General features: G+C 40.1%; 2 protein-coding genes and 1 non-coding gene across 3 annotated transcripts in view; 1 reads left to right on the top strand and 2 right to left on the bottom strand.

Moving 5' to 3' along the window:
* LOC126469931 (AFG3-like protein 2) overlaps positions 1-81,045 on the top strand; it is a 128,082-nt gene extending 47,037 nt beyond the window's left edge. The window contains exons 4-15 of the mRNA XM_050097332.1: positions 2,823-2,916; positions 3,574-3,739; positions 5,365-5,503; positions 10,295-10,413; positions 18,350-18,471; positions 18,549-18,702; positions 43,154-43,381; positions 44,342-44,568; positions 57,690-57,890; positions 78,014-78,208; positions 78,299-78,579; positions 80,668-81,045. Coding sequence (XP_049953289.1) covers positions 2,823-2,916; positions 3,574-3,739; positions 5,365-5,503; positions 10,295-10,413; positions 18,350-18,471; positions 18,549-18,702; positions 43,154-43,381; positions 44,342-44,568; positions 57,690-57,890; positions 78,014-78,208; positions 78,299-78,556 — 1,903 coding nt within the window. The 3' untranslated portion in view covers positions 78,557-78,579; positions 80,668-81,045. The remainder of the gene's footprint in view (positions 1-2,822; positions 2,917-3,573; positions 3,740-5,364; positions 5,504-10,294; positions 10,414-18,349; positions 18,472-18,548; positions 18,703-43,153; positions 43,382-44,341; positions 44,569-57,689; positions 57,891-78,013; positions 78,209-78,298; positions 78,580-80,667) is intronic.
* A 25,537-nt stretch (positions 81,046-106,582) lies between these two features.
* On the bottom strand, positions 106,583-258,604 carry LOC126469939 (negative elongation factor B). The gene is made up of 12 exons (XM_050097345.1): positions 258,323-258,604; positions 257,488-257,586; positions 223,187-223,375; positions 210,154-210,336; positions 209,898-210,071; positions 203,038-203,136; positions 202,806-202,952; positions 171,691-171,765; positions 142,016-142,166; positions 128,307-128,488; positions 112,085-112,282; positions 106,583-106,809 (listed from the first exon to the last, which is right to left on the bottom strand). The coding sequence occupies exons 1-12, from the start codon at positions 258,440-258,442 to the stop codon at positions 106,672-106,674; spliced, it is 1,755 nt and encodes a 584-aa protein (XP_049953302.1). The 5' UTR covers positions 258,443-258,604; the 3' UTR covers positions 106,583-106,671.
* On the bottom strand, positions 150,103-150,177 carry Trnat-ugu (transfer RNA threonine (anticodon UGU)). The gene has a single exon. It is a non-coding gene; the product is annotated as a tRNA-Thr (tRNA).
* Positions 258,605-288,358: the final 29,754 nt, after the last annotated feature.

The following is a 288,358-nucleotide window of genomic DNA, read 5'->3' as shown; positions in this document are numbered from 1 at the left end:
CTTTACAAAAGAGGAGGTCCATTGTCAACCAGAGATGTACTAATGAGAATACATGTGCAACATTGTGGTCAATAAAATTTACTGACTTTACTGTTGGTGCTTGGCAGAACATGATGATAATATTAAAAAGGAAAACCTTCATAATGTTCTGCAAATGTATATTTATTTTGTCACATACCATTTTTTTTTTGGCTTCTCAGGCGTTCTTTGGGATGAAAAAATAAATAGAATTCTGCACAACAGTAGGAAGTGTTTTTCTTTTAAATATTACTGTGGTTTCTAACTGTTTAAGAGTGTTCTTAAAACATAAGTAATTTAAATTAAGTATTAATTTACAAATTGTTTCTCGTACCTTATTCAGTCACTGATGACTGCGTCATATTTACTTTCCAGACGTCTTAAAATTATCGGTTGTGCCCATACATAGTTTATTACTGCACAATTCCTTACATTGCACCGAAATATGCGTGTCATACAACATCTACATTTGTGTGGATCAAACCACATGGCTAAGCAGCTCAGTGGCTTGATGCACAACCAATCTTCTTGTTTACTATGACCTGAGCAATCGTGAGATCACGGGTAGGCCAAAGGGTTAATTCTTTTTGGAAAATATACCTTTTTTTCCCTTCTGATACACATATGGCATTATTTATTTCTAAAACCTTAGTCATCAATTGCCCAAGACTATATCTTGCACATTCTTGATGTGATGACTTTTGGGAGACTCACCATATGAATTATCATCAAAGGACATACAAGCTCATGTGTATCAGTTAGCCTTTTTCTTAACTGTAAATTAATGTGCATACTCCTTTTAAACCTTCAGCTACTTCAAATGTATTTTTGTTGACGATAAACTGTCCCAAAGTAATGATTTTAAGTTTGCAATGTTTTCAGTGATTCCTACTCCTACAAAAAATCTAAAATCAGCAAAAGCGTTTCACAGTTCAAGTAGATACTTAACACTGGGTAATAACATACACAGAAATGTAATAGATAATGGCAGAATCCCTGTAACAGAGAATTTCCCACCTTGCCTTCAGATATGTAAACTGATCACTGATAAATTATTCGAGCTCAGAGAATATGAAGCAAGATTAGGCTGCTTTTAATCAGTGTTGTTATAATAAAACCATAGATAGAATATATACAATTTTGAGAGACATTATTTTCCGTGTGATTGTGATAAAATGTCTTCGTATGGGCGAGAGAGTCATAAGAAAAGCAGAAATTTGTTGATTAGCAGCCAGCAAACAGGATCATCTAAAGCAAAGGTGACACAACCGAAGTTGCAGTTTAACTTTTATCTTACATAAGTATAAATTGTTTGTTACTTTGAAACATTTTCCTGCATGTTTTCTCTTGTGGTCCATAGTTTGGAGTAACTTTTCTCCTATTCAATAATTGTACTTCTTACCCTTCACTCCAGTGTCGTCTCTTTCTCCTATCAAAAGGATTTTTCAATTTGAAGGATAAAGATTATCTTATTTTATAATGCATGTGTGTTTCTAAATCACTTGCCATGAAGACCTATAACGTCAATATAAAGTATGATTATTAGGTGGTTGAATGACTGACTGAACTATCAGACCCACTGGTGTCCATAAGTTTGATCCCATAAGATACTACCACAAATTTCCAATTACTGCTGTCCATAACCAGTCTTTGATTAAGTCACTGGTTGTCTGGGTGAGGTCACACAAACTGAGTAGATTTCCTGAGAAATTATATTATTTAAATTTTCAGTTGGTGACAAGTCTTTACAGTGGACATTGAGACACTTAACTATATTTACATTGTACTACATATATCATTCATTAATAACATTTTATCTCATTATTAACAATAGATTTATTGCAGCCAAACTGGCCATTTAGTGCGTGAAGTACAGGAATTATTCTCTATTTACCGTTATTCTTAGTCACTGCAGAATTTTGCCAGCGATTTTGTTCTCATCCTACAGATTATTTCATTATTAAGCTAATGATGATTGTAAGAGAATACTCTATACAAGCTTTGACCTATGCACAGTGCTGAGGCAAACATTGAAAATCAAAAGAAAACCTAACAGTAACAAAATCTCACTAGCTCTTGGCTCTAAGGCATAGCCCAAAGAGCTCTATTCCTGGTGCAAATGTACTTTTCCATGGTCACCTGTGTCAGATGGAGACACGTTTGAACAAATATACACACAAAAAAGTCATGATGAATGTTTCACACATAAGTTATGTTTACTGAAGTTACATGCAGGCTCCAAAATTTTTTTTATTTTTTTAATTTTTTTTTTTTCTTCATGACTCATAATTTTGTAACTTCAAACTTCATCATGGGGGAGGGGGGAGGAGAGAGGTAGAGAGAGAGAGAGAGAGAGAGAGAGAGAGAGAGAGAGAGAGAGAGAGAGAGAGAGAAGTTCTACATATGGGTACAATCAGTGTCCTGACCCTGGAAACTATCTGTGCAAATAGATATTCTCTGTACCTCCTAGTTTCCCCTAGTTGTTTTTTTTTTTTTTTTTAAGCAGTATGAGTATACTAAAAAATAAATGAGTAATAACAATATTTGTGACAGAAGATGATTGTCCACTTAGCACATTGTCTGTCATTAGAAGAATGGAAAAGCTGGAAAACAGTTAATAAGAAGGGCCAAAGAGTAAGAAATGTCTAACCAAGGTGTTGCCTCAGAGAAAGTGGTCCAGATAATAATTTGGAAGTAGTAATGGATTTGCAGCTATATGTTTTACAAATTTATAGTCTCTTTATTCTTTGTAATTGTGTAAGTTTGGCAATACTAGTCTGTTTTACTTTTTCTTTCATTTCCAGTTACCTTGCAAAGGGAATTGTGGAAAAACTTGAAGTTGTCAATAAGAAGTGGGTCCGTGTACGTTTAATGCCAGGAAACACAGTGGATGGCTCAGTAAGTGTTCTCATCCTATTTTAGGCATGATGTAGTTGCTTGGGTGCCCCTGAGGATAAATTTCATATTTATAGTGATAGTTTATTTTTTAAGTTGTTACAAATACTGAAGATAGAATAGAACAACTTTTGAGGAGACACATCTTCGTGCCACCTTAAATTGGTTTGAGTCGGGAGAACACAAAAAGTGTGTAACTGAACTTCTTTTTTACTTAGGAGTGAAACAGAACTTCATAGGTACTCATTCAAAAATATATTTCTAATGTTGACTTGGAGAACCAGGGAAGTTTGTGTGTTCTGAGTGATCCCTAATTTTTTGTGTGCTTCTCATCATTTCTGTGTTTAAGGTGTCTTGTGAGCTGCCCTCCATATTATTGTAACGTTGAGTTTGAGAACTGTTCAACATTAAGATAAAATTATCACCTCTTTTGCCTCCAATTTTTGTTCATTCTGCAAAAATAAATGAAAATTATTCTGAACCTAACTGTTGTTTGCAGTGTGACTCTATAGAAAATGCTAGCTGCTGATTGTCAATGCTTTATTTTAGCTAAATGATTACCTTGTGGTGCTTCCCAATGAAACCTGAGCTTAATTTATGAATTACCTCCCTAAATTCTGTACACACCCACAATTTTACTTTCACCTGTTTATTTTGCAGAGTGTGCTCTGGTTCAACATTGGCAGTGTTGATTCATTTGAAAGAAACCTTGAAAATGCACAAATTGAAATGAATATTGAACCACCAAACTTTGTTCCAGTAATATATAAGACTGAACTGGAAGCTGCAAGCCTTACAGGCATTCTTCCCACTTTAATGATAATAGGTAAATAAAAAAGTTATCCTTAGTGTGCATGCTTGTGTGCATGTGCACGTTCTCTCACACACACACACACACACACACACACACACACACACACAGAGAGAGAGAGAGAGAGAGAGAGAGAGAGAGAGAGAGAGAGAGAGAGAGGGGGGGGGGGGATAGAGTTGCTAGCCTCAATTAAGTTCTCATTTATTAACATATTATTATCTGTTTATCATAATACATTGCACATGGAATGACTAAATATATGAGAGAAGTATCTTAAAATTTAAATTGTGAGGTAAAATGACGTTTGTATGGCACTACTTCTTATCAGATGTAAGAGAAACATTAAGTTACAGTAAAAATTTCAGTATCAGCTAAACATTTTATTTGAAACTTACTGAGGCAAGGAGCAGTATGAATCGAACAAAAATACTTGCAGCATTGTACCGATAAAGAGCTCCAATTGCCAGTTGCAGCAGGACACGCACATACAAAATTTTAAAAGTTTAAGCTCTTCTTAAGAAATGACAAATAGAAATAGCAAAATGAAAGGATAAGTAGTACGCTTGCTGAAGGATAGGTCTGGATCCAGAACTAATACTGCGGGTACTGCCAAACTCTGTCTCTAAAGAAAATAAAGAAGTATATGAAGATGGAAGAATGTTATGTATGTTGAGAGGAGGGGGCATGGGGTAAAAACTAGTAGAAAACTAGTGAAAATTAATTAGTAGATTCTTAGAGAGTTTTAAGGCATCATGTAAATGGAGAAGAGAGGAAGGGGGGAGGTTAAAGGAAGTGGAGAAACAAGTGGGCAGAGTTCATAGAGTTAAACCAACTTCCTGACAAGAACAAAGTAAGTGTTGGAGAATCTGTTGCCACTGCTGAAGTTGAAAAGTATTCACAGGGAGACTCTGTGTTGAAACTTCCAGGGAGATTAAAAGTCTGTGTTTGACTAGACTCAAATTTGGAGTCTTTGCCTTTTGTAGGCAAGTTCTCTACTGAAAAAATGTAACCTATAACCCACACTCACATTCGAGGCAATTTGCTGCTACTTTCTGTGCGGGTTCAAGAGTAAAATTTTGAGCATTTCTCTGCATCTTCCATTAAATCATTGACAAGGAACTGCAAGTAGTGTAATGGAGTGGGTCGGGGTGAGAAGATTCTGGCTTCAGGTTTTTTACAGTGGGAGATCAATTATATTTCTCCAGAGAGGGAAAAGCGAGAAAAAAGATCTAAATGAACACCAATAACTGAATAGTACCTATTATGATCTGTGACTGCTTTGCAAGTTGTGACGAGATTTGCAGCAAACCATCAACTGGACACCATATTAAGTTATCTCGGAATGTTTCCTACAAATGGAACAAATTGATATTAATATCTGGAATAGGTTGCAACAGAGGATGAGATTATCATTTACTCCTTTGCATCAGTGTATGTAGTTAAACAAAGAACAAAACACAGACAGACACAGAGAGAGAGAGAGAGAGAGAGAGAGAGAGAGAGAGAGAGAGAGAGAGAGAGAGAGAGTGTACGCTTGCTTTAATCTACATAAGAAAGTTTCATTAATAATTTTGTCAGTAAAAGTTTAATTTAATGCTAGTATTAATTTATCATGGAAAATTGACCTCGTATTTCTACAGGATTCTTGATTTATATGATGCGAAGATCAGCTGAAGTGATGGGAGGACGTAGCGGCCGGAAAGGTGGTGGCTTGTTTGGTGGTGTTATGGAATCAACTGCCAAATTAATAAACTCGAGTGACATTGGAGTGAGATTTAAGTATGCACATCTTATAAATAATTTAAGTAACTAAAATTGGAGTGTTTTACGTTTTAAGAATTTGTTTTATGAAATCTGTAATTTGATTGTATAAATTTCTGTGAGTATTGGGGAGGGGGGTGACCCTGCTGTTTGCTGTTTAGAGGCTGAGAGACAAAACATACCAATAAATTTTCAGAGCCATATCCGTATCATACATGCAACAGGGACTACATAGCGACATCGTCTTTATCGTATCACACATGCTGACCATGACCAGTCACTTAATGAAGATATGACAAGTGACATTATACTTACTGTAAGTGGTCAGCTATGACTTTCTATTGACCAGACTGCCATAGCACTAACACATTTTCATTTAGTTATTTATCATTATCATAAAAATTAAAGCCAAATCAAATTACAATAATCTTGTACATTATCATTTAATGTCAGATGTGTATCTATCAGTATTCTCTCTTCAGTATGAACAATCAGTTGTAATGCCATGAGATACTAATTCAGCTGCCTTGTTAGTGTTCAGTTTACACATAACATTAGAACCTCAATCAATGGAAAAATAATTGGCCCCCTTCCTTCCTGCAAGAGTCAACTGCCATGAAGAGCCACACTCGGATGAGGGTAGTTGTTGAGTATTCCTGAGGTAACAGTGAATATACTGGCTAAGTGCAGCACATAGTTATCAATTAAGTGTAGAACAACTGGTGAATGTCTGTTGCTTAGAACTAACCCCTTGCTGTGGGCTGTAGAAACCGTTGCCCCATATGTCACAGGACCCCCAAGGCACAGAAACACTCATAGCATTACGGTACTGATGTGTTGTGGTACACTTTGATAAGCATCAGTTTCAAGGTACAGGTAAGTTAAAAACTGCATGTAGCAACAGGAAATTATTCTTGCAGGTGGTGTAGGTATTCTATGTGAGACATGTTTCCATGGCATAGAATATAGGTCCTGATACATTTCCCATTGTCTCTCACTAGTGAACAATACTAGCTTCTGTCGTCTAGGTAATTGTACCTCCAGGAAGGCAGTTAACTGCCACACCTCTCTTGAATTACCACAATGAAATGAACACCACTTCCATAGTTGTGAGGGTGCTTTTGTGTACACCCACATCAGCTTATTGAGCATTTGCGAGACAGCATCAAGTGAGATGTATGCACTGTGGACTCAGCTCTAACCACTCTCTAAAAGCAAAAGAAGAAAATATCAGTTGCCTCTTAGATGCCACATCCTCGTGTTGTACTTTGTTTCTTCTGATAAATATTTTATGAAATAATTTGTTAGTATTCCAGCTTTTTCTTATCTGTTTGGAAATGGAGTTTTCTGGGTTTATTGTTAGTAATGTTTTTAAATTATGTACATCATTTTATTATAGGTTTTATTCTCTGTTGTCTGGATTCATGAAACTGAACATTATAAACTATGAAAATTTGGAAGGAAAAAATTAATGTTTAATTATATAATATAATCAGTAGATAAAAAAATGCACTCACCAAGCAGTGGCAGGAGGAAACACACAAAAATAATGTGAAAATAGAAAAGTTTTTAGATTGACTGATCACTGCCCCTAACCAATTCCTTGATTATTACTGTGGGGCTGAATATGGTCATACTTAGTTTTCCTGGGTAGTTGTGGACAGAGAATTTACATGATATGTCACACCTCTGTCTGAAATCAGACTAAGCCAGTTTTGTGTAATTAGATTACCCTGTTGTGGTTGTTGCCACTGAGTATGACTATTGTTTGCATATCCAGGATGGTACCTATTATCATGACACTGTTGCTTTTATCTGTTTAAGGGGTTGTTATGATTCGGTAGGTTATTGTTCTCATTCCACTCCTCTCCCAGCACATTATATGATCTGCTGTGATTAGCATGATTATTCTGTTCAGAATTGTGATTATTATGGTTGTTGTTAAATTTTCCATTACTTCACATAGATTACATGTCTACATGGATTAGATTTATGAAATCCAACAGAGATAGTAATTCCTCCAAATATGATTCTGATAACATGAATAGTTTCTCCCATATTTGTGTGTATAACATTGCCTTTAATATTCCCAACACATGACAATAAGACATGGTGTTACCCGAGTATCTGGTCTTAATGGTGTATTTCTCAAAATATTTCCCTAAAGTACTCTGATATGCCCGGAACAACCCCAGATTGAAGACATCTTTAGCGTTGCTACTGAACCCTGGCAAGCGGGTGCTTAGCTAGGAAGATTTTTCAAACATGTCATGGGTGTGGCAGTATTCAGCTGCTGCTGCTTTGTCCTCAGTGGAGCATCTGCCTGGACATAGCCAGTGATGGAGCCTATCTTTTCAGCATCCAACAATGATCACAGCACGGTTTCATGAAATACGCAAATAAATGCAACACGGTGAATAGTCCTTTTGTCTGGCGGAAACACTTGGAATTGCCAGTGTTTCAGAGAATGTGGAAAGCGCTCATTTTATTTCAGTAACTTTATTTATTAACTTCTGCATGGCCTCAGGTAAACTGGCCTATTCAGTTTTGAAAGCTAACATTTCAGCAGATATTTCATTCACCTGTGTCTTCTGTTTTTCTGAAAGTTGAACAGTTTCTAATATGACAGCATCTTGTTTCTTCAAAATCTGTCAGCACTGTTGACAGTTTCTTGTTTTTCAAGGTTTCTGTCATTTCTGCCAAAATGGATACTTGCACATTCAGAATTCAGATTTCGTTTTTTAGCACCACATGCATTATTGAAGACATAATTTTTTTTTTCTTTCTTTCTTTCTTTCTTTCTTTTTTTTAAATCCACCGATTGGCTTTCCTGAGTGGTAGGCTTCCACTGCAAGGCTCAATTCGACTTTGTTAGTTGGATCAGTGTCTCTTGCTATCCATTTCCATTCTAACTTGAATGTAATCAACATTTCAAAAACGGAACTTGCTTCTCTGTTAAAAATTACTAATAACATTACTTATTACGCGATTCATTGCCTTACAACAGTAATGGTAGCGTCGTAATAGGCTTGGAAAGAAATTCAATCTAACAGCAACAAACTCGATTCTTGTCCCAGTGCGCAGATTTCACTATCAGAGTATGTAAAACACACTGCACACAACTGGAATAATAACAACTACATAAAAGTAACAAGCTGAACATTGAGCTGTTATAAGCAACTACTTAGTAGCAAGCAAGCCAGTATAATATGAAAATTTCAAATTGTGTTTGTGCTTCACCTACAAAATTTCTTCTCCTCTGAGTTTGCCCCTCTTTTTACTCTTTTTTCGATGTTCTCCACTCCAGATTGGGATTATCATGAAATTTAGGAAACAAAGAAGTACATAAATTTTAGTTGCAAAATGAAATAATCATTTCAGTGGGTGACATTTTGTGTGTCCTGTCACGACTTGATGTTTTATAATGTGTTCTGTATTTGCAGGCAAAAATAAATGGTGTCATATCTGCTTGTTCTATCTCACGGCTAAAGTAAAAAAAGAAAAAGAAAAAAAAAAATGTGAAAATACATGTTCAAATTATCACCGTAATAAGGGTGTTTCAATTATTGGACCTTCCAGATCGAAACTTAAATATGTCACACACTGTAATCTCTTTTACAATTTTTTTTTTTCCTCAAGTGCAAAATTACTCTGCATAATAAATATTAACTTAATTGATTGAGAACTGTGGTAACAAACACGGATTTATGAATCTCAGTTAATAATACCATTTATTCAATGGAATATGATACAAGTACCTCTAAGTTGATCAGCAAGTAGAACCGAAAGAGAATAAAAAGTTTAAATTTCGTGCCCAAAGTGCCTCTGGAAATCCACATGATAGCTAACAGAGATTAAAAAAAAAAGGTCATAGAAAATGCTTGTGTGACCATCAGCTGCTGTTATTTTAAACCCAAAAATCGACCGTCAGTCATGCATTTTATACATTATTTGGTGGCACCTTCCGAAAATGTTTATAAAAAACATCACCTATAATGGAACTAAGATACGATGTATTATAATAGACTGACACAACATGACATGGAACAGTGCTGACAATGCTAACAAAGTGTATCCGTTCAGCTTCACAGCCTTTGACATGAAGTTCTGATAAGTATATGTTATCTGTCGACATTACACTTGCTCATTCAATTCCCCTTGTTGATACTTCAAGTTCTTACTTCTTGTTCATGAAACTTCATATATTTTGTTGAAAAATATTAAATGAGTGTTCTTTTGTATTATAAACCACATAGAGAAAACATAAAACATCACAAAAGTTAGCTGAAAGAACACTGTTTTTATTAGACTGGTTGACGCTAAAAATTATGCCTGCAAGAAAGCTCTTAGCTGATATATACTAATGTGGACAGTGGCACATATTATGCAGTTGGTAAGGGATAATGACTCAGTTGCACTTGTGTGGAACTCCACCCCCAAGCAGAATCAAAGCTCAGCCACAACAGACATAGTCTCCACACTACAGAATTCTTAGGCTGTATACAGTCAGTAATACAAGCTACATCATGTTCCCTATATGTAGTTGCACTTGGGGTCAGCTGTGTTGACTGCACCCCCAAACTCATGAATTTCAACAACAGATGTTATTTTAAATGGATTAAATATTACATAATTCCGTGACTGATCTGTTCACTTGACTTTAGAAGCTACCTTCTCATGCCATTGAGTGGGTGAGGATACTATCAACATTTCACTGTTTCAGGTGATTATTGACTGTAAATTATGTGCAACTTAGTTTGTTTTATTATAAAGCTATACAGTTTAGTAGAAGTTCTTATCTATTTGTAGGGATGTTGCCGGGTGTGAAGAAGCTAAACTGGAGATAATGGAGTTCGTTAATTTTCTCAAGAATCCTCAGCAGTACATTGATTTAGGAGCTAAAATCCCCAAAGGTGCAATATTAACAGGTAAATAACTTTTGTATCCTTACATATTTCAGTAGAAATAAGAGGTATATACTGTAACAGAATGACTGGGCATCCCATTTCAATATCTTCCTTTATTAATGAAATTGTACATCATAAATTTTTGTTTTATTCCCTCTAATCACATTATTATGAGTACACATACTGATAACAGGCTGCACTCGGATAACTTTTCCACTGAAATGTTCTGTAACAATGGTTCTACTGTTTCTTTATTTTCTTTAGAACGTGCTAGCATTATGGTTATTATTATAACCTGATTATTTGCTGTTTATCATTGTATCATCTTAGTCTGCCTCCGTAGCTTAGCAGAAATAATGGCTGTCTGAAATTTGGAGGATCTGGGATCAATTTCAGCTACTGCCAGAGAATTTTTGTTAACGGGAGGGGTGCAACAGGATGCACTCGGCCAATTGAGGAGCTAGTTGAATGATAAGTAGTAGTTAAAGCATGTAGAAAACAAACACTGCTCAGGAAATGTTATGTACTGACCCTGTACCTCTTTGTAGGCACAATAAAAGAACCCGTATGGGGTAGGATAACACATTATCTGGTCAGTGTTGCTTGTTTGTATGGTCCTGCTTGCAGAGTTACTTTCTATTATAATTATGTCAAATAGGGGAAAAGTATATGTTAACACAGCTGCGTAATATTCTCAAGTGTTCAGATGATATTTAAGTGTTAGCCAGTACATGGTGATAGGCTTATCACGTGAAACTGCTCTCATTGCTTTGCTATAGGCACATCATAAACATATCACATCTCACTGGAATTAGAGGGTGTGTGTGTGTGTGTGTGTGTGTGTGTGTGTGTGTGTGTGTGTGTTTTCAATGGGGAGCTAAATACAAGGTTTTTTAGCTTCTGGTGCAGCTAGAAATTGAAAAGAGTGTTACCATCAGAAAAGGTGTGTCTACAGGTACTACATATATGTGTTGACAATTTTCAATATAATCACAGTGGACAGTGGTGAGCGAGACATTCTTTGTACAAACCACCCTATTCTTTCTTGGAAGGGAAAGAAAAAGAAGAATGGAAGTCACTTGGTGACACACAGATTGTAAGGAAGTGGTAATCTCCATAAATCAGCACAGTTTTAGAAAGCATTGCTCATGCAAAACTCTCTTGCCAGTTTCTAACATGACATCCTGCGAACTGTGGGTGAAGGACAAGTCAGATTCCATATTCCTAGATTTCCAGATTTGTTTGACACTGGGGCACCACTGCAGACTGTTACCGAAGATATTGGCATACAGAATAGGTTCCCAGATATCTGAGTGGCTCGAAGACTTTTTAAGTAGTAGAACCCAGTACATTGTCGGTGAGTGTTCATCAGAGATCAGGGTATCGTCAGGACTGCCCCAGAGAAGTGCGATAGGACCACTCTTATTCTCGGTGTGCATAAATGATGTAACGGGCAGGGTGAGTAACAATTTTTCTGAAATTGCTATGGTGTGTGGGAAGATATCATTGTTGCACGACTGCAGGATGGTACAAGATGACTTTGACAAACTTCCAGTTAGTGTGATGACTGGCATCTTGCTCTAAACACAGAAAAAATGTAAGTTAATGCAGATGAGTAGGAAAAACAATCCATTAATGTTCATATACAGCATTAGTAATTCTGCTACCAACATATATTTCATGTAAGAGCCATGGAGACTAGAGAAATTGGGCATGTAAACAGTAGTTTTTCCCCTTGCTCCATTTGCGAGTGGAACAGGAAAGGAAATGGTTAGTTGTGGTACAAAGTACCCCCTGCTTGTGCCTTATGACAACTTCTGGAGTATGGATGTAAAAGTAGATTAAAATTATGTCAACATCTTCTTTACTTGTTTCTTAATATGTGTATCCATTAATTGTTCTCCCAGTGGCATAAACTCATCTGCCTTCTCGACATTAGGAACTGTTAAGACAGTGACATTTGGCAGCTGACATTCCTTCATAGTGGATAGGAAAACTGGTATGTGGTATCTATACATTAAACCTTTCTTATAAACATAGTAGGTAAAATTATGGTATAATGTAAGTAATTTAAGAGTAAAGTAGACCATTCAGTGAATAGCAGAAACTTCACACACCTGTCCCTTTACCATGTGCTGGTTGGACACACAATGTTGGGATTGTATTTTGGCAGGTGGACTAGGGTGGGGAGGATGCTGTGTTGGATGTGGTGGATAGAGGGAAAGAGATTGGTGAGACAGGAACAGGGCTAGCTAGCAGCTTACAGGGCGGCAGCAGGTTTTCTGGGTAGGAATGTGGGAGGGAGGAATGGCAGGACTACAAGCTAGGCATGTGATAAAACAGGTACTGGAGCAAATGGGGCGAGGCGCATGGTGGTGGTGGTGGTGGTGGTGGTGGTGGTGGTGGTGGTGGTGGAGGGAAGAATCCAGATGGCACAGGTAGTGAAGCAACCGTTGACTTGAATATGTTGTGCTCTGCTGTACTGGATAGTCAGCTTTGTTCTTAGACACAATTAAAAGTGGTTGTCACTCGCCTCCCTATATGCCAACATCCCTCATGCCCATGGCCTTGCCATTCTCGAACACTACCTCTCCCATTGTCCTTCAGACTGCAAACCCACTATCTCATTCCTCGTACATCTTACCAACTATATCCTCACACACAACTACTTCTCCTTTGATGGGAAGGTATATAAATAAACTTATAGCATGGTCATGGACACCCACATGGCGCTCTCCTATGCGTCTTTTTATGGGCCATCTAGAGGAAACCTCCCTAGTCTCCCCAGACTGTTGGTCTGGTCTGGTTCAGGTTCATTTGTGTTAAGTTCGTGATCTGGACTCAGGGCTAAGACACACTATCCTCATTCCTCCACAACCGCAACACCTTCTCTCCCATCCACTTCGCCTAATCCTCGGCCTAACATGCCACCTTCTTGGATGATGACTTACGCCCCTCTGATGGCTCCATCCACACCACTGTCCATATTGAATCCAATAATCACCAATATTGCCCACATTTTGACAGCTGTCACCCCTTCCACAACAAAAAATCTCTCCCTAACAGCCTGGCCAGCTGTAGGCACTTTACTTGCAATGACAAAATTTCCTTCCCCAATGTGCTGAAGATCTCACAAACAGACCTTCACAGACAGGTGAGGTCCCCGCTCTCCCCCGCAGAAATGCAGTCCCAACGCGTGTGTGTGTGTGTGTGTGTGTGTGTGTGTGTGTGTGTGTGTGTGTGTGTGTGTGTCCTCTAGCTTGTCAAATGATTTGTTCTGAAAACGAGCATGTGTTCTTTCTCATTTGTGTGTGCCTGTCTGTGTCTCAAAGCTTTCTTACATTCACACTTGTTTTAATTTCTTGTTCATATTGTGCCAAATGCTTAGATTTGAAATGACATATATTATACATTGATTTCCAGGTCTATTGTGAGTATAGGGAACAAATCTGAGGATAGCCTTGTTATAGGTGGTAGTAGGCAGTTGTCAGTTTCATATTCAGCAATGTTGCTAGTACTTCAATGGGGACTACAGTTGACTACCCACATCAGTTGAAATATGAATAAGTATGCCTAGAAGTGCAATCTCTCCAGATAAGGACAGTGTCTGCTGTCTACTAGAAACACTTACTTCTAAAGTGAAAAAATTACCATCGAGCAGTTCATGCATCCTTCTGATGGCAGTTAACAAAGAAACAAGGTGGAAGCCACTACTTAGTTGCCGCAACCCACCACCATTCATGAATTGTGATAATTCATATGCCTAATGAACTTCTATGGATGATTCATTCACACTCTTGCACTTTTGGCCATGCTACCCCATAAATTCCTCAGGGGTTTGCTGAAGCCATGATACACATCACAGCAGAGAAGTAAAAACAGCTTTCTGTTAAGTGAAATCCACTATAGGAAAGGCCACACTTCTGCACATCCTCTACCTCAAATATCTTATCACAGCAATGGTGGATGCATCCACAACTGCCAGCAGCTTCAGCAATGTGTTGATCAGCACTGGCAACCAAGGCCTTTGTAAAAAACACACACACACACACACACACACACACACACACACACACACACACACACAGGGTGAGACATGCATTTTCATGAGTGTATGTGCGTATCTGTTGTCTGCTTTTGACAACGGCCTTGTTAACTGAAAGCTTATTTTGTGGCAGTCTTTTTGTTGTGCCTATCTACAACTCAGGATCTCCACTATATGGTGAGTAGCAACTGTCCTAAGGTTGTTGAATCATTACATATATGCCACTGTTGTAGATCTGGTAGCAGATTATTGGATATGCTACACTGACAACAAATAAATAACACATGCAACTTAGTTGAAGTCAAAGATGGTTGATATACCAAAGTGGAAGTCTTAAGTGTACCTATTTGAGATATTTAGGTAGTTGTCATCTGTATGTATCACAATAGGTGGATTGATGGAGACTCGGACATGCCAGCTCCATTGTTGGACAGGAATTGCAGTTTCATCACCTATTTCATTATGAATAGCCGACAACTGTCCTGTCTGGAATCATTTGCCAACACTACAGATTACGGGCGATATTCTCCTTGGTAAGGTGGGCAGCATGGTAAAATTTCTGTACCAAACTTTTGTGATATAGCAGGTCTGTTTCTTGGTTGGTGAATTGTCACAAAATAACATTGAATAAAATTCTCTGACTTGCTCAACTCTTTGTTTACGGAGACACTTCCACAGTGTTGTCTCCGTTTTCTGCCAGTGCGTCATGGTCTCTGATAACACCATTAGAATTTTATGGCAATCTACTAGCAACTGTGAAAGCCTAATGTTTCATGGGCTGACTTTGTTCACTGCATTGCCCACAATAATTCAAAGACAAGAAGTTAGCTGAGATGGCATGCAATCGAAGTTCTTCCATTTGTAGGAGCTTTTAGAAGCTTTTTGCCTATGGCTATGACAAAAAACTAAACTTTGATTGTTTAATATTATCATATTTTTCTCCAGTGAGCAGTGGGTTTAAGACATCTTGTACATCTATTGGCATTAGCTTGTTGAAGACAGCAACTGTGTTGCTGGTTAGTTGTATTTTGTTCTCATCAGATGTCATTTGGGCCAGTAACAAAGTGGCATCCCATTTGTGTGCACCACAGTATTAGGTTGCCATGGCAATAGATTCGCAGCTGTTGGACATGTGTGATACGTGTGGTGAGGTGTCAGAATTCCCTAGAAGTATATCCATTGTAACAAATGGCGAGCATGGGTTTTACATGTCATGAATGTTATGGATGTGTGTTTGTGAGACATGTGTAGTGAAAAATTCCACAATTTTCTTCACTATGCTGATGCAAACTTCTGTTGTTCACCTTCAATGCATGGTTATTGAAAGTATCACTTCGTAAACAGTTTTTTGTTATAATTTGCAGTTACTAGCTTATAAAAATTCCCCCTAATGGTAGTATATAAAATTACTCTTACTTTACGAGGAAAGTATGCAAAATGGTGAAAATCCTGGGCCATTAATCTCTTTGCTTCCTGTTAAGTGTGTAACAGATTCAGGCTTTCAACTTTGAAATGTGGAAAGAATTATAAGGAACAAAATGGGTACCAGGCCAGTTAATCACAGTAATATAGAGCTGATCATGAATGAAAATAAACTAACTGACCCTCAACATGTTACTACTGCTTTCAACAATTATTTCTCAAATATAGCAAAGCAGTTAATAAACACACACCATGACAAACAGCCAACCAGTCACTCAATCAAAAAATTCATTCAAACACAGTATCCAGCAACAACTGAGAAACTGTCAAGAATCCTAAAAGAATTACCTAATAAATATTCAGCGGGTGTTGATGAGATACCAGATGCTGTTATCAAAGCTAGTGCAACATTTATTGTGGAACCACTAACAGGCATAGTAAATTCATCTTTTAAGAGTGGTGTATTTCCAAATAATCTAAAAACTGCAAAAGTAACACCTTTGAATAAGAAGGGTGCAAGAAGTGATATTGCTAATTATAGAACAGTTTCAGTTTTGTCGGGCTTCAGCAAAATTATGGAAAAAATGTTCCTTAGAAGATTAACAATTTTCTTAAATAGAGAGAGGCTGGTAAGTGACTCCCAACATGGGTTTAGAGGTGGAAAGTCAACTCAGTCAGCAATTTTTGCCTTCTTAAATGAAGTATTAAAAGCAGTGGATGATAAACAACATGTATCTGGGATATTTCTGGATCTAAATAAAGCCTTTCATGTAATTGATCATGGCATTCTCTTGTGTAAATTAAGTCATTATGGAATTAGAGGCCAGTCTGGAAAGTGGATCCAGTCGTACCTCAGTAATCGTCAGAAGCTGCTCACGCTGAATAATGCCTGTTTTCTGGCATTCTCTGGCAACTGCCATATCGAACCTGTTTCTAAAAGTCTCGGGATAGTATTGAGAACGGTGATTCAAAAAGTGTTTCTTTCAAAATAAATTTCTTTTTACGCAAGTTGAATTATGTTAAGTGTGAGAAAGTGGGATGAATTTCTTAAGTCACAGAGCTTTTAAAACTGAACACTTTGAGGACCAGCCACTTACAAGAATTTCGAGCCCAGAGGACCAAACATTTATGGCATTATTTTAAATTTACTGGGACATTTGTGTGATGTATCTTAAAGTATAACACATCCAAAAAAAGATTGTTACTACATGTGAATGGTTAGCTTCTCTTGTAGCTTATTAATCTTAGAGACAAATATTATCTGTAAAAGCTTAGCTTTTCTTGTAGGTATATTAATGTAAACTATGAACTTTTCCTCTCTGTGTGTTCGCGTTACGTAACAGTGATCTTGCTATTGGCTGACAACAGCACGTGTCCTATGCTCTGAATATCTGCTGTCATCGGCCAGTGAGATCACGCGGCACGAGATATGACTGGCTTACAAAAAGGAAATCACAGTCTCGATTTCAACGCTCCAGAAACTAACTTACTGTGTTTGGTGCAATTCGAATTTATACTTTCGCAATACGAAAATATGCACCCTATATGTTGCTGCACATCAAAGGTCTTTCCAAAACGCCTCTCCTTTTTTTTTTCATCAGTAGTCTTTTCAGAACTTCTCTTCCCCCCCAGGGAAGTTACTTGCCAATGTATAAAATGTTAACCATTCAAAGGATTGATAAGTTTTACAGTTCCAAAGGAAAAAATCTATGAAAAACCTACTGTCACTTAGCACCGTAAAAGTGTATTTTCCCCCGGGGAAAGGTATATTTTTTAAAGGGTATATCCGGGATTTTTTTTTCCTTGTCCACGATACACCCTGCTATAGTACGCATCCAGTTTAGATTTTACTTCTTCACCAGTACATCACCTGTCACATTGATCTCCTCCAATGTTTGAATTTGATGCTAAAGTCACCACAAGCTAATTCCTTAATATTACAATGGTAAAGGCATTATAAAGGCATCATAATATATTCCAAATTGTACATTTGCATGAAATACAAGTGTTAAGACATTGATCAGAAAAAGTGTATGTGTTGACGTTGTTCTAATCAGTAGAACAATTCATATACCTTTAAGGCACAAAGATTTGAGAGATCTAAAGCTGTCAACGTGTTACCTAATGACTTGCTATTGATGGATAAATATACTGTGCAGAAACTATCCTAGCTTTATTGTGTACATAACGGCATTTGAACTTTGAGACTATTATTTTTTTATTATGAATGAAAAACACAAAAACTGGTGTAATGTTCTACAGTATTTATTATTTTATAAATCGGTTTTTGCCTGTTATGCGATTTCAGTTATAAAGATTAATATTCATCCTTGTACCTGATTGCACGACAGTCAAAGAACTTACGTATAAAATAAAAAAAATATATAGTAGAGTATTACACCATTGTTGTGACTTTTTTCATTCGTAATGTATAAAATATTCTACCAAGAACCAACGGAACAGTCAATTAATGTTATGTTTATGTTTTAGGTCCTCCAGGAACTGGCAAAACGTTACTTGCAAAGGCAACTGCTGGTGAAGCAAATGTGCCTTTCATAACAGTTTCAGGTTCTGAATTCCTTGAAATGTTTGTGGGAGTTGGCCCGTCTCGGGTTGGTAACTATGTGTGTGTTCAGAAATTAAAATTCTTTTATTTTGACAGTATTTTGAAACTTTGACTTTTTGACAGGTCAGAGACATGTTTGCTATGGCACGAAAACATGCACCTTGCATTCTATTTATTGACGAAATTGATGCAGTTGGTAGAAAAAGAGGTGGTCGTGCCTTTGGTGGCCATTCAGAACAAGAAAATACTCTGAACCAGCTGCTGGTTGAAATGGACGGTGAGCACCTAGATGAAAATATATATTTTTATCTCCTTTATTGAGAGCCAAATTTGATTGTAAAATAAAATTTAAATGATAAAGAAAAACACATATTCCAGACATGGGAGGAGTGGCCGAACGGTTCTAGGCGCTATAGTCTGGAACCGCGCGACCGCTGCGGTCGCAGGTTCGAATCCTGCCTTGGGCATGAATGTGTGTGATGTCCCTAGGTTAGTTAGGTTTAAGTAGTTCTAAGTCCTAGGGGGACTGATGACCTCAGAAGTTAAGTCACATAGTGCTCAGAGCCATTTGAACCAGGCATGGGAGAAAACAAATTATGTTTAAATTGTAACAAGTAGAAAATGTAAACTGCACATTTATCTCTGTTATCACATAAAGTTAAATAAAAAGTAATGGTAATTACTCACCATATAGTTAGGTTTCCTGGAACTGTAGCCAGAGTTGATTTTTAGTATGCCTTTCAGTTTTCCCTGCCACAAATACTAGAATTATTTTTGTTTCGAAACTTGAAAAGATTTCTTATTTTTAGTAGTAGATTGCTGCTGCCATAAAAAATATCGAAATTATCACTTAGTATAAAATATCTTCATGCATGTCTTTTTAATTTTTCCTGTTTTTTACATTATCGGTGGAACCACTCATGGTGTGTTTGAAATTTCTTGTAAGAATCATTATCCTCATTTGCACAGGAAACAGTAAGAGTAATTAAATTGTCTACTATGGTTGGGGATCTGGTAGGTGCCCATTAGTTGCAGTTGTCATTTTCTCCATCAAACGCGGTCTAGATGTCCAGATTCTTAGCTCCGATGCAGCCTATATATGACACTGACGTTTCTCGTTTATTTCCAATGGTTGGAGATTGGCAAGCCATCTGATGAAAACTAAAATTCTGAGTCTAGACATGCACGTACTTGTGGAACAAAATACAGTTATGGCAGAGCAAACACTTACGATGTAGGGCCGAGCAGAAATTTATCTCCTTCCACTTAAAATTATTCTCGTGTTACAATTCTTGTTAACAGGAAAACTCTGCAGTTGATCATGTGTCTCTCTAACTTCTTTTGGTGACAAATTTTCTATCAAATAACAACCAACAAAGATTAAATCCGATCCTGAGACATCTGTCCATTGTGTTATAGCATTCAGAATGTAGGTCTGTTGGTCTGTCTCTTTTAATTACTGGAAATTGTGTAAGTTGTCATCCTGTATACTACTGGGGTAATGTGTGTGATCCATAAACTTAATAACAATGGTCTGCCACTGCTGTCATAGGGTCTAATCACACACACCAACATTCATCCCTCTTCTTTATCAACAGTTGCGGGTAGTCTGCAAATCAATGTGCATTGAATCTGCCCTACAGATAATAGCAGACAACTTATAAACACTACAAGAATAACTTCACTGACTAATTTAATGTAACGTATTCCTTAGTTTTACAGTTTTATCAGTTCTTTCCAAATAAATGCTGTTAATTGCAGCTTGTTCCAAGTCCTCAAGTAGTAGTTTGTGTGGATCAAATCAAGTTCAGATTACACATACTGTTATAAAGTACAAAAGGAGCATAGGTTTCATAACTCGGTACAAACTTTCTGATATAGACCACTCACCGTATTTTAATGTATAGTATTGTAGGCATAACCCATATCACTTCAGGCAGGAGGGTTACCTTCATAGTCTCAGATGCTATTGAATTTAGCATATGTTAAAATTCAGGAGTAAGTAAGAAACACACATTTTTTGGATTTTTTTCCAAAACAAAAATCCTGCCCCAAGATAGAGGCCTCCAAAGATGACATTGTGAACACAATTTTGAAGATGTGAATTTTGGAAATTTTTTAAAATGTTGTGTCTCTGTAACAGTTCTAGATATTTTGTTAGAGTTTCTTTATTTGGAAGAAAATTTCTTTATGATTACAATGGTATCCTCCGTTTGGATATATCTGTCTAAGTTCTTGTACTGTCGCCTTTTTGAAATTTTTGTATAATTTACAGAAAAAAATTTTTCCAAAAATTCCAGTCCAGAAAAGTTAGATGTTTTTTTTTTTTCCTTGTGATTAGTAAGTGCCCTGTAGTACTATATTCTCTGCAAGAGAGAGCTTTTTTTTAACTTTCAGGGGTAATGTATGTCTTCAGTGAAGTTGTTTCTTACTAATTTATTTGTTACAGTGTTTATTTCTATTGTCTTTGTTGCGGTTATTTCTTTTCACTTTCATTGTTACAGATATTTTGTACACTTTGTTGTAGTTTCTTGTCAGTTTCTTTGTCATGGTTGTTCATTGCAGGTTTCTGTATTGTAGTTGTTCAGTGTGAATTTGTTTACTGAAGAGGCTTCTAAGAAATCGGAGACCATCCACTGAGTTCAGTTTTTTTCATGAGGAATTTGCCAGTTGGCACAGTTGCAGTGTGTTTTGTGAAAATGACTGTTTGAAATGTCTTCTGACTGGGGACGCAGGAGAGTGAAGTATGCTGACTATTTGCATATCCATAAAAAAAGTGGATATGCAAATAGTCTGTATGGCTAAATGATGATGGCGTCCTCTTGGGTAAAATATTCCAGAGGTAAAATAGTCCCCCATTCAGATCTCCGGGTGGGGACTACTCAAGAGGAAGTTATCAGGAGAAAGAAAACTGCCGTTCTACGGATCGGAGCGTGGAATGTCAGATCCCTTAATCGAGCAGGTAGGTTAGAAAATATAAAAAGGGAAATGGATAGGTTAAAGTCAGATATAGTGGGAATTAGTGAAGTTCGGTGGCAGGAGGAACAAGACTTCTGGTCAGGTGACTACAGGGTTATAAACACAAAATCAAATGGGGGTAATGCAGGAGTAGGTTTAATAATGAATAGGAAAATAGGAATGCGGGTAAGCTACTACAAACAGCATAGTGAACACATTATTGTGGCCAAGATAGACACGAAGCCCACGCCAGCTACAGTAGTAAAAGTTTATATGCCAACTAGCTCTGCTGATGACGAAGAAATTGAAGAAATGTATGACGAAATAAAAGAAATTATTCAGATAGTGAAGGGAGACGAAAATTTAATAGTCATGGGTGACTGGAATTCGGTAGTAGGAAAGGGGAGAGAAGGAAACGTAGTAGGTGAATGTGGATTGGGGATAAGAAATGAAAGAGGAAGCCGCCTGGTAGAATTTTGCTCAGAACACAGCTTAATCGTAGCTAACACTTGGTTCAAGAATCATGAAAGAAGGCTGTATACATGGAAGAAGCCTGGAGATACTGACAGGTTTCAGATAGATTATATAATGGTAAGACAGAGATTTAGGAACCAGGTTCTAAATTGTACAACATTTCCAGGGGCAGATGTGGACTCTGACCACAATCTATTGGTTATGGACTGTCTATTAAAACTGAAGAAACTGCAAAAAGGTGGCAATTTAAGGAGATGGGACCTGGATAAACTGACTAAACCAGAGGCTGTACAGAGTTTCAGGGAGAGCATAAGGGAACAACTGACAGGAATGGGGGAAAGAAATACAGTAGAAGAAGAATGGGTAGCTTTGAGGGATGAAGTAGTGAAGGCAGCAGAGGATCAAATAGGTAAAAAGATGAGGGCTGGTAGAACTCCATGGGTAACAGAAGAAATATTGAATTTAATTGATCAAAGGAGAAAATATAAAAATGCAGTAAATGAAGCAGGCAAAAAGTAATACAAATGACTCAAAAATGAGATCGACAGGAAGTGCAAAATGGCTAAGCAGGGATGGCTAGAGGACAAATTTAAGGATGTAGAGGCTTATCTCACTAGGGTAAGATAGATACAGCCTGCAGGAAAATTAGAGAGACCTTTGGAGAAAAGAGAACCACTTGTACGAATATCAAGAGCTCAGATGGAAAACCAGTTCTAAGCAAAGAAGGGAAAGGAGAAAGGTGGAAGGAGTATATAGAGGGTCTATACAAGGGCCATGTACTTGAGGACAATATTATGAAAATGGAAGAGGATGAAGATGAAATGGGAGATATGATACTGCGTGAAGAGTTTGACAGAGCGCTGAAAGACCTAAGTCGAAAAAAGGCCCCGGGAGTAGACAACATTCCATTAGAACTACAGACACCCTTGGGAGAGCCAGTCCTGACAGAACTCTACCATCTGGTGAGCAAGATGTATTAGACAGGCGAAGTACCCTCAGACTTCAAGAAGAATATAATAATTCCAATTTCAAAGACAGCAGGTGTTGACAGATGTGAAAATTACCAAACTATCAGTTTAATAAGCCACAGCTGCAAAATACTAACGCGAATTCTTTACAGACGAATGGAAAAACTAGTAGAAGCCAACCTCGGGGAAGATCAGTTTGGATTCCGTAGAAATATTGGAACACGTGAGGCAATACTGACCTTACGACTTATCTTAGAAGAAAGATTAAGAAAAGGTAAACCTACATTTCTAGCATTTGTAGACTTAGAGAAAGCTTTTGAAAATGTTGACTGGAATACTCTTTCAAATTCTGAAGGTGGCAGGGGTAAAATACAGGGAGCGAAAGGCTCCCGGTGGCAGGGGTAAAATACAGGGAGCGAAAGGCTATTTACAATTTGGACAGAAACCACATGGCGGTTACAAGTGTCGAGGGGTATGAAAGGGAAGCAGTGGTTTGGAAGGGAGTGAGACAGGGTTGTAGCCTATCCCCGATGTTATTCAATCTGTATATTGAGCAAGCAGTGAAGGAAACAAAAGAAAAATTCGGAGTAGGTATTAAAATCCATGGAGAAGAAATTAAAACTTTAAGTTGGATAATGTCTTGAAAGGAGGATATAAGATGAACATCAACAAATGCAAAACGAGGATAATGGAATGTAGTCGAATTAAGTCGGGTGATGCTGAGGGAATTAGATTAGGAAATGAGACAATTAAAGTAGTAAAGGAGTTTTGCTATTTGGGGAACAAAATAACTGATGACGATTGAAGTAGGGAAGATATAAAATGTAGACTGGCAATGGCAAGGAAAGCGTTTCTGAAGAAGAGAAATTTGTTAACATCGAGTGTAGATTTAAGTGTCAGGAAGTCATTTCTGAAAGTATTTGTATGGAGTGTGTAGCCATGTATGGAAGTGAAACATGGACGATAAATAGTTTGGACAAGAAGAGAATAGAAGCTTTCGGAATGTGGTGCTACAGAAGAATGCTGAAGATTACATGGGTAGATCACATAACTAATGAGGAGGTATTGAATAGAATTGGGGAGAAGAGGAATTTGTGGCACAACTTGACGAGAAGAAGGGACCGGTTGGTAGGACATGTTCTGAGGCATCAAGGGATCACAAATTTAGCATTGGAGGGCAGCGTGGAGGGTAAAAATCGTAGAGGGAGACCAAGAGATGAATACACTAAGCAGATGCAGAAGGATGTGGGTTGCAGTAAGTACTGGGAGATGAAGAAACTTGCACAGGATAGGGTAGCATGGAGAGCTGCATCAAACCAGACTCAGGACTGAAGACAACAACAACAACAACAACAACAACAACATAAAAAATTGATATATAAGACAAACAAAAACAGACTTTGTTCAGGTTGGGAATAAGTGTTCTCATTCAAAGACTCTGTTTCAAAGTGAAGATGTTTCCAGTGACAACTTTTTGTGTTCTAAATATTTTAACAGAATAACAACAATGATAGTATCTTAACAAGGTGAAGCCTCCCACAGTGCAGATGATGCAGATTTTGCTTCAATAGAGGAAGAATTAAATACCCTGAATCAGTTAACTACAGAGGTAAGTGTTAGTCCTGTTAAGAAACCATGGTCAGTGAAGTCCAGTCATAAGCTCTATGCATCAAGAAAATGCAGAGAAATTGCTAAAGCTATGGATGAGTACCCTACAGCAAAGCTGATCACACTCTTCAAAGTAGAAATTCCATATTCAGAAGAAAATTAACCAAATCGCTCTTCCACCTCTTGTCAGGAATTTTTCACAAAAATCATTTCGGCTGTTAAATATTGTGCAACCTGCAGTGAAAATGTGCAAGTTTTAATTATTATTCCAGAGACATTTTCAAAGAAAATAATTTTGAACTACGTTCCGTCAGTATCACAGTACATGATAGACAAATCAAGAAAGTTTGTACAGTGTTATGAAACCTATGCTCCTTTTGTACTTCATAACAGTATGTTTAATCCGATAACGTTGAAGAACTTTCTGGAGCATGTGACATATGACACCTTGGTTGGCGTGTGAAGTCATTAGAGGTCTGTGATGTAAAGCGAGAGATTTATTTGTTTCAAGAATGTGGTGACTGCCCTGGAAAGGGAGGACTGTCTTTACAGAGACTTGGCCTGGAAGATGTAGCAGATAACTCTGCAGAAACTACATATATGACATGGTAAGAGAATAAATTAATTAAGAAAACTATTGCCTTTGACAATTTCATTGATGAACTTGATAAATGGTCAGTGAAAGCAGTAACACACCAGCACCTGAAGAAATTGCAACAACACATTGCAGAAGGGAAAGGGTGTGTACAGGCTGAAGAACTATATTTAGTGCTTCACTGTGATTTTGCTGAGAACTGGTCTGTAATTCTCCCACAAGTCGTACAGGTTTCAATTTTTACAGGTGTGACATATTTTCAAAACAAGACCACAAGTGCTGCAGTTGTAAGTAACGACACAGGACATGACTCAGCACATACTTTGCTAGCAATGCGCAAAATTCTTCAACTGCAAAAAGGGGCACAGATCATCATCATAATTTCTGATGGTGCTCCTAGTCATTTTAAAAATTGTTACCAGCTGTTTGAATTGAGTCAGTTACTTGTGCCACCAACTCACTGAGTATAGAGTGCTACTGGTCACGGGAAGGGGCCTTGTGATGGTGTAGGCGGCCTGCTGAAGGCTCCATGCTACAAAACATAATCTTTGCAGACCAAATACAGCTGCAATTCCGAATGCTGAGAATTTTATGAGAGTCGTGAAATCTTACCCATCCACAGCCCTTATTCTTGTGTCCAAAGAGTAAATTGAAGAATTCTGTGAGCAGAAAAAAGAAGACTGGTCCAAACAAACTACTCCCGTGAAAGGAATTCAGAAGACACATTTTTGGGCCTAAACTGATTGGCGAACTCATATTGCAACACTTTGAAGAGCAAGAAAGAAGAAATTTCGTTCATTCGGCCAAGACCTCGGAAGCAGCAGGATAATATACGGATTCACAACCTGAGAGGGGGATGTTTGTGGCACATGTGTATGACTGTGACTGGTGGATTGCAGAGATTATAGACACCAGATATTAGTTAAACGAAGTTGTAGTGAAATTTATGCTACCACTTGGACCAGCTGCTGGATATAGATTTCCAGCTGAAGAACAGCAACAATGCCATTGGTACTCACTTCCTGTTAACAACTTGTTGAAGGTTGTAAGTGATCCAGTTCCTGTTGGTGCAACAGGAAGGCTTCACTCTCTATCGAAGGAAGATGCTGAAGCAGGGGAACACATTTTTCATCCATTGACTGGCTAATTTCAGTAAAAAACAGAGTGCACAGAAGTTGTATAAATTGAAACCTTTGTCTTTGGACCTTTCACATACATTTTGGAACCATTTAAAATGCTTCAAAAATGAGTCGCTTACTCATCTTTCAAAACTAAAATTATGTTAAATAAAGCTAGGTTTTTATTTTTATGAGCCTGATATGTGATAATGTGGTAATAAAACAGGTTTTATGTATGGAAAAAATTTCTGTTGTTTATAAAACCTGTTCAACCTAAAAGTGGAAGCTCTCATTTTCAGGGAATGTGGAACTGTGTGGTACTATTCAACAGGAAAAACATCAAAATTTTATTGATTGGCATTTTATCATTATGCAATTAGCTTTCAAGTAAAGAAAACCAACAAAATATCTTGAACTGATCCAGAGATACAGCAGTCTAAATTTTTTTCCAAAATTTTCATCTTCAAAATGGTATGTGCTGTGTCATCTTTGGAGCCTGCATCTCGGAGCAGAAATTTGTTTGGAGAAAACAAAAAAATATATGTATTCCTTACTTAGCCCTTCATTTTAACATATGCTAAATTCAATAACATCTGAGACTATGAAGGTAAGATTTTTTACTAGCCTGTCTGAATTGGTATGGACTATGCCTGTAGAATTTTACCTGCACCGGTGTTCATATTATAGAGGACCAGGGTGTGTGTTGCCATTACAGTGGCAAGGTTGAGTTGAGGTCATGGATTGATGTCAGAATATTGTCCAGAGCTGGCTCAATGCCTATTGGCATGTGCTGACGAGAGAGAGGCTGGTTGTGTTGAGGCAACAGACAGCTGGAGCAGAATGCTGACATGGGACACCTGCAGAAGCACCTGTGCAGTCCTGTCCCTATTCCACAATTCAGAACAAGACACATCTGCAGATGTGGAAGCCCACCATGATTTCTTGCAGCAGAAGAAAAATCCCCCTCTCCCTCATGGTGATGTCCACACTCTGAGCAGAGGTGTACAGTGTCAGTTTGCCTGCACAAGTACAGGTGGATTGGCAGCTGCATCATCCCAGTCACAAACAGCTGCCCTCAAAGGCACAAGTCCAACTCCGTCTAAAGTGAACCAAAACATGGCCCATCATCTGGAAGATAACAAGTTCACATTAGGGGGAGAGAGCCACGGCAGCTCTACTATTTCGCTCCATGGTGTCAAAAAATAGCGATGGTGCTAGCTTACCTCTCCCCTCGGGGTAGATCCTGTCCCTGGATCTGAACTTGGGGTAATTCCGCTAAGATTCAGCATACATTTCCACACTAATAACGGTGTACAGTATATTCTCCCTAAGCACAGTCAGGACCACAAGGTTCACAGACTATGTAGTTGGCCTAAAACACTAGCCCACTGGCTTTAATTTACACTTAACCTGAAATTTCATATCAACTGATAAAGTAATGCTACCAAATTCTTCTCTCATATGGAATATCCATTAACAGCAAATTGTCTGAAAGACTCCCTGCAGTATTACAGAATAAAGTGTTACACGGTCTCCTCCTAATCCACAGACCTTTGGTAATTTGCTCCATGTGCTGTAAACTGTCTTTGTCCAATATTAATTACTACACAAAAAAATCATTGAGTTCTACATCATTAATCCCATCAGTGTACTTCAGTGCAACGAAAAAATCTGCATGTCATTGAGTGAATAATCTTGATCATGTATGCACACAGCTCTAGTTGCAATAACCATAGAAAAAACTAAAGTAACACTGGTAGACTCTTCCTCTCTTACAAATGCTTGTAACATATAGTTTCTCAATTAATCACATTCTGTGCTTGGCAGGTAGTCCAATCTCCTGGTGTCTGGTGTACCGGGGAGGTGGGGTCACATCGGTGCACAAAGAGGGTCACTTGGGTGGGCGGCTCCCCACCTAAGGTAGATAATGACTACACGGAATAAAGTTAGAGCTATTAAGGGCCTGGTATTTTGATGCTCATGCTCATGACCATAAATCGGTTACCCCACTATTACTGTACATGCTGCAGCATCCGATATGCAGAAAATTTGTCCGTCCTGGGTTGTTGTGAGTTGCTTCAGGGGAAGGATGAGGTCGAGTTGCAGAGTACTAGTGAGATAGGTCAGGTTCTATGCTGGGAGTACCTCTTAACGGTTTTCCAACCATTACAACTGACTGAGTTATGTTTATCCTGATGATTCCTGGAACAATGCCCGACAAGTGGAATGTCAGACACACTGTCACAATTTGTCCTGTAGTTCAGCAACCTGCTGGTGTGGAGCTCTAATCCCATCACCCTCTAAGTCTCCCTTGTGCTCATAGCAATTCTACTACTACTACTGCTGCTGCTGCTGCTGCTGCTGCTGCTGCTGCTACTTCTTCGTACACAGAATAGATGCAGTGTAGCCCGTCTTTTTGGAAATAGTGTTGTGGTTCCAGGATGCCCCGTGAGCACCATTGGCCATCTTTCTCACCTAAGAACAACAGAATCTTGCTTGTATCATTGCAATTCTTGATCACTCGGGTTGGGCATATTGCCACTCGTTCTCTGACAGTTATGGAATTCCTCCCCATAGTGCCATTCAGATCTTGGATATCATTGTCATCATCGGTCCCAAATACTGTTTTTAATATCTTCCTCCCAAGCATTCAACTGTCGCCTCTTGCGCCTTTGCAGGATATGATGTGCTACGTTAACTGATTTGGGCAGTTGTCCTCATCACTTGTAGGACATACGCAATCTGTGGTATTTCCCTATCTTTCTCCAGACATTCCTGCCTGTCCTCTTTGTGTCACAATTTTGAAAATGTTTTCTCCAACCTTTGCTCCGCATTCCCCATCTCCTATCTTTTATGCATCAGCCTCAAAGTCCATCAGTGACTAATTACAATTTCTTCTTGCCAGGTGAATAGCACTCCACTTTCCTATTGCTAGTCCCACAATGCTCCTACTCCACTCTCAGTGAAGAGATTTAGTACTGCCAGGATTAGGATGTTCTTGACCCCCTTTGTCTGAATTGCAGCAACCTGGGGAAAGCGAGCTGTAATTATTCCCCCCTCTCCCTCCCCCCTTTTGAAAGACCCAACGTTACCTCAAAAAATTTGCCGCGTGAACAGGTAATACAAAAATGCTGATGTAAAGCAACAATAATTACACCAACAAAAGGTATTGCTCCTTTTTCTACCACTGACATTACACCGTGTAACAGTTACAGGCTGTCCACCTTACTATTTCCATAAGAACACCTTAGGTAATGTTAAAATCCCACTAAATAATCTTACATAAAACTTCGGCTAAACAAACTTTCCACGGTACTCTACATCCTTCATTCTTACTTCTGGGATCTTGCATGTAGATGATGCAACATACTTTTTTGATTCTCATTCTATCGTTTCAAGAATTTTGCATAACGGTTGATGCTGATATTTGCAGCAATGAATCTGGAGCACGTTGAAACAGTCATGAGTGTCAGGCATGAACTATATTCATTAAAATTGGTGATTGTAGTTTTGATCAAAATCAAACCTTTGTGCTGTCTCCAGATCATCCAAGGAGGACAATACATACCCATTTGGGTTGTCGGTACAGGGAGTAATCAAACTAGCAGTGACTGAATCTGCTAATGGCAAAGGTGATAGCCCACCTTCTTTCATAACAACCACTTGCATACGCATCTCTGCCAGGATTTATTAATGACCAAATCACCTCCTTTCCATACACACCCCAGATAGCTGTGTAGCTTGCTGTCCAGGTTTTGAGAGGGTGCGTTTCTGGATGAGGTATCGAATATATTGCTTCCTCCTACTTATGCCTCCTGTGGAGATCAAGAATGTAAAATTAGAGAGATTCGAGCGCGCACGGAGGCTTTCCGGCAGTCGTTCTTCACGAACCATACGTGACTGGAACAGGAAAGGTAGGTAATGGCAGTGGCACGTAAAGTGCCCTCTGCCACACACCGTTGGGTGGTTTGCGGAGTGTAAATGTAGATTAATGTAGATGTAGATCCCAGACTCTGTTGTTACGGAACCTTTATCCCAAATGCACAACCAAGTGTAATAAAACACTAGAAAAATACCCACTCACATTCATAGAATAATACACAGTGTGTTTCCAAAAGGTTGGCCTGATTTTGGACAGTAATAATTATGAAACATGGGACATGTCAGCAAGGAAATGTGTGCTGTTTGAATAGGCATGGCCTAGAGTTTGTTGTTAGATGTCAGTCAATGTGTCTCCTCAGTTTGCAGTCAGTCAGAAGTAAGACGGCATCTGCTCAACAGAAGCCATTTTGTGTGCTGCAGTTTACAAAGAATGAGTCGGTGATTTAGGTCCAGTGTGCTTTTCGTCGCTATTTCGGCACTGATCTGCATGCACCCAAAAACATTCATTGTTAGTATCACCAATTTGAAGAGGCAGGATGCTTGTGCAAAGGTAAGAGTACAGATTGACCTCACACTTATAAAGACGTGGTAGAAAGAATTCAGCAGATGTTCAAGTAGAGTTCACGAAAGTCTACTCGTCCTGCAGGGAGAGAACTGGTAGTGCCTCATACGACTGCCTGGAGAGTGTTAAAGTATCATTTGGTCTTTGAACCATACAGACTACAAATAGTGCATGCTCTTTGGGTTGGTGATAAAAGGAAATGGTTTGGCTTCAGTAATCTCTGCTAGAGGTCCTGGAAGACAATACACTTTTATCACAGTTAATTTTCAGTGATGAAGTAACATTTTGTGTCAGTGGTAAAGTAAACCAATATAATGTGTGCGTAGGGGGACTCCAGAACCCTCATGACGTTTTCAAGTATAAAAAGAGACTTACCTAAGGTGAACATTCTTTGTCCCATTTCCGGTGAAAAAGTGTATGATTCTCTCTCTCTCTCTCTCTCTCTCTCTCTCTCTCTCTCTCTCTCTCTCACACACACACACACACACACACACACACACACACACACACACACACACACACACATAAAAAAATTAAGAACACCATAGTAGCCGCAATGAACTATCCAAAAATGCTGCAGAATTGGCATTTTCCACAACTTCAGGAGGACTATGACAACTTCATTTTGCAACCAGATGGAACTCCACAACACAGTCAAGACAATGTACATAAATTTCTCAATGACACCTTCCTCAGTACTGGATATGGTGCCAGAGACACTGCCCTGCATTCTTGCTCTCAGAGATCTCCAGGTAGTGACCCCATGCGATATTATTATTATTATTATTATTATTATTATTATTATTATTATTATCTTTCCTTTCTCAGACCTTAGGTCTGGTTCGGAATGAAAGTGACGCGGACCTTGATCAAGCGTCACTTCGTTTTAACTGTACGGTATATGCTACATTGCGTTTAGGAACTTTCGGGTAATTGAACATGTATCAATAATTACGGATTTCTGAAGTTGTATATATAAGTTTGGATGTAGCTGTATTGCATTGATGTACTGGTGGATATTGCGTGGTATGACTCCTGTAGTTGAAAGTATAATTGGTATAATGTCAACTTTATCCTGATGCCACATGTCCTTGACTTCCTCAGCCAGTTGGATGTATTTTTCAATTTTTTCTCCTGTTTTCTTCTGTATATTTGCTGTATTGGGTATGGATATTTCAATTAGTTGTGTTAATTTCTTCTTTTTATTGGTGAGTATGATGTCAGGTTTGTTATGTGGCGTTGTTTTATCTGTTATAATGGTTCTGTTCCAGTATAATTTGTATTCATCATTCTCCAGTACATTTTGTGGTGTATACTTGTATGTAGGAACGTGTTGTTTTAAAAGTTTATGTTGTAAGGCAAGCTGTTGATGTATTATTTTTGCGACGTTGTCATGTCTTCTGGGGTATTCTGTATTTGCTAGTATTGTACATCCGCTTGTGATGTGATCTACTGTTTCTATTTGTTGTTTGCAAAGTCTGCATTTATCTGTTGTGGTATTGGGATCTTTAATAATATGCTTGCTGTAATATCTGGTGTTTATTGTTTGATCCTGTATTGCAATCATGAATCCTTCTGTCTCACTGTATATATTGCCTCTTTTTAGCCATGTGTTGGATGCGTCTTGATCGATGTGTGGCTGTGTTAGATGATACGGGTGCTTGCCATGTAGTGTTTTCTTTTTCCAATTTACTTTCTTTGTATCTGTTGATGTTATGTGATCTAAAGGGTTGTAGAGGTGGTTATGAAATTGTAGTGGTGTAGCCGATGTATTTATGTGGGTGATTGCTTTGTGTATTTTGCTAGTTTCTGCTCGTTCTAGAAAGAATTTTCTTAAATTGTCTACCTGTCCATAATGTAGGTTTTTTATGTCGATAAATCCCCTTCCTCCTTCCTTTCTGCTTAATGTGAATCTTTCTGTTGCTGAATGTATGTGATGTATTCTATATTTGTGGCATTGTGATCGTGTAAGTGTATTGAGTGCTTCTTGGTCTGTGTTACTCCATTTCACTACTCCAAATGAGTAGGTCAATATTGGTATAGCATAGGTATTTATAGCTTTTGTCTTGTTTCTTGCTGTCAATTCTGTTTTCAGTATTTTTGTTAGTCTTTGTCTATATTTTTCTTTTAGCTCTTCCTTAATATTTCTATCATCTATTCCTATTTTTTGTCTGTATCCTAGATATTTATAGGCATCTGTTTTTTCCATCGCTTCTATGCAGTCGCTGTGGTTATCCAATATGTAATCTTCTTGTTTAGTGTGTTTTCCCTTGACTATGCTATTTTTCTTACATTTGTCTGTTCCAAAAGCCATATTTATATCATTGCTAAATACTTCTGTTATCTTTAGTAATTGGTTGAGTTGTTGATTTGTTGCTGCCAGTAGTTTTAGATCATCCATGTATAGCAAATGTGTGATTTTGTGTGGGTCTGTTCCAGTAATATTGTAACCATAATTTGTATTATTTAGCATGTTGGATAGTGGGTTCAGAGCAAGGCAGAACCAGAAAGGACTTAATGAATCTCCTTGGTATATTCCACGCTTAATCTGTATTGGCTGTGATGTGATATTATTTGAATTTGTTTGGATATTAAGTGTAGTTTTCCAGTTTTTCATTACTATGTTTAGGAACTGTATCAATTTAGGATCTACTTTATATATTTCCAATATTTGTAGTAACCATGAGTGGGGTACACTATCAAAAGCTTTTTGGTAATCAATGTATGCGTAGTGTAGCGACCTTTGTTTAGTTTTAGCTTGATATGTCACCTCTGCATCTATTATCAGTTGCTCTTTACATCCTCGTGCTCCTTTGCAACAGCCTTTTTGTTCTTCATTTATAATTTTGTTCTGTGTTGTATGTGTCACTAGTTTCTGTTTAATGACTGAAGTTAATATTTTGTATATTGTTGGTAGGCATGTTATGGGGCGATATTTAGCTGGGTTCGCTGTGTCTGCTTGATCTTTAGGTTTCAGATAAGTTATTCCACGTGTAAGTGTATCAGGGAATGTGTATGGGTCTGCAATGTAACTGTTAAATAATTTAGTTAGATGTGAATGTGTTGCGGTGAACTTCTTTAACCAGAAATTTGCTATTTTATCATTTCCAGGGGCTTTCCAATTGTGAGTAGAATTAATTGCTTGGGTGACTTCATGTTGCAAAATTGTCACTTCAGGCATTTGTGGTATCATCTTGTATGTGTCTGTTTCTGCTTGTATCCACCGTGCATGCCTGTTATGTTGTACCGGGTTTGACCATATGTTGCTCCAGAAGTGTTCCATGTCTGTTATGTTTGGTGGATTGTTTATTTCAATGTGTGTGTTATCTATTGTCTGGTAAAATTTCTTTTGGTTTGTGTTGAATGTTTGGTTTTGTTTCCTTCTATTTTCACTTTTTTTGTACCTTCTGAGTCGTTAGGCGAATGCTTGTAATTTCTGCTTCTTTTCGTCTAATTGCTCTGTCGCTTCTTGTTGTGAGATTTTACCTAACCTTTTTCGTTTTTTTTCCGAGATTTCATTTCTTATAAATTGTGTTAGCTGTCCGATGTCTTTTCTCAGTTTTTCTATTTTGATCTGTAGCCCGTGTTGCCATGCTGGTTTTGTGGGTTTCTTCTGTGTGTTGGTTGGTTCTGATCTCTGCCTAGTGTGTATATTTAGTGTAGTGAGTGCTCCTATATATACCAGTAGTTGTAACTCTTCCATAGTTGTGTTTTCATTTATTTTGTTGTGTATGATTGTGTTGATAGTTTTTATTGTTGTTTCGACTTGTGGGTTATTTGGTGGTCTATGTAAGAATGGTCTTATGTCTGTATTTGTGTCTTTGTATTCTATATATGTTAGCTGAAATTTTTCTTCTATATCTAATATCTGTGTCACTTTGTGTTCTATTTGTGCTTGTTCTGGTGGCTGCCTTAAGATTTCGTTTTCCTCTGATTGTTTAATTGGTGCGTGTTGTTCTTTGTTTGTTTGCTCTGGGATGTTTGAGTCCATTACTGTATTTTCTTCTTTTTCTGATTGCACATTATTTTGTTCCAGTATTTGTTGTACTTGTTGTTTGATGTTATCTAATTCTGACTGGGGTATCCTGTTATTTTTTATTATTACACGGATCTGATCAGCTAGACGTTGTTCTGTTAAAAATTTTAATTCTGGGTATCTGGTAATAAATGTTGTGTATACTTGTGATCTGTATCCAGTTGTGTTGGTTCCTAGGTTTGTTGCTTGGTAATAACAGAACATGAGGTGTCGATTAACTTCATCTGACCATCTCATCCTCTGTCTTTGTTTTCCTTCTAGGGTGGTTGCAGGAAGCATATCCTGCAAAACACCTCTATTTGGATTTAAATCATTTTCCAGTTGGCTAGCAGTGTCGTTACCATTGTGGGCGGGCATAGGGTTCAAGCGTCGTCCCCAACCATGACGGCGCTTGTCCGAGGCTTCATTAGTTCTGTCCTGAACCAACTAATCACACTAAAAGGGGGGTTAGCCCTATTAGTGGTTTGTTCTTTTCGTCGCCTTTTACGACTGGCAGAACATACCGGAGGCCTATTCTTTTCCCGGGCCTCCACGAGATTTATTATTATTATTATTATTATTATTACTATTATTATTATTATTATTATTATTATTATTTTCCATGGGTTGTTGTTGTTGTTGTTGTTGTGGTCTTCAGTCCTGAGACTGGTTTGATGCAGCTCTCCATGCTACTCTATGCTGAGCAAGCTTCTTCATCTCCCAGTACTTACTGTAAGCTACATCCTTCTGAATCTGCTTAGTGTATTCATCTCTTGGTCTCCCTCTATGATTTTTACCCTCCACGCTGCCCTCCAATACTAAATTGGTGGTCCCTTGATGCCTCAGAACATGTCCTACCAACCGGTCCCTTCTTCTTGTCAAGTTGTGCCACAAATTCCTCTTCTCCCCAATTCTATTCAATACCTCTCCATTAGTTACGTGATCTACCCATCTAATCTTCAGCATTCTTCTGTAGCACCACATTTCAAAATCTTCTATTCTCTTCTTGTCCAAACTATTTATCGTCCATGTTTCACTTCCATGCATGGCTACACTCCATACAAATACTTTCAGAATCGATTTCCTGACACTTAAATCTACACTCGATGTTAACAAATTTCTCTTCCTCAGAAACACTTTAATTGCCTTTGCCAATCTACATTTTATATCCTCTCTACTTCGTCCATCATCAGTTATTTTGTTCCCCAAATAACAAAACTCCTTTACTACTTTAATTGTCTCATTTCCTAATCTAATTCCCTCAGCATCACCCGACTTAATTCGACTACATTCCATTATCCTCGTTTTGCTTTTGTTGATGTTCATCTTATATCCTCCTTTCAAGACATTATCCATTCCCTTCAACTGCTCTTCCAAGTCCTTTGCTGCCTCTGACAGAATTACAATACAACAGAATACAACTCAAAGTTTTAATTTCTTCTCCATGGATTTTAATACCTACTCCGAATTTTTCTTTTGTTTCCTTCACTGCTTGCTCAATATACAGATTGAATAACATCGGGGATAGGCTACAACCCTGTCTCACTCCCTTCCCAACCACTGCTTCCCTTTCATGCCCCTCGACACTTATAACCACCATGTGGTTTCTTTCCAAATTGTAAATAGCCTTTCGCTCCCTGTATTTTACCCCTGCCACCTTCAGAATTTGAAAGAGTATTCCACTCAACATTGTCAAAAGCTTTGTCTAAGTCTACAAATACTAGAAACGTAGGTTTACCTTTTCTTAATCTTTCTTCTAAGATAAGTCGTACGGTCAGTATTGCCTCACGTGTTCCAATATTTCTACGGAATCCAAACTGATCTTCCCCGAGGTTGGCTTCTACTAGTTTTTCCATTCGTCTGTAAAGAACTCACGTTAGTATTTTGCAGCTGTGGCTTATTAAACTGATAGTTTGGTAATTTTCACATCTGTCAACACCTGCTTTCTTTGGAATTGGAATTATTATATTCTTCTTGAAGTCTGAGGGTACTTCGCCTGTCTAATACATCTTGCTCACCAGATGGTAGAGTGTCAGGGCTGGCTCTCCCAAGGGTGTCTGTAGTTCTAATGGAATGTTGTCTACTCCCGGGGCCTTTTTTCGACTTAGGTCTTTCAGCGCTCTGTCAAACTCTTCACGCAGTATCATATCTCCCATTTCATCTTCATCCTCTTCCATTTTCATAATATTGTCCTCAAGTACATGGCCCTTGTATAGACCCTCTATATACTCCTTCCACCTTTCTCCTTTCCCTTCTTTGCTTAGAACTGGTTTTCCATCTGAGCTCTTGATATTCGTACAAGTGGTTCTCTTTTCTCCAAAGGTCTCTCTAATTTTCCTGCAGGCTGTATCTATCTTACCCTAGTGAGATAAGCCTCTACATCCTTAAATTTGTCCTCTAGCCATCCCTGCTTAGCCATTTTGCACTTCCTGTCGATCTCATTTTTGAGTCATTTGTATTACTTTTTGCCTGCTTCATTTACTGCATTTTTATATTTTCTCCTTTGATCAATTAAATTCAATATTTCTTCTGTTACCCATGGAGTTCTACCAGCCCTCATCTTTTTACCTATTTGATCCTCTGCTGCCTTCACTACTTCATCCCTCAAAGCTACCCATTCTTCTTCTACTGTATTTCTTTCCCCCATTCCTGTCAATTGTTCCCTTATGCTCTCCCTGAAACTCTGTACAGCCTCTGGTTTAGTCAGTTTATCCAGGTCCCATCTCCTTAAATTGCCACCTTTTTGCAGTTTCTTCAGTTTTAATAGACAGTCCATAACCAATAGATTGTGGTCAGAGTCCACATCTGCCCCTGGAAATGTTGTACAATTTAGAACCTGGTTCCTAAATCTCTGTCTTACCATTATATAATCTATCTGAAACCTGTCAGTATCTCCAGGCTTCTTCCATGTATACAGCCTTCTTTCATGATTCTTGAACCAAGTGTTAGCTACGATTAAATCCATGCAATGTAAATTGTCTCTGGATGAATAAACTACTACTACTACTACTACTACTGCTACTACTATTAAGTTGTATTCTGAGCAAAATTCTACCAGGCGGCTTCCTCTTTCATTTCTTATCCCCAATCCACATTCACCTACTACTTTTCCTTCTCTCCCCTTTCCTACTACCAAATTCCAGTCACCCATGACTATTAAATTTTCGTCTCCCTTCACTATCTGAATAATTTCTTTTATTTCGTCATACATTTCTTCAATTTCTTCGTCATCTGCAGAGCTAGTTGGCATATAAACTTGTACTACTGTAGTAGGCATGGGCTTTGTGTCTATCTTGTCCACAATAATGTGTTCACTATGCTGTTTGTAGTTGCTTAGCCGCACTCCTATTGTTTTATTCGTTATTAAACCTACTCCTGCATTACCCCTATTTGATTTTGTATTTATAATCTTGTATTCACCTGACCAAAAGTCTTGTTCCTCTTGCGACCGAACTTCACTAATTCCCACTATATCTAACTTTAACCTATCACCTTGCTATCAGCCGTTCGTAGTACCAGCACAGCAAGGCCGTTTTGGTTAGTGTTACAAGCCCAGATCAGTCAATCATCCAGACTGTTGCCCCTGCAACTACTGTAAAGGCTGCTTCCCCTCTTCAGGAACCACACGTTTGTCTGGCCTCTCAACAGATACCCCTCCGTTGTGGTTGCACCTACGGTACGGCTAACTGTATCGCTGAGGCACACAAGCCTCTCCACCAACGGCAAGGTCCATGGTTCACGGGGGGAGGTATGTGAAGGAAAGTGTGTTCATCTCCCTTTTACCTCATGGCATAGAAGAAAGGAGTAACAGCCGCTATAAATTCTGTAAAAGCAGATACCTTGTGTGAAATTTTTACAAATTGAGCTGTCATCTAGAGGTTGTCATTCTGCTGCTGGTGGATACACAGAGCATTTGTAATCGCATAGTTAAGATTTTTTAGTATTTTGCAGTCTAACCTGTATTTGTAGTATGTTTCCATCAGTAAGTATGGAGTTTTGAATTCATGTCACTCTTTTTTAAATACCCTGGATTACATCTTATGTGTGACCACCTGCTGGGGTAGCCGAGAGCGTTAACGCGCTGCTTCCTGGACTTGGGTAGGCGTGCTGGCCCCGGATCGAATTCGCCCAGCGGATTAACGACGAGGATGTGCCGGCTAACCTGTATGTGGTTTTTAGGCGGTTTTCCACATCACGCTAGGTGAATACCGGGCTGCTCCCCATCTTCCGCCTCAGTTACACAGCTCGCATACATTCGAACACTTTCGCACTATTCCATGGATTACACTCAACGCAGACAGTGGGGGTACACTAATTCCATCCCCGGGGGGTACGGGGTGACGGCAGGAAGGGCATCTGGCCACCCCTTAAACATTAACATGCCAAATCCGATTAACTATGGCTGACCCTGCGTTAACTGCGGGAAAAGCCTCAAGCGATAGATAGACAGACATCTTATGTGTGACCATGAGCCACTTCAATTCTGGACACTGATTCCGCAGCTCAGGACAGAGCGCACATTTAGAAGCGGAAGCTGGGACACAGTCCTCGGTGATGGTGTCTGCCCCTGCGAGAGGTATACAGTGGCAGTTTGCATGCGCAGGTACAAGTGGATGGATGACTGCACTAGCCTGATCACAAATGCCTGCCCTTCCGGGCAGAAGTTCAGCTGTGGCTGAAGCCAGCCCGAATAGGAAAGCATTTAAAACCAGGAGTCAACTTGTCTGTGGTGGAGCCCAAATCTTGTGGTGGCAGAATGATGTTGCTTCATTGGCTGGTGTGGACCTTCCGATGTAGTAGGCGCTGCCAGACTGCTTTGCCTTTGGCTAAAAAATATGGGTATTTTCAGGTTTGGTGCCTACCTGTCTTGCCAAACCCTCACTTCAAATCATGCGCACAAAAAACAATATGGCAACCAAAAGCTCTGGCAACTGACATGTCATTTGTGGCCAGCTCCACCTTCTCTGCTGTGTCAGTGGTGCTGCAAGCACTGGCCCCTGGCCTGCAACGTGGAAACAGGCTGTGGTATTGCTCCACCTGACATAATGTTGCTTTGATCAGCTCTGCAGCTGCTGGAGTCCATGGCCTGCTAGTGCAGTATACTAGCACCATATGTGACTAAAGTCCAAATCGCCCATTAAGAATGCAATATCCCGTGCAACATTAGTCTGTTGCCTATATAAGGTCCATGTCTAGCGAAAATATGCATCCAGTATATACGTGTGATTCTCTGATTCAGTCCAAAACAGCACTATGATATGCTCGAAAAACTCTACTACATGTCTCATATTGCAGTTTTTTTTACATTTCAAGGCCGAACGTTTGCTGCCATTGGCGCAATGTTTCCTCCAAGAACAGACAACATCAGATCACGAAGCACATTTACATCTACTGGCCAGTGTAACATTTAAAAAAGATCCACTTATTTAAATGTAGATGATCATTATATTAAGGTTATTGGATTTTTCTTCTTTCCATGCTGGTTATTTTGCCTTCCTGTCAATTCTACATCTGCTAGTTCTCTTTTAATCACAAAATCACAGTAAATCTATCAAAAACACATCAAATGAAGAAAACACTTAGATATTATTCTGCTGTTTAATATGTCCAGTCATTTTGAAGTGACGTTTTGTGTGCTTTTCTGTAATCATTGTACATAGGAAGATAGATAACGTGTGTATTTACATTGTTCTGTTATTTTATTATATGTACATTTCTGAATTATGACGTTCTGGATGAATTTGAAAAGTAAACTGTATGTGTTTGAACCATTTAACAAACTGTCGAGCTATTTTGGTCAGATGTATGTGTTGGCAGTATCATTTGGCATATGGTAAATCTCCATAACTGTATGACTGTAACAATAACTAAAGTATAACAATATGGAAAGGATAGATTACGACTCACCATCTAAAAGATAAGTTGAGACACAGGCACAATGAAAAAGACTGCTAAAATATTAATCTTTTGGACAGAGTTCTTCCAAAAAAATAGCGCGCGCGCGCGCACACACTCACACACACTCACACACACTCACACACACTCACACACACTCACACACACTCACACACACACACACACACACACACACACACACACACACACACACACACACGTCCACTGTTTCCAAGCGCTGGGGACCAAATGAGGGCCTTTTTTTTCTGCACCTCAGTGCTTCTCATATCCAATGTATCCTTTCTATCCTGTTGTTATCCCATCCTCCATTCCCCTTTATTTGATTTTATTTTAGTAATTAAATTTTATTGATGTAATGGCATATTTAGTCTTAAACACCATATAACTCTGAGAGTTTCCGTCTTACATGTTGTTGTGGAGTATTGAGCTGGCCTTATCGTAATGAATAAAAGTGTGTTCAGATTTATTGTAACCTTAATTGATCACAAATAACTTGGCTCTTGCTGGATACAATGGCCGACAAGCTGCATCTGTGGCCACCAATAATTGAAATCACCTAAAAGTTTTTCCATAAATCTTGTGTACAGAACTCCACTGCCATCCAGTCGAAAGGTCTGACTTGGTAAGCAAATGGCAAAGCTCCAGTTCAGGTAACTACCCCCTACCTTTAGTGAGCTAATCCCCTTCTTCTGTTGACTTCTAATTGACTACGTCCTTCCTCCAGTATCGTGTGCCTCTGAGACTTGTGTTATGATAACCAACCTGCATGGTTTACCTTTTGCCTTTGGCTGTTGCATCAGAAAACTTGTTCATGTTATCTTAAAACTTGAGATTAATTAGGAGAAAATATTTAAATATTCTGTTAAGCATATACTCAGTGTCACTGCAACTTGTATGTTTGTAATAGAGGGAAACATTCCACGTGGGAAAAATATATCTAAAAACAAAGATGATGTGACTTACCAAACGAAAGTGCTGGCAGGTCGATAGACACACAAACAAACACAAACATACGCACAAAATTCAAGCTTTCGCAACCAACGGTTGCTTCGTCAGGAAAGAGGGAAGGAGAGGGAAAGACGAAAGGATGTGGGTTTTAAGGGAGAGGGTAAGGAGTAATTCCAATCCCGGGAGCGGAAAGACTTACCTTTGGGGGGAAAAAGGACAGGTATACACTCTCGCTCGCGAGCGCGCGCGCGCCCACACACACACACACACACACACACACACACACACACACACACACACACATCCGCACATGTACAGACACAAGCAGACATTTGTAAAGGCAAAGAGTTTGGGCAGAGATGTCAGTCGAGGCAGAAGTACAGAGGCAAAGATGTTGTTGAAAGACAGGTGAGATATGAGTGGCGGCAAATTGAAATTAGCAGAGATTGAGGCCCTGCGGATAACGAGAAGAGAGGATATACTGAAGGGCAAGTTCCCATCTCCGGAGTTCTGACAGGTTGGTGTTAGTGGGAAGTATCCAGATAACCCGGACGGTGTAACACTGTGCCAAGATGTGCTGGCCGTGCACCGAGGCATGTTTAGCCACAGGGTGATCCTCATTACCAACAAACACTGTCTGCCTGTGTCCATTCATGTGAATGGACAGTTTGTTGCTGGTCATTCCCACATAGAAAGCTTCACAGTGTAGGCAGGTCAGTTGATAAATCACGTGGGTGCTTTCAGACATGGCTCTGCCTTTGATCGTGTACACCTTCCTTTGATCGTGTACACCTTCCACCACTCCAGTCCTGTAACCCGGAAGGTGTACACGAACAAAGGCAGAGCCACGTGTGAAAGCACCCACGTGATTTACCAACTGACCTGCCTACACTGTGAAGCTTTTTATGTGGGAATGACCAGCAACAAACTGTCCATTCGCATGAGTGGACACAAGCAGACAGTGTTTGTTGGTAATGAGGATCACCCTGTGGCTAAACATGCCTTGGTGCACGGCCAGCACATCTTGGCACAGTGTAACACCGTCCAGGTTATCTGGATACTTCCCACTAACACCAACCTGTCAGAACTCCGGAGATGGGAACTTGCCCTTCAGTATATCATCTCTTCTCGTTATCCGCCAGGCCTCAATCTCCGCTAATTTCAATTTGCCGCCGCTCATACCTCACCTGTCTTTCAACAACGTCTTTGCCTCTGTACTTCCGCCTCGACTGACATCTCTGCCCAAACTCTTTGCCTTTACAAATGTCTGCTTGTGTCTGTACATGTGCGGATTTTGTGTGTGTGTGTGTGTGTGTGTGTGTGTGTGTGTGTGTGTGTGCGAGTGTATACCTTTCCTTTTTTCCCCCCTAAGGTAAGTCTTTCCGCTCCCGGGATTGGAATTACTCCTTACCCTCTCCCTTAAAACCCACATCCTTTCGTCTTTCCCTCTCCTTCCCTCTTTCCTGATGAAGCAACCGTTGGTTGCGAAAGCTTGAATTTTGTGCGTATGTTTGTGTTTGTTTATGTGTCTATCGACCTGCCAGCACTTTCGTTTGGTAAGTCACATCATCTTTGTTTTTAGATATAACTTGTATCTTTAATGGATTTACAACCTCAATCGACATCTAGTAGCAGATCGTCATTGTCATATCATTCATACTTTTTTTTCTCTAATTGTCTACAGGATTTAATACAACTACTAATGTGGTTGTGCTCGCTGCAACAAATCGTGTTGATATACTAGACAAAGCATTGTTGCGACCTGGTAGATTTGACAGACAGATATTTGTTCCTGCTCCAGACATTAAAGGAAGAGCATCAATATTTAAAGTACATTTACAGCCTTTAAAAACTAGTTTAGACAAGACTGATCTGGCAAGGAAAATGGCAGCCTTAACACCAGGTTTTACTGGTAAGTAGGTATTTTGTTGCAGTTTGACAGTTTCAGAAATGAATAACATAGTTACCTGTAATTCTTTTAACTGCCACAAAGGAGTGATTGAACAATAAGTTTTTAAAGTATGATCCCATTAAACATCATGACCTCAATGATATGTCTAGTGCGTCTCTTACATTAACCCTTTGACAGCTGTCGACAGGTTAACACATCGTGTTCTGCTGCTCTCCAGGTGCTGAGGATGTATTTAAATGCGGCCACTGGGTTTTTCTTAAAGCGCTTTTGACATGTACATGTGTCTCGTTGTGCCAACCTCTCACTCCTGTGGACGAATTACTTCCATATATCTATGAATAAAAGAGTTTAAAGTATTTTTGGTAAAACATATGTGCCTCTTTGCATGCTATCGTTTGTAAAAAGCCTTGTTTGGATTTCTTGAATTGTTTATAAATTATGACAATTGTTGAGAAGGCATAATTCCCGATGTGAAGGGATGAAATGGTATGTCCACTGGACATAAAAACGAATAACCTGAGAACGAAATGAGATTTTTCTGTACTCTGTTTTAAATAAAATTTCAATATCTTACCTTCAACCATACGCAAAGTTTACACACTACATTTTTACCTATGCAAAATTTTTATGATCTCGTGTAATGTTTTACTTAATTTGATGCAGCACAGTAATTATGACAAATGAGGAGAAGAAAGTGTCCTTTATCGAACAAAGATATCACACTGTAAAATGTGCTAAAGTCAATTTTTTTTTCACCAAATAGGTTTCTTAAAATTTGATAAGTATTTCATAGCAGCCAGAATACCATCTCTCAGTGAAGAATGCAGGCTGTGTGTGTGTATGTGTGTGTGTGTGTGTGTGTGTGTCAGTGAAAGGGTTAATTAAGCATATTCAACCACATTCTTCCTTACTGTGTACATTTTATTTTTAATTGACTAACAGTTTATTGTTCTAAAATAGGTGCCGACATTGCTAATGTTTGTAATGAGGCTGCGTTGATTGCTGCTCGTGATCTGAGTGAATCTATATCAATGAAAAACTTTGAACAAGCTATTGAGAGAGTTGTAGCGGGAATGGAGAAAAAAACTAATGTCCTTCAGCCTGAAGAGAAGAAGACCGTTGCATATCATGAAGCAGGGCATGCTGTAGCTGGATGGTTTCTTGAGAATGCTGATCCTTTATTGAAGGTCAGCACATTTCCTATTGCTTATTAAATTTTTCTTTTAAGTGGAAATTTTACAAGTATTTCATTACTCATTATAGATTGAAATTCTTACCTGCCTCCAACTAGGTATCATTACTTACCTTGCCAGCAGACAAAGAAATACCTGCCACTTCAAGATGACAAAAGCTTATTTAGAGTAAGGGCAATGCCAGCTTTGGAGAAGTGAATTGCAAATGACAAATAGGTAATGAAACGCTGTGCATTGTATGAAAGTATTTTGAAATCTTTGTGGTATTAAGCTCTTGGTGTCATGATTAATTCCATCCTGATGTAGCTAGTGTTGCTAATTGTTAGTCTAGCAGTGAACCACATAATTTTAACATATAAGAGTTTCCACTTATCATTAAAGCAACTAGGTAAACCCAGTAAGACGATGATATTTGATTGTACATTGCAAAACTTTCGCAAGCTAGTCATCTTTAATTAAGAATGTATTCTGAATATATGTTCCGTATTTTCCTTCGTCAGTAGTAATAACTCATACAATTAATTATATCCAAGTCTGCATTTTTCATAAATTTACATTTTAGTGGAGTATAGACCTGAGAGATTGCTCAGTGATATGTACTTGTTGTTCATCAGTTTTGTTCTTAGATTTTAATTTTGTGTAAATCATCTTTCAACTAAGCAAATTTGTAGCCTGTCTATGGTCACATGTTTGTGTGTGGGAAGGGGGGGGGGGGATGCTTCTGCATGCGCGATTTCTGCTTCTGAAGTACAAATCGCACATCCACGTCCATTTGTCTTTTGGCATTGGGGCCCAACTGAGTCGAGCTTTGTCTGAAAGCTTAATATTTTTTGCAGTCCTTTTCATTGTGTCTGCCTGCGACGCAGTGCCAGTTTGGTGAGTAACCGCCTATCATTTTCATATTGTGGTCATTCCATCCTTGAATTGTTTGTAATTTATAACCTTGTGATTACCTTACACCACTGATGTGTGTTAAAATTTCTCATATATTTTATACATAGTTTGCAGAAAATACTTCATAATTCATTAGAATTTTGTAAACTACTGCTGTTTATGCATTACAACTGATACGTTGCCAGAGTGCCTTTGTTGAACATGTTGTTGTTGTTGTTGTTATTGTGGTCTTCAGTCCAGAGACTGGTTTGATGCAGCTCTCCATGCTACTTTATCCTGTACAAGGTTCTTCATCTTCCAGTACCTACTGCTACATACATCCTTCTGAATCTGTTTAGTGTATTCATCTCTTGGTCTCCCTCTGATTTTTACCCTCCACGCTGCCCTCCAATAATAAATTGGTGATCCCTTGATGCGTCAGAATATGCCCTACCAACCCTTCTTCTAGCCAAGTTGTGCCACAAATTTCTCTTCTCTCCAATTCTATTCAGTACCTCCTCATTTGTTACGTGATCTACCCATCTGAATTTCAGCATTCTTTTGTAGCACCTCATTTCGAAAGATTCTATAAACTGTTTATTGTCCATTTTTCACTTCCATACATGGCTACGCTTTATACAAATACCTTCAGAAAAGACTTCCTGACACTTACATCTATACTCGATGTTAACAAATTTCTCTTCTTCAGAAACGCTTTCCTTGCCATTGTCACTCTACATTTTATATCCTCTCTACTTCGACCATCATCAGTTATTTTGCTGCCCAAATAGCAAAACTCACCTTTACTGTAAGCGTCTCATTTTCTAATCTAATTCCCGCAGCATCACCCGATTTAATTCGACAACATTCCATTATCCTCATTTTGTTTTTTATGTTCATCTTATATCCTCCTTTCAAAACACTGTGCATTCCGTTCAACTGCCCTTCCAGGGCCTTTGCTGTGTCTGACATAATTACAATATAATCGGCGAACCTCAAAGTTTTTATTTCTCCTCCATGGATTTGAATTCCTTCTCCAAATTTTTCTTCTGTTTTGTTTACTACTTGCTCAATATATAGATTGAATAACACTGGGGATAGACGACAATCCTGTCTCACTCCCTTCCCAACCATTGCTTCCCTTTTATGCCCCTCGACTCTCATAACTTTCACCTGGTTTCTGTACAAATTGTAACTATCCTTTTGCTCCCTGTATTTGACCCCTGCCACCTTCAGAATTTGAAAGAGTGTATTCCACTCAACATTGTCAAAAGCTTTCTCTAAGTCTACAAATGCTAGAGACGTAAGTTTGCCTTTCCTTAATCTATTTTCTAAGATAAGTAATAGGGTCGGTATTGCCCCACGTGTTCCAACATATCTACGGAATCCAAACTGATCTTCCCCGGGGTCGGCTTCTGTAAAGAATTCGTGTTAGTATTTTGCAGCCGTGGCTTATTAAACTGATAGTTTGGTAATTTTCGCATCTGTCAACACCTGCTTTCTTTGGGATTGGAATTACTATATTCTTCTTGAAGCCCTAAGCCATTTCGCCTGTCTCGTACATCTTTCTCACTAGATGATAAAGTTCTGTTAGACCTGACTCTCCCAAGTCTGTCAGTAGTTCTAATGGAATGTTGTCTACTCCCGGGGCCTTTTCCGACTTACTGTATTTACTCGAATCTAAGCCGCACCTGAAAAATGAGACTCGATATTCAAAGGGAGAGAAAAGTTTCAGGCCGCACCTCCAAATCGAAACAAAGTTGGTCCGTTGTAACACGAGACACAATTTAGGTCGAATGAATGACCATACAGCTGCAGTAGTTTGGTTCAAGTCATAAGCTTAGCAGTTAAGCTTTACCAGGTAGCCATTGCTATGCGTCAGTCACTCCGTCCGTATTTATATGGGTACCCTTCCTTTTTCACATGCTTCGTCTGGTTTGAATCGATTGCTTATTTTGCTTTGATCTGATAAGTGCCGTTCTCTTTGTTATAGGTGTTTACGTCAGTCGAAGCTGAAAATGCATTACTGTACTGTGTCATGCATTGTTTGTCGCATTCTGATAGTGCGTGTTTACGGCCTGTCACTGCTCGCGGCATGGCTTGCTTTTTGTGCTGACTACCACCGCTTACAATTAAAAAAAAGAGAGAGAGGAATCGTCTCATTAGTGAAACAATGGCAAGAGACTGCTATTTGTTGTTACTTACACTGCTGCTTTCGTTGATAATGATTAACAAGAACGAAATAAGACTGTGTATGATAGAACATGTTCTGAACGAGAGTTAGGCGAAAATTTCTCTCCGTTTGAAAATCTTGGTGGCCGCTTCTTTAGTACATCAAATTCTGCACAGAAATCAGAGTCATCTTAGATTTAAAAATCTAGTCAGTTGCCGTGCTTCATTTCTGACTAACGCTATTAGGCATAAGAATAATATGAATATAAGCATGACATGATATGTATATTCTTCCGCGTTTGCTGTTGTCTCACTCTAGTTTCGTAGTTTATTAGGCAGACAAGATTTAAATGAGATAGCAGCAAATGCAAAAGAATACATGGCAAAATGTTTATATTCGTATCCTTTCCTATGGTGAACAGAATACTGCATGTGATTCACATTTTGTCAGGTTCCTATTAGCAACTATCTCTTCTCACAGGTAGGAAAAAATTAAGAATGTAGAGTTAGCCATATTGACAAACATCCCAGTCTTGCCAGTCAGATTTTCGTAGTACATTGAAATTCTGCTACATTCGAAGATGAACAATATGGAATTTGTATTTACTTCGTTGGATAATGTATGAAAATGCAGTGGTCGAAACTCAGGGCGGAAAAAAAAAATCTCGTCTTCCAACTTTTTTTTATATATATATTTATTTACTGACGCAGAGGTTTTGGCACCAGTATTTATCTTTGTGCCTACAAAGCACGCCTGTGTAGCGCTACATATATTCGACGGCAGAAGTTAGTTGTGGCGGCACCTACCAACATTTACTTCCGCTTGCTTTGCACTTGATTCTAAGCAGCAGGCAGTTTTTTGGATTACAAAAACCGGAATAAAAGTGCGGCTTAGATTCGAGTAAATATGATAGGTCTTTCAGTGCTCTGTCAAACTCTGCACGCAGTATCATATCTCCTATTTCATCTTCTCTACATTCTCTTCCGTTTCTATAATATTGTCCCCCCCCCCCCCCCCCCCCACGTCGCCCTTGTGTAGACCCTCTATATACTCCTTCCACATTTCTGCTTTCCCTTCTTTGCTTAGAACTGGGTTTCCATCTGAGCCCCTGATATTCATGCAGGTGGTTCTGCCTGTAGGCAGTATCTATCTTACCCCTAATGATATGCACCTCTACATCCTTACATTTGTCATCTAGCCATCCCTGCTTAGCCATTTTGCACGTCCTGTCGATCTCATTTTTGAGATGTTTGTATTCCTTTTTGCCTGTTTCATTTACTGCATTTTTATATTTTCTCCTTTCATCAATTAAATTCAGTATCTCTTCTTTTACCCAAGTATTTCTATTAGCCTTCTTCTTTGTACCTACTTGATCCTCTGCTATCTTCACTATTTCGTCTCTCAAAGCTACTCATTCTTCTCCTACTGTATTTCTTTCCCCCATACTTGTCAAACATTCCCTAATGTTCTCCCTGAAGCTCTCTACAACCTCTGGTTCTTTCAGTTATCCAGGTCCCATCTCATTAAATTCCCACCTTTTTGCAGTTTCTTCAATTTTAATCTACAGTTCATAACCAATAGATTGTGGTTGCCCCTGGAAATGTCTTAAAATTTAATACCTGGTTCCTGAATCTCTGTCTCACCATTATATAATCTATCTGAGACCTTCCAGTATCTCCAGGCTTCTTCCATGTATACAATCTTCTTTATGATTCTTGTACCAAGTGTTAACTATGATTAAGTTATGCTCTGTATAAAATTCTACCAGTCGGCTTCCTCTTTCATTCCTTACTCCCATTCCATATTCACCTACTATGTTTCCTTCTCTTCCTTTTCCTACTATCTAGTTCCAGTCACCCATGACTATTAAATTTTCATCTCCCTTCACTATCTGAATAACATTTCATCAATCTCTTTGTCATCTGCGAGCTAGTTGGCATATGTAACTGTGGTAGATGTGGGCTTCATATCCATCTTGGCCACAATAATGCGTTCACTATGCTGTTTGTAGTAGCTTACCTGCATTCCTATTTTCCTATTCGTTATTAAACCTACTCCTGCATTACTCCTATTTGATTTTGTATTTATAACCATGTAGTCACCTGACCAGAAGTCTTGTTCCTCCTGCCACCGAACTTCACTAATTCCCACTATATCTAACTTTAACCTATCCATTTCTCTTTTTAAATTTTCTAACCTACCTGTCCGATTAAGGGATCTGACATTCCACGCTCCGATCCATAGAACGCCAGTTTTCTTTCTCCTGATACGACATCCTCATGAGTAGTCCCCGCCCAGAGATTCGAATGGGGGACTATTTTACCTCCGGGATATTTTAGCCAAGAGGATGCCATCATCATTTAACCATACAGTAAAGCTGCATGCCCTCAGGAAAAATTACGGCCGTAGTTTCCCCTAGCTTTCAGCCGTTCACAGTACCAGCACAGCAAGGCCGTTTTGGTTAGTGTTACAATCCCAGATCAGTCAATCATCCAGACTGTTGCCCCTGCAACTACTGAAAAGGCTGCTGACCCTCTTCAGGAATCACACATTTGTCTGACCTCTCAACAGACACCCCTCCGTTGTGGTTGCACCTACGGTACGCTATCTGTATGGCTGAGGTACGCATGCCTCCCCACCAACGTCAAGGTCCATGGTTCAGGGGGGGGTTGTTGACCATATGGAATGTAATTGGGAGAACACCTGTTTTAAACAGGCAAAATTCACTTCTCTTGGAAGTCATTTTGTGAAAGCAAAATACTATCAAGATTAAAAGGACAATTGTTAAATTTCTTACTGTTGGCATTGTCGTTCAATTGTTCTCTGACAGTAGATGTGTCAATGTGTAGTACAAAGACACAATATGGTTGTTCCATACACACCATCAATGCAGAACAACATTCTGGTATTTGAATGAATTGAGAATACCCTAGCAGCGAGAGACTGGCATTATCAACTATTTTTTGTTCTGAGCACTGCTGAAAATAACCCTAGCGAACAGCTTAATAAGAGGCATCAGTTGTGTTTGGGTGGGTGCGGGTGAGGGAGGCGTGGGTGGGGGAGTGAGAGGGGTGGGGGGGGGGGAGGGGGGGGGGGGAGAGAATGTGGAATAGTGAATAGTTGGGTATGCCTCAAGGCTGCCTTAGTGCTAAACCCTGCAGTGGCTGTAGGGGTGACAGCCAAGCACAGGAATAGCAAGATGTGAGGTATCACTGCATTTGATTACAGTCAGATTACAAACATTTGGACACCCTATTTTAACTTTTCAAACTAAGAATCCAAGTAAGCTCACACGACTGTGGACTTCCACAGTTCTGGTAACCCAACTGTGAACTCACTAGTTGTATCCAGGTAAGACTGTATTTCTTTGGCATTTGTTGACAGTGGGCAACAACACTTCATCATAGGGTTATTTATGCTGATGATAATTGGAGATATTTGCCAGGAAGTTGATAAGTATGAAGAAATCAGGAACCAAAATTTTCTTCTCTTGGACTGGAAAAAGTTACAAAACGGTCCATGGAAATGTTTTTAGTTAGTAAATAATTCAATTCACAATTCATTTATTATGCACTTAGCCAGTAAGAGGACTGAGGAAGAAGCACATATGAATTTCAGTCTGCTTCTTGTAGGACTTCGTGTCAAAGATTGTTTCAAAGTATACCACACTGAAACTTCATTTCACCTTGTCCATTCATTTCATGAAATACCTTTGATAACCAATAAATATGGAAGCTTAGCTTTTCTTGTAGCTATGATATATATGTCTGTGTGTGTGTGTGTGTGTGTGTGTGTGTGTGTGTGTGTGTGTGTGTGTGTGTACCTGTCCTTTTTTTCCCCCCCTAAGGTAAATCTTTCCGCTCCCGGGATTGGAATGACTCCTTACCCTCTCCCTTAAAACCCACATCCTTTCATCTTTCCCTCTCCTTCCCTCTTTGAAGTAACCTTGGGTTGCAAAAGCTTGAAATTTGTGTTTGTGTGTTTTTTATTATCTCCTATCAACATACCAACACTTTCTTGTTTGGTAAGTTACAGCATCTTTGTTTATATATTATTGAAGAAGAACTCCAGAATTTCCTCTCCAACCTCAACTCCTTTGGTTCCATCAGATTCATTGGTCCTACTCCAAACCCCATGCCACTTTCCTTGACGTTGACCTCCATCTGTCCAATGGCCAGCTTCACACATCCGTCCACATCAAACCCACCAACAAGCAACAGTACCTCCATTATGACAGCTGCCACCCGTTCCACATCAAACGGTCCCTTCCCTACAGCCTAGGTCTTCGTGGCAAACGAATCTGCTCCAGTCCGGAATCCCTGAACCATTACACCAACAACCTGAAAACAGCTTTCGCATTCCGCAACTACCCTCCCGACCTGGTACAGAAGCAAATTACCAGAGCCACTTCCTCATCTCCTCAAACCCAGAACCTCCCACAGAAGAACCCCAAAAGTGCCCCACTTGTGACAGGATACTTTCCGGGACTGGATCAGACTCTGAATGTATCTCTCCAGCAGGGATACAACTTCCTCAAATCCTGCCCTGAAATGAGATCCATCCTTCATGAAATCCTCCCCACTCCACCAAGAGTGTCTTTCCGCCGTCCACCTAACCTTCGTAACCTCTTAGTTCATCCCTATGAAATCCCCAAACCACCTTCCCTACCCTCTGGCTCCTATCCTTGTAACCGCCCCCAGTGCAAAACCTGTCCCATGCACCCTCCCACCACCACCTACTCCAGTCCTGTAACCTGGAAGGTGTACACGATCAAAGGCAGAGCCACGTGTGAAAGCACCCACGTGATTTACCAACTGACCTGCCTACACTGTGAAGCTTTCTATGTGGGAATGACCAGCAACAAACTGTCCGTTCACATGAATGGACACAGGCAGACAGTGTTTGTTGGTAATGAGGATCACCCTGTGGCTAAACATGCCTTGGTGCACGGCCAGCACATCTTGGCACAGTGTTACACCGTCCGGGTTATCTGGATTCTTCCCACTAACACCAACCTGTCAGAACTCCGGAGATGGGAACTTGCCCTTCAGTATATCCTCTCTTCTCGTTATCCGCCAGGCCTCAATCTCTGCTAATTTCAATTTGCCGCCACTCATACCTCACCTGTCTTTCAACAATATCTTTACCTCTGTACTTCCGCCTCGACTGACATCTCTGCCCAAACTCTTTGCCTTTACAAATGTCTGCTTGTGTCTGTACATGTGCGGATGGATATGTGTGTGTGTGTGTGTGTGTGTGTGTGTGTGTGTGTGTGTGTGTGTGTGTGTGTATCTATCGACCTGCCAGCACTTTCGTTCGGTAAGTCACATCGTCTTTGTTTCTAGAAGTTGCTTGTGGCTGATGACATCAAATGTCCACTGCTCTGAATATCTCGCGCGCGCGAGTGTGTATACCTGTCCTTTTTTCCCCCTAAGGTAAGTCTTTCCGCTCCCAGGATTGGAATGACTCCTTACCCTCTCCCTTAATACCCACATCCTTTCGTCTTTCCCTCTCCTTCCCTCTTTCCTGATGAAGCAACCGTTGGTTGCGAAAGCTAGAATTTTGTGTGTATGTTTGTGTTTGTTTGTGTATCTATCGGCCTGCCAGCACTTTCGTTCGGTAAGTCACATCGTCTTTGTTTCTAGAAGTTGCTTGTGGCTGATGACATCAAATGTCCACTGCTCTGAATATCTGCTGCCATTGGCTGGCAAGGTCATGTGACACGAACTATGATCGGCTGATAAAGATGCACCACTATCTTGATTTCAGTGCTTCAGAAGCTGCCACGTGGAATTCTTGTTGCTGTATTTGGTACATTAGAGATCTTTTCAAAATGCTTTGTTTTTTGCTGGGTTTCATTTTCTAAAGTGCTAGGAATTTCTATGCTGGTCCATAAAACTTTCACCATTCAAAGGACAGACAAGTTTTACAGCTCAAAGGAAAGGGTATTGTCACTTACCACAGAAAAAAAGCATTTTCACTCAGTAAAAGTTCATATTTAACTGAGAGGGCAGAAAACTGTTTTTTTTCTTATCCACATATACACCCTGCTGTGGTAGGAAGGTTCTGGTTGAAAGTGAATAATTTCGGAGTGAAGGAGACCACTCACTCACAAAAAGGGAAAGAGAACTTGCAAACTTTCAGAATAAATCCTTTGTCAAGTTAGAAACGCATGCACACCTGCGCCCCTACAGTATACTGACTGGACACATGATGCTGTGATTGCCTTTCTGTAGGTGAACTAGGGAGGGATGGAGGTGGTGTGTTTGCATCTCCATAGGTGAAGTAGGGTGGGGTTGAGGTTGTGTTGGGTGGGGTGGGGTGCTTATAGGGGAAGAGAGGTGGGATTCAGAAAGAAGGGTGGGGATGGGTAGTTAGCAGCTTGGAGGGAGGCAGTAGGTTTCCTAGCTAGGAATGTGGGAGAGGGAGGGGTGGTAGGTGCATGAGTTTCTCTAAACCACTCCCAAAGCCTTAGTCACAAGGGTCATATCCCTGTGGAAGACCAAGGTGCAAGACCTGCCCAATCCACCCACATTCAACTCCAGTCTTGTCATGGGCTTATCGTATCCCATCAGAGGCATAAGCCATCTGTGAAAGCATCCTTGTCAGATACCAGTTGTGCTGCAATTGCTACACAATTTTTTGTTTGTTTGTTTTTTTTTTTTTTTTGTGTGTGTGTGTGTGTGTGTGTGTGTGTGTGTGTGTGTGAGAGAGAGAGAGAGAGAGAGAGAGAGAGAGAGAGAGAGAGAGAGAGAGAGAGAGAGAGATAACCAACCAGCTGGTCACCAGAATGACTGTGGCCAAGAACATAGTTGACCACCCAGTGACACAACATGCATTTGAGCACAACATGCTAAGTCAATGGCTGTTTCATAACCTGAGCCACCTGAAGCCTTCCATCCACCACTAGCTTTTCTGAATTACACAGGTGGGAGTTACCATTGCAACACATCCTTCAGTTCCATAACCCTCGTGGCCTCAATCTCTGTTAACCCACACTTTCTTTTCCATTGCCAGGTTACATTTTATATCCTCTCTACTCCACCAATCAGCAGTTATTTTGCTCCCCAAATAGCAAAACTCATCCACTACTGTACTACTGTAAGCGTCTCATTTTTTAATCAAATCCCTCAGCATCACCCGATTTAATTTGACAACATTCCATTATTGGCGTTTTGCTTTTGATTTTCATCGTATATCCTCCTTTCAAGACACTGTCCATTCCGTTCAACTGCTCTTCCAGGTCCTTTGCTGTCTCTGACAGAATTACAATGTCGTCGGTGAACCTCAAAGTTTTTATTTCTTCTCCATGGATTTTAATTCCTACTCCAAATTTTTCTCTTGTTTCCTTTACTTGCTCAATATACAGATTGAATAACATTGGGGATAGGCTACTACACCCCCCCCCCCCCCCCCCTCTCTCTCTCTCTCTCTCTCTCTCTCTCTCTCTCTCTCTCCCTCTCCTCCCAACCACTGCTTCCCTTTCATGCCCCTAGACACTTATAACTGCCATCTGGTATCTGTACAAATTGTAAATAGCCTTTTGCTCCCTGTATTTTACCTCTGCCAGCTTCAGAATTTGAAAGAGAGTATTCCAGTCAACATTGTCAAAAGCTTTCTTTAAGTCTACAAATGCTAGAAACATAGGTTTACCTTTCCTTAATCTATCTTCCAAGATAAGTCGTATGGTCAGTATTGCCTCATGTGTTCCAACATTTCTACGGAATCCAAACTGATTCTCCCTAGGGTGGTTTCTACCAGTTTTTCCTTTAGTCTGTAAAGAATTTGTGTTAGTATTTTACAGCCTTCACTTATTATACTGATAGTTCAGTAATTTTCACTTCTGTCAACACCTGCTTTCTTTGGGATTGGAAATATTATATTCTTCTTGAAGTCTGAGGGTATTTCGCCTGTCTGACACATCTTGCTCACCAGATGGTAGAGTTTTGTCAGGGCTGGCTCTCCCAAGGCTATCAATAGTTCTAATGGAATGTTGTCTACTCCTAGGGCCTTGTTTCAACTGGTTCTTTCAGTGCTCATCAAACTCTCCACGCAGTATCATATCTCCCAATTCATCTTCATGTACATCCTCTTCCATCTCCACACTATTGCCTTCAAGTACATCGCCCTTGTACAGTCCCTCTATACACTCCTTCCACCTTTCTGCTTTCCCTTCTTTGCTTAGTACTGGGTTTCCATCTGAGCCCTTGATATTCATACAAGTGGTTCTCTTTTCTCCAAAGGTCTCTTTAATTTTCCTGCAGGCAGTATCTGTCTTACCCCTAGTGATATATGCCTCTAAATCCTTACATTTATCCTCTAGCCATCCCTGCCTAGCCATTGTGTACTTCCTGTCGAACTCGTTTTTGAGACGTTTGTATTCCTTTTTGCCTGTTTCATTTACTACATTTTTATATTTTCTCCTTTCCTCAATTAAATTCAATATATCTTATTTTACCCAAGGATTTCTTCTAGCCCTCATCTTTTCACCTACTTGATTCTCTGCTGCCTTCACTATTTCGTCTCTCAAAGCTACCCATTCTTCTTCTACTGTAATTCTTTCCCCGGTTCTTTTCAGTCATTCCCTAATGCTCTCTCTGAAACTCTGTACAACTTTTAGTTCTTTCAGTTTATCCAGGTCCCATCTTTTCAGATTCCCACCTTTTTGCAGTTGCTTCAGTTTTATCTATCTGAAACCTTCCAGTGTCTTCAGGCCTCTTCCATGTATACAAACTTCTTTTATGATTCTTGAACCAAGTGTTAGCTGTGATTAAGTTATGCTCTGTGTAAAATTCTGCTAGGCGGCTTCCTCTTTCATTCCTTACCCCATTCCGTATTCTCTTACTACTATTCCTTCTCTTCCTTTTCCTACTATTGAATTCCAGTCACCCAGGACTATTAAATTTTCGTTTTCCTTTACTATCTGAATAGTTTCTTTTGTCTCATCATACATTTCATCAATCTCTTTGTCGTCTGCTGAGCTGGTTGGCATATAAACTTGTACTACTGTGGTAGGCGTGGGCTTCGTGTCGATCTTGGCCACAATAATGCGTTCACTATGCTGTTTGTAGTAGCTTACCCGCGTTCCTATCTTTTTATTCATTATTAAACCTACTCCTGCAGTACCCCTATCTGATTTTGTATTTATAACCCTGTATTCACCTGACCAAAAGTCTTTTACCTCCTGCCACCGAACTTCACTAATTCCCACTATATATAACTTTAACCCATCTGTTTCCTTTTTAAATTTTCTAACTTACGTGGCCGATTAAGGGATCCGACATTCCATGCTCCTATACATAGAACGCCAGTTTTCTTTCTCCTGATAACAGCATGCCTACTACAAAGATTTCCACCAGAGTAAACGACTGTAGGCAGCAGTCTGTTTATAATGGGGTTTGCCTTAGAACTAAGATTATAGTCGTGAATAGATGGGTTGAATGTTGCAAGTCATTTTCCAATTATATACTGGAGAGCAGCAATTGGCTAGCTGCCATAGTATGCAGAAATCTCCCTTTAATATAGGATAAAGGAGCTACATGTGCCTCTGCTTACCACATATTGCAAATTATGTCTATCAGCAACTGAGGAACAATAACACCAGTGGCTGCTTTGAATCATAAACAGTTACTTAGTTTGATGAATCACATTTCATGATGTAACATACTCATGATATGATAAGAGTACATTGAAAACCATGCAAAATGAAGCATTGCACCTGGAAACAGGGCAGCATGTAGGCAGCCAGTGGAGGAACTTTGTGGAAGGATGTTTACACAGCATAAAACGAGGCCTCATGACATGCATTGTCTTAAGTCGGCAAACAATACAGAAACCTAATATCAGATCATGTGCATCTGCTTGTTAACTGTGTGCTGCAGTTCAGATCCCATTGCCTTCTCTTTCTCCAGATCACCCGTCCTGTGTGTGTGTGTGTGTGTGTGTGTGTGTGTGTGTGTGTGTGTGTGTCACACAAGCAATTCGCTTTCATAGTGGCAGTGATTTTTATTCGAGATTATTTTTGGTTTCCAGAGTTTTGCTAAATTGCTATCCTGTTCTTTCTTCACAGGTCTCCATCATTCCTCGAGGTAAAGGATTAGGATATGCCCAGTATCTCCCTAAGGAACAATATCTTTATAGCAAAGAACAGCTGTTTGATCGAATGTGTATGACTTTGGGAGGAAGAGTATCAGAAGAAATTTTCTTTGGCCGAATTACAACTGGTGCTCAGGATGATCTCAAGAAAGTAACACAGAGTGCATATGCCCAGGTGAGTGTTCACAAAACATTGTCAGTCCGCAGGTGATTACAATTTCATTTTTATGTATTAGTCGAACCGTGACATACAAAAATATTATCATAATTCACATAGGTGCCATTCCATGCCAAGTGGTATAATTTTGGGAAAAGTTTCCAAATGACCATGAAATTTTGTGTGAGCATTTGCACATGTTCCCAATGAACATTGGTAAAGTTATAGTTTCGCCAATTTAATTCTTGCAGAGATATAATCACTTGGTTGACTCCATAACGCAGCTATCAACAATGCACCCATGAGTTTTTGGCGACTTTAACACATAATTTCTCTGGTAATATTTTCTTGAAAGAATCAAAACTAGGTCACCTTGTACAACTTTTTCACTCTCTTCAGCAAAAAATTGAAAAAGAGATTCCTTGGGTGATTTCCACGTGAATAATTCGAAGCAAAGGAGACCAAAAAAAAACACACACACACCTGGGAAAAAAAAGTGAAGTTTATCTTTGTATATCTCAAGAAGTAATTGCAGGATACACTTGAAACCTTGCAACATAATAACTTACTAATACAAGGTCCTTGGATACAAACTTTTATTGTACTGCTACTTACCAGTAGTTGACAAATTGAGGGCAAAGTTGACGATTGTTCTAAAAACACCAAAAATGGCTATTTTTGGCCCACTATTACAAAAAAGTCTTATGCAAACTCTCTTAAACTGTTTTCATTAGGAAGGACACATTCTAAACCACTTAAAAAAACTTTATTTAGTTTTGCAGTGCGAGCATACAATGTCCTAAAAAAGAATGACAAGGTGGAGGTGCATTGAAAGTGGAGCTGTATTTCGCTGGTACTCAAATCTGACATATTTCATTATGTTCCCCCATAGGGCCCACCGTTCTTTCGTGAGTTTGTGCATGGCGCACATGGGAAGCTGAGCTGTTGCAGCCCATTCTTCCTTCCCTGTCTGCATTTCCTTCACCCTGCCCTCCTCCCTATCCTCACTCCTTTGCTGTTGCCCCCTCCAGCCCTTCTCTGTGTTGTGATTTCTATCGACCTAGCTATCCACTTGGTTCCCTGTATTTCTTGTAATGTTGTTCCTTCTGCCTGTTCTTCCATCCTTTTTTGGCATTTAGGTCCCAGCTTGAAGTTTAACCTCCACTTCTAAATTTTTTAGTGTGAGCCATTTGGGGAAGAACTCGCTCCCTAGCATCTACGATGTGGATTCTCCCCCCCCCCCCCCCCCTTCCATGCTGTTGCAACCCTCCACCCTGGTAGGTCACCAGCACCAGTGGCCAATACATGTTGTTGAGCTGTTATGTATCTATCTGGCTGAGCCCCCTGACAACACAGAGCTCACAATACTGATACCTGAGCTGTTCCCTACCCATGTATGCCAGGGAGTGGTTGCTCGTCTTCCTGGAGCATCGGAACTCCTCGTAATGGCAGCGGTGCTGCAGCTGGGTGGCACCCACGGGAAGAGCCCCTGGTCAGAGTGGGTGGTATCAGGGCAGATGCTTAGTGCATGAAGCATATCAAGCTGCAAAAATCTGGTTGTCATCTTAGAATGGTGAAGGATCATTGAATGCTGCTTCGTATGACCTGGCAGCCTTTCCTTCACTGGCTGCACCATGGCAGGAGGGCCAGGATCGCCGTCTTGGGATGAAACACTCTCCCTGCTACCTCGTCTGTACTAGAACGGATGGGGACACATTCACTGTGACAGTCATCCCTCAGTAAGATGCTTAGTTAGGACTCCCTATTGATCAAAGCTTCTTCTATCACCCTATCTGAAGCGCTTCGTGCTTGTGACCTCGTAAGATGTGGTCGGGCTCCCTGTTGATCAAAGCCTCTTCTGCCACCCAGTCCACAGCTCTTAGTGTGTGTGATCATCTCGGCAATGACCCAGTGTCTATTACTCCCTCACCAATCTCTGAATATGGTCCCGGGAGTGATTTTTCATAGGGACCTCATCCTGCAAACAGACGAGAAACTCGGGCTAATCCGGAGTGACACATCATTCATTTAGTCGATGTATGCTGAAGGGTTGCAAAGACAACCGCACGGATACTGGCGTCTTCATTCTGACTTTAGAGGGGGATACTCTCCCAGATGTGACGTGAAGCTGTACGTCCCTCCAACCATTAGATGTTTTCGGTGGTTGCATTTCAGGTACATGTCTTTCTGCCATACGGCAGACCCTGTGCCTGCTGACTGTGGACACCCCTCCATGAGGGAAGCCCCTGTGTTCCCACCACCTGTGTGTCTCAATTGTCATGACCACCACCACCACCACCCCTCGCTCGCCAGATTGCCCAGCTTACAAGAGAGAAAAGAAGATAAAAGAGTAAAAGTCCCTTCCAAAAATATGAGACACTCCATCCAGTGTCACTTTCTTCAACTTTTGCCTCTGTTGCATCCTTTTCCCCCCTCCTATCTCTTCCTTATCCCAGCCCTGCCCCCTCTCCCTTCCCCCTCCCCAGCAGTTCTCATGACCTCCCGTCCGGGAGCAGCTGCTCCTCCCGGCCGAGAAAGTGCCCCACTTCTTCGACACCTGCCAGTAATCCACCCCCTCCAGAGCCCTCTTTGAGGCATCTCTCATCCCGGTAGCCTTCTACCACAATTCAGCAATGATATGAACCATCTGTGCACCACTAGGTCGCCCACTCTCTTTCAGCTCTGGATGTTGTACGACTTGTCCTCCCTCTGTGCCCTCCTCCACTTCTAAAAGAGAAGAAGAAGAAACTTAAGTTCCAAGACAAGGCCCCCCCGGTGCCCCCAAAGGTGCCGTCTCCTCCCCTCACAACCTGAGTCTGTCATCTTATTTATGGATGTCAACCCATCCTCGTCGGTGATGACCACTGAGTGGCATGACCTCCTCTCGACTTCTTTATGTCTAACTTGGACTCTTGCCACACGATCATCCAGTGGAATTGCAACGGATACTACCGTCACCTACCGGAACTACAACGTCTTGTTTCGTCCTATTCTGTGTTTTGTCTTGCTCTTCAGGAAATGCACTTCCGTGATGACCACTCCCAACATTTCTTGGTTATCGGGCATTCTGTTGGAACCGTGCCAGCACCAGGGCAGCACCTGGCCGGATCTGCACTTAGGTTTGCTCTGATGTAATGAGTGAATGGATCCCTCTTCGTACCAACTGGGAAGCAGTAGTGGTTAGAGTGCAAATGACTCCGACAATCACCATTTCCAATGTCTACCTCCCTCCAGGTTGGCTGCTTCCTTATGTTGAACTCTCTACCGTAGTACAGTAACTCCCACTCCCGTTTCTCCTCCTTGCTGAGTTCAGCGCCCGCCACCCACTGTGGGGGAGTGCCACTTCAACTGGTAGGTGTCAACCCCATTGACCAACTTATTACAGGCTTTGATTTGTGTCTCCTCAATCATGGTTCCCCTGCCCACTTCAGTGTCACGTAAGGCGCCTTTATTGCTATTGCTCTGAAAATATCCTCCCCTGATCTTGTGGCTTCGTGACATTAGTCATCCCATGATGACATTTGTGAAGTGACCACTTTCCGGTGATTCTGTCATTCTCCTGCTACAGACAGGCCCCTATGTTGGGCATTCTGCAGGGCCAGTTGGCATATATAGTCTGCTGTGCACTTTGACTCTTCCCTCTTCGAATTTCATTGATGCAGCCGTGCGAGGTGTGTCTGCTACTATTCTTCATACTGCTGGCACTGCTGTCCACCTATCCACAAGTCCCCTCGTCATCGACCAGTACCGTGGTGGACCAAGGATGTAACAGCTGCTGTCCAGGACCACTGACAGTTGTGGCAGTGATTTAAATGACACCCTTCACAGACCAACTTCCTCGCTTTTAAATGTCTCCATGCTAAGGCAGCGTGAAAAGGAATGACGGGAGCGCTGTGTTTCCCCCCCGGTGGTGGTCCAAGCTCCATAGCCTTTTGGGCTGCCAGTGACTCAACTTAGTCTTATCTTCCAGGGCACTCTGTGCTCTGATCCATTGGTCCTTGCAGAACACCAACACCTCGTGACGTCATTGGCGTCCTTTGTCTATCCTGCAACCTTTCTCTGGCAGTAACACTGAGTCGAACAGACACCCCCCCCCCCCCCCCCCACCTCCTCCTCTTGTTTCAGCCCACATTGATTGGGAATTCTTGCAGGCTCTTACCTCTTTCCTCTTTCCATGACATGGCCCCAGACCCGAATTCATCCACAACCAGATGATCCAGCACTTGTTCATTCCCCAGAGGCAACATCTCCTCAGGGTCTTCAACTGCATTTGGCCCATGGGTGCTTTCCCGTCGCAATGGTGAGACAATATACTTTTCCCCGCCCTTAATCCTGAGAAGAATCCAATATCTCTAAACAGCTACCACCCAGTTAGCTTGACAAATGTACTTTGTAAAATGCTTGAGAGGATGGTTAGCTTCAGATTAAGTTGGGTACTCGAATCTCGGGGCCTTTGGTCCCAATATCAGTGTGGCCTCCAGGAAGGACAATCTCCAACTGACCATTTACTTGTATTGGGCGAAGCAATCCGACAGGTTTTTACTAATTGCTGGCACCTTCGCGCATTTTTCTTTGGCCTACATACGGCACACGGAGTGGTTTGGTGCCATCACATTTTTGTTACCCTCTATGACTGGAGCTTCTGTAGCTCCCTTCCAATTTTTATCCGTGAGTTTTTATCTCACCGTCTCTTCCGGTTTGAGTTGGTACCTCACTCAGCACCCCTCAGATTCAGGAGAATGGTATCCCAGAGGATTCTGTGTTAACTGTCGCACTCATCCTCATCACCATCAACGGGCTTGTAACCTCTCTTGAGCTTGTAGTTACCCAGGCATTGTACATCAACGATTTTTTCATTAGGCGCAGCTCCCACTCGGTAGCATCTGCTGAGTGGTGGCTCCAAGGTGCCATCCGACGGGCCGCTGCGTGAGCCATCTCCAATGGCTTCTAGTTTTCTCCCTCCAAAAGGTGGGTTATGCATTTTTACCGTCGACCCGCAGCACATCCCGATCCAGAACTAAACTTAGGCGGCCAGCTCCTCAATGTTGTAGCACAGTCCCATTTATTGTGCCTTATTTTGGATAAAAAGCTGACGTGGCTGTCCCATATTCGTCAACTGAAGACTATGCGCATGGGGAAGCTTAATGCTCTCCACCTTCTGGCCCACACATTGTGACGTGCAGACTATAGCACTCTTGTCCATCTTTACCGTGCTTTGGTCTTGTCCAAACTAGATTATGGTAGTCAGATTTACGGCTCAGCAGCTCCTTCCACTCTGCAGATACTTGACCCTGTTCACCATTGTGGGGGTGCGTCTGGCTATTGGTGCCAATCGCAGCAGTCCAGTTGACAGTGTCCTCACAGAAGCTGGGATTCCCCCTCCACACACACAGCGGAGCCAACTCCTGGTTTCTCGTGCAATCACCATTGACCAATTCCCTAACCATCCCGTGTACCCTGTCCTCTGTGTAAACAAAGAATGTCTCCCTCCTGACAACCACCCATGGGTGCAGTGTTTTAATTTATCCTGACTCAATGAGCAGCCTGCAGGTTATTGACTGATGCTACTCTCGTCACCCTATGGTCTCTGCTATCCATGACTTTCTCTCTGCCATTGGCCGTACCACCTTTTCAGTTGTGTTTCTCAGGGTCCCAAATCATGTGGGTATCACAGGGAATGAACTGGCTGGCTGTTTGGCTTGAAAAGCCGATACTTACCATCCATTCCGTTTCATGATTCCAGCTGTGGATATGTGGATTTATGTCAAATCTCTCTTTGCCCAGAAGTGGAATGACATCTGGTGCGCTACTGCTCACAGTAATGAATTCCGCACAGTCAAGGAGTCTACTAGAGTTTAGCACTCTTCCTTCCACTCCTCAGAAGGAGTCCATTGTTTTATGCCGTCTACGCATTGGTCATACCAGGCTCGCACATTCTTTCCTCCTGCATAACAAACTGCTCCCACAATGTGGTTGTTGAGCCAGACTGACAGTATCCCACATATTGGTGGAATGTCCCCTTCTTTTGGCCCTTCATACTAAGTATAGTCTTCCAGATTCCTTAATTTTAACATTAGCAGACAGTTCATGGATGGTTGAACTGGTCCTCAGTTTCCTGTGTGAAAGTGGTTTTTATTTCCAGATATAAGGTTTTTACTCCTGGAGCAGGGGCAGGGTGGTTGTGGTTGGGACCTCTCTCCATGTCTTCTCAGTCTGGGACCCCGTGACCACCCTCCCATGGAAAGACTGTTCTTTTTTGCCAGTTTTCAGATTTGGTCTCTCTTTTTCTGCCTTTTACTGTGTGTTTTACCTTCATTAGTTTATAATTTGACTCCCCTGACTAGATCCATCCAGTTTTAGCGGGCCCTCTTCCTTCTGTCAGTAACTTCAGAATCTCAGGACTGATGACCTCACTGTTTGGTCCCATAAACCCTCTCAATTAATCAATCAATCAGACTTTTGTTATGTTATCCAATTATTTATTATTCTCTGTGGAAGATAATATTGACAGTCCTGATGACTAAGAAATGAGCATGAGCCAGAAAAACTGGAAATAAATTCTCTTTCTCTCTCTCTCTCTCTCTCTCTCTCTCTCCCTCCCCTCCCCCCCCCCCCCCTCACTCCCCCCTCTCTCTCCCTTCTTCTTCTTCTTCTTCTTCTTCTTCTTCTGCTTTTCACATCACCACAGCATTCAGATCTACAAAATTCATTTTATAGACAATGAAATGGGATAACAAATCCAATAAAAAAAAGTAGTTTTCTCTTTTTGGGTTCTGTGTTACCAGTATTTCTTCCAAAACAGCCCCATCAGTGAGATCATCTAGCCAGCAGTATAGTTTCCCCTCATGGTATTCTACAAGAAGTTAATGAAACCTGTAAAAAAATTCAATTACCTTGAAGCAAATGTAAGCTTAGGATCTTAAGAGAGACCTCTTCTAGCTTTGGCTTCGGACACTTATGGAAATGTATAATCATCTTGGGATCCAGTGTAAAGAAATCCTTATCAGGTTTGGGAACATGTGGTAAAGAAACTCCTCCATGGCTACCATTGCGTAGCTATCGGGCATGGCCTCTGTAGTGATGGGATGCTGACTTTCTTACATTAAAAGGAACCAGCAGCGGTTAAGCCATCATGAAGCATACCAACATCTTTTACAACACTAACGTTCCACGTTATCCACAAACTATGCTAAGACAAAGTACACTGTATGTTAAACTAGAATTTAACTAGCACATCAGTAGCATTACATAATAACAAGACATTAATGTGAATCCATTCCAAGAAAAGTTAGGAAGACTGCTGTGAACTTCAAAATTTACTCAATGTGACAGTGATGTAAAACCTGCAGGCTATTTATACGATGTGTGCTGCAGCTGTTGTGCAACACTTTTACTACCATGATCTCCACTGCCTTGTTAATGCACAGGTAAATTGTGAATTTATAATCAGCTTATTCTGTAGGTATAGCAGAATAACAAACTGAAATATATTATGACAACTCATGGCAAAAGACACTTTTTGAAGTGTTTAGAGTTATTCGGACTTTATCTCACTACCTAGTCATAAAGACCTTTGATATTACCTTCCCCCGAGAGGACTAAACAATTTTAGAACATAATACAAGGCTCATTCTCCAAGTAATGGCTCCTATTTTTATTTGTCGAAACTACAGGAGATACATAAATCGCAACAGTACAGCTAAGTAGAGCAATATTTCAGCTACAAACTCATTTTTCCAGATAGTCACCACCATTTGTTATGCACATATGCCAATGAGGAACCAGAACCTGCATGCCGTGCTTGTAAAAATCAGAACCGGCTGAGGCTAACTACTTCCTTACTACTTTGACAACAGCATCCGAGTCGTCAAAATGTTCGCCATTTTGTCCATCTTTCAGAGGCCAAGAGGTGGAAGTCTGAAGGTGCTAAATTGGGACTGTATAGTGGATGTGGTAAGACAGTCCAGCCAAATTTTGCAGTGATTTGTAGGCTCGCAGAACTGGTATGGGGCCTGGCATTATCATGTTGCAGGTGGAAGTTGGTCTTCTGCTCTGCCCTTACCCTGGAAATTTGGGCTTTCAACTTAGTCAGTGTTGTCTTGTTGCGCACTGAATTGACAGTTTCTCCAGGCTCCAGGACATACAAAAGAACCACACCCTGGCTATCCGAGAAGACTGTGCACATCACTTTGCCTGCAGATGGCTGTGTACTGAATTTCTTCTTTGACAGAGAATTCACACGTCGCCATTCCATGGACTGTCTTTTGGTGTCCAGCTCGTAGTGGTGACATCGATTCTCATATCTGATGCTGATGCTATTCAGAAAATTGTCACCTTACGCTTCATATTAGGCCAGCAGGTCTCCACAAATTTCCCTTTGAAGAGTTTTTTGTTCTGTAAGGATCTATGGAACACTTCTCGCACAGACTTTCTGATAACCAAGATTTCCAACATTGCTTCCAAGGGCATTATAGCCAACATTCAGCTTTGGACACAATTCTCTGATCATTATCCGCCTATCAGCATGGATGAGCTGATCAGTGCGAGGGATGACAGCTGTGCAGGGTCGACCAGGCCGTGGCTTGCCATGCACACCCTTTTCACCACCTTGAAAATGCTGTACCCATTATTATATCGTCTTGCTTTAGCAAGCATTCATTAATTTCAATCAGCACAATTTCTTCAGCAGTGAGGAATTCAATCGCACATCGCTGTTTTATGTGAACATCTATATCACATTCCATTTGGAACACTCCTCTTCTGGTGCCAAGTACTGCAGAACAACGGAACCATCTGCAGATGAAAGAGGAAGATTAAAGTATTAGTGCTACACCAACGGCATGTGGCACAGACATCCAGAGTCGCCACAAAAAAATAGGAGGCATATATGGGCCCATTTTAAATGCACCTCCACCTTGTTTTTGTTTCTTAGGGCCTTATATGCTTGCATTGCAAACTCTGATATAGTTGTTTTGTTGTAGAACGTGATTTTTCTAATGACAACAGTTTTTAAAAGTTTGCAGAAGACTAAGAACTAGCTGCATTTGAAGCTTAATGCTCTCTGCTTCCTTACACACACCTTTCGGTTTGCGGATTGTGTTATTGTCCTCCATATTTACTAGGCTCTGGTCTCATCAGAGTTGGATCATAGTTTCCAGGTTTACAACTCAAAGGCATGTTAAGCTTCAAATTTGTTGGACCCAGTCAGTCATTGTGGAGCAAGTCCGGCCTCTAGCTTCTATCAGGTTAATCCTGTAACAGTCTCCTTGCCGAAGTAGGGATCCTCCATCAAATCTTACAGATGCAATCACCAGTTGACACTTTTCTAATCATTCAGTTTACCAAATTCTTTCTGCATACAAGATTCGTCTACCATCTGACATCCTTCTTCAGGTGAGATTACCAGTTAGAATGCAGCTGTAGGCTCTCTGCTAAAATACACTTGCCCCTCCATTGCTAGTTAGTACCTATGGTACAAATTGGGACCAAACTGCTGCGTGGCACTTCTCCTTCCATTCCTCGTGGAAGGCATCTACTGTCTTCTGTTTCTTCACAATGGTCATACAAGGGTAACCTGTAGTTTTATTTTATGTAACAATCTGCCTCCATGTTGTGATTCCAGAGCATTTAAGACAGTATTTCACTTTCTAGTGTAATGCCACCTCCTCCTGGTCTTCAGAATTCTTTGCCTCTAATATTGGCGGACAACTCACGGACTGTTGAGCTGGTCCTCCGGTGGCCTTTATTCTATTATTTATTTTCAGTTAATTTTGAGGCAAGGGAAGAGTACTGGGGATTGAGGCTTCTCCTGCCACATGCTGGGTTTGGGACCCTCGACTCTTCAGAGTTTGCCAGCTGGCTTGGTTGATATTCTTTTACCCTGTTTAATTGCATTTACATGCAGTTAACCTTTTGTCTACCATGTGCAGTTTTTCGTTTTAAGGGTAGCACTCCAATAAATCATGGCTGCTGCCCTCCGTATTAATACTTTGCCTTTAAAGGACTGGGAAGGGGATTGCTATAGGATCTAATGTTCTGACAACTTAAAAGTGTGAATGTGGATCTGGGTTATATTGGCTTATTCCTCCAAACCAGCTTCCACTTCTTTACGAGATGACTTACTTGGAATTTGCAGCCACTCTTCTTTACTGAATAGCCGGCTGCTGGAAACCCTCGACTTCTTCTCTGACGAATAACACTAGGTACAGGAATTTTTAGACTCTTTCTGCTTGTGAAATAAGTATACATACAAACTTTACTTTTCGTCAACAAACCATGTATTTGACGTCCATACACACTAAAAATTTCACTTTTCACATGAATATGTGACTTCCTGCAAGTATCTCGTACAGGCAGACGTTAGAAACAAATTGAGTTACAGTTAAAAGGAAGTTGGCTTGGATACCATGATCTTTCTTAACATTAATCATAAAATGAGTCTTGCCTCTAACAAGGTTGCGTCAAAGAGTCTACAAGAGTACTTTTTCAACTGTTCTTGTTTTAATAACAATAGTAAATGACACAATAAGCACAGAGCTGCATATAAACTCCGTGGTTCTTCCTGACACACTCACTAAAACATCTATGGAATGCCAAACAGGAACTTGTCGGTGCCATCCGACTGCCGCATCTACTCTCTTCCTGTGACTAATTTTCAACCTTCACACACAAACATGTGACATGCAGTAGGTAGGATTCTACCATCCCACACTCATATCCAGAATATCGTGTGTTCGAAATGGTACAAGGCTGAGTGGTTCTAGGATTTACACAGAAATTCTCGAATCACTGCATATCCCCCCTCCGCCCCCCCCCCCCCCCCCCCCAGATTGAACACATTTTATACATAATCACTATGCAAATAATATCACTGTTAATAACATTTCATATCTTAACAGTATACATTTCTTACATATGTTTATATACATATCTTTCATTTCCATAACAATTTTCTGTCCTACCTTGAACAATCTTTCACTTATTGTTTCTCTACTCTTTTCTTATCTTACTTTGTTATTAAGACATGAGCCTTTCCTTGTGGTTTTAGTCAGCTTTACTAATATGTAAAACTTGTGAGGACTTTTTCTTTATTTTCCCCTTTTTTTCCAATCTTAAACATCAGATCTTCATGACACATAAGTAAAGTATTTTCTGTTCTTATCTTTTGTACTACCTTTATCTTAGTATGTACTATTTTCATTATTTGTAGCTTGGAGGAACTCTGGACAAGATGAAAGTGTTCTTTTGACTCTCATTTAGTTCCACGAAACATAATAATGCTAGTCGTTCATAGAATTCACACTTCCCAGAATAATCTCTCTAAAATTTGTGACTTTTGTCACGATACTGTTCCCTTCTCCTTGGATCAGCACCTATTCCTTGTGCTTGTGGGTTGACCTTATAAGAGCACTTCCTCTTTCCATTCTAGTAGGTACGTCCATACAAAACAATTTATATACAATTCTAGGCATTTTAGTGTCGAAAAATGTATTTTAATTGTGCATATATAGTCATATTTCAACAAATTTTAGTAATAGGTCACATTTTGGCTAACTTTTTATATAATAGGTCATATTTATATCAACTTTTGCCAAAAACACGTATATTATTTTTCTCGTATCTTACGGGACACACGAATAAGAAAATGAATATGTTGCTCACGAGACAATGTTTAATGTGCTATTATGAAAGATAAACAGATAAATTAGTAGACAGCTTTATTTCTCAGGACTGTAGCAGAAAATCGGTGTACCACAACAGTCGTTTCATGAACATAAAACATTGTTGTGCAGAGTCGACAGTATGCTCTGAGCCAACAAAGGTGGCAGTCGCACAGGTGTTCCCAGTAACCAGTTTGAATACAACCTATGCCTAAAGCAAAGTGCTCTGACAGCATGAAGTTGCGAGGATATGTTCGAGAATTTGGAGAGAAGTTCTTTAGTACTGATGGGAAAATATTATTTTGTAAACTGTGTGAAGTTAAAGTTAGTGCAGAAAAGTGCTTTAATGTGTAACAACACTGTAATATCGCTAAACACAGCAGCTGTGTGAAACAAAGTGCTGAAAATAACAGCAGGCAAACACTGTTGTTTGAACAGACAGGTCAATTGTCAACCGTGCAATCATTCTGCAAGGATTTGTGTGAGCTGATGGTGTCCTGCAACATCCCATTGGAAAAGCTGAAGAATCCACACTTCAGATGGTTCTTGAAGAAGTACACAACACATTCAGTTCCAGATGAATCTACACTGAGAAAGAACTATTTATCCGTGTCCTACAATGATGTGCTCAACAAAATACGAATTACTGTTGCTGAGCAAAAGATCTGGCTGTCGATAGATGAAACTACTGACATTAGTGGGCGATGTATTGCCGATGTTGTTGTTGGTGTTCTAAAAGTTGATGGCCCTGGAGATATGTTCCTACTAATGTGTGAAGCTCTTGATAGAGTAAATAATTCGACGATTGCTGTTTTGTTTGACAACTCTCTGTAGCTACTGTGGCCGGACGGTGTGAAAAGAGACAATGTCTTGCTGCTTGTAACAGATGGTGCTTCATATATGGCTAAAGCAGCCAAAGGGCTTCAAACTCTCTACCCCAGTATGGTGTACGCCACTTGCCTTGCACATGCGTTGCACAGAGTTGCCGAAGAGGTGCAATCAAATTACCCTGATGTGGGCAAATTAATTTCCTGTGGCAAGAAAATCTATGTGAAGGCTCCGCTACGGGTGCAGAAATTCGAGGAACAAGCACCCACCTAAACCTGTTCCTACACGATGGGGTTCTTGGCTTAATGCTGCTGAGTATTACTGCACCAACTACACCCAAATAAAGACAATCTTCTGTGAGCTTGATAGCGATGAATCAAGTGCTATCAAAATTGTGAAAGAAGTTTTTACAGGTACGTTGTCACGAAACTTGGCATACATCAACACCAATTTTTCAGTGATATCAAAAGCCATCAAACAACTGGAAGCTGTTGGCACTCAGCTATGTGAGGCTCTGAGTGTTGTGCAACATATGCAGAGTGAGTTGGGTCGAGCTTGTGGTCATGCGGCTTACAAAGTGAAAACCAAATTGCAAAGTGTTCTCCAACGGAATCCTGGATATTCTACACTGTGCAAAATTAGTGACAGTCTTTCAGCGAATGCCCCAACATTTGAAGATACTGAAACAAAGCTGAACTCCAGTGACCTGGCTGCCTTCAAGTATGCTCCAGTGATGTCTTGTGAAGTGGAGAGGAGCTTTTCCAGGTACAAAACTATCCTTGGCGACAACCGTAGATCTTTGACTGACATACGGTATTAAATGTTGTGAAACGCTGTAAATACTATGTAGAAATAAAAATATTGTTTTACTATTTCGATAGATGATCTTTTCACTGTACTTTTTCAGAAAATAAAACATTCAGGCATTCAAAAAATAGGTGCAAATTAGCCACAAACCCTACAGAAAGAAAGAACTATACTTATAATATTTTGAGAAGTGAATTTTGTATTACTTTATGGTGAATAAAAATTTAATAAACAAACAATAATGCTTTAAATAAACTTCTATTAAGTCACATTTTATTTTTTTAAGGTCATATTTACGTAAGTTTTAGGTCATAAATGCTTACATATTTCACTGTTTTTTAGGTAATTAAAATCCGGGCCCTACTAATTACTACTTTATAGTTGATAGTTACGTAAGAGCACCTCTTACTTCTGTAGATTCGATGTAGAACCATCATAGCTTCCTATATATGTGTGCATATTTACATATGTACACACGTTTTCCCTAAAACACCTGGCGGTTCTCACATTGTGACTCTCCTGCTGGAGGTTTGAGTCCTCCCTCGGGCATGGGTGTGTGTGTTGTTCTCAGCATAAGTTAGTTTACAGTTTGGTCTCTTAGCAATCCACACATATTTGAACATTTCTCACATCATGACAGGCTTCCTCTTATGTGACTTAATGTTTGTGTAGAAGTGTCTATATGTGTATATGTGGATGTGTGTTCATGTAGTCTAATTCTTCGGCCTTCTTCTCTAAAGATAAGGTTTAGGTTTTTAGTAACGACGAAAATAAGGAAGGACTTCAGCGATAGAAGTTTGTGAATACGTAAAGAGGGGAAAAAATAGATAGGTCCTCAAATGAAGTAAGAAAGGAAAAAATAGATATGGATGCTAGGATCGAAGAAGAGAAAGAAGATAAACCCCGAAGACAGGAAACCCTTTCCACCCCCATTCCCTAGGATCCCTACCCCTCAGGTACTTGAGTGAGACACCAGAGGTGGTTTGGTGTTAAATTGTCTCCTATAGAACGTACTTGTCCCACTTTCACCCTTTGAGGTCCTTGAAGAAAATCCTTGCAACCCTATGGAAATGGCAAATGATGAAAAATCAGGCACACTTATTTGTGAGCGTTGTTTGAAAGGTGTGATGTATGTTTTGTGTTAATCATTATTTATCTGTTCTTGTAAATCATGCTTTTAACTTCAATACCCACCCCTTTCAAAATTTATTACAAACGATCCCACCTATATCACATCTCATAAAAGGTATAAAATACTATATACAAAATAGAAAATCTATACACTATGGTACAACAGTTGTTCAGCTAGTCACATACTATATTTTCCAAAAATATAATACTCTATTTAGTTTATTTTGTCTAGATATCACTTTATGTCTGTGATTTTCTTAAGTTGTTCTTTATTTCATAGTCATATCATGTTTTCTAATCAATAAGATTACAGAATAGTTCTAGATTTTAAAGGAATTCGGTGCAGGAAACTGTTTGGAAAAAACACCAAAAACAACTCTGATTCAGACGGTCGTTACTCCACTCGTTAACTCTGAATGTTAACGTCCCTGGGGGATATACAATTTTGCATCCTTCATATTGCGCCCCCTCCCCTTGTGTTAAATGTCAATCAAAATATTTCCTTATAGTACCCCAAGTATTATTATAATATTTTGGGCCCCACAGATCTGATATTAACTTTTCTTGAGCACTGGCAGACCAGTCCTTCTCCTAAAAATTTCTTTTGAAAGTCTTCCCAAGAGGAAAAATTCTGAATATTTACTGTTCCCCATTCTGAGGCTTCCCCTAGAAGTTACCCCACAGCAAATTCGATCTTCTTGGAATCTTCCCAGTTTTTTTGCAAAGCTTGATCAAATCTTTTTAAGAAATGTGTTGGATGTACATGTACATCTGGCTTAAATTTAGGGATTTGTCTAGATAATCCTGAATTAGCTCCCCATTGCAAATCGGTCACCGCTTCACTAGTTAACACGACCTTAGGTGAAGTTACCCTTTTTTCTACTTTGTCTTGGATAAGCTTAATTTCTCTCCACAGGTTGTCCATACCCTTCCTGGTATCATTAAGTTCGGAAGAAGGAATAGACGATATGTTCCCATATGTTACTCCCCCGGTAACCTTTCGATCTATAATTTCTCCAAATTGTACCTCCTAACTAATTATGTTTATAATATCGGAATTAGCAGTTTTCTCTTTGAAATTCCTTTCTACATTATCTACCTGTGTATTGACACCTTTAAGTTCTGATTCTACATTATTACATTTGTTCTCGGTGTCAAGTTCTAACATTTTCTATAAATCTTGAAAATTGTCATTCTGTTTCTGACTGAGGTTAGTATACATATAATTTATATGAGTGGTCAACTCGTTCTTTAAATCTACTTTTAAATTCTATGCTTTAGTACTTACGGTGTCAAATTCAGACTTCAAAGCATCCATGCCTTCGCATAGATTACTAAATTCGTTGCTTTGACAATCGACTTTGGCATTTAACAAACCTAAATTTGTTGTTTGAGTATTTAATTGAGAATTTAATGATTTTAATGTAAGACTTTGATCTTTGATTATATTTATCAACTCAGCCCAGTCAGGCACTTCTTTGCTAATGTTCATTGCTATAGCTGGGTCTTGAGTTTCCCCAACCTGTTGTATATCTTCCACACTTTTATATGCCTTAGCTCTTGTAAGCATTTAAAACTAACTTCAAATATAATAATTACACAATAACAATTCACTCAACGATATCTTATCTTGCACCACTTCATACTAAAGTAATCAAGTTTTGTTTCATGCCCACCAGAGTAGAATTCTCGATTCTTAGGTGAGCGAATGTGGAGGCAGGTCAGCACAGGTGAACAGCGACTGGTGCCAGCGGCGTCAGATGTATGTTGGTTTCTGTGTCTGTGTCCCCACAATGTGTGCGAGAGCTGTATACCCTCCGCACTTGATCTTCTTAGCTGAAGCATTCTGTGCCTACTTCTTAGACAAATACGTCAAAATCTTCTGTGTATTTTCATAATTTGATTGAATCTGTGGTGGATATCATTAACTCCATATGAACTCTCTCTCGATGGATGGACTGATGACTTCTGTTTGGTCCCTTGACCACCAGCCAACCATCCACCCAGTGATAAACCTCTCACAGTTGACTGTGTGAATAATGATAGTGCCTGTACTTCCTCTAGAGGAGGCAGGATCCATTCCCAGCACATTCATTCACAGCAGCTTCCACTCCCTTGATGGTAGTCAGAGCAATTTCCAGCTGCTTACAAATGTCATGTAGCTCATCCCATAAGTTTGTAGACTTCCATGGCCAGCGTCAATTTGAATAAAATCACTTTGGGTATTAAGCTGTGTCTTTATGAAACACAACTACTACTGAAATGCAGATATTTTGATCGAATTTGCAGTGGTCCTCTTCAGGTCCATTAATTTCCCTGAAGAGGACTGCTGCAGAGTTGGTCAAAACCTCAACATTTTAGTTGTTTTCATCTTTCAAAATGATGCAACCTAATGCCCTAAATTACATCTTTCTTTTTAAGTCTCTCATCCCACGTTTTAGAACAGCATTCACAGTGGGACTACACCGTGGCTGGTGCCAATGTTTTACAGAAAAGTAAAGAAACAACTTTAAAATAAGCTTGCTGATTCTTTATCCATTTATGTATCTATTAGGTTAATCCCCCAATTTACTATTGATTAATATATATTCCTGTTGACCAGAAAACTAAGTGTAACAACATATGTTAGTTACAGTATGTGCTACAGTAACTAAATCACAAATGCTGATTTACTACGAAATATGTTGTGCACAACACTCATAACTTCCAAAAGCTCTCAAAAACGAATAATTATTCTTTCGAATATATGCTTTGTACAGTGCTACTACTGCCAAAATTGTATAAAACACAAATGTTGATTACAGCTAGTGCCATAGCTTGAAATGCATTTTTGCTGGCACTCAATATATGAAAATACACAATACATCAAATTGCACAAGAGTTTTCATTCAGTTAACGTTTTTTGACCTATGTTTTCGAGGCAGATTTATTTGATACATGATTTTACTTGGACATAAAGGAAATAATGTAAGTCTGCTTATATCAGCTTACATACAAAAATAAAAGTAAATAAATGTGCTAATTGCATCAATTTTGCTCTTACGTGGTTTTGTGACATCTTTTACACTAGTGTGTCAAAGGTGAACAGTGTAATGTCAATATACATTGCAAAACCAACATAAAATGAGGGGCACAACAAAGCACATCTTCTGCTTGGGGTGCTAAGAATGCAATGTTTAGTATGTCATAGCACTTGGAATTGGGAGGAGCAGGATTCATATCCCCATTGAGCCGTCCAGACAGGTTTTCTATCATTTCCTACATCGGTTAAGGTGAATGCCAGAATGGGTCCGAGCTTGTGTTATGTCTCGAACAAAATTATCAGCAGGACACTAAATTCTAAGCTTCCTTCCCTTCATAGATCTTACCAGGCTTTTGTTGTTTTCTTTAGTTATAGTTCTGGGTTAACACAAACAACAGTTAATTAGATGCTATTGAATTATCTATATCTATAATCATACTCTGCAAACCACTGTGAAGTTCATGGCAGAGAGTACTTTGCATTGTATCATGTGTTGCGGTTTCTTCCCATTCTGTTCACATATGGAATGACTTGTTAAATGCCTTTTTTTTGCACTGTAGTTGGTCTTAATTTGCGATTCCTGTAAGAGCGATAAGTAGGGACTATTATCACATTGCTAGATTTCCACTTAATTCTGTTTCTTGACACTTTGCAAGTAGGTTTTTGTGGGTTAGTTGGCATCTATTTTCAAGCATCTGCCAGGTCTGTTTTTTCAGTATTCCTGTTGTGCTCTCACACAGGTCAAGCAAATCTGACACAATTTATGCTGCCTTCTTTGTGCGCATTCAAAACCACACCCCCCTCCCCCCCCCCCCCCACCCCCAATTGTATTATTTGGTATATGTTCCACACACTTGAGCAGCTTCTAGAATAGGTTGTGTGAGAGTTTTGTCAGCAATTTTCTTTGTAGAATATCCTACCAATTGGTGTTCTCTGAATATCATTAATTTTACCATTAGAGTAATGGCTGATATTGAGTTACCACTCGGCCGTGGCGTTCCTCCTGCCGGTTGCTCAGGCGGGAAGAGGTGGCCCTCACACGTCTTCGGATCGGGCACTGTCCTCTCACACATTGCTTTTTATTACGGCGGGAGGATCCTCCGTTTTGTGATGCTTGTGGTGGTGCCCATCTCTGTCTGGCACATTTTTACAGACTGCATTTTATACCGTGATGCACGGGCAGAAGCACAAGTTGATGGGGATCTACCTTGTGTTTTAGCTAACGATGAGGTGTGTGTGTCTAGGGTTTTTAAGTTTTGTGATGTGTCTGGACTCTGGCCTAAACTTTTAGGCTGGAGGTTTTAGTGTGTTGCAGAGTGGCTGACTCCTCCCTTTTTCCTTGTGGTCAGCCAGCCACTTCCATCTGCTACGTTGTTTTAGCTCCCTCTCCCTTTTTCTTCCTGTTTTGTCCATGTTTTACTGCTGACGCCCTGGTTCATCCCATGCTTCGGTGTGGGTGAGCACATTTTTGCAATGATTGTTCCCCGTGTTTTATGTTCCGTTTTATGTCAATGTTCTGAGGTTGGTTGTTTTTTTTTTTTTTTTTTAACCCGCCTCACTATGATACTGCACGGGCGCTGAAGACCTTGCTGTCGTGCGCCCACAAAACCCCTCTACTACTACTACTCTACTGATATTGAGTTGCATTGATGTAATAATATTTGACATAATTACATAGGGCTGACCACAGTTATTGCCTCATTACATTGTTAATACTCACTAGCCACTTACCTTTGATTAGTTTTATCAATAAGTGTGTAAAGTAACTTGCCTCAAAAGGCTTCCTTAAAATATCTGTCAAAATGTATTTTCATACAGTGTGGAGAAAAAGTCTTCATACTGTAATGAACATCTCTTCCATATTCTTGTGGGCAGTAACACGGGGTGTTTCCAAATAATTCATCAGGTTTCACAAGACTATATTATCTACATGAATGAAGACAGAAAAGTAGGGAAAATTTTTACTTCCACATCAATACTTGGAAGTTTACCTTGATGTCCTTTGTAAGTTTGCTGCTTCATGTGATTACCTATAAGCATCTCCCTGGTGCATGTAGCTCATCCATTAACAAAACGGTGATAAAACAACAAAAAATGTGTTTTTTTGTTCCTTTTAAACATATGCCATTCAGTTGCTACTGTGCAGCATGATTTTCATAAGAGTGAGGTACCTCAATGACGTGTTAGCGGTAAGGTGGCATACAGATCTCTCATAGCACCATTGGCCTTCAATGTCATGTCGTCTCTCAACAGAGATTTGTGAAGGACTTCACATATATGTCTCCCCTTCCAGAAACTTTGGCTGAAATATTACAGTACATACTATCAGCAGTGAATGCATGAACCGTAGACATGCACGCAAAAGTGTGAAAAGAGTTTGACTAGTGGCTGGATGTTCATGTACGCAGTAGTAGGCACACTGAACATTCATGAAAAGTAAATAAGACTTTTGATCTTGAGCATGAATGAAGAAAGTACCTCAAGATGTACCCTTGTAAATTTGGATAGTTGTGTTTTGAAAATAAAAACTTGGTAGTCCTATTGTGTAAGTTGAAATTCACCACAAATTTCTGTCTTCATTAATGTGAAATCAGGTGAAACTTTTTGAAACATCCTATGCATCTGATCAAAATGCTGGATCTAAAACGGAAACTGTTATTAAGAAATATTGATTGGAATTGTATTGTTCGCAGGTTGTGCATTTTGGAATGAATGAAAAGCTAGGAAATATAAGTTTTGACATGCCTCAACCTGGAGAGATGGTTTTGGAGAAGCCATATTCAGAGAAAACTGCTCAGCTGATTGATTCTGAGGTTCGTCAATTGATACAGAGCGCTTACGAACGTACAACTTCGTTACTTACTGATCATAAAGATGATGTCCGAAAGGTATGTTACTACCTGACAAACATTGGCACTAATAAATAATGATTTGCTCCAAAAACCTGTTAAAACTGATGAAATATATCTCTGCAACAGGTTGCAGAACGCCTGTTAAAAAAAGAAATTTTAAGTCGGGATGATATGATTGAATTGCTTGGGGCGCGACCGTTCCCTGAAAAGTCAACATATGAAGAATTTGTTGAAGGAACGGGGTCATTTGAAGAAGACACGACTTTACCAGAGGGTCTTCGTGAATGGAATAAAAGCAGAGAGCAAGATGGAAATACTGACAGTGGAAAAAGTGAAGAAGATCTTAAGGGCAAAAGTACGGCAATGAAAATCAGTTCAGCATAAGATACTATGTAGAACTCATCGAGGTAAGCTATTTTTTATATCATCATTTAACTTGGTTATGAATGATCTTTTAAAAGTAGTGTGACAGGATTACTGAAGTTAGCATGTATTTTGTAACAAACAGTTAATTTTTTTCACACTCAAGAATATTCTGTGCTTGCAGCTAGCACTTTTCTTCATTTCACTTTTCCTATAGGGAGCATGCCAACAGTTTTTGAAATGTTTTCTGTTTTGAGGTAAGCCTTGAAGCTAGTCATTGTGATACAGGCACTGATATATCTTAGAGGTGTTTTTTTCTCAGTTGGAACTAATGTCATACATGCAATAGAATTCAGTCTTTTATTTATAACATTAATTCTCTTAGAGTATCTGAGATTTATTTTTATATTTTGCATCATGTGGTGGAACTGTTTTTGCTGAGCAAAATTCATTCACTGATTGGATGAGGGATGCACAGTGCTCGGGAGGCAGTACACTTTGCCAGTCAATCTTTGAGTGTGATCCTTGCTTGCCAATTTACTTAGTACTATGGCATTGTTGTGAGCGAAATCAAAGCTTTCCTATTGCGGCATTCAGTTTTAAAATACTGAAAACCTTGCAATGAATTGTGGGTAGGCTGTTACATGAGACTGTAATTCACGATGAGGTAGGTTTATACTCTGGTCTGATGTTCACTTCTATTTTCTTTTTATGGGGTTACTTCTTTTACTAAGATTTATTCCGTATAGTGAATAGTCTCGGTTAGTTCTATCCCAGTCCATAACAAAAAAGAAGTTTTACTGTATTTGGTATTTGTAGCATTCCTTTAGTTTTGATCCCTATTAGATATCCTTGTGTGAGGAACACACACCCTAGATACACAGTTGAAAATAAAATTGCTTACCATAAAGTCCGCTACACTACAGTGAAAGGCATAATGCCAGTTTTATTCTTAAAAGTTTTTCTCTATTTCTTAATTCACAAACTTTTGTTCATGTTGATTTCTGTTTTTATAAAGCAGACATTTCTCATGTATTATTAAATCAGTTCATTAAGTCTGAAGTCAGTGTCCAACAGAATTTAAAATGATTTTCCATGCAACACACTTCCATTTCCCAAGGCAGTATGACACTACTTAGCCACAGCACAGTAAAATGTGGGTAAACCACCATTGATAGCATATGAGAGATTTTTTCCGATGCGATTTGATTATCTTTAGTAAGAAGGGGGGAGGGGGGAGAAAGTATTCAAAATTTTATGAATTGATGTAAGTTTCTATTTTGTTGGTTTTTTCCTCCCACTTAGCTGCGGCTCCCTTCTGCACCACGTGTTTCTCTTGTATATTTCCACATTCCCAAAATGAGGGGACCATCTGTGTTGTGGAACATGACAAAAAACATTAAATAACCAATACATTTAAAACTCTTGAGGGTAGTTGAATTTACTCCATAAATGAGTCATATCACATGTTTTCACACACTAAAAACTTTCTCTCGGTTTATCAGGTTACCTCAAAATATGATACCATATGACACAATACAGTAAGACTAAGCAAAGTAAACGAGGGTTTTTTTTTTTTTTTTTTTTTTTTTTTTTTTTTTTTTTTTTTTTTTTTTTTTTTTTCCATACTGATATCTCCGTTGTTACCTATTCAAGAAAACATTATGTAATTAAGCAGTTGAAATTTATTCTGACCAAATCTCCCTTAAACCTCCCTTGAAATCACTATCAAATGTTGGTCACCTTAATTGTACTATATGAACAGAATAAATTCCTGGGAATGGAGAAACAGATAGAAGTCTAATGATACGTGTTGTTTTCGCCCGTTGTAAATCATAGCTAGGAAACAGGACATCATGTTTTAGCAACATTGCTTTGTAGTAGGTATTGTGAATGTTGACTTCAGTGAGCTGAATGCTTTTACACATTCCCCCCACACTTGTTTGTGTGAAATCTGTTGATCTGGTTTAAATGAAAAGTATATGCTGCATCAAGATAGTTTTGCCATCAATATGAAATGCTGCTGTGTAAATAGTTATCCGAGACATTCGTAAAAATATGCTATCATTTCATATGTGAGACGAATGAGTACATTTCTACTAAAGCTTGTTGTTAAATATGGTTTGTTGCAGTACTAGTCGCTGGCACCCTCATAAGCGAGTGAACCTGACTCATAGGATGCCTCTGCGAGTTACAGTTAATCAACATACCAAATTGCATTGTCTTCAAAGAGTGCCAGTTGATGAGCCGGACATAAGTGGCATTTCATCATCAGTAAACTGGTCTGAGCATTTTAAAAATGCTCTTTTTCTATGCCATTTGCATCAGTCTGCACATTTTATATATGTGTTGTATCTGTTAAAACTTTTTTATTTTATTTTTAATTGCTGCCAGTTCAACTGAGGAATACTTTTGTAAAACATTGCTGAAGAACCTATGTATTCAAAATGTTTCTGAAATACAAATCAGTATTTATGATTCAGCAGAAATACAGAAGTATTTGTAAAGTTTGTGATCATTTTTGTATAAGTGTTTTCATTGTTTAATCATTTTGTACATAAATGATTTTCTAGGATATCTTTTTTTCACATTTCAGTCCATTTTTGTAGGGTTTGTTGTCTTGTGACATTTCTAATATGTTATAATAGGTCCCATCATTTCCATTACTCAGATTTCAGAATCATTTTAGAAACAGGTTGTGTAGTTTGTATGTGGAGATATTGAACGTCAGACTTGTGTATTTATTTTGGTAGATAGTGCGAGTTACATAGCATGTTGCGAAGGCTTCATTCATTTTGTGGACTTAAAATGATGAGGGTAAAACAGTGTGAAGGGTATAGAATGATTCATGTGAGACCTGAGGCCACCCATTTTACTGATCTTCATGTTACAGTTTCATTGTAATATGCAGAAAGATATAAATTAGAGAAAAAGTAAAAGCAAACTGCTCGCAGTTTTAATCACATGAAATTGTAAGATGCAGGTAGTGGGAAATGTAAGTATTACTGTACGAGAAAAACCTTACTAAATTGTAAACCACATAGCTACTAAATAGAAGCACAAAGATATTACTCTTGTTATTCAGTGCATTGAAATTCTAAAATATAACATGTTACTGTGACTGCCATATATACTTCGTATATCTGGTACGGTTGATTAACTGTCAACTAAAACTTGAGATGTGTGAAAACAGTGATGTGCCTGTACAGATTATGAAGGTTAGTATTTATTGTAGATGACATATAATTTTTTTAATTAAAAAAGAAAATGAAAAATGAGTGTTTAATTTTCCTTTAGAGAAAGAATAATTTGTATCCACTTTTCTTAGTGTCTCCGTACCTACCTCACTCCAAAACAAACAGTATTTGTCAGTGATAAAAAAGGATCCAAGTCTTTACCAGAGTTCAGAAGAAAGCATGTGTGTGGGAATATGTGATAAGTCACAAACACTGCAGAAAAGGGAAATAAAGTATTGCAAATAAAGAAAGCACTGTGCAATGTTTCTTCCTACAGGATTGGTTCAAGACAGTTATGTGAATTGTAAGATTCTTGCTCTGGTAGTATTCACAACCAGTGGGGCAGTAACGAGTAGTATAGGTTTTTGCCTTGCCAGAGAAGTCTATAAATTCAAAATGGTTAATGTTAGATCATCATTATTTTCATTATCTGCTAGACATATTCAGAAGCAGACTACACTTTTGTAACCTGGCTTAAAGCATGTTCTGTTGAGTAAAAATATTATATAAAGGATATATTACTACTCACCATATAGCAGAGATGTTGAGTCGGAGATAGGCACAACAAAAAGAATGTTAAACAAATAAGCTTTCGGCCAAAAAGGCCTTCATCGGAATTTCGGAATTAGACAACATACACAAGCACACAAATGCAACTCGCACAATCACGGCCACAGTATCTGACTGCCGAGGCAGCAGGGGGGCAGCCTTAGTCCCACAGATGTACTACACCTTTCCAAAGGTCTCACCTTTTGCCCCACTCCCAAATTCAATCATGCTGGTTTTGTTAAAGACGTTTTTTTCCTTCTACCGGTTCCTATAGTGGAAACACTTTTTTGCCACCACCCCTGCCAATCAGACTCGTCAAAAAATTAATGTTGAACCCTGCGCAACTCAGTTCACTCCTCCATCCAACCCTGATCGGTCCCCACTGCCCCCAAATCGCCTCCTGTTAACTTTCCAGAATTTCTTAACCTCAAACCTTGTCTCATTATTATTCACCGAATCCCTCATGCAAGCTAACATTAAATCCACATAAAGAACTGCACTCCACCATGTAAAAACTGATTCCGATCTTGTTATCCTAACAGCTGACAAAGGCTCCACAACTGTTTTGAACTGCAAGGATTACCTGGCAGATGGACTCTACCAGCTGTCAGATTCCACCACCTGCAAACCCTGCTACAGTGATCCCCTTTCAGAAACCCAGCAGTATCTTCCTGCAGTCCATCTCTCTCTGCTCACCCTTACCACTCCCCTGCAGTCCTACCTTCTGCATGCTACCCTATGTCCATAAACCCAATGACCCAGGACACCCCATTCTGGACTGTTACTGTCTCCCCTGTGAGAAAATCTCTGCTTTCGTAGACTAACACCTTCATCTTGTTACCCGCAACCTACCCGCCTATATAAAAGTACCAACTATTTCCTTCCCCTACTTTACACAGTTTTGTTCTTTTACCGCATGGTGCCTTGCTTCCCACTGTTGATGCAGCCTCCCTTTATACCAAAGTTTCTAATATCCATAGGCTTGCTGCTATTGGAACCTATAACATCCTACCTAATTACCGTGATCAACCATATCCTCACCCACAATTACTTCTCCTTTGAAGGTATCACCTGCAGACAAATCTGGGCAATGGACACCCATATGGCACCGTCCTGTGCTAACCTATATATGGGCCATCAAGAGAGATCCTTTTTAACCATCCAAATCCCAAACCCCTCTACTGCTTCTGATTCATTGATGAAATCTTCGTGATATGGATTTAGGGCAAGGACCTATCCATATTCCCCCAGAACCTCAACACCTTCTCCCCATTCACTTCACCTGGTCCTCCTCAACCCAAGAAGCCGTCTTCCTCGATGTTGACCTTCATCAGAACCTCTGCCCATATCAAACCCATCAACCACAAGCAATACCTCCATTACAATGGCTGCTATGCATTCCACACTAAGAAGTCCTGCTCATAAAGCCTAGGCATTTGTGGCCACCGCATCTGTAGTGATGAGTGGCCTCTCTTGAAATATAGCAAGGGTCTCATTGAGGCCTTCACAGACTGTAATTACCCTCCGACCCTTGTACGGATACGGATCTGCCATACCTTATCTCTCCAATCACCCTTCACATCCTTAAGTCCCACCGTCCAGCCACAGAGGAGCTTTCACCTTGTGACTCAGTACCACCCAGGACTGGAGCAACCAAGTCACATGCTCCACCAACGTTTTGACTGCCTCTCGTCATGCCCTGAAATGAGAAATGTCCTACCCCCCCCCCCCCCCATTCATTCCCATGACTCCCACAGTTGTATGCCGACATACACGAAACCTATGCAATATCCCTGCACAGCTCCTGCTCGCAACTCCTTGCCTCATGGTTCATAATCCTGTAATAGACGTAGATGCAAGAACTGTCCCATACATCCTCCTCCCACCACCACCACCACCACCACCACCACCACCACCACCACCTCCACCTTCTCCAGTGTGGTCACAAGCATCACCTATCCCATCATAGATAGGGCTACCAGTGAAACCAATCACATGAAATACAAACGTTGCTGCAACCACTATGCTGCATTCATGGGCACAACATCCAGCACGCTCTCTGTTAGTGTGAACAGCCAATCAAAAGCTGTGGTCAAGAAACAGCTGGACCACCCAGTTGCTTAACACACTGCCCAACACAACACTCTTCATTTTAATGACTGCTTCACACCCTTTGCCATCTGGAAGCTTCCTAACACCACCAGCTGTTTTGAATAACCTTGGCCTCATCCTTCATTAGTCATGGTCCTGCACCCACCTATCCCCTTCGCTGGTACCTCTCCAGCACTACATAATCTTTTATTCCACCAATGCACCCACATTCTCTTTATTTCTCTCCACTGCTTCTGCCTTCCATCTAACCTCCTGACTATGCTCACACAAATAGCACTTTTACATTCCCTTCCCCTAGCCTGCCATCCCTCCCTCTCCATGCCCCAGCCTTCTTATCCCTGCCACCTAGATTGCTTCTGCAACATGCATAACGGTAAACAAAAATGGTACACACACACACACACACACACACACACACACACACACTCACACTCACACTCACACTCACTCACTCTCGTATCCATCCGCACATATACAGACACAGGCAGACATATGGGTAACCCACCAGGCCTCAACTTCCGCTAATTTCAAGTTGCTGCCCCCTTGTACCTCACCTGTCATTCAACAACATCTTTGCCTCTGTACATCCGCCTCGACTGACATCTCCTTCCCTCTTTCCTGATGAAGCAACCTTGGGTTGCGAAGGCTTGAAATTTTTTTGTGTGTTTTTTATTGTCTCCTATCAACATACCAACACTTTCGTTTGGTAAGTTACAGCATCTTTGTTTTTAGATATATTTTTTCCTACGTGGAATGTTTCCCTCTATTACGTACTTGGTGTGGGGTGTGTCTACCTGTGGCAGCAATACAGGCCTTACAAGGACAGGGCATGCTGTGAATGATGTCATCAGTCTCATGTTGAGGTAATAACAACTGTTCTTCATGCAGAGCTTCTTGCAGTCTTGGAGAGGGGTTGGTGGATGCCGCGGTGGTGCAAGCTGTCTCCCTAGTGCATTCCAGATATGATGTATGGAATTCAAATCTGGAGACCGAGCAGGCCATGCATGCAATATCTTCAGTTTCTGAGAAAACATCAACCAACTCGTGCTCTATGAGGTCGAGGATTATAGTCCATCAATACAGAGTCTGGGCTAAGAGCACTCGTAACAACCACAAATGAGGTCCCAAGATCTCATCCCGATACCTGACAGCAGTTAAAACTTTCCAGCTCACCCATACAATTTCATGAAAAAGGGGTTTGTGTGGTAAACTTAATCCCTGCTCACACTATTAGGGATCCTCCTCAATATTGGTTTCTGTCCACAATGTTTGGGTCCCAAAACCATGTTTGCATGTTCCCTCCAGATGCGAATCTGTCAAGAATCGCTCTCCAGACTAAATTGGGACTCATCTTTGAAAAAAAACTTGGGTCCATTGTTCGACCGTCCAGGTGGCTTGTTGACTCCACTCCAGATGTTCCCTGCTGTGAATATGCATCAGTGGTAGACATACAGCAGGTCTCCTACAATAAGGACCACTTTCCCCAAATGCTTCAGCACAATATTTGCCTCGACACGCGATGTCCAGTGAATGCTGTGAGCTCACATGCCAGTTGCATTGCAGTAATAAGGCAGTATTATCGTCCATTTTCAGCCAAATACTGGTACTCTCTTCTGAAGTCACACATGGTCGGCCCTGTCTGTGTCTTCAGTTTACAGTTTTGGTCTCTCTAAATTGTTGCCACATCCGAGAAACAACAGAACGATTCACATTACGCCATCAGCCCAAATCAGTTTAGACTCTCCTGCTTCCTTTCTTTCTACTGCCCTCCACCACAATATGTCTGGTAGGTATCACCACCTGTGAATGTAGGGCTACCCGGCAAACACTGCTTCGTGTCACAGGTGCCCCAACATCGTTGTTGGCATGGCTGCCCTTTGAGTGGAATGCCATCTTCCATGCAGAATACGATCGTACAGGTATCTGGTTGACAGTTTGTATGATTATAACATGAATTAGATACAGAATGGGGAAACAGTGGTTTGTTGCTTTAATTTTGTACACCAGTTTAATAATGTCGTTTTTCCATCCAGGATTTTCCATGGTTTGATTCTCTCAAGTAAGATTAGTTAACAGTGATAGTATGGAACCAGTCTGGCATCATTTTACTACTGCTGCTATTGGAGGTGCAACAAGTAGTGATGGACTGAATAAAATTAATTAACTTTTTAATTGCATACGAAAAGCATGATTGTCTCAGAAGTTTCAACAAAAATTTGACAGATTGCTAGAGCAGAATAATTTCTTTCAAATCAGTAAGCTGTTTCAAAGAAGGCTCAAAAACACAGCTCTAAAAAATGAAGCTATTTGAGAATATTTTTACTAATTATTACTGAAATCGTCATAACTCCTTTTTTTCAGGATCGGGCTGTGACAAAACCATTTTTGTCTTATTTGTTCCTTGTTCCTTGGAGTTTTAGAGACATATCTCTTTGCTATGATCCATGTTGATCTATAGTCAAGCATATTCTGCAAACAGTAATCACGAATATCCCTTATGCCTCGTTAGGTCACCCTCTTTGAATGCCATTGAGTTTTCAGTGCCAGTAGTCTTTTGGTCTAATAAAAATAGAAAAGAACACGCTCAGTAAGTAACTATATCCCATGATTAATATGACAGCTTCATTTGCAGTTGGTTGAACTGCCGAAATGCCTAAGTTCCTCACAATCATTTCACATGTGATACACTTGGTCCTTTTTTGAATTCTCTGCAGCCTCTTCTTTCATTAGCCCTCCTGTTCTGTTTGGGACTTTGTGACCTGAAATGGTTGTAAATTTTATTTCTTATTATTTAAATATCACAATAACTTTATGAAATTTGGCAGACTTTGTCTGAAAATGCGAGGGCAGTATGTGGTTAAAAAAGTTTTAAAATATTTTAAGTCATTGGTCATAAACCTTAAGAGTTACATACGTAATGTTCGGGTCAATATGACCTGATGTTAATATGATTACTCTTAACACCAAATACTTTCTGGTTGTCTCATATTTTATAGTAATAATGACTTTCATTGTTAATACTTACTCTCAAAATTCAGCAAGTCAACAAAGGCGTTGCTTTTACAGCTATGGACTTGTTCCGACTTGTCAACTGTTCAAATTATCCATTGTTTCTGCTCAGTTTGTGTTCTGTATCATTTGTAATTAGTCTGAATTGTGACATCATGGTGATTACATCATTGACTGACACCAAGTTCGAAGAATTAGTAAGTACCTCAACAGATGAAGGATCGCTTTCTGAGTTCGAAGATCACGTCAGTAATGCATCTGAAAGTGAGTGTACTGATGTCACTGATAACAGTCCACAGCCTGTTCAAAGTAGTGTACAGACTTCTATTTCTAAAAATGGGAAAACAGAATGGTAGTTGCAACCACCAGCACAACACAGCTGCCTACCTGCTTCGAATGTCATCAGGAGTACCCTAGGAGTTACCAGGCATGCAAGCAGCAGAATAAGAGATGTAAAAAGTTCATTTGAAGTATTATTTTCTTCAGCAGTTCAGAATGAAATAATAGAGATGCCAATATTGAGGGGCAATGACTTTGGTAAACAATAGACAAACATTGATGATTCTCTTTTTCACGCATACTTAGGATTCCTACTCCTTGTTGGTGTATATCGCTCACATGGGGAATCTACAAAAAGTTAATGGGGTAAGGGTACTGGGGGGAACAGATTTTGAGCAACAGTGTTCCTAGAAACATTCTGTAAAATATCGCACATCTTGTGATTTGATAAGAAATCCAAACATTCTGTAAAATATCACACATCTTCCAATTTGATAAGAAATCTACAAGAGAGGAAAGATGACGTACTGATAAACTCGCCGCAATTTGTTAAGTGGTTAGAAGTCCATCCTAAAGTGTATAATCCAGGGGAAAATGTGACCATCGACGAGCAGCTAATAACATTCAGGCAGGAAACCCCAAGTAAACCAACAAAATTGGGATCAAGAGATGTACTCTGTGTGACAGCAAACTTCGTATGTGGAGGTGAGAGGCCAAGGGATACAAGTGACAAAAAATTAATTTTGAGATAATCAAGTTTAAAGTTAAAGTTGAATAGTTAATTCTAGGACATAAATATAGAAAACACTGTTGCATATCATTTGAAGATATAGTTTCATGTTTATCTCCCTCATATTTCTACAGCAAAAAAATTAGTCATTTAACAATTGTCATTGATAATTTGATGACACGTGTCACTTGTAGTCCTTGGCTTCCAAGTGAGGGTTAGAAAGATATGATCTCAAAGAAATATTAAAAGAATTTTCAAATTATTCAGTATATTATGAATCATAATACATCATGCACATTAAATACAGTAATAATTAATGTTAAAAAATCTAGAAAGTTTCTTTGCAAATTGTAGAAAAACTGAAAATTCCTAATCTTTCCTTTTGATTTAAAGAAAAAAATTAAGGAAAGTAATGGAAACAACTATAAAAATTTTCTTCTATTATTGCACCCTTAATCTGAATCACTGTAAAAAATATTGTCATTTTCACCTTCCGAGTTACCACACTCTGTTATCGACTGTTCTTGATGGTGTGCTGCACTTGCTGCTGACAAGGGCCAGTACTTATTAGTTTCTCTTGTGGTTTCCCTCTGTAGGATTAATCGATTTCTTTCCTCTTGTGGATGGACTGCAGAACTGAGTTCTGTGTAAAAACTGTGATGCACAGGAGGCACAAATGGTAGAAGGTGCAGTAAGTCTTTGTACTTTTTTCCCCTTAAATTTTGGCAGAGTTGTTCTGAGAGTTAGTCTTGGGAGTATCTGAACATGTCTTCCAATGCTTTTTGCTTTCATATTGTGGGTGTGGAATTCAAAATCTTCATTGAAGGTACATTTGTAAAACAATGTCCATGGTTCATCTTTTTTGAAGTGCATCCACTGCATTTTTTGAATTCCCTTTACAGATTTTAGAAAAAATGGTTCAATCATGTCTAGTGTGACAAAATCCTTGTCACCTATTTTCACTACCTCAAAACGTCTTGAAGTCTTGGTTATTACATCAATCCACTCTTGAGAAACGTAAATACCCCTTTGTGAAATTTTTCTACTGTGCTCAATAATTCCAAAGTTCCTGTCACAATCATTAAATGAATGGCCAGAAAGTAGAAACTTATGGTCAACAGTCTGAATGCATGTGTTGTTGACTATACAGAGCCAAAATTTCACTATGTGTTGACTTATGTTTTGTCCTCCTGCATTGTCACTAAATGCAGTGAGATGTGTGATGGTTGGTGGCAAACTGTTAATAAATTTCAGTAGGCAAGGCCTTATCTCTTGACATCCTCGTGGAGCGTGACCCTTGTGCCACATAAACATGAAGGCTTTTCCTGTACCCAAATCATGTACACACAAATTATAAGTCCACAGTTGTCGAGAGTAATAAGCCTGTGAACGTGTCAGAACGGGCGTTGGGAGCATTTTCTGTAAATCAAAACACAGCCACATGCCGAGCATCTTTAGCAACCAGATTTTTTGCATCCACCACTTGTTTCCGAGCACTTTCTACTTTCCGTAGATGGAGTTCCTTTTCAACAAGAGCACCATGTTTTTAGTCAAGCAATCCATGATCAATGGTATTTTGCAGCTTGTCACATGTAGCACGTCTGTATATGGCCTGTGGAAGCTAAGATTAAGCATGTGTTAAAAACATGGTGGTAAAAGCTTTTCCGTTCTGGCTCTGATTCCTTTTCTTCACAAAACTCTTTATAAAGCTGATACATTTTCTTGAGGTTGAGGTTTCCTGCCAGATACTTCTTATTAGGCGCTTTTTGGTGTGAATAGTGGCTACCGTACTTTGGAAAACTTTTGATGTGTTCCTTTATAAGACCTACTTTAGCTTCATCAATCTTATTTCCAGGGGTTTTATGGCCTCGCTTGTCCTTAGGTGAAATATTTGTGGTTGAAGTGGTTTTCTTTTGTACCAGGTTTGTTACACACATCTAGGGTCCTCAAAAAGAACTCTTTGCAAACTCTTTTGCCCTGGAGAGAATATTGGCAACTAATAGATTTTCTTTTTGTAGCAGTTCCTTTCCTTCTATTTGGCTCACTGACAGTAAAAGAAGAGTATAAGAAGGTGGTCTGCAAGTCCCAGTTACCAAGACTCCAATATTCATTAAATACTTCCTGTCTTGTTTGTTGACTGATGTTTTGATTGCATTTGAATCGACAGTTGTGATTGTACACTCTTACCTTTCTTTCTTTGTCCAACTTTCCTTCGCGGTCCACATATTCTTTGCCTTCATTACATTTTGTAGATGATTCTACTCTTTTCCATAAATGAGTCCTTTGTGGTTTTTTTTTTCCCACATGTTTTACTCTCTTAGAAGCTTTGTGCCCTCCACTGTTTACCTCACTTTCATCAGCCCCTCATTTTCGTCTGAAATGAAGAAGCATAGAGCAGTACGTTAACCTGGCTAGTTTTACTTTTTCAGGTAATGAAAGTTGTTTTGATTTCTCATTATTTGTTAATTAATGGTAAATACACAGCTTGTAAAACTTTTCTGGGCAGCAAGGTGAAAATGTGAACAAGAAAATGCACCAACATGGCTGTGGGGTGAGGAAAGATGAGGGGGGAGAATTCTGTGTAGTACTGTTAACTTCACATTAATAATTCACAATGGTAAAATTAATGATGCACGGCAGTAACAATGCTTCATGAAAGCATAATATTATACAGATATTCACTGTCAAAGTAATATAGTTCTGAGTAGCGTTAATGTATGTGAAATTAATGAATACATCTTTTGTAGCACTTATAATCAGTTGCTTACTACGTTTGGTAGGGTCTGCAAGCAGAAAAGAGCACAATGCACTCTGACTTCCACTGAGAAATATTGATAAGAAGAAAGGAGCTACTCTGCCATGAAAATTCTTACAAACTGTAACTTAGTTTACTGCTCATATTGCATCAATCATACAGGGTGGCACACAAAATGTGTTATCAATTGTTCCTTTCACAATTTACGATGCACATTAGATATCCTGCTGGGATCTCTACAGCAGTACCAGCAGAGCTTGGAAAAACAAATGAGTTACGAAATGACATGTAATTCATGATACTGCCAGTAGGAGATTAGTAAGCAGCAATGGCTGACAACGGAAGACTGATGACCCAGCAACGATCGGCAATTGTTTTACTTTTTCATGAAACGAAAAGCCTTGTTGTGACTCAGAGGCATTTTCGATAACAGTTTAGCACACAATGGGTCCCTTGCAAGAAGACCATCCACAGGTTGTACAATAAATTTTTACAGGAAGGAACAGTATTGGAAGCGAAGCATCCTCGGCCTAAGCCTGTTTGTTCACCGGAGAATAGTGAAGCGGTACCAGTTGCTGTACAGAGAAGTCCCGGGAAATCGTGTAGAAAGGCAGCACTGCAACTGGGAATATCCAGATGCTCCGTTCAACGCATTCTTTAAAGTGACCTCCATATGTCCCCTTACAAGATGATCTGTGCACAGAAGCTCACTGAAGAACACAAGCAGCAGAGACTACTGTTTGCTCAGTGGGCGGAGGACTGGGAAGAAACTCTCAACAACATTAGGTTTTCAAACGAGGCAAATTTTCATTTAGATGGTGTGGTTAACAAACAAAATGTACGCTTTTGGGCCACTGAAAACCCACAAATGCTTCATGAACGACAACATTATGCTCCGAGGATTACAGTGTGGGCAGCAATTTCCAGTCACGGACTTATTGAACCCTTTTTCTTTGAAGAAACTGTGAACAGCGAGCATTATTTGAGCATGCTTCGCAATAACTTCATTCCACAGCTTCTTGCTACTGCCTTGCCCTTCAACATGCAGTGGTTCATGCAAGATGGAGCAAGGCCACATACTGCAAACACTGTGTTGGAGTTTTTAGATGAGCATTTCGACATGCGGATCATTTCACTCAGGTTTCCAGGCCGCTTCAACGATGGACAAAATTGGCCCCCCAATAGTCCAGACCTCAATCCATGTAACTTTTTTCTTTGGGGGTACCTAAAGGAAAAAATTTTCCCGAAATGTCCATGTGATTTAATGGTGCTCAGAAGACTTATTCTTCAAGCTTACAGTGAAATTATGGAAGACGTGTGCCGTAGGGTAATCGCTAACTTCAGTGTTCGTTTGAAGAAGTTAGGAAACGAAATGGACATATTGAGCATGTGCTGAGTTAGAAAAAATCTCCATGAACGCCTCTTCATTGTAGTGTATGTTCCTTTCAGATTGTATTGACAATAAAGTTCATATTCAAAAACAAAATGGTAACACATTTCGTGCGCCACCCAGTAGAAAATTACCTTCATCACTAGAGTTCTCCCTGGAGTCAGTATCCACACTATCTACCTCTGGTTCATACGAAATATCATCATCTGTCTGGTCTGTAGAAAAAAAAGAGTCATTCTAGCGAATAATATCAACAGCTTTTCACTTTAAATATAAAATATATGTATTTTTGAAGTGTTTTATTTAAACATGAGACAATAATATTAATGGTGTACTTAACTACTCACCTTCGGAGCTGTCAATAAAGTCGCCTTCTGGAGATGTCAGTTACTGTTCTCTCTCGTATTTTATGTCCAATTTACAATAAAAATAATATTAATATTCATATTTATTGATGAAAGACAGTAAATGAAGTTTGTTTTTATCACTTATATGCAATGAAACAACAAACTTCACTTCGTAACAGGAACACTGCATTCACACACATGCACCACAATTATTGCTGCTTCACATATACCCCTTGGCCGCCAAACAATACACCCGTTTCTGCAAGTAGTTAAATTTTCTGCCGCCAGATTGCAGCACCAGACAGAGATACACTTGCACCTCTTGGCCACCATAATTTTACATATATTAGGAACCCATTTCTGCACTTAACTCATTTTTTCCGAAAATGTAACGTATACCCCTTGGCTTCTCACCTCCTCATATGTATTGAAAACACAAATATATACAGGAAAGAAGAGTGGAGCAGCACCAGAAAAAAATCAGGGAATGAGAGTAGTTGCTGATCTTACCTCTGATCTGCAAGGTCAGAACATAACATGTAACAGTTTTTTTTACATCATAGAATTTGGGACAGTTGCTCCTGAAAAGAAAACTGACACTGTTAGGAACCATACGTAAAAAATAAGCCAGAGCTTCCACAAAATATGAGCAACAAGATGATTCATAGTTAATTTTAGTTCACAAATCATACTACGGTCATCAATTGTATTCCTAAGAAAAGTAAGAATGTTTTACTAATGAGCACTTTCCACCATGGTAGGGAAATAAGTTACAGGGCTGATAAGATGATGAAAATGATTTTCGATTACAATTCAGACAAAGGCGCTGTAGACCCACTTGATCGTCTGACAGGTACACATACATGCAAATGAAAAACCAATAGATGGCCCAATATAGTTTTCTTCAGTATTCTTGATGTTGCTGCTTATAATGCACGTGTCTTGTGGACTTCGATTGACCTTAATGGAATGCAAGAAAATTGACTAGGAGAAAATTTCTGGAGGAACTTGGAAAGTTGCAGAGCATGTTGCATTCCAAGAACAGAAGATTCTTTGAGAATGAACAAGAGGATGTGGGTTCAGGACAACATAGGTCACCATCGCTGCAAGCTAGCCACTGGAGACGACGCTCCCAAATACGCCTCTCAAGGTCTCCATCGCCTTTTAAAAGCTCCAGCTGATAACCTAGCTGCCGCAATCTGGAAAACTAAAGCGTGCGATCTTCCTTGGAGGTGAGGCTGCCGAAGAGAAAAATCCTCTGCCGTCAATCACTACACAAATGGTAGGAAACTATGTCGATATTCTCATGGATGGTCGACCAGCCCAAGCTCTTGTGGACTCTGGAGCATCATATTCAGTCATTTTGGAGAAGTACCATTGCCTGTTGCAGAAAACCGTATTCATCGACAACAAAACATCTCTGCTGAAGGTGGCTAATGGGAAATATGTAAAACCTACAGGAAGATGTACCATTCGTGTGGGTATAAGTGGCTATACACAGCCCTTAGAATTCATCATCTTAAGAGAGTGTAGTCATGACGTCATTCTCAGATTGGACTTTTGGAAGCTTCTCAGGCAATTATAGATTGTGGTCGCTCTAAGATTATGCTAGACGAGATGAGATACTGTGGACAGGACAATGTGCGTCCGAGTGTGTTGAGACCGTGTGCTGGATGAAGTGGCCATTCCTGCAGTCAGCCCTAGAAAGGTAACTGTCACGTGTCATGCCATGCATCAACCCATGGATCTTATAGTGGAATGTAAGAGAAGCATACCACCGAAGAAAAACTTGGTCAGCCCAGCCTTGTCTCGTTTAAGAATGGATTCGGTGAATTGTGGACAGTTAACTGTCGCCAAGAACTGCAGATCCTTCCAAGATGCGTGCGTAGCAAACACTGAGCCGTAAATTGAAGAACAGCTGAGCATCATAGAAACCTCCCATGCCGATTTTGTGGGTGAAATTAGCACTACCACTATGAGACAAGATCCTCTAGCTCAACTATCACCAGATCTCACTAAGGAACAACAACAACAGCCCGCATCTCGTGGTCGTGCGGTAGCGTTCTCGCTTCCCACGCCCGGGTTCCCGGGTTCGATTCCCGGCGGGGTCAGGGATTTTCTCTGCCTCGTGATGGCTGGGTGTTGTGTGCTGTCCTTAGGTTAGTTAGGTTTAAGTAGTTCTAAGTTCTAGGGGACTGATGACCATAGATGTTAAGTCCCATAGTGCTCAGAGCCATTTGAACTAAGGAACAACAGAAGAAGCTACTTGCCATTCAAGAGTTCTCTGAATGCTTCAATCCACAGGTGAAGAGCAAATTAGACAAATCGACGGTGAAGCACCGGATAAGCACTGGAGACCATCAACCAATAAACCAGAGAGCATACCGCGTGTCAGCAACACAATGTTGAATAATTCGCAACAAGATAGGGAAAATGATGAAGAATGACATAATTCAGCCTTCGCAGAGCCCATGGTCATCACCAGTGGTCCTCTTCAGGAAGAAGGATGGTAGTTGGTGCTTTTGTGTTGATTACAGGAAGCTTAATAAGATAACTAAAAAGGACGTTTACCCTCTTCCACGAATTGACAATACACTAGATTTTCTGAAGGTGGCTAAGTTTTTCTCAGCCATGGACATGTACTCAGGATACTGGCAAATCGAAGTAGATGAGGCTGATTGTGAGAAAATTGCATTCATCGCCCCTGAGGGCCTGTATGCGTTTAAGATAATGCCGTTTGGTTTGTGTAATGCACCAGCAACTTTTGAACGGATGATGGATAATCTTCTAAGGCACCTGAAGTACACAATGTGTCTTTGTTATTTAGATGACATTATCGTGTTCTCGGAGACATTTGATGAACATATAAAAAGACAGGATCGTTCTTAAGTGTCTCCAACAAGGCGGACTGAAACTTAATCCAAGAAAGTGTCTCTTTGGAGTAAAAGAAATCAAAATACCTGGATACCTTGTGCCAAACGAAGGTGTGCAGCCAGACCCAGGAAAGGTGAGATCTATAACTGAATTTCCTGTTACTAAAAGTATTAGAGATGTGAGAAGCTTCATCGGATTATGTTCTTATTACCATCGTTTTATCAAAGACTTTTGTATCAAAGCCAGGCCACTCCAAGAGTTGTTAAAAGCTGATGCTAAATTTATCTGGGGTGGTGCTCAACAAGATTCTTTCAATGTGCTGTGAAAAGCTCTGATGGCTGACCCTGTACTTGGTCTGTATAATGAGAGAGCACCTACAGAACTACACACGGATGCCAGCGGGTATGGGATCGGTGCTGTTCTGGTGCAAATTTCGGATGGAAAAGAGAAGGTTATAGCCTATGCTTCTAGAACACTTACAAAAGCTGAGAGAAACTACTCAACTACAGAAAGAGAATGTCTTGCTGTGATCTGGGTCATGTGCATCTGTGGAAGGCCATTCACAGCTGTTACAGACCATCATTCACTTTGTTGGTTGACAAGTCTTAAGGATCCAACAGGACGACTCACCAGGTGGGCACTACATCTTCAAGAATGTGACATTAACATAGTGTACAAAAGTGGAAGAAAATTCCAAGATGCCGACTGTCTCTCAAGAAACCCTGTGCAAGACCATCAGGACTTTGGTGAAGATAGTGACTGTCTCACTGCACTCCAGGATCTCTCTGCTGAGCAGAAGAAGGATGCCAAGATATCTGAAATTATGCTTGCCTTAAATCGGTCAGAGGATGTGGGAGGACAATTAAAGGTAGTTAATGGATTACTTTGCAAGAAAAACTTTGATCTGTTTGGCTACCAGTGATTCCTAAACACATGCGCTTAGATGTTCTACAGAAATTCCATGACACACCTGAGGCTGGACATTTAGGATTCATTAAGACATACGGTAGAATCCGCAAGAGATTTTTTTGGCCAAGTTTATTTAGGAGTGTCCGTCACTACGTGTCGCACTGTCGAGAGTGCTAGAGGAGAAAGGCAGTTCCTCAGAAACCGCCTGGCCGACTCATACCAGTTCCACCAGCCGAAACGCCTTTCCGGCGTGTTGGGATTGACCTCCTCGGATGATTTCCAACATCTGCTAGTGGCAACAGATGGATTATTGTTGTACTGATTATCTGTCACGCTATGCCATTACAATATCCATGAAAACAGCCAAATTCATCGTGGAAGACATTGTATTAAGACACAGTTCCCCAAGGTCGTTAATTACGGATTGAGGAAAAGTTTTTCAATCGCATCTTGTGACAGACATAAACCGTCGGTGCAACATCACTCGTCACATGACAACTGCCTACCATCCACAAAATAACAGGCTTACTGAATGCCTTAATAAGACCTTGGCCGACATGCTATCAATGTTCATCAATGTTGAGCAAAGCAACTGGGATGAGGTGCTACCTTTCGTGACGTTTGCCTACAACACCGTCAAACAAGACACCATAGATTTGAACCCATTTTTCTTGGTGCAAGGGTGTGAGGTGACAACTAAGATGGACACTGTTTCCGTTACATCCTGGTGATGTGGATGACAACTACCATCAGCCAGGTATTAACCAGAGCTGAGGAAGCTCAGCAGTCAGCTAGACTCTGCACGCTGCAGGCTCAAGAAAATGATCACCACAAAGGTATGATGCGAGCCACCGCTGTGTTGTCTACCAGCCTGCTGACCTCTTCTGGATCTTCACTCCTGTTTGGAAGGTTAGTCTCTCTGAGAAGCTCCATAGGCGCTACTTTGGACCTTATAAGGTTGTAAGACAGTTGTCTGATGTTACTTACAAAGTTGAAGATTTCGACTCCGTCACAAGATTACAAAAGATCAGAGATACGGTCCACGTCCTTCGAATGAAGCCCTATAAGGATTCTGCAACCCAGGGTAAATTCAAAGTTCCAGCAACAGGCAACAAACGGAAAGGTGACAAAGAGCGTAGCGCAAAATAAGTTCTAAGACGATCACCACTAGGGTGAACATCACTCATCGGGAGGCGGAATATGCAGGACTGACATGTACCCGGACTAGGACGTAACACTGAAATGCCGTTCACTTAAGGAGGGAGCAATGTTGCAGAAGAAGCTGAGTAGCACCGTGGTGTATTGGTTATGATACTAAACTGCTGCATGTAGGGTCGCGAATTCAAAGCTCACCTGGACTGTACAATTTTAATTTCTATATTCGTTTAGAGTACATTCTAGAAGTATCCACAAATGCCAAGAATCATTCTACTGGAATGTTCTGTAGCTGTATATATACTGCATGTGTTCTGGCTGGAGGTAGTTCACTCCGCACTCTTGAATAAACCTTTGTTAAGTGAAGTTAGTGTTCGTCATTCATCTAATTACATCTTCTTCTGCACGACAATATAATAACAAAAGTCCAGTATTACCTTCATCAAAAATGTTCAGTTTCCTCAGTCTGCCATTTTAATGTTTCATTTTACCTTTCATGTATGGTGTGAGGTTCTCAATCTTTAATGAGCCATTGCAAGTATTTAATTTTCCTTTGTTTCTTAAGCAATTCTAATGCCCCGTTGGAAACACTGCCATATAGCTATTTGGTAATTGCAAATTATTCTTTAATGGTCATATTAGTTTCCTCATTTGCCAATTGTCTAATAGTTACTCATTTTCTGAAATATTTTATATGTATAGAGTGTTCCACAATTCCTGTAAAAGGCTGATGTAGGTTGTAGAGGGGACTTCGGTTACTTATTAAAATTTTAATCTACTATGTCCAGAAATGTACAATTTGGATCTCTCACTCTTAAGGTATACACACAAACTGAAGAGAGGGCATGGTCATCAGTACCCTGATGCAGTGTGCCCTCTGTTTACAATCACTACTTCAGTTTCTGATTGCATGTTAGTCGTCACTCAGTAGTAAGGATAACAGAAACAATGCGTGTATCGAGACCCTTTCCCACATTGCCTCAGTCCGCCACTTACTATTTTCATCCACATTCAAAAATCAGCAAGTGTGTCCCAATATAGTGGTGCATGCATTTTTGCACATGGTGTCCATGAAAGTATCAACCAAACATACAGTGAAAGGTGCATAGGTTGAGGTATAACAACTCCCTACCTCACCATGGTCACCAGATTTAACATCTCTCAACTTTTTCTTGTGAGGCCATATGAAGAGTCTTGTGTCTCAGAAGAAGATTGCCTTACATAAATTCTGCCGGCAGCATGAATTACCCAGCACCCATCAGAATTTGGGAACATGTGTATGCAATGTGAAAGCATTCACCATAAATACACCTTGTGCAATGAAGAACCTCTTGTAGAGCAACTAGGTCATAGTGCATTGTATCCTGTATCCACTGTGTGTGTGTGTGTGTGTGTGTGTGTGTGTGTGTGTGTGTGTGTGTGTTGATTCAGCCCTTGCATCTTTTTTCAGCACACACCTCCACACCTTTCAGCCATCTACCCCTTGGTCTTCCTCTTGGTTGTTTCCTTTGCATCTCCATTTCATGTATCTTCTTGAGAATTCTCTCGTTTTCCATTCTCTTGTAGCACTTCGCCTTGATGTTTATATACTGCTCCACAAGGGTTCCACTTTCATTGCTTCCTTTACCCTTTCATTCCTCATCCTACCTTCCCTTGCTACTCGTAGTCTACGGAGTAATCTGCTTACATCTCTCTTCTTCATTACCGGTGTTTCAGATGCATAGGACAGTAGTAGAGTGAAGTAGCCCATGTATATTACTGCAAAGCAGGCTCCTAACACTTCACAGCAATGTTTCTGCCTGCCTGCCATGTTCACTGATCGCTTTCTCATTTCTCCCTGCCTGCCATGTTCACTGATCACTTTCTCATTTCTTCCATTTACCTCTATCACATTTCTCGAATACTTGACACTTTCCACCTTTTTCAATTGTTTACCCCAAATCCTTATTCTTCTAACTAATCTTTCTTTCTAGTTGTAACCAAGATCTTACATGTGTTTACATTAAATTTAGTTTGTGAATACCACTGCTTTCATCTTGTCTTTTCCATTTTTTCTGCCATTGTAGTCATTATCTCATCCAAGACCACAACGAGGAGGATAGGCAACAATGTGCTGCCCTGTTTCACACCACTTTTTTCCTGGGACCAATCTGTTCTTTCATCTTCCACTTTCACCCAACTCAGAATTCCACAATACAGTTTTATATCCAAACAGTAAATTTCCGGATGTAGGTTTCTTATCGGAAATTTATCTAGTAAATCCCTTCTACAACCCTTAGAAGCCTGTAAGAGAAAATTATGAAACCCCTGCATATTTTCATTGCGCTTCTTAGTTTGTGTGTTGACTTTATTTTAACTTTTTCTTCAACTATATTCCAATGAATTTCACACATGATCTTTGTCCATTAATGTCTACTCGGGCAGTTCAAGAATATTTTTCCACACAGCAACATATAATTTGAGGCACCTCCCTTCAATTTTTTCCATGCAAGTGACATATCATTTGTCTGCCCCCTTTCCTCCCCCCCCCCCCCCCAACCCTTCAAACATTAGTTGCCATTTGTTGGCATTTAAAAATACGTCTAAATCTAGTGACTGCAGAAAATGTTTGTTTTCGCTATTACACCCCATGTACAAACTTTTGCACTAGGGGCACCTGTGATGGCCCTCTCGGTTTGGTGCCCCAAGTGACTGCTCTCCTAACTTTGTCCTTTAACTGGCCATGTCTCTCCTATCGGTGTCAGTAGGTCATTTGTGCTTGATTGAAATAACATAATATGGGTCTATTACGTTAATACTTAAACTGTTAGTTGTGAATCATGTGAATGCCTGTTCAGCTGCAACTGAAGCTGTGTCTGGTATCTGGTAAGGCTGAGTATGAACTTTTAATTAGTATGCCAGTATTTCCAGAAAACAGTTTCTGAATTGCCCTTTTAAAGTCATTGGAAGACCCACAAGAGTGGGTCCAGTACCAGTCCTCGTGGGACACTACATGTTATTATATTCCATAAATTGAGGTTGGTTTAGTGTTATGCATGTGTCAAAGTTTGGAATGACAATTTGTGTGCTTTCTGTTGTGAAGATGAGATTCCATCCATGCAAGAGGAGATGGCTTTAATGCCATAACACTGTAGTTTGGCAAGTAGATTTTTGGGATCTACATAATCAGAGGCTTCTGCGAGTCACATATACAATTTTCTTTTAGTGCTGCCAGCACTTGATTTGCCTGTTCCTGAACAGAAATCAAACTGAGAGACAGTTAACAAGTTCTGAATTAAATATGCCAGTATTTGATCTCCATTGTCTCAAACTCTTTTTGAATTGAAAGAGAGGAATGAAGTAGATCTGTAATTAGAGGTGGTTTGCTTGTCTACAGTTTTATAGATAGTTGTTACTATAGCATATCTAACTCTGTCAATAAATATACCCCGAGTAGTCTTATAGTCAGCACAAAATTTTAATATTCTGCTAGAAATACTGTTGTACCAAAAGGATTATTAATTTTTAATGATCTGATGAATTTTGTAATCTCCTTAAGGGTCATATTTTTGAAACTAATGTGCATGCCTGTATAAGTAAATCCAATACCTTTATGTTTAGTTATTAGTGGATGCAATGTCTGTTGCCACTGTGAGGAAGACGTCATTAAATTTGTTGGCCAGTGACATGAAAGTATACTTTTTATACCAGGGCTACTTTCTGAAAGCTCAGTTTCATTCATGTTACTGTTCTTGTTTAATAGTGTTCCAAATAATATTTAATATTTTTCAGAGTATTTTCAGCACACTGCATGTGTGTGGCTTTTTTTAACAACAGACTGGAGGATTTTACAATATGTGTACTGCTGCAGTTTCAACTCTTGGCCACAGTTTGTCTTCTGTATTCAGTAGAACACTCTTCTAAGAACAAGTCCCATAAGTTATCCATCCGTTATCCTTGTTTGTATGCTTTAATCTTTTAGAGGAAAAGAAGGCTTATTCTGTAGGAGTATGTTTGATGAGGAGTTAAATTTTCTGTGTACACTGTCTCATTTATAAATTTCTCCCCAGTGTTCTTCCTGTAATCTGCCCAAAACTGATGATCTACCCATTGTTTACAATTCTGTGTTACAGACTTTTTGTGATTTGTACCAAACAGTTTAATATGTTTTACTGCTAACACTTTACCTTCATAGGTCAATAAACGATTTACTATTGGTTTTACGTGTACATAACTGCACCTTCAGGTGGTGAAATAAGTACTATGCCTTTACACACACACAAAAATACATGACACTACCCTACTTTCTGAATTGTTAGTTTGGGCAAGATAAAAACAGAAAGGCAGACCTTGGGATGAGAGGGACTCAGAATAGAGTTGTATATTTTTCCATGTGAATCAGTAGTATTAAATATTTTGAGGATAAGTAATAGCCAAAAAATCTTTCTGGAAATTTGATAATTTCCTTGAGTGAATTTTCTTTTGGCACATTAGAATGGATTAGTGACTGGACATCTACAAAAGACTGAAAGTTTTAGCCACATTAGGAAAAAATGTATATTTTATATTAAAAAAACAGCTACAGGGTGTCCAGTGAAGGAGTCCGTGATTTCAAAATTAAACTCAAAATTAAGTATCTTGAAAATTAAGATTGATAGACAAGTACAACAAACAGTATGTTTATTGTGAAGACAGTAAGAATTTTATACAAAAGTTTCGAAATAATTTGAAAAATGGCTAGCAGATGGCACTGTAATTGCAGTTGTGTGCTGCACGTACGAACAATCATTTCCACTGTTGAAATGTGAGAGGATATTAGCATACCTGAGGAAGAAGTTAAAATCATGTATTCCATTGTACAATGCGTTTTTCTGGTATTGGAATCAAATAGGTTAGAACAAAATCCTTATAGCAATAAGGCCCAGTTTTCAAATACGATTTAATGTTCCAAAAGGACCCAATGTGAAAACAATTCACAAGCTCTTCATGAAGTATTGACAGAAAGTAAGTGTGGCTGATGATAAAGCAGGGAATACTGGCCCCCAGGCAAACTGTAGTTATTCGTGGAAATGTCACCAAGGTTTCTGGAATTATCTAGCAAAATCCAAGGAAATCTGTCTGAAGAATTGAACCAGAGATAGGTCTGAAGTGTTTCAGCATGCAGAAAATATTGTGACCATTCAAAATCCAAAGCTGCCAGACCATACCTGTACGAGCTGTGCGAACCAGACTCACACATTGACTGATAAGGAAGGATTTGATGTTGGCTGCATCTGGTTCACAGATGACACACATTTCCACCTGAAAGGAGTCATCAGTAAACAGAACTGGCAACTCTGGGGTTCCAAAAATACCTGTTGTACGAAGTAAAACCATTGTATTCTCCCAATGTTATTGTTTGGGTTGTGATACATAGCAGAGGCTTTATTTGCCCCGTTTTCATGTAAGAAAGATCACTAGTGAATGTTACATTGCAATTCTGGAACAATTTGTCACCACACAGCTAGCGTTGGTGAATCAACAAAGCACCAAGTGGTTCATGCAAGACGAAGCCAGACCACGTTGCACTGAACAGGTGTTTTCCTTTCTTGATGAATATTTCGGAGATAGAGACAATGCATTAGATTATTGCAAATTCATTGGCACAGGGATGGATTGGACTCCATACTCACCCTATCTGACTCATTGTGACTACTTTTTATTGGGAACATTGAAAGACACTGTCTACTGGAACCATCCCACCATGCTAGGTGAGCTTGAATTGGTGATCTGTGTGTTATCTGAATCCATTCCCATTGAGAAGCTTCAGGACCTGACGGCAGATTTCATTGTTGATTTGCACCACCTCCATACTGTGAGTGGTGGACGTTTCAAAAAGACTGCAAACACTGCTTGCAGAGATCAAGTTTAATCATGCAGTGACTGAACGAGCTGCACAGCAAGCAGTGCCAGCTATTAACAACGTTTCAAACTATTTCTTCTATTGTTGCACATGTCTATTGATCTTAATTTTGACATTGGGGACTGCTTTGCTGGACACCCTGTATAAGAAAGCTGTATGCATGATAAGTGATGGATTAGTTGGACATTGACCTATAAAGCTGCTGTCACTTTACACACAGAGTGTTGGAATATCCACTATTTTCACCAGACTTGGCAACTTTTGACTGCCACTTATTTTCGTAACTAAAGAAGTTTATGACAAAAATGTTTTTGAATCCTGTGCAGAGGTTATGCAGCTATGGAAACATATGAGACGACTGCAGCCAATAGTACGTAGATGAACTCTCTCTAGGACGACACCAAGACAGAAGCGGCCTCTACACCATTAGAATATAAGCATCACACCAACTAGCTGCAGCCGGAATGGAAGACGAGCTGTCATACAAATGCTACAGCACTGACTTATGAACTGTATTGTTTTGCTTGCAATGAAATTGTATATACCGAAGGACATCGATTCTTTGCATGTCGCCATTTGCTTGTGACACACGTTTGTGAATATGCTAAGTTAAGTATTGTCAATTTAACTTACTGTAATAAAGTCCATCAATACAATTTGCTTGAATTGTCCAGCAATCCGAGAAAACAGCTTCCTAGCCACCATATATTAGACAAGTGGGCAGAACACAATAGAGGTGACTGGGCCATTTTTGAGACTGGATCAGTAAAAAAAATAGTGGAAAGTTAATATGGTGGTCTTAATACCTCAAGTGTTCTACATATTTCTCCCTGTCATTTGAGTAAAAAACACAGAATGTCAGTATGCCCTTATAAAACTGTCAGAAAAGTCCTTCTTTAAGATTTTGTTCAACTTGGATGTCACATTGTCGCGAATGTCTGTTATGGCACCAAAATGTTGATCCTTAATGTGAATTTTTGCAGTAAGTTCATAGTCTTGTGACTTCTACTAATTTTTTCCCTGAAGAAAACTGTCTACATTTTGCATTTCAGTCAAGTCGTGGCAGGTGTGCAAGCACCTTAGTCTTTGTTCGGGAGTCAAGGTATATAGGGAAAACTGCACAGACTTTTCTCTTCTTCAAAACATTCTAGACAATGTACTGAACAGTTTATTTAGACATGTTACTCCATTGCAATTTGTGACATGAGACGCAATGCCCACACATCATACTCACAACTGAATAGCTGAATGTACATGTGTTCCTTACAGTTGATAATTCAAGCTGCCACAATAGTTACTGTACTGACTTCATTTCTACAAAAAGAATAAAATCAGTCTCGGATCTTTTTAGATGGATGGTGTATATTATTTTGTGCCTGACATGCAGAGCTATGACTGCTTAATTCATTTTATATGGTAGTGGAAATTATTGTGTTGGCCTCTGTGCAATACTTTAAAAGTTACAAGGTTCAACAAAGAAGTGATGACTGTGCTAAAGGAATTAAACTATTTGCATGTTGGCTTCCAATTTCTCCCGACGACGGACATGGGCGGGACTATGCAAGTGATGAAGCTTGAAGAAAAAGTTGTGATGAAGCAAGCTGGGATCTCTTTACTTCCTCTCTTGTTTTGCCATCTGCCTCCTTAAATTCATTTTATTTTCATTTTTGCCTAATAACCATTAACGTGCATGAGTATAATCTGCATTTCCATAAAAGAGGAAGGCTGGCCCTCAGTCTTAAGGAATATAGCACCAGCTCTAATTTTGTGTTTAGTTTTGTGTATCTAATTAATTTCCTAATTTTTTTTGACCATTACTAGTTAATATCTGTTACTACAGATCATTATAGGGTGAAATCAGTAATTGTTCTGTAACTTAGATTCTATTGTTGACTTATAAACAAATATAAATTCTGTACTAATTATAAACATTTGAAAGAAGAACAGCCAGGATTCTTAAAGTATTTATGTGGCTTTATTCGAAACCATATTAGCAAAGCCAGCCCTTAATTAATTCAAAAATAATTACCAGATGTGTCAGAAGTATTGTTTGTATAACTATATCTGTTAATTTCATTATTTAAACAAATGATGCGGCCTAATCTTTGTGGTAGATGGAACGCTTAAAAAGGAGGAACTTTTCGATGTATTCATTTAATTGCATGAGTTATGTTTTAACTGTAATTTCTGTAACTTAAACATCAAACAATGTATACTTTCAGTGCCTATCATTGTGAGGATATATAAAGGATCAATTTTCGGTCCCAAGATAGTCAGTCCACAGCCGATTTTCAGACAGTTAATATTTATTGGTTAGATTAATAACAATGCATTAACTTAACAGTGGAATAAGTATAACACAAATAGGCCGTGTATTAGAACAATCAATGACAATGTTTGTTTAATTTATTTGAAAAATAGTGTCACACATACCATATTATTCTGCAAGAACTTTAAACTGTGGGGTCAGGCTTTTACTGCTTACAGATATTCAACAGCAAACTATTGTAGCAGTATGCTGATGTTGCCTGCAACCTGTTAATGAGGCTTTCCAACATTTACCAACAGTGAACTGGCCATATAATTGTGTTATATTGGGGGTTATGAACAGTGAAAGTAAAGAACTGTGCAACTGTCAGCTACATCATTTCCAGTAGTCATTGTTGAACTTCCACCCCTATTTTTCAGCCAGTATAACAACGCAGTACATCAACACTGACGGCTATCAATGATGAAATAAAGGAGGCAAACGTCACAAAGTGAAGAGGACATCGTCTTTCTCTCTCCATCTCCACCCTACCAGAAAAAAATTCAGCACACATTAACTTATATGCTTTATTTGTATCACAAAAAATAACAAAAGACTGACAATAGCATGTATTTACATTAACTATTGGCAGGCTTAACATTCTATAATGGTGCTGGTGTAGGAACATTCATCAATGGTGAATCAAATGGGTCCATGTTCACAGGAAGTGGTGGTGGTTCCTGCTGGCTGCCAATTTTCTTTTGGAGAGATTCATACAGTTGATGCACTGTTTCATTGTGCTGTAAGAAAGGAAAAATATGATTTACATTAACACTACATCTGAATTTAGTATACATTTCTTCATTATTAAAATAATAATAATAATAATAATACAGAGAAGAGCAGAAGAAACCAAAATGACAAGGAAAGACAATGAAGAATGTTAATATTTTTGATTTTTCTGTGGACTGAGAGGATATTTACTGTGTTAAGCAGCTAAAATAAAGATGATTTTTTCCAAAAAAAAGCTGAGCATCAAACAATCACAAAATTCATAAAAGACACTTGTTTTGGTTTTTCATAAGTAATGAGGCCCATCTAGCCTCAATCACTGCTACCTATAAGAGAGCCCCATACTCTGCCCTTCACTTTCCTACTCTACACTACCTCACATATATACTACCTGATCAAAAGCATCCAGACACATATTAGTGGCCATTAATCGTGGGTGTGGCCACCCTTTGTGTCTGTAATTGCTTGAATGTCACTGATGACAGTTTGTCAGATGTCTGTTGAGGAATGGCAGCCCGTTCTTCCTCGAGAGCCAAAACCAGAGAAGGTAATGATGTTGGGATGCTGGGGTCTGAAGTGAAGCTGATGTTCTTATCCCAAAGTTGTTCCATTGGGGGACTCCGGCCAGGTCAGTCCATTTCCAGATTGTTATGACCCTCAGAGACTGCTTTATGACAGGGCGGATGTTTTGCTGATACAATCAATCATTATCTTCGAACTATTCCCCTACTCAATGCAGTACACAGTGCATTTAGCACTTTCTTAAGCAGTGTGAAGCTGCTATATAATTTATTTGTAACTGTACAACCAGTTTCAGTCAGAAATCATTTTCAAGTATAAATTTATGTTCCTAGCACGTGTTATATACATATATCACAAAACAAATGTCAAAATATAATATTTATAAATAATATTTTGTTATGCAGAGGTAGAAGGCATGGAGTTCCAATCACACAATTAGCCTTTAAATAACAAAATAATATTTCTAAATATTATATTCTGACATTTGTTTTATGGTATATGTAACACCCGCTACTAACATAAATTTGCAATGAAAAATGGTCTCTGATTAAAACCAGTCATACAATTATAAATAAATTATACAGTAGATTCGGGTGTTACACTGTGTCATTTTTATGATTTGTCAAAGCTGTGGAACACAGTCAACGAAAATTATTTTGAAATAATAAAACCAGTTGGCATGGATTCAAACAGTGTTTCAGCATCATCACCCACAACTGAAACAGCAGACAATGTATCAACAGATAGAGCCGGTGGAAAACAGAGACTTTACTGGGCAATCTATTTTAAAGGTACAGCCAGTGACGTGTCACGAGCAGCCAAGTGTCCTCTTTTTCCATTCTTGTCCCTTCATTCAAGGACATAGCCAAAGGTGGTGGTGGTGGTGGTGGTGGTGGTGGTGGTGGTGAGTCCATGGGTCTGGACCCTCTGTATCACCTAACTGAAATTATATGCCAGTTAGTTGCCACATAATGCAACTGAAAGAGACTTTTAGTTTCAGGCATACGTTGAAAAAGGGATACAAACTATCAATAGTCAACAAAGCTGTCGACAGATTTCAACTGTTGAAATATCAATAGCATTACTGGCTATTGCCCATCCAGACTTTATTCAAGATCAACTAATGTACATTGTTGGACTTATTTGAGCTCATTTGTTGTTTTGTTAATCAGTTCAGTTCTTACTTGCAGCTGAATCTAATGTAAGTGCTCCTGTTTTTTGTTATTGTGCAATGTGCAGAACCAATAGTTTCCAATTATAGATAAGGTTGTAACAAGAAAGGATAGGAAAACCAATTATGACTCTTCCATTACCAATATGATAGGTTCAAAATATGTACATACTGCTACAATACCCTAATTACCTATCTGTAGTTGTTTAATGTTAGCACTGGAGTCACTATTTACAGACTGATAGAACTATGGTGTTGGAAATTTCAGTATTTCACATGTCAGTGGGACGGCAAATATCATTACAAATAACATACAGTTAAAATCAGTGGTGGTGGTTGCATTTCTTTACAAAATTTGCTCAAAACTCTATCATTAGTAGCCCAAATGACAAAATATCACCTACTCTAGTCTCCCGGGCAATACTCAATTAAGAAACTAGTTCCGATACAAAATGTTGGTGAGGGGTATGTGATGACAGCACATTCTATAGTTTGTTTTTGAAAGATTTTTTTCGGGAGGTGCTTGAATTCGTCACAGCCATCTGTGACCTGCATCCCTCTCCTGTCCCCCCCCCCCCTTCCCCCTCCCTAATGTCCAAAATATATTTATGTTCTTGTAATAACATTATAATAAATGAAGTCAGGAATTCCATGCACAGTTTAATCTTAAAATATGCAAGCATTCATGCACTATCAGAAGTCTATCTTTTATTTTGATGTATTTTATTTTAAAACACTGCACAGCAACCAGTTTTTTCCAAATTCTTCACCAACTGGGGCAGCTCGGTGCTTTGAGGCATTTAGCTAGCAATTTCTGGATTCGGCAGGCAAAGTGTCTTGAATCCAGTCACCTTGGAAATTGTTTTCTCTGGTTTGTGACAATTTTTTTCGTTGTTTGTTTCCTGTGGTTTCCGTTTTTGATTTAGGCAAATGCTGAAGTGGTCCCTTACTAAAGGCCACATGCAGTTCCTTCTGGATACCTTTATTTCCAGAGATATTTCAGTTCCGTTGAAGATGAACTGAAGGGAAGCAAAACATGTCTTTGGAGACTCCCAGCACTAAAGTCATATTTATATTGGAAGGCAGTTAGCGAACAACATTTTGTACTATGTACTGTGCATAAAGATGGCTCAAGTTTTTTTACTACAAGAACGATGTTCTACTGTGAAATATCTTATTCGTAATGTCCTTGGGATAGTGGGTCCAACTGTCACATTTCTAATGTATTTGTAAGTAAACTTTAACATGTGATATATATTGCAGAGGAGTTTATTACCACCAAAGATGGTATAACCATATTATCATGAAGAAATACAAACCAGTTTATGAGGTTGCATAAGGAAAGTCAAGGTGGAATCAAAGCATGAATCAGTGTTAAGAGACCACAACTGACTGTTGAAATAATTTTAAAAAATTCTTGATCACTTAAAGAAGTTAATTAAACAAAAGATACTTCAATAAAATTTCAGACTGAATTGGGGAACTTGGGATGCTTAGAAGTTCTAAAGGAATTCTGACTTGTTTTCGGATCAGTTACGAATTTAAATAAAAAATTGTAATAGGAGAAAGATAGCCATTGCCAAAAGAGATTTGAACCCCTTTAACTTAATAAGTTATTCATACAAACATTAAGATTCTTCTGCTCTGTGACAGTGCACCTTATATTAGAAGACTAAGCTGTTTCATTAGCAAAGCGGCAATGCATTATATTCGAATTTTAATTCATCTGGCAATAGAGTGAAGGTATCATAATGCCAAATAAAGAACTATTTAATCGTGCATTTGGGTATTTTTTATATATATTCTTTTTTATATAATTGAGGAAATGTGTTATACTATCTTAAGTCACGCTGTTCTTGTGTAATTTTTTATAAACCAAAAGTATTTACATGAAGGCCTCGTGAAAGCAAATTATGCACATAAAATTAAAAAATAAACACATGTGTTTCATAATAAAATGAAAAAAACCTTTTTTAAGGTTCTCTTTAACAAAATGCTGGCCACATCCTCGCTTCAGACATGTAGCATGTGACAGTGCCCCACTTCCAAGAGTGCTTCAGTGTATGCTCTTACTACCTCTCTTCCCTGATTATCAGTAGCAAACAGAACAGTGCCACCATCCTAGTCAAGTAACCATTTCATTTCACCAGATAATATGTAATTAATTTTTTTTTTTGTTTTGAGGTATGTTGTTTTGAAGTCTTTGTACACACTGAAATCCTCATGCCACAGTACTGAAGCACACCACTAGAGAGCCAAACCAAAATGGCATAGCCCACTGATAAAACTGAGTATAATGCAGTAATTGGTTTTCAGCAGTACCAGCAGAAATGAATTACTGCACAGTACTCCACTTTACCAACTGCTTGTGCTGCAGTCCTTTGGCCCAGGTATTTCAGTGCGTTCCAAGACTGCACACACGTACTTGCAAACACACAAAAAATTAATTACATAACTTTATTTTTTTCTTTTACCAATCTGAAATGGTATCCATAGGTGTAAACAAAAATTACAAACTGAAGGTAGGAATGCTGTGATCAGTCCACTAAGTTTGAATAATGGACTGACTTTCAAACTTGATGATACTTGCTGTAGTGGCATGGAGCAACAGCAAGTGTTCAGAATGCAGTATACAGTCTCACTTCAATATTAAAATTTACTGACGACCAGTTTTGGGTGGCAAACACTCATTATCAAATGTCCAACAAACGGCCAAAACCCAAAGTTAATAAGAATGTTCAATTTCTGCAATAAAATTGCTTAATAATCAGTTTGGTAAAGTGCTTACAATTAGTGACTGTGTCACAGTGATTTTTGACATACTTCCCACAGATTTTCCAAGATTTCTATTTTAAACATAAATCTATCAGGGTAATTGTAAGATAAATTCCAGGTTCATATATGAAACAAAACTGTTCTCTGTCATTCTACAATACCACAATGAAAAAAGAAACATGAATACAAATATGGCATGTACACACAATTTTTTATTTGTTGCTTTCAAGGAAGGGGCCTGGATAAAATTTTACAGTTTGACTGTGTATTTTGGCTACAAGAGAAATGTAATCAAATATTTTGTGCAAAGCAGCTGCAAGGTTTACAAAATTGATGAATGTTAAAAGTGTCACATACACTTGTAATCACTTTATCTGACAAATGTACATAATGGAGTATATTACACAGTATAATTATCAGTTTGCACAAATATACAAAACTAAAAATAGAGAGGTCTAACAACAGCAATGTAACTGCCACTTCAATGAAGTACTGCTTGACTCTAAAGGTTGGGGGTAGTGGAACAGGTACAGTATTTGCACAGTATTCTAAATCCTGCCAAGGACACTGGAGTTTAGAGGCTATAAAAGTGTGTTCACAGTATTTTAAGAGGGGAGTCCAGTCATTTCGACAGAATTTAAGGTAAGAAAAAACATAAGAATAATTAAAATGTCACGTATAATCAATTCACTCACAATTAATCCTGAAACATTATTCATTTGCAAAAGTGGAGAACAGAGGATCAATGTGGTGTGTGTGTGTGTGTGTGTGTGTGTGTGTGTGTGTGTGTGTGTACTGCTATCTTTATTTCTTACCTGGCTTGTTGGCTGCAAAGCTTTGACAAGAGTCTGGAGCCGGTTTGCTGGGAGTTTTGGATAAATATACCATAACAATTTCAAAAGGTGTTTTGGCACATTATCTCGTGACAACCCCGCAAAGAAAAATTCATCAAAGATGACTGTGCAAAAGTCTTCTGCTGAAAATTCATCTCCCAGCTGAATAAGCAGAGATACCTAAAAGCATATATTGATAGTGCTAACAAGAAACACACAATTACACAATCAATATAATATTAATATATTAACATAGTGACTAATACTATGTATCAAAATCACATCTCTCAGCCTTCTCTAGTCATTATATTGTCCCTGAGTAAGAGGGGACACATGTGATCACTCCTGAATCATCAGTGACATCTTTCAATAAAACACCAAAACGGAAGTGCGTTAATCAAAAGTCTGTACCCTTCTCTCTACAGTTGTGGGATGAGTGTATTAATAACATGAGAATCTGTACAAGGGAAAAGAGAGGAAGGAATGTGAGGTATGTATGTTTAGTGATATGGGAAATACACCAATAAACTGAAATTCAAACAAGGCCCAGAGATTAGAATGTTCAAATGTCAACTTTCCCTTCAAAAATCAGAGGCCAGTTGCTCTAATAATCTGGGCTAGCACAATAAATGTTTGATGGATGCATGCTGAAGTGAAATAATAGGATGCAATAAGTATTTTAATCAGCATCTGTAAAATGACATTCACATCATAAGATACACTGCCTTGGTTTTGAGCAGTTTCTTACACCACTAAACACAGTGTCTAATCTGATCCTCTGCCAATAGGTATATCACACAGGCAAAGTTGGAAGGATTTTGTGGAATGGGATGCCTGCTGCATCTGGTGGTATTACGGTAAAGGAATAAAATGAAAGCAGAACTTGGAGCAGAAGACAGAGACCAGAACTGTACTTAGGCTACAGCCACAGCCAGTTGGCATTGGTCAGTGAACCGTGAGATCAGCAGAAGCAGATGCCTCCATGCCATCAGACTTCCACATTCCAATGTCCAGAGCAGCCTCCAAGAAGTTATTACAGTACAGTACAGTCTACTGCCAATTACAACAGCCACCCTGGGAGCGCAGCATTTAAACATTCCCAACCAGCTCATCATGGTTTGGCCAGCTGGGCAATGAAACTGCACCCAATCTGCATCAGCTGCAGTTTTGGAGCCTTCACTGTAAATATGCCCCCACCATCACTAAACTGCAAACAAGGCTCAATTGCATGCCCGCCCATGCCCTAGTTGCCATCTCACCGAGCAGCCCATCATTGCTCTCCTGCCATCAGTTAAGAATTAGACTCTGTGCAGTACAGCAATCTGTCGCAAAACCTGCCAATGCCCCCATTGCGCCACAGAGGTCAACGTGTGTTGCTTGGCCACCTCTGTCAACTCATTCCCAGCATACTGACTGCACAAAATTTGCAAGCCGCCTTCCCACCAGCATGTGTCAACCACACGCTGTGGTGCCTCACCCACTGATATTAGAGGAAATATCATGAGAGAACACTAAACTATAAACAAGAGGAGGGCTCTTTTGAATGACTGTCCAAGCTGAATAAATTAATAAACAACTGTTCCTGGTCACCACTTATTTGCCTACAAATTCCTCATGATGTCACACTTCTCCCCACAACATCCAAGGAAGACTCAAACACATTTTGAAAAGAAAGAACTGTTTATGTTTTTCTCCACAGCTACTTCTGTTCTGCTACATTTCCAATGGGAAACATCTTATTGCTGGCCCATTAAATTTTATACACCATTCTTCCTGCAACCAAACATTTTTTCAGCCAATGAAGGTAGGCTCGCACAGATGTCATCGAGGATGAAGTTACACTGCAAACACTTGATACACTACGGAAACCGAGCGAGGTGGCGCAGTGGTTAGACACTGGACTCGCATTCGGGAGGACGACGGTTCAATCCTGCGTCCGGCCATCCTGATTTGGGTTTTCCGTGATTTCCCTAAATCGCTCCAGGCAAATGCCGGGATGGTTCCTTTCAAAGGGCACGGCCGACTTGCTTCCCTGTCCTTCCCTAATCCGATGTGACCGATGACCTCGCTGTCTGGTCTCCTTCCCCAAAACAACCAACCAACCACTACGGGAAATAGTTTTCTATAAAAGGGGGGAAACATTTTATGCACTGATCCACCATGCTCTTATGAAAACTGCACTTCAAAACTGCTCACCAGTCTCTTTGTCTTCAGCTGTGACATACCAACTGGTCAACAACTATGGCAAAGTAGGAGAAAATCAAAATTTCCTTCCTCACATAGCGAAACTTTCCTAGTATGCTTTGCTGGTTTCTTAACTGACAGTTTGCTCCTTGACCTCCTTTCTTTGTTAACAGGGCAGTCATGAAAACCATTATATCCTCTAATTTTATTAAATGGATAAGATTATGTTGATGACATTGTCAGGAGTGTATCCATATTGCCACTGCACTCTACAGCAACTAAATGTTCACATACTTGCTATGATACGTAGAAAGCTCAGACACTCGTTTCTTATGTGGAAGAAACCACTTCCACATAGATGTCTGCAACAATGCAACAAAGCATTCCATAAAACAAGTTATCAATGGTACCACGAGAAAAATTCTACTATCTGCGGCTGACAGTGAACCAGGTATCATTCTAACCATCTTGCAGGCTTTATATTGATGGAAGGTGGAGGGGTATTTGCTTATACAGACTTCATGGAGGAAACCAAATATGTTTTATTCACCTCTTTTTTCTCTATTTGGCTATTTTTATTGTTTTCTAATTCATACACTAATCAATGGCTGAATGGCTGGTATGTATGCAGGAATCAATCTACATCCACAGTGTGGATGGTGTGCCAAAAAATAATGCCTCCAAGTTTTTCATGTGGAAACTCAGCGAGTTTTTCATGTGAAAACTCAAAGTTTTTTAAATCAAACAAATGTTATTAACATTCTACATCTTTATTCTTCATGTCTACATGTTTAGTTCTCAACGTAGTCACCCTGGCAGTGAACACACTTCTTCCAACAAGAGTCCAGTTCATTGTTACCATCACTGTAGAATGTTTAACTTATGCTGACAAAGCCACATCCTCACGTCTGCTTGCACCACTTCATCTCTGTGAAAGTGAAATCGTTGAAGGTGTTCTTTAACTTTTGGAAACAGATGAAAACTGGATGGGGCCAAGTTAGGACTGAATGGAGAATTTTGGTAAACATTTTTTTTTTTTTTTTTTTTTTTTTTTTTTTTTTTTTTTTTTTTTTTGGAATACAGTGATCAATTGTTATATTTAGATTAAAGTTCAGTCTTGATCACGTTATGTCTGTTTTAATGGGTAACCGGTTTCGGTTTTTTCTATAAAACCATCATCAGACCTGTGAATAAATTTAAGAAATACTAGATACCAATTTCTAAATCAATGAAAAATCTAATGCGGTCAAAATTTTTAACAAAATAAAATAAAATTAGTTATACCCATTGGCTCCCTTGGGTTGGTAGGTGGAGCTCTCCTTGCTGCTGTGCAGTCAACTGATGGTTATGAGTGCTGAGCACGAGCTTAAATATGCAGAGGCTCCGCCTACTTCCTGTCACACTACTTCATAACTGCCAATCAGCGTTCATAATATGACGCCATCGTCAAAGTATAAAAGTAGGAAATACACTAATAACATAAAATTGATTCATTTAAATATCTGATTAACAGATAATAATTGTGTCTACAACTTATTTATATTTTAGATAAAATCAGTGAATTATGATGTGTGATAGCTGTGCCCTCTATGGACAACCTTAATATTATTACACTGCCAGTTATATCAAAGATGTAAAATCCTTGGCGTTGTGGTATGTATCGATTATCACAATTGCATCTTTGTTGGATGCTGCAGAATCGTCTTGTTTAATTGTAGTTTTTATGGCAATGTTCTTTATAGCATTAAGTTAGCAGCCAATAGTACGTTCCACATTCTGAATAACTGATGAGACTGCTGATGCAGCATATTTTACATACATTGCTTTTGCCATGGGTATAACTAATCTTATATTTTTAAAAAACAAAAGAGTAGATGCTTTTATTATAAAATTTCGTCAAAAAGGTCGTAATAATATTTTTCGCGAAAATCTAATTGTTCATTGAGCAGCATTGATGATTTGGTTTTCAAATGAGCATATATCTCGATTTCTTCTAGGATATTCATAAGTAAGCCTTTATTTGCATAATGAAGAACTTGTAAATTCTGTTGTACTGTCCCCTCAGCATGATTATTGAATGTTATATGATGACCAAAAACAGACTTTGTTCGTGAGGTACCTGACGTATGTTCTTTGTACCTTACTGCAAAATTTCGACCTGTTTGGCCGATATATATTTTCTCACAGTCTCTACATTGGATCTTGTACACTCCTGATCTGGTAGATTTTCCATTATCTTTATTTACGGTATGTCTTAATTTTTGTTGTAAAGTATTGTCAGTTGTAAATGCTATTGTTATTCCAGAATTTTTGAATAAGTTAGTGATTCTATCGGATATGTTTCCCATATATGTCATCTTCGTATATTTTGGATTACTTATTAGTGGAGTACTTTGTGATTGTTGTACTTTATTAAAAATGATATCTACCTGTCGTGTGTCGAAAGAGTTGGTTTTTGCAATTTGTTTTAAGATGGTTATTTCCTTTTTGATCTCATTAGCTTCTAGCAGTAATTTTAGTATTCGGTGTATCATAGACTTAAAGAATGCCTTTTTATACTTGTCAGGATGATGAGAAAATAGACTTTTTACGGAAAGCGATTGCCCAAAGACATCAGAGAAAAATTGATTTACTCATAGCTAAACAACAAAATAAGCTTTCAGAAAAGGTCAACTATATACATCAATTTTATCCAAGGACAATGAATCTTACAGATATTCAGTTCACAAAGTCCGAAATGTCACTACTTGACAAAGGCTTAAAATATAACTTAACTCCCCCACTAAATAATACCAACGTTAAACACATAATTGCTGATGTTATAGCAACAAGCAAAATATCGAAAATAAATAAACCTGAAGCATGTAAGATAGCCCTAAAAACGAAGGACTTAATTTTAAAAGAGAAAAATAAACTACATAGAAAAACTGAAGATAAAACACTTAAAAATATCAATAATAAACTACTAGCAGAGAAAGCAATTGTGGTAAAGGCCGATAAAGGAAATACCCTTGTAATTATTAAAGAAGAAGATTATATATTTAAAACACTCTCATTTTTTAATGAAAATGGGATCGTTGAAGTAACTAAAGACCCCACTCCAAAGTTCCAATTAAAGATTAAGAAACTAGTCGATGAAAATAATCACCTCTTGACCCCTGAGGAAAAAAATATGATGAAAAATATGAATCCCCAAATACCTAAATTAAGATCACAAATTAAACTGCATAAAAAAGAGAAATCTATACGACCTATTGTCAACTACAGAAGTAGTCCTTCATATAAACTAAATATGAAACTTAATAAAATTTTGAAAGCATTCTATACATATGACAGCAACTTCAGTATCAAAAACAGTTATGAACTAACACAACAAATCCACAATATAGACATTCCAACAAGTGCAAATTTCGCCTCATTAGATATTAAAAATTTATATACAAATATACCAATTACTGAGACGATTAATATAATTAGGGATAACTTAATACAATACAAAAATATGACTAAAGACGAAATAATCGAACTTATAGAACTACTTGAATGCACTTTAGATTACAATTATTTCTCGTTTAATACTAAAATCTATTGTCAGAAAGATGGCTTAGCAATGGGAAATTCTTTAGCTGGGACAGTAGCAGACATTTTCGTAAACCACATTGAGACGCAATTCCTGAAAAATAACCCTGATATTCCCCTCCTCTACTGTTACATACATCCCAGTGGTGTTTCCACCTCATACAGTCCTGGATAGCTGATTTAAAATGAATCCCCTTGACAAATTTTTCATAGTACTATCAGTAGTATCAACTGGCACCACTTCAACAATGACTTTTAGTTTGGAAACAAAAAAGTCATATCGAATGAGGCATAATGGTGGGGGAGAACAGTCATTTCGCTTTTGTAAGCTGACAAAAAATGGACAAATGCATTATAACAGAGAAGTGAATACTCTTTCACAACCTTTTCAAAATGCTTACGTAGCACTTATGATTGCCTATTAGCCGTTTAGGTAAAAATTTTAAATGCACATTCCATTGACCATGTCACTTTAACATTAGGTCAAGACTGTCTTTTTTGTTGTACTGATCCTTTGTCAACCCACTGTGATATAGCCTAGTCAACTAAGGCCAAAAAAGGATGACTAGGGGACAAAATTTATGTAGCCACACATTTTTGTGCAGTCGTAGAGGGGGAGTGTCATGAGTGTTGGGGTTTGGGAGGTGTTTAAAGGTCACTTTTTACATTTTTCTTGATCAACTCTACTTCTTGAATAACTCGGCTTCTGCTGAAAATGTTTCCCAGTAAAAAATTAAACTATGTTAAATTTACTACAAAAAAAGGTCCTGTTCATTTTTTCTCTAGAACTAGTAGTTTCCAAGTTGCAGGGGGCAAAAAAAATCACAAATTATTAAAAATAGCGTTTTAATGGTAGAAAATTAGCTTTTATTGTTAAATGAAGCAGATTTAGACCAAATACTAAATGACTGTACCGTATCAAAGTACAGTAGAGCTTTATTGAGGAATAAATTGTGTTGTGGGATGTGATTGGTGACAATGGAAGGGAATGGGGATGGAAGGTAGAAGTGTGAGGGAAGTCAGTTGCCCAGAATGAGTCACTTACTTTCCTCATTTGCACATCTGCAAAATGAACGAGAGAGCAAGTAAGTTCCCACTCTCTCTACACCACATCGCAGGAAACAATTATAAGCTGTTTCACAATCATACTGACCATTCTGCAGCGTGCCTTGGAAATCACTGATAACACAGTGTACAGACATATCTGGAGAGTGTTCATTTTGTGCCAAATGCGCAGACCTGTCTGAGAAGTGTTTATTTTCCAAAAGATGCATTAAAGACTAAATGGACTACAGATATTAGTTATTTATAAAACTACGCATATGAAGAGAACCTATGTAAATCTCTGTATACTGTCTTGCACTGCTAGTAGGGAAATTGATTGTTAGTCATCCTATACTATTATTGTGGCTTCCTTCTGAGAAAATCAGTTCCCCAATCACCAGAGCTGTTCATCTTCAGTTTCCACACAGAATAATCGACTATACCCTCCCCAGCATTTCCAGTCAGTTTTCTTAAGTGAATAGACAAAGTAACTTCTCTGTGCTCATGTTTAAATATTGGAGTGACTGTCTGTTTTTTGTTTACTTATTTGCTGTAATTAAGTGAATCTGTATAAAATATGTTTCTATAAACAATAGCTGAGAAGTGTTTAAAGAAGAAGTTAATAGATTCTGAGCATCTTGGTGATTGGAATAGCCATTTGGCCTGTTTTCAGAAAATGATACAATTTTTCCATGCAAGTGGTCATTTTCAGTATGAAAAATGTGTCTTTACATGCAACACTTGATAGCATTAAAAACTAACCACCCACACATGTTCAAAAATTTTCCAGATAAGGCTTATTTCACCATAAATTGAACTGATTCCCTTGGGCAGGGATTCAGACTGATATGACCATGGAGCAGACTCTGATGTACTCCATTAAAAGCTCAGTTCGCTTGACACATAAGGAAGAGACATAACTGATTCTGTTCTAGTGATTGGAGGATAGCCTAGAGCAACTGTCGTCTGCTCATCATTAGAGGAATTCACTGTATTGACTTTACAAGTGGGGATTAGCATTTTTATCTATAGGTATCAGGGCAAAATAGTGATGGACAAGACTGGGCCAAAATTTAGGACTGGTTCAATGACCATTCTCCTTTTTGAGAATGAATTCATTTATGTCTCTGTCAACACAAATATTCTGAAACTCAAGAATAAATAGTCAACAAGCCCTATAAATTGGAACTAGAACCATCCAAAGTAATATTGGTTGTAATTTTGGTGACATAAAACAGTCTCAGAAGAATATGTGTTGTAAGAGTGCACAGTGAAACAGTAATGGTGCACCCTCCGACAATTTTCCAAAGAACTGCCATTAAAAAAAGAATGATGAAGATGTGAACAATATGGAATACAAATTATCTCCATTCCCGAAGGCTCTTCTTAATGAAGGGGGAATAAGAAAAGGAAATTTTCTCTTCACAATTCTTTTTCAAAAGACAGTTATGCAACTCTTGACCTAAGAATGCGCGCCAGTATAGTAGATCACCTTGTGAAATGGAATGTGGGTACCAAGTTTTCCCTACTTTGCAATCAATATACAAAACCTTCAGTTGATATCAATTTTAATGAGAGCAAGGTTGTCACTGCTCAACAGGGGCATTTTCTTCCAAATGAATAGAACAAAACAAGGCTTGTACAACTCCTCAGTTATAAAATGATAGCAAGGGGAATACAAATAGTAGTTACTACAAATTACACTGATGGTACTATGGTGAGGTATGTATAACAGAAAACTGCCCTATACAGAACTGTCATGATAAGGTGGAGGATGGCAAATTGATTGTTTTGCTCAGTGTTTTTTCACAACCAGGCACACTTCATCAAGCCTGATAGGGGCAAAGTTGAATCCAAATTATTTTCAACAAGCTAATAACTTTTTGCTGGATCCATCCTCCTCCTCTTCCATGCATTTAATGTGTGCGACACAACCTCAGCCATTTACAACAAAAACAGAGGAGAAATGGTTAACCTGTTCAGTAAATTTCCTAGAAATATGAAGACAAACATCTGACATCTTCACTAGCTCCTTGACATCAGTAGACAATGTTGCACAGGCTGGTGAGAAAATGTTCTTGGAAATTTACCAAACAGCTGAATATCAGCAAGATCTGAATAAACTCTGGTATGCTGCTTTCTTAAAAACCAAATCCAAACCTCACCTACTGCTGCCAAACACAGGAGCTGTACAGTAGCATTCTTTCAGAGTTTATTTACAGGCACATTAATTTTACTAATTTTCTTTTTTATGTATGAACCATGGACCTTGCCGTTGGTGGGGAGGCTTGCGTGCCTCAGCGATACAGATAGCCGTACCGTAGGTGCAACCACAACGGAGGGGTATCTGTTGAGAGGCCAGACAAACGTGTGGTTCCTGAAGAGGGGCAGCAGCCTTTTCAGTAGTTGCAAGGGCAACAGTCTGGATGATTGACTGATCTGGCCTTGTAACAATAACCAAAACGGCCTTGCTGTGCTGGTACTGCGAACGGCTGAAAGCAAGGGGAAACTACAGCCGTAATTTTTCCCGAGGGCATGCAGCTTTACTGTATGATTACATGATGATGGCGTCCTCTTGGGTAAAATATTCCGGAGGTAAAATAGTCCCCCATTCGGATCTCCGGGCGGGGACTACTCAAGAGGATGTCGTTATCAGGAGAAAGAAAACTGGCGTTCTACGGATCGGAGCGTGGAATGTCAGATCCCTTAATCGGGCAGGTAGGTTAGAAAATTTAAAAAGGGAAATGGATAGGTTGAAGTTAGATATAGTGGGAATTAGTGAAGTTCGGTGGCAGGAGGAACAAGACTTCTGGTCAGGTGACTACAGGGTTATAAACACAAAATCAAATAGGGGTAATGCAGGAGTAGGTTTAATAATGAATAGGAAAATAGGAATGCGGGTAAGCTACTACAAACAGCATAGTGAACGCATTATTGTGGCCAAGATAGATACGAAGCCCACGCCTACTACAGTAGTACAAGTTTATATGCCAACTAGCTCTGCAGATGACGAAGAAATTGAAGAAATGTATGATGAAATAAAAGAAATTATTCAGATTGTGAAGGGAGACGAAAATTTAATAGTCATGGGTGACTGGAATTCGAGTGTAGGAAAAGGGAGAGAAGGAAACATAGTAGGTGAATATGGATTGGGGGACAGAAATGAAAGAGGAAGCCGCCTGGTCGAATTTTGCACAGAGCACAACATAATCATAACTAACACTTGGTTTAAGAATCATGAAAGAAGGTTGTATACATGGAAGAACCCTGGAGATACTAAAAGGTATCAGATAGATTATATAATGGTAAGACAGAGATTTAGGAACCAGGTTTTAAATTGTAAGACATTTCCAGGGGCAGATGTGGACTCTGACCACAATCTATTGGTTATGACCTGTAGATTAAAACTGAAGAAACTGCAAAAAGGTGGGAATTTAAGGAGATGGGACCTGGATAAACTAAAAGAACCAGAGGTTGTACAGAGATTCAGGGAGAGCATAAGGGAGCAATTGACAGGAATGGGGGAAATAAATACAGTAGAAGAAGAATGGGTAGCTTTGAGGGATGAAGTAGTGAAGGCAGCAGAGGATCAAGTAGGTAAAAAGACAAGGGCTAGTAGAAATCCTTGGGTAACAGAAGAAATATTGAATTTAATTGATGAAAGGAGAAAATATAAAAATGCAGTAAGTGAAACAGGCAAAAAGGAATACAAACGTCTCAAAAATGAGATCGACAGGAAGTGCAAAATGGCTAAGCAGGGATGGCTAGAGGACAAATGTAAGGATGTAGAGGCCTATCTCACTAGGGGTAAGATAGATACCGCCTACAGGAAAATTAAAGAGACCTTTGGAGATAAGAGAACGGCTTGTATGAATATCAAGAGCTCAGATGGAAACCCAGTTCTAAGCAAAGAAGGGAAAGCAGAAAGGTGGAAGGAGTATATAGAGGGTCTATACAAGGGCGATGTACTTGAGGACAATATTATGGAAATGGAAGAGGATGTAGATGAAGATGAAATGGGAGATATGATACTGCGTGAAGAGTTTGACAGAGCACTGAAAGACCTGAGTCGAAACAAGGCCCCCGGAGTAGACAATATTCCATTGGAACTACTGACGGCTGTGGGAGAGCCAGTCCTGACAAAACTCTACCATCTGGTGAGCAAGATGTATGAAACAGGCGAAATACCCTCAGACTTCAAGAAGAATATAATAATTCCAATCCCAAAGAAAGCAGGTGTTGACAGATGTGAAAATTACCGAACTATCAGCTTAATAAGTCACAGCTGCAAAATACTAACACGAATTCTTTACAGACGAATGGAAAAACTAGTAGAAGCCAACCTCGGGGAAGATCAGTTTGGATTCCGTAGAAACACTGGAACACGTGAGGCAATACTGACCTTACGACTTATCTTAGAAGAGAGATTAAGGAAAGGCAAACCTACGTTTCTAGCATTTGTAGACTTAGAGAAAGCTTTTGACAATGTTGACTGGAATACTCTCTTTCAAATTCTAAAGGTGGCAGGGGTAAAATACAGGGAGCGAAAGGCTATTTACAATTTGTACAGAAACCAGATGGCAGTTATAAGAGTCGAGGAACATGAAAGGGAAGCAGTGGTTGGGAAGGGAGTAAGACAGGGTTGTAGCCTCTCCCCGATGTTGTTCAATCTGTATATTGAGCAAGCAGTAAAGGAAACAAAAGAAAAATTCGGAGTAGGTATTAAAATTCATGGAGAAGAAATAAAAACTTTGAGGTTCGCCGATGACATTGTAATTCTGTCAGAGACAGCAAAGGACTTGGAAGAGCAGTTGAATGGAATGGACAGGGTCTTGAAAGGAGGATATAAGATGAACATCAACAAAAGCAAAACAAGGATAATGGAATGTAGTCTAATTAAGTCAGGTGATGCTGAGGGAATTAGATTAGGAAATGAGACACTTAAAGTAGTAAAGGAGTTTTGCTATTTGGGGAGCAAAATAACTGATGATGGTCGAAGTAGAGAGGATATAAAATGTAGGCTGGCAATGGCAAGGAAAGCGTTTCTGAAGAAGAGAAATCTGTTAACATCGAGTATAGATTTAAGTGTCAGGATGTCATTTCTGAAAGTATTCGTATGGAGTGTAGCCATGTATGGAAGTGAAACATGGACGATAAATAGTTTGGACAAGAAGAGAATAGAAGCTTTCGAAATGTGGTGCTACAGAAGAATGCTGAAGATTAGATGGGTAGATCACATAACTAATGAGGAAGTATTGAATAGGATTGGGGAGAAGAGAAGTTTGTGGCACAACTTGACCAGAAGAAGGGATCGGTTGGTAGGACATGTTCTGAGGCATCAAGGGATCACCAATTTAGTATTGGAGGGCAGCGTGGAGGGTAAAAATCGTAGAGGGAGACCAAGAGATGAATACACTAAGCAGATTCAGAAGGATGTAGGTTGCAGTAGGTACTGGGAGATGAAAAAGCTTGCACAGGATAGAGTAGCATGGAGAGCTGCATCAAACCAGTCTCAGGACTGAAGACCACAACAACAACAACAACATCGCAAATAAAATCATATATTACAAGCGATATGTAGACGATACATTATTACTTTATAATGGTTCAAAAGACGAAATTGAGAAACTTGCTATAAAATTAAACTCTATGCATCCGAAGTTACAATTTACAGTTGAGCATGAAAATCGAAAATCTATTAACTACCTAGATCTCACTATAACTAATAACAACGGGAAACATTTATTCACCATATACAGGAAACCTACAACCACTGATGTTATTATTAATGCTACATCATGTCATCCTGACAAGTATAAAAAAGCATTCTTTAAGTCTATGATACACCGAATACTAAAATTACCGCTAGAAGCTAATGAGATCAAAAAGGAAATAACCATCTTAAAACAAATTGCAAAAACCAACTCTTTCGACACACGACAGGTAGATATCATTTTTAATAAAGTACAACAATCACAAAGTACTCCACTAATAAGTAATCCAAAATATACGAAGATGACATATATGGGAAACATATCCGATAGAATCACTAACTTATTCAAAAATTCTGGAATAACAATAGCATTTACAACTGACAATACTTTACAACAAAAATTAAGACATACCGTAAATAAAGATAATGGAAAATCTACCAGATCAGGAGTGTACAAGATCCAATGTAGAGACTGTGAGAAAATATATATCGGCCAAACAGGTCGAAATTTTGCAGTAAGGTACAAAGAACATACGTCAGGTACCTCACGAACAAAGTCTGTTTTTGGTCATCATATAACATTCAATAATCATGCTGAGGGGACAGTACAACAGAATTTACAAGTTCTTCATTATGCAAATAAAGGCTTACTTATGAATATCCTAGAAGAAATCGAGATATATGCTCATTTGAAAACCAAATCATCAATGCTGCTCAATGAACAATTAGATTTTCGCGAAAAATATTATTACGACCTTTTTGACGAAATTTTATAATAAAAGCATCTACTCTTTTGTTTTTTAAAAATATAAGATTAGTTATACCCATGGCAAAAGCAATATATGTAAAATATGCTGCATCAGCAGTCTCATCAGTTATTCAGAATGTGGAACGTACTATTGGCTGCTAACTTAATGCTATAAAGAACATTGCCATAAAAACTACAATTAAACAAGACGATTCTGCAGCATCCAACAAAGATGCAATTGTGATAATCGATACATACCACAACGCCAAGGATTTTACATCTTTGATATAACTGGCAGTGTAATAATATTAAGGTTGTCCATAGAGGGCACAGCTACCACACATCATAATTCACTGATTTTATCTAAAATATAAATAAGTTGTAGACACAATTATTATCTGTTAATCAGATATTTAAATGAATCAATTTTATGTTATTAGTGTATTTCCTACTTTTATACTTTGACGATGGCGTCATATTATGAACGCTGATTGGCAGTTATGAAGTAGTGTGACAGGAAGTAGGCGGAGCCTCTGCATATTTAAGCTCGTGCTCAGCACTCATAACCATCAGTTGACTGCACAGCAGCAAGGAGAGCTCCACCTACCAACCCAAGGGAGCCAATGGGTATAACTAATTTTATTTTATTTTGTTAAAAATTTTGACCGCATTAGATTTTTCATTCATTTAGAGATTGGTATCTAGTATTTCTTAAATTTATTCACAGGTCTGATGATGGTTTTATAGAAAAAACTGAAACCGGTTACCCATTAAAACAGACATAACGTGATCAAGACTGAACTTTAATCTAAAAATGAATGGAGAATGATCGATAACAGTGAAGCCAAGGCAATGGATTGTTACACATGTTGCAGCACTCATGTGTGCTTTGACACTGCCATACTGAAGAAGAGTCTGCTCCATGTTTGGATGAACTCTTCGAATTCGGAACTCAATTACAGCACATCATTCCTCACACGCCGGCATAGATACAGTTTACACAGTGTCATATTACACACTTCAATTTGGAGCCCTCTAGTGACAGAGGGCTGCAGATGTGTAGACTGTTAATATCATGTGTTTTATTTAAAAAGCTTAAAGAGTTTTCATATAAAAATTAGCAGGCATTATTTTTCAGCACTCCCCCGTATATCATCTCTGTTTTCCATCTACTAATAATCCTTAATATATTTCAACTGACAAGAGTTCATTAAAGATGGAGCATAATCTCAAAGAGGTAACAGATGTGAAAGTAATGTGGCTTTGTCTTTGTCAAATGAACCATCCCAGTTTTTACCTAAATCAGTTTGGGTAACACATTGAAAACTTAAAATTGAGATGACCAGATTGGCATTCAAACTTTGCTCCTCTCGAAATGTGACTCCAGAGTCTTAACCACTGTGCCACTGCACTCAGTTTCACTCACTGTTGTGGTAGCAACAGTGATAACTGAAGGAAGCAGATGTGATCAAAATACTATGAATGGGGAAGATGATGTGTAGCAAACATATAACCTATTATATCTTCTATCTTCTCATGGATGGTGAGTTAGAGTGGAATTAAGTTACAGCAAAATAATGTCACTTATTACATGATCAGTGGGGATTACAATTGTAAATTTATGTTACAATGTACTATGTGACTGCTGGCTCAAACAGGTATAAATACACATACAATAAACACTCATTTTGCCCAGCCATAGCTTTATCTGACGTCAGAAGCTTGTGTTTTTGTACTGTACATCACAAATATAAAGCAAATTTTGTCAGAATGTTCCACTCAACAGCTTTTGTGTTGAAACATGAACTACATATTTGGATCACCAGCAAGTATTTTATTAGCACATCACCAGATAAAATGAAGCAGTCTTCTTGTTGCGATGCATATTGCCTACCAGTCCCTTACAGATCAAGTAATGAAATAACAGAATAAATTGTATTTCATAAAAATTAGCACATATTTTCTTCAAATGAAACTATTTGGTTCCAGAGACATTTTCAAGTCTCAAACATCTATTATGTTTGCATACAGACTGGCCACTATGCATCCTGGTACAGTGGCATTGCGGAGTCTCTGCAATTGTGTTTGAGTTTAGGGGGGATGTATCAAAAGAGCTGAAGTGTGAACAGGAATTTAGATTGAGGAGGGAAGCGTGCTAGCGCAGTCAGTGCAGTTGTGCAAAGCCACTGAGCCACGATGGCTCTGTGGTCAGTACATCTGCCTAGCAAGCAGGAGCCCCTGTTTCAAATCTCAGCCTTGTTACAAATTCTCATTCATTGCATCAGTCTGCATATATACATCCCACATTTTCTTGTTTCCATGCTGCATGACAGTAGTAGCTCACACCTCTAATGAACAGTAAAGAAGAATACATTATATATAACAATATGAGAGAAGAGAAGGAAAGTTGCTACTCTCCATATAGCAGAAGTGCTGAGTCGCGATAGGCACAATAAAAAGATTCACTCAATCATAGCTTTCGGCCATTAAGGCCTTTGTCAGCAGTAGACACACATGCACACACACACTCACGCAAGCGCAACTTGCGCACACATCTGCAGTCCACTTCTCTGAGACTGTAGATGTGTGTGCAAGTTGCGCTTGTGTGTGTGTGTGTGTGTGTGTGTGTGTGTGTGTGTGTACTGCTGACAAAGGCCTCAATGGCCGAAAGCTATGATTGTGTCAATCTTTTTATTATGCCTATCGCGATTCAGCACCTCTGCTATATGGTGAGTAGCAACTTTCCTTCTCTCGTATTGTTACATTCCATCCTGGATTTTCCATTGTTTAATATATAATATATACTTTGACAAGTTTAAGTAAACAGTCTTCTCTTAGTATAAACAGCTTAAAACAACAGAAAGTCAAATGTAATGATTTTTCTTAATACTGCAGAAACAACTTGGATTTCTGATAACACTGTAAGCATTTAATACCAAAGAATGCAGGAATGGATCTTCAAATGCTCTGTCATTTTTGCAATTAGCAAGTGTTCCCAGCACTCTCATCAAGCCAACACGGTCCTTTTGTCGAGCTGTATGCAATGTGTAATACATTGCCAGGATACTGGCCACACTGCTCTCTTGGACATAAGCCTGACACGCATCTGGTGGAGGTCCTGGACAGAACAGATCAATACATTTCATTTACTAAAAATGTAGTCTTTGTATTTTGTAGCCTAATATGCTGTTAATATATGTGGTGCTTAAGCTATCCCATTGATCACCTCAGATTTTCAGAAGCAAGAATCGTATAATGATGTAAATCCTCTGGAGTTTACATGCAGTTTGTTAATTTGTATTTGTGAAGAAGTCACTAATTAATAACGTTTAAACACCTGCGCACACCACAAAAAAACCTGGAAGTAGTTATTACAAAACATCAGTTCAATTCAGTTATTTATTAACCATTAACCACTTACATCAGGACAAGTTTTAAATAGACAGTTAATAACAATTTTGTGTGTGTGTTTTCCCTATATCAGAGGAAGACCATTTGGCCAAAAATTAAAATATATCAGAGGAATTCAAAATTGCGAATAATGGCTACCATCAGCTGTAGAATGGAATGACGCCAATGAAAATTTGTGCCAGACCGGGACTCAAACCCGGATTTCCCACTTACTGTGAGCGGTTGCCTTACCATTTGGCTAGCCATGCACAACTCATGACCAGGCCTAAACTTCCATAGGTCATCAACCATGTGTCTATCATCTGTACTCGCACATCCATTACGTACATTCCTGTACAGATCAGATGATGTATTTGGAAGGTGTTTCATGCCCAGTATCGGCAGATAAATACAATTTGCAATGACTGTTTTATTCTGATGATGATGTGCTGCGGCGAAAACATATCTGATGAATTTGCAATTGCGGGGCTACCATCAGCTGTAGAATGGAATGACAACGATGAAGATTTCTGCCGGACCGGGACTCGAACGAAGATTTCCTGCTTGTCACAAGCAGTTCCCTTACCATTTAGCTATCCATGCATGACTCATGGCCAGACCCAAACTTCCATGTGTTGTCAACCATGCGTCTATGATCTGTACTTGTACATCAATTATGTGTACTTCCATACAGATCAGATGTAGTATTTCAAATGTATGGGAGTACAAATAATGGATGTGCGAGTACAGATTGTAGACGGATGGTTGACAACGTATGGAGGTTTGGGTCTGGCTGTGACTTGTGTACAGGAAGCCAAATGGTAAGGGGACCGCTCACGATAAGCGGGAAATCCTGGTTCAAGTCTGTCCAGCACAAATTTTCATTGTCATCATTCCATTCTACAGCAGATGGTAGCCATTATTCGCAATTGCGAATTCATCTGATAGGTTTCGTAACAGCTGTGATCACCGCAGTGCATCATCATCAGAATAACACAGGCACTGCAAATTGTATTTATCTGCCGATACCAGGCAGATCCTCCCCCCCCCCCCCCCCCCCCCCCCCCCCAATGAACCATGGACCTTGCCGTTGGTGGGGAGGCTTGCGTGCCTCAGCGATACAGATAGCCGTACAGTAGTTGCAACCACAACGGAGGGGTATCTGTTGAGAGGCCAGACAAACGTGTGGTTCCTGAAGAGGGGCAGCAGCCTTTTCAGTAGTTGCAGGGGCAACAGTCTGGATGATTGACTGATCTGGCCTTGTAACACTAACCAAAACGGCCTTGCTGTGCTGGTACTGGGAATGACTGAAAGCAAGGGGAAACTACAGGCATAATTTTTCCCGAGGGCATGCAGCTTTACTGTATGGTTAAATAAAGGTGGCATCCTCTTGGGTAAAATATTTCGGAGGTAAAATAGTCCCCCATTCGGATCTCCGGGCGGGGACTACCCAAGAGGAAGTCGTTATCAGAAGAAAGAAAACTGGCATTCTACGGATCAGACTGTGGAATGTCAGATCCCTTAATCGGACAGGTAGGTTAGAAAATTTAAAAAGAGAAATGGATAGGATAAAGTTAGATATAGTGGGAATTAGTGAAGTTCGGTGGCAAGAGGAACAAGACTTTTGGTCAGGTGAATACAGGGTTATAAATACAAAATCAAGTAGGGGTAATACAGGAGTAGGTTTAATAATGAATAAAAAAATAGGAGTGCGGGTAAGCTACTACAAACAGCATAGTGAATGCATTATTAAGGCCAAGATAGATACGAAGCCTACCCCTACCACAGTAGTACAAGTTTATATGCCAACTAGCTCTGCAGATGACAAAGAAATTGAAGAAATGTATGACGAAATAAAAGAAATTATTCAGATAGTGAAGGGAGACGAAAATTTAATAGTCATGGGTGACTGGAATTCGTCAGTAGGAAATGGGAGAGAAGGAAACGTAGTAGGTGAACATGGATTGGGGCTAAGAAATGAAAGAGGAAGCCGCCTGGTAGAATTTTGCACAGAGCGCAACTTAATCATAGCTAACACTTGGTTCAAGAATCATAAAAGAAGGTTGTATACATGGAAGAAGCCTGGAGATACTAAAAGGTATCAGATAGATTAAATAATGGTAAGACAGAGATTTAGGAACCAGGTTTTAAATTGTAAGACATTTCCAGGGGCGGATGTGGACTCTGACCACAATCTATTGGTTATGAACTGTAGATTAAAACTGAAGAAACTACAGAAAGGTGGTAGTTTAACGAGATGGGACCTTGATAAACTGACTAAACCAGAGGTCGTACAGAGTTTCAGGGAGAGCATAAGGGAACAATTGACAAGAATGGGGGAAAGAAATACAGTAGAAGAAGAATGGGTAGCTTTGAGGGACGAAGTAGTGAAGACAGCAGAGGATCAAGTAGGTAAAAAGACGAGGGCTAGTAGAACTCCATGGGTAACAGAAGAAATATTGAATTTAATTGATGAAAGGAGAAAATATAAAAATGCAGTAAATCAAGCAGGCAAAAAGGAATACAAACATCTCAAAAATGAGATCGACAGGAAGTGCAAAATGGCTAAGCAGGGATGGCTAGAGGACAAATTTAAGGATGTTGAGGCTTATCTCACTAGGGGTAAGATAGATACTGCCTACAGGAAAATTAAAGAAACCCTTGGAGAAAAGAGTGCCACTTGTATGAATATCAAGAGCTCAGATGGAAAACCAGTTCTAAGCAAAGAAAGGAAAGCAGAAAGGTGGAAGGAGTATATAGAGGGTCTATATAAGGGCGATGTACTTGAGGACAATATTATGGAAATGGAAGAGGATGTAGATGAAGATGAAATGGGAGATCCGATACTGCGTGAAGAGTTTTGACAGAGCACTGAAAGACCTGAGTCGCAACAAGGCCCCAGGAGTAGACAACATTCCATTAGAACTACTGACAGCCTTGGGAGAGCCAGTCCTGACAAAACTCTACCATCTGGTGAGCAAGATGTATGAGACAGGCGAAATACCCTCAGACTTCAAGAAGAATATAATAATTCCACTCCCAAAGAAAGCAGGTGTTGACAGGTGTGAAAATTACCGAACTATCAGTTTAATAAGTCAATGCTGCAAAATACTAACGCGAATTCTTTACAGATGAATGGAAAAACTAGTAGAAGCCAACCTCGGGGAAGATCAGTTTGGATTCCGTAGAAATATCGGAACACGTGAGGCAATACTGACCCTACGACTTATCTTAGAAGCTAGATTAAGAAAAGGCAAACCTACGTTTCTGGCATTTGTAGACTTAGAGAAAGCTTTTGACAATGTTGACTGGAATACTCTCTTTCAAATTCTGAAGGTGGCAGGGGTAAAATACAGGGAGCGAAAAGCTATTTACTATTTGTACAGAAACCAGATGGCAGTTATAAGAGTCGAGGGACATGAAAGGGAAGCAGTGGTTGGGAAGGGAGTGAGACAGGGTTGTAGCCTCTCCCCGATGTTATTCAATCTCTATATTGAGCAAGCAGTGGAGGAAACAATAGAAAAATTCGGAGTAGGTATTAAATTCCATGGAGAAGAAATAAAAACTTTGAGGTTCGCCGATGACATTGTAATTCTATCAGAGACAGCAAAGGACTTGGAAGAGCAGTTGAACGGAATGGACAGTGTCTTGAAAGGAGGATATAAGATGAACATCAACAAAAGCAAAACAAGGATAATGGAATGTAGTCCAATTAAGTCGGGTGATGCTGAGGGAATTAGATTAGGAAATGAGACACTTAAAGTAGTAAAGGAGTTTTGCTATTTGGGGAGCAAAATAACTGATGATGGTCAAAGTAGAGAGGATATAAAATGTAGACTGGCAAGGACAAGGAAATCATTTCTGAAGAAGAGAAATTTGTTAACATTGAGTATAGATTTAAGTGTCAGGAAGTCGTTTCTGAAAGTATTTGTATGGAGTGTAGCCATGTATGGAAGTGAAACATGGACGATAAATAGTTTGGACAAGAAGAGAATAGAAACTTTCAGAATGTGGTGCTACAGAAAAATGCTGAAGATTAGATGGGTGGAACACATAACTAATGAGGAAGTATTGAATAAGATTGGGGAGAAGAGAAGTTTGTGGCACAACTTGACTAGAAGAAGGGCTCGGTTGGAAGGACATGTTCTGAGGCATCAAGGGATCACCAATTTAGTATTGGAGGGCAGCGTGGAGGGTAAAACTCGTAGAGGGAGACCAAGAGATGAATACACCAAGCAGATTCAGAAGGATGTCGGTTGCAGTAGGTACTGGGAGATGAAGAAGCTTGCACAGGATGGCGTAGCATGGAGAGCTGCATCAAACCAGTCTCAGGACTGAAGACCACAACCACAACAACAACAACAACAACTAGGCATGCAACTTTCAAATACAACGTCTGATCTGTACAAGAATACACATAATGGATGTGTGAGTACGTATGGTAGATGCATAGTTCACAACATGCAGAAGTTTTGGCCTGGCCGTGAGTCGTGCACAGATAGCCAAAAGGAAAGGTGACAGCTCGCGATAAGCAGGAAATCTGGGTTTGAGTCGCGATCCGGCACAAATTTTCATTGGCGTCATTCCATTCTACAGCTGATGGTAGTCATTATCCGCAGTTGCAAATTCACCTAATATGTTCCGTAAGGCTGTGGTCGCCACAGTGCATCATCATCAGAATAACACAGGCACTGCAAATCATAAAAGTTTAAATGTATAGCAGTATTTTTGTTGTGCCTGCCTGCAACTCAGTATCTCATCTGTAAGATTAGTAGCAATCAATGCTTTTCACAATATTATTGTTATTCTATCCTAGATTTCCCATTATTGGAAGTTTATTAAAAAATTTTAAGCATTTTATTTTATGTTAGTCTATGTCTTGGCATACCTAAGTCCAATTTGCCTCTAATGTTGGGAAAGTGTGTGTTGTCCCTACTGTCAAATGCACTTAAGTTACTTTCGACATAAAGTGATGTTGCATAGATGTAAGTAGAGGTTTACAACAGTCAGTGTCTCAAACTCGATAAAGAGAGATCAGCAACATTTCTTAGCACTCACTTTACTCTTTATTCTCATTACTTTTTTTTGAATATTCAGAATTCCACAGATAAGACTGAAGTATGCCACCTTCAGATACTCATTTGTTACTGGATCTGTCAGTTTCCACATGAGGTAGCAGACTCGGGTTTTTCTCATGCTGATACAACTAATCTGTTTCTCCCAGTTTAATTTGGAATTAATTTGAAAGCCTAACAATTTTGCTCATTTACTTTCTACGGCTTTAGTTAACCCCAGAATTAGTTCTATGTTTTATCCAGATTTTTTTTTTAAAAAAAAACAAAAGAGAGAGAGAGAGCGAGAGAGAGTTCATTGTAAGAAAACCAGTTCACTGCTAGTTCTAAGGTTTCATAAGTAGCCTGATGCAATTCTGTGGCGGTGTGGTATGTATTGAGCAGTGCCATGTTGTCTGTGTAACACAACACTGAATTAGCTCTTACATGATAAGGTAAATCATTAACTGCAATGGTGAACAGAAATGGACAAGAATCAAGTCCTCCAGTTTGAAATTCTTTCAATGAAGAGTACCTATTTTTAGCTGAGACAAACTGTCTCCTGTTGAATAAATATGGCTTGATTACACCTAGAGATAAGTTGTGTATGCCATAAAATTCCATTTTTATGAATAGGGCGGTGAAGGGCATTCAGTAAAAGGCTGTACTGATATCACAAAGTACTTATTTTCAAATGTAGTTAACACCTAGTTTACAACTTTAGTGAGAGCAGTAGTAGTATTTTTATCATGTTGGAAACCAAACAGTCTGTTGGAAAGAAGATCATGCTTTTTGATATAGTTATTTAGCTGGTTATACATATGAGACTTGAACACTTTGGAGAAAACTGGAACAACAGAACTGTTCGGTAGTTTTGGGATAAATGCTTATTTCCCTTTTTGAAGAGTGATGTAATTTCAGAAGTTTTGAGTGTATCATGTAAAACTTTAGGGTCTTACATGTATTAGAAATGAAGGTAAGAGGCTGACAGATAAGACACATTGTTTTTAGTTAAATAATTAGAGAACAAATAACAGTCTACAATTTCAGAGTTAGAGAATCTTGATACAGTTATTGTAATAGCCTTCGGTGTGATAATATTCTGGCAGACAGTGTCCTCCTTATGTGGCTTAGCATCAAGCAGGTCCAATGCACATGTAGAATTTTGCTTGATTTCATTTTTCAGCTCACTCACTGAGGTTAGGAATTAATCACATACTTCTTCTGGGTCCAACACTGTGCCTTGTGTTTGGGAATTTTCTTGACTGATAATATCCCATGTTGCTTTGCACTGATGGGAGCTCCTGCCATGTAAGGTTCACATGCATGTTTTTTGGCCATTGTCAGTTTGTCTTTGAAGCTTTTTTTTACATTTTAAATAAGCTTTACAAGCAATGTCATCTACAAACCTCAGAACCTTGCTTACAATAATTTTTATGTATTCTGTGTAGTCTGATGATCTCCTTCCAATGAGAGCCAGATCATCTGTATACCATAACTCTGTGAGCTCTTTCAAAAGATTATCAAAAATTGTTTCAACAGCACACTTCTCAGATCAAAAAAGTAAACAATATCCGCTTAGCTGCCAGATGTCAAAATGTACTAAGATGCGGTTGTACATTTTCTAAATATCAATCTTTGCTAAATATTTTACATCATCTAAATTATGCTCAACAGCTAAACAAACCTAGCTGATTTCACAAACCCAAACATAAAATCTTAACACACACAGAGATTCACTAGTAAAATAAGAATAAAATAACAAAAGTTAAGGATTTTTTCAGGGTGAGCCAGTCTCTCTCTGTACCTCCCAGTTCCTGAAGATATTTTATCATCTCCATCAACCATAGCGACTTTGTCTTCTCATTTCCCCAGTATGTGAGAAGCTAACTAGTCAATCTTCTGGGATGCACCCTGCAGACATGCCCATACAAGGCAGGGCATCCATTCCATGACACAACAGTGATTTTTTCACGGTGCTAGTAGGTCTCCGGTTTTCATCATCTTTTTTATTCATAGACAGGTCCCTATGTCTTTCACATTATCTTTCTCTTTTGAATTTAAGTTTTGTCTGTGAGACCTTTCCTGTTGAGAACTAGACACAACAAAGCATATAGGGCTTCGGGGCAGATGACTCTCTGGTAGTACTTAATTTTTGTGTTACGAGAGAGAGATTCTTTGTTAGAGATGCTTTCCCTCAGTTAGTGTACCAGTTCCAGCTTGTTAGCTAGAGTTGATAATGCTATTCTTTTGAAAATACTGGTTTTCAGCCATTCTCCCAGATATTTAAACATGCTGGTTATCTTGATTTTTCCCTGTTCCATGTGCAATGTGCAAGGAGAACTACTGATGTTTGAGCAACATATTCAGCCCTACCTTTGCTGCATGTTGTCTGAGAAACATTGAGCTGATTTAATGAAGTTTCTATTCAATCACAAAGAAAAGTCAGATTTCAGCAAATGCCAGGCAATCAACATTGAGCCCGTTGGACTTGTGCATCAGAGAGATACCATTTGGAAGCCCTGTTTACCTAACTTCTTTTGCCACTCTCTCATTATTTTTTCCAGTGCACAGTAAAAGAGAAGAGGGGAGAAACCATCACCCTGTCTTACTCTTGTCTTGATTTCAAATCTTCTTACAAGTGTCTCAGTGAACTTTACTTGTGATCTGGTGTTGTTTAAAATCTGCTGTATAATATTAAGGGGCTTCTGCTCCAGTCGAAGTTCTCGGAGGAGCTTCGTGAGAGTAGGTCTGTCAATTGTGTCATATTCCTTCTTACAATCAACAAACAATTTAAGTGATAGATAGACTGCTACTTATCATAAAGATGACACATTAAGTTGCAGACAGGAACAACGAAAAGACACTTAACACATTCAGTGGTGGATTTACAGATTTGCCGCCAGTTGGCTATTCAAATTTTGCCACCCCTTCTGACATCTACAATTTGATACCCTACTTCACAATCACATAAATTACAATTTTTTGTCACTGAAATTATAACTTTATGATTTGTGCACTATAGTCCTATTTACACAATCTTTTTCCTGTAATTAGTATGATTGTGAACTAGGGGATTGATGTGTCAGTTCCTGGATTATTTTTACAAGAAAACTATTTAATTAAGATTGTACAAGAAATAGTCATGTAGGCTACTAAGATGGGTAAGGTATGCCTTTATCTGGTAACATACCAGCTGATGATGATGATGAAATTAAATTAATTAATTTATGAAAGCTTTAAAATATCTTTTTGTGCAATTTTCTATTTGCTTAATCATCAACTGTATCATCGTATGAAATTCTGTTCGTTAGTTCTGACTCTATGCACAAAAGAGCTAAGGTGTTTACCTTCTCTTGCCTTAAGATAGGTCTTACATAATTTTTCACCTGTTTTAAGCAAGAAAAGCTTCTCTCACCCAAACAATTTGTTGCTGGTGTACATAGGACCATGCAACTGCTACATATAAGTTTGGTTAAACATTTTGCAAATTCTGTTTTTGGAGGAACAAAGATGACATTTCAATGATCCAGAATCTGGTTTTGGAAAAATTCTTCCAGAAGAAAGGTGGCATTGAAAATACACGCTTTCTTAAACTAAGTCAGTCTCTAAATCATTACGATACATTTCTTCCAAGAAAAGGGCTTTTTCCGTAAGACCTGATGATGGCAATATGACAACTTTTTATTGAACCTGTTGTAGGCCTCCTGCCATTTTTTAAATTCAGATATGAGTCTATCAATGAGGATGAGAAATGTGTTAACCCTGAAAGTATCACTAGCAATCATTCTCATTTCTTCATTGTTTGGTTCATCATAAATTTCTTTTCTTTTTGGTTCTCTTTTTCCGATGTCTTCTGTATACTGCTTCAACTCGCTGAATTCCACTGCCTTTTCTTTGAAATACTTAACATTTTCCCATTCAGCTATGAAAAACTTGGAAAAAGATTCATAAAGATCAACAACAGTGATCAAATCTACATTAGAAATCTGAATTTTAATATTCACTTTGTTTATTCTTTCCAAAAAAACATTCCATTTTACCACTGTTTTCAGTTTTCCTAAATTCAAAAGTGTTTTCTTCATATTGAAACAAAACAGTAACACCTTCTGCACGTGATGAGAATTAGAGTCGTAAACTGACATTTTCAGTCAATAACAACTTTATTATGCAGACACAAATCGACTAATGTTTGAATGAGGCTATGTTGACCGAGGTCCAAGCTAACTTCCTGACATCTGCAATCTGTTTCTTTCGACTGCTACTTACCGTTGTCGCCACCTATCGGCAAATTGCGGAAGCAAAGTTGTACACCTTGTATATAAATATGAATCTTTTTAATTTCTTTAAGACATAAAAAAATTTGGTCCCAAATTTGCTGCCACCAGAATCTGCCACTCTAGGTGCCAGCCTACTCAGCCAGCTGGTAAATCCATCATCCATCACTGCACACACACACACACACACACACACACACACACACACACACACACAGACAGACAGTGAGAAAGAGAGAGAGAGAGAGAGAGAGAGAGAGAGAGAGAGAGAGGTTGCACAGCTGCTAAGTCATCTGTGGAAAGACCTGCCTCCCACTATCCCACTACCCCCACCTTGTATCCAACTACTCACAGCAGTTGCACCCACTGCTGCAGTGAAGTCAAGAATAAAATAAAACATGCACAAACACATGATAACTTCAATATAGTATCACTATAACACAATTCAACAGTATCAGTTTAATAGAAATAAGGCAAATTCCTTAAAAACTTACCCACAGTAACCTTTATTGTATGCCTGCTTGATCTTCAATAATTTTTTTCTTATTCAAGCAATTTATAGTCCTCTCTACAGTTTCTATCATACAATAATGCATAAAAGTAATTCCAAATCTGTGGATTTTAATGAAATTGAGAATGAACTGTCAATAAGAAAAACTTATAACACTAAAAAATTAATTTATTAATTAAAAAGACCACAGTATAGATAAAAATCAATAAATCATAACATGTTTTTCAATTCATCAGTTTTTTCCTTCATCTGGCTGCCTAATGCTTGAACCTCTTCTTTCTTTTCATGAGCCTTTTTCCTAAATGCATTAGATTGTAGCAGTAACACATGATCCTTGTCTTTTCTGCAACCTCTGAAAGTTAATCAGCTCATTTGTGCAATAAAGAAATGTCAAATCAAGGTGCATTCTTTTCTGCTTTAAATCTTCCAATTCCTATTGCAATTTGTGGTTCCTTTCTGATACTCTTTTGGTCTTCTTTTCTTGTTTTTGTTCCTCAAGATAAGCTATGTAATTTTTTTTCCTTGCATAAGATGCAAACGCCAACAAAAGCCTTAGTAATTTGTACATTTTGCACTCCCCCACAAAATTTAATGTGGCCTTTAACTTGCCCCATAGCAATATAGGATCTTTCTTTCAAATTCCCTACTTCTAGAGCCTTTTTGATTGAGAATCCACTCTCTACTGTTGACTGACCATGTGGACAGGTTAAAAGCTTCTTGCAAACCTTCCAAATTTCGAAACCTCTTGAATACATATTCTTGTACAGGAAATCATCTGATCTTGAAATTTTAACATCAAAATCTCTACATTCTTGTTACAGAATTTGCTACAAAATCTCCAAACTCCAATATGAGGGAGTCACAATTTTCCGCCAAAACATGGCCACTTTCAGACATACTATACAATACTAATTTCATCTTTTTCTAGCAACCGACTTATTTTCAAGAGTAATTTTTGGACCAAGACTGGCTGAATTACATACAAAGGAATATTGTAATGGAGGCTTCTCAAGAATACTTTTACTGATTCATACTACCCATTTCCAGTACCTAGATTATGCCTGAATTTTAAAGAAATTACATTTCAAAATTTATTATTTGGCTAAGCCTGTTGTTAATAGTGTGTTTGTTTCAGTACTTATACAAGCTGTTTCAGGAGGAATAGTAAATATTTTAGGAGGTGGTAGTATAGACTAATAAGAAGGTAATCCCAAAAGCAAAGTCTCTTATTTTTTTACAAGTACATAGACCTGTTTATTTCTACAATGGTATACATCAGTTTACAGCTTGAACATTTAGCTATTTTTCGATATAATCACCATTTCTGTCGATGCATTTTTGTAGACGCTGTGGCAGTTTTTGTATGCCCATGTCATACCAGTTCACTACCATGCTGTTCAGAAAGATACGAACCTCTTCTTTCACCTCGTCGTTGGAGCTGAATCGCTTTCCGGCCAAATGCTCTTTTAACCTAGGGAACAGGTGATAGTCACTGGGTGCCAAGTCAGGACTATAGGGTGGGTGGGTGATTATGTTCCACTGAAACTGTTGCAGGAGAGCAATGGTTTGCCAAGCAATGTGTGGGCGAGCGTTGTCATGGAGAATGTGTTGCCCTTGCTCAACATTCCTCTTCTCTCGATCTGAATTGCCCATTTGAGTTTTTTCAGTGTCTCACAGTACCTGTCAGCGTTAATTACGGTCCCAGTGATTCAGCTCCGACGACAAGATGAAAGAAGAGGTTCATAACTTTCTGAACAGCATGGCGGCAAGGTGGTATGACATGGGCATACAAAAACTGCCACAGCGTCTACAAAAATACGTCAACAGAAATGGTGATTATGTCGAAAAATAGCTAAATGTTCAAGCTGTAAACTGATGTAAACCATTGTAGAAATAAACAGGTCTATGTACTTGTAAACAATAGGAGACCTTACTTTTGGGATTACCCTCGTATGAATAAAATATTTGGTATAACAAGAGATAAGTTTTCATTTTGCATCCCGGTACTCCAGTCAATATCGAGTGTCACTTTCGCTTTGAAATTCAAGTTGTGAAGCTGTACTTGAGTTTACATAAATAAATTTTTCAACTGTGATTGCAATTTTTTTGGCCAATTTTACTGAATCGTTTCAGCATGTCACATGTATTTACGAATATTGAGTATGTCAATATGAGATTTGTGTACAGCTTTTGTAATGGAAACACACCTACTATTTTGAGAGAAAACTGTAGATGATTTCTTAATCACAGAGTACCAGATTCAAGAGCATTTAGTCTTGTTTTATCTAAACTATGTGATACTGGTGCATTGCCTGGCAGTCATATTTCATCTGAATGTCCATATTAACAGTGTGTGAATAAATTAGAAAACATTATTCAATTGTTAGAACGCAGTCTTCAACAAGCACATGCAGAACTTCTACATGTACTGGTGTTACACATACAGAAAATGGCAGACACTGTGTATGTATGCCCTTTTTTGTCACCATTTACAGCAGATTTATCAGTTTGGGGAAAAAAAGGAAGAGGAAGAAGAAGAAGAAGAAGAAGAAGAAGAAGAAGAAGAAGAAGAAGAAGAGAGAAAGAAAGAAAGAAAAAAGCCAATTAATCCAATTACTACTGTTTGCTGATGAAGCCATTTTAACTCATGATGGTCTTAACTCCCACTGCTGGTTCAACAGACACCCAGATGCCTTTCTGGAGAGACGTTTCCAACAACACTTCTCGGTAAATGTAAGGTGTAATATGATAGACAATCAGCTGATTGCATCTACTGTGTTACTGCAGCATTTTATAGGGCCCCATTATCTAGACATTCTTGAAAATGAGAGGTTTCTTTAGTTACAATGATGGTTATGTTCTTCTAGCATGATGGAGTTTCTATGCATTCTCACTGTCAAGAGTAACTTCATCTACACCTAGCATTCCCCAGTAGAGGGATCAGCAAAAACAGATCATTTTTTGACTGCCGAGGCAAAGTCTAAAAGAAACAGCATATCCAAGAGACAAATTGATCATTCAGATTATGTACAGTGCTGACCTCATTGAAGAATGCCACAATGAGCACAGAAGAGCTACATGTATGTTCTCAAGAGAATTCAAAAGTTTGTTGAAGTCAGACACGGGATTAATGAAAATCAACTTTGAATTTTATCGTTTGCCTTTGCTGACCACCTTCTGTGGGTATTTGTTCAGATTACATTCTAATGGTTGTATCTCAGTAACCAATGAAAACTGGACTCATGTTATATGGAATGTTTTACTCAAAATTGTCTATGCTACCATATCCTAAAATAATTCTTACTCCTCTGAAACCCCATATAAGTACAACAGCAACTTCCTACAGTGTTCCTAAAAAATTAATGTCAATATATAACAGTGATGAGATGATTCTCTCATCATAAACAATAATTTACCTGAATGTTCAATAATGGTAATAGCAGATTCACGTTCATCTGGTGGAAGTTTACTGTTAAGAGCACGTACTTGATCATCCACCATAAGAGACATAAGTGCTGGCAGAAATTTAGTAACAATCTGTGGATCCAGTTTTGGTTCTTTAAATTCCTGAAAAGTGAGAAACTCTACATTATGTTTTCTGTGTATGTGCTAGGTATAGACAATACCGGTATAAAAATACAGCATAATTTATTAAAAATAATAATATGGGAGACATAATATGTTTTCTGTCCATAATCACAATCTATTCTACACTGAAGAATATTACCTTTTTTACTTTTTTCTCTCTTTTTTCCTGCAAGGTCAGGTGGAAAGAAACACAAAATTAGGTTCAGAGCAAAACATGGTTTTCGATATCGGAAAAAGTTCAAGGAATCAGTGGCAGAATTTCTGTGTGGAGTGCATTCTGCACTGACCATGCAGATGGATGGAACAAGATACAGGATGGTTTCCATTTTATCTGATGTCACAGTAGGAACAAATTCGTACATACAGGGCTGTTGCACTGTGGTACCTGGTAATAATCAGATGATACAAACTGGTAGTTAGTAAAGACATATTTCATCAACATCTCTTGACAATTGTGAAATATGAGGTTTCTTTTTTTCCAAATATTTGCAAACTGTATGGGGCACTGCCTACACTAAATTTTGTGCAACAAAATTCCACTGATGGAAATCAAACATTATTAGCTACACACTAATCGGAACTTAAGTCTAATCACAAGGATCTTGTTCAAATGACTGAATGGTGGGACAAAGTTGAATACAATATTACTTTTGGGCACTATCATGGATAAATGCTGAACATGATACAAATAACAGAAGAGATGGTAGGAAGCAGGATGTGTTGTTTGCTATAACAACAACAAAAGGCCAAAGAAAGAATTGATAGGTCAGCTATGAATTTGTATTTTACAACACATAGTCCCAAGATGAAATATTTCTTCAATCAGCCCATTTATAACATGATGTTACCCACAAATTAAACATCACACAGAGACATCAAAACCCCTCACAGTGAAAACAGACTTGTGGTGAGGAAGAAAATTTCAGGTTGAGGGGATAATAGGGAAGTAAATGGGACAGGTCCTTTACAAAAGAAACCATACTGACATCTGCCTTCAGAAATTTAGGAAAACCACTGCAAATCAATAATTAGATGGCTGAATGAGGATTTGAACAGCCGTCCCGAAGTTGAGTCCAGTGTACTAACCACTGCACCATCACGTACTATCTTCCATTGAGGAAAATGTATTATTACTTACCTACATTACATATAAACTGAAATTGCTATTGAGATAGACAAAGCTATGGAAAAATATGACAGATTCAATAAAAATAACGTGAATATCCAAATGGGAATTCAGCAGAAATTATTATATCAGTAAATAAACACCACAGATTTGCACGCACAATGAGAATGAAGGTACATACATCTTACGGACAACAGTCACTGAAATGTTTGCATGCAAAAAAAAACCTTCTAGGGGTTGAAAAGTATTACCTTTGGTCTCTCACATGTCCTGAGAGAAAAGATTAATGGAGAGTTTCTTGACAAATTACATACCTACTTTATACATTTAAAAAAATGGTTCAAATGGCTCTGAGCACTATGGGACTTAACATCTATGGTCATCAGTCCCCTAGAACTTAGAACTACTTAAACCTAACTAACCTAAGGACATCACACAACACCCAGTCATCGTGAGGCAGAGAAAATCCCTGACCCCGCCGGGAATCGAACCCAGGCGTGGGAAGCAAGAACGCTACCGCACGATCACGAGCAGCGGACGAAAAATACATCAAATATCACTCCTAGTATCTCCCAGCAAGAGGAGGGAAGGTGGTGGAATCAGGTTCCTGATCACCAGACTGCAAGTCAAATTCCTGGGTTGTATTACAAACCTTTCCACAGTGTCTCATGGAGTAACGGCATGTGTTACACTTTAGGTGACCCATCTGTAAATAGTGATGCTATGCTACATGAGCAACTTGATACTTTTTGAGAATAGGCTATATGCCAGCATTGGGTTTCACTCTTCTTTTTCTCACCACCATTGCGACCATCATCACACCAACAACAATGAAATGAAATGTCATGTGGCTAGGGCCTCCTGTCGAGTAGACCTGTCTTCTGAGTTGATGCCACGATGGCAGCTTGTGTGTCGATGGGGATGATACAGTGATGATGACGGCAAGCACAACACCCAGTTCCAGAGTGGAGAAAATCTCCAACCCAGCCAGTAATCGAACCTGGGCCCCTTTGCATGGCATTCCGTCATGCTGACCACTCAGCTATCGAGGCGGACAGCAGCAACAATCATCACACTACATTATACATGGATTCAATACAGTTATCTATATGAAACAGTTACACTTAGACCACTCAGATTGGGTATATCAAGACATACTGCATGGCCAGTATAGTAGTGCAAATGTGAAGTTTCCGCGACAGCATAATTAAGGAGTCTACCAAAATACAGACGTTGAAAACATAACACACTGGGGCATAGATTTCAAATTAAGCAAGGCTTGGGATCCAGCACTCAATTTATTAAGATCTCACTGGCTGTCTCATCTACCAGAGCTGGAAAACACCGAGAGAATGCGCATTTCACAAAATAACAGTTCAGAATCCAGATAACAGATGAACATCGAAGGGAATAGGGGTGTCAGGAGTCAAACAAAGCTGTAAATAACAATACAACACCAAAAATACTTGACAGTCTAGTTGAAGTCCAGGCAAAAAGTTTACTTCATATCACAGCTTGCAGCACCTGAAGACAGTGTCTAGATCAGTTGTTGAAATAACATGTCTCACGGAATCGACATTTCGGCAGGACACCCAAAGGCATACCATTATCAATTGTCCCAAGAAAACTTGAGAGATAGCAATAATTCATATTGATTAGCTTGCAAATGAAAAACAGTAAGTAGCTAAGCACTAAGCAGACATTCCATGCCAGATGGGTGATAAATGAGAGAAGAGGTCTAGATTTAAAAATCACCATAGGAAAGTATACCCGACACAAAGGAATTTTTGTAATATAAAAGCTGAGGGACTGGAAGTGCTAATCGTTAGAAAATCCATCTATTCATCACACTTGACACTTTCACCTTTTCTCACATTCAGACATACTCGTGGTTGGAAAATGTTTTGAGTTCAATGAAGAGGATATAGCAGCTGTAGCTCAGTATTATAGATCTTGCAGAGTTGCAGTTCAGGAATTAAATAAATGCACTGGAGATAATATTTGGTAAAGCACAATGACCTAGAAAGAACATAAGCGCATTTTGACCTAGAAAACAAAGTCTTTAATTGTTATACAACAACTCAAGCAGGCAATGATCTTAACCACAAGCAATAAAAAACACGAGGGTAAGTCAATTATTACCCACAAAGTAGTTATAAAATTTTATTGTAATCAAATAGGAAACTTACAAGAACATCATTTTTCGACATAGTCTCCTTGCGTTTCAACGCACTTGGTCCATCATTGTACAAGTTTCCTGATGCCCTCATAAAAAAAGGTTCTCGGTTGAGCTGCGGGCCAGGAATGCACAGTTTTTTTCACTACTTCATCCGAGGCAAATCAACAACCCCTTAATGCCTGTTTGAGTGGACCAAACAAGTGATAGTCCGAAGGAGCAAGATCGAGACTATATGGGGGATGATCCAGTACTTCAACTTTGAGTTTCTGGAGCTTTCCAGCAGTGTGGGCAGCAGTATGCGGACGGGCATTGGCGTGCAACAACACAACACATTTTGACAGCAATCTTGGCGTTAGCTTCGAATTGCAGGCTTTAGCGTGGCAGTAAGCATCTTATTGTAACATACCGTATTTACTCGAATCTAAGCCGCACTTTTTTCCGGTTTTTGTAATCCAAAAAACCGCCTGCGGCTTAGAATCGAGCGCAAAGCAAGCGGAAGTTCTGAAAAATGTTGGTATGTCTTTCCACAACCAACTTCTGCCGTCGAATACATGTAGCGCTACACGGGCAAGCTTTGTAGGCACAAAGATAAATACTGGCGCCAAAACCTCTGCGTCAATAAATAAATTTAAAAAAAAAGGTGGAAGACGAGCTTTTTTCCTCCGCCCTGAGTTTCGACCACTGCATTTTCATACATTATCCAATGAAGTAAATACAAATTCCGTATTGTTTCAATGTACTACGAAAATCCGACTGGCAAGACTGTTTGGGGTGTTTTTCAATATGGCCAACCCTACGTTCTGAATTTTTTCCTACCTGTGAGAAGAGATGGTTGCTAATAGGAACTTTTGTGAATTGTGAATCATATGCAGTATTCTCTTCACCATAAGAATAATACGCATATAAACATTTTGCCATGTATTGTTTCGTGTTTGCTGCTATCTCATTTAATTCCTGTCTGCCTAATAAACTGCGAAACTAGAGTGAGACAACAGCAAACGCTGAAGAACATACATATCATGTCATGTTTATATTCGTATTATTCTTATGCCTAATAGTGATACAGACAGAAATGAAGCACGGCAGTTGACCAGATTTTTAAATCTAAGATGATTCTAATTTCTGTGCAGAATGTAATATACTAAAGAGGCGCCTGCAAAGATTTTCAAATGGAGAAAAACTTTCGCTAAACTCTCGTTCAGAACGTCTTCTATCATACGCTGTCTATTATTTGGTTCTTGTTGATCATTATCAAAGAAAGCAGCAGTGTAAGTAACAACAAATGGCAGTCTCTTGCCATCATTTCGCTAATGAGACGATTCCTCTCTCTTTTTTTTTTTTAATTGTAAGCAGCGGTAGCGCCTACAAAAGCAAGCCGTGCCGCGATCAGCGACAGGCCGTAAACACTCATTATCATCATGCGAGAAACAATGTACGACACAGTACAGTAATGCATTTTCAGCTTAGTGTGACGTAAACACCTATAACAAAGAGAACGACACTTATCAGATCAAAGGAAAATAAGCAAACAATTCAAACTACACGAAGCACGTGAAAAAGGAAGGGTACCCGTATAAATACGGACGGAGCGCCTGACGCATAGCAATGGCTACCTGGTAAAGCTTAACTGCTAAGCTTACAACTCGAACCAAACTACTGTAGCTGTATCGTCATTCATTCGACCAAAATTGTGTCTCATATTACAATGGACCAACTTTGTTTCGATTTGGAGGTGCGGCCTAAAACTTTACTCTCCCCTCGAATTTCGAGTCTCAAATTTCAGGTGCGGCTTAGATTCGGGAATTTTTTTTTTCCCCACGATTTCGAGTCTCATTTTTCAGGTGCAGCTTAGATTCGAGTGCGGCTTAGATTCGAGTAAATACGGTACACTGTTTACTGTTGTGCCCCTTTCCCCATAATGTTCTAGTACTGGACCTTGTGCGTCCCAAAAAACCATAAGCATCAGTTTTCCTGCAGACTGTTGGGTCTTGAACTTTTTCTTGCACGGCAAATTTGGATGTTTCCATTCCATACTCTGCCATTTACTCTCCGGCTCATAATGATGGATCCATGTTTCGTCACCAGTAATGATCCTGTCTAAGAAGTTGTCCCCTTCGTTACCATAGTGATTCAAATATGTTTTGCAGATGTCCAAGCGTGTTTGTTTATGCAACTGTGTGAGTTGTTTTGGGACCCATCTTGCACAAACTTTATGAAACCCAAGTCTGTTGTGGATGACTTTGTAGGCAATTGTAGGCAGATGATGTGCCACTTCATCAACAGTTAATCATCTGTCTAAGAGAATCATTTCACGTGAACGCTCAATGGTTTCTTAATTTGTGGCAGTAAACAGTCGTCCGGCTCCTTCATCGTGCATAACACTTGTGCGACCATTTCGGAATTTTTCAATCCATTCGTAGGCACTCTGTTGTGGCAAAACACTGCTCCTGTACTGTACCGAAAGTCTTCGATGAATTTCAGCCCCCGATACGCCTTCCAACCACAAAAAACAGACCACTGAACGTTGCTCTTCTTTGGTGAAAATAGACAACAGAGTGGCCATGATTAACAGCACAACAGCGATAACAAAACTAACCTAGCAGCTTGAAAATTGCAAAGGTATAACAACAAATAAACATAGCATGTAACATCAATGTAAAACGACAGTACTACCAAACAAACAAAAATATAACTAAATTGTGGATAATAATTGACATACCCTCATATATTACATCGCAGGCCTTCCTAATATTTTGTTTATAACACTGAACTGCCAATTAAATTTAAGAAGAACAGCAATTAAATTTAAGAAGATAATACGTGTACAGTTTTCACTGTTGAGATTTGGATGACTTGACACAGAAAGAGAAGGGATTAGAGAAGTTGTCAGAGGCTGGAGACTGAGCTATAGGCACACTCTGCATGCAAGGACTCTGTGCTTCCAAAGCCAGCACAGGAAAATTTCCAAGCGTAAAATGCTACCATTAATTCAGCCACGTGAAGGCAGCTTTCCTCAGCAACAACATCACCTGCGACATCAACAAATTTGGACACTTCATGAACCAAGTAGACCAAAACAACATGGCTGACATGTGGGCCATAATCACTGCACTGCTGATGCAGTCTTCATATAATTGACTAAAGGAGGAGTTGATCCGGCGAATTTCATCATCGTGGGAACTACAGGGACATCAGCTGTTGCACCAAAGAGGAATGCAATGACAGGAGGTCATCTCAGTTCCTGCACCATCTGTGGAGCCTCGTACAGTCCGATGTGGTTCCAGACTCGCTGTTTCATGCTGTCTGGGTGCACAGTACCCCAGGACAAAGGCAAGCAGTCATCACCACGCAGGCAGACATGCAATTCGGCACTGTCGCGGATTTCGCTGATCGGGTGCATGATGCAATGGCAAAGGCTGCAGCAGCCTACGATGCCGCAGCCCTGACAGCAATACCCACTCCGCAGCAATATACATCTCCTGCCAGATACTGCATTAGGCTCTGATTTGCACCACCCATTTCAGAACTTGACTGCACAGATGGTAGATTAACTAGCTGGTGCATTCACCAATAGAGGGCAGCAGACACTGTGCAGTGGCTGATCCAGTTACTGGCAATCCAGCTCACGCAACAGCCAATGCATCACCAGCCGTTCAAGCAGTACCCCACCAACGTCAGAGCAGCAGTCAAGTTGCTTTTGCTGGTATCACGAGTCTCTTCATAGCAGAACACGCCAGCAGTGTGAAGTATTTCAGTTATACAGGTTCCAATCTGGCTATTTTCTCACAATCTATGTTAAGAGACCACTGGACAATTGAGGTGCTGTCTCTTGTGGCGTCAAACAATTCAGCCAAATAAAACATAAGGCATACATCACTGAAATTCAGATCTCAGACTGCGCCACACATTAGAGTGGACATTCGCTGAGGCTGAAGTCAACAAGCCTATCTTGGGTGCGGATTCCCTCGGCCAGAACTTAATATCATGAATGCCCAGTTGAGCACTTTCTTCAGCATTAAACCAGTGAAGTCTGACAGACCGTATGCAGAAATACTGGATAAATTTTTGGAGCTCACTTGCCTGCCTCGTGCACTGAGAGATGTCAAACATTTGACAGACTGCAACACCCGGACCACCCATCTCTTGCCATGGTGAGTCACCATAGCAAAGGCTGAGTTCAAGGCCTTGCCGTGAAAGGGTGCTGTTTGAACATCAAGCAACTCATGATCATCTGCCTTGCACTTAGTCCCCAAGAAAGAAAACTTGTAACACTCATGTGGGGACTACCATGCCTTACGTGCATGAATGCTGCTGGACAAATATCCGGTACAGCATTGCAAGATTTTAACAAAATCTCCTTTCTTATCTTGGTTTGGTGAAAATTAATTATTATACCTCTTTTTATTCATGTCTCACATGTATGTCAACGCTACTCTGTTATGAACAAGCTTCTTATTTCACATAGTATTCATTTTATAGTGTACTTTGGGTCCATGTAAGTTAAAATGGACTGGCGCATATCTATCTTCTTACTAGATGATGTCTAACTGAAACCCTCAGCTGCCGACAGGTGTTGTTGATATACCTCGATGTGGACAGCTGAAAATGTGTGCCCTGACCGGGACTCGAACCCGGGATCTCCTGCTTACAAGGCAGACGCTCTATCCATCTGAGCCACCGAGGACACAGATGAATAGCGCAACTGCAGAGACTTATCCCTTGCACGCTTCCCGTGAGACTCACATTCCCAACTGTCCACAATTCTACATATGTAATGTACCTTATAGACATTTGCCCATTCACATTTGCCCCCCCCCCCCCCCCCCCCAAAGGGAAGGACTTCTGTTGGAGCCTTACAGAAGTGATGCTGCTCATTCATCCATGGCCTAATAAAATGGGAACTACACCATAACACAAGTGCATTTTAACATAGAAAAGAAAGCCTTTAATTATTATATGAGTTGTAACTTAAGCAGATGATGATCTTGACCATAAACAATAAAAAATATATTATGTCTGAGGTCTCCCTAATGTTTTATTTATAACATTGAACTGCCAATGATAGCACTAATTATACAGGGTGATTCAAAAAGAATACCACAACTTTAGGAATTTAAAACTCTGCAACGACAAAAGGCAGAGCTAAGCACTATCTGTCGGCGAATTAAGGGAGCTATAAAGTTTCATTTAGTTGTACATTTGTTCGCCATTTCAGCCAATAAAGTTTTTGGTCCCTTTTTCTTCGAAGGTGCTACTGTAACTGGACTACAGTATCTGGAGATGTTAGAGAATTGGCTGTTCCCTCAGCTCGAACAAGAAGCACAACAATTCATATTTCAGCAGGATGGAGCGCCACCACATTGGCACTTATCTGTCCGTAACTACCTGAACGTCAACTACCCGAGGCGATGGATCGGCCACCAGGCAGCCCGTGACAGAGCACGTCATCACTGGCCTCCAAGAAGCCCTGATCTTACCCCCTGTGATTTTTTCTTATGGGGGTATGTTAAGGATATGGTGTTTCGGCCACCTCTCCCAGCCACCATTGATGATTTGAAACGAGAAATAACAGCAGCTATCCAAACTGTTACGCCTGATGTGCTACAGAGAGTGTGGAACGAGTTGGAGTATCGGGTTGATATTGCTCGTGTGTCTGGAGGGGGCCATATTGAACATCTCTGAACTTGTTTTTGAGTGAAAAAAACATTTTTTAAATACTCTTTGTAATGATGTATAACAGAAGGTTATATTATGTTTCTTTCATTAAATACACATTTTTAAAGTTGTGGAATTCTTTTTGAATCACCCTGTATTTAAGAAGATAATATGTTTAAGTTTTCATTGTTGAGATACAAATGACATGATACAGAAAGCAGGAGGATTCTAGAAGTTGTCAGGTGGGAAACACAAAGTTACAGAACTGTATGGAATGAAAGTTCATTAAGTTCAACAAGGAAAACAGATTAGAGCTAAATATGCAAGGCATTCATTCACTGGTACTCAAGACCCACTGTAGTTACACGGTTCACAAATCTTTAGGGAAATTTGTGCACTTTCACATGAATAAGACTAACATGCAGGCAGTTGGGGTACACATATTTTATTCCTGTGAGACAGCATAGAGGGGTAGGGCAGGGTGGGGGTGGGAGGGGTGGAGGAGAGATGTGGTTATGTGGCAGTGATAGGAAAGACATCCACCCACCACTTAAATTAACCTTGCCAAATCCATTAATAACCAACATTGCACTGATTCGGGGTAAAGGCACAAGAAACAGAAGAAGATGATAAGCAAAGTGAGCAATATAGCAGAATAAGAAACAAAATTTGGTTGGTTGGTTTGTGGGATTAAAGGGACCAGACTGCAACGGTCATCGGTCCCTTGTTCCAAAACTTAAAAACTACTACACAGAGTAAAAAACGGATAACAGAGACAACAGACAACACAGGACAAGAAAAAATCAGACAAAGAACAGACATAACAAATTAAAATCACACGGAGTGTGGCAGTGGTGGCCGACCATAGAATAAAAAAAGGAAAAGCCAACCACTGAGAACACATTAAAAACTCACTTTAAAACCGTAGGCCAAAGGCCAGAATCAACACAAAACAATAAAATAAAACATAAACACTCATATTAAATGAAAAAAAAACCCCTGCCCGAATAAAACGTAAAACTAAGCCAGCCATAGCAGGGTCATCAGTTAAAAGGGCAGGGAGCATATCAGGCAGCGCAAATGTCCACCTGACCACAGCTAAAAGGGGGCAGGCCAACAATTTGTGGGCCACTGTCAAAGCCGCCCCACAGCGACACAGAGGAGGGTCCTCCCGGCGCAGTAAGTAACTGTGTGTCAGCCGGGAGTGGCCAATGCGGAGCCGACAAAGGACGACTGAGTCCCTGCGGTTGGCTCGCATTGATGACCGCCATACAGTTGTCGTCTCCTTAATGGCATGGAGTTTATTGGGCGTGATCCGATCGCGCCATTCAGCGTCCCAAAGTGCAAAAACTTTTCGGCGGAGGACCGCTCGCAAATCAGTCTCTGTGAGGCCAACATCCAGAGATGGTTGCCCAGTGGCCTCTTTCGCCAGTCGGTCAACATGTTCATTGCCCGGGATACCGACATGATCAGGAGTCCACACAAAGACCACAGAGCGGCCGCAACGGGCAAGAGTATGCAGGGACTCCTGGATAGCCATCACCAAACAAGAAAGAGGGAAATACTGGTCGAGAGCTCGTAAACTGCTCAGGGAATCGCTACAGATCACGAAGGACTCACCTGAGCAGGAGCGGATATACTCTAGGGCTCGAAAGATGGTGACCAGCTCAGCAGTGTGAACGCTGCAGCCAGCCGGCAAGGAACGTTGTTCGGAATGGTCCCCTAGAGTTAGCGCATAACCGACACGACCAGCAACCATCGAACCGTCAGTGTAAACAACGTCAGAGCCCTGATACGTGGCCAGGATGGAATAAAAGTGGCGGCGGAAGGCCTCTGGAGGGACTGAGTCCTTCGGGCCCTGTGCCAAGTCGAGCCGAAGGCAAGGGCGAGGAACACACCATGGAGGTGTATGCAAAGTGGCCCGGAAAGGAGGTGGAACAGTGAAAACCCTAAGCCCAGAGAGAAGCTCTTTGATGCGGACCGCGATCGTACAAGCTGACCGGGGCCGACATTCTGGCAGATGGACGACCGATCGCGGGAACAGGAGACGATAGTTTGGATGCCCGGGCAAGCTAAAAACATGGGCAGCATAAACGGCCAGTAAATTTTGGTGCCTGAACTGCAATGGAGGGACACCTGCCTCCGCAAGTATGCTGTCCACTGGGCTGGTCCGGAAAGCACTAGTGGCAAGGCGTATTCCGCTGTGTAGGATTGGGTCCAGCACCCGCAAAGCAGATGGGGATGCTGAGCCATAAGCCAGGCTCCCATAATCCAGACGAGACTGGATTAACGCCTGGTAGAGCCGTAACAGGGTAGATCAGTCAGCGCCCAAGTGGGTGTGGCTCAAGCATCTCAGAGCATTTAGATGCCGCCAACATGCCTGTTTAAGCTGCCGAATATGAGGCAGCCAAGTCAGCCGGGCATCAAAAACTACACCCAAAAACCTGTGGGTCTCCACCACAGCAAGGAGTTCGTCGGCAAGATAAAGCCGCGGCTCAGAATGGACTGTTCGGCACCGGCAGAAATGCATAACGCAGGTCTTGGCAGCTGAAAACTGAAAACCATGTGCTACAGCCCAAGACTGCGCCTTGCGTATATCGCCCTGTAGCTGACGTTCAAAAGCTGCAATGCCAGTAGAGCGGTAGTAAAGGCAGAAGTCGTCAGCATACAGGGAAACGGAGACAGAATTTCCCACCGCCGCAGCGAGCCCGTTTATTGCGATTAAAAACAGGCAGACACTGAGGACAGATCCCTGTGGTACCCCATTCTCCTGAACTCGGGAGGAACTATGGGAGGCCGCGACTTGCACGCGGAAGGTACGATATGACAGAAAATTTTGGATAAAGATAGGAAGAGGGCCCCGAAGACCCCATGCATGAAGCATAGAAAGTATGTGATGATGCCATGTCATATCGTACGCCTTCCGCATGTCGAAAAAGACAGCGACCAGGCGCTGACAGCGGGCAAAGGCAGTACGGATGGCCGACTCCAGACTCACCAGATTGTCGGTGGCGGAGCGGCCTTTATGGAACCCACCCTGAGACGGAGCCAGAAGGCCCCGAGACTCCAGTACCCAATGCATGCGCCGGCTCACCATCCGTTCGAGAAGCTTGCAAAGAACGTTGGTGAGGCTAATGGGGCGGTAGCTGTCCACCTCCAAAGGGCTCTTGCCCGGTTTCAAAACGGGGATGACAATGCTTTCCCGCCATTGCGACGGAAACTCACCCTCGACCCAGAGACGGTTGTACAGGTCGAGGAGGCATCGCTTGCAGTCCACTGAAAGGTGTTTCAGCATCTGACAGTGGATGCGATCTGGCCCAGGAGCGGTATCAGGGCAAGCGGCAAGGGAACTGTGAAATTCCCACTCACTGAATGGACCATTGTAGGATTCAGAATGGTGGGTGTGAAAAGAAAGGCTCCGACGTTCCATCCACTCTTTAATGGAGCGGAAGGCCAGGGGGTAATTGGAAGAAGCGGAACTCAGAGCAAAATGCTCTGCCAAGCAGTTGGCAATTTCGTCAGAGTCTGTACAAACTGCTCCATTCAGTGAGAGCACAGGGACGCTGACAGGGGTCCAATAGCCATAGAGGCGTCGGATCTTGGCCCAGACCTGCGATGGAGAGACATGGAGGCCAATGGTGGATACATACCGCTCCCAGCACTCCTGCTTGCTTTGGCGGATAAGGCGACGGGCCCGCGCACGCAGACATTTGAAGGTAATGAGGTGTTAAATGCAGGGATGTCGCGTGTGACGTTGGAGCGCCCGCCGGCAATCTTTAATCGCTTCAGCGATCTCAGGCGACCACCAAGGCACAGTCCGCCGCCGAGGGGACCCAGAAGAACTGGGAATGGAAGATTCAGCAGCAGTAACGATGCCCGTGGTGACCGAGTGAACCACCGCATCAATGCCATCATTAGAGGGAGGCTCAATAGCGGCAATGGAGGAAAACAAGTCCCAGTCAGCCTTATTCATTGCCCACCTGCAAGGGCGCCCAGAAGACTGACGCTGTGGCAGTGACAGAAAGATCGGAGAGTGGTCAACACCACACAGGTCGTCATGCACTCTCCACTGGACAGATGGTAAGAGGCTAGGGCTGCAGATCGAAAGGTCAATGGCGGAGTACGTGCCATGCGCCACACTGAAGTGTGTGAAGGAACCATCATTTAACAGCGAAAGATCGAGCTGTGCCAATAAATGCTCAATGGTGGTGCCTCGACCTGTCACCACTGACCCACCCCACAGAGGGTTACGGGCGTTGAAGTCGCCCAGTAAGAAGAAAGGTGGAGGCAATTGGGCTATCAGCGCAGCCAGGACATGCTGCGCGACATCACCATCCGGTGGAAGGTAAAGACTGCAGACGGTAATAGCCTGTGGCGTCCACACCCGAACAGCGACAGCCTGTAAAGCTGTTTGTAGAGGGTTAGACTCGCTGTGAAGAGAGTTAAGGACATATATGCAGATGCCACCAGACACCCTTTCATAAGCTGCCCGGTTCTTATAATAACCCCGATAGCCACGGAGGGCGGGGGTTCGCATTGCTGGAAACCAAGTTTCCTTAAGAGCAATGCAGAAGAAAGGGTGATGGCTGATAATTTGTCGGAGCTCAGCTAGATGGTGGAAGAAACTGCTGCAGTTCCGCTGGAGGATGGAATTGTCCATGGCTGAGAAAGGCGTGACGGGACTGGGAAGGCAGATTACGCCTCTGGGTCACCTGCTGCCTCTGATGGAGCACCCGTGCAAGTGCTATCCATTGCGTCTGAGGGACCGGTGAGATCGAGGTCCTCAGCGGACGCAAGAATCTCCACCGCATCCTCAGACGCAGAGCTTGTAGGTAGCGGTGGAGTAGGTGCCACCGCAGGTGCCTTGGTCTTACGGGTCTTCAATGTCGATTTCTCTCGCTGTTCCTTTGGTTGTCGTTGTTGAGAGGGCTTATTGGAGTCAGTCTCCGGGACCGAAGATGACCGCGAAGCTCGACGACCAGCGACCTGTGGCTTTTTCAACCACTGGTTGGTGCCTCTGTGCCGCTGGTAGGAACCTGGGAAGTGAGTGACCCAAGGGATCCCTTCCGAGCGAGAGAAGCCGAAGAAGACTTACGCTTCTCCGGCTTAGAAGTGGGGACTGGTGTCTCCAGTGGTTTAGTGGGTGCTGCTCCCGAGGTAGGTGGTGTGGGAGCAACAGCGAGAGAAGGGGCCCCCATCGTCAAGGGGGCAGGTGAGGTCCTCTGACTCTGAGAGCTGACTGTTTGTGGTGCATCTAAAGGAGCTGGAGCAGGAGTGACAGTTGAGGCATAAGATGCCATCATGCGCACGGGATGTAGCCATTCAAATTTCCACTTAGCCTCAGTGTAAGTCAGTCGGTCCAGGGTCTTATATTCCATGATTTTGCATTCTTTCTGTAAGATCCTGCAGTCTGGTGAGCAAGGTGAATGAGGCTCTCTACAGTTGACACAGATGGGAGGCGGAGCACATGGAGTATCGGGATGAGATGGGCGTCCGCAATCTCGACATGTGAGGCTGGAAGTGCAGCGGGAAGACTTACGGCCGAACTTCCAGCACTTAAAGCACCGCATCGGGGGAGGGATATAGGGCTCGACGTCACAACGGTAGACCATCACTTTGACCTTCTCCGGTAATGTATCACCCTCGAAGGCCAAGATGAAGGCACTGGTAGCAACCTGATTGTCCCTCGGACCCCGATGAACGCACCGGACAAAATGAACACCTCTACGCTCTAAGTTGGCGCGCAGCTCGTCATCAGACTGCAAAAGTAGGTCCCTGTGGAAAATAACACCCTGGACCATATTTAAACTCTTATGTGGTGTGATGGTAACGTTAACATCCCCCAACTTGTCACAAGCAAGTAACCTGCGTGACTGGGCGGAGGATGCCGTTTTTATCAAAACTGACCCAGAGCGCATTTTGGACAAGCCCTCCACCTCCCCAAACTTGTCCTCTAAATGCTCTACAAAGAACTGAGGCTTCATGGAGACAAAGGATTCCCCATCAGCTCTGGTACAGACGAGATACTGGGGCGAATACGTGTCGCTGTCATTCATTGCCTTTCGTTCCTCCCATGGTGTGGCCAGGGATGGGAACGATTTGGGGTCATAAACGTTACCTTTAAAATGAGCCCTCGAACGCTTAGAGACTGCTGGTTGCTGGCCACCAGCAAGAGATGATGTGCCACGCTTCATTATGTGTCATCCACCCTGATGCCACCTACTCCGACCAAGGGCCCTCCCCATGGGCGCCACCCAGCCACAGCAAGGGCCGCCTGGCAGGATGGCCATAGCCGGGAGTCCCGATGCCCCAGGAAGATGGGCATCTACTCCTTGGCATACATGGGGAGTAAACGGCGCAGGCATCAGTAGAGCAATCCCTGTGTTGTCAGGGGGCCACAGCCAACAGGGTACATGGCGGCCCCACCACAACGGATTGGCTACCGTGCTGGATCTTAGGTGCAAAAATGTATGAGTCGTCGCAGCGAAAAGCAACACTGCACAGTGCAGCGTGGAAATCGCACCCATGGACGTATCCTCGCCCAAGAGATAGAAAACGAGCTGGACACCATTGCAACGACGAGAAAGCCGGCTAAAGGTCTCAATGCATGACAGATACAGTGCACCATGTAAGGCGCCCTTCCCCAATTGGCTCGCTCTTCGGAACAATTTAGAAAGATGGAGGTCAAACCCGAGAGGGGACCATCACATAAGGCCGAAACATTTGAGACTCCTTTTAGTCGCCTCTTACGACAGGCAGGAATACCGCGGGCCTATTCTAATCCCCGAACCCGCAGGGGGGAAACAAAATTTCTCAAATAAAACAGAACTAGACAGGTTAAGAGTTGAAAACAGCTGGAAAATATCAAGATCTTTTCAGTATTAGGAAAGAATAAAGCAATGTCCAAATTCTTTAGAAATGTGACAGTAGTGGAAACAAAGCAAGAAAGATTTATTTTTAAACTGAAACTAATAACATCAAAGAAGAGAGTAAAATGTGGTTGAATTGAATGGAGCAATCAACTAAAGAATAGGAGAAAAGACAGCCAAACTGAAGACTGATAGATTGTAGGAAGACTGAAGGAAAAGGAGAACACATTCAAACCAATCAGCAATATGCAGAGAAAATGCATAATGACAATTATAGCAAATACAATGATAATGTTGACAGAATCTAAACATGCAAGTAACAAATAATAAATGAATGCAAAGAACCCAATTTACAAGGCAAAAACAGGAATCATATACATAAATAAAAGGAGAAAGATTAGAGCCTAACATACTGCCAATAATGTGGTACTGAGATACATCTGACTACAGTCAGGAAGGAAAATAGGAAGGTTCTTTTTCAACAGAACGGGGGCAGCTACGCTGCAGAAATGTGGGACCAGAATGGATCATGGCCGGCACAAGCTAGCTGTATCAGGTATCTGCCGGCGCACACATTTACTGATAGGCAAAATTTTGGCAATGTTTGTGGTGTGCACAGGTCCAGGTCAGTAAAAAGCAAGATCAGTGTAAGCTGAGCCACCATACAGTACAGAAGTGCTTTCAGGATTCCATTTCTGCAAGCCATAGCTCACATGGAATAAGTTTAACAACAGCCCACTGACACATACAGAAATTTGTTTCATACTCTGTGTTCATTTTCTCTTTTGTTTTGTCATGACTGCAAACTCACGTCAACCCACAATTGCTAGGAAAGTTTGCTTTGTTCTGAACATGCAGCCATTGTTCCCCTGCAGTCATACTATCGGTCAACATGCTCATCACTGGAGAGTGTATTTCCTCCAGGACAGTGTTCGACTGTAACTACTATACAAACACCATTACTGCGGTTGCCAGTTAATAGACATTGCAAACATTTAATTTGTCAATTGTTGATTTAGTCTTTTGTGTGAAATAACTATATTTATGGCAACTGTGTACTCTATGAATTCGCATCAAAACAACTACAATGATAGGTATAAAATTTTCGCACATTCATACATTTGAAGCGACCACACAGTCACTCTATCTCACATGCACTAAAACAAATTAGAAAGAGGCAAAGTAGCTATACATGAAATTAAAACCCCGAGAAAAGAAAATACAGAAGAGCTAAAAGAAAGGCACAGGGAAATGTGACTGGCTGACCACTTACAAAATACTTGGGCGAGACAGTCACCCTGTTAACAAATTAAAAATATCTCCCTAAAATCTTGTTAAAATGTAGGACAATTCACAGAATTTTAAAACTTGAACCATATTTGTTTGAATGTTACCCAAAATGGATTGCAGATCCATCGGCAAATGCACCACGGCCTGCTGGTAAGAAAATAAAACACAATCCAATAAAATGTGGTGCACCATGATCTGCACTCCACAGGCACCACACATGGGAAGGTCATCTCACTGGAATAAGAATCCACGCGTCATGGGGCTGTGGTCTATGCGAAAACGAGTAAGGAGGACCTCGTCCCATTGCCATAGCTGGAAGGAAGTACTATGCAGCTGAGTTGTGGTTTATACGATACGGAGCTTGTAATAAGTCACTTCCAGCCACTCATCTTCCCATCGACGCATTACTTTGTACCTCAACAGCAAGGTAATAGCATGCAGGGGGATGGCACAATGAAATACCTGAGGATCACAACACACCTCCTTGGCTGCTAGATCTGCCCTTTTGTTCCCAGCAATACTCATGTGCCCTGGTACCCAGCAGAAAGACATCTCCTTTCCCAGTTGTTGTAGTTGGAGGAGCACATCTTGGATATTCTGGGTTATTTTATCTGCTGGATATAAAAGTTGGAGAGAACGGAGGAGACTAAGGGAGTCAGAACAGACAAGATATTTAGCACTGGAAGAATGTCGCATCTGCTCCAGTGCCTGCAACATCACATACAATTCAGCATCGAGGACCTTAAATTCTGTAGGCATTCGCATGTTGAGGACATGATCGTGGAAAACAACAGAGCTACCAGAGGAGCCCCCCGCTTAGACCCATCCATAAAGACAGCTACATAGTCGTGGTGCTCACGTAAAATGACAGAAAACAGCAAGTTAAAGACAAAAGCAGGAGTGCACTCTCTCTTGTACTGCACTTAATCTAAAATGACACTGGGCCTCTGCAATAACCAGGACGGCACACAATTAAAACCCTGGATTTCAGATTGTACTTGTTCCACACCGAGTGACTCTACCACAGGCTGCACACAGATCCCAAATGGCATGGTGGCTCAAGGATGGTTGGAGAATAGACATTCCAGAGGCAGATGAGCAACAGTATGGTATGTGGGTTAAGTCGGAACTGCTAGCAACTCACATGCCTGTTGCACCATGAGGAGCGGCCACTGAGTGGTGAGTGGCGGTTCCCCTGCCTCAGCACAGAGACTGGATATGGGACTCATCCTACATGCACCTGTGGCTTGCCAAGCCCCTCATGGTGGGCAGCATCAATGATCTTCAAATAAGAACGCCTTGCTGATCCATATGCTGTGCACCCACAGTCTAGCTGTGAATGCAGGAAAGCCCTATAAAACAAGAGCAGACATGTCCTGTCCGCTTCCCAATACCTGTGGCTACAGCACTTTATGATGTTCAGTGCCTTGACAGTTCTGGCTTTCAGGTCTCTCAGATGTGGCAACGACAACAATTCTGAGTAAAAAAATGAGGCCCAGGAACCTCACGGAGTCTCTAAAATGTAGGATGGTGCCCCTCATATGCAAGTCCTCCACGTTAAAAAGATCACGAGAATGATTAAAATGAACACACACACACACACATACACACACACACACACACACACACACACACACACACACACACACACACACACACATACACAGACGTTTATTCTGCAGAAAACTGAAAACCCGTTTTATAGCCCACTCCTCTAACCTGGGCAATGTAAGCTGCAACTGACGGCTCGCTGTTGCAGTACTGGAGGAGGAACAGAAAACAGCAAAATCGTCCACAAATAATACAAACAGTATCATATGCCTAAGTTGTGAGAGAATAGTGCCTCCAAGCAGTATCATATGCCTAACCCATATTGAAATATGCAAATTCAATGGTGTTTAAATAGGAAAGCCTGCTGAATAGCTGCCACTAGCAGAGTCAGGTTGTCGACAGTGGACCCAAATCTCCAGAATCCCCACTAAGAGCAGCTAAGGTGTTACCTGGTCTCTAACAACCAGACCAGACAAAGGTTAACCATTGGCTCCAAGGTCTTTCGTACACAGCTCATTTGTGCAATACTCTGATAACTACTCAGACATGCTCAGTCCTTTCCTGGTTTGAGGCTCTCCTCAAAACTGCCTCTCTCTATAAGTTAGGGAAGTTACCCTTCTGCCACATGAAATTAAAGCATTCGAGGAGGGCTTCCTTTGACGCTATTGACAAATATTGGTGCAGTACTGGATTTGGTAGTGACCAGGTTCAGTATCACGAGTCTCAGACAGAGCCAACTCAGATCCCATGAGGGAAAAGAGTAGTTGTACATCTCAGAATTCGTGGATCTGAAGTCCAATTTTCCCCTCTATAGTCACACTGTTGCGACGAAATGCCAGATCCTGGGGGCACTCGCAGTAGTTTTAGCAAAGTGCTCAGCCAGCACCTGAGCGGTGTCTCCGGGTGTTGTTTGGCGACACCCGTTTCAGTACTGCTGCTATTGATAAATGGGTGTGTTTACCAGAAATCCTCTTGATGCCTTCTCATACTTTTGTAGAAGAAGTGGAATGGTTGATGGAGTCCAGGAGTGCCTGCCATGACCTTTTCTTACTCTCCCTAATGACACATCGAGGTTTGGCCCTTGCTACTCGAAAGACCCTGAGGTTGTCTGCCGTTGGTCGGCATTTAAAATGTCGAAGAGCCACATGCCTGTCCCAGAATGCTGAACAGCACTCATCCGTCCACCAAGGTACATGTCGACTCCTTAGATGACAGGAAGACTTGGAGATGGACAAGTCAGTGGCATGATTGATCACTGATGTGATGTGGTCTGCCCATCCTTGGACGCTGTTGCAGTGTTCGAAAACAGCCAGCTGGTGGAACAGTGTCCCGTTAGCTCTGCTAACCATCCAAGTTGGTGGCTTCTCTTCAGGTTGTGATCCATCTAGCAAGTGAATGCAGAGTGGGAAGTGGTCACTGGAATGAAGGTCATCCATGACTTCCCACTGAACAGAGTCTGCAAAGGCTAGAGAGGAGAGACAGAGGACAATGGCTGAGAAAGACCCAGATGCAACACAGAAATGAGTGGGAGTACCAGTGTTTAGGATGCACACAACTCTTGAGATGTCGTGAGACCCTCCAAGACCTGACCCCAAGGGCAAGTAGAGGTTCAGCCCCACAAGACATGGCAAGCATTGACGTCTTCCAAGAGGAGAAATGGGCGAGGTAGTTGTTTCAGGAGATCTGTGAGAGCCTCAGAATCTACTGCATCAGAAGAAGGCATATACAGTGAGAAAATTGTGATTCTCCGACACGTGTAAATTTCAGCTGCAATTGCTTGCAGGTCAGTAGCCAGGGAAAGAGCAGAGGAGTGGTGTGCACGATTTACAAACACAGCAACACCTCCATTGGCCCTTTCCCCAATCAGGTCATCCTTGCGATAGACTGTATATGGATGCCATCATGGACTTGGCTGATTGGGTGCATGACACACTGGCAAAGGTGTCCTATAAAGTTGCTGTGGCAGCCTATGATGCTGTAGTCCCGACAGTGGTGGCAACAGTAAACATGCAGACCGATAAGATGCACTCACAGACAGAGGGCAGCAAACACTGCAGTGGCAGCAAATACAGCTACCAGCCATCCGACTTGCATAACAGCCAACACAGCACCAGCACCACCCATTTGAATGCCACACGCCCGACATCACATTAGCAGCCAAGCAGCTGTTGCCGCTTTCATGTTCACTTTAGCAAAGAAGCAGCAAAGTATTGGGCTCCCTGCTCACACCCAAATGCTAGCTGCAACCGGGCCTAGGTGCAACTGACTGCAGTGCAATATCCAGACATCTCTTCATTACGGAACAGGCCAACAGTGCGAAGTAAGGTTACAATCTGTCTCTTTTCTCTGCTGTTTTCTATGCTAAGAGATCACCAGAAAGCTGAGGTGCTGTCTTTTACCATGGAAAAGTGCACACCCCCCCCCAAACACACACACACACACACACACACACACACACACACACACACAGACAGGGTGGCTACTCTAAAAAAAAAAAAAAAAAAAAAAAAAAAAAAAAAAAAAAAAAAAAAAAAAAAAAAAGAGTTCCAGGTAAGTATGTTGTGTATACCTATAGTTTAGGGAAAACAGTGCTTATTATAGGAAGTCCACAATGAAGCGGTTAAAAATTGCTGATAAAAGTTTACTCACAACAAAACCAAAAATATTAAATTGAGACAGAAATCTATTTAAAATTAAGTAGGCTAATACTACACAATAGAACTTTTTCGAGGGAAAAAAAAATAAATCTAACACTTCAAATAATATTTTCAATAACAAATAATGTGTACTTATACAGTACTTATAATTTAAATGTTTCATTTATACTGTACCCAAGGATTTCTTGAAACATTTAAGTCCCACCTTGAAACATATAAGATGTTTATTTAGAAATTTGGTAGAGGAGCAAAATTTTGAATTTTTCAGATAATTTCACTATTTGTGCAACAAATACATTGTAAAAATGCAGTTATCTAATTTTTAAAGTCTTTATTTGATCTTCAAGTGTAAACACTTCTTTTGTAGCACTTTGTAAAGTTTCCAAACACTTCGTTTCCAACCCTTTCACTTCCAAGTCTTTTTTCCTTCTTTTTCTAAAATGCTCTGTGCTTCTGTAAGGTGTCGTTCTTCAAGTTGATTATGATATTCCGCATAATGTGAGTGTGCATTCCTTGTGCTGTCAGTAAGGGATTTTGGACTATCCAAGTGGTCAACACCTCGTAGATTGGACACAGCATTGTATATTTGCCCATGTGAAACAACTGACTTCTTCCTCCCTCATGTTTTCAAAGAGGCATTCACCATTAACTGAAAAGACCATTTTAATGTTAGCATTTCTGTGGGAAAGGCTGCAAACTAATTTCATGGCAATGATGAAATTTTGTTATTTATCACAAGGATATCCCACCAGAAATGATCAACTCTTTTTTCAGTACGACTGTATTCTTTAAAATAATTGATAAAACATGGCAGAGAAGTCAGAGTCTCAAATTCACACATTACATTATCTGCTGCAGTTCCACTTAGGTGATTACTTTCTGTGAGAATACAAAGCAGCTTAGCAAGATGTGATTTTGCCAAACTGATGTTTGCCACAATTAAACTTGGGTCAAGAAACATAATGGCACATATCAGCAGGTAGTTTAAGGGTGACCAGTTTTGTGACAAATGATTGAAGACTTGTCTTACACTTAAGAATATTGACAGTTCACACATCTGAGCTGCTTTTCTTTAATTCTGTATGGGTATCAAAACCCAGAATTACATTTTTTCGATGTAACAGATTTTTTCCTTCCTTAGCAGCAGCTAACTTGATTGATCTGCTTCTTTCTAATACCTGTGGCTTCATAAAAAGCTCTAATGCTGTTTTTGCTGTAGATACCAAAGCTGTGTGGAGAAATTGAACTAACAGAGCATCTGTCTGTAACTGTGTTTGGAAAGGTTCAATATTGCAGGCTAAAAACTTGAAAAAAGCAACTTTGGCACACAGCAATGGATCATTAATAGACTTACTCACCAACATGAAAATTTCACTCTTTGGTTCATTCTTGCCCTTCTTCACATCCTCGAGAAATTTCTTCATGTGTGGTCTTATATTAATTGCTCTTTGAGCAATTGAGGAATTCTCCAGCCATCTAATAGTACAAAATTTTTTTGGAAAAACAGTGAAGCCCGAATACTGTGTACATAATGTTCTCCCGGCCGGGACATTCTTGAACAAATTATACAAGGCTTTCAAAAACAATGCAATGTCCCAATGTGTTGCCTTGATTTCATCTTTGAAAGCATTATGCATGCAATGAAGCTCACAGCTACCAATACCAAGCAGTTTCAACTCTGCTGAATGTTCTTTATGCTCTTTCAGAAGCAGCCAGTCCACAATTGGCCTGTCCATTGAAATCTGGAGAATCTTTCCTTTGTTATGTCTTTTGCCATATCAATGAAACGAGATAAAAGGTCAGTAGCTCTGAAATGGCCAAGAAAATAGGAAGTAAGGTATCTTGTTGTTATCTCTTTTTTATCTTCATCCCAAAATCTTGTATTTACATCCATCTGTGTGTGTAACACAATTTTAATCACTGATTCATCAAAACCAAGAACAATATAACTCACTTCCATCAGCAACCTAAGCAACTGTTGACTAAAATAAGACACAATTATGAACATAAGAACGTATCCTATTTTATCTCGCTTAATTTGTATCTTGTCAGCTACAGCACTATCTCCACGCATTCTGGAGATTACAACAACATCCTTTTCAGCTTCCCGAAGTTACTTGTGTGTCATTACTGTATCAACACACCAGTGAATTTCTGCTGTCGTTACATCCTTTTTTAATACAAATTCTACAAATCACATGAAAAATTTGCTCTTGAAAGTAACAGAGATGCTTTACATTCTGAAGACAATGATACTGAACTCTGTGGTTCAGAAGTACTAGGTGACAGAATAGCAGTTGACTTTTTAGCTGAAAAAACACTTCACATGTAGATGATGTTCTCTTACTTAAAGCATGTTGGGTATGCTTTCCGCTACATGTGGCTAAAAAGCACCTGATATTACTTAAAGATATTTGGCTACACATTCAAGCCAGTCCTTTAAATTTATGTGACTTTTCTAAATATCTTGATAAAATGTGTTGCAATTAGACACTGCATCACTATTTATCTGTAAAAGAGGAACAAACTATTTAAACCATTGTAAGACATACAAACGCACATACTATTCATTATTATGTTTAAGCTGTGTATGCACTGTCACAAGAAACATATTAGTGCTCGAAACATGTTTCCAAAACATGTTTCCTGTGGCTTTCCATTTCATGATATGTTTCCATCTTTGTTGGTTGGTTGTTTGCGGGATGAGACCAAACAGCGAGGTCATCGGATTAGGGAAGGATGGGGAAGGAAGTCAGCCATGCCCTTTCAGACGAACCATCCTGGCATTTGCCTGGAGCAATTTAAGGAAATCACGGAAAATCTAAATCAGGATGGCCGGACGCGGGATTGAACCATCGTCCTCCCAAATGCGAGTCCAGTTTTCCATCTTTGTTTCCGGTTTCTGTCCACACTGGTGGCTATGATTTCTTGCAGTATATTCCCATTGCCTGTAAGATGTTTGTAGTATAATTTTCACATTGTCTGCTATATATGTCTACTGATGAGGAAACTGTAATGATACTTGGCGCTGAATGATTAATACCCTAAAAAAGTTCACACAAACAAAGTAAAAAGTCTCGTCGTTGGTGGATGAAAACATACTAGAGAAGAACTAGCGGTAATAACTTGATAAAGGAGCTGACTATGGAAGACAGCTCTGGTTTTTGTAACTTCACTTAGATGTCATCCACTGATTTTGAATTAGGGGGCTCTGGTAGAAGTCCTGAAGGTTTGTGTTATGGTAACTAAATGAAAAACATTGTTAAATATGCATATTATCAAATTTTTATTCAGCTGGTATGATTCCACATAATTCACCAAAAATTACTTTCTTAAAAGTGTAGATACTTTTTGTGTTGCTTATAAATGTGATAGGAGAATGCACATAGCAGCAATTCTCTGCAGAGTGTCTTTTTCTGTGCTGTTTTTTTACTGTTTGCTTCACACATTCAACAAGCAGACCTCAGCCTGTATGTAATAATTTGACAGTCTTCTACACTGACCACTCTTTTTTTTTTCAGAAAACTCGCTACAACAACCAAAAAATAACATGGATCACCTCTGTACACCACACAATGCGACATATAAACATATGCTAGTGCTGTGCAGCGATGAGCCAGTGACATGTATTAACCGCCTGAAAAACTATTTCCTTCAATCTGTACTGACACTGCTAAGAATATATATTTCCATATTTCAAAACACATTTTGAAATGGTGTGTACAAGCAGCAACTAGAAATGTATTTTGAAAACATGTTCCAAGCTCAGTGTATATGCAGGTTCAGAACTCATAATTTATGACTTTGAACCCTATCTACCGACTCTTTCATTAATGCAGAACAATAACAATACTTTAATATCAACAGTTTAAACAAACTTTTTCAAAAAATAAACAATTAACCACATGTAGAGAACACACTTTGGGATAATGCACTAAACAAAGATAAAAAAGAAAATAAAAAATGTAAAATAAATTCAAATCAGCATGAATGAGATTTAAATACGTGTGTTGACATCATGAGAATGTGGATCTACCTAGTTTCATGTTTATATACACAAACCTGCTTCATAAATTTTAGTTTACATGAGATGCATAATGCATTTTCTGTTGACTTCAGATCATACGTTAAAAACACATATTTGTTTAAGTTGGCTGTGAAAACATCTTGTAAACACATAGTAAAAGTTATACTGAAAACAATATTTTTACCTCTCCTTTCTTGTAACAACTGAAACATGGCAATAAAATTTTACCACTGGACGATATTAACTTCAACAAAACCATTATTTAGCATTAGACCTGTTACACTTCAAACAATGTTGCAACGGGCGTCTGTTCCCTTCAACTGTTCATTGGTGCCAACATTGGTCAATACTTACGGTACGATGCCAACGCATTCGAGACAACTTTTGGTTTAACTTGTATACAGAACATAAACATATATGATGCTTGGATCGCCACCAGTGCATTTGTGGCTCTGAGCAAGAATAATTATATTTTGTCATTACAAAACAAAATGAAAAGAAACATGTAAAAGAATTTGGTGGGCTGTTAAGACTTCACATATTTTTAAATCAGCAAGTTTTAAATAAGATATAAAATTGTATGCAAATACATCCATAAACATTTTCTTGCTTGATAAAGTTGCATGAACAGCCAACCTCACGTTTTGAAACGAGAACCAAAACTACACTCGCAACAATGTGCGGTCACTTTATCGACACTGGCAAAAATGCCCTTTGATGTTTGGTTAAAATACTGACAAGAAAACGAGTCGTACCAAGATTAGGGCCAATATTTATATAAGTAGCACACTTCGAAATATTAGATATTTTAAAATTAGTGGTTTATAAAGCTCAATAAAATTAAATTACAATGCTAACTTAAAAACACAGAATTCCCTCAGATTTTAAGAAATTTCTGAAATTTTCCGAGAATCCAGGATTTACAGTAGAATTGCCACCCTAAAAAATGTACAGCACACATCAGTGAAATTTGGACCCCAGACTGCTCCACACATTAGCATGGATGTCCACTGTGATTGACATCAACAAGCCAAAACTGGGTGCGGATTTCCTGGCCACTACAACTTACTAGCCTATATTGTGAATGCCCAGCTGATCAATTCAACAAATAGTTTGAAGAAAGCAGGACAGTGATGTACAGATGCTTTCTTCAGTGTTAAACCAGTGAAGTCCAACAGACCATACGCAGACATACTGGACAAATTTCCAGAGCTCAATCGCCTGCCTAGTGCACCGAGGGTTGTCAATCATTCAACGATCCACCACATCGTGACTACATCTGGCCCACCCACCTTGTGCTGTCCATGTTGACTCGCACCTGGGTGACTCGCTGTAGCAAAGGCTGGGTTCAAGGCCATGCTGCAAAAGGGCATTATTCAACATCAAGTAGCTCATGGTCCTCTGCCTTGCACTACCCAAGAAAGACAATTCATGGTGATAATGTGGGGGCTAGTATGCTTTAAATGCATGAATGTTGCTGAACCGATATCTGGTACCATACTGCAGGATTTTAGCCACACCTTGGTGGGCTCAATTATATTTGGCAACCTGATGGGCTCAGTTATATATAGAAAAGCTGACTGCATGAAGGCATTCATGCAGAATCCTGTGGCACCTGAAGACATTCAAAAAATGGCAATCATTTAAGCTTTTTGAGAGCTTGTATATGACGTTCAGCCTCTGATATGCTACAATGATCTCATAGATATCCTGGATGGTATCTTGCCAGGCTTGCCGTAGTATTTTGCACATTTCAATGATGTCCTGTTCATTTAAAAAATGTCCAAACTCTACAGCCACCACCTAATGACTATCTTTTGGTGCCTGAGCAAGGCATTGTCGTTACCCCATCAAAGTGTACTTTGGGGTCACGGAAACTGAGTGTCTTGGGCATTTATTCACCCCTAGCTTCACACCACTGCAGGACAAGGTATGGGTGATCTTGAACATGCTACTACACCCACACACACAAAGACTTACGCCGTTACCTTGGCATGATAAATTTTTATCAGGGCCATCTACCCAATGCCACGAAAGTGCTGGAACCTCCGACTGCTGCTGTAAAAGGCCCCACATCAAAATGAAAGACCCCTCTTACCTGAATGGAAGCAGTGGAGAGAAGCTTTACTGTGTACAAACGGAGCCTTGCAGAAGCTTCCCTGCTCACTCGCCTGATGCTGAACTGGTCGCTGTTCTGGGTGCCAGTCTTGCCACTATAGGCACATTGCTTCAACAATGCATCGGCAGTAGCTGTCAGTTGTTTGGTTTCTTCTTCAGAAGCTATCGCAGTCGCAACCTACTTGGAGTCCTTATGTCTGTGAGTTTCTTGCAGTATAAAAGACAGTGAAATACTTCCGCCCACCAACAAAAGCCCATCCTTTTGTGATTTAACTGGCCAGAGGTTCCTAATCACCCTTTTCAGAACAACAATACCAAGTGTACACCACACCAATTCCAATAGTTGGTACTCATGTTGCAGTTCTCCAGACATCCATTATATTTCCAGAACTGACAATATAACTTGCTGACTGACTGCCCTGCACTTGTGCCATTCTCTCTCTCCTCATGTGAACATTGAGAATGACAACTGGACAGCCTCTGCGACAACACCTCCACTGGCCTACAACTCAAGCTAGTGCCCATTCCTAGCTCCGCCCACAAGATTTGCTGTGACGTTTCAACAGGCACAACCGCCCATTTCTCCCAGAGAACTTCCAGCACAATGCTTTTGACCACATGCTAGGACTGTCACACCCTGGGAGCAACACCACTGTGTCACTCGAGGCCATGCATTTCATCTGGTTAGCATTATAGAAAGACTACTATCAATGGATACGCTCCTGCACTGTATGCCAGCATGCCAAAGTTGGGTAGCACACCCATGCATCTGTTGGTGCCTTTCCCAACACGAAACACCACTTTGCACATGTCTGTTACTTGCTGACAATGATGGACCACTTCACATTCTGGCTGGAGACAACATCCATAGCATACACTACAACAGAGACCATCGTCAATGCCTTCATCGCCACCTGGGTGGCATGCTTTGCCTGCCCCAGTCATGCTACAATGGACCACAGCTGCCACTTTGACTGTGTGCATTTCACACCTAACCTGACTGTGTGAAGTGCAGTTACACAGAACTACCAGCTACCACCCAGCATCTAACAGTTTGGCCAAGCAGAGCCAGCAAACACTGGAAGCCTCCCTAACTCGTCACGACACCACCTGGATGGAAACACTCCCAGTGGTAATGCGGGGTCTGCGAGTAACACCAAAAGAAGAGATTGGCACTTCACCTGCTGAACTTGTTTATGGACAATCCCTTGGTATTCCTGGTGGTTTTATGGAGGAGGTACGGTACCACTACCCTGCAACGCCTCAGTCCCACCATTGGCAGAATGTCAGTCACCCATATGGCCCACCTCCGACCACATGCACTGTTGTGACATGGCACCAGCAATATATTCATACACCTTGATCTATACAGCACTGTACACACATCATGTTACACACTGGTGGGTACAGCCACCACTTCCGCTGACCTACGTGGGGCCACACCATGTCAAAAACAAGTGCAATGACAAGCCAGCTAAGACATCAATAGACTGAGTCAGGCCAGCTTACATCTTGACCAGTACTGCTCAACTCACGCAGAGCCCACGCCCATGGCCAATGATAAACATATGCAGCCAGCTGCCATCACACCATCATGTGGACCTCAGTCCTGCCCCGCCTTCCCCAGCCAGCCAGCACAGCCACCCTGGCTGTGCCCACCACAGCCATGTCCCACATTTTACCTTAATTAAATTAAAGAAACTACAAAAAAAACTAAATTTTGGTCTCCAGACAGTGATCTGAATGCTGCTCCCACCAACTGTATCACCTTGCTTGTTAACAAATGTGTTTTTAACTGATTACCCTAGGTAATTCACCACTCTGTGTAAGCTAATAATCCAAGAAAGGCACAATTGCAACAGCATCAAACGGTGGTGTCATTACATACTCTGGAATGTTGAGCAATGAAGTTTAATCAAATCTAAGGTCAAGAAATTACAGCATGGTAATATCTGCGTAAATGCAAATTTATAGGCAGGATGCCTATCAGAGTATGCTTAGAAAACTATCAATAATTTTTTTGTATCTTACCTGTGAATCTATCATCACCCAAGCACTGAGGCCCAGAGCCAGCATCCTCAGAAGCAGTATGAGAACTGTATTTTCCTGTAACAACTCAGTTTTATTATTTAGTTCTTTTCTGTAAAAAGACAGTGTGCTTATAATTTGTTTTTAAATTAATTTAATAATTTCATAAGCACTGTAAGAATAATTTTATACACACATGCTTTTTAAAAGACAACATAATTTGAGGCAACACAGTTTATTAAACTGTAGTTTAATACTCTTTGAAATTTATGCTGGAAAGAAAATGAAAACTGTAAATATTTTTAAATATTATTTACTGTGCACAGATGGTACAAAGTTTAACTACTATGTCAGAAATCTATCCTACATTTGTTGCAAGTCCAGAAGCATTCACAATGTGCCTAAATTACCACAGAAAATAGTTTGTTTGGGAGTCTGTACACTCACTCATGCATCACATAGCCTACCTCTTCATAAGAATAAAGTTTCTTGTTGCCCATTGATACTTATGAATGGCTAAGGCATATGAATAACATTTGATGCAGTGTCTCTGCAGTACAGCTGATGTAAAAGACACTCACACTTCTAATCTACGATTGTCACGAGTTTGAATGGGCTGTTATGAGTTATGCCTTGTTATGTTACAACCAAACATCTAAGGGCGGTAATGAACATCATTTTAATTTTGTTGCAGCCAAACGGGATTTCGACAAGGTCTGAGTAATATACACTGGTGCCAACAGTTACTCACAGCTTGTAGTAATTCAGGATAATACATTTTTGTACTAAAACATAATATTGACTGCTGGACTTTTCTTTCTTTCTTTTTCCTTTTTCGATGAAGAGCAATGAGTCACTCACTGCCTTCTCTCTATATTTCTCTTAGGTGGTGGTGGGTCTAGGTTTTATCCTCAAAGATAATTCTTGCAAGGAAGGCATCACAGTTACATTTAGTACGTTAAGGGCTTGCTGTCTGTTAGATGCATTACTGTGACCCCAGAGAACATAGTAGACACAGATACCATGATTTATTCTTCATGCATGCAAGACACTAAAGGGTCAGCCACTTGGCTGTTTCCCCACAGTTGTGAACAGTGTCCATCTTTTAGACACTTTGTAACAATGGAGCATATTAGATACAATGTGTTTTGCTGAGGCACAATTAGTGTTCATAGTTATTGAATGTTGTCAATATACATTCTGAGGCATCCTGTCATGGTGTCATCTGTGGCTGCTATAGTAGTCTCCGGAAAAAAATGAAATCATCATATGGCATTGTTGGGCAGGAGCACCCCCCCCCCCCCCCCTTCCCGGGGAAGTTCAGACGCCACATTGGGTGATTTGCACATCAATGATGATGATGATGATGATGATGACAAACACAATACTTAGTCCACATGCGGAGAAAATCTCCAACCCAGCTGGGAATCGAACCCAGGCCTGCTGCATGATAGGCAAGCACGTCACCACTCAGCTAAGCAGGTGGGCATATTCTCTGGAGTCTTAATGTGATGCATATAACTGAGCAAGGAGCAACAGTCAATGATGTCACACATTTGCAGACTTCTGAAGTCTGTTCATACACTTGCTGTTATAACCAATACACTTCTCTGCACTGAATTTAGCTATGAATTTCATCCAGTGAGTTTCACACCTCCATAAGACAAAAACTGAATATTAGAATGTTGAACAATGGAAACTCCAGTTAGGAATATCTACACTGTAGGAGAAGAAAGATTGTGACTTACAGTACAGAAGACACATTAAGTTGTAGATAGGCACAGTTAAAAGACACTTACATAAAGCTTTTGGGCTTGTCATTCATCAGTAACACAGAAACCCGCACCATTCATACACACAAGCAAGTACACCTTACCTCATGGACACATGACCACCAACTACAGCAACTTGGGCTGGATGCTGGAGTTAGTGGTCATGTGTGCATGAGGTGTGCTTGCTTGTGTGTATTTCTCTTTTGCTAATGAAGGCTGTGTCTGAAAGCTTTATGTAAGTGTCTTTTAATTGGGCCTGTCTGCAACTTAATGTGTCTTCTTTACAGCAAGTAGCAATCTGTCTTTCCCTACATTGCTAATATCAGGCTATTGTTTACACTCGGTTCACACAATATGTCAGAGGATTATCCATTGTTGCACTGGTGCGTTCATACAACAGCAAATTTGCCTGAAGCTTTCATTTACTCCATCTCTACTCTTAATGAGAAAAGTACACTCAGACTGAGTATTAATATACAAGTTCACATAAATTTTAGTCTTCCATATAGTCTGTTATAGTTTTTGTTCTCTTCACACATACTGTAATATGTGTCAACAAAAATAAACAGTGTCCAAAAATATAACATGGCTACATAAAAAAAAGTCTATTCGTCAAGCAGTGGCGAAAGAAAACACTTAAAAGATGTGGAAATGCATGAGCTTCAGAGCCAGTGGTGTCTCTTTCTAGGAAAAGGGCTGATGGGAAAGGAAGGACTGGTAAGGTTTAGGAAATCGGATGAGTTACAAAAGAGTCACCCAGAACCCCAGGTCATTGGAGATTTACTGGATGGGATGAGAAGCAAAGGCCATGCCACATTATAATGTGGTATTTCTTATGTCATTATCAGCATACCAGACATTTACATTCTTCATTTGATCCATGGACTTTGCCAAATGTACATATTTTACGATGTAACCCATTTACTGAGAGCCTTGTTGATACATGCCTCTAGTCCTTACATTCTCTGCTCCAGCTGACATCCAGCTTAGTTGGTATGTTGTAGAACTCTAGTTCTATCTCTTCCTCCTTCATGTGCATGACATTAATCAGCTCCTTACATGGTTCTGTGTAAGATAGACAGTATTGTCGTCTGATGTCCTCTATGAAATAAATCTCTTTCAGGAATTTGTAAGTAAGTTGGGATGGCACTATTTACACCATTCCTAGTATCCATTTCACAGAAATTGTCTTGGTTTGTTCTATTCTTTTCATATCGCCAATCTTAGTTTTTCTCATATGGTCTCTATACCATACTTTATGACTGGCTCCACTGTCACTTCGAATAGTACCATTGCTGTGCTTGTTGATACATTGATTAAGTTTGGGATACTGCATGAAGCTCTGATGGCTGTTGCTGCTCTTTCCTGAATATGCATATCAACGGATATTTCTGTTGTCTACAATGTACTATCTCTGGTGCACAGAGACTCACTGGCTATTGGCTCTCTATTTTGACTTTACTGGTTTTCTAATCAGGTATAAAACATCATGTCCATTGGATTCAATATTTTTGGAAGTCTCTATTAATTTATGTCAGAAGGGCATTTGACTGTCACCCTTGGTACTGGTATCTTCTCCCCTTGGCCTTTTATTCCTCTTGAGGACTTTGCTGTCACTGTCTCTGTGCCTTATGTTGTAACTGCAGGAACAAGCCAAGTCTAATTGCAGTACCTTGAGGATAGTACATAGGAAGAAGTTCAAGTTGTAGCGCTGGACGCTAGGCGTGGCCGAAGGGTCAGCCGAGGCGGCACTCAAACTGTTACGCAGCGGTGCTTGATAAGAAAGTAAACAGCCAGCAGATACAAACAAAGGTCTGTGTAAGGACTCATGATAAGCAATCAATTAAGGAATATAAACAGAAAACATTCCTGGCTAGAGAGAGAGGTCTGGAAGTGGAGAGAGAAAGAAAGAGGGCCCTTGGTGGGGACAGCGCTACGTCATAAGGAGCCAATGAAGGGCTCAGTACGCAGTGCGTGACCATATAGAGAGGTGCCTCTATCCCTCCACTCAGCCTCTGAAGAACAATAGCAACAACAATGTTTTAACCATACCAAATAAGGGCAAGTTGCCTTCGACGCTACGTCATGCCAAGCGCTGGCGGGGTCAAAGGGGAAACGCTAACAAAACCCGAGAGCACGCGGCTCTGGGGGCTGGTCGGGTCTTGTCTGGTCGGGTCGAGTAGTTAGAGAGTGATAGCAGCAGCCGACTTGGGCTGAGGAACGGGCTGTAGGCAGGCAGCCGGAGATGGTCGCTGGAGAGCATTAGGGCGTAGCCGTGGGACTCTAACATAGGGTGCTAGGAAATATTGCAGAGCTTCTAGTAAGCAGTCGGAACGGTGGAGTCAGTCACCGTCTCTGTGTTAGACTTGGCCTTCCTGTGAATGCAATCACCGTGCAGTTAGGGTGAGCTGTATTCATTCAGAATAAACTGCAATTTGTTAAAGTTATCAAGACTTTAATTCTACCCGCTTGCTAGCCTTGTACCTTCACACCAGGGATTTCTACATCTTAGCCAGATCAAAAAGTCTCCCTCTCACTAAGGTCAACCAGCTAAATCCCTTTTACGAACCGTGTCGCTCAATCCCTCGCAATACCCACGCTTGGGACGCGACATAAATAAAAAATTTTGGTGCCAGGTGTGGGGTTATCACAAAGGCGCATAGGCAAATAGGAGGTAGGAGCCATTAGGTTTTGCTACAGCGACTGTGGCAATTGGCAGGAAGTTGTGGCGACTCGCAACTTTCAGCATTAGTAGCACCAGTACGTCAGAGTCCAGAAAGGTAGTCCTCGCGGGTGCAGGGCAACGCAGGACAGCGGCAGCACGACGCGGAGCGACGAGGCACAGAGGTGCCTAAGCAGCCAGCGTTCGAGTCCAAACGTCCGGGCCGAGCAGCAGCAGTAGCGGCAGCAGCCGTAGCAGCGGCAGCCGAGGAGAGCGACAGGGTCAGCACAGCCCAGCAGAGCGGCGGCCGGCGCATCGCAGCAGCACGGGACAGCGCGGGCGCAGAGACAGCGCGGAGCAGTGCGGAACAGCGTGGGACGACGCGGATCAACAGAGCAGACGGCGCACCACAAGAGAAGCGGTACTTGTAAAATTGTCTTAAGAATATTGTATCTTTGTTGTGTAAAGTGTTAATGTAGTTAAGATGCCCCAAACTAATGAAGTTGCGTCATCCTCCACTAATGGTAAGATGTCAGTGAAGGAAGCCCTATGTATTGTTTCGAAAGTGTTCGAAGGAAATAAGAAGGATTTAAGGGAATTTAGCGAAAATGTAGATGCGGCATTTGAATTAGTAAAGCCAGAGGAACACGAAACGTTATTAAGTTCGTTAAAGCAAAGATAACTGGTGAGGCCAGGTCGAGATTGCAGGTGTGTGAACGCACAGGTATGTGGCAAGAGGTGAAACGCGTTTTAGAAGAAAACTATGCGAGTAAGCGTACCGTAGACTACTATGCATGTAAGATTTTCCAAGCAAGACAGGGACAAGGGGAACCAATAGCAATGTGGGCAAGCCGAATAGATGAAATGCAGAGAGATTTTCGAGAAGAAGTAAACAGAGTTATGGCCAGAGAAAACTTGAAGGGTGCGATAGAACTAGTTGATTCCTTAGGAAGAGCGTGCTTTATACAGGGTTTAAGTAATGATAGAATACAAACAATAGTGAGAAGCAGAGGCGATGAAATTACGTTGGCAGCAGCAGTGGAGTTGGCACTGCAGGAAGAGAGTGCGATATTGTCCATGAAAGAGCGGGGACTAGCCCTGAGGGTAACGTACACCTGAAATAAGGAAGCGGTGAAAAACGCGAGAGAAGTTAAAGAGTTGAGATGTTTCAATTGTGGGTTGAGAGGCCACATAGGAAGCAGGTGTAGAAAAAACAGGCCAGAGCATAGAGTACGGGCAATGATGGGCAGAGTTTACAAACTTTTGCTATGGGTGTGACAAGCCGGGACACACAGACATGGAATGCCGGGTGCGGTTAAGAAAAGTTCACCCGATAGATGTAAGGGAATTCAGAGGAAATCATAAAGAAACCGATGGAGGGTTACGAGAGTGGAGATGTCCACAGTGTAATTTACCAGGGAACTGCGGAGTTCCGTGCACGAGAGTAAAAGATGTTGCGTGTTTTAAGTGTAAGCGGCAGGGCCACTACGTGAAAGATTGCCACGAAGGGACCTGGCACGCCTGGAGAAAAGGCAGGGTGCCAGTATCGAGTAAAACAGGCAAGGCCGCACAGTCGGGCCTTGTTGCGATAGGTAGACCCACAGTGAGGGTAATCGACTGTGCAACAGAAAACGACGTGGTAATGTTGTACTGCGTAGAGTTAAAGAAGTATTTGAAGTGACTAATAGACACAGGAGCACAATTGTGTTTGCTAAAGAGGACGAGTATTCCAGTAAAGAGTATGCTTGGAATCAATGAAGCAGAAAGGCTTCGGTTAAAAGGTGTAACGAGTGAAGCCGTTAGCACAATAGGCACGGTACAAATAAACTTAAGTATAGACGGATCTGAAAATGTGAGACAGAAATTTCACGTGTACGGTAGAGGTGTAGACATTCCGTACGACAGACTGATAGGAAGAAATTTCTTAACAGAGCACAGAGTCAAGCTGGATTATGCAGGTAAAGTAATATGGCTAAAAGGGCGAGATATACCCTTAGTAGTAGAGGAAGAACCAAAGGGACAAGAGATAGAAGCAGATTCAGAAATAGGCAGGGAGATAGGGCCCCGGGAAGAAAGAATAATGTTGTTGAAAGTGGACAGAAAGGTATCACGGGGAATCGAAAGAGAAATGGTCATACCGAGGCAGGAGATTGCACAAGGGGTGCATGTACCTGAGTCTTTAGTAAAAGTGCGAAACGGGAAATGCATAGTAAGTGCATTGAACGTGTCAGAGGACAGAGTTCGACTAGGTAACGTCAGATTAATAACGGAAGAATTAGAAAGAATAGCGAAGGTACGCGAAGTAAAATGTAGCACTGATGCAGTAGGTAAGACGGAAAGTCGTGCTAGTGTGTTGCGAAGGCAACTCAGAACGGATCATTTGAAAGTCGAAGAAAAGAGCGCTCTAGCAGAGGTCTGCATGGAGTACGGAGATGTATTTCATCTACCAGGGGACAAACTGTCCTATACTTCTGCAGTGAAACATAGAATACCGATTGCACCGGAACACGCGGGGAAGGTAGTGAACGCTAGACCGTACAGGATCCCTGAAGCGCAAAAGGAAGTGCTAAAAGAGCAAATAGAGCAGATGCTGAAGGATGACATAATTGTCGAAAGCAAGAGCGCATGGAACGCACCGTTACTGCTAGTTCCAAAGAAGTTAGATGCCAGTGGCAAGCAGAAATGGAGAATCGTAGTGGACTACCGACAATTAAATGACATCACGGTAGGCGATGCATTTCCACTACCAAATATCTCCGATATCCTGGATCAATTAGGGCAAGCCAAGTACTTCTTGACACTTGACCTCGCAAGCGGGTACCATCAAATATTGACGGACGAGAAGGACAGAGAGAAAACGGCATTCAGCTCAAACTATCAACATTACGAATACAAAAGAATGCCGATGGGACTGAAGGGAGCCCCAGGATGTTTCCAGAGACTGATGAACACAGTATTGGCAGGTTTACAAGGTGTGAAATGTTTTGTCTACTTGGACGACATAGTATGTTATGGGAAAAACCTGCAGGAGCATAACGAGAAACTCCGGGAAATATTTGACAGGTTGCGAGGGCACAATTTGAAGTTGCAACCAGACAAGTGTGAATTTCTGAGGAAGGAGGTAATCTTCCTAGGTCATTGTATCACGGACAAGGGAATATCACCGGATATGGCAAAGGTGGAGAAGGTGAATTTCTTCCCACAACCGAGAACAACAAAAGAACTAAAAGGGTTTCTAGGATCGATAGGGTACTATCGACGTTTCATTGCAAATTTCAGCAAAATTGCGAAACCCCTCCATGAGCTCTTAAAGAAAGGAGTAGAGTACCAATGGGGAGAACGACAGAACAATGCGTTCAAGGGACTGAAAGAGAAATTAGTGAATCCTCCGTTACTTCAGTACCCTGACTTTACGAAACCGTTTATAATCACAACGGATGCGAGTAACGCAGCGTTGGGCGCAGTGTTATCACAAGGGAAAAAGATTGGCGAAGACTTGCCGATTGAATATGCATCCAGAGCACTGAACACAGCAGAACTGAACTATAGTACAACGGAAAAAGAGTTGTTGGCTATAGTGTACGCGGTAAAGCAGTTTAGATCATACGTGTATGGGCGAAAATTCACAGTGGTGACGGACCATAAGCCACTAACATGGACATTTAGTGTGAAGGATCCGAGTTCGAGGCTCCTGAAGTGGAGACTGAAGCTCGAAGAGTACGACTACGAGGTAGTATATAAGCCAGGAAGGCTAAACAGTAATGCGGACACGTTAAGCCGGATAAGGCATGAAGGAAAGGACGAGATAGGTTCAAAGCGAAATGTGGAGGCAGAAAGAACCTCCGTAGCACAGGCAAAGGCGGAACAGAGTTCCGTAAACGTGCGGCAAGCGCAAGTGTCAGGTGAGATAGACCAGGAAACAAATAGTAGTGAGGAAATTAGCCCCGAAGAAAAGGAGAGTATATTAAAAGAGATGCACGATAATTCCTTGGGAGGGCACCAAGGAATGCATAGGACATTCGAAAGGATAAAAGCGTACAAGCAGTGGCGCAGAATGAAGCAGGACATTGAAAATTATATTAGGAAGTGTCCATCATGTCAAAAGAACAAAAACACACAAATGAAAACAAGGATGCCCTTAGAAATTACAGACACAGCTGAAACAGTATTTGCAAAATGTGCAATGGATATAGTGGGTCCACTAGATGTATCTAGTACAGGGAAAAGGTACATGCTAACATTCCAAGACGATCTGAGTAAATTCACAGTAGCAGTCCCGATTGACAAGCAAGACGCTGAAACAGTAGTGGAAGAATTTGTAGAAAATATAGTACTAAGATATGGGATTCCATCAGTTTTGTTAACAGATCAAGGATTGAATTTTCTGAGTGATGTGTTTAAAAGTGTATGTAAATTGTTGAAGGTAAAACGTATAAATACCACAGCATACCACCCAGAGTCAAATGGTGCTCTAGAAAGGAGTCATAGAACAATTGTAGAATATCTCAGACACTTTGTAACAGGAGATCAAAGTTCATGGGACAAATGGGTGCCGTATGCAATTTTTGTGTTCAACACTACACCACACAGCAGCACAGGTTATACACCACTCGAGTTAATTTACGGAAGGAAGGTTAACATACCAGGAGTACTGCAGCAAGAAACACCGCAGGTAAGTTACGATTATGATTCGTATGTCAATAAGCTAAGAGCAAGAATGCAGGAAGCCCACAGAGTGGCTAGGGATTCTATTATAAGGAATAAGGTAATCAGTAAAGGACAGTATGATCTGAAACAGAACCCAAAAGAATTCAATGTAGGGGACAAGGTGTTATTACACGACGAATCAGTGAGACGTGGTAGATCTCGGAAACTAGATTCGCAATGGAGAGGTCCATTTGAAGTGTTAAAAGTGGAAGGTCCTAACGTAGTTATAAGAGTTAAGAGAAATAAGGAAACAAAAGTACATGCCAACAGGCTGAAACAGTTCTTTTAAATTTCAGGTATGGCACTCAAGTGGCAAGTTGTGCAACTCATCATAGTGATAACAACATACAGCTTCGTTGCATCAGGATACGAAACGAACGATTTCAAAGTGACCTCAATACCAAGTTCATCAGGACTATATTACGATAACGTAGGACAAATAGAAACATACAGTACCACATGGAGAATAGTCACATATGTTAACTTAGATGTAATAACAGAAAGATTTCAGAAAGCAGAGAGGTACGGTAGGGCAGCGGTACAGAGGTGCCGTGACACATTGAAACAATTAAATGTAGGATTAATAGAATGTAGAGTACTAGATCAGCAAGTTACACATCATGTGGAGAAGATTGCAGGTCTGCAGCAACTCGTACAGCAGCTCACAAAACACGAAAACAGAAGAAAGAGAGGAGTATTCAACTTCGTCGGACAGGTAAGTAAGATACTGTTCGGAACATTGGACGAAGCGGACGCAGCATACTATAAAGAAAGAATAGACGCTATGGAGAGGAACTCTGAAGGGTTGCTGAGGTTAACTAAGGAACAGGTGGCAGTGGTAAGGGCCACATTAGCAGGAGTAAACAGAACAGTATATACACTAGAATCAAATGAACACATTCTAAGGACAGGCATGCAGAGACTAGAAAGGTTCATGAAGGAATACGTGAAGGAAACAGATATGGGTTTCAAACGAGTAGCATCTTTTGCCACTGTAATGGGAACAAGTATTACAATTAGCGGCAGTGTTTGGCCAAATCGAAGAGGAATACGAGCAGACGATAAAGGCCATTGTAAATGCTCAAAAGGGAATACTGCAGCCTCACATCATAAATCCAGTGCAAATTGTGAAGTATCTAAGTTTAATACGAAACGAATTAAAGGACGTGAAGTTTCCTGTTCCTCTCGCGGAGTCGTCAGGCTACCTCTTGTTAAGAATAATTGATTTGGATGTTTTCATTTCCGGTAGCATACTAGGGTACGTAATTAATATTCCTTTAATAGATAATAATAATTATAATCTGTATAGAGTTCTCCCATTACCAAAGGAGATCCCAGATATGAAAGGAAAGTACGTATACATAAAGCCAGAGAAAGAATTTCTACTGATAGATGAATCCAAAAGGCAGTACGCGAAACTTTCTGCTGATGATCTAAAATGTAAAGAACTGAGTAAGAATAGAAGACTGTGCAGACAGTCATTCGCATTGCTATCGACAGTCGACCATGAGGAATGCGAAGCCAAATTGTTACAACCGGTAAGAGAAATTCCGGAAGATTGTGTGCGAAAAATAGTCGCACTGAATCAGAGCCTTTGGACCCATCCAAACAGTAACGAATGGCTATATGTAGCTCCTAAGGAAGAAGGACTGACAGTATTATGTGGAAAGGAACCCCCGAAGGACTTGTTAATGAAAGGAGTAGGAAAGATAAGTTTTTATAGTAAATGTAAAGGGTATGGAACGAGAGCGTTCATACAAACAGATAGAGGAATTCATAGTAACGTAACAAAGAAAGATATAATACCTCAAATTAATTTAGAATTTGACTGTTGTGTTGTAAACGAAGAAAAGAACAATGTCTCAATGCTAACGTTAGATTTACCACTGGAGCAGGTAGTAACACAATTAGACGATTTGAAAGTCGCTGGGAAAAGACTGGATGATGTCCAGCGAATGGCAGAAAGGCAGGAGGAAGAACTAAAATATTCCAGATATTTTACACATTACTCAATAACTACATACGTAGCTATAGCGATAGTCATCTTTATTGTAATAACATGTTGTTGTAAAAATTGTAGATGCTGTAAAGAATGCTTCAAAAGTTTATGGAAGTACTTTGACGATAATAACTGTTGTGGTAAAGTATGTATAAGAAACACCATAGTAAATCAATACCCAGAGACTAGCTTAAGTAGAAGAGAAGCTAATAAAGAAACTGAAGATGTAGTAATATATGAAAGAGGTGGGAGAAACCAAGAAGAGTCAGTTCTGTTCAGAAACAGGCGTTAAGTAAAATCAAAAGATAAAATATATTAGAAGTGTCTTATGAAAAGGTGTAATCAATTTTAGTGTTTTGTCCATGTTTTATGAAACTGTACGTACTTGTAATTACCAATGTTGAATGGAAATGGTATTTTGTATCAATGCTTTTAAAAATGTACCTTGATTGTAAAAGTATCAATGATTTGGAAAAAAAAAATGTATCTTGATAAATGTATGTATAAAATAATTGTGACTAACAAAGAACTTAATGGAATTACGTGTACCGAATGTATATGAAAGAAAAAGAAAACATATGAAGTGTTGATGTAACAAAAGAAAATGTAAGCAAATAAAATGAGACAATCACAATTGACGCTACTCTGAGGAGTAACGCCAATTTCCCTGGCGGGGGAGGTGTTGTAACCGCAGGAACAAGCCAAGTCTAATTGCAGTACCTTGAGGATAGTACATAGGAAGAAGTTCAAGTTGTAGCGCTGGACGCCAGGCATGGCCGAGGGGTCAGCCGAGGCGGCACTCAAACTGTTACGCAGCGGTGCTTGATAAGAAAGTAAACAGCCAGCAGATACAAACAAAGGTCTGTGTAGGGACTCATGATAAGCAATCAATTAAGGAGTATAAACAGAAAGCATTCCTGGCTAGAGAGAGAGGTCTGGGAGTGGAGAGAGAAAGAAAGAGGGTCCTTGGTGGGGACAGCGCTACGTCATAAGGAGCCAATGAAGGGCTCAGTACGCAGTGCGTGACCATATAGGGAGAGGCGCCTCTATCCATCCACTCAACCTCTGAAGAACAATAGCAACAACAATGTTTTAACGATACTAAATAAGGGCAAGTTGCCTTCGACGTTACGTCATGCCAAGCGCTGGCGGGGTCAAAGGGGAAACGCTAACAAAACCCGAGAGCACGCGGCTCTGGGGGCTGGTCGGGTCTTGTCTGGTCGGGTCGAGTAGTTAGAGAGTGATAGCAGCAGCCGACTTGGGCTGAGGAACGGGCTGTAGGCAGGCAGCCGGAGATGGTCGCTGGAGAGCGTTAGGGCGTAGCCGCGGGACTCTAACGTAGTGTGCTAGGAAATATTGCAGAGCTTCTAGTAGGCAGTCGGAACGGTGGAGTCAGTCACCGTCTCTGTGTTAGACTTGGCCTTCCTGTGAATGCAATCACCGCGCAGTTAGGGTGAGCTGTATTCAATCAGAATAAACTGCAATTTGTTAAAGTTATCAAGACTTCAATTCTACCCGCTTCCTAGCCTTGTACCTTCACACCAGGGATTTCTACATCTTAGCCAGATCAAAAAGTCTCCCTCTCACTAAGGTCAACCAGCTAAATCCCTTTTACAAACCGTGTCGCTCAATCCCTCGCAATACCCACGCTTGGGACGCGACACTTATTTAACATATCTAGGAAGGTTCAAAGATATGAGAAAGAGTGAAAAATCAATCATATGAAAAGTACAGCCAATAATGGAGTTTAGTTTCCATAAAATGTAAATAAATTGAAAAATATTTTTAAATGATTAATGAATTAATTTACTGCCAAAATGGCTATATTCTTTACCAATAAGTGGCAAATGCAGTTGAATCACTACACTGTATTGGGGCACAGTACAATTTACAATTGTGTGCATTTGCATCGAGCCTTGCCTGCCCAAAGGATATATAACTACCAGTTCATAATACTGGCACATGTTTGTTAATATAGTTAAATGAAAATGGAAACTATATTTTGGCAATCTCCCTCTCACTGTTAAAAACAAGAATCATCTTCTGTAAATTTAGGATCTGCCAGTAATTGATAATAAGCTTCTAGGCTACCTTATACACATAGATTTTTTTATTTGATCTTCCCCTTTTATTACTCCAATTTTGTCTTTGTAGATATAATATGTTACTTGTCTGCACTTCAGTCTCATACTTCTATTTGTTTAATTTTTCATTACATTGTTTAAGGTGATCTGTAACTCCACAAATGTAATAAAGATAACAAGGGTTCTTTTATTTTATTTTGGACTTCTGCATTCTTCCTTCCATTAACATAGGCAATTTTAGAACTTCTTCTCTGTTACCTTCACTTTTCTGAAGTCAAATTGAGTTCTGACAGGTTTTTTCCTTCTTACTGTGTATTACTTTAGTCAGCAGCTTACATGCTGCAAATATATGGCTGATCACCTGATAGTTCTCAACTTTATCTGTTCAAACCTTCTTTGACAGTGTGGTGGTTAACATTTTTTATGAAATGAATTCTTTATACATTTTGATTGACAAATAAAATAATATTAAAGTTCTTTTACATCTCATTAATATTAATAGTTTATGCTAGTTATCTTAAATGTTCTTGCAGGCAAGACTGAACCGAGATCATTCAGTGTTCTGTGATACTCGAGCAACAACATAACAACATTCTGGAAACAACACTAATATCCAATTTCTTCCACCTCAGTGCCACTGTAACATGTGTAGCAAACCTTCTTCATTGGATGTAAATGTGTGTTTTGTTTGCTCCTCACTTTGTTTTTAACAATGTTTCCATAAGCACTTGTTAACCTACACCTTCATTCCTATTCTGTCAAAGTTATATACAATCTGTCTGTACACAGTATTTTTTTTTCAAGTGCCACATATATTCCACTTTGTGATTATGTGTCTCTGATCTTGCATACTGGAAGTTGCTGACTGTTTTCAAATCCAACCTATAATGGTAACTTCATGTTCCATTCTTTGCATTCTTGTATTTATTTCTTTCATCTACAACCTACAGGCTTTCAAGAGTTATCCATGCCCTTTCTCTTCCTCCACCCAACCTCCATCCACCCTTCCTCTTTTTTCCCTTCTTCCTTCACTAACCTCTTCAGCCCTCATCATTTCATTCTTTATGAGATTTCACATGCTAATTCCTTAAATAATCAGTGCCTTTACTTAGCTTAGAAGCTACTGCCTCAATGAGTTACCACAATATTTCATCCAGTCTTAATTTGTCAGTTCCCCAACTACTCAGATGCTTCCTCTTTTGCTTTATTCAATTGCATTTTGGCCTGCTGTTCAGCAATACTACATTATGATCTCAATATACATAAAATTCTCAGTATATTTCACAGTCAAGTATTTGTTTTATAAACCTTCGTCTAGTTATGATGTTTTCCAGTGGAATCTTTATGTGTCTCCAAGTTGTTTTTTAGTGAAACCTTCCTTCCAGAAGAGGACTTTTGCTGCAACCTGTAGAAATCTTCGCAGACCTCCAGAAATATTTCTGCTGTTCTGTTTATTTCCCCTAGTACAGTTGCTTCTCTAACTCTACCTTCATTCTCTACTCTATTACAGAATTTTATAGTCTCTGAAGACTATCAACTTTTCAAAATTTTTGACACATTTTATTATTTCGCTGTATTGTATCTACATACATCAGTTTACAATGAGGCATGTTAACATATAACATCTTAGTTGATGTTAGTTTCATTTAAAATCTGGGAAGAAAAATAATAAGTCTCTGTACATTTCATGAACTCTCTCCTATCCATCTCCCGATTTCTAATGATTCCATAACCCATCATGTCATTACATCTATATCTACATACATACTCTGTCTGCCACTGTATGGTGCACAGAGGAAGATACCTTGTATCACTGCTAGTCATTTCCTTTCATATTTCAATAGCGAATGGAGAAATGGAAAACAACTGTCTACATAACTCTGCAAGAGCCCTAGTAATTTCTTTTATCTTCATGGCCCTTGTGTGAAATATATATTGATTGCAGTAGAATTGTTCAGCAGTCAGGTGCAAATGTCAGTTCTCTAAATTTTTATCAACAGTGCTTTGCAAAAACAATGCCATTCTCCCTCCAAAGATTCTCATTTGAGTTCACGAAGCAACTCCATAATATTCCCATGTTGATCAAGCCTACCAGTAACAAATTTAGTCGATCGTTCATCTCCCTACTATCATCCTAATGTGCTCATTCCATTTCTATACTACTAAAATATTACTACTAAAATACTAATGCTTTCAGACAAAGTCTTTCTTCTACAATAGAAAACACACTCACAATCACACAACCACAACTCACACACACATACATCTAGCCACTGTCTCAGGGCACTAGAGCTGACTGTGACTGCATCTGTCAGAGCAGCAATGAATGATGGGTTGCGGGAGCATGAGATGGGAAGGGGGACGGATAGCACGGTACAGGTGGGAAAATATACTAGTACTGCCTGGTGGAACGTGCAGTAACTTGGTGGGGACCTGCAAGAGTTCTCCCAGTCTTGCACAGGTAGAGGGACGTCACATGGCCTTGTTTGAGTTCAGTGTGACTACAGTGCCAAATGGGACTGGCCTGACAACATGGGTCAGTTGAAGGAATGGGAAAAAGACATGGTGTGTCAATTGGCAAACAGTTATGATGGACTGTGGTGATGTTCTTCATTATAACATGGCCCAGGGGCAACATCTGGATAGCTGAAACAAGATCTGGATGACTTCATATGGAGACGAATCACCAGGAAACTGAAAGCAGCCATCTTGAAATCTGCAATCTTGGATTTGAGTTGCGCGTTTCAAATGGGAAGGGTGTCAAGTGGCACATCGTTTTGATCTGCCTCTTTCTCAGTAATACACAATTGGAATCTGTTTTAAGATATTTGTGTATGACCTGTTAAAGTTTGAAATTGCAAGGAGATGATCAATTCTGTTTATTGTTGCAGGTGATCCACAATGGCACTTACACAGTAAGGACATATTGAAATTGTGTTAATGAGCAGTGGACAAAATACCAAAATGATTGCTGCTGACTTCAAAGCATGGCATCCCGAGAGAAATGATATTTCACATGACAGGTTAGTTTGGAGAGTAAAGGGACTAAACTACAGGGTCATTAGTTCCTACATATGACAGTATTCAAATTATTGGACAAATTTTGTGCAACAGGTTCTGTAGTGGACAATCCACACAACAGCAATCGTGGCTTCATTTGTGAAAAGTCCACATGTGTCAGTTATCAGCAATATTCACTGTCAGTCAGCATTTAATCATGCACGTGTTGCACACATGCCAATGGCACCCACACAAGTCACAGTTGCAACATCATCTTTCAGAGTATGACCCTGATCGGCGGGTGCATTTTGTAGAATGGGCTCTGAATCAGTGTAACTGGAATTCACACTTCATACAACAGGTGATGTTCAATGATGAAGCTAATTTTTATCTGCAAGAAGAAGTGAGCACATGGAATCATTGTTACTGGTTAGATGCAAACCCTCCCCCCGTGGGTGGATCCCTGTAAAGATTCTGGTAGTGAAAAATGATGCTTTGGGGTGGGATTTGGTACAAGAATTGTAGGTCCAGTGTCGATTAATGGAACCTTCAATGGGGAGCGGTATGACCCACGTATTCTGTGAAGTGTGCAGCAGGACTGGCAAAAAATACTCTGACGCGTGTCCAGAGCAATGAAGGTCATATTGAGCATATGCTGTAATGCTGACACTGACAACAATAAGTTTGTGGAATAACAACATGGAAATGCAAAGAAATCAGGTACGGAGACTGTTTAATATTGCAAGACGTAAAGGACAATGGGCTAAATATCATAAGGCCCTTGTCAACTACAATCTTGCAATAAGACAAGCAAAGAAGGCATCCTGGGAGGCATTCTGTGAGGAAGTGGAGAGCACAGTTGCACAAGCCAGACTTCACAAGATTCTCACTAGAGTACCAACCAATCCAGGAGGTATGTTGAGGAAGGAGGATGGGGAATATACAAAGAGAGCACATGAGACACTGGAACTGCTCTTCAACACTCACTTTCCTCAATATGCTCTGCCGGACAACACAGACCATAATGTGATCCCGGAGAGACAATGGTTCTCAGGCAATTGAAGAGAGGACTGGGAATCAGCCAAGGAGTGTGTAAACTTCAACAAAATCCAATGGGTGGTGGTAACATTCCAACCGTTCAAGCCACCTGGCCCAGATGGAATTTTTCCAGCTCTCCTGCAACAGGCAGGAGAGAAGCTCACAAGAGTCCTATGCAGGCTATTCAGGGTTGGCCTAGCAGTAGGAATCATTCTCAATGCTTGGAGGGCAGTGACGGTTGTCTTCATTCCAAAGCCAGGGAGAATTGATCATACAAAGGCTAAGGATATGAGACCAATCAGTCTGTCCTCTTTCATTGGAAAAACTGGTTAATGTATATGTTGGGGAGAGGAGACTAAGTAGGGCCCCTCTACATTCAAACCAACATGCATGTTGTTGTTGTTGTGGTCTTCAGTCCTGAGACTGGTTTGATGCAGCTCTCCATGCTACTCTATCCTGTGCAAGCTTTTTCATCTCCCAGTACCTTCTGAATCTGCTTAGTGTATTCATCTCTTGGTCTCCCTCTACGATTTTTACCCTCCACGCTGCCCTCCAATACTAAATTGGTGATCCCTTGATGCCTCAGAACATGTCCTACCAACCGATCCCTTCTTCTGGTCAAGTTGTGCCACAAACTTCTCTTCTCCCCAATCCTATTCAATACTTCCTCATTAGTTATGTGATCTACCCATCTAATCTTCAGCATTCTTCTGTAGCACCACATTTCGAAAGCTTCTATTCTCTTCTTGTCCAAACTATTTATCGTCCATGTTTCACTTCCATACAAATACTTTCAAAAATGACTTCCTGACACTTAAATCAATACTGGATGTTAACAAATTTCTCTTCTTCAGAAACGCTTTCCTTGCCATTGCCAGCCTACATTTTATATCCTCTCTACTTCGACCATCATCAGTTATTTTGCTCCCCAAACAGCAAAACTCCTTTACTACTTTAAGTGCCTCATTTCCTAATCTAATTCCCTCAGCATCAACCGACTTAATTAGACTACATTCCATTATCCTTGTTTTGCTTTTGTTGATGTTCATCTTATATCCTCCTTTCAAGACACTGTCCATTCCATTCAACTGCCCTTCCAAGTCCTTTGCTGTCTCTGACAGAATTACAATGTCATCGGCGAACCTCCAAGTTTTTATTTCTTCTCCATGAATTTTAATACCTACTCTGAATTTTTCTTTTGTTTCCTTTACTGCTTGCTCAATATACAGATTGAACAACATAGGGGAGAGGCTACAACCCTGTCTTACTCCCTTCCCAACCACTGCTTCCCTTTCATGTCCCTCGACTCTTATAACTGCCATCTGGTTTTTGTACAAATTGTAAATAGCCTCTCACTCCCTGTATTTTACCCCTGCCACCTTTATAATTTGAAAGAGAGTATTCCAGTCAACATTGTCAAAAGCTTTCTCTAAGTCTACAAATGCTAGAAACGTAGGTTTGCCTTTCCTTAATCTTTCTGCTAAGATAAGTCATAAGGTAAGTATTGCCTCGCGTGTTCCAGTGTTTCTACGGAATCCAAACTGATCTTCCCCGAGGTTGGCTTCTACTAGTTTTTCCATTCGTCTGTAAAGAATTCATGTTAGTATTTTGCAGCTGTGACTTATTAAACTGATAGTTCGGTAATTTTCACATCTGTCAACACCTGCTTTCTTTGGGATTGGAATTATTATATTCTTCTTGAAGTCTGAGGGTATTTCGCCTGTTTCATACATCTTGCTCACCAGATGGTAGAGTTTTGTCAGGACTGGCTCTCCCAAGGCCGTCAGTAGTTCCAATGGAATGCATATCAACCAGGTAAATCATGTGAGACAGTTCTCCACTAACTCATTGTGAATGTGGAGAAAGCACTTCACTTCCAAGAAATAGCCCTCTGCACTTTCCTGAATATCGAGGGGGCCTTCAGTAACACGACATTCGATTCCATGGTAAGGGCAGCACAGGTGGATGACCTGGGGACCACTATATGCAGGTGGACCAGAGCCATGCTTAGTGGAAGGAAGGTAGAGACTACCATGATGAATGAAAAGATGGCAATTAACACCACTAGAGGCTGCCCACAAGGAGGAGTTTTGTCCCCTCTATTGTGGAATCTAGTGGTGAACAAATTCACTGAGGAATTAAATTCCAGACAATGCTTCTGCCAAGGATATGCTGATGACCTTGTCATAGTAATACTTGGCAAATTTACTGGCACAAGGAGGTTTGGACATTGTGCAAAATTGGTGCATCAAACAGGATCTGAGGGTTAATCCTAAGAAGACTGTTGTGGTGCCATTTATGAAGAGACATATCCAACACTCAAGTTGGAATCTTAAGCTCTTTGATGAAACTCTACCTGTGAAGGGGATAGTGAATTATCCAGGGGTAACCTTAAATCAGAAGCTAACATGGACCCATCACATTAAGAGTATCTGCTCCAAGGCAAAAAGTACTTGTGGCAAAAACTGGGGCCTAAGCACCAAGGGTATGCACTGGATATACACCACAGTAGTCAGACCAAGGATTTCCTATGGGACAGTAGTGTGGTGGAAGAAGGTAGAACATCGGGTTGCAGCTAAGGAGCTTGCTAAGGCGCAGACATTGGCCTGCTTAGCCATAACAGGCAGAATTAGCAGCACACCAACTGCTGGAATGGAAGCCATGCTGGACATGCCTCCACTACATGTTTGGGTCAAGACGGAGGCAGCACCTGGGGCACACAGACTGGCAGAAACTGGGTCTCATTTGGATATCCAGAATCACACACTAACATAGTGAGTGAGGTAAATGTATGAACGGCTGGGGAAATGCCTGTTGGCTATATAGCAACTCCCAACTGATTCAACAAGCATTACAATATAATAATTGGAAGCAGGGAGCAGTGGGAAAAAACAGTTCAACACCGTAAAGGAGGACATCGTTTGGTTCACTGATGGTTCGAAAATAGACCAAGGTGTTGGGGCATGGGTTCAGCCAAGACTGGAGGGCATCATCTCTCTGGGAAAACCGGCCTCTGTATTCCAAGCTGAAATTACTGCAATTAGGGCATGTGTGGAGGAGAATATACATAGGTGCTACAAGGATCGTAGAATCTACATCTATTCAGACATCCAGGCATTCCTGAAATCATTGGCAGCTCCTGCAATGAGAGCTAAGATTGTTGTAGAATGCCACAGGGGTCTGGTGGAGGTAGGGGGAAGCAATAGGGTAAACGTAGTGTGGGTCCCTGGCCACTCGGGGATCTGTGGCAATGAACAAGCCAACAGACTGGCTAGGATGGGGGCAACTACTCCATTTATTGGACCGGAACATGTCCTGACAATCACCAAGGCTATGATCCAATTAGAACTATGGAACTGGCTTAGGAAACAGCATGTAGGATATTAAACCAAGGTCCATAAACAAAGACATAGTAAAGTAATGATGCCCAAGCCATGTTTTAAAAGAAGCTCTGTAATCCTGGGATTGAACAGGAAAGAGAGCAAACTCATGACTGGACTAATGACGAGCCATGGGAATTTCAAAAAACATGTACACAGAATGGGTATAACAGAAGAGGACCCTAAATGTAGGATCCGTGATGAGGGTCAAGAAACTGCATCGCACCTTATCTTCGAATGCATGGCATTGGAGAATAAAAGATACAGAATATTCGGGACAAATATACCTGAAGAAATTGTGTCTAGCAAAAAACTGGTAGAGGAACTCCTTGCGCTATTTAAGGGCATTGGTTGGCTTTACTAGATATACAGGGAGCGATACCACACAATAAACTTAGTTTCGGTACGGGCAGTGGCAGGTTAGACCCAAGTTGTTTTAGTTTCCTTGTTAAAATCAAATCAAATCAAATCAAACAAATGGAATCAATGTTACTGGTCAGATGCAAACCCTCCCCCCTTGGGTGGATACCTGTAAAGATGCTGGTAGTGAAAAGTGATGCTTTGGGGTGGGATTTGGGACAAGAATTGTAGGTCCAGTGTCAATTGATGGAACCTTCAATGGGGAGAGGTATGACCCACAGATTCTGTGAAGTGTGCAGCAGGACTGGCAAAAAAAGACTCTGACTGTGTGTCCAGTGCAATGGTGATCATATTCAGCGTATGCTGCAATTCTGACACTGACAAGTGTCCTAAACTTTAACAGGTCATAACACCTACACAAATAAAGATATCTTAAAACAGCCCTCACATGTGTATTCCTGAGAAAGAGGCAATTCAAAATGATGTGCCACATGACTCCCTTCCCATTTGAAACATGTAACCCAAACCCAAGGTGACGGATTTGAAGATGATTGCTGCCATCGCCATAGCTCCTACAAGTTGTGTGCCTGCATACAGACACCTCAAACACTGTTCGACTTTTATAGGGGTGTATTCAGACTTTTGCCTCATCCTGCACAATGTGCAACAGACAAGAAGGGAGTCACGTCAGACAGTGTGTGCAATTGCAGCCATATTTAACAAGACTGCAACATATGCAATCTCATGCCCCAAGTGGCATGGCAACTGCTGGACTGTGGTCTCTCTGGCCAACAACCATTACGTCATGATCCGTTGACAACCATGCATTGGCAGCACTATTTGAAATATGTACACGAGGATAAAACTGACTGAAATTATTAGATGGAAAGAGCAAGAAGCAAAGTACAGCCAATATACAGTTGCTGTTTCTACTGGTTGCTCAAGAAGCCACTTCATTTCACCTGCACAAAACACAGCCCACGTTATCTCTCATTTTCAATAAGAGTTATAAAACTTATCTATATAACATAAACCTAATCTGTTGATGACTTTTCCTGCAGAGTGCAAGAATACACTTCAAAATACAATATGACTTCTGCTTCTCTTTTCTCTGAGGAGGGGAAAGGAGGGTTGATTGCTACTATGAGTTTGAGTTTCCAGCTGAGTTATATTTTCTGAACAACATTTTGATGACAGATCTAGTTATTGTCTTTAGGTGCTACAAGTACTGGTGAGGTTGAAGTGCAGCCAAAGATCAGAAGTAAAACTGACTCAGAGCAGGTGTAGAAAATCAGTAACTAAGTCAGTCATAAAAATACTGTGCATAATACTGCAATTGTCAGCTCCACTGAAAATCCATTTATTTGTAAGATAACATTCAACGAATATCAGGTGTCTGCTAACTTTCAGGTAACTTTTAACACAGTTCCACATTACCTTTCAATAAATAATGCATTGTCTTCTCAATGTGATACATAACAGGATAACATATTTCTTGCCACAGTGTTCTGATGGGGTATTGTTATGAAAAATAAACATACATAAATAAATAAGATATGGGAGCACTGCCATTCAGATTATGTATAAATGACAGTGCACTGATGAGCCAAAACATTATGGCAACCTGCTTACTAGCTTTTTGTCCATCTGGAATGAAATAAATCACTGAGTCTGCTTATCAGGGATTGGGTTGGTAGGTTTGTGGAGGTGTGTGGCATTAGATGTCTATGCACAGGTCATGTAATTCACATAAATAATGGCCACTTATTTGTGTATATGGTGATGGTGGCAGATAGTGACCCAGATCAGTTCCACAGGATTTACATCAGGCAAATTTGCTCACCGAGACATCAATATGAGTTCACAGTGATACTCCTCAAACCACTGTAGCATGGTTCTGGCTCCGAGACATGGGCAGTTATACTGCTGAAAGATGACATCACCGTCCGAGAAGGCATCAAACATGAAGGAATGAAGGTGGTTCACAACTGTCAGCATGTCTTCATACACTACCACAGGTCCCATGCAAGTACAGAAGAATATCTCCCATAGCTAATACTGCTTTCACTAGCCTGTGTCCATGGTGCACTGCACAGTTTGAGCCACTGTTCACCTCAATGACGGTGTTTGTGGAGATGACCATTGATGTATTTTAGCAAAAATGCAATTAACCCGAAGAACCAATATGTTTACACTGATCACCGATTGAATCCCAATGGCCCCATGCCCACTGCAATTGTAACTGACAGTGTCATTGCATGCACCAGTATTGTGCTCTTACGGCAGAGAGGCCACAGATCATCTTCTATCCTATTTTACAGAGCAGGCAAGCCTTCAAACCCCACATTCCATGAAGAGTCATGGACATCCAACCATTTAGCGTCTGGAGATAGTTTCACCGTCCTCCTATCTCCACAGATCTTCACAACAGTGAACATTCAACCAGCATCGTCATTTTCAAGATACTCATTCACAGGCTCTTTGTAATAATAATCTGCCCTTTGTCAAACTCAGTTACCTCAGGGGATTTCCCCGTTTGCTGCCCACAACTTCGCTTGGGTGATACCCTGTCCATGGTCTAGAAACTCTTTAAGTAGACTTCCATGGGATAGTTTGCATTTACATCCAAGTGTCTTAGTTCAGTTCTTTCAGCATCATCATGACACTCTCCCATGGGTCAAATGATCCTATGATCGTTTGTGTTGCTTTTCTTTAATCAAACAATGGAAAGTCCAGGATGGAATAATGCAGCAATATGAAAAGGTTAGATTATTACTCACCATATACCAGAGATGCTAAGTCACAGATAGGCACAACAAAAGAACTGCCAAACAACTAAGCCTTTGTCGAAAAATGCCTTCATTGGATATAGACAACACACACACACACACACACACACACACACACACACATATAAATGCAACTCACATACACATCAGTTGCATTTGGGATATTTAGTGAGTATTACTAATCTGTCCTTTTCATAATATTGCTTTCTTTACATCAGTTTTATACCCCCTGTTAGTCCTATTTTGTATGGGTCTCACACTATTGAGCATTGTTATAGGCTGCGTTTCACGAGTGTTTTGTATGCAATCTCTTTTGTAGACTGATTGCATTTCCCTAGTATTCTACCAATGAACCACAGTCTGTCACCTGCTTTACCTACGACAAACTATGTGATCATTCTACTTCATAGCCCTACAAATCGTTTCGCCCAGCTATTTGCATGAGTTGACCTATTTCAGCTGTGACTCACTGATGCTATAATCACAGGACTAAATTTTTTGTAGTTGTGTGAAATGCACAATTTTACATTTGTGGACATTTAAAGTGAGTTGTGGACGTATAACCTCCACACCGCTCAAAGACTGATGATGAGGTCCCATACTCCGAGGAGCATAGGTGACGATGTGGGAGACCCGCACCGCAAAGATCTGCTATTGGTAACGCATCCATTTGTACTTCAGTGCTCTCTTGTCAGAATTGTTTATCATTCCAACTACCTGCTGACCATGAACACAACATAATGCACTGTATTGTACTTAGTAATCACATAACATTACTGATAATCTGTAGTCATTTATATCATTCAAGTACCCCTACAGTGATAGAATTCCATGGAGTTATAGCTCCTTGATAGAAAAGTGACTTACAAGACACTTGTGTGCCCTATCCCAAGGAATAATTCTTCTGTCTGTGATGATATAATATATGTGTATCCTCAGTCAGCAAGATTGATAGTCTGTATTGCACTAGCCACCAGAAACATCGCGGGAGGCGCACATCAGCACGGCGCATCACGGACGGTAGTTGCCGCAAGTAGAGTCCCGTCCACCAGAGGGCACACGAGAATTCGGATGCGACCTCTGCCGGCGTAACAACAACAACAACAACAACAACAACAACTCAGGCAGCACGGGCCGTGCCCAGTCAGTTAACATCGAGCATGCCTAGGGCACAGCCCCGGTCTACGCCAAGTGAAGTGCGACGTAAACGTGAACAGTGTTATTACACAATTGGCGACGAGTAGGGTCGTTCTTTCGTGTGTTGCATCGTTGTTCCAGTTTCGCAGCTTCTCCAGGGCATGGAGGATTTAGTGCGGGTTTTGGTTGAGCAGCAGACGGAGCTCATGGCCACCATGAAACAAGTGCTTCCGGCGTTGCTCTCCACACAGTCTGCTCCAGCGCCGTTCCCTCCTCCCTTCCCCCGTATGACGAGATGGCGGAGGATTGGGACGCATATGAACATCGCCTTCGGCAGCATTTCCAGGCGTTTCATGTTGCCGATGCGGAGGTATGTCGTGCTCTCTTCTTGTCTTGGATATCTCCCTCGCTGTATCAAGTTTTGCGGCAGCTAGCGCCGTTGCAGGAACCCTCGTCCTTGTCTTTTGATGCACTGTGTTCATTGCTGTCTTCATATTATCGCCGCCGCACGCATGTTGTGGCGGCTAGGGTCGAGTTCTATCAATGCAAGAAACAGCCCCATCAGTCTTACCGGGCGTGGGCTGCTACCCTGCACGGTCTTAGTCACAAGTGTCATTTTGTCACGGAGCAGTCGCGAGAGTCGTATGCCCATGTTATGGTACGCGACGTCATTGTTCGTTCGGCCCCTGATAGGGAGGTCTGGCAACAGGCCCTGCAGTTAGAAGACCCATCCCTCGAGGAAGTCCTGTCCATTGCTCAATCGTATGAAGTCTCTCACGCCGCAGGTCAACAGCTGGAAGCATGGTGCGACGTCGTGGCGGTTCAGGGCGGCGCAGCCGCGTCCACTGCGTCCGGGGTGGACGACGTGCGAGCGGTCCAATCTGGCCGTTACGGCCGCTCCCGCACGGCGCGTAAACAGAATTCCGGCCGCCGGCCCCTGTTGCCATCCTGTGCGTCGTGCTATATACATCATGATGGGTCGGAGTGCCCCCAGTGTTGGGCCGTTTGTCGCAAATGTAATAAAAAAGGTCACATTGCTAAAGTTTGCCGCTCAGCCTCAAAAGAATTGAAGGAAGCAGGTACAGAGGGACATGGACGTTGACATTCAGGAAGTTTCATTGGGCCAGGCTCCCGACGCATCGGCACGCAAACTCTTTATCGAGGTGTCGGTTCTGTCGCGCCGGTTACAACTGCAAGTAGATACGGGCGCGGCAGTTTCGTTGTTGAATGCACAAACGTGTTCCGACCTTGGATCGCCCCCGTTGGCGCCAGTTTACCGGCGTCTACGCGGTTATGGTAAACAGTTCATTCCCCTACTGGGTCAATTCACTACCGACGTGACTTACAAATCAGTCACTCGGCCTATTACTTTCATTGTTGTCAGTGACGCGAGCTCCGCTAACCTTTTTGGCCTGGATGCCTTTCAAGCTTTCGGTTTTTCTATCGCTGACACCATACAGTTGGTCTCCGAAGACGTTCTTTATCAATCATTGGAATCTTTGATCTCAGACTTTCCAGATATCTTTGAGGAGGGCCTGGGGCATGTTTCAATTTTGCAGCTCACTTAAAGTTGAAGGCGTCGGCTCGCCCGCATTTTCTATGTGCGAGGCAGATCCCCTTGGCTCTCCGCCCTCAGGTAAAGGAAGAGCTAGACCGGCTGACAGCCCTAGGGGTCGTTCTTCCCAGTTCTTCTAGTGAGTGGGCTTCGCCCCTCATTATTGTAAGGAAGCCCTCGGGAAAATTATGTCTTTGTGGCGATTTCAAGGCCACCATTAATTCCCAATTGGTGGTGGACACCTATCCTTTGCCTCGTGGTGATGAATTGTTCTCCGCCGTGGCGGGAGGCCAACATTTTTCGAAAATCGATCTTTCGGAGGCTTATCATCAGATACCAGTTGATGAGGACTCCAAACGGCTGGCGGTCGTCAACACCCTGCTTGGCCTTTACCAATATCAGCGGTTGGCCTTCGGATATCCAGTGCCCCGGCGATATTCCAGCGTTATCTTGAGCACGTCACGTCGACAATCCCTCATTGTATTAATTACGTGGATGACATAATTGTCACAGGCCGCAGCACGAAGGAACACTTGCACAACCTTCGCACCCTCTTTCTCAAATTCAGGTCTGTGGGCTTGCGTTGCAACCTGCATAAGTCAAACTTCTTCTAACCGTCCATTGAGTATGTGGGCTACACCATCTCTCAGCACGGCGTCCAGCCACCAGGAAGTTTGGTCCAAGGTATCGTCGACCTTCCACGGCCCACTTCGCTGAAAGAGTTACAAGCTTTTTTAGGCAGGATAGCCTATTACCACCGGTTCATTCCCAGGGCTTCCACCATAGCCCACCCCCTGTACTGCCTTCTGCGCAAGGGTGTTCCTTTTGATTGGTCGCCTGCATGTGAGTGAGCATTCAACTCGTTGAAGGGCCTCCTCACGTCAGCGCCTTGTTTGGCTACTTTTGACCTCCATAAGCCGTTGGTCCTGGCTATAGATGCTTCGCAGTATGGGGTGGGGGCGGTCCTGGCCCATCGCAATGCAGATGGTTCCGAGTAACCACTGGCGTTTGCATCTAAAACTCTTAGTCCCGCGCAGGCCCATTACTCCTAGGTGGAAAAAGAGGCTTTGGTCATTGTCTACGCTGTTACCAAGTTTCACCCTTTCTTGTATGGCACAAAGTTTCAGTTAATCACTGACCATCAGCCGTTAATATCATTATTTGGCCCCGCCTCTCAGATTCCGGATAGGGCGGCCCACAGACTACAGTGCTGGGCCTTGTTCCTCTCTAAGTACCATTATGACATTCATTTTCACTCTACCGGACAGCATGCCAATCCCGACGCTCTTTTCCGTCTTCCGGTGGGCCCGGATCCTAAGTTCGATCGAGAAGAGATTGTGTGTTTTCATTTGGATGTGGCGTCCCGCCAAGCGATTGATGGCTTCCCGATCACTAGTTCTAGAGTCGCTAGGGAAACAGCAGCTGACCCGGTTCTCCGGCAAGTAGTTCGCCTCATTCAGCAGGGGTGGTCATCCCGCCCTCCAGGCCGGGCCTTGGACCCTCTTCGTATTTATTTTATTCTAAGAGACCGCCTCTCAGTCTTGGAAGGAGTTCTCCTTCTGGCTACCCATGATACAGCTCCTCGCGCGGTTGTTCCTGCCAGTTTATGAAGGGAGGTCCTCACGTTATTACATGCGGGGCACTGGGGTGTTTCCCGTACTAAAACCTTGTCTCGCAGACATGTGTACTGGCCCGGTATTGACAGAGAAATTGAGCACTTGGTGGCCGCCTGTTCCCAGTGTGCGAGCCAACAGGCATCTCCCAGGGCAGCGTTCTCTTCCTGGTCGCTGGCAACCCATGCATGGGAACGTGTTCACATCGATTTTGCGGGCCCGTTTCTCAATGGCTTTTGGCTCATTGTCATTGATGCTTATTCCAGATTCCCATATGTGGTTCACTGCTCCTCAACCACTTCAGAAGTTGCAATCCAGGCACTAGCAAAAATCTTTTCTGTGGAAGGTCTGCCAATCACCCTGGTCTCGGACAATGGACCGCAGTTTATTTCGCAGACCTTCCAGGATTTTTGTAGGCGCTTCGGTATTCGGCACGTTTTCTCTCCCCCCTTCCATCCACAATCGAATGGGGAAGCCAAGCGCATGGTGCGCACATTTAAGATGCAGATGAAAAAGTATGTGCACGAATTTCCTGCGGAGGAGGCATTGACGTTTTTCCTGACGGCATACCAGACCACACCAATGGGCGAACGCAGCCCCGCAGAGCTCCTCCATGGGCGCCAACCTAGGACTCTGCTGCACATCCTCCGGCCTGGTCCTCGCCAGTCTTCGCAAAACGGAGTACCTGGCTTTCCCACTGGGTATGTCGGTCTGGGCACGTGGGTTTGGTCGCAATCCACGTTGGATACCGGCAGTGGTCCTGCGCCGAAATGGCCGCCGGCTCTATACCTTGCAGGCAGGGGACCAGGTGGTACGTCGTCACCAAAATCAGCTACGTCCACGTTTGGGCATCCACACTCCAACCTCTCGGACACCGGCTTCCCCATTGTCGGCACCCATGTTGGTTTCCCAGGGGACGTTACCGCCTCTCCCCACTGTGCCTCTGCTGCACTGCGATGGTTCTCAGCCTTGGCAGCCTCCAGTAGCTCCAGCACCGGCATCGCCATCGTTCGAGATGCCCCAGCGAGAGCCGGCCCTCCTCGCAGGCCCAGTTTCTGAGGAGGCTGGTTCACCTGTGGTTGTCCCTTCCCCATCGTCCCTGCCACTGGGTCTTGCCCCTCCCGAGGTGGCACAGGATCCGGAGTTTGACAGTGTGTCGCCCGTTCTGTCCCGGGCTGCGGTGGTGGGACGACGGGGGCCTCTTCGTGTGGGTCACTTCCAGCCGTATTCGAAGGTTCCGGCTCGAGGATTGGCAGATCCCCTCGACTTCGGCCTTCCAATGGATGTGGAGGTCATCGCTCCTGCCCGACGCTCCACCTTCCAACACAGTATCACAGTGGCTTCACCACCCGAAGGAGGAGGAGTGCAGTAGCCACCAGAAAGATCGCGGGAGGCGCACATCAGCACGGCGCGTTACGGACGGTAGTTGCCGCAAGTAGAGTCCCGTCCACCAGAGGGCACGCGAGAATTCGGACGCGACCTCTGCCAGCGTAACAACAACAACTCAGGCAGCACGGGCCGTGCCCAGTCAGTTAACATCGAGCATCCCTAGGCACAGCCCCGGTCTACGCCAAGTGAAGTGCGACGTAAACGTGAACAGTGTTATTACAGTATTGTACATTGCCAAACATTTCACCTGTGGCCAATAAGAGACACACATGAGCAATCACACTGGCATGATCTATGATATCAAGCAGGAAATAAAACTGGGGACAGTGCCAAATGCTCTCATACTGTATCATGCTGTGCTCTAGTGTCTACCTTGCTAATACTGTGCATATGTGACCGCACTAGTTATTGGATCTCATTTTGACAACTCTTTGGATTAAAAATACATGGATGCTGACAGACTTGTATGGCGCAAACTGTCTGTATTCTTCTTTTGGTGTGTCTGTGTGTGTCTACAACTTTATGATGATGCAATGTGGACTGGTTTTGTGAACTGTTAAGTGGCTGTTATGTTTCCATCCTTACAGAGTAATAAAGAGTGTATCTTGTATTTTATCAGGTGTAGTACAACATGGACTGGAATGACTGAAAAACTGGAGAAAGTTATAAAACTGCCTTTATAATTTAAAATAAACACTGTAATTCATGATAATTTATGCTCTCAAATCAACGGCATCACAAATATGCTCAACAGACTCTGATGGGAAGTTCTAAATCAAAATATGAATGGTTATTTTCAGATCTAAAGTTCATTATTTAAAAAGTATTCTTAGAATATAATCATTCATCCAATGTCTCACTAAAAAGTAAATGCCAAAGAAAGCTTTAACTCTTTGAGTACCAGTGAATTCTATCTGAAACCACCATTTTATTAATTTTGTTTTGAAGTACCCATACTTTTAACAAGAAACCACCAGAAATGCAGTTTTTTTTTAATTTTATTTTTTTGTGACCATATTCAGGAGATGACTGATAGTTACTGTAACATAAATTTGATTTTGTAACACTGTATTTATGTGTGGTTTCAAAATGATACCACTGGAGCAGTACACAGTTTTGATACAATATTTATTAAATTTTAAGCCCACTTTTGCTTGTTATTTATGCCTATAATTTATTTTAGGTGTTACAAGTTCATGGAAGTTTCGAGATGTGGGATTGAGTCTAGGAAAAATGCGAATTTGTTTTCAAACATACCACATGAGATGACAAAGGGCGATTGAAAACTGAATGTCCCAGTGGTCCCTCCATAAAAAAAGAAGATTGTTTACTTTTTACCAATTTCTTCTTGTACTTGTTACTTACTGGGTTAATAAAGATTATATTGTAAAAAAATTAAAATTATACTCCAACATGAAACCACCTGCTTCAAACAACTCTCTCTAATTTCTTCCTGTATTCATTGCTTACTATGATAAAGGGCCATTTTGTGAAAAACTTTAATTTTTTTTTCACTTTCTTGAGTCTCAAAGAATTAAAAGAAAGATGTTATTACACTTTTGTTTCATACACATCTTAACGACATACTACTTTATCATTAAGGAAGGCATGCTAACCAGCTGACTGAACATACCCTTGGCAAGCCCTCTATATTGATTAAGTGTTGTAGTATTTTTGTTGCTGAGGTTGCCAGAAAGTTAATAGCATAAGGATCACATAATGTCATTGAAAGGTCACCAAGTACCTGCTCCTGACCCCTCTTAATGCTGTCTAGAAATCCCTGAAAAAGAGAAGATCAATGCATTACGTAATTCAAAATAAGCACTACTAAGAAATAACAGTAACAAAAAGAAACTGAATCCTACCTGAAGCTCCCTTGAACGCTTTATATCAACATTTTTTTCTCGTATGCATGCATCAAGGCACCAAGTGAATTTATGGCAAGGATCAACTGATATTATATCCTGAAAAAAGGAAACAGAAAGATTACGGTACTTTTTCAGTATATAAGAAACAGCCCCACTCCCAACAAATACACAGATACTGGTCTTGAAAAATAGTACTATATGTAACTTCAAAAAAGAATCAAATTAACAGCACAGGACCTAAGTTTCTTAATGATCATGCAATTTCACTGTTTGTTGATATACATACACGAAGACTTCAGGTTGTAGCCTATGGTTTTCTGTGTGTGTGTGTGTGTGTGTGTGTGTGTGTGTGTGTGTACATGCACATGTCACACTCTCCAGAAGTGTTTTGCCCAAAAGCTCAGCAGTTTATAGTTTATCATCACTTCTACATGTATGTCCACTGCTCGATGTCTGTTAAATAGTGATCTATCCCCATAAACATATTACTGAAAACTGCTTTATAATGTTATACATAAAAAATGAGGATGAACAGTGGGGCAAAGCCCAGACGTATAATAAAATAGCACAATGATGTTCGCACTGACTTTCAAAGAAGCGACATTCGATGGAATGACTTGTTTCACATAAGTACCATAAAGGTTATGGAAATGTATTAGAGAATCTAAGTAGATTTTGCCTTAACAGGTTTCTAGTTCTCTCAACAGTCCAGAACCTACATAAATTTTCTGGATGGCAAAGCTACCCGTACACAGTGTGTACGTTCTGCAGAAGGTTAGCACTTTCAGCCACTAGTCATCAATTTAACCATGAAGCCAACTCTCACAGGTAGCTACAAGAAGATGGTGTTGCCAGATACACTATAAGAATCAAAAATATCTGGGCACCCCCAAAAACATACGTTGAAAAATGTATTAGGTGCATTGTGCTGTTACCTACTGCCAGGTACTCTGTATCAGCAACCTCATTAGTCATTAGACATCATGAGAGAGCAGAATGGGGCGCTCTGCAGAACTCACTGACTTCGAACATGGTCAGGTGATTGGATGTCACTTGTGTCATACTCTGTACGCAAGATTTCCACACTCCTAAACATCCCTAGAGCCAATGTTTCTGATGTGATAGTGAAGTGGAAACATGAAGGGATACGCACAGCACAAAAGTGTACAGGCTGACCTCATCTGTTGACTGACAGAGACCGCCAACAGTTGAAGAGGCTCATAATGTGTAATAGGCAGACATCTATCCAGAGCATCACACAGGAATTCCAAACTGCATCAGGATCCACTGCAAGTACTATGACAGTTAGACGGGCGGTGAGAAAACTTGGACTTCATGATCGAGCTGCTGCTCAAAAGACACACATCATGCCGGTAACTGCCAAACAACGCCTCGCTTGGTGTAAACAGTGTAACCATTGGACAATTGAACAGTGGAAACATGTTGTGTGGAGTGGCGAATCACAGTACACAATGTGGCAATCCAAGGGCAGGACAGAGGTATGGCGAATGCCAGGTGAACGTCATCTGCCAGAGTGTGTAGTGCAACAGTAAAATTGGAAGTGGTGGTGTTATGGTGTGTTTGTGTTTTTCATGTCATTTTGTGTGGTACTATCACAACACAGGCCTACATTGATGTTTTAAGCACTTCCTTGCTTCCCAATGTTGAAGAGCAATTTGGGGATGGCGACTGCATCTTTCAACTCGATCGAGCACCTGTTCATAATGTGTTCTGTGGCAGAGTGGTTACACGATAATAACATCCCTGTAATGGACTGGCCTGCACAGAGTCCTGACCTGAATCCTATAGAAAACCTTTTGGACATTTTGGAACGTTGACTTCGCACCAGGCCTCAACAGCTAACATCGATACCTCTCCTTAGTGCAGCATCCATGAAGAATGGGCGTCACTCGCCAAGAAACTTTCCAGCACTTGATTGAAGGTATGCTTGCAAGAGTGGAAGCTGTCATCAAGGCTAAGGGTGGGCCAACACCATACTGAATTCCAGCATTACCGATGGAGGGTGTCACAAACTTGTAAGTCATTTTCAGCCAGGTTTCCAGATAGTTTTGTTCACATGGTGTATATTTTCCTCACTGAACATGGTCACCTTTCTCATAGTCATGGCCCCAATGGGTCCCACTATGGTGATGTTTCCCTGTTGGGTAATGTTATGGTATCAGACACAACTATTAACTGACTACCAAGAAGAGTGAAAAAGTACAATTGACAGGCAAATAAGTCAATGAACAATTTTTCTAAAATACACAAAGAAAGCAAACAAGTAAACAATAGTTTAATACATCAACTGCACCATAGTCAACATACATAAATATGATCACAATTTTACATTATTTTAATTCTATGAAACATAATTTCTTGTACGACATAGTACATGAGAGCAATAAGATGTATCAGTGCATAAAATTAGTGCAGTTTTAATAATGATGAAAGTTAATTCTCTACTTGTTAAGTAGTGATCTAGCCCCATAAAGATATTACTGAAAACTTCTTTATATTATTATACATAAAAAATGAAGACGAATAATGGGGCAAAGTCCAGCCATCTAATCAAACAGCACAATAATGTTAGCAGTGGCTTCTAAAGAAGCAACATTCTATGGAGTGACTGGCAGAAGTAGAGCTTTGAGGATGGGTTGTGAGTTACGTTGAAGTAGCTCAGTTGGCAGAGCACTTGCTCACAAATTGCAAAGGTCACAGGTTCAAGTCCAACTCTTGCACATAGTTCTAATCTGCCAGGAAGTTTCTAATCAGTGCACATTCTGTTGCAGATCAAAATTAATTCTGGAAACAATCCCACAAGTTGTGGCTAAGCCACAAGCAATATCCTTTATTCCACAAGTGCCAGTCCTGCAAGTTTCGCAGGAGTACATCTGAGGAGTTTGGAAGGCACGAGATGCACTGGCAGAAGTAGAGTTGTGAGGACAGGTCGTGAGTCATGACTGAGTAGCTCATTTATCACAGCATTTGCTGCAAAAAGCAAAGTCCCAGTCTGACATACAGCTTCCATCTGCCAGGAAGTTTCAGATCAGCACATACTATACTGTGGAGTAAAATTCATTCCACACAGTAATCCTGTTTCATAAACACTCTTGTAACAACCTTCCTTTCTGAAATAAACTATAAATGTATACTCAAATACTTTTTTGTGTGTGCATATCACAGGTCGTAAATTTCAAATTCTCTAAAATTTAATATTAGCCAAAGTTAGATAATATCTTTGTAGCTGTGACTATCTATTATTTTGTTTTAGACTGAAATGTCTTTTATAGAAATGTTGCAACACAATTTTCAACATATTTTGAATAAATACTTTCAAGATGTAGCGAACAGCACACACAAAAAAGAAAATGACTAATGAGGTTGCTGATATGGAGTACCTGGCAGTAGGTGGCAGCACAATGCACCTAACATGAAAAACGTATATGTTTTTGGGGGTGCCCGGATATTTTTGATCGTTATAGTGTATCTGGTAACACCATCTTCTTGTAGCTACCTGTGGGAGTTGGCTTCATGGTTAAATTGATGACTAGTGGCTGAAAGTGCTGCCCTTCTGTAGAACATACACACTGTGTACGGGTAGCTTTGCCATCCAGAAAATTTGTGTAGGTTCTGGACTGTTGAGAGAACTAGAAACCTGTTAAGGCAAAGTCTACTTAGATTCTCTAATACATTTCCATAACCTTTATGGTACTTATGTGCAACAAGTCATTCCATCAAATGTCGCTTCTTTGAAAGTCAGTGCTAACATCATTGTGCTATTTTATTATACGGCTGGGCTTTGCCCCACTGTTCATCTTCATTTTTTATGTATAACATTATAAAGCAGTTTTCAGTAATATGTTTATGGGGATAGATCACTATTTAACAAGTACAAGACATCGAGCAGTGGACATACATGTAGAAGTGATGATAAACTACAAACTGCTGAGCTTTTGGGCAAAACACTTCTGGAGAGTGTGACGTGCATGTACGTATGTACACACACACACACACACACACACACACACACACACACACAGACACAGACACAGACACAGACACACACACACACACACACACACACACACACACACACACACACACACAGAAAACCATAGGCTACAACCTGAAGTCTTCGTGTATGTATATCAACAAACAGTGAAATTGCATGATCATTAAGAAACTTAGGACCTGTGCTGTTAATTTGATTCTTTTTTTAAGTTACATATAGTACTTCCAAACATTGATTAAATGTAACAACATTAACCCCTTAACAATGGGATGTTATCCCCTCTCTTATCATACTCGAAGACTTGACCAACCTAATGATTGACATTATCAGCATAAAATTCTTAAAAGACGTTTACAAAAAGTAATAAAAAGACTTTCACAAAAGTACAATGATCTCACCGATTATGTACCAGACCTGCAGTACTGCTATTTTTCAGGTGAGCAACTGACGTTAAGCTTCAATAATGACCAAGTGGCAGCAGTGGTAACTTCATCGAATAAACAGGCATATGCCAAATATACATTGCAAATAGGGCTCACAAATAAACCTAATGTCCACCAGTTGCTGTTAGGATACCTGTTCTATGAGGTCTGTCTACAAAGTATCCAACCTTCGATTTTCCCACGCAAAATAGAGACAATAGCGCGGCATCTCTGTACACAGTAAAGGAGCAGATCTTTATGCGCAAGCGTGAATTTTGTCTCCGCCTTCCAGTGCATCAGTCACTGCCTGTTGGTCGCTGAGTGAGGTGCTACACAATGTGTTTGTCGGATTACCGGTTCTCTCAAGATGACTGAACGTGTTGAGCAAAGATACTGTATCAAATTTTGTCAAAAGCTTGGTGATTTTCAAAGCGAAACAATTCGTAAGATTCAGCACATGTTTGGAGAAGATGTGATGGGTGGAACAAAAAATTAAGGAGTGGTTCAACCAATTCAAAACTGGCCACATGTCAGTTAAGAGTGACCAGCTTTCTGGCATGCCCCAAACTACACGGAGTGCAGCTGTTGTTGAGAGGGTGCAAAATCTGGCGATGGCAGATTGTCTTTTGACCATGCGGGAGATTGCCCAAGAGGTTGGAGTGAGTAAGATTCTGCACATGCAATTTTGTGTAATGATTTGAACATGCATGCACTGAGTGACTGTGAAATTCCTGCCCAAGTTGTTGTCATTGGAACAAAAAAACCTCTGTTTTGATGTTGCATAGGACCTTCTGGACACCACCAACACTGATCCTGGGTTTCTGAACACCGTGATAACTGGAGATGAGTCATGGATGTACGGGTATGACCCAGAAACAAAAAGACAGTCATAGCAACAGAAGCATCCCGAGTCTCCACAGCCGAAGAAAGTGCGGCAGGTGCGAAGCATAATCAAGGTGATACTGACTGTGTTCTTTGATGTGTGTGGAATTGTGCATCACGAATATGGACCAGAAGGACAAACAGTGACAAAGGAGTACTATCAAGATGTTCTCCGGCAACTCCGTGACGCAGTTCGGTGCAAAAGACCAGACATGTGGACAGCAAAAAACTGGCAACTGCACCATGACAACGCCCCTGCACATTCATCCCACTAGATCCAAAATTTCTTGGCCAAACATGGAATTACAGCAGTTCAACAACCTCCCTACTCTTCAGACATGGCTCCTTGTGATTTCTGGTTGTTTCCAGAATTGAAGATGCCACTGAAAGCATATCATTTAGAGGGTAGCAAAGAGGTAACGTGGAACACGGCGATGGAGCTGAACACCATTCCAAAAGAAGACTTCCAGATGTGTTTCCAGCAGTGGAACGATTGGTGGACTAAGTGTGTGCAAGCACAAGGGGCCTACTTTGAAGGGGATTAGGGCCCCAACCCCGTCAGGTATTTGAAATATTTTTTCTGGCCAAAGGTTGGTTTTTAGACAGACCTCATATACTTCAAGCAAAAAATTGCTGCAGAAGACACTTGCCTAAAAGCCCACCAAGCTTACACTTGTATCGGAATCAGTGTGTTGCACTGTATAAGAGCGTTATACTGGCTGATTTCCATCTCATTGCTGGCCTTGTGGATGGTTTTATTGCCGTGCGCTAGGCAGGTCTCAAAGTGCCACCAAAAATGGACACTTTTTGTAACTGTCTGCTCATTAAGCAACATGCAATTACGAGATTTCAAATTGCAGAAAATCTCCATCTCTTCCAGGAGATCAAGCTATCTGCCTTTTACTCCCCTATGCAGCAATTTAAACTGTGATGTCAAGTCGGGAGGAGCATGGCCCCTATCAATTGTATGTGCTGTCAAGTTGAATCTACTGGCAATATCCTTCCTATCCAGAGCAATGTGCTCACGATATCTTACTTCGAGTTCTCTCCCTGTGTGCATCACATAAATAGCATTACAATCAGCACACTGTAATCTGTAAATCCCTGACTCATGTAGAAAATTAAATTTATATATATTATTAATTGACAATTTATGAAGCCTATCTTCCGTTGAAAATGAGACACCCACACCTAATTTTTTGAAAATAGAAAATGTTGAAAAACAGAAAATGTTGTGCTGTTATAATATGGACCTGCAAGGTTCGAATAACTTGGTGGGTACGAGAAGCTGTATATATGTATATTTTTTCCGTTTCTGTATTTTTTTATGGTGGTTATAAATAGGGCCACATCTGTATTAAGATCCTTATGTCTGATGGTTCATACATATTTTTAGCACAGAAGTTGGTCACACAGTGACAAAAATCGATCTCTAAAAGAAAAGATTTCAATACTTAAATATAAATTGATTTAAATAAATTGTCATCATTCCCAACAAACTGCTGAAAATTACTCTGTTCCAAGCTGCAATTACTTACTTGTACTTCCAAATCATGGAGTGCCATAAGTAACTCTGCTCTCAAAGTGCAATAATGAACATTACGCGTTCGAAGAAAGAGTGTTCGTAGAAACTGAAGCACCATATCATACAGTTTTACACTTGAACCAATCATATGGGCTAGTTTCTGCACAACCTCCCCCTGACGGCGTACCTACAAAACAAAAAACACTGAGTACAATATTTCAATGCTGCCTGTCAAAAATGTTCTAGACAAAGCCACAGCTTAACTCTACCTTTGGTGATGGAGTAAAAAACAAGTTAGTCAAATTTAAGTGATCAAAGAGGATATTTTCCTTTTCCTTTATGTATTGGCTTAGCAAAGGTGATACTTCATCTCCAAAAAGAGATTGGTTATCTTTCCAAATCTGTCTTTTCACCTCAGTATCTGTGTCAGAATAAAGTTCCCGGTCTCTTACCTACAAACAAAATATTTAATTAAATAATTTCAATGAGATATCAAAAACTAAAACAAGAATAAACACAAAATATATGGAATCACAATGTAAATAATGTCATATAAGGGCCTAAGTCAAATGACACACATTTGTGGAAAAAAAACAGCTTAATTTATGTAACAACTTAATATGGGCATATTCGTTGGTACTGTTATATGATGCAAATTTAATTGTCAAACAAAAGATTGAATTTCTAGTGCTATATTTTGCAAATGTAATTAAATACCAGGAACTGATGAAAAAAGAATTGCACGTAAAAGATACTGAACACGTTTCTGTTCATATTAACATGGTCTTGATTGCATACAATGTAACTAATACAGTTGTACATTTCACAATACTACTGCATCATTCTACAACAACAAGCAGTGTTTCACAGTTCAATTACTCATTGTCTTGGCTTTTGTTCCTTACAGACCATTTCAAAATTTCTTCATAGAAATATAGGTGTTTGTCAAGCAGACAGGCAGATAATGGAGCTTTCCCAAGCCCACACTTAATTTGAATCTTTCCTAATGGACACACCTGCTTTTCTGTTGCAGCAAATCGAACATATTGAAGGTTCACACACAAGTGAAACTAATCAGTCCATTGATCAATGTAAAAGCTGTACTTTTTCTTGTGTTATCAATAACAGAATGTGAAAGAGGACTGACAGAGAATTTCATATTCCCTTGCCTTCTAATAGTTTGAATTCCTTTAGAAATTTTGGTCTCTGGTAGTATGGCTGCCACCATGACTTGAAGTCAAGAATTTCATAGCAGCAATCCCTCTAACAAGAAATTTGCTTGGTTTTTAACTTGTACACATCACCTCTGTGATGTCACGTACAGCAAACAATCAGTCCCACTTCCTTCATTTTCTTTTTACAATTACAAAATTCTTATCACACGGTAAAATACTTTGTCCTCTAACTATAAATTAATTTTGAATTTTGTTGAATTACCCAGAATTGGCTAGATACAACAGAAATCCACCAAGAGTGTGATTCTTATTCTGAACCAAGCAGTTGTCAAAGAATAAATGAAGTTCAGCGTGTTCTTGTGGCACTCGTACTACAAATCATCAGTAAATCTATAATGCAATGCACATTTGACTGTGTGGATAACAAAGACAACAATGTGTAATAGACACAACAATTGCAACGTACTGTCTTCTTTTGAACACTACTGGTAATGCTACCTAGGGGTGCACATAGAAAGTATTAAATGACATACAGTTTCACCAGTGCTGCTATCTAAGCTTTATTTTCAAGGAGCACATGTTACGACTGGCCTCTTTACTTTTAAAAGAGCATGAGGCATTCACTGATGCCACTACAAAATAACAATGTTTTTCAGAATCCAACAGAATGTACAGCAACTGACAGACTCATAACCCTTTAATTTCAGTTTTTGCAGTTACAACTGTAATATGTGGAGCAATAACAAACTCAAAATAACCAAATTACGAACTGATGCCCTTTTCAATACAAGTGAGTCATGTGTGTCTTATTCAACTAAATATTTAATAGAATCTGACTGACAGTGTGAGTGTGTGCCAAAAGTTGAAGTAAGAGGAAGAGGACAAATATTGTCTGGAATCACAGATTTCTGTGGTCTCTCAAATCGCTTAAGGCAAATGCCAGAAATTTTCCTTTGAGTGGACACAGCCAATTTCCTCCCCCAGTCTGTGCTTGTGATCCATTTCTAATGACCTCCTTGTTGATGGGACATTAAACTGCACATTAATTTTTATTAAGTAATGTTACTGAAGTGATTTTGTCATTCAATTAAGTGGGCAAGATGTCAACAAAAATTATTCCTTTCATATCAATAAGTAGTCGTCGTGATCTTTAGTTGAAAGACTGGTTTCATCCAGCTCTCCACGCTAATCTACTTTGTGCAAGGCTCTTCATCTCTGCATAACTATTGCAACCTACATCAACTTGAACCTGTTTGTATTCATATGTTGGCCTTCCTCTACAATTTTCCCTCCATTACCAAACAGACAATTCCTTGCTGCCTCAGGAACTGTTGTGTTAAACAATCCCTTTTTTTTAGTCAAGTTGTGCTATAAATTTCTTTTCCCCATTTCAGTTCAGTACCTCCACATTAATTATTGGATCCACTCATCTAATAATGAAGCATTTTGCTGTAACACCAAATTTCAAGATTTCTATTCTCTTCTTGTCTCAATTGTTTATTGTCCACATTTCACTTCCATAGAACATTACATTCTACACAAAGTATTTTCAGAAAAGACTTCCTAGCACTAAATTTATATTATGAGGGCAGTTCAATAAGTAATGCAACACATTTTTTTTCTGAAACAGGGGTTGTTTTATTCAGCATTGAAATACACCAGGTTATTCCCCAATCTTTTAGCTACACAACACTATTTTTCAACGTAATCTCCATTCAATGCTACGGCCTTACGCCACCTTGAAATGAGGGCCTGTATGCCTGCACGGTACCATTCCACTGGTTGATGTCGGAGCCAACGTTGTACTGCATCAATACCTTCTTCATCATCCGCGTAGTGCCTCCCACGGATTGCGTCATTCATTGGGCCAAACATATGGAAATCCGACAGTGCGAGATCGGGGCTGTAGGGTGCATGAGGAAGAACAGTCCACTGAAGTTTTGTGAGCTCCTCTCAGGTGCGAAGACTTGTGTGAGGTCTTGCGTTGTCATGAAGAAGGAGAAGTTCGTTCAGATTTTTGTGCCTACGAACACGCTGAAGTCGTTTCTTCAATTTCTGAAGAGTAGCACAATACACTTCAGAGTTGATCGTTTGACCATGGGGAAGGACATCGAACAGAATAACCCCTTCAGCGTCCCAGAAGACTGTAACCATGACTTTACCGGCTGAGGGTATGGCTTTAAACTTTTTCTTGGTAGGGGAGGGGGTGTGGCGCCACTCCATTGATTGCCGTTTTATTTCAGGTTCGAAGTGATGAACCCATGTTTCATCACCTACAACAATCTTTGACAAGAAATTGTCACCCTCAGCCACATGACGAGCAAGCAATTCCGCACAGATGGTTCTCCTTTGCTCTTTATGGTGTTCGGTTAGACAACGAGGGACCCAGCGGGAACAAACCTTTGAATATCCCAATTGGTGAACAATTGTGACAGCATTACCAACAGAGATGTCAAGTTGAGCACTGAGTTGTTTGATGGTGATCCGTTGATCATCTCGAACGAGTGTGTTCGCACGCTCCGCCATTGCAGGAGTCACAGCTGTGCACGGCCGGCCCGCACGCGGGAGATCAGACAGTCTTGCTTGACCTTGCGGCGATGATGACACACGCTTTGCCCAACGACTCACCACGCTTTTGTCCACTGCCAGATCACCGTAGACATTCTGCAAGCGCCTATGAATATCTGAGATGCCCTGGTTTTCCGCCAAAAGAAACTCGATCACTGCCCGTTGTTTGCAACGCACATCCGTTACAGACGCCATTTTAACAGCTCCGTACAGCGCTGCCACCTGTCGGAAGTCAATGAAACTATACGAGACGAAGCAGGAATGTTTGAAAATATTCCACAGGAAATTTCCGGTTTTTTCAACCAAAATTGGCCGAGAAAAAAAATGTGTTGCATTACTTATTGAACTGCCCTCGTAGATGTTAACAAATTCCTCTTTTTCAGACATACATTTCTTGCAATAGCCAACCTGCATTTTATATCTTCCTTACTTCAGCCATCATCAGTTATTCTGCTGCCCAAATAGCAAAATTCATCCACTAGCTTTAGTGACTCATTTCCTACTTTAATTCTCTCAGTATTGTATGCTTTAATTTGACTGCACTTCACCACCCTTCTTTTGCTTTTGTTGTTATTCAAATTCTAGCTTCTTTTCAAGATACCATCTATTCTGCTTAATTGTTTTTCCAAAACCCTTTCCGTCTCTGAGAGAATTACAGTGTCACTGGTAAACCTCACAGTTTTTATTTCTTGTCTTTGAATGTTACTTGTCCTTCCAAATTTCTCCTTGTTTGTCTTTACTGCCAGCTCAATGTATGTACTGAATAACGTCAGGTATAGGCTACAACCCTCTCTCACTCCTTTCTAAACTACTACTTCCCTTTCATGTCCTGTGACACTTATAACTGCAGTCTGGTTTCTGCTAACCTTTTATTCCTGTATTTTATCCTTGCTACCTTCAGAATTTCAAAGCATGTATTCCAGTTGACAATGCCCAGCCTTCTCCATCTCTACAAATCTTGTAAATGTAGATTTGCCTTTCTTCAACAATGTATCTTCTAAAAAAAATCTCTAAGGAAGTAAAACACATAGCGTGATTTTCAAAAAATATCAAAAAATCTAGAACATTTTATTTTTGGGGTAATGCACCTTGAGCCAATAAAAAGGAGATAACACATGGTGAGGAGACAGAACCACACACTCTCGTATACTACATGCACTCTCATTTGTTCCAAAAACAAAGGATATCTATCCTGGTTGGTGTTTTTTTTTTTTTTTTTTTTTTCCCCAGTCAGGATGTAACGGTTCTTGATTTGCACTCAGGGGCATTAGTGTGTTAATAGAAGACAGATATGACTTCAAGTTGTTGTATAGTATGAGAAGCATTATATTCACTAAAATGCCTTCATAAACATCTGTAAACATTTTATTATGAACCAAAACTAAGATGCAAGCTCAAAGAAGGAATAACAGCCATGACTGTGTCACCAGCTTCACAGTAGATATTCATCACTCCATAAAACTTTCTTCCATTTAACCACTGACCAATGGTAGTACTGTTAGTACAATCCTAAGCAATGATGCAGAGCATTATTATAAGTTGCTTCTAGGCTGCAGCACAGTCATTAACAATAAGTCCTATTGAATCTTGATGAACTTTTCCATCAATGATACCTAAATCTGAACTGCAATGGAAACTCCCTGCAACAAAGGATAAAGGCATTTTGCAATTGGTCCTTTGAGTTGAATAGTTAACCTATATAAAATTTGAAGCACAAGACAGAAATGGACCTTAATTTAAAAAAAGAAAAAGAAAAGACAACCAAAATAGCAATCAATGTCAACCTAGCAAAAAAAAGAATACAGAAGAAAAGATCAAGACACACCATCAAAGGAGGGTGTCTTTCACAGGAGATCAACAGCAGACAACTGGTTCATAGACTGTGCTGTATAGATAAGCAATCAAGTAAATTTCTCACGTCTATCAGAGTTACAATTAGTTTTCATGCCTCCCTAGCACTTCCTCTTCACCATATCACCAGATATATAATACCTACAAAATATCTCTGACGGAACGTCAAAAATGGTATGTCTCATTTGAGCTCACACTATTTCATTTGAATAAAATTCATCTGAATGTGTGAACACACCATATGTGATAACACTACCAGTGTTACAACTGCTGTAGCAGACAGACTCAGTCACAGACAGTCATCAACTTGACTGAGTCACCCTGATGAAGGCTGCCTGTAATAACAGCCAAAACATCAGTAATTTTATCATGCAACGCCATCACATGTCCAGAAGAATTGTACTGAAATGTCTTTTGACCACAAAAGCCAATACCTCACAACATTCAGTTCCTTTCATTGACACATTCTGATGTAAAACTTATATGATATTAACATAATATCAGCCTTTGTGATCCTGATGAATATTATTTCCACCACAAGATTACATCCTTTGAAAACTGAATGCAAAAGAAGAGCACCATACATCAATTTTTAAAAAAGGTTTGATAGCTGCCTCTAATGCCAACTTATTTGTGAGAAGCTTACTGATTGCTTCATTACATAATAATAGTTTGAGGAAGGATTATGCAAAGTGTTCCTGCCATGTGGACTCACACAAAAGCTGAATAAATAGAATATTCACTTAGGACTCTAGAATTTAATTATTTCAAGGTGGGTTCTTCCTTTCTGTGGTAGTCGGCAGTCTGATTTGGTCAAGTATAGAGTGAAATTACTTTTATTTGAATTTATTGCCCTTCAAACATTTTACACATTGTTGGTGTAATTATTTACATATACAGCTAAGATACATAAAGTACATACAAAAATATATTTACCTATGTGACACATTGTTACAAATAATGTGAAAAAAAAAAAAAAAACAAAGATGACGAGACTTACCAAACAAAATCGCTGGCAGGTCGATAGACACACAAACATACACACAAAATTCTAGCTTTCATAACCAACGGTTGCTTCGTCAGAAAAGAGGGAAGGAGAGGGAAAGACGAAAGGATGTGGGTTTTAAGGGAGAGGGTAAGGAGTCATTCCAATCCCGGGAGCGGAAAGGCTTACCTTAGGGGGAAAAAAAGGACGGGTATACACTCGCACCCTCCCACCACCACCTACGCCAGTCCTGTAACCCGGAAGATGTACATGATCAAAGGCAGAGCCACGTGTGAAAGCACCCACGTGATTTACCAACTGACCTGCCTACACTGTGAAGCTTTCTATGTGGGAATGACCAGCAACAAACTGTCCATTTGCATGAATGGACACAGGCAGACAGTGTTTGTTGGTAATGAGGATCACCCTGTGGCTAAACATACCTTGGTGCACGGCCAGCACATTTTGGCACAGTGTTACACCGTCCGGGTTATCTGGATACTTCCCACTAACACCAAGCTGTCAGAACTCCGGAGATGGGAACTTGCCCTTCAGTATATCCTCTCTTCTCGTTACCCGCCAGGCCTCAATCTCCGGTAATTTCAATTTGGCGTCGCTCATACATCTTTCAACAACATCTTTGCCTCTGTACTTCCGTCTCGACTGACACCTCTGCCCAAACTCTTTGCCTTTACAAATGTCTGCTTGTGTCTATGTATGTGCGGATGGATATGTATGTGTGTGCGAGTGTATACCCCTTCTTTCCCCCTAAGGTAAGTCTTTCCGCTCCCGGGATTGGAATGACTCCTTACCCTCTCCCTTAAAACCCACATCCTTTCGTCTTTCCCTCTCCTTCCCTCTTTCCTGATGAGGCAACAGTTTGTTGCGAAAGCTTGAATTTGAAATTTATTGCAACTTAGTATGAGTATTCAGAACTTCATGTAACTTAAATGTGATCTCTCATACTCCTTTATGGAGTAGTATGCTTCCTTCTCGAACCACTCTGCTAGAACATTATAAATTTATTATAGAGAGCAGAATGGGCAGCTTTTGGCAGTCTATTGAAAAATCTGGGGCCTAGATATTTGTGGCTGTTATGGACCTTAGGTAGACTATTGTTGGGCAGACCAATTGATTGTCCAGTTCTTGAGTTGGGATCATGTACAGACATCCTAAGCTTAACATTATTTAAATTCTCTTTAACACTGAGATACACTATGTGATCAAAAATATCTGGTCATCCCCAAAAACATATACGTTTTTCATATTAGGTGCATTGCGCTGCCATCTACTGCCAGGTACCCCATATCAGCGACCACTGTAGTTGTTAGACACTGTGAGAGAGCAGAATGGGGCGCTCCGCGGAACTCACAGACTTCAAATATGATCAGGTGATTGGGTGTCACTTGTGTCATACTCTGTACGTGAGATTTTCACACTCCTAAACATCCCTAAATCCAACGTTATAGACGTGACAGTGAAGTGGAAACGTGAAGGGACACACACAGCACAAAAGTGTACAGGCTGACCTCATCTGTTGACTGACAGAAACCGCCGACAGTTGAAGAGGGTCATAATGTGTAATAGGCAGACATCTATCCAGACCATCACACAGGAATTCCAAACTGCATCAGGATCCACTGCAAAAACTATGACTGTTAGGCGGGAGGTGAGAAAGCTTGGATTTCATGGTCGAATGGCTGCTCATAAGACACACATCACGCCAGTAATTGCCAAACGATGCCTCACTTGGTGTAACAAGCATAAACATTGGACGATTGAACAGTGGAAAAATGTTGTGTGGATTTACGAATCACAGTACACAATGTGGCAATCCGATGGCAGGGTGTGGGTATGGTGAATGTCCGGTGCACGTCATCTACCAGTGTGTGTAGTGCCAACAGTAAAATTCAGAGGAAGTGGTATTATGGTGTGGTCGTGTTTTTCGTGGAGTGAGCTTGCACACCTTGTTGTTTTGTGTGGCACTATCACAGCCCCCAGGCCCTCATTGATGTCTTAAGCACCTTCTTGCTTCCCACTGTTGAAGAGCAATTTGGGGATGGTGATTGCATCTTTCAACATGATCAAGCACCTGTTCATAATGCACGCCCTGTGGCAAAGTGGTTACACAACAATAACATCCCTGTAATGGACTGGCCTGCACACAGGCCCAACCTGAATCCTACAGAATACCTTTGGGATGTTTTGGAACGCCAACTTCATGTCAGGCCTCACTGACTGACATCAATACCTCTCCTCAGAGCAGCACTCCATGAAGAATGGGCTGCCATTCCCCAACAAACCTTCCAATATCTGATTGAATGTATTCCTGCGAGAGCGGAAGCTGTCATCAAGGCTAAGGGTGGGCCAGCACCATATTGAATTCCAACATTACCGATGGAGGGCACCACGAACTTGTAAGTCATTTTCAGCCACGTGTCCGAATACTTTTGATCACATAGTGTATATATAGAGGCTTGGGACTGTCATAATATTGAGCTCTTTGAAGTGATCTTTAATGGATTCTCTTGGAGTCAGTACTGCTATACATCTGATTACCGCCTTTTGGCACTTGAATACAGTTTTTTAGCTGGGACAATTGCCCCATAGAAGAGTTCCATAGGTAATGTGGGAATAGAAAAATGCAAAATATGCATATATTAGTACCATTTTCTTACATTATTCCTTAGTTTGTAGAGCAGATAAAAAACTTGAGAAAGTTTTGAGTATAATTTTTCTGTATGACTCGCCCAGCTGAGTTTCTGATCTATGTGGAAACCTAATAGGTTGTCTATTTTTTTATGTTCATTGGAGACACTTAAATTGAAAACAATATCTTCAGTTTAGTTGCAAATAGTTTGCCAGGAACCAGTTAGTGCATCAGTCCATTGCTACATTTATATTATGTCGCAGCTACTCTGAACTGTCAAACTGTGTGATCTGAGTTGTATCATCTGCGTACAGTAATGCCTGAAAAGGCAAAAATGAGGGTAAGTCATTTATATAGACAATGAATAGGGATGGACCCAGTACTGAGCCCTGTGGAACACCTTTTGTAACAGGTAATAAGCCTGACCTTTGGTTGTTTTTTAGTTACCATCTGCTTTCTGTTGCTTAGGTACGACTCAATAAGGTGAAGAACATCCTCTCCCACTCTGTAGTATTGGAGTTCTTTTATACGTATAATATGGGAGACAGTGTCTAAAGCTTCCTCAAATCTATAAGAGTTGCACAGGTTGTTTTTTTTCAGTCTCAAAAGAATAATATATTTTTGTGATAATAATCTCAACTGCTTTAACAGTGGAGAGATGACATCCGAAACCATATTGTGAGGAGCTAATAGATTATTTTTCTTAAAGTGCCGGTTCATCTGTTTGTGCATACAATAGTTTATAATTTTTTATATGATTGGTGTGAGTGAAATGGGATGACAGTTATGAGGAGATGCTTTATCACCTTTCTTATGGACAGATGTTACAATAGTAATTTTTAGGCAATCTGGCAAGATTCCTTCGTGTAGCATTTGGCTGATGATTTTGGTTAGTGGCAGTACAATTTCTCTCTTTATATTTTCTATCAGGTGATTTGAAAGTCCATAGAAGTATTTTGCTTTTGACTTGCGAAGTTTGACAATTGCTTCGCTAACCTGTCTGTAGAATACACAAGTCCAGCAGAAATTGTTGTACTGCTTATTATCTAGAGTTGGAAGCAATACTGCAGCTTTATTTGCATCCTCAGTGAGATTTTTATTTGAGCCAGAACTGGTAAAGTGTACATTTAAGGTGTCTGGATGGATTGGAATGTTGTTGCATATATTTTCAGAGCTTATCTCTGTTTTGATAACTTTCCATGCTGTTTTACACTTATGTATCAAATTGAGCATGTAACTGTCATTGGCTTTCCTCTTGGCTGCTCTAATTTCTCTTCAATATCCCCTTCTCGGTGTTGTGTAACCTTCCTTCTCAGCTTGATCCTGTTGCAATCTGTCGTAGTAAGCCATCATTTCTTCCCTAAGTTTGCGCAGGTGTGGCGTGTATCAGTTTCTCAGTTCTTGCAGTTTATTACTCTGTTTCTGCTTTGGGAGTTTCCTGTGATATTTGGACAACATGAGTTAAGGTTTTCTACTAATAATTCTAAAAAATTCTGTGTTAAATCATTGACAGACATACCATTAGTAAGTACTGTATTCCAGTTTATGTGATTAAGATTGGTTTTTAACTGATTCAATTTATGTGCATTGACTGGCCTGATTACTCTTCCTAGTTCAGTTGAAGAACTGTCTGTTTTGTTGTTTAGAGGGTGCCTAAGCCAAAGCCCTGCAGGATATCCAAGGTTTACAGTACCAAATTCAGTTTTATTTGGCTGAAAGTTGCATATTATATTATCTAGGCAAGCACTGAGCCCGGTGGGTTTGTCATTTAGGCAGCAGAAGTCTTAATATGTCTAATAGGTGCTTCACATGTTTGGCTTTATACCTAATAACTACATTAATATCACCAAATACCAAAATTTTGCAGTGTTTGTATTTTAAGAGCATTTTCATCATTTTTTCAAGATTTTTTATGAATAATTCTGTGTTATCACTAGGAGAGTGGTACACTGATATAGCTATTAGTTCATGACTTGGCATCATCATTGCTGAGACTTCAAAAACTGCTTCTATACATAGAGAACTCACATCTACCACTTTGTATTCTAAACTGCTTGTTTCTTTGATAAAGATTGAAACACCACCATGCTTCAAATTTGTTCTACAGCAACAAGTTGCTAATTGTTACTGATAAAGTACACTTACTTCAAGTTCACTATAATTTGACCAGTGTTCATTTGCTAGCAGAACATCGCAACTTAATTTCTCCAGCCACCATTCCATTTCTGTGAGTTTATTTTTTAGTGACTGTATATTAATATGCAAGAAAACCACTATTTTTGCATTACTGTGTGACTAGCTGGACACACAAAATTCTTGACTATTGTCGTCTGGCTGCGCCAGGTGAAATTCATCAGATCACTTAAGCTATGCCTCCATTGTGTGTATCACGTAAGAAATACTGAGGTTCCTTCCATGTGTGTGTTAGACAAGCTGTTTTTTCTGCTGGTGACGCTGATAGTGGAGATGCTGGTGTTGTCTCTGCTGTGCTGAGAGTGTTCCTGTTTAAGATGATTTCACTTTTGTGTATTTGATTCTTGTTGTTGATATTATTATTTATGTTTTTTATGCGCAGTTTTTTCCGCAGGGTATTAAGGTCTAATACATGTGATGTGTGGAATCTGTGGTCCATGTTGCTAAAATTGAGGATTTTTACATTTTTGAAATGTTTACATAACACTGACATTTGTTCATTGGTGGCAGTAATGTCTTTGTTTACCCATGACCACGGTGGTAAGTTGTATCGGCGTAGGATATTCAACATGAAGACATTTGTGTGTCTCAGCTATCCTAAGCACTTTTTTAGTTCCAGTTTTGCTTTACATGTTACTTGTTTGTTTGCATCATTTGACCCACTGCAAAACACAAAATAATCTTTCGAGGGCAAACTTATTGCATCTGTGGACCATGCGTGTTTACTTACTTCAGACATAATTGTGCCAGACTTCATGAAGGCACTTGCATTTACTGTAGGCTGTTCATTGAGGAGACGAGCAAATATTCAATCATGATCGTCTGCCATAACAATTACTTTGTTTCTCTGTTCACGATTCTTACCGCTTTTAGACTGTACACTTTTATATTTTTATCAACAACACATACATTTTTGGAATATTACTTTCACTGTTTCTGCTGTTTTCAACAACTAACTTAGGCCTCAATAATTTCTGCAAAGAATACAAATATGCACAACAAAGAAGTTAAACCAAATGTGAAATGGGACATGATAAACATACACTTTTTGTCACATACAGTATTCCTGTGTTGTCAAGTACTACTGAGTAGCAATGAATGCATATGTTTAACACACAGGGCTACATTCATATTATATGCACCTGGCTGAGTAAATCATTTCATTGTATTACACATTCCCTGGTTGAGTAGCATCTGTACAAGTATTTATATTACTTTGGCACGAACAAATATTACTGTTTCCATTACTAAGGTTCCATTTGTTATGTCGTATTACAATCTTGAACCATCCCTTATGTTGGGACAAGTTTAATCAAAACTGATCACCTCAGTGGCTCTGGAGAACCTTTTAAGCCAACACATTCTTGATCCCTGCTGGGGAAATGTTACATATGAGATATGGCACAAAAGATAAAGGACAGATACTGAGGATTCTGTACCTAGCAAATATGTTCAATTAGTAGTGAATCCCTTTAAAGTACGGTCCATTTGAATACACAAATGTCAGTGTACTTTGCTACCAGTGCTCAGAACATTTCTGCATCTTTTCTCTAGGGCTGCATTGGAACTACACTGCGTTTGATTCCTACAGGAGCCCAAGAACACTTTTATTATAAATTGCTCATCCACTACCAATAATTTGATATCAATATTCATGGAACTTGTCACAGTTTAAACTTGAAAGGCACACATTAGCATACCATGACAAAAAATTTCCTAATTAGTTTATGTACAACATACTTCTTTTCTAAACAGTAGTAAACTTTATGTTTACACGTTCCACACTGCTTCTACAACAATGAATTAATTTTGATAAACCCCAGAACATTTCAAATAATTTTCAAAGATGCCTTCAAATAGGATAACATGTACTACTGTACCAGAACTTTCAGATATTTGTCTTCAATGTGAGGCGTATTGCGAAGAATACACATAACCACAGGCCGAAGAGCCTTTACTCGTACAACTGAGAAGCTCTTGGCCAAAAGTTCTTTCAGTTTGCGGTCTCTTTCCTTTCCTTCCTTCTGACCAATTTCATTTATATGTTGTACCAAGCGGTCCCTCAGTTCCTGAAAACAAAAATATTTTCTTCAGCAACTTATGTGCAAATCACAGTGCAGGCTAATTAACAGTCTGTCTTGAAAGAAAATAGTTGTTTCAACAATTTATGAACAAGTTTAGTATCATATTACAATCAATAGTAAGCATGGTACTTCTTAACAGAGATAATATCCAAAAACATAATAACTGTCAAATGAAACACTACAAATAAAATCACAATTTCTGCCCCTGAAATCTGCAGCTAACACCAAAAATAAAACAACAGCCATGAAAAACAGCATGCTGGTACCTGCCCTTCAATAAAGCAGATTAGTTAAAAGTATGTACAATGGAAACAATACACTCAGAAACCTTTAATTAAGTGCAAAAATACTATACTTTGTAACAAAATTAAGTGTTAGGAATTTTCTAATTTAATACACAGCTGTAATTAATTTTTTTTATTTTGACTTGAATTTTGGTCAAATTCAGACCATTATTGGAGCATAAAATACCAGTTAAAACCCTATTAAAACACAGAGAAACAATCAACTGAATATTGTAGCTTAGGCATGCAAAACAGGACTGCGGCAGAGATGGAGGTGCAAGGTTTATAAGGAGGACAGTTATTCTGGTAAAAGCATGATAAAACATAATCATATGTTAACATAAAACATGAAACAAAAAATTAACATCTTTAGAAATAAAAACATGTATCTCTCTGCCTTTCTTTCCAGCTTCCAAATAAGAATAGATAAATGTCAGCAAGAACCACTCTATGAGGAACGAGGGCATTTCGAAAAGTAAAGATACAATGGCTCGCAGTCCTTAAATAGAACATTTATTTAGAAAACGTCAGTTACATCTTATTAACTGGATTATTTGTTATTTTTCGACATAATCAACCCCATTATCCAAACATTTGTTAAGTCGGTGCACAAGCTTTTGTATCCCACGGTCACAGAAGGTTGCCGCCTGTTGTCGGAACCACATTTCAACTTCATCTTTGATCTCTTCATCATCGTGGAATGATTTTCCACCAAGATGTGACTTCAGGTAACGGAAGACATGGAAGTCGGTGGGCGCAAGGTCTGGGCTGTATGGCATGTGGTCCAATACATCCCATTTGAATTGTTTGAGTAGTGCTTTGGTTACGAGTGCTGTGTGAGGCCGAGTGTTGTCATGAAGCAAGTGGGCTCCACTTGTCAGCATTCCCCTGCGTTTGTTTTGAATTGCCCTTCGAAGACGTTTCAAAGTCCGGCAATATGCAGCAGCATTAATTGTCATTCCAGGAGGCATAAATTCCAACAGAAGAATGCCTTGTCTGTCCCAAAAAACAGAAGCCATGATTTTCTTCGCTGAAATCAACATTTTAGATTTCTTGGCTTTTGGTGAATTCGAATGGCACCATTGCATTGATTGTTGCTTGGATTCAGGTGTATGGTGATAAACCCACATCTCGTCACCTGTCACAACGTGATCAAGGAACTCATCACCTGCTTCAGCATAGCATGTGAGGAAGTCGAGTGCAAAGCCCATCTTTTTTTTTTTTGTGTTCTTCCGTTAACAGTTTTGGAACCCAGCATGCACACAATTTCATGTACCCTAACTTGACAGTCACAACGTCATAAAGATTTGTCATTGACACATCCGGTATGATCTGCTGCCATTCTTTCAATGTGAGACGTCTATTCGCACGAATTGCTTCCTCCGTTCTCCGAAGAAGGGCATCAGAGATCACAGATGGCTGACCTGTTCTTTGTTCGTCATGAACATCGGTCCTACCTTCAGAAAAATGACGACACCATTTGATTACATTTTGTCAATCCACAATGTTCCCATAAACAGAAACAATTTCTTTGTGAATTTCTGCTGGTCGCTGACCTTTTGCATGAAGAAAACATATGATGGAGCGCACTTCGCATTTAGCGGGATTCTGAATTGGCGCAGCCATTTTAAACATGACATACTCCAACCAGAAGCAACGTTCAACTGCCGAACGACAGCGAGGAGAAAGCTAATGGTTCAAGATTAACACCACTTGCTCACCAAAACTCTTCTGTTCCTCTGGCGTACAGTGTATCTTTACTTTCCGAAATACCCTCGTACATATATACATTCTGGTATGTACAACAATAATGAAAAATCTGAGTATTGTCCTTATCATTTCAACTTCACCATGTTTGATTCTTGTTAGTGTAAATTAGACAATATCATCAGACTTTCAAATAACTGTATTTTAAAACTTTCTGTAGATTAAAATTTTGGGTCAGATTGGAGCTGAAACCTGGGATGTTTTCCTTTCACAAGCAAGCTCCTTACTGACTGAGCAATACAAGTATGACTCATGACCTACCCTCACAGTCTTGGTCTGACACACAATTTTAATCTGTTCCAGCACACACACACACACACACACACACACACACACACACACACACACACACACACCTGCAAAACGAAAATTCATTCAGGGGCTTTAATTATATTTCACTTTTCCATTAAATATCTTGTATTATTATTATTATTATTATTAGCATTAGCAGTAACTGTCTCCTGGTCTTTGTATGAGTAACAGAATTTAGCTTAATCACCATCTGCCACTCAAGTCCTTATTTAAAGGTAGAACAAAATTTTCCCTTAGCCAGTAGTTGCAGTCTAAAAATCTCTAACCAGTTCTAGGTATATTCCTTTCAATATATTACTTTTATTTATTTCTTAATTAACGTGTTCAGCACAGTTCCTATTGGTCTTTCTCGCTACACACCACTTGAGATATTTATCACAAATGAGTGTATTATTGCTGTAATGTATGAAAATGTCTTTCTACCATGCTACTTTCATACGTTTCATAGAAATTTTATGCCGCTAAATACCAACACCTCTCTTCACATAGGGCATTGTTCCACTCAGTTAGGTTCAACACCTACATCTACATTTATACTCTGCAAACCACTGTGAAATGCATGGCAGAGGATATGTCCTATTGTACCAGTTATTAGAGCTTTTTTCCCATTCCATTCACTTATGAAGTGGAGAAGAATTATTGTTTGAATACATCAATGCACATTGCAATTAATCTAATCCTGTTTCCACGATCCCTACAAGAACAATAAGTGGTGGTTCTTGTATATTGTGAAGGCATCTTCAAAGCCAGTTCTTGAAATTTTGTAAACAGGCTCTCTTAGGGTAGTTTACATCTCTCTTCAAGAGGCTGACAGTTCAGTTCCTTCAGAATCTCTGCAGCACCTTCCAACGGGTCAAATAAACCTGTGACCATTTGTGCTGCTCTTCACTGTAAACATATAAGGTCCCCTGTTTTCCCCATTTGGTACGAGACCCACACACTCGAGCAATATTCTAGAACTACCAATAAACTGAAGGCTGCCATCTGCTTTACACAAGACTGCACCTATGTTATCTTCACATTTCATATCCATATGGACTGTTACCCACCAGGTATTTGTATGAATTGACGAATATAATTCTGGACTCATTGATATTATAGTCATAGGGCACCACATGTTTTCATTTTGTAAAGTGCACAATTTTATATTTCTGAACATTTGAAGCAATTTGCCACTCTTTGCATCATTTTGAAATCTTGTCACGATCAGACTGAATATTCACACAGCCCCTTTCAGACAGTACTTTATTATAGACAACTGCATCATTTGCAAAAACTCGAAAGTTACTATTAATATTCTCCACAACATCATTAACGTACAAAATGAACAGCAAGGTGTGAAGACACTTCCCTGGGGTATTCTCAAAGTTACTTCTGTATCCGTTGATGACTCTCCATCCAAGGCAAGATGCTGAACCCTCCACACCAAGAAATCCTCAACACAGTCACAAATTTCGCTTGATGCCTCATACAAGTGTACTTTTCATAAGTGTAGATGTGGCACCGAGTCAAATGCTTTTCGAAAATCAAGAAATATTGAATCTATCTGTCTGCCCTGATCTACGGCTTTCGGAATGTCTTGTGAGAAAAGTACAAGTGGATTTCACATGATTGATGTTTTCGGAATCCATGCTGGTTGGGATGGAGGAGGTGTCATTCTGTTCAAGTTACCTCAGTACATTTGAACTCAGAACTTGTTCTAAAATTCTACAACAAATAGATGTCAAGGATTTTGGATGGTAGTTTTGTGAATCACTTCTCTCATCCTTGTAGAAAGGTGTGACTTGCGCTTTCTTCCAACTACTGATGACAGTTTTTTGTGCGAGGGATCTACATAAGTTTATAGCTGAGAGAATGGCTAACTTGACTGCAAATTCAGTACAGAATCTGAAAGGGATTTCATCAGGGCTTGAGGCTTTATTCATTTTAAGGATTTCATCTTTTCTCAATACCACTGACTCACTCATCTTTTCTGTGGTATGAGAATTAAACTGCAGCAATATTTCTGGGTTTTTCCTTTGTAAAGAAACACTTGAAAATAAGCATTTCAGCTTTTGCTTTGCTACTATGAGTTCCTGTCTCATCTGTGAGTGACTGGACAGTTCTCTGGTGCCACTAATAATCTTTACATATGACCAGAATTTCTTTGGGTTTTGTGAGAGCTCTTTCAACAGTATTCTGCTGTGGCAATCATGAAGGTCTTCATACAATGCTCTCTTGACTGCCTAATGTATTTCATTCAGCATCTGTCTATCTATGGCGCTATGCTTTGTTTTATATCTGACACAAAGCAGTCTCTGTTTCTTTAGAAGTTTATTTACAGCGACTGCATACCATGGAGAGTTCCTCCCATCCTGAAGTATTCACAGATCAACCCAGTGCATGGTCAACTATTCTTTTAAACTTGAGCCAAGTTCCTCTAACTCCACATATTACTATCTGAGTGAAAAGCTTCAAGTTCCTCATTGAAACATAATACTACTGTTTATTTATCTACCTTACTGAGCATATAAATCTTTTTACATGTTCTAATTGCCCTTAGTACTTTGGTAATGATTGTTGCTACAACTACCTCATGGCCATGGACACCAGTTTTGATGTAGACATCCTCAAAGAGGGCTGGTCTACTTGTTGCCATTAGATCTAATGAATTTCCATCATGAGTGGATTTCCAAACTATCTGGTCTAGGTAGTTTTCAGAGTAGGCATTTAGTAATGTTCCACAGGATATCTTGTCGTGCCTGATTGGGGCCCTTACTTACAAGTGAACTGAGGGTTTCCCTAAAGTTTTCAGTTAGAGCAGGTGATGAGTTGGTTGATTGTTATAAGGATCAGTTATAATTTTATACCTATCCCTGATACTGAGTCTTGCCCAAACAATCTTGCATGCAGCTTTAATTTCTATCTCAGTGGATTTGAGTTTCTTGTCTACTGTGACAAATACATTACCTCCACTTCACAGTAGCCTGTCCTTTCAATATACGTGCAACTTTTTCCTATAAACCTTACTGCAATCAACTTCAGGTTTAAACCAGCTTTCTATACCTAGTGTTATGTGAGCTTCAATGCTTTTTGGGAGTGCTTTAAACTCTATCAGTTTGTTCTGAATGCACTGCCATTTAACCACTAGGATTTTAATACTCTCACCTGTGTGTATGTGAGGTGTGAGGGGTGGGGGGTGGGGCAGGATGGGGGACGCGAGGCTACTTCTTTGGATCCTACACTGATACATTTTTGGTCTCACACAGCTATTGTTACCTGGATTGGATAGGAAATTGCCTAGTCTACAGAAACCCTTATGTGCTCTGCACACACTGCAAGCTACCTGGTAGCAGACTCTGATGTGTCGTGCACACCTGATCCATTTAGGAGGACTTTACAGTTTTCAAGCCTATGGCACAACTCTATTCAAGCACAGCCTATCTTGTCAAAGAACCTTTGCAGTCTCTGGTTCAATTCCTCCACTGGACTCAGAGTGAGGGGGCAACGACCTGTCCTGGGAACAACGTCCCACATTACGAGCTTCTTTGAACCTCTATGAGCACGGCTAGTATTCTCAACCTTCTCTGCCGTTCATTGAAATGAACCAAGTATGACAGGCACTGTTTGTTCCAATGTGCACCACAATTTGCAGTTGGTTGCACCCTGTTTCCTTAATGGTTTCCATAATAGCCTCTTCAATATATTGAATGAGGCTCCTAGGAACACACACTGAGTGGACACAGTGTTCCTTCCCATCCGTTGGTACCATTTCCCTAAGTGGCACCATTATTCACTGTACATTTGAACTGCCGGTGATTAACAGGGCCCTACCCTTTTGTGTTTGTTTCCCCTTGACATGGACACAACATGTTTCCCAACAGTTGAAGTGAGTCTCATTGGCTCAGTTTCCATTTCAGTGAAATACAGCACCTCTAACTTTTTGGTTGGGAGACGGATATAACATCCTGAGTTCTCTCTGGTCCTCATCTCCCCTGCACAGAATGCCTGAACCTACCACTGACAAGCCACTCACAGTAAAGTCGATGAGTAGTGACGGATCCTGGATTTCCCGCAGAAGAGACAGCACCTTTGGTACCTCTGGTGTATGACACTCAGTAGCCCTGCCATCACACTCATTCACAGCACCTTCTGATTGCCTGACATCAGTCACGGTGATCTGCAACTGCTTACAAAAAGCAACTAACTCATCCTGTGTCCAAGAACAGCAAACACAGTGGGGTTGCATTGTGTCCTATGCAATATTTCACACACTTTCAGCTACGAGTATTGATTATTTTTTAATTTATGGTTTTGATATGCTCCAATATTTATGGGCTTGATATGCTACGAGTATCACCAGTAGTCTTTTAGAACTGATGCAATTTACAGCCAATACAAAATATCGATTACAACTACAGTGAGCCTTGCTATAAATTTACTATTTCCCTGAACTGTTTTTCAGGTAACAATTACTAACAAGTTATTCAATAGCTTTAATTAATGATAAATGCTGACAATATATACTTCTATTAAAAGAGAATGCTATTGTGACACTATATGTTAGTTATTTACAATAACAGTTATTATGGAGTAGGTTACACCCAATACTGTTTGATTGTGTCCAAAAATTCTCAGAAATATACCGTTTTTGCACATATATAATGAAATTGAGGAACTAATGGTTTTGAGTGAGGACATTGTGACCAAAAGTTTCTAAAACACACGGGTTGTGTCTACTATTAACAATTTTGTACTGCACAATATATCACAACACAAGTATGAGTTTTGATGCAATCAACATGACACAAGCACAAGCTTTGATACAATCAACACAAAAAAAACATGTTTAAATTTTACATCCAGTATTGGACCTTAGGTTTTGAGGTAGTTTTATAAGACACACATGATTTTACTTGGACACAGTGTAAATGGCAGAAGTCAGGGTGTATACACAAGCATAAGCAAATAAACGTGTGAACTGCACAGTCTTTTTGAATTTGGCTGATAGTACTATCACTGAACTTGTGTCATCTTCATCCTTTCTGTTGTGTATTCAACAAGGTTTGTCGTAAGTGAAAGTGCCCCTGTCATTAGCGGGTATGGAAGATTTGGACATGTGCCTTTTTTCCTATCTTAACACACTAACACCATAGCAGCAACAGCTCAACAGTTCTTTGTCATACAATGCACTATGTCATCTCTTGTGTTGTGTTTACAGTCTTCAATGCAAAAGTTTTTAATGACACAGTTCCTACTCCATCACATATACCATAGAAAATTCCTCCTTGGAGTAGCAGTTTCTGTTTCAATTACATGATACACACAAATGCCCATTAACTTCTGGACATCAGAGTTCTGTCTAGTTATATTCTTGGCATGAACCCATGACACAAGTCACATCTCTCTTCCTGGCAACATTACATGAGAGAGATGTAGCTCACTACTTCTGTTCCCTATGGATCTCTCTTGCAGAGTATACCTTCTACCACTTCTCACTACAATACCAAAAGAAAAAATTAATTCATTTTTGTTGGTACGATATCTCTCTACACACTGAAATGAGAAATCCTCACAAAGAAAACACTCATCTTTACTATTCTTTAAAATACCAATAGACACTTTCAGCCAACTGGGCCATTTTTAAAAGCCTTAATTGAACTGTGTAAGTGAAACTTAAACGCTATGTAGCCTAAGCCATTCACATGCAGTATCATCACTGTCAAAGTCACCTCAATCCAGAGGTGTGTGGCATCACTTAGGTCTGAACTGAGGTTTTAAGGACAAAGAAGTTTTATCACTTAGGTTGCTCCAGACACACTACAAAAACACATTTTCACTATGTCGTGATATATACATTTAGACTGTGATGACAATGGCACCACATATGGATGGCCTTTTTCTGGGGTCATCAACCTTGCTTCTTGTATGATGTGGTCTGCCACAAATTACTGTCCTGCGCCAATCTCTTCATCTCAGAGTAGCAGTTGCACCCAATGCCCTCAATTATTTGTTGAATATATCTCAATCTCTGTCTTCCTCTGAAGTTTTTGCCCTCCACAGCTCCCTCTAGTGCCATGAAAGTTATTCCTTGATGTCTTCACACATGTCCTATCATCCAGTTCCTTCTTTTTGTCAATGTTTTCCAGATACTCTTCTCCTCCCCAATTCTGTGGAGAACCTCCTCATTTCTTATCTTATAAGTCCGCCTAATTTTCAACATCCTCCAATGGCATCACATCTCAAACAATTAGACTTTCTTCTTTTCCAGTTTGTGAATGGATTAGATATTACTAAATATTATCCTTTTTTGCTTGAGCACTCAAGTGAAGACACTTTAAAATGGCCCTGTGGGCTGAAACTGTCAGTTTAATAAAGAAGAGTTATAGCCATTAATGGGATTTTCTTTACAATGATTTCCCATTTCAGCTGTGAAAGCACCAATGAAATACTGAACACTCATGCCAAAATTTGATCTTCCAGAATTGTTTCACTGAGGAATATTGTATTACAGTACCCGCCCTTAGTCACTGCAAGAACATATAAATGCAAGATGTAGATGTATGTAATTGCAAAATGGAAAATCAACAAACCGCCCAATAGTGGAAGGCATTTGGACCTGATGAGGTAGCTGAAAGATTATGTGAAATAACTTGCTTTCTTTCAAGCAGCAGTTTATTGTAGGTCTCTGAAACAATGAAAGGTTCCTAGTGACTGGAAAAAAGCCAGGTAATTCCCATTTTAAAGAAAGGGTTGTCTGAGAGATGGCTATTTAATAACAGACCTATTTGGGAAAAACTGTCAGATGTAAAAGTAACTCCACGTGTACCCCAAGCGGCTGTTGAAGGGCCATTACTGCTTAAGATGTATGTAAACGATCTAGTGGACACCGTCTGCAGTTTTGTGATGCTGTTCATGGATGATGCTGTCGGCTACAGAGTGTGAACAAATGTAACGCACTGCACTAAAATAGGCAAGGAGATCAATTACTATTCAGTTATGAAATTGGTGATAAATCACTTGAAACGGTAATAACTGTAAAATCCCTAAGAGCAGCCTAAAGTACAACGATTACATAAAACTAGTTCTAGCAAAAGCAGATGTCAGACTGAAATTAACTGGAAGAATCTGGAGGAAACATAACTCATACACGAAACAAATGGTTAAAAAATTCTTGAATTTTGGTTGACAGCCTGGGACCCTTAGCAGGTGGGATTAATAGAAGAGAGTGATAAGATCAAACACAGAGCAGCACATTTCATACCAGATTCATTTAGTACATGTGAGAATGTTAACGGAGATGCTTAGAAAAAACTCCAATGACAGACCACAAGAAAGGCATTGTCCATCACGAAGATGTTTATTGTTACAATTTCGATAGTGTAAATTCCAAAAGGAATCTGGCGATATATTACTTGCTCTCACAAAATGAACAAAACAAGAAAATAAGAGTAATTACAGCTCATGTGAAGCTAACAGACAGTCACTCTTCAAACACAACATTCTGGAGTGAATAAGAAAGGGACAAAATGATAGTGGCAACAGAGGTACCCTCCACCACACACTGCAAGGTGATTTTCAGTGTGTTGTTGAAGTAAAAGGGTACAGGTGCTATAAAACCTGTACCCTTAAAAGTCTGATGCATGGACAGCCCTCATTCCATTCCAGTTCTGACTTCATTCTTGTTGGTGCTCTGTAATTGATTAATTCTTGTGAAGACTCCTCTCAAACTATTTAAGTTGATTATTTAGGATATACTTTTGAAAATTATTATGCAAATGAATAATGAGACTAATTCTTCTGTAAAATATTTGCAAAAGCTTTTAATTCTGATTACTGTTTTATCATGGATTTGAAGACTGGATAATTGATTACTGAATGTCTTATAAAGTCTGACTTTGGTGTCAGTGATACTGCTGAAATGGCTTGAATATAAAAATATTAATTTTCTGACCATGCAGCTTTGTTAATTCCACTTCTTTACACATTCATGCACAGAAAGAATGGTTACGAGAGTTTCTCTCTCAGTGGAGCGTAGATGGTACTGTCTTCATATTGTATAACACATAAAAATTCTGACAAAAGGATTGCTCCCCCAAATGGTTTTTACAATATTGCATGTTCTGTCTACAATATCCAACCTAGGCTGATCCTTACAATCCAAACTGACTGACTATATACAACATGGGGGGGGAAAAAAAAAAAAAAAAAAAAAGCACTCATCACTTAATAAGTTGTGTGGGAGGGCAAACTGATCTGTTTTCATGACAGAACCCATATCCAGAAACGTGCAGCTTGCGTGCTGAGAGTGTCGAAGTCTGAAAAAGAACCATTATGACAGTTTGTTCTCATTCGTTTTGGTACCTGAATACGGAAGGTATGCAACCCTTTAGCCATCTGTGTACTGGGGTTAGATGGCCTGAGCCTAATAACATTCCTGTGGACGCAGTACATTCCTCAACACAGCTCATGTGCACATCCTACTGAGGACCTTGTGTGGTCTGCCAATGGAGTAACATTGTTGACAGCAGTATAACATGTACAGTACACAACTGCGCAAGTGACAGACATTGTGCTTGCATACAGCAAAGAGGACTGCAATGGGAGAGATGCTGCAAGATTGTATGCAGAACATTTTCCAAACAGACATACCCATCATTATTCCATGGTTGCAGTCATCAAGAGATGTCTCAGAGAAGCTGGAATGTTGCACTTTTTCTGCCTGAGGTCCCACTGGTACAGCACAGTAGCAGCACTTTGTGCTTAGTACTTGTGAATACTATCCCCTGTCTACTGTTTGTTCTTTAATAAGTGCCGAAACATGATGTGGATCATCCACACTTGGCTCAAACATTACAGTTGGAGGAGACTGTGTTGACAGTGTTTGAAAAGGACCCAGCCACCAAACTCAGCAGGTAGCTTTGAGTTAGTTTGAGATATATAGCACGTTGTGATGTCATGCTCTTTGATGCTGAGCCAGTAAACAACAGGTAGCACTAATGCCTGCATGACCAGTAATTTTGACAAGTGGTCGATTGGCCGGAGAGCACTTGTATATTGGTCTGCAAGATAACTGGACCTCACCCCATTAGGCTTCTATATCTGGGGGTACATGAAAGCTGAGGTGTATTCCACCACTGTTGAGTTGGAGGTGGAATTGGTTGCAAGATTCTTGCAGCATCCATACAAATACAGAACACACCATGCATTTTCCAGTGACTACGAGACTCCCTGCTACGTCAAGACTGGCTCTGGACTGAGGTTAATGGTGCTTCTTTTGAGTATATTTTGCAATCTAATTGCAATCAGAACAATAAAGCAATGAAAAACATACAACACCATTTTACTCTCAATTTCACCCAATAACCAATGCATACTCACAAGGGGAGGCCATGAGCCATGACACTGGGATCAAGGGTTCACTTCAAACTTTGTACAGGCCATCAAAACAACAAAAAGTGCAAATAGTAAGGGGCCCTTCTCAGACAATTCCAAAAAAGTCACAGGAGAAGTTTTACGTGTCTATTATATATGTAATGTATCTGTCCATACGTACTGGATGAGAATTCATGGTGGTCAGGTTCAAGCTCCAGAAGACGAGCTAGTATGAGGTGGTGGTTCGACTCCCGCTCAGAATTAAATTTTAATTTGTATTTTATTTCATCACTGGTCATATTATTTATTTTTATGACATTTGAAAGGTAATATAACTTTTTTTAAAAAGTGTATTTGAACGAAGTTTTAGTGAATTTAATGTTATTTGACTAGATACTATTTTTAATTAAATTTAATTATTAGAAAAAACATATTTATAACTACTGACAAGTAAATGCAGAAACACATAGAGTTTTCCTAAAATGTATGCCTGTCATGATTTGCAAAATCCCTTATACATACAATCTGGTAAGGTACCCGGAACTACTTTGTACCTTGACACTTCAAGCTGTAAGCACAGAGGCAGGCCCCATTTGCCAGGTAACCTGTGTAGTGGTGAGATGTTGCTTATGTAATAAGAATGAATAGTGTAGGTGAAATTTTTTTAATATCACAGAATTCACCCTTGCACTACAAAATTGAAGGTCTGATTAGGAGTCGAGCCATCGCCTCATACATGTCCATCTTACAAAGCTCAGACGCTAAGCACTTGACCACAATGAACTCTAACGTTTGGCACCTACGCACAGGTACATCAGTTACATGATCAACAAGTAAAACTTCTCTTGTGGTTAGCTCAGAATTGTCAGAGTAGTGCACCTTACTATGTGCACACTATGTTGTTTTAATGGCCTACTAAAGATGTATCAGATTTGAAGTAAATCCGTGATCCCAACACAGTAACCTCCCCTTGTCAGTACTCCAACAACACGGTTACTTTAAAAAATATACTTCTTTTTGTCTCTGTCATCATCCCTACTAGCTCGGACACTGAATTTTTGAACATCCTGTATATGAACTTCTTGGAAAATATGCCCTGAAATTAATAGAATATATTTTCTAGATTACAACAATGATTAGCCTAGGCGAAGAATTACAGATTGACAATCAGCAAATTAGTCCAGACCAAGAAACGTCTAAATCATTACTTCGTCACAGAATTCTCATAGCATGGATCAAAAGTGTTTGATTATTCAAAAAAGTGCCTCACTTTCTTAATCACAGTCTCTAGTGTTTAAACATGACAGTTGGCACACATCATGCACTACAATGTAACGAATCTATAACTATCCCTGCTAGATGCGTGATTTGCTCCCACTGAATGCAATAGAATACTAGGTAATGCAAAAGAACACTATGTGATATGTTATGACAACTTTAATAGTTTTTTTTTTAAGTACAGTCCAATAGCAACTAGACAATCAATTTTGATTGACCGTTAACTATCTTGAGATTTAAGAAAGAAAAAGAAATTTTTCTTTTAATTGTAGCTGTACATAAAAGTCTCCAAAAGATTTTTAAACCATTTAAAATGTTTAAGAAATATTGAAAAATAAAATACAATTAAATGATGAACCACATTTACACTAGAAATGGTATGTGATGCATCAACCAGTATTAACCATCACAGAGTCATTAAGAAGCATAATATGTATGAATGTCCAAAACCTAACCAGAGCATTTCTGTCAGCATACAGAGCGAGAAGGAGACTGACTACTGCACAGGTCTGCTCGTTATCACTGCGGTTTGCCAACTATAATCAACAGGTGGTGCATTAGGACCACAGTTTGGATACTACTGTTGTTACCTTTGAAATGCTCCAGACATTACCTAGCACTGCTGGCACACACGTATCCATCTCCACACACATGTTGGGCACGCATGTTGAGCAGCAGCAGATTTTTCCTCATTAAGAAAGAATTCAATGACAGCATGATGTCAAAACAAATCATCAATGTCAGTCAGTAAGTAAACATAGCCTGTGATCATGTGATACAAGTTAATGATGTCATAATGTGTAAATAAGCGTAACACATTATAATAATGCAGTTATTTTCTTTACATAGTTGGAATTGCAACCACTTTCAGTATGACTCTCATACCACAAATAGCGAGATGATCCTTTAGAGAGGTAGAGCATGTGTGGAATTTAACGCTCTTATGATATTTCATTTGGTATAGTGTCCATGAGACTATAAGTAATACGTCAAAAACAGTGAGTTTGTTGGCTTAGGGGATCTCCAGAACAAACTCTGGTAATGCCACAGAGCAAATGATCATGTCTTCTTGTTTAGCTATATCAATGTGAACAATGATGTAGTTGTGATGCTCCATGAAATTCTATAAAACATGTTCTTAAAAATAGAGTCGAGATTACAATACTTACTCACTTAGCTTGCTTTTTTTAGTTCTTGCAACTTAAGTCCTCAATTATCTGCTGAATGTATTCCAATCTTTGTCTTCCCCTACAGTTTTGCCCTCTACAGCTCCCTTTAGTACCATGGAAGTCATTCCCTGATGTCTTGACAGATGTCCTATCATCCTCTCCTTCCTCCTTGTCAGCATTTTCCACATATTCCTTTCCTCTACGATTCTGCACAGACCTCCTCATTCCTTACCTTATCAGTCCACCTAATTTTCAGCATTCTTCTGTAGCACCACATCTCAAATGCTGTGATTCTCTTCTGTTCCGGTTTCCCCACAGTCTATGTTTCACTACCATGCAACGCTGTACTCCAGATGTACATTCTCAGAAATTTCTTCCTCAAATTAACACCTTTGTTTGATACTAGTAGATTCTCTTGACCAGGAATGCCCTTTTTGCCAGTGTTGGTCTGCTTTTGATGTCCTTGGTCCATCCGTTATTGGTTATTTTGCTGCCTAGGTAGCAGAATTCATTAACTTCATCTACTTCGTGATCAGCAATCTTGATCTTCAGCTTCTCGCTGGTCTCATTTCTGCTACTTCTCATTACTTTCGCCTTTCTTCAATTTACTCTCAATCCACATTCTGTCCTTATTAGACTGTTCACTCCATTCACCAGATCATGTGATTCTTCACCACTTTCACTCAAGATAGCAATGTGCATCAGCAAATCTTATCATTGATATCCATTCACCTTGAATTTTAATTCCATTCCTGAGCCTTTCCTTTATTTCCATCATCACTTCTTCGATGTACAGACTGAACTTCCCTCTTGGCACTTGTACATATTGTATATTATCCGTCTCTCCCTATAGCTTACCCCTACGTTTTCTCAGAATTTCGAACATCTTGCACAATTTTACATTGTTGAACAGTTTTTCCAGGTCGACAAATCCTACAACATGTCTCGATTTTCTTTATTCTTTATTCCATTGTCAACCACAACGTCAGAATTGACTCTCTGCAGTCATTGGAATTGTGTGGATAATATTTTTCTGAAAGTCCGAAGGTATGTCCCACACCAACATGAATAGTCATTTTGTTGCCACTTCCCCCAATGATTTTAGAAATTCTGATGGGATGTTATCTATCCCTTCTGCCTTATTTGATCTTAAGTTCCTCAGAAGCTCATTTAAATTCTGATTCTAGTACTGGATTCCCTAGCTCCTCTAAATCAACTCGTTTCTTCCTCTATCACATCAGACAAATCTTCCCCCCCATAGAGATTTTCAATGTACTCTTTCCATCTATCTGCTCTCTCTTCTGCATTTAACAGTGGAATTCCCATTGCACTCTTAATGTTACCACCCTTACTTTAAGGTCACTGAAGGTTGTTTTGACTTTCCTGTAAGCTGAATCACTCCTTCTGACGATCATTTCTTTTTCAATTTCTTCATACTTTTCATGCAGCCATTTCATCTAAGCTTCCCTGCACTTCTTATTTATTTCATTCCTCAGCATCTTGTATCTCTGTATTCCTGAATATCCCTGAATATTTTTGTACATCCTACTTTTATCGATCATCTGAAGTATTTCTTGTGTTACCCACGGTTTCTTTGCAGTTACCTTCTTTGTACCTATGTTTTTCTTTCCACCTTTCCAACTTCTGTGATTGCTCTATTTAGAGATTTCCATTCCTCTTCAACTGTACTGCCTACTGAGCTATTCCTTATTGGTGTATCTATAGCTTCAGAGAACTTCAAGTGTATTTCATCATCCCTTAGTACTTCCATATCCCACTTTTTTGAAGATTGATTCAGCCCACTCTTCATCACTACTACATTGTGGTCTGAATCTATCCTGAGTATGCCTTACAATCCAGTATCTGATTTCAGAATCTATGCCTAACCATGATGTAATCTAACTTAAACCTTCCAGTATACTCCAGCCTTTCCCAAGTATACCTCCTCCTTTTGTGATCTTGAACAGAGTGGTCACTATTGCTAGCTGAAATTTATTACAGAACACAATTAGTCTTCCTACTCTCTCATTACTTGTCCCAAACCCATATTCTCCTGTAACTTTTTCTTCTACTCCTTCCCCTACAACTGCATTCCAGCCCCACATGACTATAACATTTTCATTTCCCTTTACATACTGTATTACCCTTTCAATAGCCTCATATACTTTCTTTATCTCTTCATGTTCAACTTGCGATGTCTGCATGTACACCTTAACTAACATTGTCAGTGTTGGTTTGCTGTTGATTCTGACAAGAACAACCCTATCAGTGAACTGTTCACAGTAACACAATCTTTGCCATACCTTCCTATTCATAACAAATCCTATTCCTGTTATACCAATTTCTGCTGTTGTCGATATTACCATATACCTATCTGACCAGAAGCCCTTGTCTTCTTTCCATTTCACTTCACTGACCCCTACTGTATCTAGATTGAGCCTTTGCATTTCCCTTTCCAGATTTTATAGCTTCCCTACCATGTTCAAGCTTCTGAAGTTCCATGCCCTGACTCATAGAACATTATCCTTTCGTTGATTATTCAATCTTTTTGTTGTGGTCACTTCCCCCTTGGCAGTCCCCTCCCAGAGATCCAAAAGGGTGACTATTCCAGAATCTTTTGCTGATCGAGATACCATCATGATACTGTTTCAATTACAGGCCACATGTCCTGTGGAGACACGTTACGTGTCTTTCATGCAGTGGTTTCCATTGCCTTCTGCAACCTCATGTTGATGATCGTTGCTGATTCTTCCACCTTTAGGGACCATTTTCCACCCATTGACAAGAGAGTGCCCTGAATCTCTGTCTACTCCTTCGCCTTCTTTGACAATGGCGTTGGCAGAATGAGGGTGACTTCTTATGCCAGAAGTCTTCGGCTGCCAAAGCTGATTATTAATCAAAATTTAAGCAGTGGTGGGTTCCAAAACCGGAACCAAGGACATTTTGATTATTAATCAAAGACAGTACCTCTAGACCATGGGTACAATTTACTCTTCTGTATACCACTACACAAAAATGAATTTTGGGCCTTTCTGAGGAATCAGGGTGCTGACTAACTTCCTAACTTCACCTTCAGTTACATACAAGAATACAGTCTACACTAAGTGCCATTAGGTCCTGCTTATCACAAATCCCAAATGGCCTCAATGCTCAGTTAGTCTGGAATATGAGCAAGATCATGGAATGCCAGTGACTCTAGGGTTGATAGGGCTGTAGGGGGAATGCATCATGAGCAGCTGTACAGGATAGTAAGTGGCAGCTGACCACACTCTAGACATAGGCTGGAAATGTGGCACATGTAGGAAGATTAGGGTTTAACATCCTACTGACTACAAAGCCATTAGAAACAGGGTCAAGCTCACAGTGTGGATGGATGGAGAAGGAAATCAGACATGTCCTTTCCACACGAACCATCCCTGAATTTAGAGAACAAAAAGCTAAAACTACATTTTCAGACAAGGATTACACTTGCTGTCCTCCAAATGAGACATCATTGTGCCTTATCACTGTGACATTTTGCCAAGTAATCTGACTCTTTTGAAATAACCCTGCTGCCTGTTTAATCCCCTTGTGGTGTACAGAGTCAATGATTTTTAAACATAATGGCCCTGCTGTGCATCTATACCTGAGCAGAAGAGAGGCTTGCAGAAAGGGAACACCACTGTTCAATCTGTTCCCCATGGCCTAAGTTTGAGACACTACAATAGACTTTTAGACCTTTACATCATTCAGATGCAGCAACCATGTACGCCTTTAGTCCTAAGTGAGACCAAAAAACGTCAACAAGTTTTAAAAGTTAGAACTGTGAACTTCATTTTGAGTACAGCTGAGTTAAAAATGCAACAGGAACAACTAAAATTGACAGATACACATTTCTTCAACAGAAAATTAAAATCACCTTCCCTAATCATTTGCCCATCAACTATAGCTGACAAGCAATTAATGCTGATGCATGAGCAGAATATAGCAAAGTTGTCCCAACAATGAACGTAACTCAGGATTCATAACTGAGATGTAGTACTAATGATTGCTTAGCAAATATGGTCACTGATCCCTGAAGGATACCTCTCTCTTATTTGAATCTCCCTGGCAGAGAATAACTGACTTGATATCTAAAAAAAGATTGATGTCCCCAGGTATCGCATATATGGATTTGTTAAAAGACTTTATGCCTTCTCCTTACCAAAAATTTCCCTATAAAATATTATCTACACAGAAATATTCCAGAATAAAATTTTCACTTAGCTGCAGTGTGTGCACTGGTATGAAACTTACTGGCAGGTTAAAACTAGGGCCAGACCAAAACTCGAACTTGGGACCTTCGCCTTTTGTGTGCAAGTGTTCTACCGACTGAGCTTTGATTTGGAAGGTAGGAGATGAGGTACTGGCAGAAATAAAGCCATGTGGACAGGGTGTGAATCATGCTTCAGTCGGTAGAGCACTTGCCTGCAAAAGGCAAAGATCCCGAGTCTTGATCTGGCAGTAAGTTTCATAGGAAAGATTGTCATATTGTGACTTCCAGGCATAGTTTGGAGACATTTCTGCCACAGCAAAATAGTTACTGTTGATCTAACACTTTACAGACCCCCTCCATTCAGTTTTCCATACATCTGTAAATCCACTTGAACAATTTATTGAGTTCAGAAATATTTTCATCATTTCATCTCACTCTCTTTCATTCTTCCTTAGGTCTTTGGTCTCGCAATCCTAAAGGCTGTGAGGTTCTCAGCAGATGACCATCACATAGTTGCATGCTTGTCCTCAATTACAGAGTGACACTGGTCATTTCACTAAATGACATGCTGCCTCTGACGTCGTCCTCAGGAATTCGGAAGATCAGTGGCATAGTGGAATCACACATGTAATGTATCCAGTCAGTTATGGACATTGTCATGGAGTTCAAAGACAGCCAGTGTCCAGTTTGCTCTCATAACCATTAGTTGTGGTAGCTTTCTTATAGGAACTACATTATCAATGAGATGAATTTACAAGGGGAAGGATGTGGTCACTTGAGAGGAAGTCATCAGCCACTCGCACTGGGCAGAAAACGCAAGCGCAGCAGAGCATACTGCAAAGTAAATGGCTCTGAATGGTCCTCAATGCTGAGTTGCATATTACCACCTGTGCTTAGAAGCCACAGCACTTCTGATATGATCTTGTTCTCAGCCTCTCGAACAGGTCACTGCAGATACCTATAGCACATTATGTCAGATCTCCTACAAGGTGGAATGCTTGAAGGAGTTGTGAGAGAAAGTCAGAGGGGGCTTCTCTATACTGAGTTATTGTGGAAAGTTAAAAAAAGTTACACAAAGAAATGTTACATGGAATGTGGATTTTTGCAGTAACTGTTAAAACAGCCATAATCAGAAGAACAGAGAAGGGGTGGTACATGCCATTCACATAGATGACCACTCCATCTTTACTCCTGTAACCACTGAGGTCATCCCTTTGGTTGTGCCTATATCCCCTGAGCACAGGGGTGGCAGTTGTTTTAAAACTTGCCTCCTGTAGACACAGGTACATTGCTTAAGTCTTCCCTGTACCAATAGTTTCAATTCCTCTGTACATGTTCTGGATCTATTCTCATTCCACTGTAGCATAGGGGCCATTTACTCCTTAGATTTTTGCCTCCCTTTTCCCCTACTCGAGTTGAAGAATCTAAATAAGAAAGGGAAGGAGTGAGAGGACTTGAAGGTTCACTCAAACAGATTTCAATATGCATTATTGATTCATCATTATCTGATGAAGCAGGTAACTTTGACCTGCTTGTTTTGATCATTTTCCTACCCCCCCCCCCCCCCCTTTGACAGTGCTTCCTTTGGCTAAGGTGTACTTTTCTTTGACTGTGTTGCAACTTTAAATACTGACTGATCGATAACTTTGCTTCACTAGCTGTATTTCCATAAGCATTTGTTTGCACTTTTTTTTTTTTTGCATTTCTTTTATGGTGACCAGAGATTACATTGCACATGTACGGGTCTCAGCATGTGGTATGCATTTAGTCACCTTCAGCTTGTGACTCTTCTCTTACAACTGTAAGACAGGGTATTGCCTTCATCACAGTATTTGTTTAACCAAGCAGTTCAAACAGAAGTCAGAATCAGTGCATTTGTTCCTTCAGTGTGAATGGCCATTCTGGATTTCCCCATAAGCTGCTTGACTGTTATAAGATGGTGTGGCCAAATTTTTTACATTAAAATCTCATTGAATTTGAAGTGCATGGTTTTACTTTGAGTCCAATACAACCAGTTTTTATATACTGTGGCAAAACTGGCAAGTCTAACATTAAAATATTTGGCGCTATTTTTTTCCTAAAAGTATCATTCACCTGCCATCTTGCCTCACATACTCCAGAGAATACTTTGTCTACTTATTCTTACTAAATCTCTACTGTGTCTGCTTAATTACAATACACATTAAGACTCGTCTGCTGTAATGAAGAGTGGTGGTGGTGGTGGTTGTTGGGATGTTTAAGGGGGACTAAACAGCGAAGGTCATCAGTCCCCCATTCCAAAATCAGGCGAGCCGAAAATCTACGGAGCAGGTAAAAACCAAAGGGGGAGGAGACGTCCCCCCAGGCGCTAAAAGAACACAAATGCAGCAACAAACACTACAGACAAGAACAGGACAGAGGAACACCAGACAGAAAGAAACAGAAGAAAGGAGGATGGCCGGAGACTGGTTGACTGACCACGAGAAAAAAAAGGGAAAGAGTCAACCATCTGACGGCACACCAGAACAGCAACAGACACAAGGACAAAAGACACAGAAAGGGAAAGGCGCAGGACCTCCCTAAATCGAACCATAAAAAGGACTACTACGGATAAAATGTAAAACATTGTCAGCCATGGAGGCATCGTCGGATAAAACCAAAGCCAAAGTGCCTGGGAGATTAAAAGATTGCCGGAGTGTGCGCAGTCGAGGACACTCCAGCAAAATATAGCCGACCGTCAGCCGGGACCCACACCGACACAAGGGGGGATCCTCCTGACGCAACAGATGGCCGTGCGTCAGGTATGTATGGCCGATGCGCAGCCGACACAGGACTACTGAGTCCCTGCGAGAAGCCCGCAGGGAGGAACGCCACACATCGGTCGTCCCCTTGACAGCCCGCAGTTTATTCGGGGCTGTCATGCCACGCCACTCAGCAGCCCACATCCCAATCAGCTTACGGCGCAACACCAGCTGCTGGTCGCGAGCTGTAAGGCCGATCTCCAAAGCCGGGGCGTCGATCGCCCCTTTGGCCAGCCTGTCTACACGTTCGTTCCCTGGGATGCCAACATGACCGGGCGTCCAAACCAAGACCACCGAACGACCAGAACGGGCAATGGCGGAAACAGACTCCTGAATGGAGGACACCAGAGGAGAGGAGGGATAGCAGCGGTCGATGGCCTGAAGGCTGCTCAGGGAGTCACTGCAGATCACGATGGACCTACCTGAGCAGAAACGCAGATGCTCAAGAGTGCGCAATATGGCCACCAGCTCTGCAGTAAAAATACTGCAGCCAGCCGGCAAGGAGCGCTGCTCAACATGGGCAGCATGAGCAAAAGAGTAGGCAGTGCGACCATCAACCAGGGAACCATCAGTGTAGACAGTCTCACAGTCCGAAAATGAGGCGAGGAGCGCAAGAAAACGGCGACAGAGGGCCACAGGCGGAACCGAGTCCTTGGGTCCCTGTGCCAAGTCCAGATGGACGGACGGCCGGGACAAACACCAGGGAGGCGTAGGTGCACGGACCCGGAAGGGAGGCGGAAGAGGGAATGAACCCAATTCCGACAGCAGGGACTGAACGCGGACAGCGACGGAAAGCCCAGACCTAGGTCGCCATTCGGGCAGATGGAGGACCATGGCAGGGAAAAGCAGGCGACGATTGGGATGGCCTGGCGAGCAATGCACGTGGACAGCATAGTCGGCGAGCAGTCAATGGCGGCGAATACGCAGCGGGGGAACCCCGGCCTCCACCAGTAGACTATCCACGGGGCTCGTACGAAAAGCGCCAGTTGCAAGCCGGACCCCACAGTGGTGTATGGGGTCCAACAACTTCAACACTGAGGGTGATGCAGACCCATAGGCCAGGCTCCCATAATCAAGCCGAGACTGCACAAGGGCTCTGTACAATCGCAGCAGCGTGCAGCGATCCGCACCCCAAGACGTGTGGCTAAGGCAGCGGAGGGCGTTGAGGTGCCGCCAGCATTTTTGCTTCAGCTGAGTAATATGAGGAACCCATGTGAGCCGGGCATCAAACACGAGTCCCAAGAAGCGGCAAGTGTCCACCACTTCAAGCAGGTGGCCGTCGAGGTAAAGTTCAGGATGAGGGTGGACCGTCCGACGCCTGCAGAAGTGCATAACTCGAGTCTTGGCAGCAGAGAACTGAAAACCGTGAGTCAGAGCCCATGATGCTGCCTTCCGAACGGCTACCTACAGCCTGCGTTCGGCGACTCCTGTAGTCGTGGAGCTAAATGAGATGCAGAAGTCATCGGCATACAAAGAAGGAGACACCGACGACCCCACGGCTGCAGCCAGACCATTAATGGCCACTAGAAATAAGGACACACTCAACACCGAGCCCTGCGGGACCCCATTTTCCTGTGTATAAGAAGAACTAGAGGCGGCACCGACTTGCACCCGGAAAGAGCGGTGCAATAGAAAGGTTTGAAGAAAAGCTGGGAGCCGACCACGAAGACCCCACTCATACAACATGGCGAGGATGTGATGCCTCCATGTGGAGTCATACGCCTTCCGCAGATCGAAAAATACAGCAACGAGATGCTGACGTCGGGCAAAGGCCGTACGAATAGCAGATTCCAGCAGCACCAAATTGTCCGTGGCAGACCGGCCCCGACGGAAGCCACCCTGGGATGGAGCGAGGAGACCGCGCGACTCAAGGACCCAACACAAACGCCACCCCACCATATGTTCGAGCAATTTGCACAAAACGTTGGTGAGGGTAATGGGACGATAGCTGTCCACCGCCAGTGGGTCCGCACCGGGCTTCAATATGGGGACAATAACACCCTCTCGCCATTGCGACGGGAACACGCCTTCGCTCCAAATGCAGTTAAATACCGCGAGAATGTGTCTCTGGCAGTCCCGGGAGAGATGCTTCAGTATCTGTGCGTGGATGCAGTCCGGTCCTGGTGCCGTATCAGGGCAATCGGCGAGGGCAGCGAGGAATTCCCTCTCGCTGAAAGGAGCATTGTATTTTTCAGAACGACGTGTGTGAAATGAGAACTGCGTCCGCTCGGCTCGCTCCTTGAGAGAGCGAAAGGCGGGGGGATAAGATGCAGTCGCCGAGCTCGTCGCAAAGTGCGCGGCAAGCTGTTCAGCAATGGCGGCAGCGTCCGTGCAGACAGCGCCGTCCAAGGAGAGCCCAGGTACACCCATAGGGGTCTGGTATCCATAAATCCACCGGATCCGGGACCACACGAGCGAGGCGGAGACACGGGAGCCCAAGGAGGAGACATACCGCTCCCAGCACTCCTGCTTACGCCGTGCAATAAGACGGCGGGCCAAGGCACGGAGTCTCTTAAAGGCGATGAGAGTCTCCAGAGACGGGTGCCGCCTATGACGCTGGAGAGCCTGCCGATGGTCGCGAATAGCCTCAGCAATCTCCGGCGACCACCAGGGTACAGCCTTCCTCCGAGGGAGTCCAGAAGAGCGGGGGATGGCAGCCTCGGCCGCCGAAATGATGGATGTGGTTAAGACACGGACCACCCCGTCAATGTCACCTGGGGGGGGGGAGACTCAATGGTTGCAGCAGAAGTAAAAGCCGGCCAGTCAGCCCTGTGGAGAGCCCAGCGGGGCAGGCGCCCAGAAGAATGACACTGGGGCAGTGACAAATAGATGGGAAAATGGTCACTACCACAGAGGTCAGGATGCACTTGCCAGTGGAGGGATGGGACAAGTCCGGGGCTGCAAAGAGAGAGATCGATGGCCGAGAAAGAGCCATGGGCCACACTGAAATGCGTGGGAGCACCGGTATTCAAGAGGCTAAGGTCGAGCTGAGCCAACACATGCTCCACGGCCCGACCGCGGTCATCGGAGACAGTCCCACCCCATAGAGGGTTGTGGGCATTGAAATCGCCTAGAAGCAGCAAAGGTGGCGGAAGTTGAGCCAGCAGTGCAGCCAAGACATGTCGGGGGAGTTCCCCATTCGGAGGAATGTAAACAGAGCAAACAGTAATAGCCAGCGAGAGCTCAACCCTGACAGCAACTGCCTCTAAAGGCGTCTGAAGGGGTACTGGCGAGCTACAGACAGAGTGGTGAACAAAAAGACAAACCCCCACCTGACGGTCGTTGACAGGCAGCGCGGTTCTTATAGTATCCCCGATAACCGCGAAGGGCGGGGGTCCGCAGTGCCGGAAACCAAGTTTCCTGCAGAGCAATGCAGAGAACAGGGGAATCACTTAGAAGCATCCGGAGCTCAGGCAGGTGGCGGAAATAACCACCGCAGTTCCATTGGAGAATGGAAGCAGGAAGGGACTGGGAGGGCGTGAATGCGACTAAGAGGCAGACAGCGCCTCAGAGCCAACTGCCGCCACCGGGGGAGAGTCAGCTGAGTCCATAGGAGAGGCCCCCAAGGGTTCCGTGAGGGCGAGATCCGCGGCAGAGGCGAGGATCTCCACCTCATCCCCGGAGCCAGGACTATGTACAGCAGGCGGTGCTGAAACCGCCGGAACGTCCTTCTTCTTGGACACATGCTGTTCCTTCTTCTCACGTCGGCCCTTAGGGTGAGAGGGCTGGGAGAGCTTCTCTGAAGGAGCGTCGGAGGCTGACGACGACGCAGAAGCCCTACGACCAGCAGGTGGAGGAACCTTCAGCCACTGGCTGACATCCGGCTGGGTAGGAGAAGAAACAGAGGAAGGGAGAGCCCCGAGGGACCCCTTCCGCGAGAGAGGAACCGGCGGAGGCAACGCCGGCGGAGAAGGAGGGGGAGGGATCGAGCCTCCCGGTTGTGGAGCAGATGTCACTCCCGAAGTAAGCGTGGGGGGAGCAACAGAAGAGGGTTTGCCCCCAACTGCTAAGGGGGCAACAGAGGAAGGCTTGCCCCCAGGCACGAGGGGGGCAGACAGAAATACACGGCCCCGAGGGCCCACTGAAGGCGGCACAGATGAGGCGACAACCATCGCTCGCGTGGGCGATGATAACGTGGCTGCAGCATAAGATGTTCGAATGGAAGCAGGATACAACCTTTCATATTTCTGTTTAGCCTCTCGATAAGTAAGCCAGTCCAGGGTCTTAAATTCCATTATCTTCCGCTCCTTATGAAGAACGGGGCAATCCGGCGAGCATGGAGAGTGGTGCTCCCCACAGTTGACACATACAGGCGGAGGCGCACATGGAGAATCAGGATGAGAGGGGCGTCCGCAATCTCGACATGTAGCGCTGGATGGGCAACGGGAGGACATATGCCCAAACTTCCAGCACTGGAAGCACCGCATCGGGGGAGGCACGTATGGCTTCACGTCGCAACGGTAAACCATCACCTTGACCTTCTCGGGCAAGACATCACCCTCGAAGGCCAAGATAAAGGCACCGGTGGCCACCCTGTTGGTCTTGGGTCCTCTATGTACACGACGGACAAAATGCACACCACGTCGTTCCAAGTCGGCTCTCAGCTCGTCATCGGATTGCAACAAGAGGTCACGATGGTAAATAATCCCCTGGACCATATTTAAGCTACTGTGGGGAGTGACGGTAACAGGGACGTCACCCAGCTTATCACACAAGAGCAACGCTCGTGACTGGGTTGGGGAGGATGTCTTGAGGAGGATGGACCCATTCCTCATTTTTGACAACCCCGCCACTTCCCCAAACTTATCCTCCAGGTGTTCCACAAAAAACATAGGCTTCGTCGTAAGAAAGGAGTCACCATCAGTCCTGCTGCAGACAAGGTATTGCGGTACGTAAGGCTCCCGCTTGGCACTAGATCGGCGTCCCTCCCATGGCGCAGCCAACGAGGGGAACGTCTGAGGGTCATATTGCGCAGCATCAAAGTCGACTCTACCTTGCTTAGAAACGCTGGTGGCCGTGCGACCACCAGCTTGGTGTGATTTATTGCGATTCATTGCGCCACATCCGCCCAGATGCCACCTACTCCGAACGAGGGCTCTCCCCAAGGGCGCCACCCAGCCAAAGCAACGGGTACCTGGCCGATATCCCATTGCCCGGAGTCCCCGTGCCCCCGACAAGATGGGCACATACTCCTTGGCATGCATGGGGAGGAAACAGCTCTGGCATCTGTAGTGCGATCCCTGCGTGGTCAGGGGGCTACCACCAAGAGGGTACATGACGACCCCACCACAACGGACTGGCTACCGTGCTGGATTTTAGGTGTTGAAAGGGTCCACAGTTGTCGTGGGCGCTAAGAAGAAGAGTGCGCAGAAGGCGAGAAGGAGACAACCCAGAAGATGTTGGGCGTAGTCCCCCCCCACACGACAATAGGTAACATGCCAGATGGTGGAGCATGATGGACCAATAGAAAAACACCACGTAAGGTGTCCTTCCCCAAATGGCACGCACTAACAACGGAAATTTGGAAAAAAAATAGGTCAAACCCAAGAGGGGACCATCACAGAAGGCCGAAAAGTTTGAGACTCCTTTTAGTGGCCTCTTACGACAGGCAGGAATACCGCGGGCCTATTCTTACCCCCGAACCCGCAGGGGGGTAATGAAGAGTGAAGTTCAGTTCCACAATAATGTATTCCTCCAGTTGCACACACAGTATTTCAGGATGTCAATAGCTCCTTCTGACGTGTCACTGTTTCAACCAGTGATGATCTGTTGTGCAGTCTCTTAACTGATTTCAGTGACCCTGTTAAGCGTTTTTGGTAAGTGGAAGGCTAAAACCTGCTCGAAAGTTCATTCTTTGTGTTTAATGACTTTGAATATATTTTGATATGCTGGAGGTGTCATGTTACAGTAAGTAGTTTCCAATTTGTGTGGTCCATGACCTGAGAGGCTACTCACCCAATTCTCTTTGCTCAATGTATGATTTTATTGCTGAAAACAATCCATCAAAAATATTATTAGAGGCCCCTCCCCCTCCGCACCCTCAAAAAGTTTCAAGAGGATGCTATCTTGTTCCCATGAGCAGTTAGGAAAATGGGAAATGTGAGTCTGTCCAGACAGAGTCTCCTCAGTTATAACAAGCCTAATACAACTACACTATCTGATCAAAAGTATCCAGGCACGACTGTGTAGTGCAGAATTCAGCACTAGACATCACCAGAGGCAGACCCATCATTTTAGAAGGATGCAGTGAGTACTGTGTTGTCAATAGAGAAGCAATAACAGCAGAATGGGTGTCAGGAGAGCTCAGATACTTCGAACATGGACTAACCATTGGATGAGTAACAAATTCATGAGGAACATTTCAACCATTCAAAGCTGTCTGAATTGGCTGTTGGTGACATGGCTGCGAAGTAGAAATTTACATACCCCACTGAAAGTGTCCCCAGCAGAGATCAAGTTGCCATAAAGGAAAGGGGTGTACTAATACATGTCTGTACTCTCTTGATCAGATAGCATACGCTGCACCAGCTGCCCCAAAGGGTTGCTCGCTAATGACTGTTTCCCCTTAACAGCCATTGGCACACCTTGGGCTTCTAAGATCACTGCAGTCTAAACATTTAACTGAAGATGTTCATTCTCAGTGATACGCAAAATTCAACTATCTTGTCATTTGATGTCTGTTGGAGCATTCCCAGAAATTATAGTTATAACAGGACTAGCAATGTAAACTAGTTTTCAGCTTTGGGATCCTGGGTTTGGCAGGGCTGGGCACTCACTAAGGACTGACCACCATTTAACTGCACCCCGGATATACACAGAACTTATAATATGTTATGGTTACAGTGAGTATTACTCTTCTAGAATGACCTTCCTTGGTTTAGTATCCATATTTGAAAGCAGAGAGACCTGCACAGCAGATTCAAATGTAACTGAATACTGCCTAACAAAAGCAAAACAAGGCTAAGCAGGGTGGTTGCAAGAAAGTTCAATGACCTCACCAACTGACTTGTTGAAAATTTGAAAACTTTTTGGTACAATGTAAACTTAGTCATTTATTCGTATGCCCACTGATCATAGTGGTACCAAAATGGAATACAATAAAATGAAGATGGAATAAACACATTCTGCCTTCATATGTCATGTTCTAGTACAAAAATATGTTTTGGCGTCAAAACAATCCCATCTGGAAAGCCTGTTTGAATATCATATAGTCACAGGTATGGAAATGGTAAATGTGGATGGATATAAGCTTTCAGCACATGTAAGTAGAGACACTATGTGGAGAGGAGAAGTTGCCATATATGTTAATATCTGTCAGTGTGAAAAATTTGGAAACTAAAAAATTTTGCGTAGAGCAACATATAGAAGAGTGTGCATGTGAGTTAACTAAATAATGGCACTTTTATAATTGTAGCTATGTATAGGTACCCATTAGGGAATTTTCAAGTTCTACTTTTGAAAAAACTTGGATTCTTTGCTGTGCTGTGTTGTGCTGTCTGTCACACAGAGGAAAGCAAATTATTGTTTGTGAGGATTTCAATGTAGATTTTCTGAAAGAGTCCAATAGAAAGCTTGACCTTGAAGTATTACTTAGTTCTTTCAATCTGACATCAGTTATCGATTTTCCTACTCGGGTGGTACAGGAAAGCAGCACACTGATAGACAATGTTTTCATAAAACAAGATAAATTTAATTAAATAAAAAATTTTCCTGTTAAGAATGGTCTGTCTGATCACGATGTATAGCTAATTACAGTATATGATATAACTCCATACAGTAATGCACAACAGTCCTCCAAAATAGTGTGTTCAATTAACAATTTACCAATTCAAAATTTTAGGGAAAGCTTGCAACAGTTAGACTGTGATGAGGTGTACAGGGAACATGATGCTAATTTAAAATTTAACCTATTTCATGATACCTTTGTGAGTATATTTGAAAACAGTTTCCCTAAGAAAGTATTGAAATATAACTGTAAGAAACCACGCAAAAAGCCATGGATTACTAAAAGGATAAAAATATCTTGTAAACAGAAAAGGGAAATGTATCTTATAGCTAGGAGGAGTAATGATCCCGAAACAGTAAAACATTATAAAAACTATTGCACTGTATTACGAAAAGTTATTAAAAAGTTCAGAAGTATGTGCAATTCAGAATATTGTTAAAAGGGAAACAGGGCAACCGAGAGCAAAGGAAGACTGTATTTCTATCAAATGCAATAAAAAGTTTGTTAAGAAGAAGTCAGAAATAGAAAACACTTTTAATAATAATTTTTTAAGTGTTGTAGAGAAAATAAGATCCTGCTATTCATTGGAAAATGCAAGGCAGCATATCGACGAGGCAGTACCTATGCAATTTGATAAAATTGAAATTCAGCCCACCTCTCCTACTGAAATTAGGAAAATAATAAATTCACTCAAAAGTAAAAGCTCACATGGAATTGATGGCACTTCCAACAGAGTACTAAAAGCTTGCTCCCAACTAATAAGTAGGATTCTCAGCCACATATGTAGTAGCTCACTGAAACAGGTCATTTTTCCAGACAGACTGAAATACACCATTGTTAAAGCATTGCATAAAAAAAGGAGACAGATGTGATGCTAACAACTACTGCCCAGTCTCACTTCTGATAGCTTTATCCAAAATTCTTGAAAAAGTAATGTATTCAAGAATAGCATCACATATTTGTAAAACAAAGGCTTTTGATTGTGTGAAAAAACCAGCAGAGTCCTCTAACTGGGGAGGTATCAAGAATGATGTCCCACAGGTTTCAGTCTTGGGTCCCTTATTATTCTTAACATACATTAACGACTTGTCACTCTATATTCATGAAGATGCAAAGCTAGTTCTTTTTGCCAATGATACAAGTATAGTAATCACACCCAACAAGCAAGAATCAGCTGAGGAAATTGCAAATAATGTCTTTCAGAAAATTATTAAGTGGTTCCCTGCAAATGGACTCTCACTAAATTCTGAGAAAACACAGTTTATACAATTCTGTACAGTAAGTGGCATAACACCATTGATAAATATAGACTATGAACAGAAGTCTGTTGCTAAGGCACAATACTCAAAATTTCTGGGTGTGTGCATTGATGAGAAATTGAATTGGAAGAAACACGTTGATGATCTGCTGGAACGGTTAGGTTCAGCTACTTATGCTATTAGGGTTATTGCAAATTTTTGTGATAAACATATCAGTAAACTAGCCTACTATGCCTATTTTCATTCACTGCTTTCATATGGCATCATATTTTCAGGCAATTTGTCATTAAGGGAGAAAGTATTCATTGCACAAAAGTGTGTAATCAGAATAATAGCTGGATCCCACACAAGATCACCTTACAGACATTTATTTAAGGATTTCGGGATATTCACAGTACCTACGCGATACATATATTCACTTATGAAATTTGTCATTAATAACCCATCTCAATTCAAAATAACAGCGAAGTGCTTAGCTACAACACAAGAAAGGATGATCTTCACTATTCTGGATTAAATCTCAGTTTGGTACAGAAAGGGGTGGATTATGCTGCCACAAAAATCTTTGCTCATTTGCCAAATAGTATTGAAAGTCTGACAGATAGCCAACCAATATTTAAAAGCAAATTTTAAAAAAATTCTAAATGACAACTCCTTCTACTCAGTAGATGAATTCTTAGACATGAAGTAGTAACTCTAAAAAGAATTAATTATTTTGTGTAAAGAAAACTTATTTTAAAGTGACACGTTCCACATCATTACGAAATGTCGTATTCATGATCTATGGAACAACGATTAATGCATGTATGTATGTATGTAACTAAGAATGATTCTGCAAGCATCAATTGTGTGACTTTTCAACTTATCTATTCATTCACAAGCTTCAGATGGTTTCAGACACCAGAGCCATAGCTGATGCGGGTCTAGTGTAGCAGGGGATACAACCCGTCGGCTTTGGACAAGGACGTCACAAGCCGCCAGAGAGCAGTTTACCATTTTCGCTTTTGCTGTTATGTTTCAGTTTCATTTTTTTACTGATTGCTTAATAAAGTGGATCTGTTTATTCTATCTTGTGAGATTTTTTTTTTTAAGCCAAAAAACACTTATCAGCCACTGAAGGGAGCTACAACACTAAGAAGAATCGCTTCTCGATTGGCCACTTGTGACGTCATTGTCCAAAGCCGACGGGTTGTATCCCCTGCTACACTAGTCCCGCTGACGCCATGTTTCTTTGGCTTCTGTGAAGTTTTTGGAAGAATTCAGCACAGTTCCTAGTAAACAAAATCAGTTATTATCGAATGTTAGAACAGGTATGTGAATCAGCTGAAGACTTACCAAGTAACAGAACCCATTTAACATTGTTCTTGAAGTGGAGATATTATCAAAAGCAAAAGTGGTGGTATCCTTTACAGCTCAAAGAAATGTGATAGACCGCTACTGTTCACAATATATACAAACAGCTTAGCCCACATTGTTTTCAGCACACTAAGCCTATTTCCAGATAGTGGAGTTATATACTGGGAGGTTTGCATTGTCGGAAACATTAAGAAATTCAGGGAGACTTTAAGCTGATCAACATTTATTGCAAAGACTGGCAGCTGAACTTCAGTGTGATTAAATATAAGGAAACATATGAAAATGGACAAAAAAAATCTACTATTGTTTGACTACAATATCATTGTTCTTAGTTGGAATCACCACATAAATCTGGCTATGGTGAAGGCGGATGACAAGTTGAGATTTATCAGATGAATTATAAGGAAGTAGGCCTATAACTCATCCATGAAGGAAATCACTTGTTAAAGCTTCATTCATGACCACTTTCCGAATACTGTATATCAGCACTGACAATTTTTCTTCCTCTGCTATAAATGTAAACAGAACAGGAAGGGGGAGGGAGACATGATCCCAATACACTACCCACCCATTTACCTTCTGCCACACACTGAACAAAAGCTGGAGGAGTACAAATGAAAATATACAATAAATCCATGGTCTGCAAGGTCCAAACTGATTACAATTTACAGAAAAAAGAGCATTATAGCAGAAAGAATTGGGGAAGAAATTGAGTTGTAGACAGGCACAATGAAAAGACTGCTATAAATTTAAGCTTTCAGACAAAAGGGCTTCTCCCAACTCACACAAGTGACTATTGTCTCTGGCAACTGGGGCAAACTCCAGTCAGAGTGGCCAGAGACAATGGTCATACATTTGTGACTTGTGCCTGAGAGAATGTCTCCCCCCCCCTACGTTGGAAGAAGCCCTTTTGGTGAAAACCTTAAATGTGTGGCAATTTTTTCATTGTGCCTGTCTGTGAATCAATGTCTCCTTTATGTGGTGAATAGCAATATATCATTTTCATAATTGTTGTTATTGCATCCTGGACTTTCAATAGATTGAAAAAATTACAAAATAGACATTTGAATAACGACTGTATCGCTGCTTATAATATCACTACTTAGTAAACATTTTTGGGGTCAACAAAAAGTTATGATTCCACCCATCTGCTTAACCTGTGACATAACTGCGTCGTGTGTCTTCATGATAATGTGGGTTGTGTTTGCAGATGGTGTGATGTAGTATTTTGTGGCACTCTCTTGTGTTGGATGTTTATGTTTCAAAGATGTTTGTTAGGTATCTTAACAAGACAGTTAACATTGTTAGCTGAGTGTTTAATGTTGTCATTGGAAGAGTACATCATAGTTTGCTAGTGTTTTTCTTTTTTCTTGGTAGTTAATAGGAAAGCAAAATTTACAACAGGTCATGGCTTGTTGCAATGGACAGATATATGCTGTTTATGATCAAGTTCCTAGAGTTAATTTGGGCTGATTATGAATGACATTTATTGTCTTTTAGAGAGAGAGAGAGAGAGAGAGAGAGAGGAAGGAGGCGGGGGGGGGGGGGGGGAGGGGTGTTGCACAGCCTAAATTTGCATGTCAGTGTCTGTTGTTGGTAATTATTTTTATGTGGATTTAATCAAACAATGGAAACACCAGGTAAGAATATAAGACACTCACATTTAGCTTTCGGCCTTTGTCAGTAAAGAGAGCGCGAGCGTGTGTGTGTGTGTGTGTGTGTGTGTGTGTGTGTGTGTGTGTGTGTGTGTGTGTGTGCGCGCGCGCGCTAACAAAGGCTGCCACCAAAAGCTATATGTGAGTGTATTTTAGTCGTGTCTGTCTGCAATTTGACTTTTCACAAATTTCTGGTTTTTTCATGTTAGTGTTTGGTAATTGTGTTGGATGGTAGGTATCATGGATATTGGCTTACCATTGTCAGTTACGATACATTTTTGAGTGAATTTTGGTTTGTAGTAATGTAGATTTCATTGTAGACAGATAGCATAAGCGAAGATGTGAACAACAGATTTGACGATTTGAGTGTGATGTTTTTTGGTACTCCAGCTTTGTTTTACCTGCCATATAGATCAAGTCCAATTTGTGATATCAGTTTCTGGAGCTGTGTGTGGGTTCATACAATCAATGACACTGTATGAGCTACATAGGTCATGTGAAATTTGAAGTACCAGGTGTAGGTTACTGGTATTGACAGCTTCACTTGAGCAAAATTTATGATGCCAATGATTTTCATTTTTGCATGTTTTGGTTGTGTTGAATGTTGAGAATTTTGTGTGTTTAATTTGTGGATTAATATTTGTTTTTGGAAAGTATCCTTATTTTTATTGTCGTATATTTAGTCTGACTCCATCCAAAAAGCCTCTGCTTTCCAAGGTTGTCCTGTTAGCTTAATTTTACTGCTGAAGTTAAATATTTTGCAAGTCAAATGTTTATTCATGGGTGTAATGAGTGATGTCGTGGTCCCATACTGTATATGCTTGAAATAGGGGTGACTACTGCCAGGATGACATCAGACGTTAAAGCAGACAGGTGGAATCACAACTAACCATATGTCACTTCTCTGTCTTTAAATAACATACCTCTAAAACAGATTGATGAAAATCCAATCTTCTCATGCCATGCAAATCCAATAAGGGTAATATTGGACGTAGCGATGGCAGCAAAATTCCATTTTCCAGCTGAAAAGCAAGAAATATGTGATGTAAAGTATACAACGAAAGAAACCAGTATATAAGACTGTTAAAAATCAGTATTTATGTCTCTCATGACATCCTCCACAGTATTTCAGCCTAATAATAATACTACCACATATCATGGAAACAGAATATGAATGTTTGAAGTAAAATTGTCATGGTGTGCCGAATCTTTCAACAGTTACCTCACGATATTTATAAACAAATAAACTTTCCAATCTTTGTGTACCTTGTATAACTGGTGTGCTGCATTAACTGAAAACTATAAGATGTCATGATAAACGTAAAGGAAAAACTTTTCTTCTAAACCGAATTTCGGGACCCACACTGCTTTACTGATTTGTAAGTATGTGAATATGTGCACTTTTCTTGTTGTAGTTCTAACATACAAAGATGTCTGAATGTGATAAGGATAACTTACGCCCATCTTCGTGTAACAAATTATAAACATTTCGTTTCTTTATATGTACTTTACAGATAAACATCAAAGCGCATTAATGTGCGAATTAAGTGCTACCTGCAGTGCTACAAACAATTACTACTGTCAATAACATTACTACGGTGGCGTACCACCGAAGAACGTTGGTCAAAAAGTGGTACCAGAGAGGCACAAGACAATGTAATCCCAATTCCATTAATTGCCACATATCAATGCATGTGTTTAATGGTTCCCACCAGCATATGATAATACCAAACAACACTTCGCTACACAGAGGATTACCTGGAATTCCTCTATTGCTTTTAATGGGTCGGTACAACTTGTAAGGGCGTCCCGCAAGAAACTCTGGCCTGGAACACCAACATCTTCCAAGCCCGTTCCTGGCAATTTAGAGGCGGTCATTTTACCAAAGTTACTTCTTGCTTATCACTTAAGTGTTGAATACAGACATGATTAAATTGTTTCTTCACTAATTATATGTACACAAACGCCATACAATTCAAATGGGCTACACCATTGCGTTGTTTACAAAACAATCAGAGATGTTGTTGTTGTTTTGGTCATGAGCAGAGTCTGGTTTGATGCAGCTCTCCGTGTCAGACTATCCTGTGCAAGCGTCTTCATCTCCGAATAACTACTGCAACCTACATACTTCTGAATCTGCTTAGTGTGTTCATCTCTTGGTGTCCCTCTAAGATTTTTACCCCCACGCTTCCCTCAAATTCTAAATTGGTGATCCCTTGATGCCTCAGAACTTGTCCTACCAACGGATCCCTACTTCTAGTCAAGTTGTGCCACAAATTCCACTTCTTCCAAGTTCTATTCGGCGCCTCCTCATTAGTTACGTGATCTACTCGCGTAATCTGTAACATTTTTCTAGACTCTTATAACTGCCATCTGGTCTCTGTACAAATTGTAAATAGCCTTTCGCTCCCTGTATTTTACCCCTGCCACCTACAGAGTTCTTCTTGTATAAACCAGTTCACTTCCGTACATGTCTATACTCCATATAAATACTTTTCTCGAAATGACTTCCTGACGTTTAAATCTATACTCGATCTTAACAAATTTCTCTTCTTCAGAAAAGCTTTCCTTGCCGCAGCCAGTCTACATTTTATTTCCCTCCTACTTCGACACTCATCAGTTATTTTGCTTCCCAATTAGCAAAACTCAGTTATTACTTTAAGTGTCTCATTTCATAATCTAATTCTCTCAGCACCATCTGATTTAATTCGACTACATTCCATTATCCTTGTTTTGCTTTTGTTGATATTCATCCTATATCCTCCTTTCAAGACATTGTACATTCCGTTCAACTGCTTTTCCAGGTCCTTTGCTGTCTGTGACAGAATTACAATGTCGTCGGCAACCCACAAAGTTTTTATTTCTTCTCCATGGATTCTAATTCCTACTCAAAATTTTTCTTCTGTTTCCTTTACTGCTTGAATAACATCAGAGATAGGCTACAACCCTGCCTTTCATCGTTTCATGCCCCTAGACTCTTATAACTGCCATCCGCTTTCTGTTCAAACTACAAATAGCCTTTCGCTCCCTGTATTTTACCTCTGCCACCATCAGAATTTAAAAGAGAGTTTTCCAGACAACATTGTCAAAAGATTTCTCTAAGTGTACAAATGCTAGAAACGTAGGTTTTCCTTTCCATAACCTATCTTCTATGATACGTCGTAGGGTCAGTACAGCCTTGCGTGTTGCAACATTTCTACAGAATCCAAACTGATCTTCCCCGATGTCGGCTTCTACCAAATTTTCATTCGTTTGTAAAGAATTCATGTTAGTATTTTGCAACAGTGACTTATTAAACTAATAGTTCGGCAATTTTCACACCTGTGAGCACCTGCGTTCTTTGGGGTTGGAATTATTGTATTCTTCTTGAAGTCTTCATCTACATCCTCTTCCATTTCTATAATATGGCTCTCAAGTACATTGTCCTTGTCTAGACTCTCTGTATACTCCTTCCACCTTTCTGCTTTCCCTTCTTTGCTTAGGATGAGTTTTCCATCTGAGCGCTTGATATTCATACAGGTGGTTCTCTTTTCTCGAAAGGCCTCTTTAATTTTCCTGTAGGCAGTGTCTATCTTACGCCTAGTGATACATGATTCTACATCCTTACATTGGCAATGGCGTAGAGAAGCAGTCTTGCTTTGTGGTCTGATCCACATCCATTTGTCATCACTAGAAGTACACTGAAGGGACGCTTGATGGCTATGTCCAACTGGCACTGCTGTTTTTATTAATTTGAAGTCAACCGATGTGCCTACAAATGTTGTTTTATATAGCTGAGGTGAAGTTACATCCAACTCTGTAAACAGTTTCTCAGAAAAACTTTTACTTTTCAAGTAAAAAATTAAAAACCTCTGTTTTGGCATTTGTAAGTGCTGTCAGCTATGCAGAATTTCTCATTCGATTCTTAAGAAAAGATTTGGCAAAAAAAGATTTTCTCTAACCTTATAATCACACATCACAGTTTGGTAATGACCTGGTTTTCTTTTCGTTATTGTCTACAGTTATCAAGATACTTGCTAAATAAATAAACTACCAGGCGTAGTTTGAAAAGTTTACAGTTAAGAATGTAGTCACTGGCCAGTTTATGTTTTGTGGCTTTTGTTTGCTGTGCACGAAATATAGCTACTGTCACATATCGAAACTGTATTTCTCTTTCCAGTACCGAGTAAATAAATGATATTTTGACGTTTGGCCATGACGAACTTCGACGCGAAATACTCGACGTTATGGCTGCAAACTATGTGGATTAGTGGCTCATGTTTCTTTTTTGTATGTGGTTTATGAAGGCACATTCGAAGTTAATATTGTATTAAGAGTTATTTTCATTTTAAAGCTAGAGGTAAACAATCGCATATCCGGTGAGAGAGTTAGTTGTGTACTGCATATGTAAATTTTTCTTATCTACACTAACAATTTCACTCACGAAACCGTCAATAACTATTTCCGTTCAACTACTGTCGAAGAAATAGCGTATGACCCAATGAGCAATGCATGAAGAACCAGAATATTGCTATTGATATAACTAAAGCATTCTGTGTGTGTATGCTTTCTGCTTACATATTTGCTTAACTATTTTAAGCTTACATGCTTGGGCTATCTTGATTCCGGCAGTGTATGTGAGGTAAAACGCTATTTTGCGTATTTTTGTAACAGTTATTACTTATGTTATCTTTCAAAAAATAGCACTGTCTTTTTTATTTTCGTGCATTAATGTCTGACTGCATAGCCAAGTGCAAGCACTGTATTTCAGCATGTTCGGTCAAAGAGGTGGTGGCCCTCAGGAATTAAAAAAAATAGTAAAGAAATCAACGATCAGCTTGAAAGGATGTCAGGTAACGTCCGCCCAGGCCACATGCAACGAACAATACCAAACCAAATGAACAGAAGTAAAAAGAAAAAAAAAGGTGGTAACGTTTCTGCCTACCATGTAGCGAGCCTAGGTTCGATTACCGGCCGGATTGGAGATTTTCTCCGCTTGTGGACTGGGTGTTGTGTTGTACTCATCATAATCTCATCTCCATCTACACGCAAGTCACCCAGTGTGGCGTCACTTGCGATAACACTTGCAACCCGGCAGCTGAACTTCCCCAAAAGGGGCCTCCTGGCCAACAATGCCTGCATTAGCAACTTTGGATCCGAGCAGTTACAACGTTATGCTGATGAAACACTCTGAAATACAAAATTTATTTTGATAAAATACAACAGCAGACGTCAAAATCCACAACGTTTACTGCAATACAAATCTGCAGAAACAGCAACAGAAGACACAGAAAAATTTAACACTGTTCCTATTGCAATCACACTATACATATACAGTCAGCATTATATTTTCTGTCTTTAATCAACGGGTTTTGACAGACAGGCGTGCAATCATACTATTCACTTGTAATTGCTCACAGGAATTCCGTTATTCAGCTGTAGTATACTGTCATGTCTCAAGTAAGGCGTTCTTGTTGGAACTTTTTACTGGAAAAATTTCATCGCAGATGATAGGGAAAACTGTAAGTTTATCTAGCGGCAGATTTCATTCCCGAGCACCTCTCAGCTTCTTTTTAATGCTTTGACAAATCCATGGTTGCTGTGTAAATGACTTTTCCATCCCCTTAGTGTAGCAGTGTTATCAGATGAAATGTTTGGCCAGAAACGAACCTTTGTACAACCTTTGATCTAGTGTGCTACGGTCCCTGAAATCCTTTGGGTCCATCTTGCACAAAAGGAATCTGTTGTCCTTGCTCATGACTGGAATCGAGTTTTCTTGGTGAAAAAATATTTTGTTCCTGTCTATAAGGGCGAAATCTCTATCACTGTACCCTGTAACGAGGAATTTCTGGTCTACAGCAGTGGAATATTTACAGATGAGCAGATTTTAGAAAAGTAGCATATTATTTTGAACACTTCTCACAAAATCACAATGTTTAGTCTTACATCCAAATAAAAATCTCATGAAAAATGGGAATTTGGAGCAAATTATTCCAGTTTCGTTGCTTTTCTGTGAATAATGTCCTTCACTTTGTTTAACGCAATATGGAAACACTTTTGAGACACTCTGCCAAACGTCTGGAAACGTTTGAGATACATATTCAATTATTTCATTATGTCGAATGTGCCATATTTCTTCTGTGTTTTCAATCATATAGCATGTACCCTGTCTTCTTAGGTGAACAACATTTGTTGTTGTTGTTGTTGTCGTTGTGGGTTTCAGTCCAAAGATTGATTTAAAACTTCGATGCTTTGTTGTGCAATCTGTCAGACAGGGGGAAGCAAATTATCATTTGTGGGGATTTCAATGTTGATTCCCTGAAAGAGTGTAATAGGAAGAATGACCTTGTAGTATTACTCAGTTCTTTCAATTTGAGCTCCGTCATTGATTTTCCTACTCGGATAACAAAGAACAGATAACTTTTTTATAGACCAAGATAAGTTTAAGGACATAAATGCTTATCCTGTTGAGAATGGTCTTTCAGATCACGGTGCACAGCTAGTTACAGTACATGACATAGCTCCATGCAGTATATCAAATCAGACTTTCAAAGCAGCGCGTTCAATTAACAATATAAATATTGCAAACTTTAGGGAAAGCCTACAGCACCTAGACTGGGATGAAGAGTATAAGGAACCCGATGCAAACTTGAAATATAACTTATTTCACAATAGATTTTTAAGGGTATTTGAAAATTGTTTTCCCAAGAAAATAGTTAAACATAATTCCAAGAAAACGTATAAAAAACCTTGGCTAACTAAAGGAATAAGAATATCTTGCAACCGTAAAAGAGAACTGTATCTAACAGCAAGAGGGGAAACTGACCCTGAAATTGTTCAATATTATAAAAACTATTGTGCAGTACTAAGAAAAGTTATTAAAAAGTCCAGAAGCATATGTATCATGTGTGAGATCAGTAACTCTGATAATAAAATTAAAGCAATTTGGAATATTATTGAAGGGGAAACAGGGCAACCAAGAGCACAGGAAGACTTTAGTGCCATAAAACTGAATGACAAGTGTACTAACAAACAATCAGAAATTGAAAATATTTTCAATAATCATTTTTTAAATGTTGTGGAGAAAATGGGATCTAGATCTTCACTAGAACAGGCAAGGCTACTAGTAGAAGAGGCCATACCTGTGCAGTTTGAAACAACTGTAATTCCACCAACCTCTGCCTCTGAAATCAGTAAAATAATAAACTCACTGAAAAGTAAAAGCTCTAACGGAATTGATGGCATTTCCAGCAAGGTACTTAAAGCTTGTTCCCCACAGATAAGTAAGATTCTCAGCCATGTATGTAATAGCTCTTTGGAGCAAGGTGTTTTCCCCGATAGACTGAAAGAGGCCATTGTAAAACCATTGCATAAAAAGGGGGATACGTTGGATGTCAACAACTACCGCCCAATCTCTCTTCTGACAGCTGTATCAAAAATTTTTGAGAAAGTAATGCATTCAAGAGTAGCCTCCCTTATTTGTAAAAATAAAGTACTAACAAAATGTCAGTTTGCGTTTCAGAAAGGCTTTACAACAGAAAATGCTATATACGCTTTCACTGATCAAATATTAAATGCTCTGAATAACCTGGACATCACCTATTAGTATTTTTTGTGATCTCTCAAAGGCCTTTGATTGTGTGAATCATGGAATTCTTTTAGATAAGCTAAATCATTATGGTTTGAGGCGGGCAGTGCACAAATGGTTTAATTCATACTTTCCTGGAAGAATGCAGAAAGTTGAAATAAGTGGGTCATGTAATGTTTAAACAACATCTGATTCCTCAAACTGGGGGGCTATCAAGTACGGGGTCCCACGGGGTTCGGTCTTAGGTCCTTTACTGTTCTTGGTATACATTAATGACTTACCATTCCACATTGTTGAAGATGCAAAGCTAGTGCTTTTTGCTGATGATACAAGTATAATAATAACATCTAAAAACCAAGAACTAAGTGATGTAATTGTAAATGATGTTTTTCACAAAATTATTAAGTGGTTCTCAGCAAACGGACTCTCTTTAAATTTTGATAAAACACAGTATATACAGTTCTGTACAGTAAATGGCACAACTCCAGTAATAAATATAGACTTTGAACAGAAGTCTGTAGCTAAGGTAGAATTTTCAAAATTTTTAGGTGTGTCCATTGATGAGAGACTAAACTGGAAGCAACACATTGATGGTCTGCTGAAACATCTGAGTTCAGCCACGTATGCTATTACGGTTATTGCAAATTTTGGTGATAAGAGTCTCAGAAAATTAGCTTACTATGCCTACTTTCATTCACTGCTTTCGTATGGCATCATATTCTGGGGTAATTCATCGTTGGGTAGAAAAGTATTCATTGCTCAACAACGTGTAATCAGAATAATTGCTGGAGCCCACCTACGGTCATCCTGCAGATATCTATTTAAGGATCTAGGGATCCTCACAGTAAACTCACAGTATATATATTCACTTATGAAATTTGTTGTTAATAATCCAACCCAGTTCAAAAGTAATGGCAGTGTGCATAGCTATAACACCAGGAGAAAGGATGATCTTCACTATGCAGGGTTAGATCTGACTTTGGCACAGTAAGGGGTAAATTATGCTGCCACAAAAGTCTTTGGTCACCTACCAAACAGCATCAAAAGCCTGACAGATAGCCAACTAACATTTAAAAATAAATTAAAAGAATTTCTAGATGACAACTCCTTCTACTCATTGGCTGAATTTTTAGATATAAATTAAGGGGGAAAAAACTTAAACATTAGTGTCATGCAATATTTTGTGTAATGTAATATCTTGTACAGACATATTTTATTAACCTGACACATTCCACATCATTACGAAGTGTCGTATTCATGATCTATGGAACAAGTATTAATCTAATCTAATCTAATCTAATGCAGCTGTCCAAGCTACTCTAGCCTGAACAAGAATATTCATCTCTGAGTAACTACTGAAACATACATCCCTCTGAATCTGGTTACTGCATAAATCTCTTGGTCTCTCTCTACAATAACAAATCTCTCTTCCTTGGAAATGCTTTTCTTATTATTGACAGTTTGCATTTTATATCATCTCTACTTCGGCCATCATCAGTTATTTTTCTGCCCGAATAAGAAAACTTATTTATTACTTTAAGTGTCTCATTTCTTAATTTAATTTTATTAGTTTCATCTGATTTAATTTGACTACATTCCATTATTCTTGTTTTGCTTTTGTTGATGCTCACCTCATATCATCTTCTCAAGTCCCTGTCCTTTCCGTTCAACTGCTCTTCCAGTCCTTTGCTGTCTCTGACAGAATTACAACGCCATCAGCAAACTTCAAAGCTTTCCTCTCTTCTTCCTGGACCTAAATTCCTACTCCAGTTTTTGTTTTTGTTTCCTTTACTCCATGCACAATGAGCGAATTGAATAACATAGGGGATAGGCTACAAAGCTGTCTCACTCCCGTCTCCACCACTGCTTTCTTGCCCCTTGTATCTTATAACTGCTGTCTGGTTTCTGTACAGGTTGTAAATAGCCTTTTGCTCCGTGTATTTTATCCCTGCTACCCTCAGAACTGCAAAGAGCTTATTCCAGTCACCATTGTCAAACGTTTTCTCTCAGTCAATAAACAGAATGGCCTAGCATATTCCCACGTTTCTCCAGAATCCAATCTGATGTTCCCAAAGGGTGGCTTCTACCAATTTTTCCATTCTTCTGTGAAGAAATTGTGTTAGTATTTTGAAACCATTAAGCTAATATTTCGGTGATGTTCACAACTATAAGCACTAGCTTTCTTTAAAATTGGAATTATTATATTCTTTTTGAAGTCTGAGGGTATTTCGCCTGTTTTATAGATCTTGCTCACCAGATGGAACAGTTCTGTCATGGCTGGTTCTCCCAAGGCTATCAGTAGTATTAATGGAATGTCTTCTGTTCTGAGGTCCTTATTTTGACTTATGTCTTTCATTGATCTCTCAAATTCTACTCACAGTATCATATCTAATATCTCATTTTCATCTGCATCAATTTCCCTCTCTATAATATTGCCTTCAAGGTTATCTCCATTGTATATACGCTCTATATATGCTTCTAGCTTTCAGTTTTCTCTTCTTTGCTTAGGACTGGTTTTCCATATGAGCTGTTGATATTCATATAGCCACTTCTCTTGTCTCCAAAGGCCTCCTTAATTTTCCTGTGGGCAGTATCTATCTTTCCCCTAGAGTAATATGTTTCTAAATCCTTACATTTGACCTCTAGCCATTCCTGCTCAGCCATTTTGCACTTCCTGTCAATCTCATTTTTTAAACGTTTGTATCCCCTTCCACTTACTTCATTTTTTATATTTTGTCCTTTCATCAGTTAAATGCAATACATCTTGTGTTATCGAAGGATTTCTACTAGGCTTTCTCTTTTTACCTATTTGATCCTGTGCTGCTTTCATTATTTCATCTCTTAAAGCTATCCATTTGTCTTCTACTACATTCCTTTCCTCTGTTCTAGTCAATCATACCCTAATTCTTCCTCTGAAACTCTCTATAATCTCTGGTTCTTTCAGTTTATCCAGGTCCCACCTCTATAATTTCCTACTGTTTTGCAATTTCTTCAGTTTTAATCTACAGTTCACAGCCAATAAATTGTGGTCAGAGATCACATCTGTCTCTGAAAAGTCTTAAAATTTCAAATCTTGTTCCAAAATCTCTGTCTTACCATTGCATAATCAAACTGAAATCTTCTGGGGTCTCCAGATGTCTTGTGTCCCATATATACAGTCTTCTTTCATGATTGTTAAACCAACTATTAGCGATGATTAAATTATGCTCTGTGCATAATTTCTAGCAGATGGCTTCCTCCGTCATTACTTTGCCCCATTCCATATTCACCTACTATTTTTACTTCTCTTATTTTTGCTACTGTCTATTTCCTGTCCCCAATCACAATTAAATTTTCGTTTCCCTTAACTATCTGAATAACTTCTTTTATATTATCATACATTTCCTCAATCTCTTCGTCATCTGCGGAGCTAGTTGGCATATAAACTTGTACTACTGTGGTGGGTGTGGGCTTTGTGTCTATCTTGGCTACAGTAGTGCATTCACTATGCTGTTGATAGAAGCTTACCCACAGTCCTATTCCCTTACTCATTGTTAAACCTATACCTGCATTACGCTTATTTTATTTTGTGTTTATAACCCTGTATTCACCTGACCAGAAGTCCTGTTGCTTCTGCCACCAAACTTCACTAGTTCCCACTAAATTTAACGTATTCTCAAAATAAGGTGGCTGACTGCTGTTTGCAACACGTAATTCATTCCAAGCATTAAAGTAATTTGTGACTGAGCAAGTAATGTTCATTTCAGATATGCTATATATTACATGGCTTCTAATATACAGCATTTCTGAACTGCAAATGTACTATTATTGTTTGTGCATTGTTTAGTATTAATAAATTGAAACACGTTTATAGGTTGCACACTTATGGATAATGTGTGTCTTACATCATCTTCTTCGATTTGACCTATTTAATAACTTCATTTTGTAACGTTCCCTGGCAACACACACACTATTAATAAACTAAAATTTAATTGTACTATATACGCCATTATGAAGCAATTTGTATATACTGTAATTATTTAACAAAAATATTATTTAATTTTGTGTAAAGGACATTCGTTATTATTGTAATATTTTCTGTAGTAATATCCTCAATGTATTTATGATTGTAATATTTCTATACTCATAATGTAATTACGAAATGTGTCAATATCTGCGATAACAAAAATGTAAAATACAGCCGCAGATTGCAAAGAGACATTAACGGTTGATAGTGATATAAATAGGAATACATAGTGTGCATTCTTTGTCTTCTTCCTCGAGAGCTGAGAGAGAGAGGAACCTGTGACGTAACATTTTATGAATGGGTAGACTTTATTTGTCTGTATCTAGATTTAGCCGCCATTAGAGGAGAAATTACAAACTAATGAAGTTGAATTATTGTTGTGGTCTAAATACATTATAATTTATCAAAAGTGTGTATTACTAATGTAAATTAGCTTGCCCATGTCGTCTATAATATTTCTTTAAAGAATTTTCAGCATTTGTTTTAGCAATCATCGCTGGTGTTGCTGGGCTGTGCCGCGACCGAACGATTTGCAGCGGCGGCACATTTAAAAAATTGTTCTGCTAAGAAAAATTTAACCAAACCCGTAAATCGGGAGCAGATAAAAATTAGCAGTGAATTAAGAAAATGTTTTTCTTTTACAACGATCCTGAGACTGATGGAATTTATTACTAGTTTCACATTTGTGCATTCATAGGCGGATAGTTAACGTTGAAATTTAACAATTTGTTGGGTCTTTCAAATAACTTAAATGTATAGTGAAGTGTGTTTTATCAATGATAATTAGACGTTCAGGTCGACTTGGCAATATTTAACCATTTTCTGCTAATAGAGACAGTCTTGTGTTCCATAGCTAACGCCAGGAAAGAATTCAGTAAATATTTTAAAAAAGCCACTGCATTTAGAAAATGTGTGCCAGGGTCGAATTATGTAAAAGATTTAATTCTCAACAAAATATTCTTAATCAGTTAATATGAATTTATCAGCATGAGAGGGTTGACTAAGTTCATGTAATTTTAAATGTACTTAATTCTGTCTAAATGAATTTTTATTACCACACGTAAATAATGGGTTCTACAACAAAGTTCGTACGTACAGAAAGGAAGAAAGAGCAAATAACTAATAACAAGAAAAACAATTTTAAAAAAAAGGGTAACTATTTATTTTTTTTAAATTTAATTTCATTAAAGTTTTAATTGATCTCTTCAGTCATGTGAAGGCCAAACATGTAACATAATGTCATGTAGTTAGGTACACAAAATTATATCTGCTTTGTGCACTGGGATATAACACTCTTCTGAATTCATAAGAGGTTTGTAAATACAGATTTATCTTTGTGACTCACAAATTAAATCATCAACCCACATCTTAATTTGGTACATTCATTGAAGTTTTGAAAACTACTGCTGCCTTTTCTTTCTTCGAAAGTGAGAACCTGAAAATTTCATGCTTGTATTATGAAAGGTACATCACAATAAGCTCACTTAATGGTAGAAGTACGATGCTTGCGTGAAGTATGTTCTAACTTGTGCAAAAAATTACAGTTCACTGCAATAAAAATTAACTTTTACCTTTGACTTGAAAGTAACTGAAACAATGAGAAAAAATATTTATGTACCAGTTCCAGAATACATTTTGTCTGAATATTTAACCTAAGTTAATTGAAGACGTTCTTAATCATATAGAGTTGATATTCCTAAGACGTATTCAGTCTCACCTTCATCTACAATAATGATGTAGGCTGGAGTTATGAATTAAAATTCGTACGTCTGCCAGGAACCAGGCTAATGTGCTACCTATTGCGCCACACTCACACTCCAGATTCCAGACTGCATGGACTACAGTAGTACGTCTCCCTTCCCACTACAAATTCCAGTTCATGTCTCAGACCATTACTGTTCCACTTATAAACTTGTATGACTACTGCTGAGGCTCTGCAGTATTGGAATAGCCCCTTAGCAATGAGCGAAATAGGTTGAATCCCGCATGTACCTCAGGTGTAGGTAATTTATTAATCATATACAGCTGATATTCCTGAGTCATACTGAGTCTTGCCTTTATCTACGATAATGATGTACGCTGTAGCAATGAATTAAAATTTGTATCAGTGCCAGAATTTGAGCACAGGCCTCCTGATTACCCGGCAGATGTACTATCCATTGTGTCACACTGTATATGATTAATAAATCACCTACATGAGAGGTACAGGCAGCATTAATCCCATTTCGCTTATAATAAGATGCTAGTCCAGTATTGGAGAGCCTTGGAAATACTAATGCGAGTTTAGAAGCAATGAGCTGAGATGTGAATTTAAATTTATATCAAGGAAGTAGAGGTACTGGAGTAGTCTGAGGAGTCTAGTAGCTGGAATGCCAGTGTGGTACAATGGATGGCATATCTGCTTCGTAAGCAGAAGATGTGGGTTCAAATCCTGGCGCTGGTACAAATGTTAATTCGTTGCTTCAGACTATATCATTATCAGAGATGAAGGTGAGACTCAATATGTCTCAGTAACATCAGCTGTATATGATAAATAAATCACCTACACCTGAGGTACAGGCAGGATTAACCCTACCTCACTCATTGCCAAGTTGCTATTCCTAAATCAGAGAACCTCAACAATACTGATGCAAGTTTAGGAGGAGGAGGAGATTAGTGTTTAACGTTCCATCGACAACGAGGTCATTAGAGACGGAGCGCAAGCTCGGGTGAGGGAAGGAAATTGGCCGTGCCCTTTCAAAGGAACCATCCCGGCATTTGCCTGAAGCGATTTAGGGAAATCACGGAAAACCTAAATCAGGATGACCGGAGATGGGATTGAACCATCGTCCTCCCGAATGTGCAAGTTTAGAAAGGGAACAACAATGGGCTGAGATGTGTACAAGGATTTGTATCAAGGATAAAGATGGACTAGAGTAGTCTGTGTAACTTTGGTAGCCAGTGTAGTGCAACACATACTGCCCCTATTTAGTAAGCAGGAGACCTGGGTTCAAGTCCCGACACTGGCACAAACTTTAATTCATTGCTTCAGCTTCATCATTATTGAAGTTCTTGTTTGGAAAAGAAGTCTCCTAAGATAAATATCTTGTAAATTTTCTTTTATATTTTACAGACAGCTGAGACTAAATTACCTTTTAATTAGTTCCCAAATGCATCAGTTTTTTTCTATTTTCTGAAAGATATGACAGCCATTTTGACTGTACAACAGGTTTTATTTCACAATCTAGATTTTTACCTTAGGCTGTTATCGAGTGTTACAACTTGAAACACGTATGTAACGTAGCAGCGAAGGTGAGGCACGTTAAAATCTTTGACCAGAGAGCCTATTATCGTGGTTAGTCTGCGCTTGACCGCGCGAGTGTTGCGAGCAGTATGCTAGTAGTCGTCATGCAGAGCAGTCGGTCAGTAGTAGCAGCCCAGTGCGGTTGTGTGATGTAGTCTGTCGGCAGTAGTGGTCTAGTCCTGTCACGGTCGCGAGCGGGACGCAGTCGGTGAGCGTCCACATGGCATTCTGGTCAAGATGCTGAATGAGGTATATTGTTAATTAAGGTAATCATCAGATAATGTAAAGTTTATTGTAGTTAATTTCCAACAAGTGCCCCAATAATAATTTTGATTTCAAAGCAATTTTTACAAAAAAAAATTTATTTAATTACGATTTCCTTTATTTCCCTTAAAGAAAAGTTTCAGTTAAATTAAAAAAAAAATTATTATTTGCAATGCAGTTCCTCCAAGCCGTGCGCAACAATAAGAGCAGAAATTTGACAAGCAGTTTCAATGAGGTAAGAATTTAATTCTGATTTTTTTGCACAGGGCCAAAGATGGATATTTCGGTTTAATTGAATTTCATTGTCACTGAAGTTTCATTAGCACTGAATTGTTTTTCATCATTTTCGTGACAGCTTATACTTTCAGTCAGATTGCGATTCTCATTTTTATTGTCATTAAATTTAATTGCTGGGGAGGTTACGCTTGGGTCCCATTCATTTATTATTTCTGTCTTTAAAATTTCAGTGGAGAGGTTACACTTAGCGCAATGTCCATTAGCATTCAAAAATAATATCTTTTAAATTTTTGTGGGGAGGTTACACTTGGCGACACCCAGTCCAGGATCGTATTTCGTTGAGAGTCTTTTGAGCGACAGTCAGATATCTGCTCTTATTTGCTTAAATATAATTAGGATTTGGCGCAACGCTTTTATTAACTTGTGACTTTCTTTCTACAGGTCAACGGCAATTCGTTGCTCTGTTGTATTTGTGTTGCTTTTGCATTGTGCTTATTTATTTTGTGAAAAATTTTGACTATTGTAAAAATGCCACGAAAGACTGTGAATAGTGTATCGCGAGGTATTATGAATGAAATTACCGACACAAACAACTTTACCGATAGGACATATGACACCCAGTGTAATGATGACAATCCTGCGTTCACTAACAATCAGTGCATTCCAACCACTAGTGATGACTTTTACCCTGATAATGAACAAACGAACTCAATTGTCTCGTCTGTTAATTTGACGACAATTGATGACGCGGAACGCTCTATTGTAATGAGCGCTGCCCAGCTTAACACACCCGATTTGGAAAACTCAAGTAACGTACAGACAAATTTGTCTAATGAAAATGAACAGGATACTCAAAGTACGACGGATCTATTTAATTCCGAAATAGTGTCTGACAATGTACATTCGACTGAAAAACCTTTTTGTAAATTACAGAATGACCAAATGGTCACACAAAGCGAAACAATTCCAGTTCCACCATTAATTAGCACAGAGAATAGAAATGCTAATTTTGGCTCAGATCAAATTATGGCACTATTGCTGCAGCGACTTAACCAAATTAATGAAAAACTTGGCAATAATGACAAAAAACAAGACAAACTTAGTGAACAGGTCAAACAAGATAACGAAAATCTCAAACAGCACTTAAATGAAAAACTTGACAATAATGCCGAAGATCTCAAACAACTTAGGGAACAGAACAGACAGCTTAGTGAACAAATTAGAGCCGTTGCCGCGCAGTGCCATGACACTAAGGAACAGTTGTGCGTGGAAATTGAGGCTTGATCACAAAAAAAAAATAGCGAAGAAATTAAGTCTGTTGCGCAAGAATTAAGGGAAATGCAGACAGCCGCAACAGAAACACTCAGAGACGAAATTAGCGGAGTCGCTAAACAATGCTCTGAAAAAGCTACACAATTACGGGATGAGTTTAAAGCAATGACGGTAGAACTTTCGCGCACAATGGACGCAAAGATAGACGCGAAATTCGAACAACAGAATACTCAGATTGACGAACGCTTTAATCTTCACATACAAAACAGTGATACGCGTTTCCGCAAATTTATTCAAGATCAAAACAAAGTAAAACGACAAGTCATGGAAACAATCACTGCACAAAGACAAGAAGACAAACGTAAAATGTTCGCGAAAGCGAAGACGTATGTAGACAATAATATTACTACAGTGTCCGACAAAATTAATACCATAGAACAGTTGAACGCGGAATTACGGGATGAAATTTCTGATCTTAAATCAAAAACAGATACACACACAGTAAATATTCAAACAGTGACAGACAGATTCGAACAATTAGAACTAACACAGGATTGCGATGTCATCAAAGCTGATGTTAAAAAACTGAGCGAAACTACGCGTAAGTTGCAAAAACAGATTAATGCGTCTGATTCTAAAACCGATGATCAGGTTAAAATACTGACTGAAAAATGTGATGAATTGGCCAGTCGTATTGATGTTATCGAAAATACTAATGACAATAAATCAGACGATACTGCACCGGTTTCATTTAACCAAACACCTGAATTTCAAAATTTACAGCAGACAATTAATGAGATCGATTCATCTAACAACACGTTACGTAGGAAGTTGTCAAATTTACAACAAGAAGTAACAGAGATGAAAAACATTTCAGTTAATAACATACCACAAAAGACGCCTCTTTATGAACATTTGTCAGACTCACGCAGCGCGTATAATTTGGGTAATCTACAGAGAGTACGGGACTTAGATTCCGATCAACCACAGTTCAATAGATTCTCTTACGATCCTGAACCTGTTCCATCACATAGCGATGATAATTTCGATTACAAACATTTTCTGTCAGTGAGAAAGTTTAAAGTTTTTAAAAACGATAGAACGCCGATTCACCCACTGGATTGGATTCAACAATTTAGCTTTGCTCTTCCACCGGCTTGGCCTGTAACACATAAACTTGAATTTATTTGCAGTTTTTTGGAAGGCGAACCGGCAACTCGTATGAGACCGATCGCGAGACAGTGTTACTCGGTAGAGGAATTTCAGAATGCTTTTCTGTCAGCGTACTGGTCGAAGACGACACAGCGTGGAATTAAAGATCAGCTAATTAGTTTACCAAATTATGAGAACTCCAATTTTCCCAGTGTCACGCAATTTTTTGAGCACATGGTGCAACAAAACCAGTACCTAAGTGAACCGTACAGTGAATCCGCACTTATACAATTATGCATCTCTAAATTACCACAGTCATTACGAGTGTCACTTCTAACGGGCCAGCAAAAAGAAAACATTTCAGCATTCAGAGATCTTTTACAGCTCTTGGAAGTACAGCAATCTGATTATTCTTTTGTAAACAAAAACCTTTCGTATAATAACCAAGGTCAACAAACTTACGGTAATTATGATCAGGGACGTAATTTCAATAGGAAAAGTAACAGACGCTTTAGGAACGACAACTACCAGAACTTAAATCACAGACAAAATTCAGATTATCAATATCGTCAAAATTTTCAGCAACAGGAAGCACATTTTGGTAACAATAGACGTTTTCCACCACAACAGCATGAAAGTCAGCTGGTTGGAATACATAACCAACAATGTAATGCACAAGGTCAACCAGGCTTTAATGTTCCGCCGCGAGCACGTATAGTCCCTGATACAACAAATAGTAACGTACGGCAGCAAGGAAACAACTACGTACAAAGAAGGCAGTATTTCAATTCCTATCGCAATACACCGTATAGGAATGACTATTACGACAGACGTAAAAATAATGAGAACAATTTTCAGCGTACATCTAACAACAGTCGGACATACCAACAGCAAAATTTTACACAAGAACCTATTCTCATGAATGAACCCGACAGTAGGTATCATCCAGAGCGTAATACGTCTGGAAGAAGTAATAGAACTGTTCAAATAGTAGAAATGCCACAGAATCCTTCTAATAATAATAACACGTCAGATAGAATCTGACTAGATACAGTACAGATTGCATATTCCAGTAGCACAAGCACTACCATTGACACGCAAAATGTTGTTCCTGAAAATGTAATTACTTTTGACGACATACGAGACACTCTTTTACAGGAAAGACCAGTTGTTCAGAAAACTATTTCACATCCTGTCATCGAAATTAAAATTGGTTCATCGAAATTCTCAGCAGTACTTGATTCCGGATCACCTATATCAGTAATAAATGAGGAGACTTTTAACGAGTGTAACAAAGAGAATACTTATCCGACATTACCTTTAGGCAAAACCAAAGTGAAGGGAGCAGTATCGAGTAAAGGTGTAGACGTTAAATTACAGATGCATTTATCATTTTGTATTGGAGGTCATACTTTCCACTCAAATTTTTGGATTGTTCCTTTATTGACAACAGACGTAATTTTAGGTACGAATTTTCTGGTACAACACGACGCAGTTATTGATTTTCAGAATTCTTATTTAATGATGAAGGATGAAAATATACAATTTGCTATAGAATTTCAGCACTCACTATCTGCGGAAGAGCAAACAATTAATCGCACAGAGGTCATTTCCGCAACACGTAACATAGACTGTAATCCCACATTGTTCACTGATACGTACGTACACAACTATAATACTCCAGACGAAGCTGACTACGACGTAATACAGATGATTTCTGATAAGGTTAAAGAGAGCAGTGCAACTACACACAACGAACGAACGCAATTACACGAAATTCTTTTACAGCAAGCTCCAGTTTTCGACAACATTCCTGGTACTATGTCCGGATTTATGTATGAATTTCAAGTCAAACAGCACGACACATTTAAAGCAAAGCATTATCCCATTCCGTATATTCATAGAGAACAGGTTAAAATGGAATTGCAGGATATGCTTGATCAAGGAATTATAGAACCAGCAGTTAGTCCGTACATAAACCCGCTACATATTGTTAAGAAAAAAGATGGCTCACTTCGCCTTGTACTTGATTCACGTCACATTAATGACATTATTATTAATGAAACAGATCGACCACAGACACTAGAGGAACTTCTACAGAAATTTCACGGTACTGCTATTTATTCTACATTAGATTTGAAATCGTGATTTTGGCAAATTCAACTTCATCCAAATTGCAGAAAATATACAGCTTTTCTCTGTTTCGGCGACTGTTATCAATTTTGCAAATTACCGTTCGGCTTAACTATTTCTTCTGCAGCTTTTATTCACGGTTTGAACACAATACTTCCGACAGAACTTAAGGACAGAATTACGACGTATGTAGACGACATTCTTATCGCAGAAGCTAACTGGTCTGAACACAATATGATTCTTGAACAACTGTTGCAAACTTTTCATGCACAAGGACTCATAGTTAACCTCAGTAAATCGCACTTTGGCAAAACTTCCATAAAATTTCTTGGACACGTAATTTCAGCAGAAGGCATTGCACCTGATCCGGAAAAACTTCAACCTCTACGTGACATTACTATTCCCACGACGAAGAAACAACTACGCAGTTTTTTGGGCTTAATTAACTTTTTTCGCAAATTTATTCATCACTCTGCTTTAGACATACCCAGATTATGCCAATTAACAGGTAAAAACAGTATTTGGTCTTGGGATAAGCAAGCACACTCTGAATTCATGAACCTGAAGCATGCTCTGTTGAATGCTCCACTTTTATCGCACCCAGACCTTACTAGAAATTTTTCCATTGCCACTGACAGTTCCAATACCGCTTTAGGCGTACATATTTTCCAGGAAATTGAAGAAGATGGGTCTACAGTAATCAAAAACATCGCATTTGCAAGCCGCATTTTGTCACCTGCTGAACGAAATTATTCTGTTACAGAACTTGAAACATTATGTGTTGTATGGGCTTTCACGAGATTTAGGCACTTTCTTTATGGCAGACATACCACCGTTTACACAGACCACAGAGCGATACAATTTTTACTTTCGGCCAAATTCACGCACGATAGATTAAGCAGATGGAAACTTTATTTACAAGAATTTAATTTTACAATAGTTCACATTCCCGGCACACACAATGTTATAGCAGACGCACTATCGCGTTCTCTCGGCAACAATCAGCAAGACGTAGCAACCAACTTCTGCAAAACAAATTTCAGTGTCATGTACATTCAGCAAGTTGCATTTGAAAACTTTATTTCATCGTCATTACAGGACATAGCACAAGAACAAAATAAAGACAACGTGTGGAAAGAAATTAAACACCTTTGGCAAGATAAGAATAACGTTACGATTAGAAACCATTACACTGTACGCAATGACATTCTGTTTCGCCGCTCTCATCCTGACAGAAACAATTGGTTATTATGCATTCCTAACGAACTGGTTAACAAATTAATCTGGTACACTCATTTAAGTTACGCACATTACGGAGCAAGAAAATGTTTTCTTATACTGAGACAGAACTGTTATTTTACCAACATGGAGAAACGTATACGACGAGTTTTAGCGTCTTGTAAAATTTGCCAGAAAGCTAAATCAGACACCACTTCACATATTCCTCCATTATATCCCATTGTACCTGTTAAATTAAGACATATGGCCGCTGTAGATATTTTTGGTCCGATTCCGAGAACTAACAGTGGTTTTTGCTACATCTTTGTCGCTGTTGAGCTCACTTCAAAATTTGTTACTTTCACTCCATTACGCAAAGCTACTGCTAAAACTGTTTCGAAAGCATTTGTAAAACATTTTCTATTTCATGTAGGGCATGTGATGAAAGTAATTTCTGACAATGGATCTCAATTTCGTAGTACCATATGGACACGCATGTTACGAGCTAGAAACATTTCTCCGATCTATATATCCAAGTACCATGCTTCTTCGAACCCTTGTGAACGGTTAATGAAAGAAATTGGTAAGCTGTGCCGAATATACTGCCACAAAAGACATATTGATTGGGATACACACATACTCTCATTCCAAGATGTAATTAATTCCATTCCAAATGAATCCACTGTGCTATCTCCGTCTGTTATATTGAAAAACGTTGAACCACCAAACAAAATTAAAGAATTAGTAAACTTCCCTAAATGTCGTCGACTAAGACACCACGAAATAATTGACATTGCGCAGAACAACATCAAACGTGCCGCAGAGCGCCGGAGAAGACAGCAAAAACAAGTTTGTACACGCCGAGACTTTCACGTTGGACAGAAGATATTAGTACGTACACACTATTTATCCAGTAAATTAAAAGGTAAGTGCAGTAAATTTGAACTTCTATACGCAGGTCCATATCGGATTCGCAGCATCCCTCACCCCAATGTTGTACACGTCGAAACTTTGAGAACCAGAAAATCGAAAGGCAACCACCATATCTCAAACATTAAACCGTTTATTGAATGAAGACACTTTATGATTCAACACACTATGATGTCATTTACTAATGCAATTATTTCACCTGACTAATTACTGATGATTATCGTATTTTTTATTGGCAAGTGCCCGGCAAGGTAAGGTTAGCAGGTCGCTTTTCTTGTCGTTACACATCAGACCGTGCACATTTTCCACTTTTTTTTGTGTATATGATTGTATTCCAGTTTTGTTTGTATGCACTGTGAAATAGTTAAGATATAACACACACCAGTCGACTTTGACATTTTTTGCCTTATGACATCTCAACATCGTGACTGTTTTACATTTTTTGCTGCTGCATTGTATTATTCTGTGTACATTTTTGCATCTGAACACTGTCAATGTCTTTGACATATTACGTTTTCTGTCATGTTATGCTGTATGGTTAATTATGTTACCACAAACCAGTCATTATCTAGTGGGTATATGATTTAAATGAAAGACATTAATCTTTGTTCATCAATTTCAGAAAGAAATGATGCGTGTAAGAAATAAATTCAACAGAAATGAGAGTTTCACCTACGGAATAAACGGAAGAAGATGCAATAACTTTATGAGGAAGAGTAAATGGATCAGGATTAACAAGCATTAACAAGAATATACTATACTCATCGTAGAATAGCAGTCTTAACTAATTTTTTCTTTCAGAATACAAGGTGATTGATGCAGGCTGTCAGACAGAACTACACATCTTAGTTTTAGTGATGAAATATGCTAGAGATAAGGAATAGTTGTATAACGAGTAATGAAGTGATTTTTTGCAGATGATAATGAATGCTGACGAATAATGATGAAGGATATGGTATTATGAATAATGAAGTTTTTCTTTACAGGTGATGATAATAATGAAGTTATGATAATATGGATAATGAAGTGATGGATAATGAAGTTTTTTCTTTACAGATGAGGATAATGTTGAAGTTATGTATTTATGCTATGTAGTTATTTAAGTATTTGTTGCAGTTTGTTTTGACAGCAGGTGTTATATTGCATAGTAGGATGACGGAAAGTTTAGGAAAGGACAGCTATGGAACACATTTTTATACACATTTCACTACCTGTTAATTCGAAGTTCACTACTTTTCAGCATAGTATGCGTTTCTTCTTTCAGCTCAATAATCCATTTTGTTTTTTTTTTCAGGAGAAGTTTTTCATGATACTTACTAAACCTGTTACTTATTATACCTGTTCTAGTACTTGCATTTTTATTTTTTACCCATTTGTGTTTATCATTTATAAATGTGATCACATATACTGCCTTGTTACATAACCTTGCTACAGCTGACTCATGACGAATGACGTTACCTATCCTCATTTGCAGCAATAGGTCAAAAGCAAATAGTGTTATGCCTCAGCAATTAATTATCGATCCCAACGCAATGCATTGCTAACAAAAAAAATGTATTACCAGTCCCAAATAGTGATACCAGTTTGAGAAAGTTCTGAGTAATGCTGATCAGCTCTGAATAGTATGTCACTTCAGTATTGACTTATTAATGATAAAAAAAATATATAAAATAATGCTTTGTAACTGGGCAAGGACTGCCACTGTTTATTGTAATGAGACTACTTATAATGGCCATGATTATTAATGCTATGACTAATTAACTGATTTTTAGTAATGACTTCGTAATGATCTGAATAATACTGAATGATGAACAATGTTTTATTCTATTCAATACTTGCTAGCCACTGAGGGCCAATAATTAATGTCACTCAATGAATTGTTATTAATTATGACATTAATTAGCTCTTGTTTTCAATGTTGATACTTTGTAACTGGAAAAGAATGTGATTGTTTAATAATGCTTTGTAGCTAGGAAAAAGCTAACGATTATTACTATTGGAATGACAAATGATTAATTAATTATGCTATGCTTTGTAATTGGAAATGAATGCGATTGTTTAATAATGCTTTGTAATTAGGAAAAAGCTAATGATTATTACTATTGGAATGACAAATGATTAATTAATTATGCTATGCTTTGTAATTGGAAATGAAAATGCTTTGTAATTAGGAGAAGGCTAATGATTCTTACTATATTTAAATGACAAATGATTAATTATGCTTTGTAATTGGAAAAGAATGTGATTGTTTAATAATGCTTTGTAATTAGGAGAAGGCTAATGATTCTTACTATATTGATTAATTATGCTTTGTAACTGGAAAAGAATGTAATTCTTACTATATTGAAATGACAAATGATGCTATACTTTGTAATTAGAAGAAGGCTAATGATTCTTAATTATGCTTTGTAACTGGAAAAGAATGCGACTGTTTAATAATGCTTTGTAATTAGGAAAAAGCTAATGATTAATACTATATTGGAATGACAAATAATTAATTAACTATGCTATACTTTGTAACTGGAAAAGAATGTGATTGTTTCATAATGCTTTGTAATTAGGAGAAGGCTAATAATTCTTACTATATTCAAATGACAAATGATTAATTACGCTTTGTAACTGGAAAAGAATATGATTGTTTAATAATGCTTTGTAATTAGGAGAAGGCTAATGATTATTACTATACTGGAATGACAAATGATTAATTAACTATGCTATACTTTGTAACTGGAAAAGAATGCGATTATTTCATAATGCTTTGTAACTAGGAAAAGAAGGTTACTGATTCTATGTAAAACAATTAATGAACATTTTTCTGTAATACTACATACATGGTACAGAAATGTTCAATAACTGGGCTATGAATGCCGCAAACTACTAATGAAGAATGGTATGTGACTTAATGTCCTTCACCTTATGAGCTAACTACCCTGAATTACTGCAATGTCCATTTGTCCTGTCTATCCTAGTGATCATGGAGCACTATCTTTGGTTTTGCACTAATTCTACGTTGGTGTGCCTTGTAAGAGCGTGGTGTTGACACGACATGCTGTCCACCACCGTGAGAGATGAAGACGTTATTATGGTCCCACTGTTTGGTGTACCTAGTGTACTGCCAAAATGAGAACATGGAACATTACTACGACAGTTCAGTGTCTTGGCTACACTGATAAATTCTGATGGGAAAAGAACTTCAAATTGTGTCACTTGGTGTTGTACTTCTGTGGAAAGATATGGACTTTCAGAACAGCTGTGTGCAATCTAAAGTGCTACAACCATGATGCAATCCTTCCCTTTCCTATCCTAATTCTTGTCACATAGTGAAAATCATTTTTGCTAACATCATTTATGTTCATGGCTATACATTTTTTTAGATTTGCTGAACTCCAGTGCGAGTACACTTATGTCACTTGTCGATATGATTTTTTTGCCATTATGTTTATTTATTGTGAAAATGCTAAAGACATTTTTCGATTTGTTCTGAAGTACAGTATATGTACACTCTTGTCTTTTATATTGTATATACATTTTTATTTTAATGATATGTTCTGAACTACAGTGCATGTGCACTTATGTTAGGTGTTAATATGTTTTGTACTGAACTTCAGTGCCTGTGCACTTTTCTCATTTTTCAATATGATTTATACTCATTCTGTATATTCAATACTTCAGTGCGTATGCACTTATGTGATTTGTTACTCATTGTATATACATTTCATCATTTACTGATATGTTCTCAACTGCAGTGCATGTGCACTCATGTCACTTGTCAACATGATTTTTTTTTTTTGCCATTCTGTTTATTCATTCTGTTTATGCTAAAGAATTTTTTCAGTGCGTGTGCACTCTGTTATCTGTCAAATAATTTGTATATACAGTTTTCTGATTTGCTACTATGTTTTGTACTCACATTTTGTCTTTGTCTGATATATTTTGTACTTGGTGCGTGTGCACCACATTTAATTTATGTACTAAATTTGAATATTCTGTAAATTGTAAAAATTTCTTGCGACGGCAAGTCCAAATGATTCACCATCGCTGCCAAATTTTTGCCCCCCCAGTGGAGGGTTATGAAACACGTATGTAACGTAGCAGCGATGGTGAGGCACGTTAAAATCTTTGACCAGAGAGCCTATTATCGTGGTTAGTCTGCGCTTCACCGCGCGAGTGTTGCGAGCAGTACGCTAGTAGTCGTCATGCAGAGCAGTCGGTCAGTAGTAGCAGCCCAGTGCGGTTGTGTGATGTAGTCTGTCGGCAGTAGTGGTCTAGTCCTGTCACGGTCGCGAGCGGGACGCAGTCGGCAAGCGTCCACATGGCATTCTGGTCAAGATGCTGAATGAGGTATATTGTTAATTAAGGTAATCATCAGATAATGTAAAGTTTATTGGAGTTAATTTCCAACAAGTGCCCCAATAATAATTTTGATTTCAAAGCAATTTTTACAAAAAAAAAATTTATTTAATTACGATTTCCTTTACTTCCCTTAAAGAAAAGTTTCAGTTAAATTTAAAAAAAAAAATTATTATTTGCAATGCAGTTCCTCCAAGCCATGCGCAACAATAAGAGCAGAAATTTGACAAGCAGTTTCAATGAGGTAAGAATTTAATTCTGATTTTTTTACACAGGGCCAAAGATGGATATTTCGGTTTAATTGAATTTCATTGTCACTGAAGTTTCATTAGCACTGAATTGTTTTTCATCATTTTCGTGACAGCTTATACTTTCAGTCAGATTGCGATTCTCATTTTTATTGTCATTAAATTTAATTGCTGGGGAGGTTACGCTTGGGTCCCATTCATTTATTATTTCTGTCTTTAAAATTTCAGTGGAGAGGTTACACTTAGCGCAATGTCCATTAGCATTCAAAAATAATATCTTTTAAATTTTTGTGGGGAGGTTACAAACTTCAACATATTAAAGAACAAGTATCAGACAATAACAATCATTGATACTTTTATGTAAAAAGTTATAAATTCCAACGATGTTTGTGGCCATTTATTTTATATAACTGACCAGTTTAACTCATAGTTGCAATTAATAAGAATGTATAACTGTTACTTTTACAGTTCACCATGTATCAAATACTTCACTGTTGCAAGATTGTACTTTTATGTATCTGTAATTACGATGGTATAAGTCGCGTTTCTACATGCACACTCAAAAGATTGCTCTTCTCGTTATATTACGTAAACACTGGCATCCTCTGCCCACTTCAAAGGTAATATAACCATTTTGCATAATAAAGAGGCCATATGGTGCGAACTGGCATGCCTTTATGATGATCTTGAGCAATCATTTCACTGATGTTTACATCTGTTTAAAACCTATGATTTGGTCATCTGTTTTCCCACAACCCACATCAACTGTGTCATTCTAACTGTCACTAAATTAGCGTACTACACAAATGTTCTCACATTTATTTCGACAAAATTGGTTTACATAACCGAAGGTACCAGGGTCGGAACTTTACTAATGGCAACTATTTATTTACAGCTCGTACAAAATAGATACGTGTTTCAAAGTTTTACTGACCTTCAAAGCAGTCACCAGCATTGTGTATAACCCTTTTCCAGCTATGTAGGTGTCGTAGGATACTCTTAGTGGTGCCAGTTGTGTTGAAAGTTCGAGTGGCGCGCTCTATTGCCTGACGAATTTGTAGCAGTTCTGAAGCGAATGCCGTGAAGTGTTTCCTTCAGTTTAGAATCGAGTTGAACCCACGATGGTTTAAGTCAGGGGAATGCAGTAGGTGGTATAGCACTTAGCAACCCCATCAGTCAAACAAATTGGTAACAGCTTGCACTATGTGTACTTGAGAATTGTACTGCAAAATGATGGTCAGGTCCTGCAGAAAGTGTCACCACTTCTGTCTCTATGCTGTTCATTTTTGGAACACAACCTACGACCAGCTTAGAGACAGAAGTGATGAAACTTTCTGTATGACCTAACCATCATTTTGCAGGACAATGCTCAAGCATGTACAGTGCAAGCTGTTACTGATTTGTGTGACTGATGGGGCTGCTAAGTGCTATACCACCCACTGCACTCCAGTGACTTACGCCCTCGTGAGTTCAACTCGATTTCTAAACTGAAGGAAATACTTTGCAGCATTCGTTTCAGAACTGCTACAAATTCACCAAGCAATCGACCACACCACTCGAGCTGTCAACACAACTGGCACTGCTAAGAGTATCTTACGACTTCCACATTGCTGGCAACAGGTTATACACAATCCTGGTGACTGCTTTGAAGGTCAGTAAAACTTTGAAACATGTATCTATTTTGTACGGGCTGTAAACAAATAGTCGCCACTATTAAAGTTCCAACCCTCGTACGTGTTTTGACGATGACTTGGGTTCTACTAAAGTTTAATGATTTGTAATACGTAAGTAAGATAACAAATCATGCCCATACATGGATTTAACTGTTTGTCGTCGTATTTTTCTGATACTTTGCATGATACTTGTACTTTTATTGCGCTTTAATGTGTTGCAGTTGTAACACTTGATAATGGGCTAAGGCCGAAATCTAGATTGTGAAATTAAACCTGTTGTACAGTCAAAATGGCGGATATTTCTTTCAGAAAGCTTTATATGCATGTGCTTCCATACAAAAGCAAAAAGTTTTTTTCTGTGTTTTTCATTCTGAGCAGTACCTAGTTTGTTATACGAAACGATCAATGTGTTTTCAATATTTACTGGTATTTGCGTGTTTCATGCTTAACTTGTAAATTATTGATAATGGCAACTCACTCTCGAGGGAGATCACTCTTATATTTATTATTTGAACACCTGGGAGTAAGGGTACTCCAGTCAGCTCATCATGAGTCAGTGATTAAACTGGATTGATAGTATAAACTTTGGTGGCAAAAGTCTTGTAATAGCGATTTGCTCATCATCCTGTTGGTAGTATCCTGTACAAAAGGTCAAAGAGGGCAGAGGAATGGACAGGTTCGGGGCACTCTCTTTTCCTTGGGGTGGGAAACTGCCGTAAAGACGAAATAATCAACGACAATCATTGGATAAGGAGGCAGAAGACAGTGAAAACCACTGCATTAAGGATACATATTGTGTATCCACAGGACATTTAGCCTGTAACTGAGAAATATCATGATGACTTCTCCATTGGCAAAGGATTTCGGACTCGTCCCCCATCTGGATCTCTTGGTGGAGACTGCTAATGGGTAGGTGACTATGAGAAAAAGATTGAATAAGCGACGGAAGGATAAGATCCTATGAGTCAGGGCGAGTCAGAAGTTTGAACATAGGTGTAAGAGGTCCATGACTAAGGAATTTATTGCTAGCACACTTGAGCAGATATTATTTCGATGGATTTCTCACGTGCTGCCTGCAATATGTGAGCTATAATAGAATCGCAGACCAGAGAGCAGTGTTGGCTGCAGTCAGAGCAGTGGTAGTAGTAGTAGTAGCTATCAATTGGATGTATGGAGATGGTGGGGCTGGTCGTGGGGAGTGATGATGGTGCCTGAGCGATGTAGTATAAGGTAAAAGCAGCAGCGCGCATATGTAGTTTGTTACAACTAAATTTGTATTATTGTTATATCAAGTCCCTTATAAATGTTTTAAAAAAATCTTTTAATAATAATCTTTTTATAAAATTAACTCTTTGAAAATCATTCATCTGAATTTAAAGAATTTGCTATTTTCTGCAATCCATGGTCATCCCGATTAACGTAAGGAAAAATTAGTTGTATCTTTTTATACATGACAAATCTAGCGGACAGCATTGCACTGGGCTGTGCCAAAAAAATTTCTTATAAGGAGCAGATATATACATGTTATCCAGCGACTTCATTGAGGTAGGAATTTTTCAATTTATTCAGAATGATCTTTCAGGGCGAAGACACAGCAGTGCTGACGTCCAAATTTACCAGTTTAGATACACAGTCAGTTAATTATTGAAACGTTGTATATGAGTCACATTTTTTATTGGGAGGTTTGTCACGTTATTATTGCGAAGTTAGGGAATAATAAACCGTTGGGACGTTACACTGAATGTGAATGTTATACTTATTTTTTAAACTGTTGGGAGGTTACATAGGGAATCTAGAAAATCTGAAAATGGAAATGCTAAGGCTCAATCTAAATACAGGAGAGGGGGGGGGGTCAGTGAAGTGAAATGGAAAGAAGACAAGGATGTCTGCTGAGATGAGTATTGGGTAATATCAACAGCAGCAGAAAATGGGATAATGGGAGTAAAATTCCTTATGAACAGGAGGGTAAGGCAGAGAGTGTGTTACTGTGAACAGTTCACTGATGCCGGCCGGGGTGCCCGAGCGGTTCTAGGCGCTACAGTCTGGAACGGCCCGACCGCTACGGTCGCTGGTTCGAATCCTGCATCGGGCATGGATGTGTTTGATGTCCTTAGGTTAGTTGGGTTTAAGTAGTTCGAAGTTCTAGGGGACTAATGACTCAGAAGTTAAGTGCCATAGTGCTCAGAGTCATTTGAACCATTTAGTTCACTCATAAGGTCGTTCTTATCAGAATCAACAGCAAACAGACACTGACAATGATAGTTAAGGTGTACATACAGACATCGCGAGATCAAGACGAAGAGATACAGAAAGTACATGAGGCTACTGAAAGGGTAATACAGTATGTAAAGGCAGATGAAAATTTTATAATCATGGAGGACTGGATTGCAGTTGTAGGGGAAGGAGAAGAGGAAAAGGTTACAGGAGAATATGGGTTTGGGACAAGTAATGACAGAGGAGGAAGACTAATTGAGTTCTGTAATAAATTTCAGCTAGCAATAGCGACCATTCTGTTCAAGAATCACAAAAGGAGGAAGTATACATGGAAAAGGCTGGGGGAATGGGAAGGTTTCAGTTAGATTATATCATGATTAGACACAGATTCAGAAATCAGATACTGGATTGTAAGGTGTGCCCAGGATAGATTCAGATCACAATGTAGTAATGATGAAGAGTATGCTGAAGTTTAAGAGACTAGTTAGGAAGGATCAATGCGCAAAGAAGTAGGATAAGGAAGTAGTGAGGAATGAAGAGATATGTTTGAAGGTGTCTGAGGCTATAGATACACCAAGAAGGAATAGCTCAGTAGGCAGTACAGTTGAAGTGGAGTCGGTATCTCGAAAGAGGGCAGTCACATCAGCTGAAAAGAAAATCATCTGTACAAAGAAGCTAACTGTGAAGGGATCTTAGGTAACAGAAGAAATACTTCAGTAGATCAATGAAAGAAGGAAGTACAAAAATATTCAAGGAAATTCAAGAATAGAGAAATACCAGTCACTTAGGAATGAAATAAATAGGAAGTGCGGGGAAGTTAATGTGAAATGGGTGCATGAAAAATGCAAAGAAATGGAAAGCGAAATGGTTGTAGGAATGAATAACTAAGCATATAAGGAAAGTCAAAACAACCTTCGCTGAAACTAAAAGCAAGGGCGGTAACATTCAGAGTGAAATGGGAATTCCACTGTTGAATGCAGAGTTGAGAGTGGATGGGTTGAAAGAATACATTGAAGGCCTTGATGAGCGGGAGGACCTATCTGACGATGTGACAGAAGGAAAAACAGAGTCGATATAGAACAGATAGGGGATTCATTATTAGAAGACTTAAAATTAAATAAGGCAGAAGGGATGCATAACATTATGTTAGAATTTCTAGAATCATTGGACAAAAAAACGATTATTCATGTTGTTGTGTAGAATGCATCAGTCTGGCGATACACCATGTGACTTTTGGAGAAATATGA

This window comes from Schistocerca serialis, chromosome 1 (assembly GCF_023864345.2).
Source record: "Schistocerca serialis cubense isolate TAMUIC-IGC-003099 chromosome 1, iqSchSeri2.2, whole genome shotgun sequence".
Lineage (NCBI taxonomy): Eukaryota > Metazoa > Arthropoda > Insecta > Orthoptera > Acrididae > Schistocerca > Schistocerca serialis.
The sequence above is the reverse complement of the archived record's forward strand: the minus strand, read 5'-3'. Positions and strand labels throughout refer to the sequence as shown.

What these genes read in the sequence shown, in the direction of transcription:
- LOC126469939 (XM_050097345.1), bottom strand. Translation starts at nt 258,442, where the DNA reads ATGACCGCCTCTAAATTGCCAGGAACGGGCTTGGAAGATGTTGGTGTT. An exon ending in AAGCAATAGAGGAATTCCAG is followed by an intron (nt 257,587 to 258,322) that starts GTAATCCTCTGT and finishes CTTGCTTTTCAG; the next exon opens with CTGGAAAATGGAATTTTGCT. An exon ending in ATCCATTCCTGCATTCTTTG is followed by an intron (nt 112,283 to 128,306) that starts GTATTAAATGCT and finishes ATATGCTTTTAG; the next exon opens with GTATCTCTGCTTATTCAGCT.